The following is a 243,793-nucleotide window of genomic DNA, read 5'->3' on the forward strand; positions in this document are numbered from 1 at the left end:
AGACTAAGCTCAGATTTCATTCTGGCTGTGATAAAATATCCCGACAAAAGCAGCTTTAAGAAAAGGAGCTTTATTTGTCTTACCATCAAGTTAGAGTCCATCATGCTGGAAAAATGAAGCCAGGGACTTGAAAGCGGCTTGTCTCGTCCACAGCAAAAGCAGAGAGAGAGAGAGTGAACGGATGCCTGCTTTTGCTCACCCTCTCTATCTTTCTACCCCAAGCCCCAGACCCTGGGAGCAGTGACACCCCCCAATGTGCAGATCTTCCCACCTCAATTAAAGTCATCAGGATGGTCCCTCACAGAGGCGCCCACAGGCCTGCCTCACTCATCTAGACAGTCTGCGGCTGAGACTCTCTTTCCAGGGGATTCTGGAGCGAGTCAGGTTGACAATGCGAACCAACCATCACGGACTATTTCTTTTTTGCAATTCCTTCAGTGGTTGGGGGTACTATATCAGTCTATTCAAGCCCCAGGCCATCTCCAGAGACACCACCATTGTGAGCATACACACACATACACACACACACACACACACACACACACACACACGATTTCCTAAATGCCTTTGGAGTGACCGTATCTTATGAAAAAACAAATGTCTTAAAATATGCAGTACCTTTATATATCACAAAGCATTAAATTATGAAAAATATAAGACACTACCTGTTTGGCATGCTATTTTGTTTTTCACTAAATAAATATTTTATGTTGAAGTGCTATTTTTATTTATGTGTGTGTCTTTGTGTGCTTGTCTGTTTGTGTGACACATACATGTGTGCGAAAGCCAGAAAACAGCACCAGATCCCATAGAGCTAAAGCTACAGGCAGTTGTGAGCCACTGGAAATGGGTGCTGGGTATCGAAGCCTGGTTGATGGCAGGAGCCGCAAGGGCTCTTAACCGCCGCCATCTCTCCAGCCTCGTTGGTCTGTTGGTGGCAGGGACCACACAAGCCATTCAGGGCACTCACACGCCTGTCAGGCAGTCACCTTCTCTCCTTAGCCGTCTCTCCAGCGCCGTATATTATTTTTTTAGCAGTAGAAGATCAAAGACAATTGAAAAAATAAAGTACCTGTCTAGAATTTAAGTATATTTACTTTCTCCTTTGGAGTCCAGGGACTACTTTAATTTGAGCGGGATAATGCCTTAGAAACTGTAACCAAGGCCTTGGGAAACCGCAATGAGACAAAATTGTCGGTAGGTGGCGCAAAAGCATCGCTCGGCAAGGCTTGAGCTCTTTGCGGTTTTTGCTCTGTTTGGTTGGGTGACAGGAGCACCTGGAGAGAGAGGGTTTCCTTCCAGCACGTTACCGGGATGACCTGTTTTTGTGGGGAACCACCCAAGGCATTCAGGTTACATCTTGTCTATCTTCATTCCTTCCTCCTTTGAAAGTGAGCTCTCTCTGTCGGGGGAATTTAAAAATAAGAAGACGAGAAGTCAGTCTGTGTGTTTGTTTTCTGAGACAAGGTATTGCTATGTAGCCCAGAATGTCCAAAATCGCAGCTCTCCTCCTGCCTCTGCCTCCAGAATTCTGCCTTTCCAAGTATGTAGCTCTGGCTGGCAAGCGTTTATTTTCCCTGCAAACTCCGTTAGAAGGGCGGGGTGTTTTTCTAACTTGCTGTAGAGCATAGTTTGAGTTTTGCTTCGTTTAGACAAAGCCAAGTTTCCTCTTGTCTTTTGGGTCATTCCCTCCTCCCGCCTGCTTCTTTCCTTTGGGAGACGAGGCATCAAAACAAGCCCGACCAAGACATCTCTCTGTGGACATTCTGTCCAGTAAATACAAAAACACGCGACTCCCTGTCCAAGTTTATTTTTATCAACTTGACGCAAACCTAGACATTATCTGGGAGGAAGAACCTCAACTGAGGAAACGCCTCCATCACATTGCCTGTAGGGAAATCTTTGGGGAATTTTCTCTGTTAATGATTGCTGTAAGAGGATGGAGCCCAGGGGTGGGGGTGGGGCAGTGGTCCTTGGGTGTAAAAAATTAGAAGGCAGAGCCAGCCATGGTGGACAAGCCACTAAGCAATTTCCTCCATGGCTTTTGTTCCCGTTCCTGCTTCCAGGTTCCTGCCTCACGTTCCCGCTCTGAGTTCTGACAATGATGGAGTGTGACCTGAGTTTTCCCTCCTCAATTTACTTTTCATGGTGTTTCTGTCACAGGAATAGAAACCCTAAGCCACTCCTGTAATGCTGAAAACTCTTTTCTTTCTCCTTTTTTCTTTTCTTTTCTTTTCTTTTTTTTTTTTTTAAAGAAAATATCTCATGGGGGACAAAGAACTTACTAGACAGCGCAGGCTTACAGGGCTACTTGGAACTCCCAAGAGTTCTCCCGCCTCAGTTTCCTGGGTGCTGGGTTCACGGACATGAGCCACCACACCTGACTTGAAGGGTCAAGTTGTCAGGGGTAGATTCCTAGTGTGTTCTCAGCTCCAGCCCATGGGGGGTCAGGAAGTGGGAGTTTTGTTCATAAGTCAAGCTAGGTGGTGTGGCCACAAATGTCACACCAGCAAAGGGCACAGCCCTGAGAGGCCTTGTGTGAGTGATCAGCTGATCCTCAGAAGGATGGGCCCTGCTCAATAGCCAACCAGAGCATGTATTTTTATTTTGGGATGGTCCCTCTCAGTTCGGATCGGTGAAAACCTTTGGTTTACTGAAACGACGTTTAAAGAGCCTTCATTCTAGTAGCTGGAACTGAGTTGGGTGCCCAGGCGCCAGTCAGCAAGAAAAGAGCTTCATTTCTCTCTCTTGCATAAAAGAACCCTAGGGCCACAGTGAACTGCCTTCCTAAAGTAGGTCAGATTCTTACAAGGCCAGGCAGCAAAATGATGTTTCTAGGGACCGCAGGCCAATGTTTTCCTGGAAAAAGTTAATTAAAATATCAGTGGCTTTGCAAGCCAGGAACAAGCACTCCATTGCCCTCTGGGTGGGCAGGTGCTGTTAAGTCGAGTCGTAGGCTGAACCGGACTTTGGAGCCACAGAGACCAGGACTCTGGGACCGTTACATCAGTGAGTCCCAGCTGCCCTCACCTACCAGTTCAAGTCCCACAAGCCCTGGCGCATTTCCATGGCACGTGTGGTGGATTCTGACGTGTCTGGCAGCAATCACTGCCCTTACGTCAGCCTTGTGTACAGTGCACAGAGCGCTCATGAAGCCAGGCTGAACTCCAACACCACTGCCCCAAAAGCGCGGCATCTGTGTGGCTGCCCCAGAAGAGATCAATCCTGAGCTTAGAATTCCCTTTCCCACCCAAAGGACAAAACCCCAAACTTTAATCGGATCTCTCAAGAGTGACCTGGGACAGGGGTGAGGAGTTGAGAGAAACAGCGTCCAGGGTAAGAAGAAAAAGCTGCACTGGAAAACTGAAGAAAAAAAAAATAAGAAAAGAAAAGAAAGGAGAAATTCCTCCCTCCAGGGCAAAAAATTCAGCTGGGGTGGCAACTTCGCAGAGCTTGTGAGACAAAGCAAAGCCTGCATAGAAATAAAAATGCAAGCCCCCAGTTCATAGTACTACGCTGAAACAGACATCCTGCTTAGTCCCCCGGAGAGGAATGACTTTGGATAGAGAGGAGAAAGGAACTGTGTCTCTAGAGAAAAGCAAACACTGCTCTGAGCAGGGGAGTCCATGCTTGCCACGCTCAGCTCAGGGTTCTCATCCACTTACAATGGAATCAACAGGCCACTCCCTCTAGACACTTGTGGCTTCTGGAGCGTGCAGTGCATGGATGGCCCCTGACTTCAGAGAATTTGACTTGCAGTTTTTAAATTTAATGATGGTGAGAAAGTGTGCTCATAATCTCTCTTTCCCTGTCATAACACTTTTTGATACTCAACACTTTAATTATAAGGTTGGTTTTGTGTTAGTCATTTGCTCAGGCGAATGTGATCATTAGGGAGACAAGGCTAAGCCATGACTTTCTACTGGTTAAGTTTATTTTGTTCATCTGTTTTGATATAAGATCTTACTCTGTACCCTTGATTGGATTGAATATCATCACTCGGCCCAGGCTGGCCTTGAACTTGAAGTGCTCCTCCTGAGTATTAAGCCTTCAGCCATGAATCAGCTCTCTTGACTTGAGTTTATTTGATGTCTTTAGAAGGTTTTCAACTTTAGGCATGTTCATTGCATTGTAGCCCATAATATGTGAAGATACAGCAAGGTAACTGTGAGACCTGAGACTAAGCCTCATTCAAGATTCGGATTCAATCGTCTATGACTTCTGGGCTGGTTTTCACAGCATCAGGACCTGAGGCATCTTGGGTCACAGAAGATGACAGGTGCCCCTTGTACTGTTCAGGAACCTGCCTTACCAGAGGCATGACAAAGGGAGGAATCTTTTCCCTCTGTATTGCTGTGTTCCTGCTTCCCAAGCCCTCCTGCCCGAGCCCCACCAAGTTCCCAGTGTACCTTTCTTCCTCTGCACCCCAAGCATCCCTGACCTCTTCATCCTGTATCTTCTGCACATATCTCTCCTCTCCTGGGCCTCAAAGCACCAGACACCTTAGCATCTACTCAGTCGCCAGGCAAGGAACAGGAGGGGTTGCTCTTGACTGTTGACTCCGGAGGTCAGGGACAGCTTGTTTGATCTTGTAGTCACACCGTCTGACCCAGACACAACTTTCTAGGAATCCTTATCAGCAATAACAGCTAAGACATACAAAGCCCCGTCATGTACCACGTATTCTGCCACACAATACAACATGCATCGGTCTGTCAAAATTCGAACATTTTTGTTATCCTATTTTAGCAACAAGGAGACTGCGTCTCAGGGGGCTAGTTACCTCATGTGGCCAAGGTCAGCCCACCCCTTTGGATCCAGAATCTGTACTTGAATCTTCCTATATACAAAGTAGGCTTCCCTTGTTTCCTCTCCACGGTCCAATGAAGGGAATGGAGGAAGCGGCTCTGCTAATCTTACATGTCGCTAGGACCTTTGCAAGGATTTGAGGCAAGTTTGTAGCATGTACGCTGTGTGACCATAAGAGCTGTACTGTGGAGGGATGAGCCCCTTAGCACCCAGCAGTGGTCTGGGAGGAAGCGGGGAGAGATGGTTAAAAACCATCCAATTGTTCCCTCCCGTCACAGCTGGTGCCCGCTGACTTCCCTCCGGGGAGAATTCCTTTCTCTTCTAGATAACAGTCTGGGCTTTAAGGACACATTTGGGTATTTCTTTTCCCAGCTAAAGCAGCAGCAGCTTGGATGCTTCAGATTCTTGCTGCTTTCACAGTTAGGTTATGTCAACAAGGCTGTCCTCTGAGGATATTAAAGAGTATGAAAGGTTTTCGCTGGCAGGATGAACATGAAACAGTAGAGTACCTTCCAAGCTATTAACAGTAGGTAAAAATAATACTGAATATTCAGTATTTGAGTACAAATGGCGTACTTTTATCCACAGCTTCCGGTTAAAATGCGAAACTTTTTAAAGATTTCTTTTATTTTAAAGACTAAGTATGTGTGTGTGCACACACGTGTGTGTGTGTGTGGGGGGGTGTGGGTGTGGGTGTGTGCACACCCACACCCACACAATTTAATCAGCAAAATGGCCCCACATAAAATATACATTTAATAATTGTTCCACCTCACCCATGTTATTTAGTTGCATTGAGCTTCTGTGGCCTGGGCTGCAGAATAAGATGGTGGCTACATGCCTCATGATGTCACTACAATGAGGACAAAAACAATGGCAGTGTTTAGCCCAGTGCCTGAAATGAGGCTGAAGCTCAAATAGAGTTTGCTTTTATTTTTGTTCTACACTGGAGGAACATGAGACCCAAAGAAATTCTTTCTCCAAGTCCCGCTGCCATCCAAAATCTCCCAGTAAAAACCATTAGCTACTTGGCTTTACTGCCTTCTGTAACTGTTGGGGTTCAAATAAATAAGTTATTAATTGTTTAAGTTATGTTTTGTTCTTTGGACTATACTGTGTCAAGATACACTCAGTCAGTTAGAGCATAGAGTCCCGAGGATCAAATCTGGCTAAGCCATCCCTCACTCACGCTCTTGCGACACACAAGAGGCTGGGAGATGGAGAGGCAATTCACGAATTTCTGTAAGCCCATCACTGCTATTCCCTTCAAATTGAACCTTTTCTTCCTGGAGGAAGGGGGAAGAGGGAGGCTCATGAGATACAGGATGTTAAGAATTGAGTCATCGCCGTGCTGGGTGGGACTTTCCAGGGCTGCCTGCTAGTCACCTAAATCTGTAACCCTAAGAAGGTCATTGGTTTCTAAAGTTAGACTTGGGGAAGATTATTTCTTTAGTCTGTCATTGGTGTCCCATCTGGGGCGAAGACATTGGTTCACATCTTCCCAGGGGAGGAAAAAACACATAAGAATTAATCAGAGCAGTACTGTCAGTAGCTCCCTTAGGGTAACCCCAAGTTCTCTCATGGCTGCCCAAGCCAGTCTTGATATGTTACAGTCGCTGCTGTATGATTATTAATGGTGCCTGCCTTAGTTAGGGTTTTTATTGCTGTGATGAAACTCCATTACCAAAAGCTAACTGGGGAGGAAAGGGTTTATTTGACTATACCTCTACATTGTACTTGATCTCTGAAAAAAGTCAGGGCAGGAATTCAAACACAGCAGTTACCTGGAGGCAGGAACTGTTGCCGAGGTCATGGACGGAAGTTGCTTCCCTAGTTGCTCCTCATGGCTTGCTCAGCCGGCTTTCTTATAGAAGCCGGAACCACAAGCCTAGGGGTGGCACCAGCTACGGTGGGCTGAGTCCTGCCGCATCAGTCACTAATTAAGGAAATGCCTCACAGGCTTATAGAGGCATTTTCTCAATTAAGGCTTCTTCCTCTCCGATGATTCTAGCTTGTTTCTAGCCAACATAAAACTAGTAAGGAGAGTGCCCTTTCGTTCCCAGAATGCCTTGGTCTTACGTTGCTGCTTTGCCCAAGGCAGCAGCATCATTAGCAGACCAGAGGTGATGTGTTCCTTGTCTTTTACTTTCTCGCCACTGCACAGCAGTCATGCCTGGGTTTTTCCTCCATCTTTTATTGTGGATTGTTTTACACATCAAACATTTCTCTTTAAAATGACTCTCCCAATCCCCCTCCTCTAGTCATTCTTTCAGACACTCAACTGGGTTGCGGAGGTTGGAGTTGAATGCTCAGGAGGAGTTCCATGACCCAGTCTGCAGATGGGTTACTTCACCCACTGGCTGCTGAATCACTCACTGCTATCCCCCCCCCCCCACCCAGAGCACAGAGCCTGCATCTGCAGGTCGGAAGAGTAGGCAGGACCTCTTAGGGTTATAATGAAATGCTTGGAGAAATGTCAGCTGCCTGTTCATCACATTATCGCCCTTTGTGGGAACAACATAAAGCGGTCACAAGAAAGTCAAACAAACAAGGGAAATGTTCTTCCTCGTTTTATTAAAGTTGCCCTTGTTAGTCACCAACATACCCCTGAGACATGGCTAAGAGCCTTTGCATAACGATACAATGAGTAATATGACTTCTGGTATTGGTAAAGGGTTGGCTATTGGCGTGATTTGCAAATAGCAATGCCAATTCCTCAAGATGCTGGAGTGAAGTTTTTGTGCTCTGTGTAAAGATTATCCTTGTATTATTCAAATGCTGACTTGCGCTGGTGCCGATGCAGATCTGATTACAGGCTGGACTTTGGTACTGTAATTATTATGAAGCATCTCCTGTCTTTGCATTTTGTAAACATTGGTCTCCATTGCCTTCTGATTGGTCAAGTAAAGAGCTGAATGGCCAATAGCTGGGCTGAAGAATTTAGGTGGGACTTCCAGGCCCAGAGAGAGGGTCTCAGGTGGGGACCAGAGAAAGGAAGAGACCAATAAAGAAATAGGTACCAGGAAGAGACTAAGTTGGCAGATAACAGGCCACATTTTGGGACATAGGCCAGCCCAGTGCTGTTGAGCTAGGATAGCCGAGGATCTGCCCAGCCATCACACCTGAAGCTTATAATAAATGTAAAGGCCTCCACGTCATTATTCAGAGCAACAGCGGTCCTGGACAAACCCTACGGTTACACCAACACATCAGGCCCACCCCCAGGGACACCGATGCTGTTGTCACATGACCTTCAGTGTCTGACCTCCCAAAGGAGCTCCTGCACCTCAGAGCCTTTGAGTTTTCCCCTAGCTCCTGAGTGAATTCTAAGAAATGTCTCCCCCCCTGCCTGCTTCCCCGCGCAGAACCGGGGGTCGCTGGGGCTCATCTTTTTAATGGCTGCTATGCCTCCTCTTCCAGAATGCACTGCTCTCCTAGTTATGATGCTGCTGACGTGCTCACCGGGGAGCATAGTAAGCCGGTGGCCGTTTTGCCTGTCTGACTGCCCTTTTCTCTATTTCTTTGCTGAAATATTGGGCTTGGGTGGCGCTGGCCCTTCCCCCTCCAGTCTTTAGTACTGACTGAAGCCTTATCTATCAGCAAAGTGAGTGGTCCTCGGATGGCCACATGCCTTGCGTGCCAAAGAGAAATGTCACTGAGATTTTGGCACCCTTCAACCACTCACTCTCAGCCCTTGGGCCAACTGCCGGATTCTGCACGAACTCCACCGTGTTTGCACCCCACATTTTCACTGGAACTGACACAGAAACTAGAGGTGCTCAAACCCCACCTTCCTGTGAGTACCTCATCCACCCCATACTGAGGCTGGTCCAGATCAAAGATTGTCCCCATTGACCCAAAGAAGCTGCTGGCTTGGTTCCAGGCCTGAGGAGTCCAGTCCAGGGATCACCATTCCGAGCGCTTCTTCCTACAGCTGCGGCCACAGGCCCTGCAGTTAGAATTAGGAGCATCACTAGGCGAGGACCAGCTGACCTGGAAGCGTGTCCTAGAAATGCCATCTCTCATTCCACCTCCCGTCACAGCCCTCGCACCCTACATTTCAGGCAGGAGCTGCGCATGGCAGCAACAGTCTTTCTTTCCTTCTAGTTAAAATGGCTGTTCCGTCATAAGGTGCTAAGTTCTGAGGATCTAACGCAGCGGGTAATCATTGCTAACAATAGTAGACAAATAACAATTTGCTAAGCAATCAAGTCTCCAATGTTCCCACCATCCAAAGTAAAAAGGTAGAGGCTGCGTTAACCACTAGTTAACGCAGATTACTAGTAACTCACTAGTAATCTTTTCACAGTATGGACACACCGAGTCACATCATAAAATCATACTCATGCGTACACCTAACAAAACAAAGGAGGAGAAACTGTTGACCATGTCATCTCATGCCTGCTGCAGAGGTAGATGTGTTTACTGAATGCCCCCGTCTTTGTAGACACATAGGTATTAGTTACCGTTCTCTTCCCTGTGACAAAACATCTGGCAGAAGCAACTCACAGGGGAAAGGGTTTGCTTGGGCTTGTTTTGAGGGTGGGAAGGCTGGTAGTGGAGTGTGAAGTGACTGGTCGCCTCACACGTGCAGGCCAGAAGCAGAGACAGCTGAATGCTGGCACTCCGCTTGTCCCCTCCTTAGGAAAAAAAAAAATGGCCAGTAATTTATTATTATGATTTTTAAATTTTTGTTTAGTTTTATTTATGTGTGTGTAGAAGTGCCTGCATGTACGTATGTGCTCCACACGTGTGTCTAAAGGCCCTCAGAGGTCGGATAGGGCATCAGATTCCCTAGAACTGGAGTTATAGGTGCTTGTTAGCTGCCTGATGTGGGAACCAAGCCCCACAGTCCACTGCAACGGCAGCAAGTGTCTTAACCACTGGGACATTTCTCCAACCTTCTGCCTGAGACCCCAGCCCAAGGTTTGGTGTCACCCATATTCAGATTAGATCTTCCAACCTTAGTCAGACCTTCCTGGAAATGGCTCCTATACTCACCCGGAAGCTTGTTTCACAGGTGATTCCAAATCTCGCCATTTGACAATGAGGATTTACATATGTGCCTCTGCTCATAAATACTGAGTATTTCTACATATGTATTCATGTGTGCAAACAGATACAATCTAGGAGTAAACATAAAAACTGTCTCCCAGGAGGAAGGGGAAACAGAAAGGAAATGGGGGGAGGAGAGAGCATCCATGATTCAGTCACATACCAGACAAACTAAAGCCAGAAAACAAAAACAGGAAGAGCAGCCAGGAGAGTGAGATTCCTAATAGCCTCTTGGTGTGTGTGACCCAGTGATGATAAGGAAGAGACACAGGATCGAATCTCCAAAGATCCGTAGGCTTTTTTCTTTGGAGATTTTCCTATGTTCACTTCTGGATCCCAGAGAGCTCAGGCCCAGCCCAGAGCTGTGGGATTGCAGGAATATTTCCAACAGAGCTTCAGAAGCATGCTCTGAGAACCGGATTCTTGTGTGATTTATTAAGGAGATATCACAGAGGCGTAGGTGGGGAAAAAAAACAAACAAACAAAAACAAGCTCCGTGCTTTCCAAGCTGAGCCCCGGCCCAGGCCAGGCCAACCAAGGCAGCCTGTGAGAGCACATTACATCTTCGAGAGCTTCCACGTGGAAAGGTTTGGAATGTCAGACTCCCTCCCTTGCAACCGGCACTCTCCCCGAAGGCCTGCCCTGGCAGGGGGGGGGCACATAACCCCACATTTTGTGGCCTACATAGTGTGAGCTGTGATTCTTGGGGATGGAAGACAGAAATAAAAGATCCCAGGAGGAGCAGCACCTAGGTAAGCCGTCAGAAGCACAGAAGGCATCTCAGTCACTGCAGTTTGAGCTTGAGGTCAACAACCCTTGCATTAGAACATTTGGTGGCCATCTTGTGGGACACTTTCTGGGAAAGTGGAAACTCTGTGAGGTAGCTCACCAAGGAGGGAGGTGAGATGATACTCACTTCCAGTTCCTGCCCAAGCTCTCTGCTTCCTCATCTATGAGGATGTAACAAGACAGGCAAAGCCTCCCACTGCTACAGACTCGGTGCCTTAGCTGCTGTGTCTTTCTTCTGTCAGCTCTTTCATCACAGTAACTAACACACTGAGATGAGGAAAAAGTCAGGAATGGGTAGATGCAGCTGGGCAGGAAGTAGATAAGTGGCAGATGATTAGTAAGTAGACTGGAGACAGGTGGGTAGTCAGGTAAGTGATAGATGCAGGTAGATAGGTAGAAATATAGATATTTCGATGGCAGATGATGGATACATGACAGATAGATGATCTATACATAGGTAGGCAGACACATAGACAATAGATGATAGATACATAGACATAAAAATAAATACATAATGAATGATGTAGGATTAGCTCGCATACTTATGGAGCCGAAGTGCTCCATGCTCCACTGTCTCCGAGCCAGAAGCTCAGGAAAGACAGTGTTGTAATGAGTCCACACCCAGTGACCCAGAAACCAGGAGCCATGCTGTCTACCTCTTTGTTCTGGTCAGGCCTGAAATGGGATGGGTGATGCCATGTTTGCCGGATAATGCCAAGCAGGCCAGCGAGAGCTTATCTTCTTTACTTAGTCTGTTGACATACATGCCAATATTTTCTGGGAACATCTTCACAGACACATTCAGACATGATGTTTTGTCAGCCCTATGGGTGGCCCGTATCAAGCTGACACACAAAGCTGACGATCAAGGTGGCTATCAAACCACCACAAAATAGTACAAACTGCACAGTTCCGGCTCAACCATTTCAGGAAGACTAGCCAGCCCGTAAAGTCAATTGTTTGTTTGTTTGTTTGTTTGTTTTTCTTTGAAGATCCATACTATCACCTCCCCTGTCCATCACCTCCCCTGTCACATCATCACATCCCCCATCACCTCCCCATGCCATTTTGTTCCTTCATTACTTTCCTTCTGCAAGCATCCCCCCATTACTTTCAGGCCAACATACCCCCCTTCATTTTCCCTAAGCGTACCTTCCCACCTTCACCTCCTGCCAACACTTCCCTTATCCCTGTCCTTTGCTTTCACTCCTGACTCCATCACCACCACCCCCTGTGCTTCCATGGCTTCCCCACATATGCTGGCTAATTTTATTTATTTATTTATTTATTTATTTATTTATTTATTTATTTCAATTTATTCCCGTTGTAGCCCTGCTGTATCCCTCTCCCTAGTCTCCTCCTAGTCCCACCCACCTTCCCTCTTCTCCCCCTATGCCCTTTCCCTCGTCCCCTGATGGGAGAGACCTCTGCCCCTTCTATCTGACCCTAGTCTATCGGGTTTCATCAGGGCTGGCTGCATCATCTTCCTCTGGTGAACAAAGAGCCGATCACTGAGTTCATGTCAGAGACAGCTCCTGATGACCTTATTGCAGAACCTACTTGGAGACTGAACGGCCTATGGGCTTCCTCTGAGCAGGGGTCTAGGTCCTCTCCATGCATGGTCCTTGGCTGGAATATCAGTCTCTGCAGGACACCCTGGGCCCAGGTGTTTTTTTTGTTTTTTTGTTTTGTTTTGTTTTGTTTTGTTTTTTTGTTTGTTTGTTTGTTTTTGGCTCTGTTGGTCTCTTGTGGAGTTCCTGTCCCCTCCAGGTTTTCCTTTCTATCTTCCTCTTCTTCTGAACTGTTTCCTGCACTCTCCCCAAAGTTTGGCTATGAGTCTCAGTATCTCCTTTGATACCATGGTGGGTAGAGTCTTTCAGAGGTCCCTGAAGAAGGTTCCTGTTCTGTTCCTTGTCTTCTCCTACTTCTGATGTCTGTCCTGTTTACCCTTTTGAGTGAGGTTTCAGCCTCTTCCCTAAGGTCCTCCTTGTTGTTTAGCTTCTTTAAGACTATAGATTTCAGTATGTTTATCCTATATTATATGGCTAATATCCACTTGTAAGTATATACCATATGTGTCTTTCTGCTTCTGGGTTACCTCACTCAGGATGATCTTTTCTAGTTCTCACCATTTGCCTGCAAATTTCATGATTTCTTTCTTTGTAATTGCTAAGTAATATTCCACACTTTCTGAATCCATTCCTCAGTTGAGGTACATCTAGGTTGTTTCCAGATTCTAGCTATTAAAAATAAAGCTGCTATGAACATAGTTGAGCACTTGTCCTCATTGAAGCATCTTTTGGGTATATTCCCAGGAGTGGTATAGCTGGATCTTGACATAGCACTATTCCTAATTTTCTGAGAAAATGCCAGGTTGATTTCCAAAGTGGTTGACAAGGTTACATTCCCACCAGCAATGGATGAGGGTTCTCCTTTCTCCACAACCTCTCCAGCATGCATCATCCCTTGAGTTTTTGATCTTAGTCATTCTGATGGGTGTGAGGTGCAATCTCAAGGTCGTTTTGATTTTATGCTGGCTAATTTTGTGTCAAACTTGACACAAGCTAGAGTCATTTTTGGAAGAGTGAACCTCAGTTGGAAAAGTGACATCTCCAGATTGGCCTGTGAGCAAGCAAGTGGTGCATTTTCTTGATTGATGGTTGAGGCTCACTGTAGGTGCCACTCGTGGTCTGGCTGTTCTGGTTGCTATAAGGAGGCAGGGTGAGCAAGTCTTAGAGGACAAGACAGTCAGCCATGATCTTCCATGGTCTCTGTTTCATTTCCTGTCTCCAGGCTCTGCCCTGACTTACCTCAGCAATAGACTGTGCAGTGGAACTGTAAACTGAAATATACCCTTTCCTCTCTGAGTTGTTATAGTCATGTTTACCACAACAAAAGAAACTCTAAGACATTACACAGACAGCCTAATGCTCCATGGCTGAGGTCACCTGCCTTTTGCGCACAGCTGGATTAAAGTTTTCTCTCTGGAAATTGCATGTAAAGACTGAATCATATCTAATCTGATTTGGCCTGGGACACTATGGATTAGGAAATAAGATTGGCATTGGGAGGGAACTGGACTTGTGTCCAGTGGATTGAAGAAAATCCATCTACACAGAGACAAGGAGCTTAAAAGACTTGCTATTATAAGCAACCTAATCTCTGGTTATTAAGCTCCAGCCACGCATCCTTCACTGAGACCACAGGAGCCTTACTGTTGGGTCCATTGGAGCCTTGCCACAATTCTACACAGCAAAAATAGTGACTGTCATCTGAGATGCAGCACGCTCAGGCCTAAAGGGACTTAGGGGATTATGCAGCCATGCAGCTTGAAAGGATATAGTCAGAGACTAGCCCTCAGGTCAAACCCAGAGCTGAGCACTGCCCACAAAGCAAGTGTCAACGAGCTAAGTTGGAAGCTCGGGTCAGATTTAGTGGCTGCCAAGAGCTGAAAAGCCCTGGACAGATTGCTGTGTGGGTTCCTGCTGACATAAAACACTCACCTTAATCCTACACTAACTGTCCCTCTCCCACTTCTTAACAAGAGCATCTCCCACTGCTCACTGCTGGCACAGAAGGATGGATTAGCCTAGCACCCCAAATTCCTGCTATAAACAAACATAGCTGCTTTTGTCAGTTATTTCAATTTTTTTTTAAATATTAGGCCATGGAGTCATCCATGAATAAACACCAATCTGCATACCTTTTATTTGCTTTTCCTTCCACCACTGAGAAATTCAGCTTGTATTAATAGTGAATCTCTATTTCTTGTGACTAAAAGAATCTACTAAGAAAATCTACTACTGATGGAATGGGAAAGAAAACACAAGTTTCCAGATTTTCCCAACCCTCAAAGTTCCTTTACTACCCAGGCCCCAGGAAGGGTGCATGGGGGTTTACCATGTCGTCTGACCAGGGAGAGCATGGGAATTACAGCACTGCCACCCAGATGGCCTCTGACATCTCTGCTGCAGCCTTACCCTGTGGCCCTGCGAGAAATGAGAGTGAAAATGGCTTTCAGGAAAAGTCCTCTCCAGAGAGTACTTATAAGATTGGTGTACAATGAGCAGCCCTGCATTCCTGGATGTGAAGAAATCGCTCTGTGCATTCGGATCAAAGCCAGGGAGCTGTGTTTTCTTGCTACAGCTGTGGAGAAGCCAGAGGGTGCTCTCTAACTAGAAACTCTGGATGATAGGGAGAGTGGGAGAGAAAACACAAGTCCGACAACTTCATTTACAGGTCAAGGAAGAAGGTGACGTTTTCTTTAGTAGTCATGTTCTACATCCAATAGAACAATCCAACTTCCTGTTACAAACATACATTACAATCTATATAGAAGAGCGATCATGTGCTGGCTAGGTGGGCAAAAGCACTTGCTTCCAAGCCTGATGACCTGAGGACCCACATGATGGGAGGAGAAAAATGATACCTACAATTTGTCCTCTGACCTCTATACGGATGCTATGGTACTACACACCGCAGACACACACATACACACACAATAATTTTTTTTGAAAGAGGTGAACTGCATTTTCACATTTTTATTCCAAAACTGTTGACTACTAAAGGGGATTTACTGTTATGACTTGGGACGTAAAATATATACATTAAACTTGACTCCTTTTGTTCCGTCGCTTTATTTAGGATGCTCCTCACAGGTGTAGGCATATGTGCAGATATAAGCGCAGCATATGCAGGGAATGTGCAATACTTGTTAGTAAGTGAATGTTTTCAGATCTTCCTTTCTTTTTTTTTTTTTCTTTTTCTGAGCAAGATATTTTCAACAGAGCATTTACATCCCAGGAACTTAGGTGGACTATTCAATCCTTCATACCAAATCACAGCTCATATTTCTAAAACTGAAGCTGAATAACTATATCCAGAATTTCTGATTTTTGGAGCTAAATTCATAAAATTGATATGCTACCAAAGATATAAAATATCAGAATATAAAAAGTAAAAAAAAAAAAAAGATAGATCTTTGTCAAAAGTCTTAAACATGGGTAGCAGGAAATAGTACAACAGCCCTCCTTCTCCCTCTCCTTTCCTTTTTCTCTCCCTTTCTTCTCCCTCTCCTTCTCCTTTTCCCCCTTCCTCTCCCCTCCCTCTTTCTTTCCTTCTCCTTCTCCCCCTCCCTGTCCTTCTCTTTCTCCCCCTCCCTCCCTCCCTCTCCCTGTTCCTCTCCTTTTCCATCCCCCCCCCCCACTCCCTTGATCTCTCTTCCTTGGTCTAAGCCACCTTTCTCTGGGAGCCTGCTCTCAGTTCTGTGTTCAACACATGCTGCAGGCAACTGCTGCCTCCTGTTCACCTCCTGCCACTGTGATTTTCAACGTCAGTTACAGGGTCCTCTGGCTACGCCAAGGAACAAGGGGAGCAGTACCCTGAGGCTGTATTTTGGACATGGTTTGCATGAACATGGTTCGTCAGTGGCTCAAGTACTGAAATTTAACATCCCTTGTGAGTTATTGTGAGGGTGGAAATTCGACTTGACTGTGGTGTTTGGAGACCAAGCATTCTGGAGGTAACTGGGATGGTATGAAAGTCATCAACGTAGAGAATCTAGGATTGAATACTGGTGGCTTTATAACAAAAGAGGCAAATATCCCTGTCTCCTGCCATGTGACAACCTGTACTGTCTCAGCCTTGAGGCTTGTGCACAAGGAGGCTTTCGCTGGACACAGGCCCTTGACCATAGGTCAAAACCATGATCCAAACTAAGTGTTTTTTTCCTCACATAGTTAATAGTTTGGCCCCTTCTGTTATAGCAGCAAAAAAATGAACTAAGGTGCCATACAACGCTCTAGAGCATCAGAAATTCGCTGTTACTTTTCTTGTTGCTATAACAAAGTACCCAAAGGAAGCAACTTAAAGGGGGAAGGACTCTTTTTGGCTCATGGCTTAGGGGTACAGACCATAGTGACAGGAAGGCTCATGGCTGGAGTATGAGGCTACTTGCTCACATCTGGGAAGACAAGGGAGTAGAGAGAGGGAATGCTGGTGGTCTTTTCTCTATTTAAAGCCAGTCTGGGACCCCAGCCAAGGGGTTTGTGCCACCTATATTCAGCATAGGTCTCCCTCTGTTAACTAATCCTCTCTGGAGACATCCTCACAGAGACACCCAAAGGTGTGTCTCACTAGAGCTCTAGGTGTTTCTTAACCCAACAGAGTGGACAATGGAAATGGATTATCACACATACTATACCTAAGCATCTCGACAGTGAAGCTGTTGCCCTGGGCCCAGAAACACCCACCTCTATCCTATGATCCTCAAACTCCAGAGCCATGCTGTCCTGCCCGCAGCAGCAAGGCCAATAACTTGCTTTGCTCCCTCCCTCCCTCCTTCCCTCCTTCACAACAGTGTGCGAGTTTGGCAGACAACTGGGGGCTTTACCAGGCTCTACCTGCAGCAAGCTCCTGTGCCTACTTCAGCCCACCTGCAGCTCTGACCGCCGGTGCCGTGCCTCGGATGGGAAGGAGGGCCAGGAAATAGTTGGGACTGGTCTGCGATCGGCCTGCACTGCCCAGGAGTGAAGAGGCCCGTGGGAGATGATCCTGATCCAAGGAGAAACTTGAGGCCATCATAACTTGTTGTCCAGTGGTCAGCCTCCCTGCTTTTCACAAGACTCGGGGTTTCCCGGGGCATCATACTTTTAGCAATGAAACTAGGAATGTTTCCCACAGCATTGAGTTGGGTATGGTAACCTGATGACAACAGTGACTATCAACTAACCAGCTCGCTTAGTTCAGATTCTACTCTCATGGAGCAAATTTCAAAACGTAGTTCGGCTTTCCAGGTATTCAGGGGACAATGCTGAGTCTGACACACAACAAGTGCTCAATAATTAATTACGTTTTTGAAATTTAAACACTTATTTGATTTTAAAATGTTTTGTTTTTCTCGTTTTTTTTTCTTCCTCTGTAGACACCAACATTTCTTCTTTCTTGAATCCACACACAGGACACTTGCTGTCTGTTGACAACGGAAATGCTTGGTGTGAGGCAGTTCCCTGAGGCAGGTCTCTCTTGGAGTGTTGTACTTCCTTGCTTCCAGGACCTCAGCCCCAGCTTATAGCATGCTGACTCCTGGAAGGGTGCTGTGAGTGGCACCTACCATCCTCAAGAATATACCCTTAGTCATGGCTCTTGTTCACTGTCAACCTGACTCGACATGGAATTTCCTGGAGACAAACTTTTGAAGGTGTTTCCAGAGATGGTTAACTCTGGGGTGGGGACTATCCCCGGATGTGAATGTCAGGATTCATGGAGTAGGGTCCAGGACTGAATAAAGAGGGAAGCCAGCCAGCTGATCAGCTTTCTGTGCCTGCCCACTACAGAGGTGATGTGACCATGGCCTCGGCTCCAATCATCATGCTTCCCTGATGTTGTGGACTGAGCCCTAAAACCATGAGCCCAGAGTGCTTTTTTAAAAAGGATGGGTACTTTGCCTTGCTCTTCTTTCACTGTGGCTCCCTGCAGACAGGGTGATGTATTCACTCCCATTTTCTGCCCTTGAGCCCAGTTACAACATGTTCATTTCCCCCACAGAGTTTGCTGACGCCTGTGTCAAGTTGAAAGCACCCTTTTCTATCTCTTGAAACAGCGCCCATCTTAAAAAGATACATTTATTCTTATTTTATTATTTTATGTTATGAGTGTTTTGCTTGCATGTACGTCTATGCAACTTGTGAGCACCTGATGTGTGCAGAGTCCAGAAGAGGGCTCAGATCCCCTGGAACTGAAGTTGCAGGTGTGTGGGAGTCCTCGTGTAGGTGCTGGAAATTGAACCAGGTCCTCTGCAAGAGCAACCTGTGCTCTTAACTGCCAAGACATTGTTCTGTCCTTGACAGTGTCCATCATTGAAGGCACAACTCAAATGCCACATTCGCAAACCTGCCTCGATTTCTCTCCTCCTTTTGGGTTTATTTCCCCAGCTCCTCTGTTTGCAAAGGACTCATTGCTTGTGCTCTGACTGCAGGCATGGACTTCCGCATCTGTCTATCTTCTCTGGATTTTAAGCCTTCTGGAGACAACCCCATGAGTTACCAGTCTCTATGTGTTTGTTGATCGTTACTATAATTTTTCAAAATGCATTGAATTATCCTGTCACTAAGAGAAAGCTTCTAAGCTTCTTGGACAACCTTTCTCGAGCAGGGTGGGCAGATAGATTCCAAGGAGATTGCAGCAGTTGGCAGAGATGTTGGAGAGAGCAGCCTCTCTCTTGACTTCCTCATGTCCCTGTCTTCACTTGCCCTCTTTCTGAAAATGCACAAGAACATGCCCACCAGACCCACACTGGGAACAGAGAGAAGCTCCAACTCTGATTTCATTGCACAGTGCTAACAAAATAGCTCTGCTCACATACAAATGCAATGTTTGAGCATTGCTGAAGAATATATAGATGTTATGGCTGAGGGGGCCAATTTGTGATGGTTTATGATACAGAAACAGTCCTGAGCAATGAACCATGCGGCCTCTGAGCTTGCCTCAGGAACTAGCTACCTCTGTGGTGACTGCTCTCTATCCCCTCTGAGTCTCTGCCTTCCCTTCTGAGAAGGGACTGTGGATCAGCGACACCTGAGTTTGCTGGCTGTGCAGTTCTGACGCATTCTGATTCTGTGATTCACTAAAACGTAAAAAAGAAGAGGAAGCTGCCATGGACTCCTGGGGCCTTTCACTGCCTTGTCTTCTGGCAGTGCTGAGAGTCCCGAGGGTCAAAGAAAAGCTGAGCACTCTAAAATAGTTAAAAGAAAATGTTTCTTTTCTGTGTTTCCTCCTCCTCTCCCTCCTCCTCCTGTGATTTTTGAGACACAATCTGGCTTGGAACTCACTATGTAGCCCAAGTTGATCTGGAATTCACAGCAATCCTCCAGCCTCAGCCTCTCAGGTACTGAAATTACAGGCGTGAACCGCCACACTGGACTCTTTGCTATGTAGTGACATGCCTCCAGAGAGGGTTTCTCACAAAGGGGAACTCACCACTGCTTTAAACCTGGGTCAATCATGGCCGTGCCCTAGGGATGAGAAAAGCTGACCTCGCCTTGTCCCCTCTATGACACACAAGGGGACACCCCCTCCTCTGATGCTAGTTGGTTTATTCCCAAAATACAAGTCTTCCTTAAGGTCTCTCAGGAAAATTGAGAGGATTCTCTGGGAACAAGTCTGGGGTGACCAAAATGACAAGTCTACTGCCAGCTGCTCCCACGGACATTCCGTGTGTTCCCCTGGGCGCGACCTGTCTCCAACATCTGAAGGATAACCTTGGAATGCTAGTGCTTTCTTTTGTGCTTTGGTATCTCTTGCCACTCGGTCTTGCGTCCTGGACAGCTTTTTCCACCCTCTCTTCCAAACGAGTCAGCCCCTGCTGTATTAGTTCATTCTCCGTGTCTCTAGCTGTCTGTGTCTGTGTGTGTGTGTGTGTGTGTGCGCGTGCGCGCGCGCAGCCAAATACCTAGGGAGAAGCAACTTAACAGAGTAAGGGATTATTTTGGCTGTGTGGTTGGTCTATTATGGCCAGGAGTGTTCGGCATTGGGAGTTGCCTATAGCCATGGCAGTGGGGGGGATAAAATGGCTGCCTACATTACCAACAGCCGGGAAGATGAACCAAAGCACAAGTGGGGATATTAACTTAAAGCCTGGCTCTTTCCTCCCCTGCTGATCCCTCTGGTAGGTATCACTAAGGACTCACAGCTTCCCAAACAGTGAACATCTCGGGACCACGTATCCAAATGCATCACCATAAAGATCACTAGTCACACTGGGTCATCTGCCTCCTCCCTCCCAGAGTGACTAGCTTGTGGTTGTGGCTGAGGAACTGAAGTTTTACTCCCAGCAATAATTCCTGTTCCTGGTGGCCCGGTGCTCGCTATTGCTACAGCATTATCGCCAAGTGGGGAAACAACTTTGGGGAGAAAAGGCTTATGTGGCCTCTTGGTTTTAGAGGGGTTTGTTTGTCACAGTGAGAAAGCCCTAAGAGAAGTGACTAGGTCCCGGGTGTTGGTAGCAGGAGGTGGCTACTTGCTCATGTCGCCACAGGCAGGAAAAAGGAAAGGCCAGGATTGAAAACATGATAACCTTTAAAGCCTATTTCTACTTCCTCCAGAAGACCACACATCCCCAAAGTCCCACAATCCCCCACTCCCATGCCAGACAGCTCCACCATCATTCCAAAAAGTTGGGCCTGGGGGACATTTCACACTCAGAGCTGCATTTTCACAGTTGCTCTGGCTGTAAAGATGGGTTAAGGTGACAAAACTGGGTCACGAAGACACCTGTTAGGAGCCTGTGAAGGTATCAGTGATGGGTGACAACAATTTGAGTCAGGCCTGTGACTACAGGGACAGCCAGAGAGAAGAGCTGGGTTGTGAAATCACCCGGAGCTGATGTTGGTCTGGGTGTGTGACCTGAGTGTAGGGAGGCCAGGGGGGCCTGAGAAGATGAGTGATTCACTGAGACATGAAATGCAGGAGTCACTGGGTCAGGGAGGAAGAGACAGAGGGGCAGAAACAGACTGCACTGGCTGAGGGGGTGTGTTAACTGTGCACACGAACCTCTTAGTGGTCTTACTGAGCTCCTTGCATCTTTCATGCTCCAGCTCCACATTGCTCATCTCTGCTATACACACACACACATACACACACACACACCTTTATAAAATATCCTAGACCCCCCCCAAAAAAAACAACCCACAAACTCTCACCTGAATGGTGATGAAAAGAATAAAATGTTAAGGTTGTAAAAAGTAGGGTGAAACTTAGCCACAGTCCGCAGACTTGTGCAAACTTGAGTGTGTCTCCTAATCTCTCCGAGTGCCAGTTTTACTTTCTTTCTATGAAATGAAATGTTTGGATCTGGTGTTATCTAAGGCAACTCTCGGAGAGCTGTCTGATTCTCTCATTCTTTGCTCGTCATTCATTGTCTTTGTCAAATCCACAATGCATATTTAAAGCAGAATGTCACTGCCAAACCAAAGCAGTCATGAACATACAGGGCACCAAAAATATCTTTTACTTCTTATTCATTTAATTTGAATATTTGTGGCTTTATATGTGGGCTTTTGTTTTTTAGATTTATTTCTTTTACTTTATGTGTATGAATGTTTTGTATGCATGTTTTATTTGAACACTTACGTGCCTTTTGGATCCTCTGTAACCGGAGTTAAAGAAGGTTGTGAGCCATGGGGTGGGTGCTGGGAATTGAACCTGAGTCCTCTTAACTTTTGAGCCAGACCTCCATTCTCTCATGCGCAGACCAAATGAGGGAGTATGTGGAGTTACAGACCTGCCCTCTGTGATGTGCGTGTTACATAAGCATCATTTAAAGTGCCAACTCTTTAACCTCCACACTTTTTATCAGCATGCAGTGCCTGACAACATGGGGGAGGGAGGGAGCAGAAGCCCATATCTCCATAAAGCACACGGAATGGCTGCGCAAATGTGTGTAGCTGGCCCAACCGCTGCAGCTCTCACCTGCCCCAGGTCCCTTCTCTAGCTTTCAAAGGCTTTGCTGAGCACCTAGCTTCTTTCCCGAGTTGGTGATAGGAGAGAAGTAAGTCAGGGCGAGCGCTGCCATTTCCCCCTGGTGTTTGGAGAGCTTTTAGTTCACAATAATAGCAAGTTTTCCACAGCGGCTTTCTTTAAAATGTCAGCCATGTGCCTCGGCCCAGCAGTCTCCCTTCTTCACCGAGTAATTGATGGTCTCCTTCTCCGCAGGGTAGTTTTCAAGGAGAAGCCTATTTCATGCTATTCTTTCTCTGGAGTCCAGCATCCAGCCTCCACTTACTGAAAAGGAACTGGAGAGGAGAAAAAGGGAAAGACTCCCACAGTAACACTTTTCCCACCCACGTTGTTCCTAGCCCATCCTTCGCGGCTGAGTCTATGAAGCTTTCACCATGAAATCCCGTGATTCGAGATGTAATAGCACCGTGGGCTGTCACAAGTGAGAGAAAAAAAAAATGACACCCTACCCTTGATGCCTGGGGAGAGGAACATTCCACAGGACAATCGATTTCAGGCATTTATGAGAGGGACAAATGAGAAGAAAAATGACAGCAGTTCACAGAATGGGCCACAGGCCCCAAGCTCTGGCCACGTGGCACCCAAGATCTGACTAGAGACAACCCAGGAGGCTTCAAGAGCCCTGGGCTTCATGTCCCACCTCCGAGACCTCAAAAGGTCACAAAGACAAGCTGGTGAGACTTTGATTTAGATTCCTAAGAGAAGCCTGGCATGGCAGCCCACACCAGCAATCCTATCACTTGAGACGCGAAGGCAGAAGAGTCGGGAGTTCAAGGCCAGCCTTAGTTGCATAGTAAGTTGGAGGGCAGCCTGGACTGCCTCTAAGTAGTCAAATCGACTAAAATAATCATCCCGCCCCAAAGAGAAGAAAAGAAAACTTTCAGCGACTTCAAGGTGGACTGTGATGCCCTCCACTTGTGCCAGCGCTGTCGGTCTTGCTCCTGTGAGTCCTTTGTGGTTGCCAATCGTATGGGTCGGGAGTGCGCCCTGCTGTCACATGGAGGGAAGGGAAAGAATCGGGAGATCTCCGCCTTCCCTGGAGACAGCGACTTGGCCATCAGCTTCTAGAAGAGACTTGGGAAATAGAGCATGTGCACGCCCGATAGACTTCCCAGGGAGGCGCTGTTGGAGCTCCTCCTGCTCCTGGGAGAAATGCCTCACCCTCACTCCTGTAGGTAACCCCTCACTCACACTCCCGCGGGGAAACTCTTGAGTCCCAGCATTTGAGAAGCACCAGAAACATCACCCAGCACTGTGGAAACGGCAAGTTTCAACGCCAATAGATAAGTGAAGCTCAAGAGGAGGAAGAAAAAGATGAGTGAGAAGGTTCAAACACCCATGTTTGAAGACAGGATACCACGCTTAACCGCGCAGTGTCTGGAGACATGGCTCAGCTGCTCTGGCGACAGGACCCAGGTTCAGTTCTCAGCACCAGCGCGGTGGCCCACAAACTACTTACTGCTCACGTACCAAGTGCCAGGCACCATCACTAGGTCCTCGGAAGTTCTGTGGTGAATAAATTGTGTGGCTGAATGTGAGGCGCGGTAGGGTCCCAGCCTGCAGACGGGCATTCCCATTTCAAGTCATTCCTGTGCCAACAGACAGGCACCCCTGCCCCTCCCCCCGCTGCTGTTGGCTCCTCCGAGGGCCCGCGGACCGAGGCGCTCAGGGATCCGCTCTGCTCGAATAAATTACCACGCCACAGTGTTCATGCATAAAACATGGTACAGAGGGCTGCTGCGAGAGGCTGGGCCCCAGGGAGCTCAACTCAGCAAGCCGCCTGGGGCCAGTCAGGAGTGAGAGGAAGGGAAAGGAAGTAAAGGAAAGCTAGAGATAAAAGAAGCCAACGGAAACCTCAAACAGAAGAGAGGAGAGAGCGAGAGAGAGAAGAAAGCAGCTTAAAAAAAAAAAAAGTCCTTGTCATTTTTTATGCATCTGAACCCGACTTCCGGAATTGCTGTCTGAGACCTTTAGCGGCGCCGGTCATGAGGTCGTAGGCCGCTGTTTGGGGACCATGGTGTTGCCTTCACGACTACACTGGATCAGAAACAGGCCATGGAGGGACAGGATCCGGAGGCGGCGGCTCCACCGTGAGTGTCCCCCGAGGAACGGCCCACACTTTGGCACCCACCCCATTTGCTCTTCACGCTCGCCCCCCGTGTTGCCCCCTTCTCGACCCCCTTGTTCTTCCTGTACCTACTCCCCCTGAGCTTCCTCTTTTCCACCCCGGCCTTTCTCATCCTGTTTCTTCCCCACGGCCTCATCCCAGTTAGAAGTAACCAGATACAGCTTGTGCAAAGTGGCCGGCTGGGGAGGGCCTCTTTTCTCCTCCATCTAGATGGGAAAGTACACATTGTCCGTGGTGTTCCGTGAGCTGATCTCCTACATGTTAAGCTCAGTCTGAAAGAGGAATGTCTGAATGGAGAAGGGGTCCTGGGAATGGGGTGAAATTCAAGAATCGATGAGTCCGTTTGTCCCAAGAGCTGCGTCATGAGTTTTCCTCGGTGATCAAACTCACACGAAGGTTCCTCTTGAGTTGGCAGGAATTTTGAACCAAAAATGAGATTTTAGTGTGTGACTAATCGAGAAAGTAAAAGCTGTCTAAATATACACCAAGATCATTGTTGTCAACAAGTTAATAGACGGCTGGACAGTGTGACACAGTCAAGAGACTGGAGCATGTGGGGGTGAGGAAAAGAAAGGGGTCCGCCCTTGTGAGGGAGAGAGCATTGGCTTTAGACTTATCTCTGTCATGACAGAATCACTGATGAAACTGATAGCTTACAGTTGACCTTTGCCCCGAGCATGAAGTGACAGCAAGGAGCCTTAGAGACTCTTTTAAGCAAGACACCATGCCTCCTACATAGGAGCGACCACCATTCAGCCTCATCATGTGGTTATCACGCTTTATAATTTTTCAAATACAAGTAAAAAAAAAAATAAATTCTAAGCAAAAGCTTTCGAATCTCAATGTTGGCATTTAAGTCTTTAAACTTAAACATGACAGTCATCGATGATCTGGTGCAAAATGGGCTAGCTGCTTACAACCAGTTACCGAGCTGTTTTGTTTGTGGTGTTCTCATTAGAGATTTGTTGCATCTTGTTTTTTGTACCTTTCGGCGTGTTGATGGGTACTTCTTACGTGATAAAAGGCCCTAATGCAGACAATTACATTAAGATGAATGAGTGGTTTGGAACAGTGTCAAATTTCCTGTCATGGCCCACTGGTTTAGGAGCAAACAGGGCTGGTCGGAGTCTAAAGGGCACTCACGTACAAAGAAATATTTTGCATTTATTTTTCCTTAGTATAGCTGCAGAAGTTATTAATAATTTTCACAGGAACCTTCCTTGGTCTCAAGCTTGTGTGTGCGTGTGTGTGTGTGTGTGTGTGTGTGTGTGTGTGTGTGTGAGAATGGAACCCAGGACCTGTGTGTGCTAGCTAGACTATTTGAACTATGGTTTTTGTCTTGCTTCTTTCTTTGTGCATTAGGAAGCAGGTGTGATCTTGCAGGTTTGAGACAATACCTCTGCTGGGGTGGAGGTATGTCACTAGGGAACAAGGGGAACCTGGACTTGCATGGTTTCACCAGTAGGAGTGTAAAGTCAACCTACACCCTAAAAGTTGTGGCGAAAGCCTGCTTCACTCCAGGGTGATAGATGCACTGTGAAGCTGATTTCTGGGTGCTGTCCTGTGATCTGCACACAGTTTTAATATGAAATGGCAGTAGACATCACATCTAAGGTCAGTGTTAAGCAGTTACCAGTAAAATGCATATATATTTACATATTATATACAGTGTTACTTATGCAATATTTATACCTACACAGTATAAGAATGTATTACTGTACATAAGTATATTTACAGACTCTCTTTGGGATAAATGTATCCCAAAATTACATTTTTTTCAGGTTGGTCATGAACCCTGATGTATTAGAGCCACAGAGATTAGTGAAGGATTTAGCGCCAATAGAGAGGGTGAATTTTTCAGCTCAGGGGATATCTGGGCATATTCAAAGGAATTGAACTAAAGGAGAGAAGGGAGAAGGGGTGAGGAATTCTAGGGGAGAGCAAGGAGGGAGCTTCTTACTGCCCACACCAGCCTACAAAGCTATCTTGATGTATTGGAACTGCTAAAACCTACCTTGGTAACTTCCTCTACTCTTCTGTCTGGGAGACTTTTTTTTTTTTTTTTTTTTTTTTTTTTTTTACATCACAATATCCCTTCCAATAGAAGACTCAAGACCTTCAGTCCTATTTTGTCATTGAGAAAAAATAAGTTAGTGAACCGCAGTTTCCTCAAATACATAAGAGACCTTGAATGGTAGTAAGAGATGCACACCATATTACTTCTCAGCCCATGCAGACATTGCTAATCGATCACATCTCCACCTCTCCATCCAAGAGCATCCTTTACAACATAGCACTGAGGCTACTAGTCTAACCAACTAGTATTGGCTTATTATTATTGAAGCCTGTTCTTCTGTTCTATTGCTTCCTAATGTTGATTGTCTCAATTAGTTACCTTAGTTTCCATGAGTGAAAAGTCTGGGCATAGATTAGCTGAAGCATCTGCCAATTCATTGGTCTCTCAATCTTGAGATCGGTGTGTTGCCATTTCATTCAAGTTCTTATCTAGGTGCGGAATTCAGTTCCGAGTGGAAGGATGCCCGAGGGTCTCATTAAACAACAACTTCCCAGGGTTCCCTGCCCACTCCTCAGGGTGCTTTCCACTAATTGCCCCTTTGCTTCTTCAAGGCCCCAAAAGTCATTTGTTGCTGCTAAACGCTCCTTTGAAAAGCTTGATTGATCAAGTTAGACTCCCAATACCCAAGATAAGGCCCCTTTTGATTAACTCAGAATCAGCTGACCAAGTACCACAATGACATCTTTACAGGCCTTCATCTTTACCTTATTGCATAATCTGACCATGAAGGTAGATGCCCCTCACAGATCTTGCTTATACTCAATATGAGGGAATTATACACGGCGTACTGGAGACAAAATCCTGGGGCCTTCTTAGAATTCTGTTTACCAAGAAACCCTATGTCGTTCTTATTATACAACCTGGATTTTTTTTTAAACTACTGAAAAGCTTTGGGTTTTTTTTTTAAAAACAACTTTATGAGAAATTTTAGATATACAGACAAGCTGATAAATGCTGTCACGAATCCCATATGCCTGTCACTTAAATGCACAATGTTAATAATTTTTCATATTTACTTTATTCCTTTCCCAGTTGAAACATTGTTAAATAAATTATAGACATTATAACATGTCAACCCTAAATATTTTGGTAAGAGTGCCTAAATAACGCCATTTTCCTACCTTACCACCTAATAAAATTCACCATGTCCTAACGTTATTTAATACACACAGACAATAGTGTGTGCCATATGGCCGTAAGCCTTACCAAAATCCACTTCTAGCATAGAGACCTGTCTTAGTTAAAAATTCTTTTACTGTGAAAAAACACTGTGACCCAAAGCAACTTGTGGAGCAAAGAGTTTATTTGGCTTACAGGTCACAGGTCATCACGGAGGGAAGCCACAGCTGAAACGAAGGCAGGAACCTGGAGATACGCACTGGCCCCAAGGGCCTCTGCTTACCGGCTTGCTCCTGTGTCTTGTTCAGCTTGCTTTCTTGTATAACCCAGGACCACCTGCCCAGAAGTGGTACTGTCCAGAGTGGCCTGGGCCCTTCCACATCAAACAAGAAAAATGTCTCACAGGGAGAAGGAGAGGAGGAGAGGGAGATAGGGAGAGGGACATGGAGGCATTTTCTCAGTTGTTGCTCCCAGATAACTTTAGTGTGAATCAAGTTGACAAAAGTGAACTAGGACAGGATCCAAACCCTTTAATGTCATTCTGTTGTTGTTAGTGAGCTCCAGTTTCTGAAACACATAAAGGGCTCTTTGATGGCAGTTGGAGATACATAGTTTATCACTGCGAAGTCCAAACATTGCTAGGCAATGTCTGATGGACTCCTCATCCCCCACTGCTGGACCAGCCTTGGGCTTAGGTTTGAGTTGAATCAGAACTATATTCAGGGTAGGGGAATGTAGCTCACTGGTAGCTTAGTGGGTTCTCATCAACCCTGCAAATGAAAACAAAAACAACAAGAAAATCAATGGTTCCTGGGTAAGGTGACCGAGCAGGAAAAGGCCCTTGCCAACCACGCCTGTCAGCCAGAGTTCAATATCAGGAACCCACATGATAGACGGAAAAAACTAACTCCTGCAAGTTGTTCTCGGACTTCCACAAGTGTGCTGTGACACACACACACCCATGATACACACTCACAAAACAAATGAATGTAATTGAACCAACCAAACCAAAAAACAGTGGCTCCTAAAGTCTGTCTCTCATCAAGCCCACTTACATTTTCCTTTCATTCCCAGAGTCTGTAAGGAATATTATTTTCCAGCCATGTGAAAAACGGCAGAACCCAGGAATGAGAGTCCTATCATATCACCCTCCTTTGGAGATTTGCCCTTAGAAAAGATGCCTGGGCTACTACAAAGACCCAAACATGTGATGCTGGCTAGATATTGGAGGGAAAGCTCATCTGTGTGCCCTATGACCCAGGCTGAGCCACAGGGCTCAGACCACCCCAGGGAAGAGGAGTCTGTGGAGCAGTATCAAGGGTGTACCTGCATTTTTTTTTTTTCTGGAGACAGGGTCTCGATCCATAGCAGAGGCTATCCTGAACTCACTATGTATCATAGGCTGGCCTCAACCTCTCAAAATCCTTTTGCTTCCCCCTCCTGAGTGCTGGGTTACAGGTACGTGCCACCATGCCCACTTTGAGCTGGACTTTGTAATTGATGCTGGGCAGGGCCTGAGAGTGAGGGATGGTTGGGTACTCTGTAGCCATTTTCTTTTTCTCTTCAGTCTGCCACACGGGAGAGGTTAAAATAAAGAAAGTCTATGTCTACCTCTGATAACAAGGAGGTCTGGTTTCAAATCTTTCTCTGCAATTGGCTGTTGGCCAGAACTGTAAAAATCATCATTGTAACAACATCAACCTCAGTATTGTAAAGATTAAAAGACACGAGCTATGTCAAGCTTTGAGCACAGGGTCAGGCCCATGGCTGTGATGCTATTGAGTCTAGGAAGCCTAAGGTTGGTGACAGTGGACCTAGGACAATAGCGGGGGCTGCTGTTGTGGGGGAATGGCATGCTGGAGATGGCACTCTTCCTTCTCAGCTTTGCACCTTCCCCCACCCTCAGATGAGCTGCACAGTATCAGGCAGGAGGCATCACGTTGTGTGATGGGAAAGGTACTCCTGGATTCTCAGGATATGCCAGCCGGGGGGTTCTTCTTGGGGGTGGGATGGGTATCAGCCATTGCAGTGGAGTGATAGCTTCTCGGGTACATGAATGCAAGCAGGCACTGGAGCCCACACAGAAACCTGCCTTCCCCTCCTAGAATGGCAGAGTTTGGATGGAGCAGACCACAGGGTGGTGACCTGCGTGGAGCCCATCGGATGAAGGGGAAGGAGTTCTGTGTGTTCCTTCAAAAGGCAGCAATTGCAAAGCTGCTGCTCACTGAGGTGAGGACGGCAGCCATCTTGGTGACAGTTACTGTGGCTCAACTGACTTGCTTTGCTTCGTTTGTTGGCCATTCTCTTGCCTCAGCATGGTGGTAGTCCTCTTTTGTGGATGTTTTTTATCCATGTGTATGTGTGTACCCGCATGTGTAGGTGTTGGGGTGTATGTTCACCCATGCACACAGGTGTGGAAGCCAGAGGCCAATGTTGGATGTCTTCCTCCACCTCATTGTCTGAGATGCGGTCTCTCCCTGAAACTGGCCATTTCACATAGATTGGCTGGCTAAGAAACCGCATGGATACACTTGCCTCTGTCCTTTCACCCCAGCATGGGGATTGCAGGTGTACCCTACTCTGCCTGACTTTATGTGGGTCCTAGAGGTCCAAACACAGTTGCTTAGGCTTGCCTGGCAAGCACTTTACACGATGTCCCATCACCCAGCCCAAGGTGGCAGTGTTCTTAGTGTGGCTGCATGAGAAGGGGACCTCACCAGGTGAAGGTCTGAGTCCCATAGACCATCCTCTCTACTGTGGTTGTGGTGGAGGTGTGAGCGTGAAAGGGTTCCCTTGCCTGTGGCTGTCTGCTCTGTAGAGGAAGGTTAAGAACACACTTTGCTCCTGCCACCCCAAGCAGGGAACAGGAATGATCCCTAAAACTCCAGGAATTGCTTCTGTCTCCACTGCTGAGCAGGCCTCCAGGAGATGAAGTGGCCTGGGCAGGAGGAATTGCCTTGAGCTAGTGACTCTACCAGCAGCCTCTAAACCCACGTCCATTGCCATGCCAGATGGTCCTGCTTGCTGGGAGACATAGCATCACCTTACAGAGCAACCCGGCTTACTCTTGGCTTTCTGTCTGCTGACCTGTTCGTTGGCAAGACTTGCAGGCAGATGCATCGCTTCAGTCACACTCAAGTTTCCCCTGGACTCTTCCCCTGTGGGACTTCATGGGACATGGCTATGGCTTTAGATTTAGCCTCTCAGCATGAAGGCGGACACTCACACATCCCGCACCACATAGTTGCTCTCAGGTCTTGCTGTGTTCTGACTTAGAGATGTTTGCAGCTGGTGTGTTCCTCAGGCTGCAAGTGCTGCCTTCAGGTTGGTGTCTCTGCTCCACATGCGGGGGAGCTCCTCTATTTGTTTCCTTTGAAGTCATAAGATTGGAGATTGGGGGGAATTCCTGAATTCAAAGTGGGCATTGTAAGAGGGATGAACACAGGAGCCTCTCAGAGTCCTGGAACCTTTAGTTTCCTTTGTGGAGACTGTAGGCAGCCGGGTCCCCAGATCTAAATCTCTGCTTAGTTCTTTATCTGGTTTTCCAACAGCTCTGCCTGACGGAGAAACTGTGAGGGTGTTTCTGTTTGATTTACATTGGTGCAAGAACTCCTTATACAGTTCAGACTTCCTATTTTTTCCACCACCGTCTTTGAGAATAATTGCTCATGGACAAGCCCTCTGCCCCCAACCAAACCTGAGCAATTGAAGGTTGACTCATGCGGTTGCCTCACGTCCAGTTGCCAAGGAAAACAGAAACAAAGCAAGCAAACAAAAACAATGGGAAACTTGAGAGAGGGGAGATACTCTGAATAATTCAAGATACCTGTTGGTGAGAAAGTGTTCATTGTGTGAACATTGATCTGCACAGATATTTTAGCTGTCTCCAGCCAAGGCCAGATGAAGTGAAGGAGAGGGAAAGGGCAAAGCTGCAAGTACATAGCAAACACAAGGAGAAGAGAAAGCAAATGAAGAAGAGGTCAGAGGACAGGTGCTTGTCTGGATCCCAGAGCCCTTCGCTTTCAGGTTGGCTAATTGTAACAGCATTGCATTAATTACTTTCCTGAGTTCTCTGATCAGATACCTTAGAAGAAGCAAGGCAAGGGTGAGAGGGTTTATTGTGGCTCACATATTGAAGGGACACAGTCCATCCTCGCAAGGAGGTCCTGGCTTCAGGAGGGTGAAGTCACAGAGGAGTGCTTGTACTCAGCTCCCTTTCTCCTTGGTTCAGTCTGAGATCCCAGCCCGTGGCATGGTTGTTCTTACATTCATTAAACCTCTCTGGAAACACTGTCACAGACACGCCAGACCGCTGTCTCCTAAGCAATCCCAAATCCAGTCAAGCTTATGATAGAGAGGAACCACTGATCCATCAGGGGGACTAAAGAATGAAAAAGCTCGTCACCAGAATGACAACATCCCTGGTTAGAGGCCAAAGGTCAGCTGAGCTGTAACGTTTCTTAGGACACAAAGATCGTATATGAAGCTGGGTGTGAGGGGGCAGATAGAGAAGTCAGCATCTTGAAATCTGTTAGCCTCACTTCACGACACCAGTTTTCTTCCCAAATATCAGCGTCTAAGGAATCACTTTGCCACAGCCTAAGAATATGCTAATTAAAGGCACACAAACAAACACAGAGGCAGTTGTCAAAACTTTGAACTAGGATACAAAACCCTTGACTTTGTTTTGATCTGACACAAAGCTAATGTGTTTGTGGCTGTGTAAAAATTAAACAATACTAAAAAAAAAAAAAAAAAAAAATTAGTGGTGGTCATTTGATTAGCATGTGGCAAATTCAGAGTACAATCCCCAGCAGGGAAATGATTCACTCCCAGCACACACCGTGTAGAGCACAGTGTTCTCTTCTCCTCTTCTAAATAGTCAAAAATTCTGTTCATGTCACGCTGATACCATGTCCTGCAACTTTTCTCTTTCAGTTGAGAACATAGGCTAAGAAGCCCCTCTTAATATTCACACGTAGATATTTTTCCTGTTGTTGGGACAAAACACCTGATGCTAGCAACTTCAAGAAAGAAGGGTTTGTTGGGCCCACAGTTCCAGGCACAGTTCCCTATGGCGGGGAAGTCACACTGGCAGGAGTTTGGGGCAGTCGTCCACATTGTTTCTGCAGAGAGAGATGAATGCCGCTACTCAGTTCGTTAGCTCCTTTTTATTCCGTCTAAGACCACAGCCTACTCTTTGCTGTTCTCCACATTTTTCTATCTGCCATTTAACCTCTCTGGAAACATTGTCGAGCACACACCCAGAGGTGTGTCTTCTGGATGCTTCCAAATCTAGTCAAGCTGACAGTGAAGTTAAGAAGCCACAGTAAGTACCTTCATACCAGACCTGTACAGCAAAGGGAAGCTTGGCTGAATGTAGTATAGTTTGAATGTGTCTAATCTGATTCACTTCAAAACCATCAAGGGAGGCTAACTACGAAGTGGATCCTGCAAGATGGGAACAGAAGCATCCATGAAATTATCCACACAGGCTATGTTTGAAACTCTTCAGCCATGCTCAGCTGCCCTCCCCCACACCCCTCCAAAGATCACATGGCTGTTCAAAAAGTCAGGTAGTATGCAGAGGCCATGTGGATCTACTATCAGAAACTACTGCTCCCAAGCTCTTTGAAACGGTGAGACCTTCACACCTCGTGGGAAGAAGAGGTTTGGAAACTCCATTTCCAGTTCCTGCAGGGCAGTTGCTCTGGCTTCTCGGGTACTGGAAACTATCTCTGTGCTTGGGAACGGGTATCTTGACACTTGTTTCCATTATCAAATGGAGTGGAGAAAAGCGTCAAAGTTAGTCAGTGCTCCACCACTGTAACAAATACCCTTGATGAGCCATGAAGAGAAAGGTTTACTCTGGCCCACACTGCTCGGAATTACAGTCCAGGGTAGGCCGACCCTCTCGCTTTGTGGCTGTTGAGGGGCAGCATACGGTGCTGGGAGAGGATGACGGAAAAAGGATACCTCCCCATAGCCGGGGCTGGGAAACTGGGCATGGTGGGGAGTCCCTGTAATTCCAGTCACGTGGGAAGTAGAAGCTAAAGGATCCAGAGTTTAAAGTTATCCTTAGTAACACCATGAGTTAGGGACCAGCTTGGGCTACATGATATCCTGTCTCAGGGGTAGCTTGAAGTCCTATACTTCTCTTTGGAGCTTTTTTTCCCCAAACTATGTAAAGACCTCCCATCAGGCTCCTCTTCTGGGTTCTACCTTCTCCATGTACTACCAAAACCTCTAACCCAAGAAACTTTGGGAAACCTTTGCTATCCAGACTATAGCAGCTAAGACCCAAGCTTCTGAAGAGCCATCCAGGGCAAGGGAAGGAGAATACAGCGAGTCTGTTAACTTTTGAGGTGCTGCTGCCCAAGGTTTGTGCCCTGCAATTGTTAAAGATTTACTGACATATCAGCCCAAATCTTCAATTATCAAGCAAGTGAAAAAACATCAAGACTCTGACTACTAATACTGTCCCAAAGACAGGGATATCCATGAATATAAACATATCAGCAAGTTGCCCAAGCACCCTCTTCCCTTCCACAGTGATGATCTCAAAGTGGAAGAAGGGATGGGATGTTCTTTGGAACTCAGCACAGGCTATGAGAGCCATACCGTGGGCCTGTGGGCAACTGTTAGAATGGTACAGATAGGAAAGGAGATAATTAGGTGCCTTTTAAATGCTTTGCAACACTAACAACAAATTATTCCATGATGGACGTTTTCCAACATGAATAATGAACCATGAATGACTCTGTGCTAACATTTTATTATGCCTGACGAAGGCATACTTATCAAAGACGTAGGCATGTATGTTCACAGCAATCCACTGACGAACCTATTTTAATTTTTAAAATTAGCTTTGCTTAGTTTGTGTGTTGGGAGCCATGCCATGATGCCAATGTGGAGACCGAAAGACAACTTGTAGAAATCAGTTCTCTCCTCTTACCGTGTGGGGCGGGTGTGTGTGTGTGTGTGTGTGTGTGTGTGTCTCAAACCAAGGTCTTCAGGGTTAGCAGCAAGCTCTCTCCCTTACTAAGCCAGCTCACAGGCCCCAGTTTTATTATGTTTAAAATTTTCCATTAACAGGTATTAATTACGCACATCGGTGTAGCGTGGCGTGATATCCCGTATGCACACGAATTGTGTACTGATCAAAGACCCCACCCTCTTCCACCCCATCCCCACCCTTCACAATCTCAGGTAATCGATACTCTTTTTCCAGGTAGAGTTTTGTAGCATTCACAGAGGTGAGCGGGCGTGCGGCTCTTGTATTTCTGGATCTAGCTCATTTTACCTATGATCTTGAGCCCCCTGTACTTGTAGGATATGACGTTTTTCTCTGTGGGCAAATGATATTACACTGCACATACACCCCTTATCTTTATCCTTTATTCTGTTGATTAGGCTGAGTCCATCATGTGGCTGTTTTGACCTGTGATGTGATGACCTGGGCAGGCAGTATTTATTTGCTCTGCTGACAAAACCCATCTTTAATGCTTTCAAAGTGGTAGGCGCTTGCACGCTTAAACACTTTTATATGTGGCATTCAACCTGTGATGCTTGCACATTTGGACATCTCCGTATGTGTCATTCAACCTTTGCTAAAAGTTCTCTGATTTCTAGTCCTATCTGCAAGGTGTTGCTACATGGAGCAAAATTCCCTTTTGAGTTGCAGTCCTGAGAGCTGACAAAACATCTGTGGTCGCAGAACCACAACAAGCAAGATCTGAGTTCATTCCCTGGCCCGGCTTTCTCCCCTGTGCTCTTCAGTCTCAGCCTGTCTTCCTAGCACTCATGAACCAACGGTCTGTCTCCTGTGCAATAGGCCTGTCTTCCTGGGGTCATGGGGTTTGCTGCCTCTGGAGTCCACCTTCTTTCACTTATCATTACATGTTTGTTCTACCTATGGTTTCACACACTTCCTCTTTATTACCGATTAATGTTTCATGGCTGGATTATTACCGGCTGTGTTTTATGAGCTATATCTTATTATAGAGAATGAGTATAATGGATATGTTTTATATTTAATTAGACAGAGTGGACATATTTAATAAAATGTAATTATTTGCAGGTAGTAAAATCTGTATTCCAAAAAGCACAGCTAAACAGCAACTATCTCAGTGAACTTTCCCAACATCTGGCCTCTAGCTTCTTGCTTCTGGTTCTGGTCCCCTCTAGAGGGCGCTGTGATCAGGTCAACGACCGAACATCTCTGCAGTCCCTCCACCCTTCACGGGCATTGTGAGGCCGTCATTGAGACACACTGAGATGGTTCAGTCAATTAGCTGCAAATGACTGTGGTTCAGAATGGATCGGGCTGGCTTCCACCTGCATTTTCCCCTTTCACGTGATGCAGTTACAGAACAGTGCAGGAGACAGCTGAGCGGCCTGGAGCAGGGCTGACAGAGCAGCAGAAGGAAGGGGAGCTGAGGCCATAGGACGCAAAGCTGGAAGAGACATCCTGTATTAGAGGCTAGCCCATCCCTGGGCATCGTGGAGGAAGCTGGGCTGCAGAGTGTCTTTTCCCATCCATTGTCTCTCCTTATCTCCTCCTGAGACCCAGTATTATCATCATAACTCCTGCTAGGATCCAGTATCCTCACCTTAAACAGTAAAACAGTTTGCACCCAGAACAAAAGAGTGCAAGAACACCATGACTTCCTGAGGAAATCTTGTGGGTAAGCACTCTTGGCTTCTGATCCAATGCTCAAGTGAGCAGCCTGACATTGCTAGAGGTGCCCAGAGGACATCTCTGTTTTCTCCCCGCTGTGAAAACGAAACCATCTATTTGCTAAGGTGAGAAACAAAGTCTTTAAGATGAGAGACACATTTCTCTTTTCCATGGCAGCAGCCGCTTTTGCAGCTTGAGAAGGTAGGGAGAGGCTGTAAGCTCACTGTTCCGGCCTGGACCCATTTCCTGCTCTGCAGGCTTCCATAGGACATCAGCCAGGTGCCTCCCCCACTTTACGCAGCCAACACATGTTCTTGTAGCCACAGCTAGAACCATGCTGGATGGCTAGTTTTATTAAAGACACAGTCTAGAATCACCTGAGAAGAAAAGTTCCCTAGGTCAGGTTGGTTTGTGGGCATTATCTGGGGGGGGGGGAAGTGTCTGTTGATTATCTTAATAGATGGATGGCGAACGTGGTCAGAACCATTCCCTGGGTCCAGACTTTGGAGTAGAGAGTGGAGATAAGAACTAGCCGTGTGGGCATTCTCTGCTCTTACTTGATCTGACCATTACAGGTCAGATCTTGTCTGCCTTGACTTCCCCACTGTGGTGGGCTATAACTTGGAATCGTGAGCTAAGCTGAACCCTTTTCTCCCAAGCTTCCCTTTGGCCGGGTATTTTGTCACACGCTCTTCCTCTACTTCTTGATGCTAGTGTGTGATGACATGCCTCTAATGTGATGTAATGTGACAACCTGAAAAAAAAAAAGTTAACGTTTGCTATCCTTATTTTGCATGTGTGAGCTCACAGATTACAAAGCTGGAAGTCTTTTCTTCATGTGAAAACTGAGATGCAAAAAAGAAAAAGAGAGAAAGGAATGAATGAATGAATGAATGAATGAATGAATTAGAGACTCCACCTGCCACTCACTGGTGGAGTCCAAGGACCCTCTGTTTTTCACTAGTGTTGGTCCTCTAGGAAGGGAGTGTCTGAGAGCTGGAGAGCTGCCGAGGGCACCCTGAGGACTGGGCTGTGTGGGAGCAGGACAGGACAGGACAGGACAGGGGAGCATTGTCCTCAACAGGTAACTCTTCAGGCAGCTAAGAACAGCACAGGGAAGCCTCAGGCCTCCTGATATCGTCTTGGAATCCCTACTCTGAGTCTGAGGATTCTTTCCTACTTTAGTAAGAGGCGTTGGGTCCACTGAGGAAGAAGCTGAGCACTCAGCCCCTCAGGCACTTCCTTGCCTCTTCCCACAGAGAGCCGCCTGTGTAAGCCAGAAACAGGTGGGAAGGCTGAGCCTCTGTGGAGTCAGTTTTCCAAGGTCTCTTGTCCGATGGAATCACCACTTCCGAGGTCTGTAGAGGCGCACTTCCTCACGCCGAGCAGGGCCCCAGCTCAGTGTCCAACACTGCACCTAAGCTCACAGGCCCACGATGCCAAGAGTCCATGCCTAATGTCATTTTTGTAGTTTAACCAAGGATGTGCTGGCCTACTTCCTTCACAACAGATAGCGGGAACCGCTTTTCTTCTGTGACATGTTAGGGAAAATAGAAACCACAGCATAGCTGTCTACATCTATTTAGGTCCTGGGCCCCAACTCTCCCCATGTAAGCCTTCTTTCTGACCTTGGGGCTATTTGCCCTTCACCCTTCAACTCCTCCCCTTTGAGACCCAGAGCAGGCTGGAGGCTGCTTGGTCCTGGGTCCTGACACTTCATGTCACCTCTCTGGGCTTCCGATGTCTTGTCAGCACAGTAAGTCCTTGCATGAAGATGAGGCACAAGGAAATATTTTGTCAGGCCTACTCAAATTCTTTTTAAACTTACTCCTTCAGAAGTAAAATGTGGGCTGGCAAGTGGCTCAGTGGTAAAGGTGCTTGCTGTCAAGCTTGACAACCTGAGTTCAAATCCTACGACCTGGAGGACTGTGTCTTAGTTAGAGTTATTATTGTTGAGACAAAATACCATGACCAAGGCAACTTACAGAAAAAAGTATTTAATTGTGGGCTTGCTTACGCTTTCAGAAAGGTGGTCTATGGTCATCATGGCAGCGAGCCCGCAGGCATGGGACTAGAGCAGTAGCTGGGACCTTATATCCTGATCAGCAAGCAGGACAGTGAAACCTCAAAGCCTAGCCCAGTGACATACCTCCTCCAACAGACTATACCTTACTCAGTCAAAACTACATAATCTAATTCTTCCCAAACATTTCCACTCACGGGGGGGCCAAGCCTTCAAGCATGAGCCTAATGGGGCCATTCTCATCCAAACCACCACAGACTGTAACTTTGATACCTGATAGGCATACAGGTAAGGAGAGGGGCCATGACCAATAAAGGTAAGAAAGATGGTGGATTCTTTCTCGCCCTTCTGACCCAAGACAATGTAAAACAAAGGTCTAGCAGGCTTTTTCTCCAAGAGCCAGTAGGGTTCAAAGCCAGATGTTTCTACCGAAGTGGTGGACCTCTCAGCCACCCTGGCTTTATTCAAACTGACCAACCCTAAATTAAGAGAGAAGGACCCAGCAAAGACGCTTTAACTCCAGCCATGGATGAGAGCTCGGATCTGGGGCTCCCAAGTGCTTTGCTGATGGTCTTTCTCCCTGTGTGTCTGCTGCACGTGTGTCTCCTCACGTCCAGTAACTGTCTTTCTTCAGCTGCTGAGTCTGTCTGTTGCTGTGTGCAGTGTTTGAGGCTTTCTCCACTTCTACTTACCGAATTCAGTGATTTTTTTTTCCTGCCTTTTCATTATCTAGTAGAGAGAATCAACCAGATCAAGACTCCTGGCCCCTGAGGGAGAAAGAGTCAACTCTTGCAGAGTGTCCTCTAACCTTTATCCATGCACAGTGACACAGACACACATGCACATACTCACGTACGCGCGCACACACAGGCTGGAAGAAGAATGTGTGAGAAAGTGTTTAATGAAAAAGTAAACATCTGCCCAGGAGGTGAGCAGAAGCTATATTCTGAAAGGGTCCTTCCAAACCACAAGTAGAATCTGAGAACACAGATTCTGCCCCTCCTTCACTTTGGTCTCCTGGAGACTCAGACCTTTACTGCCTCCAGCCCCCAAACCCTAGTTCTCACCCTCTTCCAGTCTCTCACTTCCAGCCTGTAGCCCCAGCCTGTAGCCTCAGGCCCCCAACCTCTAAGCCCCTGGAATCCACCCTCTAGTGCAGCTTCCTGCTTCTAGCCCCAGCCTTTACCCCCTACCTCCCAGCTTCCTGCCTCCAGCCCAGTCTGCAGTACCCCAGACCCCAGCTGCCAGCCTCTTGGCTCTCACCATCTTCATTCAGAGGCAATCTCGTGTCATATCCTTAAGACTTGGCTCCACATTTTTTTTTCCTATTTGAAATTGTACAGGCCTTGTGTTTAAGATCAGGGTCACCGTTTTTCAAGGAATGCTCACCAATTAAAAATCACTATGCATAAATTCATATAAATGAGTTTTTAAGATGAATGCTTTTTTCTTTAAAAATGTAGAGCAAAAAGAGAAGACAAATATACAGAAGCTAACATAGAATAAGGAGTATCTGAGAGATTCTCAGGGTTCTCATTTCAAAGGAAAAACAGGGATTTATACTAAGTGTCTCTCTGCTTTCTATGCTGAACTCCCAGTCTTTCAGAACACTAATGTCTGTGCTCTGCCCTCAGTCATTCCTTTTTCTTCTTTTCATTTCATTTTGTTTGACTTTTGTGAGACAGGGTCTCACTCTGCAGCCTTGGTTGGACTGGAACTCACTACGCAGCTCAGGTTGACCTAACACTCATGGCCATCCTCTTGCTTCAACCTCCTGAGCACTAGCATAACACATGGACCCTCCACACCTAGCCTTGTCATTAGTTTTCATTTGCTTAGTACGGCTATGCTCTGGACAGCCCCATGTGTGTTGTCATAAAGCTTACCAGAGTAACACTGTCTTCTCCGCATATTGAAAAATGTGTAGCTATGTACCTATCTAACGAAAGGACCCCACTGCCACCACTTCAACAAGAGGAGGCAAAAATAATGCCCCTCTCTTCTGCACACAGGAGCAAGAGTAGCCATGTAGCCTGAATGTTAAAGCTTTTTATCAATTTCTGAGTGGTTTTGTTCAGTCTTTGACTTGTAAGTAACAATCACTTATAGAACCATCTTGCTGAGCATAAGGCTTTCAAAAAGGGCTCCATTGGGACTGGAGAGATGGCTCAGCTGTTAAGAGCGAGGCTGGCTGGGTTTGAGTCCCAACACCCACATGGTGTCTCAAACCATCTGCAATTCAAGTTCCAGAAGATACGATGTCCCTCCTGGCCTCGACGGGCACTACATACACACGGTACAGAGACCTACATGCAGGTGAAAATGGCTCATTTGTGGGCTTGGGGTGTAACTAACCAGATGGTAGAGCACTTGTCTAGCACGTATGAGGCCCTGAGTCTGAACCCAGCAGTGTCCAAACTGGGTGGGTTGGTTGGTATATGTCTGCAATCCTACCATACCAGGAAATGAAGTAAAGATCGGGCATTAGATGTTACTCTCAGCTGTGTAGAGATTTCAGGGCCAGGTTACACGAAACAAACAAAAACACCCAAACCCAAACCCAAACCCCATTTGATATTCAGAAAACCAACCATCCCTGTGGCTTTTAATCCCACACTAGTGAAAGGTGAGTGCACTTAACAGTTCGTTTGTGGAACACTGGCATTGAGAACAAATGCAGCATCATTTGGAAACCCAGAAACCCATTGGTGAATTACTCCAAAACCCGCTCCTGCTTCAGCCTCCTGTGAAGAAACACAACCTCCGCTGGCCTGAACTTGACACAGGAAGTGCGGATGGTTAAAAGTGAAAAGCCAATGTTTCCAAAGCTGGGAGGGATTCTAGTGACCATCACTTGATGCCCCTCCCTGTGCATTTTCAGTAATTTAAGTTGCACGGTCTTAAGTCCTGGGTCCAGCCTTTGCTTTCATTTATTTTGAACATAGTGAAACATTGCTTTCCAGCTCAGAAATTCAGTTTAAGACCTACAGATCTTTTGCTTGGGGGTCAGGGGCTGGTGGAGGATGGACTTCCTTGCCCACTCTCCTCCTCTTGTTTTTATTGTTCTGAGACAGCAATGCAAGTTGACGGACCTTCAGCTCCTCAGCCTCTCAGTCAGGTTCTTGGATGACAGGCATGCATCACCATGCCAGGGTCATTTTTGACATTTTTAAAGGCTCTGTTCACATTTTCCCTACGAAAGAAAGAAAGAAAGAAAGAGAGAGAGAGAGAGAGAGAGAGAGAGAGAGAGAAGAAAGAAAGAAAGAAAGAAAGAAAGAAAGAAAGAAAGAAAGTCCCCACTGAGGGCTGGAAAATGGCTCACTGTCTGCTCTTCCAAAGGACCCTGGTTCAATTCCTAGCAGCCACATGGCAGCTCACAACTGTCTGTAACACCAATTCCAAGGGATCTGACACCTTCATACTAATGCACATAAAATAAAATTAAAACAAAATTTAAAAAAAAAAGCTTTAAAAAAAATCCCCACTGCCACTATCCTTACTACCCCAGTCCCTGCTCTCCAGAGTAGTCTTGCTCAGTAGAGTTTCTTTAGAAATCTAAAGCACTAGCTCCAAGTAGGAGAAAAATTAAATGCCAAAGGCATTTCTTTCAATTTCTTTGAAAGAACAAAGTTCTTTCAATTTGGACAATTGAGAGAACAATACAAAAGTTAAATAAATAGAAGCTTTTAAATCCCCTCCTCCCTGACTGTATTTTAATCAAATTTTCCTACTCCCACCACCCACAGGAACACCAGGACCGGTGAGTGGGGTTACGCGCGCGCGCGTGCACACACACACACACACACACACACACACACACACACACACACACACACCTTCATCCTCCTTCCTGGTCCAGAGCTAATCTCATGGAGATCTTACTATTAATTAAAAATTAGCAGAAATCCATGTAAAAAGAAGCTCAGCAGCCAGTGAATAACGAGTTGGAATAAACTGGAACAAGGCAATTTTTACAGACAGGTGGTCAGTCCTGTCTGACCACTGGTGTGGAAATGCAATCAATTATTGCTGAAGGAAATCTAGCAATAAATATCGCGTACAAACCCTTAATTTTGTTTTCATGCTAACCATTATGAATCCTCACAGAGTTCACTTCAGCCAAAATTTTTAAAAGCTCTCTCTAGGATTTGGATTTTCCAAAGTATTTCACATTGCTCCTTGAATGTAAAAATCGTTGATGAGGAGCAAAGGCATTTGTGACTGGAAAGTGCCACGTTCAGTAAGCATTTTGGGTAGTTACCACAAGATGGCGCCACTACAGCATTTCACAAACCTAACAGTACTCCAGCCGGCTCAGCAACCGTGGGAACTTGACATCATCCCCCCAAATACAGGAACACAGTCTAATGGCTTCTGGGAGAGCTACAGGAACTTTATTCGCAGGCTTCTCCTACTTTCCGATGACTCTCATACTTCCATGTTGAAGGAGAAATATGAGTTCTAAAGACTATGAAGAACCAAAATATGACTTCCAAGCCTCACAGAGAAGAGCTCTGAAATTTGCAGAACTTTTAGATTTCCTATCCATGCGTATATCGGCCCTTCGGTGCCCACTGGCAGCAGCTGGGTGGAGCCCACTGAGCTCATTCGGTGCTGTCCATTTCAGCAGATCCCAACCTTCAGGAGTTGGCTATGTGGTTACTGTTCACATTGGAACAACACTGGAGAACAAACAGGGCTGAAAGGGAAGTCATGCCCAGGTGACACAGTATGGAGGGAATTTGGCCAAAGAAGAGCATGTAAAGATGTCTTGAGAAAGGACTTGGTAGCCAGCAGAGGAGAAAGCTGTGTGTGGAGCATCTCAAGTGCTTGCCCTTGAACATGCGGCACGGTTAGTGAGCAGGGGCCAGCGCCGTGGGTAGACCTCATACACAGAGACCTTCCACTTGATCCTCAACACAGAATAAAGCTGGGTGTGGTGTCATAACCCGAAACCCCAGCATTCCAGAGGTGGAGGCAGGAAGGTCAGACGTTCAAGGTCATCCTTGGCTACATAACAAGTCTGAAAATAGCCTGAACTACATTAAGGCCCTGTCTCAGAAAACGAAAGAACAAACAAACAAACAAACAAACACGGGAGTGGTGAAACAAACAAAGAAGTGAGCAGTGCAGATGTAATAATACACTGGAGAATGGGAAACCGAGGTAAACTTCAGAGCCTCTGCTTTGCATAGAAAGGGAATATGACTTTTCCTATAGCACCATGCCAGCCCCTGTGTTCTGCCCTGGGCCTGGTAGCTGCCTGGATTTCCTTCCCGTTCTCTTTCTGAAGCAGGCTTCTTGAATTCTTTTCCTGTACCATATGAGTTTACCAAGTCCACATGCAATATCTAGGCATACACAATGAATCTTTCTCCCTAGATTTCAAAACTTGTGTTAGGCATCCAAAATTAAAATTGGAATTAAAAATGTTGGCTAATCACAAGACAGAAAAACTGAACTGAGGATCTGGGATCTTTAACTTCTGAAAAGCTAGACTCAAATATTTATGGTCTAGTGAGGAAAAATGGAGAGAATCCGCTGTTATCGTCAGACATGGGACTTTGATTTTCGGCTTGCTTGTGATGCTGGCTCCATCTCCAGTTACTGAATGTTCCCAGCTTCATGAAGACCTTGTCATTTAACAATCATGTGCTTTATGTACTTCTTTTCCTCTCAGGTGTTTGAGTGCCAATTAAATCTTGCTGCGGAACATTCACCGCTGCAGCAAATGTCACGAAAATTGAACATGAGGCTAATTTCGCTTCTCGTGAATAGGGTCCCTGTGGTTTCACTTCAAGCCTAATGGAAGGGACACATTCCAGCCTCCCCCTCTGCTGTAACTTGCTGTGATTCACCTTCAGGAATCCAGCCTCCATTCTGTGTGAGTTATTCTCCCGTGTGGGCTTTTTTTGTTTTCCACATACGAGTTCCGTTCTATTGTTGATGCTCTGTTCCTCAGGAACTGCCAGAGTGGGCGATGCTTTGCTGCTCATTTTTAGACCTGTATGTTCCAAGGAAGGCCTCCCAGCCATGCTCAGCTTCACTTCCTGCTGTGGAGGGCTTCCTTCCCACTCCGCCATGTTCCTTTTCAATGTCCGAGTACAACATGCTAAACCTCTGTGGAAAACATTTCGGGAAGGAGTAAGGTTAGGGACCACCTTTATTTTGCAATCACACATTGCTGTTTGACATCAGTTTAACAGGGCTTGAAAAAGAAGTGAGAATTTCGTGAAGGGACTAACCAAATTGCGCTGAGGAGGAGCCTATGACTTTTCCACAGAGCTAGGAATAAGACCTAACTCAAGGGTGGCAATGCCTTGTGGAGCCATACTGAGGTTGCAAGCCCATTCCTTCTGAACACATGGATGAGCCAGCTTTCCTCTCCCCAGCCCTTCCTGTTGGGAAGGTTATGTCATTTCAGAAGCTGATGTGTCAATGGTGTGTATGTCTGTTGCCATGACGACCCAGCAGCCTTTGGCTCAGGTGTCTTAGGCGAAGCACAAACGTACTCTGGAAATGACGCTTGTCAGAATTTGCCAGACTCTTCTCCAGCACCCCTGGATTTACACAAAAGGCCTAGAAGGTTCCCAACTTCATTTAGGGGAGAAACAGGATGAAATTTAGTATTTGGCTCATAAGAGTGGCAAGGGCTGAGGAGCTCCACTCCCCTGTGGAAGGCACCATGTTCCAGCCTGTCATTTCAATCGGGGCAGTTCTGCATAATTAAAGAAAAGGACCAAATTCAAATGCTGCCAAAAAGAAAAAAGAAAAAGCTGATTACTGGTGCTGAGGCTTTCTGTGGAGTTCATGCGACTAATAACTATCTCTGCATTTAATAAGGGGTCATTGTTCCTGCCTGGGTCCTTACTCTTATTAGGCTTGTCAAATGTGTATAGGTACTACACCAGAAGGAAGCAATTAATATCTCAGCAGCACAAGCCAAGTGCATGATCTCTCAGCATCTTTTTCATGGACTTGTTGGGTCCTGTTTTTGCCTTCATTCCCAGTAACCAGACTGAAAGGATTAAACCCTGGTCACTTTGCCAGCAAGTTATACAAGACTTCCAGTGACTTTAGAGCAGACTAACTAGACTCTCTAGTTAGCTGTTTGATTTTTTTTCCCATTTCTCCTCCTTTCCATCCTCTGCTGTTTCCTGCCTTCCTTCTAAATGGAAGCAGTGAAATACCTGTTGTCAGTGGCACCTATTAGCAGCCATTAATGAGATTCCACCAAGAAAATGGGCAAGAGGGAAGTGGGATGTGATGATGTCCCCAGGTCCACACCATACCTGTCTCCAGAAGCTTGGGTCTCCAGCTGTCTGCGATTACAGGTATCTTATGCTTGTTATCTCATTATTCTGTGAAAGCAATTCTGAAAGTTAGACAAATACCAAGTTCTTTTAATTTAATTTTTCTTAGTCATCACATAGCTCCAAGAACTGAATGCTTTTGGGTCACATGCTCTCTTTTGACTCCTTAGAAAGAATCTGAGCAACACTGAGGTTCGGCCACAAACACCGGCATTTCCTTAATGGACTACTTCAAATGTTGTAGCTCTTAACTCTCTCCTTCATAAAAGGAGCCACTTGGACATAAATTCTGAGTTTTGCTCCCAGTAAGTTATTTCCTTTATGGAATTCTGGAAACCTTAGCTCCAACTTTGCTCATGCATTTTAACAAATTATGTCTTATAAAATAATTTGAGTGGTAGCCATGAGGAGCATTGCTCCAGAGCAAACAAACAAGCAAGGCAACATGGAAGCCTTTCTTGGTTCATATCCAATGCAAGCTCCCCTGACACACCTCACCCTTTGGGTCATACCTCACCTCATCTCCTGATCTGGATCCTCAGCCTACAGTGTTTTGTTTTTTTTTAACAAAGTATGTTCAGGTTGGAATTACTAACTTCCTAAAATTCCTAATGCCTGTGTGTTGCAGAAGGCAAGTCAACTCACTGTGAGAGGTTAAACTGGATGGACTCCAAGCACCCTCTCAACATTAGCTGGAATTTTGATGAGAATTGTGCAGAAGATCCAGGGCAGAGATCACCCATAGCATCACTCACACACTGCTGTCTGTGGTGGGGACATGGCCCACAGAGGTTTTGTTTGGCCCACAGACATGATTCTAGTGTTTTTAAGTTGGTTGCCAGTATTTCTCTAAATGAGGGTTTAGCTTCTATGTCTACCACTAAGGAAACCTGGCTAAGTATTGCTCTCAGACTTGTAATCTTAGCAATTGAGAGGCTGAGACAGGAGGATTGCTGTGAATTTGATGCCAGCCTGGGCTAGAATGGGCTTATAGCTTATACTAGCTATAAGCTAGTACGGGCTATAGTGTGAGACTCTCTCTCTCTCTTTCAAAAGAAAGAGAGAAAGAAAGAGACAGAGACACAGAGAGAACGAGAGAGAGAAAGGAAGGAAAAGAAAAGAAAAGAGCCAATGGGAACAGCTGTCTGTAAGTGGTCACTGTCCCCTAAGGCTGCAGGCACAGCCCTTGCAGCGTGGTCTATGGCCTGCTGTTATCACACTCATCCCTCACTTACCCTGTACTCAGCGGAGTAACAGACACATGACCTGCTGGCTTCCCAAGACCACCCACTCTCTTCAGACCACCCAAGGAAGAGCCTCTGAGAAAGAAATCACTAACTTCCAGCATCAGCCAATCAAAAGCTCCGGCTTCCTTCCAGGTATCTATACTTATTTAGTAATTCTAAAACAGAAAAAAAAAAAAAAAAAAAAGAAGAAGAAGAAAGAAATGTGAGTGCTGCTGACAGCTCTTCAGTTGGTGGTTTGCTTTGTTTTTTCTATTCTAATGAGCACCTCACCCATGCCAAAGAACATACCCCAGCTGCTCACCTCTGGGGAGGCAAAGAAAAGAATAAATCAAAAATTCCCAGTGATTGACAACAGACTGCCATGTAATTGGGTCACCCTCGGATACGTGAACAGCTGGCAGTCTTGGAACTTCCTCTTTATGGATACAGGGGGAAAAAAGCAAATTTATTAAAATATAATTCGGTACTGGAGAGACGGCTCAGCAGTGGAGAGCACCTACTGCTCAGCCATAGGACCAGCAATCACCTTGGATGGCTCATAACTCCCCCAAACTCAATCTCTCGTGAATCTAATAACCTCTTCTGGCCTCCAAAGGCACCTGCACTCAAGTGCACATGCAGATACAGACAGACTGACATGCACACACACACATAAGTAAAAATAAAAAAAAAATAACGAATTCATACACTATAAAGTTTGCCTTTAGAAACCTGCATCTAGGTGGTTTACGCATACCTCATGTTACTGTGGCTTTTAGCATTACCTGACTGCCAAATGCGTCATCACCTCCAAACTAAAAGAAGCCACATCCTTAGTAGGAGCCCCTCCTCATTCTTTCTTCCCCTCACCCCAACTGTAAACCACCAACTCTACTCTCTGTGTCTATGTACATATAAATGAAATCATACGTTTCAATAAGTGACCTTTTTTGTGTCGGATTTCTTTCACTGTGTGTAATATTTCAGAAGATCCGTGTCATAACAAGTGTCGGTTTTAGCCTTTTGTGGCTAATATCCTATCGTATCCAATAGACGTTATGTTCATCCGTGTTTCGCTTGATTGGCTTTTGGATTGTTTCCGCTTGAAGGAGGGCTACCAGGGGAAATGCTCCTACGAACCTCAGCGTTTCCGTCTTTTGTGCGAGCATCTGTTTTTGTTTCTCCTGTGTACCTTTAGGGAGCGAGTTGCTGGGTCCTACTGTGATGCATCTGGCGATTTTGCTTCTTGAAGAAATTGTTTCCCTTAGTGTCTGTGCCATCCCACGTCCCCCCTAGCAATGCACGACTTCTGATTTCCCACACCTGCTGACCTTTGTTAATTTATTAGGTCTAGCCATGCTCTGGGTGTTGGCTAGTATCTTGTTGCATTTCCCTGCTGACTTTGACATCAGTTGAGCATCTTCAGCGGGTTTTCACCATTTTTGTCTTCTTTGAGGCGGTATCTATTGAAACTCCATATTCAGGTTAAAACTGGATCGTGTTTTATTGATACTTTTAACAGTTCTCTTTCAGACACATGATTTGCAAATAGTGTCTTTCAGTCTGTAAGCTGTAGTGTCCCTTGAAGTGCAAATGCTTTTACTTTGTTGACACTTCATTTGTTCTGTTTTGTTTTTTCCTTTGTCATGTGTTTTGGTCTCATCTTGAAGAAATACTCTCAGAGCGTTCGTGTTTTCTCCTAACATTTGTAGCTCAGCTTGATCGGGTTTCCAGTCCATTTTGAGCTCATGTTTATATGACATGTGCAACTTAAAAAAAAAAAAAAAAACAAAACTTGTTTTATATATAAATATGCTTTATGTAGAAAAACAAATACATGACAGTGCAATGGGTCATATAGATAGTCTCAGGAAACAAGAGGCTGTCTTAGATGCCCAGTTAAACCAGCCAAAGTACACAGTCCTTCCCCCACAAATGATGCAGACTGAACAACCTTCGGATGGAACTTCACTTTGCGGCAAGCAAATGTGGTCAGAAATGCAGTTCTACAGCAGTGATGCTCTGGGGGGCCAAGTTTCCAGCATATTAAATTTGGGGGCATGTTCAAATACTAGAACACACACACACACACATGTGTTCATATATGTGTTTGTGTATGTGTACCCGATTCTTAATTTACATATTTTTGACACAGGGTTTCCCTGTAGCCCTTACCATCCTGGAACTCCCGCTGTAGACCAGGCTGGCTTCGAACTTGGAGATTTGCCTGCTTCTGCCTTCTGAGTGCTGGGATTAAAGACATGTGCTACCACTCCTCTGCTAATTTACAAAATATGAAAACTCTGCACGTGCACAGCCTGAAATTCTTCCTTTGTAAGAAGTCATTGGATTTGTCGTTGTTTTGGGGTTTTTGAGACGGGGTTTCTTTGTTTAACAGAGCCCTTGCTGTCCTAGACTACCTCTGTAGTCTAAGCTGGCCTCAAATTCACAGAGATCTGCCTGCCTCTGCCTCCCAAGTGCTGGGATTAAAGGTGTGAGCTACCATGCTAGACAGGAGTCATTGTTTAAATAAAACAATAAATAATAACAATAAAGCAAATTTCAGAACAGAAGGAATGGAGTAAATGGTGGTGGCTTTCAGGAATGCTTGGAGGCATTGAAAGCAAGGTCCCAACTCTAGAGAGACCTAACCTAAGCTCCCACCCAACAGAAGAAGCCATTTCTTATCTGTGTTCCTGTGTGTCACGTGCACACACCCATTATAGCGCAGCTCCCCCTGTGTAGACAGTCGTTTGTTTGTGTAAGCATCTTCCCTCTGAGCCGTGTGCTCCCCAGGGGCAAGAATCCTGTCTTACATCTACTCACCCCATCCCATGTTTCTCACAACACGAGAGGCTTGGCAAGCATCCCCAAAATGCTGCTCCAATAAATGTATGTAGATCAGAAATAGAAAGAAACCATCTGTTTTCTTTCTTTCTTTCTCTTTCTTTCTTTCTTTCTTTCTTTCTTTCTTTCTTTCTTTCTTTCTTTCTTTCTTTCTTTCTCATTTTGCCTGAATGATATAATCTCTTCCCTCTATAGTCTAGGACATAGCATTAAATTTATAAAGTCTGATAAACCCTGGAACTTACATGGCTCAGACTCAGTACCAAATTCTATCAAAAACAAAACAAAACAAAAAAAACCAAAAAAACAAAGTGAAAACTAAAACCCTCCTCCAAAAGCTACAATAACAAAAAGAACTTAATCGCAACCTCCATCTGTCTCTCTTGGAAAATACTGAGATTAGACTCCTAACCCATGTCTACAAAACTTGCCTGCTGGCTTCTTGCCTGTTGTTGACTTGAAATGTTTGGGTTTTATTTATTTTGTTTTAATTTGAGACAGGGTCTCTCTGACCACAAACTCTGGATCCCCCTCCTTCAGCCTCCTGAGTACCAGGCTAACTTTCTCACCCCAGCTCTCCCTTGAACTCTCTTCTCAACCTCCACCCCCAAGCTTTTCTGGCCTTATCTCACCACTCAGACTTCCATGGGGAGGAGGCAAGCCCTTCCTAGCCTGTGGACAGCAAAGGCTGTCTATATCCCTTCTGCTTGGCGACAGCTGGGCCCCACCCCACTCCCAGGAGCTACAATCTTTCCTTCCTTTGCTTTACTGCCAGAAAATAATCTCTGAGAATTTCTGGAATTCCCCGCTGTGTTAACATTCCTTGTTATCTCATCGATAGGCAGACTACATGGGAGACTATGACAGCTTCACCACTGTATCAAGCCCGGCTTCAGTGGGAATATCCACCATGCATTCCAAACAGTCAATTTACAAGTGAACTTTCCTGGTTCAACTTAGTCAGATGCTGCCATGAACTCTTCCAGCTTTATTGCTGGGAACAACGTTTAGATAAAGTGGAAATTCAAGAAACTTGTCCTACCAATTCGTTGGTATTTTGTGAACCTCAGAATCTGGCAGCTAAGCCTGGGGCTGGCTGTAGCGATGGACGTACAGTCAAGGACAATGGCTGTTTCCCCAGGGGATAAGGGTTCAATTCCTATATCCACAGGGCAGCTCACAACGGTTACAGTTATTTTCATAAAACTATGTTTCTCAGTTTCTCTCTTATCCCAGCTATCACACAAATAATTGAGACTCTGTTACATTATTTTAACAAGCTTCACAGCACAAGAAACGAGTAGTTATTAGTCTATTCTTAACCACCTAAACTAATGTGGCTCCCTCCCACAGTACATCCCAGAGACACTTGCACTTTGTAGCTTTTCATGATGTAGTTCTTTCTCCTGATGTCTCCGGGACCTGTCCATGGTTCAATCCCTCTGTCTTCCTTTAACTCTTCCTCCCGTGGTTGGCAGGAATTACAGCCCTTTTCTCTTCCTTGCTCAGCAATTGGCTGTAAGCTGCTTTATTGGTATATCAGCGGACAATTGGGAAGCAGTGTTTATACAACATTTCAAGGCAGGAGATTCTCAGAGCAAGGATTACAACCAGATATGGGGTGTGCAGAAGTTAGCATTTGAATCACACAATAACCTACGCCTACACACAACTGTCTATAATTCCAGTCCCAGACTAGTCAACAACTCTCTTCTCACCTCCACACTCACTGCATACACGATACATAGATATATATGTAGACAAAGACCTATACACATAACAGATAAAAATTTTAAAAAATGTTTAAGTGAAATTGAAACAAGAGAGCCACCATTCCAGAGCATTGGGTGAGACGGGTATACAGTACATCATAAATGAAAGGTGAAATTGTCTGCTAAACAGAACCTTATAAAGTACCTACTATGTGTGATGAAATATCCTAGGAGATGTCCTAGGGGAGTCCTAGGGGAGTCTGTTTGTTTCTTTTCATCTTGCTGTGACAAAATACACAATAAAAGCAACACAAAGAAGGGGAGGTTATTTCAGTTCACAGTGACAGTCCGTTGCGGTGGGAAGGCATGGTGCCTGCAGCCCCTGCCTGTCACAGGGAGTTTGCAGCATGGAGTCTGGAGCCACTGTCTGGCAGTGGGAAGTTGCAGAGTGACTTTTTACATCCTGATGAATAAGGTAGCAAAGAGAGGACAGGAAGCAGGACTGGGCTCTAGCCCTCAAAGATCTAGTGACCATTGTCTGCCAACCACATCTTTCACCCTCAATGGTTCCCTATCCTCCCTGACTGAAACAACACCTTCTGCTGGGTACCAAGCATTCAAACATATGAGCTTGTGGGGACATTTCACGTTTAGTCCCCAGAATAGGGACTAAAGCTGATCTTTGCCATCAGAATTTTCCAGACAAGTAGCTCATCATATAATAATATGTGTGCTCTGCTATCCTTCAAGGGTGTTTTGTGAAGATCTACCTTGAGTCAGGTCTTTGTGGCCCCCATTGCTGCCTCTGTCATGTGCCCTTATAAATCTCTGTATGCCGTTAACGTCAGTCTGCCTGTACACACCTAGATACGCTGAGCATTGCAAGGGTCCTCAGGCCAAAGGCCACATCATTCCTCTGTTGTATCCCAGTATGCAATGTGGTATCCAGCATGGAACATGAATACTACAGCAGGTCTCAAAGGAGAAAATAAGGGAGATAAGATCTGGAACTGGAAAGGCCACAGGAGATCTGACATTCTCACTGGGGCTTAGAAGAACAACAGGATGTCCACAAAGAACAAGGTATTCTGGGATTTGGGGGCAGGGGCACAGGGCAGGAGACCTGGCAGAAGAGACAGCAAAGAAACCAGGCTAGATGACATGGTCAGCAAGTAGCAATTGTCCAGGTGGCCAGAGGACAGGGGGTAGGGTCTGAAACACTGGGCCTGGGACTATGAGGGATCCTTAGTGTCACACTGAGTAGCCAGATCCTCATTCTTCAGGAAATTCTGAGCAACACATGAGTGTTGAGGGAAGAAGCTCCAGGAGCCACTGCAGTGAGACTGGACTGAAGTGGAGCTATGAGGACAGGGACACCCAGTACCACATTCCTTGGTGGAAACAGCAAAAGGAGTGTCTTGTATTCAAATACACCTTTAATTTCTCTTTCTCCCACTTTCTTTAAACTTTATTAGGAGTAGGAAGAGGGGCTTTTTTTTTTGTCCCCAAAGTATAAGGCCTTGTGACTTTCCTAGCAGCCCTGAGGCAAGTCTACTTTTCATTATAAAAACCAGCTTCCTTCAGAGATTAAAGCCATCAATGCTGTTCAATAGTCCACAGCTCCTTTAACTGTGGTTTGCAACCCCACACTTGGTAACGGAGCTCAGTGTGGGGCTGACAACAGTAAAAGACTTCTGAACGCAACAACGAGCCGCAGCTAGCTCAAAGTCAGTCATATAAGGAATGTGGGGTGTCTCTGGCAGGGGTCACAGGCTTGCGTCACGTGACTTAACTGCCTCCCTGGTTGCCAGCACTGGGTAAGCACACTTTTCTCCGCAAGTGCGGGCATGGGATCACAGCACTAATGACTGCTTGCCTAAACATCTGGGCCCAGATCCCAGCCTATCGTGTGTTATGAACCCAGTGTTTCACGACACATGGGGAGGTTCTCTGCTCTTACAGAAAACAGAGGCTTTTAATATTTTCCCACTGTCTGTTCCTCCAATGTAGCAGATTAGTATATTTTTGGATTGCATTGTGTTGGGATGTTTAATTTGAAAATTTGCTGTTTTAGTTGCCAACTTGAGTTTCTTCAAAACAAGCAAACAAACAAATGGTAGTGGTGGCTGATTCCTTTGTTTCAGCACTCTTCAGGAGGCAGAGGCAGGCAAACTGAGTTTGAGGCCAGCCTGGTCTACAAAGTGAGTTTCAGGACATCCAGAACTACACAGAGAAACTCTGTCTTGAAAAACAAAAACAAACACACAAAAAATATCTGTTTGATGAATTTTGACTAGGGTAGCACAGAATTCCAATAATTTCTGAGATGTTCATAAATATACCTCCTCCATTTTGTACTACTTATCTATACAAATTGGCACTCTCACATTGATGAACATAAAACCAAAATATCAACCTACTCTGAAAAATACTCAGTATTCTCCATATGTTTAGCATCAGATATCCAGCCAGGATTCAATTTTCTATTTGAAATTAAACAAGTACATCTGGGTCCTCAGTCTGCGGATTTTCTTTTGTCTCTACTAAATAGTGAAAACCAAATAATGATTTTGAAGTGAATTTCTTTGTGGGTTATTGTTAGTAAATGTTTGGGTTTTGCCTGTGTTTTGTATGCCCATGTACCTGGGATCATGTGAAAATCTCTTGGGAAGAAAAAGTGAGTGGAGAAATTTCAGAAGTTCTGGAATAAACAAGCCTCTGAGAGGGAGGAGGTGGGGCAGGTCCTGTCGATAGCTAGACGTGTTGCTGCAGCTGGAGGTACTTTTTCAAGACAAGAGCTGCTGTATTCCAGGCCAGCCTTGAACTCACTGTATAGCTGAGGATGACTGTGAACTTCTGACCTACCCTCCTCTACCTCCTAAGTGCTAGAATTAGAGGCGTGCATGCCCAGTTTATACAGTGCTAGGGGTCGAGCCCAGAGGCTTGTGCATGCTAGATGAGCATTCTACCACTGAGCCATGCTCCCAGCCTTGTTATTATCATTGTTAACAATATTTCTAATTAGATGGAAGTAGTGGTGCACAGCTTTAACCCTAAAACTCTGGAGGCAGAGGCAGCTGGGTCTCTGCGAGTTCAAGGGCAGCCTAGTCTACAGAGCAAGTTCCAGGACAGCCAGAGCTACATAATAAGACTCTATCTTGAAAATCAAAGAAAACAAGTAAATAAACAAATAAATAGCAGTGTTTCTAGTTAGCATACAAAATAATGGGCTCCACTAGGAGATTTTTATATGAATCGATTATTGTGTATTTGCCTTATCCAAAATAGTTCCCCTTCTGATAAACAGGTGATAGATAGATGATAGATAGATAGATAGATAGATAGATAGATAGATAGATAGGCAGGTAGATGATAGGTTATAGAGTATATAAGATCTAGATTCTGCATATGAGATAAAACATGAATTTGTCTTTCTTCCTTCCTCTATTATCTTCTTTTCTTTCCTCCCTCCCCTTACATTCCTTCCTCTCTTCATAGCCCCATTTTTACTTTCATGTCATATGTGTTTGTGTTTCTTATATTGGGGAAAATGGAACGTTGATCTTTTTGAGTCTGGCTTATTTTGTTCAACATAAAAACGTGCAGTTCTATCCACTTTACTGCAAACAATGAAATTTCATTCTTCATTCTGGCTGAATAAAATTTCATGTGTCTATGTACCTTGTTTTGTTTGTCCACTCATACGTTGATGAATATGTAGGTGTTATGCCAGGATCACGGGACCTTCAGAGACCACCAGGAGACGACTCAGTGCAAGAGCAAGAGAGCTTTATTATGAGAGCGATCGAACTTGGGACCCAAGTCTCACTGACACAGCAGTAGAGAAGTGGGACCCCAAGCTCTGAGTGAGCAAGGTTTTTAAAGGGGAAAACTGCAAGCAGGGGTTTCCATGACAGCCAGCAGGGGGGATTCATGCCTTGACATTACAGGAGTGAGTAAAATGCCATAGGGGAGAGGTGACATTCTACATAATCTCAATTGCCATTCTTCTAAACTATATCTGGAACGTTGGGGAGAATTTTTCCAACTGATTCTCATTGATTATTGCCAGGGAGATTGTCTCTATTTTCTATCAAGTATTTATTCTGTGATACATCCTGGAGGCTGTTGCTAGGAGAGTTTTCTGCCAAGTGCACATTCTGTGATATTTCCTGATACCTGAGTTCAGCTTCTGGTCAAGATGGCTCTTCATTTCAAAATGTAGTCACCCAAGCTAATTCTTCATAGGTTGGTTCTACTTTCTGACTATTGGAATAATGCAGCAATGGAATATGGATATGCAAGTGTTTCGGTGGTATGGTACTTTGGGTATATGCCTAGGAGTGCTATGACTAGATCATTTTTAATTGTATTTCTGCTGTTCAGAGAAAACTTCATATTGATTTTCATAGTGATGGCACCAAGTTCACATTCCTGCTGTTCGTGTATAAGGGATCCCTTTCCCCTCTGTCCTTACCAGCATTTGTTGTTGTTTATTTTCTTTATAGTAGCCATTCTGACCTGGGAGGAATAAAGGGCAGCTAGCAAAATGTGTTTGGAGTCTGGGAGCAAAGCTTGGGTGTGGGTATGGATTTGAGACTCAGAAGAAAAAGATGCAGTTGAAGCCTTGAGCTGCTTAAGACCACAAAGAAGGGAGATGGTCTGGCCAAAAAGGAAGAAGTCATGGCTCAAAAGTGTGAAGGAAAGAATAAGACTGGAACGCAAAGGGCTTGTAGAGAATCAAGAGGCAGATGAAATTACCAAAGCAACAATAGCTTCCTGCACATCTGCTTCTCGTGTGCAGGGGAGAAGCTCACTGGCTCCATTTACAGCTATAGTCAGTCACAGTGCATACAGTACCACAGGCTTTTGTGTTTGAACACTTGGATCCCCAGGTAGCCTAGATGGGGCCTTGCTGGAGATAGGGCCTACTGGGTCACTGGAAGGGGTCCTTAAGGATTCTTATCCCCATATGGCACATATAAATATTTGGTTTTTTAAGACAGGGTTTTTCTCTGTAGCCTTGGCTGTCCTGAATTCACTTTGTAGACCAGGCTGGCCTCGAGTTCAGAGATCCACCTGCTTCTGCCTCTCTGAGTACTGGCATTACAGGTGTGTGCGTCCGTGTCCGGCTTTCTCATCCACATTCTTATCCCTGTGTTCCGTCTGCTCTTTGCTTTCCTACTGCAGACACAACATGCGCCAGCTCACACTGCTGCCTCTGTGCCTTCCCTGACTCCATGACAGGTTCGACAGACTGCAGCCCCTACCCTTGGGTGTACGCTCAAATCTACTCTTTCTCCTTTAAGTCGCTTCTTATCAAGTATTTGCTCACAACATGGACAGTGACTAAGATGTCCAAAGAGGCTTGTCAGGCTTGAAGTGCCTGCTGTGGAGCAGAAACAAAGTCATAGTCATCGTGTATAGGATGAAAACCAGTCCAAGGGTGCTGGGCCTCAGTCCTTCAATCCACAGGGAGCCTGACAAATAGCGACTTCCTCCAAAGAGTGGACAAAAGGCCTGCTACCTAAGAACAGGCCATCTCTCACTTGAACTTGTGACAAAGCTTTATCAGTTCTATGAGGGGTGGGCCAGAGAGGTGGCTCAGTGGTTGAGAGCATATGTTGCTCTTGCTAAAGGACCCAGGTTCAATTCCTAGTACCTGTAGGGGGGGCTAACAACCATCTGTCAACCCAGTTCCATGGTATCTAACAGGCCCACATGTGGTGCGCACAGGCAAAATATTCACACACATAAAAGTGAAAATAAATAGATCTTTTAAAAAACTGTTTTATTAGAGTAGAGGCTGATGGGGATTTGTGATGTTAAGTTTGTGGGTAACATTTGAAAGGAGTTGAAACCTTAGGGTCAATAGAGTTTATTTTGCAAAGAAAAATTAATAGCTCTGTTAAGATCTTTTCTTTTAAGTAGCCAACGTTGTGAGGCCCATGAGGAGGCTAGGCCACATTACCACATGGTCGCTACCTCAGCATAGTGTTGACAGGGCTGTTTTGTAAGTACTCAATAAATGTTTATTGGACCAGTGAATGAATGAATGAATAATAATAAATGTAGAATGCTGAGAAGAAAATTCACACACACACACACACACACACACACACACACACGCACACGTCTTCTTGAGACAAGATTTTATGCAGCCCAGGTGGCCTTTGCTGTGTCATTGAGAATGGCTCTGAGATTCTGATCTTTCTGCTTCCACACCTCAAGTGCTAAGATTGCAAGTATGTACTGCCTTGCCAGGCTCAGAAGTACATTCTTTCAAAAACACGGAGGTACATAGAAAGAGAAAAAACACTGGATATATATCTTAGCAATACTTAACTTAGTGCGGTGATGGGGGCTGTTTTAACTACTTGCCTTATATTTCCTGTTGTTATTTCATTTTCCTACAAGTTTTTCTTACATTTGTTTAACAGAAATATTTTTGTGTGAACATCCAACATCTTCAAAGTTCTTAAGGGAATGTATAAACTTTATAGCAATGTTTTCGCTGGTCATGAAGTTATAGCCTTTTTTTATCTTAATACTCTGTGGTTTGCAACATCTGAAAACATTTTTAAAATGAACACATTAGTTGCATCTGTCTGTTGTGTTAGGATGAAGAGAACGTCACGTTCTCTTAATGTTTAACTGGTGAACACATATGTCCACAGTGATTTCGCTTTTAAAATCTCTCTTGGTAATACTGTCGTGTCACGAGATGCTAGATCAGCCCTGCAAACTTCTTCTCCTTCAGAGAACCTATTGGTGTCAGTTCTGCGGCTGTGGCAGTTAAGTTTGATCGATCGGTAACTTGACTAGCCTTCAACTGCATCTCTGGGCAGCCTGTGAAGGCATTTCCACAGCAGTTAAACTGAGGGCCCACGCTCTGGGAATCACCATCCCGTGGGCTGGGGTCCAGGACTGAATCAGAAGGAGGTGAACAGAGCAGCAGTATTCATCTCTGTCTGCTCCACACCGTGAATTCAGCGTGGAGTACAGTCCTTCACAGCCCTGATGCCATGACTTCCCCACCACGGTGGACTGTGTGGCTTGTAACGTGAGCCGTAACAACTGCTCTGTCAGGTATTTTGTCACCACAGTGAGAAAAGTAGCTAGTGCGGCGACCAAGCATAATACTTTTTCAGTGACTGAGAACGTCTTTCTCTCTTCCCCTTCCCCCTCTTCCTCTCTTTTTCTCTCCATAACGTCTTTATACGCAGGTGCCAAGCTTGCCTGGTCTAGACTCAGCATCCATCTCTCAGTTACTGGGATTTCAGACACACAGCAACTACTGCCTGCTCAAAGACACAGGTTTCTGATACTTCTTTCAAATGAAACAAATAGGAAGGCAGGAAAATCAGAGCCCAGAGGCTATTTGTCACCTGTATGCGGTGCTTCTGATCCTTACAGGTGAATGGCCGAGAGCTGTATCTGAATTGATTTGTCATCTGATGGGAAGGCACTTTGAATTATGTCTGTCTCTACAGCCCAATGAGACTCAGCCTTGGGAGAGGACAGACTCAGGGCCTCCTTCAACCTCTGGACCAACATAGAATGAAGAACTTGGTTCTGAAGTGGGCACTCAAAGCCCCACTAGGGAGGGAGATAGCGGAGAAAGACTCTGGGCACAAAGCTGTCAGCCCTGGCTTGAGTAGGAGAACTCTCTAGTGAACTTAGGTTCATAAAACAGAAGCGGCGAAGACTATCTGTGTACGTTCAGACACTTGATTTATGATTTGGTTCGTAAGATTTGGATAGTAGCCTGTTCTTGTTGTTGTCTTTGTTCTAACAAAATACCTGGATTTGGGTGCTGCATTACAAATAGTTTATTTAGCTCACAGCCATGGAGGTTGGGGGCATGACCCTGGCATCCCAGTAAGGAGCTCCTCACTGTCACCGTAGTGAGGGAGTGCAATGGGCATCGGCCATGTGCAGAGTGTGTGGGGTGGCCTCACCTTTTCATAACCCACTCTCGAGGGAACTTTCTCATCCATGAGACTGGCATTCATGCTGTTTGGGGGAGGTGCCCCAGTCACCTTCCACAGGCTCCATCACTTAAAGGTCCTTGCTCCTCAACACGCTCACCGTTTCGCTGTGTGGCATCCCCGAGAACGACAGCCATGCGAAATGGCCTTGAGCCACTTCTGTATCTATCCTGCAAACCCCAGCCTGTGTGCTGGTGTCCCTGTGGCCAAAGCTCCCAGGCCTGGCGTTTAATCTTCCTCAGCTTCAATTGTGCCCAGGCAGCTCCGGCGGCAACGCTCCCAGGCAGGTCTCCATGGCGCCTGTATGCGTGATTCCCGACTGACGCCACGTGAGGCCCAGCATGTTTTCATTTTCAGAGAGTTTTGTGGCACAGAATTGCATGTTATTCAGAAAAGAATAAAAGTGTCACATGTCCAAAGGATTGTTTTCAAAGACTACTGTTGCATCTCTGGGTTCTTTTATAAAGAGAAAACATGAGCTAGGAATTTTGTGTGTGTGTATGTTTTGAGCATCAGGTGATGAAATCTAGGACCTCACACATACTAGGCCAATGCCCTACCACAGATCTGCATACCAATTCCAGATTTCATTTTTTTTCTCCCACAGGGAAGTCCAAAAAGCCAAAAAAAAAAAAAAAAGAAGAAGAAGAATAAATACTTCTGAGAGCTGTGGTTCCTAGAAATCCTGTTTCTTTTGGCCATTTTAAACATTACTATAGTTGTCAAAGATGGGGAATGAAGGATAATATTTAGATGAATCTTTTTCTGACAGGTGGTTGTACTTCTGTTTTTTGTTCATGTGTGTGTGTGTGTGTGTGTGTGTGCGCGTGTGTGTCTGCTTGTCTGTAAGTGTTCCGTGTATATGCAGTGCCCACGGATGCCAGAAGTGGGTACTGGATACCCTGGAGCTGTGTCTCATGTAGTTGTGAGCTCAGACCCTCTGTGAGGGCAGCAGGTGCTCTGTCCTCTCCTCCCTCTGTTTGCCTTCGTTTTAGGGTTGCGCTTTATAACTATACTCTTACCTGTAAGATGTGTCCATTTTTGAAGTTTTCAATAGGTTAAGGTGCTTGCCAGCAAGCCTGACCACCCGAGCTCCATCCCACGTACCTAATCCCTGGGGTTCACACTCCTGCAAGAAGAAAGGAGACTCTTGTGAGTTGTCCTGACTTCTGCATGCATTCTGTGGGGTGTGTGTGTATGTGTACATATGTGCTCATACAAACTACATGTGATTTTAAAAGTTTAAAGGCAATACTCTGAGTAACTACATTATAAGGTTATCCTTAACTTCAGGGTAGCATTTGTGGGAAGCTCTGTTAGTGACTTTTATTGTTCCTGTGACAAACACAAATTAACAAAGGAAGAGCTTATTTTGTCTCATGTTTCATCACTGTGGGAAGGCATGGCAGTGAGGGCATCTGTGGTCAGGAAGCAGAGAGAAGCAAAGGTTGGGGTTCAGTTGCCTTTCTCTCTTTTTGCCTTTGTGTTTAGTCCAGAACTCCAGCCCATGGATGGTGCTGTTCACATCAAGTTAAACCTCTATGGAAGCTCCTCACACACACGTAGGCGTGTGTCTCCTGAAGACTGACAGTGAAAGTGAGCCAGTAGAGAGGCCATTTACAAAGTGTCCCCATCATACCTGCAGCCTAAGAAACAGTTTCCAAAACTGTGGCTGGTGGACCTCATCCAAACCTGCACCTGTTTTGTGAATGTTTCACTGGAACACAGCCAAGTCATAGCTATTTTGGCATCACAATAGCACAGCGGAGTCACTGCATCGCAGATGACAGAGCCTGCAACATCTCCAAACACTTGCAGCCTGACCCTTTACAGGGGTTGACCCTGGACCTAAGTTACTAAGGCGCTGTTATACTGATCTTGAGCACTGCAAGAATCAGGTAGTATAAACCATGTGTTTATAGTCTTTAAATTTAACCATGCATAGATGTACATATACACACATATAAAGCTTATATTAATATGTACACACATGTAAATATATACATAAATAGGTGACATATGATGCACATGGGTACATGTGGGAGTACATGGACACTTGTGCATTTACATGGATGTGTGTGAGTGAGTGTATGCACGTCCTCAGCGTTTACTGATTCTCTGTGTAGAGCAGCCCTAAATCATGGTGTCTCTGATTTATATGGTGCTGGGGCCGGAATTAGGACCTTGTGCTGGGTAGGCAAGCATTCTGCCAACCGAGCTGCACCCCTGGCCCTCTAGCTTTTTAATATTTTGTTTACTGTGGAGGGAGGGAGGGTCCATATTTTAGTCTAAAGGCAAAACCAGAAAGGTATATATGAGTCTGTCAGGGGCAAAAGCAATGAAAAGTGAGGAGTTTGGACTTTGTAATGGACCCACGGAGAACTGCTAAAAGGCCTTAAACAGGGAAACTTAGTCCATGTCATGCTGTTGCAACCAGACTCCCCGGGGCTGGGGAATTTATAAAGAAGAAAGGTTTGCATCTTACCATTCTGGAAACTGGGAAGCCTGTGGCCAAGAAGAGTTCCGTATCTGGCGAGATTCTTCTTGAAGCCCCCACATGGCAGAAGACAGAAAGGTGAAAGAACCAGTGGATGTGAGCAGGAACATCGAACTCACTTCTAAACACACCCATCCTCAAGACACAGACCCGAGTCACTTCTTAAAGGCCCTTCTCCTCACTGTTGCATAGAGAACCCAAAATCTGACACCACTGTATAAAGGAATCGACTTTTATGGTTCTAGAAATACATGCTAGCTGCAGATTTGAGGCCTGATACGAAATGCTAAATCTACAATTCAAAACCCTGCACTAACCATCGCCAAAATATCAGAGGAGCTGTCGCTGACTTTATGAGATGATTCAGGAGGCCCCTCCCCAGAAGTGAGACGTCTATATGGAAGCATGTGTATATTTGTATATGTCTGGTGGCAAATTTGAATATGTATTAGCCAGAAACACACTCTTGTGGTTTTGCTAGCGATCACTTGTTCTGTTAAGATTCTCAAAGAATTGTTTGAGCACATTGATGGCCGTCAGTCACCACAGGCATGAGTTATAGAGGACACCGTTCTCTGTCTGAAGCATGAGAAAACAGATTGGGAAAACTAAGAGAATTAAGCAAGGAAAGCAAGAGACTCGGTTGTTTCAGAGTCCAGGCTACCTTCAGTCTCGGAGTCCTTCCTTCCGTCTGGAAGCTCTTCCTTCCAGAGCCCACTGCTCCCGCTGGGTACTGTCAGGACCCAAAGCAAGCTCTGCTGAGACCTTCCTTGTTGCCCAATGCCTGCAATCTCCCTTTCCTCTTTATATCAGTCGGTGACCCTGCAGCTTGAGCCCACGTGCAAACCACCCAGAGAATGTCTTAAAACAAACTGTAGATTCAAAGGGTCTGGAGTAGGACCTCCAACTGCCATAGATGCTGGCTGCACGGTCCACACTCGAACACTGCTCTAAGCCAGGTTTGTTTTTAGACTCAAACAAGGAAGCACATTGCCCTGGAGTATTGCTAAAAAACCCCACTGTACCTAATCAGTTATCTAGCAGTGGTCATCAAAAGAGGCCACTTTACCCCAAAACCATATTAGGACATATCTGGACACTTTCAGTTGTAAAATGGTGTGTGTGTGTGGGTCCATACATTCTTTGAAACACCATACGATGTAATAATGGGTGGCTTCAGAACCAAGAAATGTCAACTTCATGAAAGCCTGATCTAAACCAACCAATTTGAGGCCATGACTATTTACACTCATGTGGAGACTGTAGTTTCTTGAAAACAAAGACTCTGTCTACACAAATACTACCACCTCCCCACCGCTCCCCACCACTCCCCAGGGCCCTGCTCAGTGTTTACTACACAGTGGGTACACAGGAAAAGCTGTTTATAGTCAACACTTGGGTCATTTAAACTCCAGGATCTCAGTTCTCATCAAACATTAGAAATGATCTGGGAGTTACAAAGCGCCGGGGGCAGATGCTGGTTTCATTGTTCTGTCCTCTGACCTGAGCAGCCCTCATACTGGGCCTGCAAAGCTCCTCAGGTGAATCCAGGGGGCAGAGAAGGTTGGGAGCCCCTGCAATGCAGCCCTGCTGGTCACTAATCTAGAGCAGAAGCTGTGAGTAAGGACAGATTGTTATACTCGTGGCTGCAGCTGGAGGAAGCCTATTCCAAAGTAAGCTAGGCACATGCAGTGCCAGTCTCTCTGTGTGCCACCACGAGTTGTGCATTATGTAATGGACTAGGAACCAAAAGTCAAGAAGCCGAAAGGCTGAACCTTCCAGCCTTGCTGTAGTACAAGGAAGAAGTCGGCTCTGAATGACACAGTAAGTGCTGTGATGGGCACAAGTGTAGAGTACCAGAGTCACACAGGAAGTGTCACAAGAAAGGAAGAGAATTACCCTTGGGGATGGGGCTCAGGGACAATTGGGTAAGGGTTCCTGGAGGTGACATTCTTTCAGCTAGGCAATGTCAAGTGTGCAGGCATGGGTTTGGACTGGTTGGTGTTGAAAGAGTCAGAAAAAGCGGGGGCGGGGGGGGATGAGCTGGATATTGGTGAAGCCATTCATGAAGAAAGGCTTTGTGCATAAAGTTTCGATGGTATAGGAAGAGAGGGTCTACTTCCAATGCTTGCAGAGAAGTTATTGGAGTTTACTAGACACCCACACCCTTGCCATGCTTGGGGTCATAACTGAGCAATGAACAGGGCTGCATTCGGTTGCATGCTCTGTCTCCTGGCTGAGCCAAGCCAGTGCCCTGTGACCAGCACCCTAAGCTTGCTTCCCTACTGCTCAAGAGCCCAAGAATTTCAAGAATAATAAATCATACAAAAGAATGCACTGGACTCCAGAGATTAGCCTGGCTGGCCAGAGCCTATGCTGCGAACACTTCCCCTTCTCTCCTCCTGAAATGCTGCCACTGGCTACAGCAAGACTGACCCCCCACCAGACAGTTTCTTTCTGGAAATTTCTTCATTACTGATGGACCCTTTTGGACCAATTTGTTGTCTCTTTGACAGCCATCAGTACTTCATCCCTGTCTATCACTACAGCCACATCTACACATCTTGAAGACCTCTACATCTGCCACATAGATGAAAAGCATTCAGGAGGGCAGGAGCTATGGGACTGGAGACCCAATCTCCAGCCCAATGCCTGCTCAATAGAAACCAGGCATATTGAAATCCTTTCCTTCCCTCTCTGTTCTCTCTTCCCCTTTCTCCCTCTCTACCTCACTCTCCTCTGCTCTCTCTAGCCTCCCCTCTATCCTTCCCTCTCCTCTTTTTCTCTCTCTCACTTCCTCTCTCCTTCCCTCACCTCTGCTCTCTCTTCCTTTCCTTCCTCATTCCTTCTCAGTACCATGAGATGAAATGGCTTTTGCCCTACCACACACTCCCCAGCAAGACATGCTGCCCAGCTGTGTACCCTAAACCCATGGTGCCAACCACAAACCAAAGCCTTGGAAACTATGAGCCAAAATAAATCTTCCTTTATTGTTTCTATCCCAGATGTTTTGTCACACAGGTGCAGGCTGACTGCTACGATCACAGCTGTGCAAACCTCTGTGTATATCTGAATGAGGTCTGGCCAGAGGGAAAGATGCTACACAAGTTTGTCTTGGTGTAGGGTAGCCTGTTTCCCCCCACATTTTCTCTGGTGTTTCTACCAGAGCTTCTAAAAATCAAATAGGCTTTTGGATTGACATCGAACGCAGGGAGTATAAAAGGTTTCATTTTGAAAAGCTAGCAATTGATTCCTCCCTCCCCCACAAAGTAGCTACTTTTTTTTTTCAACCTAAAAATATCATGTTTATATGGCTAATTATATTTGTCCTCCAGATCCTCTTTTTTGCAGTTGTGGCCCTTTAACCTTAGACCTCCCATTTGCAAACAATCTATTCTTGTCCCCAGGATGGTGGCCAAGCTCTCTTGTCTTAATATCTGTCTCATTCTTGCCTGTCAGAGCGTGGATATGAAAATATTTAGCAGGTTCAGTGCAGGTAAGACAGGTCTCTAGTAGTGTTGCAGACTGAAGCCCTGTTAGTCTCTGGCCAAGGTTTTTGTTGTTGATGGTGTTTGTTTTATTCTGTTTTGTTTTGTTTTTTTGAGACAGGGTCTCAGTTTGTAATCCTGGCTGACCCAGAACTCACTATGTAGACTACTCTGGTCTTGAACTCACAGAGAAGCCACTTCTATGGGTTAAGGTTACTGCTATTTAAATGCAAGTTCAAACAAATACAGAGAGTTGTGGGGGTTTTTTCTCCATCCATACTGGGGGGTGGTTCTAAAACTCAATTTGAGGACCTTATCCTTAAAATATCTTCTCTGTATAGCTAAAGGGACAGTTCAGTCAGAAAAGCGCTTGGCTTACAAGCGTGAGGACGGAGTATAGTCTCTAAAACCCATGTGAAAACATAACCCAGCTGTGGCGGTATGTGCATGTAATTTACTGGGGATAGGAGCACAGATGGACCCCTGGGGCTAACGAGTTAGCCAGCCTAGTTAACAAATTCTCCAAGTTATAACCAGGCTCCCACAGATGCATGCATGTGTGCACTCACACACACACACACACACACACACACACACACACACAGAAAGAGAGCGGGGGCGGGGGGGTAATTTGAGTTGTGGTTTGCCAAGCCTATGAATAAACAAAAGCTTTCAGAGGCTCTGCATTTGACAAACACAAAACAGCCTAGAGAAAACTCACAGGATGCAGCCTGCCTTCCGTTCTGCCTCTCACTCCACACGGCTCTGTTTCCCCATCGGGTAGGTCCTGGTGAGAACCCATCCCTGCAGCCTTCCCGTTGCTCCTGACAGCACTTACCTTACCTGCCTTCTTTCATAGCGGCCTGCCAGCCTCTTAGAACTCCAGTTTCTTCCTCCCGACATGTAGCTAAGGTGAAGATAATTAATCTGTGATGCACAGCTGTCCAACAACCCACAGGCGCTCAGCCTGGAACCTGTCTTCCAGAATTAATTCCTTCAGATGGAGGCACAGTGATGGGAATCTTGAGTCTGCTTTGCCCAAACGAAGGTGGGAAGAGTGGGAAGACTCTCTCCCGACATCTCCCTCTTCTGAGTCTGACGCTGCCAGCTCCCCTCCGCTGGAGGACGGCGTCTGCAGGTGTTTGAAGATAACACCCTTGGCCTGGTGGCATTTTAGTTGGCTCGCAGAAAATTTAAATTTGAGCTATTGCCATTGTTTTTAAATTGTGAGGCTTCACCTGTAAATCCAAATTTTAGGAAGCTCTTGAAGATGTGGCAAGCCCAGATCAGCATTTCTGTGCGATGGCTTCAGTAAAGTGAAATAGATTAACCTCTCCATGTTGTCACTGACTGATTGAGTGGTTGGTTGATTGGTCCTGTAGATCCAACCCAGGGCCTTGTGCTCACTAGGGCTTTCTGCTGAGCCACCCTCAGCTGTCGCACACCGTATTCAGACAGGAAGAGATGTCAGAAGCATATATTCTGTCACTCTCCCAAAGACTGAGGGGTTGTGACCACATGTCAACTGACATGCCACCTGCTTCAATCATTTATCTTACCCTCGTGGCTCCTGCTTTAGAGATGGCACACAGCACTCCTGTCTCAAGGTGGCATGGGATCATAAATTAACTGTGCGAGCTAAACCGTGTAGAGCATTTTCAGAGCATTGGGGCACACATGCCATCTCATTGCCCAGGAGGTGGAGGGAGAATTCCTCAAATCTGAGGCGTGCCTGGACTATACAGTGAGTTCCAGGCCAGCCTGATGAGTATGAGATATGCCTCAAACTACCTTGCTAAAAATAGAACCACTGGAAACCCCTTTCTAAGTTATCAGTATATGGGGAAATGGGTGTAATCAAGACTTATTTACTATCTTGTAATTTAAAATGTTTAAAGCTTGTAATTTAGAAACATTCCAAGTTGGGGCTGGAGAGATGGCTCAGCAGTGAAGAGTGTTAGCTCTTCCAGAAGACCCGGGTGTGATTCCCAGCATCTAACGGTGGATTACAACTCCAGGGGATCCAAAACCCAATCCTGGATTTCTGGGAGCTCCAGGCATGAATGTGGTACACAGACATACATGCAGACAAAACACCTATAAATATAAAATAAAATAGAAACAGTCAGAGTTAAATTGGTCTAGACTCTCCTTGACTTCTCTGTAAATCTACCATGCAGCAAGCATCTTTTCCATGCCTGGGCAAACTGCGATTCTTTTTTTTTTTTTTTTTTTTTTTTTTTCTTAAAAAAAAAAAAATCTTGTCAGGTTGGGGTTGTACAGTCAGGTTGTACATTTGTCATGGTATGCTTATGGAGGTCAGAGAATGACTTTGGGGAGTCTGCGCCCTCTTCTACTATGTGGGCTCAGGGACCCCTCTCAGGTTGTCAGGCTCAGCAGCACTGAGCCCTCTCATCAGCATATTTTCTCTCTTTTTAAAAAAGATTTATTTATTACTCATACAGTATTCTGCCTGCATGTACACTTACACATCCAGAAGAGGGCACTAGATCTCATTATAGATGGTTGTGAGCCACCATGTCATTGCTGGGAATTGAACTCAAGACCTTTGGAAGAACAACCAGTGCTCTTAACCTCTGGGCCATCTCTCCAACCCTGTTTCCTCCTTCTTAAGTGAGGATAAGCTCCCAACATTTCATCCCTTGGGCTCCCAGTGCCACAAAATATAACTGAAACAGCTTTTTGAGAGTTGCCAAGCTTTGCACATCCAGTGGCAAGTACCTTTATCTACTCAGCCACCTCACATGCTGTAAATGTGCGTTAGTTTTGTCATCCAGCACCCATTCATTCTTCTTGGCAGTTTGAAACAGGGTCTTGCTGAGAAGGAACGTTTGACCTTGAACTCACAATCCCTCTGCCTCCATTTCCTGAGTGCTGAGATTATAGACACCACACACACCCTGAGTTGGTAAGCTAAGAATTTTCTCCTGGGATGTCTTTTTCCTTTTCCTCAGTGGTGACTGGGGGTTTAGCTTCCTCTGACGATATGTCCAGGGTCTCTCTGGAGTGCCAGGGTCAACCTCGTGTTCAGCCAAGACTGTTGGGACTCCACAGGTGTTCAGTTCAAAGGCTGGCTTCTGGATTGTGTTTTGTGGTTCTGCTTCTGCACTTTCACCTTTGCCGCCCTGCTTCCTCTTTTTATTTTTAAGTTTCTTTTAAAAATACCTTTTGTTTATTATTATTTTTTTTTTAGTTCTTATACATGTATACACTGGTCCTATCCACCCCCAACTCCCCTTCGGATTTCCCCTAGGCACCCCCAACATGTCTTCTCCATGCCTTCAAGTCCTCTGGTGGCTAGAAGCAGAACTGAAACTCTGCTTGCTGGTTCTTCTCTTTGGAGTCTCCTCGTAGCCTACAAACAAGGGACAGGAACGGAGATGTGGGCTGCCTCCTTAGAAAGGTCTAGAACGAGCATGCTAGGCCGGTTCACCTAACTCACCTATTGGCAAGCTGACTCTCTCGGCTGCTAGGTTTCCTCAAAACCTTTGAGCTGAGGTTTGAATATGGACCTGGAGGAGAGGATGCCACCATCACTTGGGTCACCACTTAATCCACACAGAGAAGCCTCCCTTGGCACAGAGAGCTTCTAACATACTGAGGACCCACCGAAGTCTGACTGATTTCCACTTACGGGATGTTACGGATGGCCTTTGGCTGTTGTGCCTGGATGTCTTTGGGGCATAGTATAGGGGCATGGTCAAAGCAATTATCTAGCAGAGGTTTTCAGAATGTGTGTATATGAGTGACCTCTCAGCATAATGTTCCTCTCAGTATACTACAGGCCAACCTACCTCAGAAGCCTTACAACAAAATGCCCACAGACACAGCTGAAATTCTGGAATCATACAGATGGGGGAGGGGTTACAGGCACAAGAATGTGCCAGGATGTACCGTGTGTGTGTACAGAGGCTGTAGCAGGAGGAGGTCAAGGGTTTTTCTCCATCGCTCTTCTCCTTTTCACCTTAAGACAGTCGCTTACTAAACCAGAACCTCACTGTTTTGAATAGGCTGGCTAGCCAGCAAGCTTTTCAGATCCACCTGTCCCTATTACCCGACACTGGGATTACAGGCCCATGCAGCCATGTCTGGTTTTGTTTTGTTTTTATCTGGATGCTGGGCTATCGAACCCAGGTCCTTGCGATTGCACAGCATGGTGCTCTAACCCACTGAGCCAGCTCTCTAGCCCCTTCATACAATTTTAAATCAATTAAAATGCACTTTAAAAAGAAAATAGGAGACCTGGTGAGAAATCACAAGAGAGGGTACAGGTGGGAAGGACTGCGCTCACTCTTGAAGTCAAGAGTGTACAAAGCCCACTGCCTTCAGTTTTTACCCCAAGCCCTGCCCCATCTCCCATCACCAATGATACTAGGGTTTTAAAGGCCAGATGAGCTTTGGGCAAGGGGTCCAAAGGCACAGAGTACCTACAGTTGATGACATCAAGGGGAGGGACAAGCTTGGCTTTGCCGAAGCTTAGCTAATTGATTAGACTTGGTACAGCACGTCAGCCACACAGAGTAGCACCAATGGTTGGCCAGATAGAATGCCTTATGACACTGAGCGCCGTATCAGTTACTGTCTCTTTGCAATGACAAAATATCTTGGCAAAAGCAATTTAAAGAAGGGACCGTTTGTCTTGGCTCAGAGCCTCAGGGGGCTATAGCGCATCATGGCTGGAAGGCATGGTGGCGGGGAAGCATGACCAGGAGCCTGGTCATGTTGAATTTACAGTCGGGAAGCAGAGTGAGATGAATCACACGGTGTTCAGCCCACCTCCTCCATTTTATTCAGTCCAGAACTGCAACCCAAGGGATGCTGCCCCCCACATTCACCGGGGGTCTTCCCTGTTCGGTTTAACTTTGCTGGGAACACACTCGACAGAGATGGCCAGAGGTATGCTCCCGTGATGATTCTAAACGCAGTCAAATTACACTGGAATTCACCATCACAGGTGCTGGTGTATGTTTGAGTGCCCTGAGTTTTGAGGCACGCTTGATGCTTCATGCGCATCGTCTACATTTACTACCAAAGTGCATCATGGACACTCATCCTCTCATGAATGCTGCTGTCCTCCTGGCAAGTCCATTCCTTTTTGTTTAGCATGCATGTTGAAAGCTCTACTTACTGCTTCTCTTTGCCTAAATGCCTCATCAGTTTTATTCTCCAAACTTGGTTTATTCTACAATATAGTCAAATATTCTCAAGCAATGAAACAAATGCACAGAAGTTAGAATACTCGGTTTTTGCCTTTTAACACGCTATACAGATGAGTTTAAACTATAAACAGTCGGGTAAGAGTGGCGGCACACACTTGCAATCCCAATGCTCAGAGGACCAAGAAGGGAGGAATGCCACAAGTTTGAACCTAGCCTGGGATACAGAGACAGAGTTCCAGGACAGCCATGCCACACAAGAGACCCTATTCAAAAGACCAAATGAAAATGACTGAACTAAAAGCTATCATTATCATAGGAAACAAGATAGGAATAGCATCTTTGAAGGAGTCTACCCATAGCCACAGGAATGTGGGATACTAATCTCAGCAGATCTGCTTGTGTAGACCTGAGAACAATGAGTCCAGTCCTCACAGAAGCTCTGAGGGATGCTTCCATGCTTGTCCTCTAGACCATGAGCCTTAAGAAACACCCACACTCAGGAAGCACATTTATGTCACTGGTGTTTCATGTCTGTGAGTGTCTTTTTGGTGTTGACCGTTCTTGTTGATTTATCTTTTGGATCAGAGATGATGTCTGTGGTTTTGAAAAAGTATTAACCTATCAGAATTTATTTAATCTTGTTTTCTGGTAGGACTAGAAGTTAAGACCTTTGTCTTTTCAGGCTGGTGACAAGTTGTTATCTAAATCCACGTATTACAGCATGGATGTATAGATCTGTGGCAGAACGCTGACCTGGCATGCATGACACCCTGGGTTTGATGCTCAACACTAAAAAAAGATAAACCCAAACCAGAAAACACACACACACACAATTCATAATATGCTCTCTCTCTCTCTCTCTCTCTCTCTCTCTCTCTCTCTCTCTGTGTGTGTGTGTGTGTGTGTGTGTGTGTGTTACCAGGGACTGAACTCAGGGCCTCTTGCATGGTAGGCATGTTCTTTAACACTGAGCTATGTCCCCTGTCCTAACGTCATTACTTTTGATACAGCCTTTCTTTGTAAGAAAATGTCCTATAGCCATGACTGAGGATTCCATCTCTGACACAGAATGCTTTGATACAATACGAGGAATGGGAAAAGAACTACTATGACTAAAAAAATAAAGCCACTTGGCACTGGCTGCTACAATTCTAAGCAGAAATGGCAATCAATAGGCTGTGGGTTTTTGTATAATCTTTTATTCTTTGAATCTTCATGAGAACTTTACTGATTGTTTTTTTCTCAGATTTTTTTTTTTTGTTCTTAAATCAGTGGTGTCAGTTGGAACAAGATACTGGTAGGAATTACTCTCGACTGAAAGATAAGGACAGGTAAAAGCCTGGATGGGGAAACAACCATTAATCAGGTGTTCATTCCAGGTGGTTACTTCCTGGCTTGAGCTTCTGATTGATGTCTGGTTCCTGAAAACCCCAACTGAGTCTGCATAGAGGGTGACAGGCGTGGGAGTCATCTCTATGGGGATTCTTTGATGCTTCTCTTAAAACCTAATCTGAGAACCATTGTTTGAAGCAGGGACCCTCAGTTGATTGTGAGGGAGAAAGAGGAACATCTGTCTTTGAGAAGACCGTGCAGGGCTGGTTAGATTTCTACATTGATCAACATTATCAAGGGAGCACGGGATCTTCTGTTTAGCTGCACTCTTGCCTGTGGGACCTTCTGATTTATTCCATAGGACACACTTGCTGTACTTGCTCCAGAATGAGAAGGCAATCGACTGAAAACCAGTGAACTGAATTCGAAGGTGATTTGGTTAACCACACCCCTCCCCCATTTCTTTGCCAAATCTCTTCCCATTTACCAGAAGTGATTTACTCAATATGTGAGTTGAGCCTTTTCGTTTGGCTGGTGAGTGGGTGCTCTATGACCTCTGGGACATCTTGCTTGCTGGCATTACAGTCACCGTTCTCTGTCCACAGGTTCTGCACCTGAGGATTCAGACAGCCTCAGACGGGAACAATCTGCCTCTGCATTGAGCATATGTCATCATTCCATATACAATCAATCACATACACAGATCTCACAGCACATTAGCATTGCAAACCATGTAGACCTGATGTAGAGAATATGGATATATGTGCACACATTCTAGGCAACAGTGCATTGTTTTTATAGAAGACACTTGTGTACCTGTGGGTTTGAGCACCAAGGGAACCATAGATCCAGTTCTCCACAGATACCAGAGGACTTCAGAGACCTCTGTGGCAGTGAGGTAATTCCCACTTAGTATGGCCATCATTAACCCCATCACTAGCTCTTGGTTGTAGGTTTGGGCTTTGGAACCTATGACATCCATAGTGTTACCTCTCTGTGACATCACAGAAGACCCAACTGACCGGAATGTCCACACCATTGAGGAGATGCCCCAGAACTTGAAAATGGGATAGCTGACATGGTCTCCCTGCCATGCCATGATTCTACCCATGTATCCAAGGGTCAGGCATTCAAGACTTGATAACCAGTTTACTATATTCTAGAATCTTCTCCTTTATCCTGAACTAAAGTTGGTTCTTTTGTAAAATTTTTTTCTGTTGATTCCTCTAAAGGAATTTAAGAACACCATGCAAATATTTGAAGAAGTGTTATCTATTACCTTTTTGTTGCTGTTACCAAAATGCCTGACAGGAACAACTAACGGAATGATTTATTCTGCTGACGGGTCAGTCCATCTCAGCTGGGGAAGGCATGCAGGCAACTGGCTCCATGCACTGGGGCCATTGGAAGCTGATTACCTGGGGTTTGTAGTCAGCAAGCAGAGAGCAGATTGGCAGTCCAGCAGGCTACAAACCTCAAGGCCCTTTCTCCTTCCTCTCTGCTAACTCATTTCCTCCAGCAAGGCTTCACTTCCCAGAGGTTTTACTACTTCCCCAAACAGCATCACCAGCTGGGGACCAAGTGTGCAAACACAGGAGCCAGGAGGCAAGTCCAGCCAAACCAGGGCATGAAGTTGCTGTCTTCTGACTACTTCTTCAGACTTAACCCAGCAACAGCACCTCACAGACTCCTCGTTTCTGATTGGGTGAAAACACTTTCGCTGAGTACAATGCTCCAGAGGGAAAACTCTAAGCACGCAGTAGGACAGCTCAGCTCTGGATGGAATACTCCATCTGGCACTGGCAATGTCCTGATTGGAAGTCAACCAACCTGCTTAGCACTAGTTGCCAAGTTGTAACTGGAATGGCTTTTCAAAAAGTGTTCACTGTTCAAATGCGAGAAACTTCAGTGTAAAGTCCAGTCAGTTTCTCTACTTGGGGGTCTCCTGAAAGGTGCTGAGACGCAGTGGTTAGGAACACAGGCAGTGGTGGGACCTGCAATTGTGTGACCTTGGGCAAGGTACTCAACCACTCTGGGCTTCAGTTTTCCATAGGTGGGATTAAAACAGTAGAACCTGTTCTAACATGACCACAAAGGTTATATGAATGGCTACACATGGAAGCCTTATGCAGGGGCTGGCATGGAATAGGGGTTGGGAAAATGTAGACAGCTCTTGAAACACACTCTCTTGAAAGGGAGATCTGTGGAAGGTTTGGACCGGGCTCTTTGAGTCTCTATCTATCGTTAAGACTTTTCTCACAGGTGGTGGTGGCATTTGCCTTTAATCCTAGCATTGGGGAGGCAGAGGCAGGCAGATCTCTCTGAGTTTCAGGCCAGCCTGGTCTACAGAGCTAGTTTTAGCAAAGCCAAGGCTACACAAAGAAACCTTGTCTTAAGACACACACACACACAAAGACAGAGACTTTTCTGCTTAGCAGTTGGCATCCAGAATCAAATGCTACAGTGTTATTTTCCAATATTTTCACTACTTTGTCCCAACCTTTCCACCCCTTTGAATGTTGAGTCCACATATACAGTATTAGCTGCCACTTTAAGCCCTTTAAAATCAAATAGAAGTTTCCAGAGCTGCTTCCTCCTGTCCATGAGAATAACCTGTAGTTTGCCCTTTACCCTAGCTAGGTTCCTCTTCCCTGAAAGCCATGGACAATACTGGGTTTGTGTTATCCAGGGGTTTAGTTGTCCCAGAATTTCTACATCTCATTGTCCAGATGTCTGTAGTGGGAAGAGTGAGAGGAGCGGGTTCACCAAGTCAGAGTCTGTTCACTACCCAGTGAAGAATTTGTCAGGAAAGGTGTCCAGCCTTCCTGGTTATCTTCTGTCCCTGGTTCTTTTACCTAGTGGCTTGCAATTTCCTGGGGACATAGTGCCTTGCCTGTAGAGAACATGGCTGCTCTGGCAAAAGATCACATCCAAAGACCTTCTAGGTCTATGTGATCTGGCTTCAATTCAAACACACCTTTAATCCAGGAGACAGAGGCAAGCAGATCTGAGTTCAAGACCAGCCTGCTATAGAGCAAGTATCAGGTAAAGAAAAGCTTAAGTCCAGGTATGGTGGTACAACCTTTTATCCCAAAGAGTGAAGGTAAAATTAGTTTGTAGAAAGAAGCACCCATGTTTGAAAGTGATATCTAATTGGGCGGCAAAGAAACTTACAAACTAGAGATTTGACAGACTAGGATATACACAACTCTCATGAGAAGAGAGAGGAAAGGGAATCTACTTAAGGGGCAATGCAGAGAGAGAGGAGACAGTTTTACCGGGACAATAATAGTGAGACAGGTTGCAAGCGAAGACCAAATGAGCCAGAGAATAAGAAGGAGAGAGAATATTAGAGCAGAGTGTTGGAGTTAGTTTGAGGTCAAGAGAGCAGGCAGATTGAATAAGTTAACTGGGAGAGGAGGTTAAGCCAGAACAGCTGAGTTGAACCAGCCAGCCCAGAGCTCAGAAAGAACAAGAAAGGGTGAGCTTCTTAAGCAGTAAGCCTCAGAGGTTAAAAACATTCTAGGCCTAGGTTAGACTGTCTAGAGGCTAGAAGCTTCCAGAACTAGGCCTAGATATCGAGTGAATCCAGTGAAGATGAACCATTGTAAGCTATTTCCGCCATAAGAGGATGCCAGGAGTCACATTCTAAAGCGTACATGCGGAATGTCTCTAGGGAACCAACTCAACCTCAGTAATTTTACAAGTTGAGGTAGTTCTGGAAAGAGAGCTTCAATAATGAGACACCCTTCTGCATAAGGACACGCGCGCGAGTGTGCACACACACACACACTCACCTAGCTTTGAATGGTAGTGTTTCCTACTTATTAGAAACATTAACAAACCTACCACCCTCTGTTCATATAGAAAGAAGAGGGTAATAGCTGATTCAGATACTCCTGTACCCCTCCCACTCAGTCTAAAATGGATGCAGTAGTTTGTTAGATGGTCCTAAGAGGATCTTTTCTTTCTTGCAAGGAACGTGTGGTGCTTATGCATGATGCCCATGTGTTTGTGTATACGTTTTCCTGTGTGTGAGCACATGTGTGGGAGGGGTGCCTGCACTTGTGTGGGAGGGGTGCCTGCACTTGTGTGTGTACATGTGTATAGAAATTTGAAGTAGATGTTGGAGGTTTCTCTCCACCCTATTTATGGAGGCTGCTCTCTCGCTGAACCTGGAGCCCATCAATTCTTGATAGTCTTGCCCTGGGATCCCCTGGTTCTGCCTCCTCGTGCTGGGCTTACAGTGGCTGCCGCAACTGCCTGGCTTTTTACTTGGATGTTAGGGGTCCAAGCTCTAGCCCTCGAGAGACAAGCATTTTATCTACCAAGCCATCTTTCCAGCTTAGCAAGTAGGGAATGCCTGATTCAAAGGTTATTCTGTGCTTATATGTTTGTGTGTGTGTGTGTGAGAGAGACAGAGACAGAGACAGAGAGACACACACACAGAGAGAGAAACAGAGAGACACACACACAGAGAGAGAAACAGAGAGACACACACACAGAGAGAGAAACAGAGATTTCACTACTGAAGCTCCTTTCCCATCCTCTTAAACCGTTTTTACTGAACTATAACTGATTATTTAGGAAGACATGTTATGCACATATACTTTGGAATATGACTCCCTGGTCCTGTGTGGCAGAAATAGCTCCCTGGCAAACTGCAACACTTGTGGGACCGAATCCTCCCAAGCAGTAGTAAGCAGGTGGACGGACTGCGCAGGATCCCTCCTGCTGCGCGTCTCCCTGGCACCTGGACGCTGCTCTCGCTCACCACTCAATCATTCCTTCTGCTCCAGTAGACAGCAGAGTTCAAAGAAACTGGGGGGTCCCGGAACAAGCGACAGCGCACAAAAACAATTCATTTTCTTGTCCTTTGTACAAAGCCAGCCTTCAGAGCATTTTATCTTCGTTTTGTAAATGTTAGTAAATAGTACATTAATGTTTATCACAAGTATGTTTTCCTTTTGTTGCCCCAAACCAAATCTTTTCGGAAGTTGGAAATGGCTAAAGAACTCTTAGTCTTGGAAAGTTTAACACGGAGACAAATACCTTTGGTTGGGGTCCTTTTCCCCAGCCCCTTCCTCCTACGTTAGATGGTGGCCGCTGAGGCTGGAGATAGCTCTGCCCAGCTCCCTGCTCCAGAAATGCTTAGGGACAAGGGATCCCCTTCCATGCTCAGGCTTGAGTTAAAAGGAAAAAAAAAATCAATTTGTTGAGCATTTATCAGGTGCCAAAAATGCTTCTACGCCCATTACAAGTCCATCCCATTGAATTATTCCAACAAGCCAGTGAAGTGGGTGTATCTGTGTTCTGTATTTTACAGATTACAGATCTGAGGCACACAGAGCGTAAGTGACTTACCCAGGGTTGCACAATTAGTAAGTCGGAGGCTGGGGTTGGACCCTAAGCAATACGACTCCAGAGTCTATGGTGCTATCCCTAAGTCCAAACATTCCAGGGTGCACGTGACACAAAGCTGACCCGGGGCAGGCCAGGGATACAGCCCATTCACTATGGACGGAAACCCTTCATTCTACAACCACTCCCGGGACAGCGAAGACCCAGCTGGGCAGTCCAACGCAATAGCCACAGAGTACAGGCTTTCCCTACGTTTTATTTTTATTTTATACTATCTATTTCCTTCCTAACTCCAGAATCCTCCCACCCCCACCCATAAGGCAGAGGGTGTGCAGAGCAATCAAGAACCTATCTGAGCAATCAGGAACCTATCTGGCAGCTTTTGTTGTCGACTCCGTTGTGGCTCCACTGGAAGGGAAGCTGAGAAAACATTTGTTTGGCTGATAAGTGCTTTCTGCTCTCTCAGAAGCCACTGGGCCCCAGGATTCAGGGAGCAGCCATTGAAAGCCTTATCCCAAGATAAAGTTCTTTATAATCTCATTGGTACTCATCCAAATCCTACACCCATTTTTTTTTTCAGACAGAGCTAAGTCAGCTCAGCACAGAGAAAAGAATTCCAACTATTTGGGAGTCAGTCCTGATTTTGTATCTTATAGAGAGGTGGGGAAGGTTATCCCTCGGGGAAGGGAAGTGGAGCTATCCGTGATAGAAGACTGGAACCATGAATGAATGTGGCCATTCAAAGGCCCAGGGAAAGGCTGTGTGCCTGCTCTCCACGCCTGACCAGTTCACTCAGCTTCTCTCCTATCCTAGCTGGCCCAGTGATAAGCACCAAGGAAGGCCTCTGATGCGTTAAAGGCGGGAGGTAGGCTAAGGGGTGAAGACAATGCTGGGTCACTCCTGTAATCCCAGCACTTCAGAGGCTAAGGCCAGATAACTGTTGTGAGTTTAAGGCCAACACAGATTACATGATGAGTAGTACTAGGCTAGCTTGGACTGCTGAGTGACACCCTGTGTCACTCCAAGGGCTGGAGTCATGGCTGTCACCAAGTTGTCTGTCACCAAGCCTGACGACATGAGTTCAGTCACACACACATGGGTGGTAGGAGAAAGCTGACTCCCAAAAGTCGTCCTCTGATCTCTATACACATTGCCGTGACACATGTATGCCCCCATTCCAACAATATATGCATACATGTATACATAAATGCAATTATAAAATATGAAAACACAAAACTTAAAGGTGCCGTGTCCTTAGCATCCAACGACTCTCTGACAAGCCTTCAGGCCTGCTTGCACCTGTGTGTGGCAGGTGTTTTCTGCGCTCCTATGGGCCTGGTTGGGTTTGTGTTGCCAGCACTTTTTGTTTGGCTTTACCTCATAGGTGTGCAAAGCTGGTTATTTCCTAACTCATGAACCAATATTCGCATCTGTGTCCATGGCAAGAGGAGGAGGGAGGGAGAGGAACTACGGGCTAGTTGGAACCTTATTTTCATACATCAGGGAGGTACATGATGCTATTTTAAAAATCCGTTTTTGGACTAATGAGACAGTTCATCAGGCACGGCCTCTTGCCAAGCCTGAGTTCTCTCGCTGGGATCCACATGGTGGAAGAAAAGAGCTAACTCCTCCAAGCTGTCCTCTGACCTCCACGAGTGCACTGCATCATGAGCCCACCCACGTGCAGACTAAATTTATAAATGTAAAAATCCATTTGCCTGACAGTGCGCATATTGGTAAATTAGAGGGCTGCCGGGTCATAATTAATACAAGCAGGTGCCCTCACTGGATTCAGTATTAGTAACAGAGAAAAGAGAAACCAGGAAGCTCTTTATTAAATACAGATCTTATTAAATGCATAGCTGCCTGTATGTAGGCAGGGCTGATGGGAGAAAAAAATTCACAGTGACTCTTAGCAGTGTCTTAGTGTCAGTATCAGCAGGGGAACAGCAAAGGGAAGCTTGGGTTTCGCTGTTTCCTGGAGGCCAAGGAACTATTGGGGATGGGATTTCCCGAAAATCCCCTCTCAGGAATGTTTGCTCTTGGAGTACCTATTGTGAGTCTGGGCTGCCTCCCCTGCTCCTTCCCTTTGCTCACAGTGTCATTTTAGTGGCCAAAGCATGACCTCTTGCGCTACGCAACAGTAGCATGGTTTGTTGAGTTCCTACTCTGCGCCAGATGCTTCAAGTCTACCCCTTCCTTTAGTTTCGAGGATGGGTCTATTTTTGTTCCCATCGTGAGAGGAGGAATGGGGACCAAGTGAGGGTGACTTACACAGCTGGCCCATGGCTACATGGTAACCAGAGCTGCATGATGGGTTTTTAAACCCTTGCTTTCCATCTTCATGTGAAATTGACAACTTGTGTTCCAGCGCTCGCACCAGACTGGAGACTCTCAGAGCCAAAACCCATCCTCTGGGTGACAGATAGACCTCTTCCTTTGGGGGTGGTCCCAGCATGGTGGACAGAAATCATATAAGCCAGCCTTTCCCCTTTCCAGCAAAGCAGAACCTGAGGATTTCCATCCACTTGTATTAACTTTTGCCCAGAGCTCTGGCACCTGACCACAGGAAGAAGATTCCATTCACATTTAATCCTCCTGGGGCCTTTTCAAAACAGAAGACCTCTGTGTGGGGTAGATGCAGTCCTAGCTGGTGGTGCAGGCCTACTGACATGGTTTGGAGAGGACTTGACAGAGGGCGTGGTCTCTCCCCTAGGATAATGTACAGTGTGCCTTTTCAAAACAGGAGAAACAAGGTCCTGTGAAGACTAAAAGTCAGGAAAAAAGCTCTCATTTCAAACCTAGTCAGCCCATTGTAGGATGCTTCTTTCGTCTTTGGTTCCCCCGAGTGCAGACCGTGTGGGAAAGGAGAGAACCAAAGGTCTCAGTAACATACAGGTGAGGTATAAGACATCTGAAAAACAAAAATCAATCATATCTAGTCATTAAAATGTAAAGTTAATCCAGTTATGGTAGCACCCACCTATAATCCTGACACTTAGAAAGCAGAGGCAGGAAGGTTGAAAGTTCAAGACTTCCCTGGGTTATATGGCAAAGAGCTTTAAAATAAAATGGGCAAAACGACAACAAATATATGAAAATTGGTAGCTTGTTTGTTTGTTTGCTTGTTTGTTTTGAGATAGGGTCTCTCTACATAGCCCTGACTTTCCTGGAACTTGTTGTATAGACCAGGCTGGCCTCAGAGTCACAGACACCTGCCTTTGCCTACCTCCCATCCCCAAGTGCTGGGATTAAAGGCCTGTGCTAATCTCATCCATCCATTTTGTGGGTCTTAATTCTGGATCAGACAGCAGTCTGAACCTCAAGTTGTTGAGCATGCTGCTTCAGCACATGGGCAGGTCATAGCCAAAATGATGCCGCTGACAGAGCCTGGAAGTGAGGTGACTCTCATGTCTGTCTTGTGTGAATGTGGCTTCCAACATTTGGCCTCTTCACTTTTTCAAGACTTGGCCACTTGTTGCAAGAGCATGTCACAGTCTCCTTACACATACGTTAGGACACAGTTCACTCTGTACAGAAAACCTGGTCAAACTACAGACGGTACAGAGCAGGAGAAGATGAAACCAAACTCAATTCAACATATAATTACCCCCTAAAGAGTGGCAGAAACTGTGAAAAGGTCAGTTATACAAGAGAGCTGGAGACGGGATGTTAGCTCGCAAGTAGGGACGTCTTTTTCAAGCACACAGCTCTCTCTACAGCCCGCACGTCACCCAGCAGGTGCCCTTCATGTCAGCTCCCAACCTGCACCATTCCCCCACTGGGACCTCCTCGTGTCATCTGTCCCTGAGAGGCAGGTGTTGCTATGAAATTCCTGAACCAGAAGGAATCTTAACACTTCCTGGGCACTTACAGGTCATCCCACTCCATTTCTAAAAATCTTGTCTTTATATTTTAAAATTAATTTTTGGTTAACATATAAAAACGTTGCATTGTGGCATTTCAATACATACATAAGATTATTCTTTGTTATTACCTCTCCATTGTCCTCCCCTTCTCCCCACCACATCTTTATGCTCCTCTCTCTTCCTACAAACAGTATCACCTCCTTTTTCATATTTCCCATTAGCCTCTCCTGTTCCCCTCTCTCCACTCTTAGAGGAAATATACCAGAAAATATATTCAGAAAAACAAATATTGCCATTTTCTCTCATATGTGGAATCTAGATTTTTTTTTTTAAATATGAAAATAGAACAGGGCTGTTTAGAGATGTAAAGGGGGAAGGGGAGTGAGTATGACCAAAGCATGTTGTACACCTATGAAAATGTCATGACAAAGCCCAGCGCATTGCACAACTGATGTCTGATGACTAGGATTTTTCAAAAGCAAACGTGAATTTAAAACTCTGAAACTTGTTAAGCTCTTGTTAGAAGCAAAGGAACTGAAGCTCAAGGAACAGACCTAACAACCCACAGCATGAGCTTAGGTTAGCCAAAGCTTCGCTGCTGTAAGCCTGAAAAACAGCTTCCCCTTCACTGTGCTCCCTCTAGGCCACTATGGTGGTTCAAAAGGCAACATTCAACTGAAAAGTTTTCTCTTTGTAGTGATGAGAAGACTGAGGCTCTGTGCTAAGAAACTTGAGCCCTGCTTTTCCCTCAAGGCTCATCTCACGATAAATGGCCAATCCCTCTGTCCATCTGGCCATAGAGTAAGGACTGACGCTCAGGGTAGTCATCCCAAACCTTCTCTGCATCACATGACTCTAGGTTAATAAATAGGATGAGGAGGCCCACTTCCAGTTCAATGAACACGTCTACTTTTCTCCTATATGCTGATGACTTCAATCCTCAGAACTACATAAGTGGGCTCTTAAGGGCAAGTTGATTGTAAAACTCCAAGGCAGCCTCCCCAGCTGGTGATGGCTGCCCTCCCTCCAAGATATGCAGCCAGCTGGATCTTGCTGCTTCTTTTTATCCAGTTTTTTTTTTTTAAATCACAAGTGCTCTTCTTTATAGTTTCCAGATATTTATGTCCTGTCCAGTGTACAGTTGGCAAAGATTTTTCTTCCATTCTGTAAACAGCCTCTTTGCTCTGATGATGGCTTCCTTTGCTGTGTAAAAGCTTTTTAATTTCATACAATCTGTTTGCCAATTTGAGGGATTGTTTCCTGTGCTGTTCGAGTTCTCAGAAAGCCCTTGCACGTGCCTATATTTGGGGATGTTTGGCTTTATTTTCCTATAGCAGTTTCAAAGTTTCAAGTCTTATCTCCATGCTAAGTGAGATAATCCAAATTCTGAAAAATAAATATACCATTTTATATTGTGTGTGTGTGTGTGTGTGTGAAAGAGAGGGGGAGAGAGAAAAATAGAGAAAAAAGGAGGAGGAGAGAGACAGCATGCACAGGATGTGAAAAAAAAAAGGACTGTGAGAAGGGAGAGGACAGAGAGCATGCACACAGTATGTGAAATTGGAAAAGGGACTGTGAGAAAGGAGAAAAGGCTTCAAGGGAGAGGGACAGGAGAAGACAAAGGGATGCATTGATAAGAAAGTAGAAGAGACTAATTGAGGTGAGGATACACCGCTATAAGGGAGATGAGGGATGCCATTATGAAACCCATTTCTTTGTAAAACAAAAAAGCTTAATAAAGAAAAAACTGTACCATGCTAGTGGTTAGGAACTTTTTCTTTCTTTCTTTCTTTCTTTCTTTCTTTCTTTCTTTCTTTCTTTCTTTCTATCTTTCTTTCTTTCTTCCTTTCTTGTGGACGGTGTTTATCACATAAAATTCTCCTGAATTTTCTTACATTTGAATGTTAAGCATGAAAAGATTATGCTTTATTTCAATACTGGAGATGAAGTTTTGGTCTTAGTGTTCAGTGTTTCAGTCAGACCCATCTTTTGAAAGAAGTGGCCTCCCTTAAGTCCCAAATACCATCATTCTAAATTAGACATTCACCCTTTTAACAGTTAGAATGACATAGCACACAAAAGGAAATATGTGTTTATTGTAGACATTATTTGATACAGGATCTCACTCTGTAGCTCAGGCTGGCCCAATCTCAGTCCATAGCCCAAACTGTCCTTGAACTCATGATCTTCCTCTTCAGTCTCCTGAGTGCTTGGGTAATAGGCACAAGCCGTCCCGCCCAGCACACTGTAGACTTCTTAGAATGATTATGCTAGTTTCAAGAAGAAGAAAAAAAAAAAAAAACCAATAAAGAAAACTCAGTGGTTGTACCACAGTCTTAGGTTTATTCTTTATATATCTATCGCTTAGTCTCTATAGAGCTGCTATCACACAGGATTCATACAAATTTCTTAAGATTATGTTTCCTCGTGATGTCTGCTAGCATCACTAGAATGTTTAAAAGTACCCATCACACAGCTGCATCACATTTTAACATCTATATGAGCCATAATATATAACTCCCTCCTGTTGTCACACTGGGCTGTTGGCAAAGTGTGTGCCATTCAGGAGACAGAAAGTCTGAACTCTCAGGATTGGAGGAACTGGCTTCTTCTGAGAGCTAAGTGGATATATCTTGTCCATTCTTTCGTGGTGGCTTCTAGCAATGCCCACCAAGCCTTGGTATTCCCAGCCTTTAGACATGTGTATAATTTGTCTCTGTGTTTATGTTCCAGTGGCATTCTCTCCTTCTGTCTCAGTGATGTCTTGTGAAGACATCAGCCATGTTTGAACAGGGAGACAGTCTGTTCCAATAAGACTTCACTTTAGCCTGCAGTGATCTATTTGCAAATGTGTTTCTTCTCTGAATCCTTTTGGATTAGTCTCAGAACAAAATCTATGTTGCCCATGACAGATTGTAGAAGTATCCATACATGGGCTGGATAATTGGCTCAGTACTTAAGAGCACTTGGTACCATTGCAGAGTAACTGGGCTTTATTCCCAGCACCCATATTGTGGCTAACAACTTTCTGAACTCCAGTTCCAGGGAATTTGACCTCCTCATCTGATCTCGGAGGGCACCAGAGCATGCTCATGGTGCACAAACATACAGGCAGGCAAAACATTCATTCATATAGATTGATAAAATAAATCCAAAAAATTAATATAAAAGAAGTATCCTACAGAAAGTATCCTGACAGGGCAGCAGCCTTGTGGAGCAAGGTGGGATTACTCCACTAGCTTGCTTACGGTTTCTCTCTGTGAGGTAGGCCTTGAGTTAACCATCGACATGTTGGTTCAGCCAGTGGGTAAGACACAGCTGAAAACTATGATGCAGAATGTCTTTTCCCTTGATTTAAAGTTTCCACATGGAAGAAAGCACATTTGTAAAAGATCCTTACTCTGTCACTCCCTACCCAATCCTCCTTTGTGACATAGGAGTAGCCTTGCTCTGAGCATCACTCTGCTCTTCAGAGCCCACTGTCTTCTGTCCTCTGATCCTACACATACTAAATTACCTAGGGACAGAGCCTCATGGGGAAGGCCTGTCCTGGTCAGGAACTGCTTTTTCATGGGTGAATCTAATTCTGGAGGCTCAAGGTTAGCACGTCCCAAGACTAACCGACATAGGCCACCTCAGGTTTACCTCTGTTGGAATTGGGTCTGTGCGTTCTCTTTTATTCTAACCTCCCCCCTGGTTTAATATTCAATGCCAAGTTTGGGGAGAAAAAGGAGATGTGGCTCTAGGTTTTCTTAAACATGCAGGAAAGAACAGAGCTAGCTTGGCTGTAGACACTCTCTCTACACTGCAGAAACCAAATATAGAGTGGGCACGAAGAAAGGTCCAGGGATATGTGTTGTCTGAACATGTTTGTGCTGCAGCAACAAAATACAGAAGGCTGGTTAATATAGAGTAGCCTATTGAAACATCCAATAGCAAGGTATCGGCAGGTTGGCTGTCTGGGAAAGGCCTGGTCTCTGCTCCCAAAACAGTGCTTCCACTGCTGTTGTCTCTGTGCTTGTGGTGGTTAGTTCCCTCCCGTCCATCTTAGGAGCCCTCTTATAAGTCACAAACTCATTGACTGTGCAAGAGCTTTTGTGATTGGATGACCTTATCCCAGCCCTGCTCCTTGACAGTGTTACACATGGGACTAAGTTACAACAGGAATTTTGGAGAACATAAGCACTTAGCCCACAGCTTATGTTACCTCCATCTCCCAAAAGGCTCCCTGAAGTGATGAAAGGACAGGACAGAGGTGCTTTGTCCATTTCCAGCTGCTTCTGTTCCTGTCAGCAGACATTTGAGGAAAATCTGCTCTGGGCAAAGAGCCCTCCACACTCCCTTTTGAGAACATGGAGAACCGTTAGGGCAAGCACTGTCTGCCCACAGTATATGTCCAGCTTTGCTGGCAAAACAGAGCACATAAAAAAGACAAGTTACACCACAAGGCAGGATATGACCAGTACCAGTGAGCTTCATAGGCAGTTAAGGGCCATAAAGAAAATCATAAGAGTAATTTGGAACAGTTTGAGCTGATAAAAAATATGGAGGGATGCTTGTTGAAAGAGGGACTATTCTAGTCCAGTGGAATAGCGCGTGGAAAGAAACCTTGCAACTAGTATAATATGCTTTCGCAAGAAATCTGAGCATTTATGGAGTCCCTGGTGGGTGAAAAGACAAGGGAGGGTCTGGAAAGATGGCTCAGCGAATAAAGCATTTGCTCACTATACAACTCCGGGGACCTGAGTTTATGTCCTCAGAGCACATGTAAAACTGGGCACAGCAGCAAGCTCTATAATCCCAACATTACTATAAGACATGGGAGACAGAGACAGGAGAATCCCTGAAAGCTTACAGGCCGGCCGGCCAGCCAGGTGTACACAACTGTAGCATCAAGAGACAAAAGACTCTGCCTCAGCCAGGTATATGGTACCACATGCCTTTGATCCCAGCAGTCTGCAGACGCAGATGAATCTCTGTGAGTTCTAGGACATTGAGAGAGAGAGAGAGAGAGAGAGAGAGGCTACCTCAACCAAGGTTGGGCGTGAGGACCAACACTTCAGGTTCTCGTCTTCTCTATAGCATGTACACCCGTGCTCACACTCACATACACACTCAAGAAATTAGCAACGAGGGTGTGGTGATGGTGGCCCATGCCTATAATACCAGCACTAAGGAGGAAAAGGTAGAAGGAGTGTTCCAAGTTGCTAGCCATCCTGGGCAACATAGAGTGTTCATATGGAGCCAAGCATGCAGACTGGAATTCCACCTTGGCTGTTCTCATAGCCAAGGTCTGGAGAGTCACGTGACCTTTCCAGGCCTTAGTTTTCTTATCTTCGATGTGGGTGTCATCAGGGAGACGAGAAAGACCAGGCCTCCTCTTATTTTGCGCTCACTGTCAGCACAGGTGTTGTCTACTTATATATTAGCTTTCCCACAGAGCAACCAAGTGAGGCACCACTAAAATAATCTCATTGTGCCAGTAAAGTGGAAGGTCCCAAGATGCTAAGCCCCACTCCGTCAGTCTCCAACCCCAAGGAGCAGAGAAGCAAAGCCTGCACAGAGCCCACGTGTCTATGACTGGGCCAGCTGCTCTTGAGGCTGCCCCTGGGGTTTAGCAGTAGAAGACGTTATCCTAGGTTGAGATGACCTTGAGCATCACCAGCGAAAGGACAGCAAGGACATCTTGCAAGCAGAGTTCTTAGTTTGCTGCTTTGTTGCCTGTATTTAAAATTATAGGTTGTGTGTGGCCAGGGAAGGCCTTTCAGAAGAGATAAGTAACAAGCTATTTTAGGATGACTCTTCCCGTGACATAAATTATGGTTTGGAGAGGAGAGAGTTTGGAGGTACCAGAGGCTAATTAGAAAGAGATGACACAGTCTGGAAGAAGGGTAGAGGGAGTGGGGATGAAAGAGGAGGGGCAGACTTGAGAAACCAGCTCCTTTCAAATGCATAATTTCACAGTCTAGCCTGGCATTCAGGCCACGGACCTAAGATGGTTTTCATTGGTTAATGGTAATGGTTTTCATTGGCATGACCTGGGAGAAGTGGGAGAAAAGAAAATTGCCAATTGTTTGCTGTGGAAGGTTCTGAGCAGTTGAGGAGCCGAGGGCCCAGTTCAGGGGACACACTTTTCTTCTCAGTTCTACCCCAATACTGCAAAAGAAGGAGAGCAGTAGTATGCTCTGACTGGTATCATAACTGTGGCTCTAGAATGCATGCCTTGGCTCCAGCTCTCCCAACAGCTAAGGCTTGTCTGCCCATCCCAACAGCCAAATAAGGGGCCGAGGAATGACAAGGAGTGGAGCTCAGTGCGAGCAAGTGAGCATGTGATTCCATGTGGCCAAAACTGGGAAGAACAGAAGCGGCCAGCAACTCAAGTCCCTCTTTGGGTCCGGACTTGAGCTTTAGTTTTAAACAAAGAACTGGGAGGGGGGGGTTGGGGGCAAGGAGAGGCCCTGCTCAAGTTCTCATTGTCTCAGCTCTAGTTCCGAAAAGTGGTCCAAAGAAGTTCTTATTGCTTGAGAGGAACAAAATGGTTCTGAGGAGGTGGCTGCTTCTGTTCTGGAGTGTGGCCTTGCTGTTGTGGATAAACACACTTACCTGGGGTGGGGATGGGGTAGGGTGGAGGGAAATAGGGACAGTGTCCTGTCCCAACTTTGCTCTTTCTTGAATCCAAGGTGACTTCAGGTTTAGGACAATGATTTGATCTCAATACCTTCACTCTCAGAGGGGCACTGAGCTAAACTAGGCAGACAGACACGCCTTAGTGATCATCATGCTTGTGTTTGGTCAAGCAAAAGCCTGAGCCAAGGCCAAGGGGATGGACACAGAATGAAGGCAGAGGTGCCAGGCTTTTAGTTACCCTGTGGGCCCACGTGAGCAAAGGCAGCTGCTGGGTGGCTGTTCCAGATTTAAAAGGTGATGTCAATCTTCCTGGCCTTATGAGCACTGTGAAAACCCCATGCTGTGCAGAGTGAAGTACAAGGGTTAGGGAGCCCGAAGCTGCGCTTGGATGGAGGTTTTCACCTGGATTCTGAAATAAAGAAGATGAAGGACATCCATCAGTCTTGCTCTGGTGGAGGCAGACTAGGGAACACTGGCTCTCCCAAGCCCATTGGGCAAGCTTTTCTACTCCTGCCTTGCAGCTATCCTTGGTTGCCATGGTGACCACAGCAGCCAGTGTACAGATTGTCTTCAGTTCTCAGACCCCTCCCACAGGGTACCAAGTGTAGCCCATATGCCTCATGTAGCAATTAGAAAGAAAGATGATGCCCACGCCTTCCCGAAAATGGTGGCAGTATTAAATCCCCAGATAACAACCCAGTGGGCTTAGATTAAAAACAGAATTCTTTGCATCTCTTTATGAAATGGACACCCGTGTGTGGGGGTGCTGATGTAGAGTTACACACTGATAATGATCACGCTAAAATGGAAGATGTGTTTCTGAGAAGACAAAGATTAAAAAAACCTGCGTGGAACAGTCACCATTAAGAGGAAGAAGCAAGTTTCAGAAAGGACATATACCACAATTCTGTCTGTGTGGTGTTAATTCTTCCAAAGATTTGTGTGGCCTTGGCTAGCGCATGTGTCCCTCATCTGTGATGAAAAATTCCAATTTCCCTTGCCTTCTGTTGTCTTTTCTGGTTTTAAGGCAGTGTTTTACTTAGGGTTACTATTGCTGGGATGAAACAGCATTAACGAAAGCAACTTGGGGAGGAAAGGCTTACATGTCCCAAATTGCAGTCCACAGAGGGAAGTCAGGGCAGAACTCAAACATGGCTGGAACCCAGAGGCAGGAGCTGATGCAGAGGCCATGGTGGGGTGCTGCTTACTGGCCTGCTCCTCATAGTTGGCTCAGCCTGCTTTGTTACCAAACCCAGGACCACCAACCCAGGAATTGTGCTGCCTATTATTTGGGATTGTGCCTATTGGGCAACCAATAAATACCCAGCTGGGAAGTGGTGCTGCACTCAGGAGGCAGAGCAGGTAGATCTCTGTGAGTTTGAGGCCAGCCTAGTCTACAGAGTGAGTTCCAGGACAGCCAGAGCTAAAATAGAGAAATCCTATCTTAAAAAACCAATAATAATAATAATAATTTTTTTTAATAGAAAGGAAAAGAAAAGACCCTACAGGATTATCTGCCTACAGCCATACCTTATGAAGGCATTTCTTTTTTTCAATTGAGATTCAATTTTCAATTGGCTTTAGCTTGGGTCAAGCTGACATAAAGTATCCAGCATAAACCCTATAGCACAGGCCAGTCTCAAACTCAATACATTTCTGAGGATGACTGAATTTCTGATCCTCCTGCCTCTACTTCCCAAGTGCTGGGATAACATATGTACAAAGCCATGCCCAGTCCCCTTACACTTTCTTTTTCTAACTTTTATTTTGTAATAATTAGAGGTTCAAAGAAAGTTGCAAAAATAGTTCAGATATCTCTTGTGCCTTTCTTTTATCACGTGGTTATATTTTATACTTCTGTGAAAACCCTGAAAATTATCACTGTTACAATGTGTCTATATGTGTAAAAGTGGGAAGGGTAGGAGTATGTATAGGTATAGGTGAGTGTGTGAGCGTGAGCGTGAGTGTGTGTGTGTGTGTGTGTGTATGTGTATAGATAGATATAGGCATAGATTCCACAATAGGATGGCTGCCTGTAACCACGACCACCAATAAAATCCAGACTATTCCTTTACCACAAGAAAACACTCCTTGAACCATTTCAGGACCATTTCAGAGTCCACAACACTTCCCCAGCCTCACTCACTATTCTCATCTCTAACAGCTTAATCCATTTAAGAATGTCTATACTCGAGACTGTCATGTAAGTGGCCTCACTCTGCAGGTGTCCTTTGGAGAGTGGCTTTTTCTCACTCAGCATGGAGCTCTCGGGATCTGGTCACTTTCTTTTCGTGTCCAGGTTCCTCCTTTCGCAGTTTGGCACTCTCTGGTTGGATGTAGCTTGTTTAGTAATTCACCTAATTTGGAGAATTAGTCGAATTACTAAACAAATGAAAATAGAAACACTCCTCGGGGTTTTAATGCAGATAGAAATTTCCATTTCTGCAACATCAGTATTCATGTGTGTGAGTTGTAAGTGGATGTTTGATTTGGGGGTGAATGTTTAGTTTGAGGGGAACTAGTTCCTGGCGCCACCGTGTATGTTCATGTCCCCACCAGCAGAATCTTCCTGTCTTCACCAGCACTTCAAACTCACAGTATTTTTTATTTCTGTCATCTCACATCTTGTCTTAATTCTGTTTCCAAATAACTAGTAATTATCCATTCATTTGTGTTTACGTGTGATGTATAAACATGTTTGCGTATGCTTTTGTATACGCACGTGTGCACACATGGACATGTTTTGTGTACCTCATTTCTGTAAGGAAAAGTTTCTTATGGAACCCAGAGCTCTTGGTGAACTGGGCAGTGGACTTCTGCCATTACCTCCCTCCCGGGACTTGAATTTTAGACATATGCTACCGAACTCAGCTCTTTGCATGGATTCTGGGATGAAACTCAGGGCACCACGCTTTTACGGCAACTCCTTCTAGACAGCCATCTCCCCTTGACTACCTTGTTCTATGTCTGTATTTTCCAGCTGTGTATCTTTGGTGAGGGCTGTTAAAACGATTCCTCTTGTTATGAGTTGGATTTTTTTTTTAAGACCTTAGAGTCCATGATATGTTCTGAACTTTGTTTTGTCCTATTCCCTCCCCCTCCCTCAGCCTCCTTCAGAATCTTACTATGAAATTCAGACTGGTTTTGACTTGACCATGTTCCTACCTCAGCCACCATACTCAACTCTTCTTTTTTTTTCTTTATCTTCTATGTCTTTAAACTTTTCTGTTTTCTGTCTCTTTGTTTCCCTAAGCTGAGTAGTCAATGTGTTAGATTTACTTTGATTTCATTGATTTGATTTTCTCAGTGGTGTCTAATCTTCTGGTAAATAAATATTCAGTGAGTTTCAATTTTGCTATTTTCTTGTTAGGAAGTGCTACTTTATACTTTTCTAAATTTGCTTAGTTTACCTATGAATATTGATTTCAATTTCCTGCACATATCTTCCAATTTTAGTATATGTGCTGCCGAAGCGAGCACCTGCACATATTTTCAAACGTGTATTCTTTCATTTTATTAAACCTGACAATTTTCAAGGTTATGTCTCAATTTTATTGTATGGAGACTGGGATCTTTCTCTGTTGCCTGTAGGTTCTTTAATGGATTGTTAGTGGGTCAATGGTGTTTTAATCCATTTATTTATTTATTTTGTTTTTTCAAGACAGGGTTTTTCTGTGTAGCCCTGGATGTCCTGGAATTCACCCTGGCTGGCCTTAAACTCAGAGATCTGCCTGCCTCTGACACCTGAGTGCTGGGATAAAAGGTGTGCACCACCACTGCCCGGCCTTGTATTTATTTTTTTTTAAAATGTTTTATTGTAAAATAAAGCCTAGATAAAAAAATATAAACCAAAGAAAGGGATGGCTACCGAACTATTGAAAGGCAAGCACTGTTGCTACTATCACCTGAATGTAGAGATTGGCCCTGGTAGGAAACCCATCCATTGACAGGTTCATTGACCTGTCTCAGCTCCAGTTAGTAACTTTCAAAACTGCTTATCTCATGGACACACCCTTTTTCCTGTGTCTTTCAAGGATTTCAAACTCTAGAAATCTGCATAACTCACAACTAAAGGGGATGAGCACTCTGAAATGTACAAAGTCAGCTGCATAGAATGTAACTGCCTCACACAGGCGTGGAATGCAGCTCTCTCACACAGGCGTGGAATGCAGCTCTCTCACACAGGCGTGGAATGCAACTGGGCCAAAGCATGAGAAAGACATATTGCCTCTCCGCTTATTTGGCTCTGGTGCAACCTCTTTTCAACTAAACAGACCAAGCTTCATGTGTCAGCCGCCAAGATAAAACGCCTGACAAAGACAACCTAAGAAAGGCAGACTTTGTTTTGGCTCACTGGCTGAGGGTGCCACCCACTCGTGTGGGAAAAGCATGGTGGCAGGAGTGTGAGATGAGTGTCATACTGCACCTGCAGTCAGGAAGGAGAGAGAGGGGATAAAGGCCCCACTAGCTCACTTTCTCTGATGCAGGGTCATGGGTGGCACCGCCCACAATCAGGGTGGATCCTCCAGTTCAGCGTTTCTGGAAACACCCTCAGAGACACACGCAGGAGCCACGTGCGTCACGGTGATTCTAAGTCCCGTCAAGTTGGCAGTGAAGGCTGAGCATCACATCTCCCACCCGAAGCTTCCCTCTCTCTGCACAGAAGGCTCCCAGATCTGACCTGGGAGGCCTGTAGCATCACCCAGCTAGTGATCAGCTAGATTCCCATACAGCCCCCTGCAGCCTCACTGCCTAGACATCCTGTAAATGCCTTATTTAAGGGCAGCTGCACATCCAGTGTTGCTGTGTCGGCACCTTCAGGGGACAGCGTGCAATAGTGACTTTCTCAGCTTATAAAAACCTTCCCTGGCACGGGAACAATAAGACATTTATTGGAGGGAACCAGGCTAGTATATTTTTCTTGTTTGAGCCACTCAAGTCAGTCACCGCCGGGAATTATAACTGAGTTATTCCATTATCATTAACCTACGTTTTCGTGGAGTGTTATTGAGCCTCCTCGTTCTTATTAATATGGTAGCACATTTTTGAAAACCTTTAGCCCTCCCCCACAAATGTTTTCTTTAGTGCTGATTTTGATTCCTGTATGACACAGCTGGGCTGGCACATGTCATGTCGGGGCCCTGTGGAGTTGAGAACGCTACATTGGATGATTATGAAATTGGGCTTGATTGATTTAATCACTGTAATCATTGGCATTGTTCGGCTACGAGACCAGGAGGTTTTCCTTCCAGCAATTATGCAGGATGAAGTCACATTTTGTGGGGAGCTCATCCTGTGTTTATTTTCCCCTAGATGGAGGACGGAGGCCTAGGCATGAGCCCAGGTCCCAGCATTGCCAGGTGAACCTACATGATCCCGTCAGAAAAGGAGGGCCAGACAGTGATCCCAGTGAGCTCTTCACTGTACCTGACTCCCACTAGACTTGGCTGTGAAATGAATTTATGTCTAAGTCAGTATATGCTTGCGTCATTGTCCTTCAAAGAGGACTAAGAGGCAGAATACCTGTTCCATGTAAAAGCTCTGTACATTCTGCTTGTTTTTCATGATGAGACTTTTGAGCAGCTCTCAGGAGCTGGTGGAGGGATTGTTTCAGTGTATGTGTGAGTGTGTGTGTGTGTGTGTGCGCGCGCGCGCGCGCGCGCACTCTCTCCCATGACTGTCACTCTCTATCCTGGATAAGTGCCTTCCTCCCTGTGGTTTAAATATTCATTTAAATTACTGACCACACAAAGGCGTGTCTCCCTGTTGGGAAGAGAAACTTCAACAAGATGGCTCTTCAGTCTCTGAAGAGGGCTTTGGAGAAACCCAGCAGAGCTTGGGTTGTTCTTATGTTGGCGATTTGGTTTGGTTTACTTGGTTGGTTGGGTGGTTGGTTGGTTTTGAGACAGAAGCATGCACTGCAGCACAGGCTGAGCTGGAACTTTTGGCACTCTTCCTGTCTTAGTTTCCCCAGTGCTGGATTAATTGTGTGTGTAGAGCACACCAGGCTGGAACTGCTGTCCAGTCTCAGGTCTCAGTGCTGTGGCTGTGGGGTTGCTGCTTTGGCTTAGGAAATTGAGGATAGCTGGTTTTCCAGAGCCATGGGAGTGCACACTGGAAGGGGGCTGTGTGCTGTGAGGACATGGAGAACAAGGAGTCTGAGAAGTGTGTTCATCCTGTCAGAGGGCAGCATGGCGCATTCTCTGCAGCTGTCTGGTGGGTGGAAACTGGACCCTGGAGGCCTCAAACCCTCATTTTGCTGATGAGAAAACTGAGATGGGCACAAAACGTCAGGGTCATGGAGCTGGGAGGAGCCTAGTGGTCCTACAGGCTCAGGCCCCCTGACAGATTCATAGGACAGTTATACGCAAGAAATCTGTTTACAGCCTCTAACTGAATCCTTTTCTCACTGATAAAAGTGTTCATGGGCAGAAGTTAGAGAATTCCTTAAAGAGTGTATTACTTGCTGCTGAGATAATATGTGACCTAACTTTGGTGTGGGGGAGATGGGGAGGGGGTGTGTGTGTGCATGTGTGCGCCTGGGCCCTGCTCTCCCAGTATCTTGAGCCCTGCTACACATTGTAGGTGTTTAATAAATGTTGATTAAATAAAACAAATTGGTTTGGGTATAATCAGAGGGGCGGACACAGTTTCACTGTTCTCCAAGGAGAGGTAAGAGGATTCTGATGCTTCTGAGGAGCAATCTGAGGATGGCAAGAAAGGACTGAGTGCTGCAGAGAGGCAGGAAAGAGAGATGGAAGGGACCATAGAAGGCCCTATGGTCAGTGGGAGCAGATGTGGTCATGGAAAGCAGATGTTTCACTGGAACCATGAAGTATATTCTCCTGACACTTTAGGAAAGTCAGCATGGCTTTAACTGAGGGGTGGGGAGCACCCAGGATTATTGAGGAGAAACAGAGGATCTGGATTCCCCTTGCAGGTTGGTGGAGGGGTGAGGGGGCTGGGTTTAGAAAGCAAGGGCAGGTTCTGTAACCCTGGGAGGGATTTCACATACAAGGTCCTCCACTGTCCTCCTGGGTTATGTCCCATGAAAACACCTGACTAAAAACCTAGAAAAACAGGGAAATGCCAGGTCAGTCAACCAATAAACTACAGGTCTCCGCAAATAACATTCAAGTGTTGTGAGACTGGACGAGAGATGGATATTTATCCATAACCCGTGGGTTCAAGCACATCGAGTGAGGAGAGAGGTAGACTTCACACTGATTTTCAGTAAAGAAGCCGGGGCGGGGAAGGCAAAAGGAAAGAAAGAGTGGGGGAGAGAGGAAGACAGAAGATGATAGAGTAGGGATAGAGAAGGGGGGAAGGACAAGGAAGAGAAAAGAGAAGAGGGTGGGGAAGTTCGGAGGAGAGAAGAGAGAAAGAGAAAAAAGGAGAGTGATTAAGGGAGGAATGGAGAGGAGAGGGAGAGAGGAGAGAGGCTGATTCCAGTCCCAGTCTCTCTACTCCTCAGCCCTGAAGCTTGGGTGATTTTTGAAAAATCATGGAGCTTCTCTAAGCCCATTTTCCAGACCTGGAAATAGGGAAATGACAGACCTGGCTTCCCTCATGAGCTAACCCAGGTTGAACACCACCAACAGCGTCCCAGCTCAGTCAGGCTGGCTATGGAGGTGGTGGTATTATTGCCATGGTGAGTAAACAAAACGCTACTGTGGACTACTGCAGGGAGAGTTTAGAAGGACATGCGAGAGGAGGAAAAGACTTTTATCGGGGGGTGGCACTCCCATAATCAGCAACAGCTTCAGTACAGACTCTGTCCTCCAAAGTGGACACTGGCCATGGTCACAGCCTGAGTTCATGAATGTCAAGCCACCCGCCATCTTTGTTTATATCTGTAAGATGAGACTGGCAGTCACTGGGTGCAGCCAGATGTTGGCCAGCACTTTTCAGCTACCCCCACAGACAAGAGGGGAATTCATACTGGACACAGGACCTGACTGTCCTGTTTGGAAGGTACTAGCTGAGCACCTGTCCACGAGGAGGTTATTGCAAACAGGCTCTGAAATTGCTGGGTAGTTTAGGAAGAGTGTTTGGCAGAGTTACTGGGAGCCTCAGTATTTTTCTTCCTCTGCAGTATTAAAGCATCCTAGGATGGAACACAGATAAAGATGAAGTGATGAGAGACACTGGGGATGGCCCTTCACCGCCTGAGGCAGCAATGGAGGCCTCAGGACACTGTGACTGGACAACTTACCTGCTGTAGGAAACCACAGGGGCTGCACTCACCAGAGCGCAGACTGGAAGTCAAAGCCGTGAGCCATGGGCTGTGCACACCCAGCTCCAGAATCATAGGAGCACACCATTTGGCAGGTTGCCCATGCCGTTAAAGTTAATAAATCTGGGTGTGGTTCTGAAAAACTTAATGAACCTTGCCGGGTTAAAAGCTATAAAGTAAGGAAAGTAATTGTCCCAATGTCTTAGGGTGTTTGTGAAGTTCAAAGTGGAATACTAATGAACCACAACTTTGGACATCTTACTATTGGTATTATTAACAGTAATTATCTTACTTGGTGGAACCCAATTCGGCAGGATGACATTTGGAAACATGAAATAAAGTTCTACATGCGAGTCCTACAGAGATGTGCAGAGACAAAGACTGGGTTCATTCAGAGTTCATGGGCGGAGATGGTAGACATGTTTTTTGTGGAACAACTATGAACAGAGCCAATGCAGCCCGAAGCTCTCACAATGTGTCCATCCTAGCTGCTCCTGCCTCAAGAGTCACCTCTAAGAGGGAGGAGAGGATGAGAAGAGGGAGGGGGAGAACTGGATCCTTTAGAAAAGGCTGGTGCTGGTGGCCATATGTAGAAACTGTCCCGTCTGAGGAAGGGTTTGATGCACTGTGCTATTTACCTGTAACCAGAGGAGGGTTAGAGGATAGAGGTGTTCGGGTCTAGCTGGAGGTCTCACGTGTGTTATAACATCTCAAAGGTTGTGAGAATTTCTTGTGGGGGTACTGCTAGGAGGTGGAACTTCAGAGACAGATTTAAGACTGGCGTAGCCAAGAACGCTCCGTGAAGAAAATAGTTAGTCCTGAAAGCATAGCACACTGCCCCGGAAGGTCAAGCCCCTCCCACTGAATGCATGTAGGTATTGTGCTTTTGTTCTTTTGCAGAAATGATCCGTTATTTCAGCTCAGAGCCTCAAACGTACTAGGCAAATGCTCTACTCCCTTTAGTCTTTTACTTATCTTCACTTTTAGACAAGGTCACTCTAAATTGTTGAGCAGCCCTTGATCTCACTATATATCCCAGACAGCCCTGTAACGTCCCATCCTCCTGCCTCAGTCTTTTGAGTAGCTGGAGTTACAGGCCTGACCCTGACTTAGCTGTTTGTTGCAGAAAGGCCTACACAAGAGGTTAGGCCTTGATCATTTCTAGAAGCATTTTCAACCATTAAAAAAAAGGTATGTTCTTAAGAGGTGCTGCATTTTATGGGTAGAGGTGAGAGAATTTTTTTCTGGAAAACTCTATCCATGGAAATCCGCTGCCTGCACTCATACTGTAAATGGGCTCACTCGACTACTCAGGAGCAAAGGCTAAGCACAGCTCTTTAAACCTTCTCATGACATGAATGAGAAAAAAAAAGTGATGGAGAGGATGGAGGGAGGGAGGAGAGAAGGGGGGACAAAGATGACATACTACATCAACACTTATTCATTTGATCTATATTGACAACTTCTCCAGAAGGAACTTGTTAACTAGCCAATTAGCACATGAAAAGATGTTCTGAGTCATCAGGGGAAATGAAAATCAAAACCTCAATATGTACTTCACTTCCACGAGGCTGGCTGAATGCAACAGACAGATATCAGGACTGAGGGAGACAAAGAGCAGGTCTCTGTGCACACTGCTGGCAGGCGTGCAGGATAGTTTGGAGCTCCTTAAAGGTCACCCAGGCCCTGGTTATTTCATTTCTGGATCTGTGCCCAAGGAGATGAAAACATCATTTCACTTCCTGCCACCATGTCCCTTTGAGATGTCTGCACAGAAATGTGTTTTGCAAGGCTTCATTCATAGTGACATTATTCCTGATTGCTAAAAATAGAAACCACGCCTCTGTCCACCATCTAATGAATGGTTACATAGAACGTGCTGAACAGTGCAAGATCGTTTGAGAGGAAGGTAGAAAGCAGTGCTCACCCATCCAGCAATGGGGCTAAGCCTTCCAAATAGCACCTACATGAAGAAAGTCCCAGAACAGATTACATTTGCTAGAGTCTCCTGATACCAAGAGTGAAGACTGAACGAATCTATAGACACATACTTTAATCAATGATTAAAGAAAGGCAGAATGATGCACAAATGTCAAATAGACACACGGCATCATCCAAAACATCATTGGTCACTAGAAAATATTATTCAAAACTACAATGAGAGAGAGAGCACTTCACACCTGCCCAACCAGCTGCCGAGTGTTAAGGAGAGATCATTGATGAACACTACTGGTAGGAATGTGAAATGGTGCAACCCTTTTGAAAACATAAACCCCCCAAAAATTCCACATGTATGTTCATGGAAGCATTATTTATGAAGAAAAAGGAAGAAACAACTCAAAGGTCCATCAACGGACCAACGTATAAACAAAATGTGTTACAATCATATAGTGGAGATCACTCAGTTATTAAAAGGAGTGAAGTACTTTTTGATGCTGTCATCAGGCTGGGCCTTGGAAACGTGCCAGTGAAACAGCTCGCAAAAATACCACACAGAAGAGGATGTTATTTGTGTAAAGTCACCAAAACAGACAAATGAAAAGGCAAAGTAGTTTTACAGCGACTCGATTCAGAGGTGAGCTGGGGAAAGAAGGTCGAGAGGGGTGACTGTGAATGAGCACAGAGATTACTTGCAGGGAAGTAAAAGTGTCCTAGGATTATATTAGGGTCATGATCATACAAAACCATGCATATGTATACTTTAATTGTGTGTGTGTGTCACAGGTCAGGTTTGGAGAAGACTGTTCTCCCCTTCCATCACGTGGGATCAGGAATCAAACTCAGGGTCATTAAGATTGGAAGTAAGCACCTTTATACGCCGAACCATCTTACTGGCCCTTGTGGTGTACTTTAAATGGTAATTTCACTGTCAGAGATAGTACTGCAAACATCAAATCTGTTTATAAACTTTGTGGACCCACCTTAATGACATATAAGCAACTGGTAAAGGTATGGTCAGAGGAACTGAAGGGATCTGTATCAGATCAGGACACCCCAAGACCAAATTCTCAGCACAAGTGAGATTTGCCTCAGAAAGACAAAGGACAGGGAATAAGAGACAAAGACAAGCGATAGAGGACAAGGGAGAGAAGCAATATTTGTCTGGGGGTAGGCGGTAGGAGGAGCTTGAAGGACTGCCTCTGGATAGAGAGGAGACAGTGGCCCTTAGGCAAATGACAGTTTATAAAGGGAAAACCCCATGTTAGGATGAAGTGTTTAATTTTAATTGGGCATGTTAATTAGGTGAGCCAAAGGGGGTTTTTGATTTCTGGACTTAAGTACTTTTGACAGCTGAACCTTGGTATTCAGCCTCAGGAGGAGGAAATGACCAAATAAAGGAACAGACCTTGGTGGCTAGCTTTAGAAAAGTAATCTAGGTCTTCTCCATGTATAGTCCTTGGTTGGTGCATCACATTCCAAAGCCCCCCGCCCTCCAGGCCCAGGCTTGTTGGCTCTGTTGGCCTTCTTGTGGAGCTCCTGTCCCCTCTGGGCCCTTCTGTCCTCCCGCTCTTCCATTAGATTCCCTGTGCTCTGCCCGAAGTCTGGGTTTGAGTCTCAGCATCTGCTTCTGTTCCCTGGTGGGTGGAGTCTTTCAGAGGACATCTGTGGTAGGCTCCCATCCAGTTTCCTCTCTTCAACCTGTTGGCAAACTTCTTAAAAACTTTTTTGCTTGTATTTCTTATATATCTTTCTCCCTATGCCACTCCAATCCCTTTCAACACTCCAATACCAGGTAGAAAAGAGAAGAGTTAGTAGGAATCGGGACACAGTTCTCCTAGCTGCTTCCTGCTGGTTAAGGTCCCTGGGTTCCTTAGAGCCAGTCCAATCCTCATTTCAAGCGATCGCCAACTATTTGTCTCACTGCAACAACAGCAACCAGAAGCGGCAGCAGAGAAGCGGCTTATTCTTTCTCAGAGCTTCCCAACACTCTCTGGGATCTGGTATTTATTCTGTCTCCAGTGTCTTCAGTTTTAAACTCTCTGCAGCGGGCAAAGAGTTCCTCTCAGAGCTCCGAATGAGGCAAATAGTTTGCTGCTATGGACTATCTGAATCAGTCCCACAACCCACACCTGGGATTAAAACAAAAACATGTTTATATCCACAATATCAACTGCTTCCTCTGTCTATTCTCTTTGTCCTTCTGAATGAGAAGTAAACATCTTGCCTAGGGGGCTCCTTGTTACTTAGCTTCTTTCGGTCTGTGGACTGTAGTTTGGTTATCCTGTATTATATGGCTAATATCCGCTTATAAGTGAGTACACACTATGCTTGTCTTTCTGGGTCTGGGTTGCCTCACTCGGGATGATCTTTTCCCGATTCATCCATTTGCCTGAAAATGTCATGAAATCCTTGTTTTTAATAGCTGAATAATATTCAGTTGTGTAGCTGTACCACTAGGCCCCCTGCTCAGATGTAGCAGATGGGCAGCTCAGTCTCCATGAGGGTTCCCTAGTCAGAGATGCAGGGGCTGTCTCTGACATGAACTCTGTTGCCTGCTCCTCGATCACTTTCCCTGGTGGGGTGGCCCTTCCAGGCCACAGAGGAAGAGTGGCCTAGGGTCACTTGATAGGCTAGGGTCAGTTGGTAGAGGAGGAGGGCTCCCCTTTTCTGAGGACTAGGGTGTGTGGGGATAGGGGAAAAAGAGGAAGAGACAGTGGGACCGGGATGAGATGAGGGAGGGAGCTACAATCAGGATGTAAAGTGAATAATTCTTTTAATTTAAATTTTTGAAAAGTAATCTAAAGTTTTTAGCAATGCAGAGGGAATGGGAGAAAAGAGCAAGGCCTGCCGCAGCTAGGTTTGCTGTGCTTGGGCTAGCTAGAATCCACTCAGGAATGCTATGGTCAGACCTTGGACAAGGAATGTTTTCTTCTCTTCACCCTTTATACACATTGTGTTAGTTCAGGTTTCTATTGCAGTGAAAAAAGACTATGACCAAAAGGAACTTGGAGAAGAAAGGGTTTGTTTTATTTACACTTCCATATCACAGTCCATCATCAAAGGAAGTCAGGGCAGGAACTCAAGGCAGGAGCCTACAGGCAGGAGCTGATGCAGAGGCCATGGAGGAACTCTATTTGGTGTCTTGTTTCTCGTGGCTTGCTCAGTCTGCTTTCTTACAGCATTCAAACACAAGCCCATGGATGGCACCACCCCCAGTGAGCAGGGCTCTCCCACATCAGTCATCAGTTAAGAGTATGAACCATCGGCTTGCCCACAGCCCAATCTAACAGAGGCATGTCAAGTAAGGTTCCCTCTTCCAAAGTGACTCCAGCGTGTATCAAGTTGACATACCACTAGCTAACACAACTAACACAGTGTCGACCTGGCACACAAACACATCACTGTTAAACCATAACCTTTCTTGTCGTCCACAAGATACCATATTACTATCAGTGTCACAGTATAAAACATATTTCAAACTTTAAAAGTCCCACAGTCTTTAAAAAAAATTAAAAACTCTAGAAGTTCAGCTTCTTTAAAACATCCAAAGTCTTTTTAAAAAATCGAAGTCTCACATAAAATAAATTAAAAACTTTATTCGGGAAGGAAGAACCAGGGCACAAACCATAATCTGAACAAAGCAAAGTCAAACTCCAATGGTGAAAATAACACGGTGCACCGTGTCTGGATTTCACTCAGTATCTTCTGGGCTACAAAGGGCTGGGATAATTGTACTTCTCTGTCTGCTGTTCACAGCACAAAATCCTTGTCTCCTAGGCTCAGGCTAGCTCCACCCCTCAGCTGCTGCCATCTTTGGTAGTCCATCCATGGCACCAGCATCTCTGAAATGCTGGGCTCCTGCTCCAAGTGGGCTGCACTTTCACCTATAACTCTCTTCAGGGATCCTGACACTGACCCATTGTGCCAAGCTTCACCTTTTCTCCGTGACCCCTGGCAACCTGGGCCTTCCAAACCATTTGGAAGACTTGAGATGTCACCATGTTCGGCTGTCAGCACAAGTGCAACCTTGACTACCACTAGACTACAGCTTCCGTGTGCTGATCCTGAGGAAACACTTCCCAGATTTTGCCTCTTTGCTGCTGGTCTCTTCTTAATCAGAGCTGATTCTTCAGCCCCAGCTGACCAGTATTGATCTTCGAAGCAAAGATCTCACATTAATGGTTCTGGTTTCTTGTTAACCACAGCCAATTCTTCAGCCCCGAGTGACCTAAGCTCAAAATTTCAACTGGCCCCAATAGAGACTTTAAGGAACGCGTGAGCTTCCTTCTGAAACTGCATGAGCCCAACTCCATCATCAACTCCGTTCCCACAACAGCTCATTACACTCTGAGTGCTGGATGGGTTTTCTAGCCCAAAGTTCCAGAGTCCTTCCACAATTTCTCTCAAAACTCAGGGTCAGGTCTGTCACAGCAATACCCCACTTCTGGTACCAGTCTCTAGCTTAGTCAGGGTTTATATTGCTGTAACAAAGCACCATAAACATGGGCAGTGCGGGGTTTTGTTGTTATTGTTTTGTTTGGTTGTTGTTTTTGTTTTTGTTTGCCTTATACTTCCATACCACAGTCCATCGTCAAAGAAAGTCAGGGCAGGAACTCAAACAGGGTAAGAATCTGGAGACAGGAACTGATGCAGAATCCATGGAGAACTGCTGCTTACTGGCTTCCTCCTTTTGGATTTCTCAGCCTTCTTTTTCCTAAACAGCCAAGACCACAGTCCAAGGTGGCACCACCCACAGTGAGCTGGGCCCTTCCACAACAATCATCAATTAAGAAAATGCGCCATAATCTTGCCCACATGCCAATCTAAAGGAGACATCTTCTCAATTATGGTTCTCTCTTCCAAAATGATTCCAGCTTGTGTCAAGTTGACCTAAAATTAGTCAGCACACATGCCAAGCCTAAGCTACTGACCATGGATGTTCTCATCAAAGCATTGGGTATTGATACAAGAAATATCTGTCATGCCAAGAGCTAGGTCAGACTTACCAACTACTGACCAATTCCCTCCAGCACACCTGACTCCATACCCACTGCTCTAGTGAAAGGCAACATCACTCCTTTCTGTGGCAGGAGGCTTCTAACATTTGCTTTGTCTTTACTGTTGCCCTGGTGATATTCATCCTTCATCCAGCAGCTAGAGGAACGTCTCTTCTGGTTAAACTGGTTGCACATCTCTTCCTATATTAAGGTTGCAGGTAAATTTCCTTAAAGCAGCTCACAAGGCTGAGCCTGATGGATTTCTGGTGACCATCCCAAAGCAAGTACTCTCCTTGCCTACTCCCTCCCACCCAACGCTGGACTTAAAGGCTTCATTTCTCAATTTCTAGGGTGAGCATTCTCTTTGCTTCTATTTTTGTTTTGTATTGTATGTTTTTCTTACCGTTGTGTTACTTTTGGTTTGGTTTGGTTTGGTTTGGTTTTCAAAGACAGGGTCTCATGTAACCCATTCTGGCTTCTAACTCTCCATCAGCTGAGACTGGAACTGGGGTCCTCCTGCCTCCATGTCCCAAGATCACAAGTATGTACTACCATGCCCATCTCTTCTCTTTTCTCTGGACCTTTGAACTACTGCTTTCCCTGCTTGTATCTTTTCACCCACCCTCATCCATCTCCACACAGTCCTCTCTCTAGTCTCTGCTGGCCCAATCACTATATTTCCATTCACCCTATATTCATCTGAGTAAGACAAATCACCATCTTTTAGGGATCATGGGGAAATCACTTTCTCTACAGGTCCTCTCTGGTTCCCATGATCTCATCGAATGTGTTTGCAAAGAGCAGAACCTTGGGCTTCCCCTACGATAAAGAGCATCTGTTGCATCAAATTGGAATTGCCTCGTAACTTTCCCCAACTCTCCATAAAGCTAAGTGGCATGCCATGCTTCAGAGCACATGTAAGCAATGGAGATAAAAATAGTACCTGCAGCACTGGGCTAGTGTGAGGATCAGGTGAGATGGTATTTGAGTAAGAACACTGCTAGGGCATTACAGGAATGGCACTCATGCATGTTTAAAGCATTGTGTTCATGCTTTGTAGACTCTAAGTACTCAGGGACAATTTGCATTTTCATCACAGTTACACTGAGGGAAGATTTTGATCAATTAATCAGTCAAATATACATATAATTCAAAGTTACCTCAGCATTCCAATATTCAGGATAGGTAGTGGGTAACAAATAAAACCAGTTTTCAAAGAAGATGGGAGAAGACAGAAGCATAAGCAGTTAGCTTCATAAGGCACTAACTGGTGGAACGAACATACCTGTGGTCCTAGCACTTTAGAAGTGGAGGCTGGAGGATTCAACATTAGTCTTGTCTGCATAATGAGTTTGAGGCCAGTATGGAGTACAAGAGACTCTGTCTCCAAAAACAAAAACAAAAAACAAAACAAAACAAAAAAGTTTAAAAAGAAGAAAGTAAGATAAATAGAGATGGCTTTTTAAACTAGTAGAGAAAAACCTGCAATGGTGGCTCATGTCTATAATCCCAGCACAGGAGAGTCTGAGGCAGGAGGATTACCATAAGAAAGCCAGTCTGGGCTACTTCATGAGTTCCAGACTAGCCTGGGATACAGTGAGAAACATTATTCCTCAACAAATAAATAAATAATAAATATTTAGAGAAGACATAGCTTATTTACAAATGAAATCTGGATCATTTTCGTCAGCCTTTTGAGGATCCTCAGGAGGATGCTAGCTCCTTGGAATCCCAGGCTAGGCACTGAGCTTGGAGCAGGGCACCTGGCTTCTCTGCACCTCATTTCCTCATCGGTAAGTACAGGTTCCTATGCTGGGTGTCACGACCCAGTCTGTAATCCCTGCACTATGGAGGCTGAGGCAGGAGGTGAATATAAGGCTAACCTGAGCTACACAAAGAGAGCTAGTCTCAAAACAAACAAACAGATAAATAAACAAAATAAAATAAAAACTAACATTTAAAAAGAGATGAGTTATAAGGACTAAGTGATATAATGCTCATATGTCACAGATGATATGGAATACCTAACTGCATATTTTTATAAATTTATATTAAAAACACGACTGCAGATTATATCTCAGAGGTAAGACTATAGATTGTTGTTTTTAGGATTTTTTCCTTTTAACTGTAGGTTCTAATAAATCTGCAATAAGCATACTCTGTTTTTAAAACAAAAGGGAAAACAAATGATTTTTAAGTTTAAAGTATTTTAAAAATCTCACCACTGGAGAATATTTGTGGTCATGTAAAAATATGTATAATCTACTATTAAGAGAGTTATATTTGGGATAACTTGGATTATGAAAATACTTATTATGCCTGTATATATAATCTCATAGAAAGAAAGTACCCACAGCTCCTGTCTCAGGTCTGAGTTACAAGTGATTTTGACTTTTTTTTTTTGCTTTTTCATGTTTCCTAAGTTCTCCATGAGGATGTGATTCTTAGCAATAACAAGCAGAAATACGTTTTTTTAAAAAAGAGGAAAACAGTATGATTTTTAACAAGATCAAAGAAAGCTTTCCATCTGAAACAGGGGGGAAGAGAGGATGGTTCCAGATTAAAAGGTAAAAGAATAAAGTGAGTCCCAACTAATGTCCTATATTTATCTTTGCAATAGAAGGCAAGAGAGAGAATGGTTTAGGCTTTGAAACAGTTGTGAGGAGTGAAAAGGTCTAATTAGACAGTTTTCTTTTAAGTGAGCAGGGATGACAGCCTACCATGTTGAAAACCTAACTAACCTCATAGTGAGGACTGGAGACTTGTGCCCCCAGCTCCCAGCAGCACAGTCTAAGATCAAGGCTCCAGACAGACAGGAAAATACCTTTTGTTTTCCCATCTTGATTAAGTCCATGGCTGAGACTCCCATAGAAAAAGACAGCATAACAAGAGAAAAACCTGCAAGTGTATTTAATATGAGACTTATTAAACTGTTATGAGACACAAGGGTTTTCAGAAATGAAAACTCTTTGTCCTAAGCAGAGAAACCTGTGCAGACTTATGCTTTGGACTGATGAAGAATGGCCAGTTGGACAGAGAGGGGATTGGGTAAGAGTGGTCTGATTTACAGTGTGAGCTGGGGCATGTGGGTGTTGAGTTCCTGGGGTCTCTGAGTGTCTGTAGAAACAAGAGCATTCCTTCCTTCTAGATGTGGAGGAGGGACATCTCAGTGGGGGGTTATGTTGGTTTTGGAGAAGGATGAGGGGAAGGTGAGACCAACCCAGTCCACCTTCTTTCTTGGTTGTTGCTGTTGAGAAAGGATCTCACACTATGGCCCCGGCTGACCTAGAACTTGTAGCTCAAACTGGCTCCGGAGTTAGAGGCAAGAAGCACTGTTCCCAGCTATACTGGTGGAACTGTAGGGTTTTGTTGTTGCTGCTGTTGCTTCTTGCCCCCCTTCCCCGCACCCTGTACTGGGGGTTGAACCTAGAGTCTTGCACATGCTGGGCAATCCCTGTCACAAGCTGCATTGCCAGCCAGAACTCATCTTCTACCGACTGCATGTCTCTTTTCTTAAACTCCACAGTGCCACATTTTGGCATGTCATGAACTGAAGCCCATCTCATCGGATTCTGGTGAAGGCTCCTCTCTTGCTTTCAGCTGCCCTGCTTCCTGGTGTATGCACTCTCTGGCATGTCTGTTACAAGGACGCTAATTTAATTAGGTCAGGGCCCCACCCTTACGGCTTCATTTAACTTTACTTCCATACTCCAGGTATAGCCGTAACTGCGGGTTAGCACTTTCGAGTATGAATTGGGAGATGGAAAGATGACACATCCGAAGAAGCCAGCTAATTCCAGGCCCAGCACTTTCTCTCACCACACACCCACATCAGCTCTATGACTATGACTGTTCGCCTGTGTCCTTTGTCCTCTTAAAGCTTTCACAGAGCAGACCCCACGCACGATCTTTGTCCCCTAGATTGCTGGGAATCTGCCCAGACCAATTTATAAGGGCCAACCATTAAAACTAAAGAAATGTTGTGAGCTCTTTGGTTAAAGCAGCCATGATATTGAAAATTAAATTCTATAAATGGAGAATTAAAGAAATAAAATTTAAAACAATGGTTAAATGATGTCCCATACCCATCAGTCCTCACTTACTACACTGGAACCAGAAAAGCAAGAGCCTGATATTCCTGTTTTTCACACACAAGTGCACCTTCGTTGGTATTAATATTGCCGCTGTAAAGTGCAATGGCGGAGGCACCATCAAGTGGTGAGCTAAGCTACCTGCTGCGCACTCCTACCCAGCTTATGTTCAGCGAGGCTGTGCTCCTTCAGCGCTAATGGAGGGAATATGCTCGCCACGAACACCAATACACACTGCAAATCAGTGCTCCCGGTCAGAACCAGCCCTCGGTCTCCATCAGCATGACCCTCAGAGTCTGTCCTGCCACCAGCTCCCACCAGTAAATGCTGAAAGGATGGCGGGCCAGTGACAGAAAGGGATCATGCAGGGTTGGCTGAAGGCTGAGAGGAGGCTGGCGAGGCGGGGCACCACTGCTGCCCACACCTTGCTGACCACACAGCCTGCAGCTTCGACTGTACCATTTCCTCCACTGCGGCTTTCTCATGTCGGCTCCTGCACATTGTGCAAAGGCATGCAATGTGGTCCAGCAAATGTGTGCTTCCTATTTCTGAACTCTGTTGCTTCATCACATTTCAAAAGAGGTGTAAATTTTACAATCCGGTTCATTCCATTAGAGACAGCGGTGTGGCAATGCCCACTGCCGTATCTGTATTTACCATACGTGACATATTTACGATTAGATCCAGAGGAAGGTAGGCAGGGCGGGGTCCTTTGGTGGCAAGGTCGCCTCACCACAAGTTCCGTTCCCATGCACCCTCTTTCCAGTGCTGTGCAGAAAGGGGAACTAGATTTCAACCTTCAAGGTGGCTACTACTGTCGGAAGACCAATGAAAATTATGCCCAGAAACTGCCCAAGCCAGAGCTGGAAATAATCATTCCTACCAAAATTTTGTATGAGTGCTTATGGACAGTATTTCCTTGAAGCATTTGTAATGCATGTGTCTATTAAACATTGCACAGTTTTCAGGGCTAGGAAGGAGGCTCAGTGAGCATGCATAAAGCCCTAGTTTTTATCCCCTTCACTGAAAAAAAATTAAATATATAAATATTTAAACATATAAGTATATACAGCTAAGTATGCACGTATATACATATATAAACTTTCTATTTAGAGATATATGTAACTGATATACATGTATGTATATATAGGCATATATGTTTATTAAACAGTTTTTGTTCTTGTTGTTTCCTTTTATTTTTTTTTAAAGAAAGTTTTGTTACGTATCCCAGACTAACCTCAAACTCGTGTGTCCTTGAACACATGACGATCTTCCTGCCTCAGCCTCCTGAGTATTAGGATAATAGACATGAGCCACTACACACAGATAATATAGAAATAGAGTCTCACTGTGCAGCCCAGGGCAGTCTCAAACTCAAGATGCCCTGGCCTCAATCTCCCAGATGCTGGAATTAGAGGCTTACACCACCATACTTCATTTAGTTTTCTTTTGCTACATCAAAATGGGGGAATGACTGAAAATGAACAATGAGACAGACTCCCAAAACAACAGCAAACACAGGAAAGAAAATGGCAGAGAGGCATGTATTGTCGCTACAAACATGTTTAGAATCCTTTAGTAAGCTCCTTTCAAAGAGGTCCTTCCATGGGAGTCATATCTTTGTCAGTAAACTTTGAAGCTTCCTAGCCCCTTATTTGGTAGACAAAACCATGTAAGCTCGTGAATTGGATGATTAAGATGAGAAAATGTCTGTTCAGCCCTTTTGTACCAGGACCCAGAGTGGCACAACCTTGTATCCTCTGTATCCTTTATGCTCTGATTCTTAGACACTAAACAATCAAACAAACAAAAATATTTGCGAGAGTGGAAAAACATCACCAAGGTTAAACACTTGCCAGCAAGTTCTGTGTGTGAGGATGGGAGTTCATATCCCCAGAAACCCATGTAAATGCCATGTAGGTATGGTGGCCTGTGTGTAATTTCAGCCTTAGGAAATAAGAGAGACAGCAAAGCCCCAGGGCAAGCTGGTCACCAAGAATAGACATATCCACAAGCTCTGGGTCTTCTTGAGAGTTTGAGTTAGATCAAAAGACCCTTCTGCAATGAGTAAGGTTGAAGAGCCAACAAGGATGATTCCCTACGTCAACCTCTGTCCTCCACATACACACATCCATACATCCATACACATGGTACCCACCACATGCTAACACACATATACTCATATACATGAACACACACACATGGTGGCCACTACTCTCTCAGATGTCATCCCACATGCATAAACACACACACACAAACTGGAGAAAGAAATATACTTGAAACATAAATTGCATCTGCACGGAACATGAACAATGTTTTCTTGCCACTATTCCCCAAACAATATGGCGTAGTGCTATTCATGTAGCACTTTCATTATTAAGTATTATAAGTGACTTAGAGACAGTTGATAACATAGAGAAGTTTGTGCTGGTTACATGCAGTTAATATATAGAAGACACGTGAGCATCCATGGGCTCTGGCTTCCAAGAGGGTCCAGGATCCAGTTCGTGTGGACACAGTAAATGGCTCGTTGGAAGAAGTACATCTTTCCATAGGGACTCTCTGGGTCAGGCCCTGTGTGATGGTGGTCCTTCCCTACCAGGTTGGACAGTGTGACAAAGTTTCCTCTAGGTAAAGAATGTTCCCAACCATCCTGATACCTATGCTTTGGTGGCCACTGCTCTCTCAGGTCATCCCATCTTGATGTGACCCTCCTGAAGTGCATTCCGATCCCCAGAGAATGTCTGGGAACTAATGGCTTATTCATCTGAAAAAGGCCCACAATGTCGGTGAAGACTGACTGGCCTCAGGCCTCCAGTGAGAGTCTCAAATAGCCTTGGTCTTACAGGCATCACTCTAGAGCAGGTAGACTGCCTTAAGAACTGAGAGATGAGACCTGGAGTTTCAGGTCCAATGTCCTGGCTATCCTATGAGACTTAACCCCAAGACTGCAGGGGTCAGCAAAGAAAGTAGAAAGTTTGGTAACCCAGGATCAAGCAGCAAGCCTTGTGCACCAAGCTGTACCTGCTCTGATGGAGAACGCCTGACCTTTGCACCTGCAGGTGTTTTCCTTTCATGTAGATGGAGTGGTTCTGCCGTGTCTCTAGGAAGTCTCTACGGTTTCACTCACAAGCCCTTGAAAATATGCTGGCTTATTTCAATGACCCTAACACATGACATGTACCCTCCTGCCCTGTCACCCAGTTCCCTTGTCCTTAAACGTCCTCTCAGTATAAAGTGAGCTTCCTTCCTTGCTTCAAACGAAGATGGAAAAGCAAGCACTACTTATCCTCGAGTCCTTAGGAAAGCCAGTCTCTTTATCAGCCTTAATATTATCATCATCAAGTACTGCGGGACCCAGGAATGCAACCATCAAAGACAAGACCCACATTTCCTAAGAGAGGGGCAGACACAGAGGGACGGTTTCAGGACGTGGACACAGAGCTCAGCAGAAGGCTGTTTGCCTTGCACGCATGAGGCTCTGGGTCAGTCCTGAGCACAGCAGAAAACAAACGAAAACCCAAACAAACTATTTGGGCTAGCATGGTGGTGCGCATCTGTACGCTCAGCGCCTATTAGGAGGCTGAGGCAGTAAGATCACTGTAAATTCAAGACTAGCCCGGTCTACAAAAGTAGGACCCTGTATTTAAAGCCAAAACAAGGGCTGGAGAGATGGCTCAGCAGTTAAAGCCAAAACAAAACCTAGCAGAAGGAATTTCCCCTCTAAGGCATGTCTTGCCAACAGGCCCTCACAGTCACGTGATTGGAACAAGCACTTACTAGGACTGTTATCAGATTGTATACGCAGTCGCCGCACATTACTTTAGCACAGTGTCTTTATCAAACACCACATAGAGAGGCAGGCTTCCTGTACCATTCCAAGAACAACTGGCACTCAGCACCCTGGTTTTAATATCAGGGCAGTTGTACTAGTCTATAAATAACGACTCCCGAGCCACAGAGAGCCACCGGAAGGAGGCTGTTTGGTGTTGGCGTTGGGACTTACCTATGCTGTGCAGCTTGAGTAGAGGCTAGTTCTGCCGCAGCTGCTGCCTCCACCTCATCACCCAGGATCCCTGAGCTTCCCCTCTTTTGCAGTACTCTATAAGACTCCCTGAGCGAGCGCAGGAAATGCTCCTTGCTGTGGGCGCCACTTCCTGAGCTCGTCCGCAGGAGCACGAGAGCTTGGGAACACCTGCTGAGTCGTGTGTGGTCTCTGCAGAGCCCCTCTCCTTCACCCGAGGATGCCCCGTGAGCCCTGATCATCACTGCAACAAGTCCCTGTGGCGTTACAAAATGCACAGCTGGTGTCTGACAAGTCCCTGCTGGAAGACGGGCACCACCTCCTCTTTGTGTGTGCCAGCTCCATCTTCTCCTACTTTCCATGTTTATTTCCTGGCAGAATCCAGTCCTCAGAAAGCTGGCCCAATCTAGTCCAAAAAAACCTCCCTGTAAGGTTTCCTGAAAAGCACCGGGGCTTTCCCAAACAGAGACCTCAAGGAATACCTCAGCACTCCTGGAGACAACACCTCCCCATCCCTTGCAGTGCAAAAATATGGGTTTATAGCCAAGTTTAAAACCCCCAGGTACCTCGGGGTTGTGGGAGGTTTCTAAACTCTGCCGTTAATCCGTATGGATGTGTTGGTTTATGTTTTTATCCCTGTACTTGGAAAGCTGAGGCAGGAGGATTCCATGTCATCCTAGTCTACACAGGGAGCTCCAGGCCATCCTAGGAATGAGACCATGTGTCCAAAAATAAGAAAAATTAATAAATAGAATCTACAATAACCATGACCAGACACCTCCTGCCTTGTGATGGTTTTGTTAGAGTTCTAATTTCGCAGTCTTGGTTTCTATGGCTTTCTGCCCCTCCCACTCTAAAATGCAGTAGTTTTTCCTTCTTGCTTGTTTTCTCGTGCCCTAGCCACAGCCTATTCTCAGGTTTACACCCTTGTTTATGAACCTTGGTTTCACTGTGTTTAGCTGTTTGTGGCCTCGTGGAGGATGGGTGGCACCACACCAGAAGACGCTTCTAGGAAGGAGAGGCCCTGTTTTGCAGAGAGAGAGCTGCCCAGCTGTGCAGAGATGAAACAGCCTTCAGTTGTGTTGATGCCTCTCAGCTGATGAGAACAGCCACAAAGGGAGCCTAGGGCGGGGGACCTGGGCAGAGCCACAGAGCCAGTGCTCCAGCATAACAAGGTTTTTTTCTGTGGTAACCTGAGCTCACATTAGAAGGGGGTTTTTCTTCTAAATGGTAGAGTGATTGAAAATAGGCGCTCTCCTCTGCCTAACCTTCTGAGGACAGAGAGAGCAGGAAGGAGGCTACGCTCAGGGAGTTCCAGCTTTGGCTTTCTCCAAGGCCCGGCACCAAAGTTCAGATCCAGATAGCACTGAGTCCTTCCTTTCCTTTCCCTTCCCTCTCTTTCCCTCCTCTCTTCTTCCTTTTATTTCCTCTCCCTCCTTCTCATTTTTCCTAGTCCTGGGATTACAGGGGTATACCCCAAGACCTGGTTTGTGTGTGGTGGGGATCCATCCAGAGATTCATTCATGCTAGGTAGGCACTCTGCCAACTGATCCGTACCCCCTAGCCCTCACCAATGTATTCTTTAGTCTGTCAGTGTGCAAAGTAAGGGAGCATGGGAGATTCTCAGTCAGTAACACTCCATTTTCTCCATTCCAAATTGACTCAGCCTACTCAGCTGTTTGCATGTGCCTGATGAGGCCAGTTTGGGGCTCATCCAAGGTGGGCAGGGAGCCCAGGAGTGACCATGTGAGGTGGCAAGGGTGGGGGGCCTTGTCTCCAGCACCGCCTCTGCCCTAGAGCAGTGGCAGGTCCTTGGAGCTGTGGTTTCTGCGAGGGTGGACCTTTCAATTTAAGGAATGTTTCTGGACCTCTTCCCACAGAACCTTTGAAACCCTAGATGCAATCTGGAAGTATTTCCCTTTCAAAAGCGCAGTATTGTTTCCTTGCTTGTTTGTTTCCATGGAATTTTTAATTCATGTATATATATGTGTGTGTGTGTGTTGTACAATCTACATGTGTGTTGGGGGAGCAGTGATTTGGGAAGGCAGAAAAGGGTGTTGGATCTCCTGGAGTTGGGGTTACAAGGTGAGACACTCAGTGTTGGCACCGGGAACCAAACGTGGGTCCTCTCAGAAGAGCAGCAGGGACCCTTAAGGACTGAACCATCTCTCAAGTCCCTTCCTTGGAATCTTTGAAAGTTTTTTCGTTCAAGTTGTTTTTCTGTCCTCAGAATGTCAGAGGTCACTAAGATACAAATACTGAAAAAATGTCACACAAGGAAGAAGAGTCCTTGGGCTGGTGAGACGGCCCAAAAGGTAAAGGCACCTTCTGAAAGTTGCTCTCTTACCTCCGTGAACGTGTTCTGGTACCCTCCCACCACCCACACCTACACCTACACACACCACACACACCCATGCACACACAGAGAGACACACAAATACATAGATGCAAAAAATATATAGAAATTTCAAAGCATTATTACATGCAAGTCCTTAATTCTGAGTTCTTGTTTCGCTGCTTCTCAGTGGAGGAAGTCTGAGATTTGGGGAGATTTCAGATCCGTGATTTTCAGTTGTGGAGGCTCCCTCTGTGAGCACCCTGCCCACCTTGAAGTTGCCAAGTCCAACATGTGCAATGCCCAGCTCTTGACCCCCACTGTCTTCAGTCCCCCCCCATGACATTTTCTGACCTACAGAGCCCACTGGTGTCCTCCTGCCCACCATAAGTCTGCAGTCAGAGCTTTAAGCGTCTAGTTTTTAAACACAGAGCAAATTTTGATTGAACATTTTTTTATATATCTAAAAGGTCTCCTCCTTATTACACGTATTTATGTATTGTGCGTGTTGAGGGCGGTGCACATACCGTGGGTGGTGCTTGTATGGAGGTCAGAGGACAACTTGTAGGAATTGATGCTCTCCTTCCACCCATGGTGGTCCCAAGGATCAAACTCATGGTTGGTGGCAAACGCCTTTACCGGATGAGTCACCTCCCTGGCTCCCATCTCCAACTTCTTATGATAACTTTTAATAGTAAGAGAGGATGTAATTTATAAGGTAGTATTATATGTAAGCATCATTTGTATAAAAAATAGGCACATATTTTTTTGAGATGTGAAAATGTATATTGTGATTCCTTTTGCTTGTTAAATCTGCATTTGTAGTCTATTTCCCCCATGGTTTACACTGATTTTTTTATAACAACATCTCAGATATATTGACCAAGTATCATTTTAAACTTCTTGTGAGGTTCCTGGGACAGCTACATTTTAGGTAATTGGACTGGAGAATTCGATACTATGATGGAGCAGCTGAGAGTGGCCATTGTTACGGTAAATTCTACCAGAGTGGACACAGGACTAGCCACAGGATTATCATCATGGATTGCTGCAGCCATGAATCATCTGAAGGAATGGGCGGGCATGGGAGTGTTAGCAGGCCTTCTGGTGTTGGTCTCCTTGGTTTGCCTGTGGTGTATATGCAAGATTAGAGTCTCACAACAGCGCAATGCAGCCATGATCATTCAGGCCTTTACAGCCATTGAAGCAGGACAGTCTCCCCAAGCATGGTTGGCTACCATAAAAAGCTAAAATGTTACGCTCAGGATGCAAGGCTGCACTCAGGGACAGCCGCTTTTGACCCAGAGAAGAGCATGTCTGATTGCATGCGGGTTGATGCCCCAGGTCCCGCCTCTGAGAAAAAGGTATCAGACAGCTACAATAAAAATGATGTGGGTACTGGGAACCAAACACAGGTCCCCTGGAAGGCCAGCAGGCGTTCCTAAATGCTGAGCCATCTCCTCACTACCAGCATCTAATACATTTTGCATGTGTGATGCTGGAGATTGAACCTAGAACTTTGTTCCTGTCAGGTAAGCACACCATCACTGAAACCTAAATTCTTTTGTAGAGTGGTTATTCTGAACATTGAAATATCTTAGTGAAAAACAATGGAATTTGGATTAGTACAGCCTTAATTTCAGTAGCAAATACACATTCTGAGCCTCCGCAATCCCCTTTCTTCTCCTTATTGATGCTCCTATAGTCATAGAATTTTCGTGTTTACATGTCACATGTCTAGCCACACAGCAGTAACTGTTGTTTAGTGAGTTGTCTTTTAGATAGGATGAGAAGAAAAGAGGTAAAACAGTAACACACTCGCCTTTCTTCAGGATTTACAATGTAGTTACTTCACCATTGTTTATTCCCTTTTTTATGTCTTTGAGTTATTGTCCAGTGTCCTTTTTGTTCAAAATGCAGGACTTCCTCTACCATTTTTGTCTTTGTTCTTTATCTTTTTTTTCTTGAAAGGTCAATTGTATTATCAGTAGCAGTTGTGTGGTTCTTTGCTGAAGAGGCTTTGGAAATTTATTCTGGTTGAGATAGAGCATGCTTCCAAAGATTGGATCTTGACACTGTTTGCATAGGTACCACAATCTATTGATAAAGATTGTTTTAGTGCAGGATAGCTTGAGAGAGGGCCAAGTTCTCTCTTGGCTCAGCCACTGATAATTATTCCATTTTACAGACCCCAGAGTGAGATTCAAAAGCCAAGCCGGAACTGAAACCCAGTCCTGTCAAATAATCTCAGAACTAATGCCATTTTACTACATCTTTAAAAGTCACTACTTGAACTGGGTGGTGGTGGCACACGCCTTTACTCCCAGCAAAGGCAGAGGTAGAGGCAGGGGGATGGACAGGAGCAGAGGTGGAGGCAGAGGCAGACAGATCTCCGTGGTCTACAGAGTGAATTTTAGGACAGGCAGGGTTACACAGAGAAACCCTGCCTCAAAACAAAACAAAAAACAAACAAACAGAAACAAAAAAGTCACTAACCACTCAGAGCAATCAAAGCCTGAACCCTCAGTTCTGACCTCACCAACTGTACCCAATGTTAGGCTTCCCATAGGGGCTTTTATAGGTTCTTCTTCCTAAGGAATAAATTCAATATGTAATTGCCCTGTAATCGTACTGAAAAAACATTATTGAAAGACAGAGAGAGAGAAGAAAAGAAAGGAAGGAAGAAAAAAGAAAAGAAAAACAGACAAAGTTAGTTTATTCTGGAGAGAAACATGGGTGACCATTGCCTGGGAACAGAGATTTAGGCTATCTCACACTTCTTGTACAATGTGAAAGCAATATCATGAAGCTCTTATACTAACAGAATAAAGAAAGTCATAAATCAAAAGACTTCAAATTCATTGGTGGGAACATCAGAGAGCCAGCTATAGCCAAGCAGAGAAGCCTCAGCTCTGGGCCTCAGATGCTGTCTGATGACCCTTAGCTTTGGGGTTGGTAGAAGCCAGTGATCTGCTCAGCGAATGCATTCCTAAGGAAAGTCAGTGCTTTGAATGTAGGTTCCAATGACTCCCCTGGTGCTCACAAAGTCTCTAGGTCAGTCACAGAGAAGGGAAATAAATGACTGTTAAGAGGACTAAAGATGGTCCAAGGTAATTAACACTGGACTTGTGCCATTCTGAACTCTCCACAATAATTGAAATCCCAATCATGTTAATATTGTAGAAGTTTACGATGCCCTGAAGTTGGAACAATGAGCAAGAAGCCCCAAAGGCCTGGGGAGGGCTGTTATCCCAATAGGCTGATATCCCCTCTTTTTGTTACTGCAACAGCCATACTGTTGGTAGCCATGATATTTTGGTCACAGCACTTTGCAATTAGATACATTTTATGTGCATCTTTACTGGCAAAGTTACCCAAAGAAAAGGTTATTTCTGTCTTTGCAATCTTTCCCCCCTTGATTCCAGCTACTCCACAGTTTCAATTCCTCTCTCCTACTTTGTTCTTCTTTCTACTTCTGGATATATTTCACATCTACTTATTCAGCTTCTTTGCCCTGTTCTTAAGTTTGTGAATCTGAAAATAAAATTGTTAAAGGGCTAGAGAGGTAGTTCAGCAATTAAGAGCACTGACTGCTCTTGCAGAGGACCTGGGTTTGGTTCCAGCAGCCGCTTGGAGGCTTACAACCATCTGCAACTTCAGTTCCAGAAAATCTGATACCCTCTTCCAATCTCCACAGGTACCAGGCACACACATGGTATTTATACATGATGCAGGCCAAAAAACACACACACACACGTGCACATACACGTATACAAAATATAAAGAAATTACAGACTGAGAGTATTGCAACATAAACCATCATACCCAAAATAATAACCTTTTGGTAATATTCCTGTGTCATGTGTAGAGGCACCCAGCACAGATATTTTTATCTCAGTGCTTCTCAGATATATCCTGATATATATCTGGTAGATATATCATTATTATTTTCCAAAGAATGAATGAATGAGCAAACGAATGAGCGCAGGAAGAAAGAAGTTTCTCAAGGAAGAGGCAGATCTTGCACATTTGCCATCAGACTTGCATAACACAAAGGGAGCACTGAGGGCTTAGAGCACGCAAGTTGCCTACCCCTGCGATGGTCTCCAGTTAGGCTTAGCCCACGTGTGACCAATCAGCCTTTGATCCAGGTGACTGAGGCACACCCTCACATTGATTAACCCTTACCTTGTTCTCTTAGACTGATTTTACTGCTGTTTGCCTCAGTGAGGAGCTTGGGCCTCTGCTTTTATTTCAGATGCATCCCTTCCTTCTTAGTCACAGCTTTCTCCGCACAAAGAAATGATAAATGTCAGAGACAGTGGATGGCAGTTACCCTCTGCTGATCACTGCACGTTGGATCCATGTATTTAAATGTCACAGTGTACTCCATAAAATACATAATTGCAATATGTCAAAGAAGAATGATTAGCACTGGGGCAGAGGTGGGGTTATGGCTCCACAGCTAGAAGGCTTACCTCACAAGCATGAGCATCAGTGTATAAACCCACACAAATGTGGGTGGGCCTGCAAGTCCAGCCTGGAAAGGCAAAGACATGGGATCACCAGAGTAAAGTGGCTAGAGAGACTAGCTGCATCAGTGAGCTCTGGGTTTGACTGAGAATTCCTGCCTCAAAAGAAAAGGTGGAAGATGATGACAATTTCTAACATCGGCTTTGGGTTTCCAAACATGTACGTATGTTTGGAAACACACACACACACACACACACACACACACACACACACACATACCACAGAGAGACACAGGAAAAGAAAAAAAAACATTAAATAAATAAATAATGTCACTTTTGGTCCTTAACTTGCCACAATCTAGGATCACATGGGAAGAGAGCCACAAGGAAGTCTTACATAGAGCAGGTTGACCCATGGGCTTGCCTGTGAGGGTTCTTCTTAGGGCCCACTTTAGGTGGTACTATTCCTTGGGTTTGGGTCTTAGACTGTGTACAGGTAGAGAAGAGCCTGAGCAGAAGCAAGCATGTACTCATTCTCTCTCTGCTCCTCGCTGTGGCTGTGAGGTCCAGCCTCGACTTACTGCATGCCTGATAACCCCTCCTCCCTTAAAGTTACTTTTGTCCAGTGTTGAACAGAAACAAACACACTTCTGTACCCCTCTCCCTTTTCATCTCTCTCTCTTCTTCCCGGGCCACTGAGACATGAGCAAGCAGCTGCCACATACTCCTGCTTTCGTGGAGCCAGGGATCACCATACTCTCCCTGCCATGATGAATGGTGGTCTCACAAACTATGAACCCAAATAAGCCTCTGACATTGCTTTTAACCTGGTATGTAGTTACAGCAATGAAAAAAAGGAACTAATTCAGGGTTCATGAAAGAGATAGCTCTTGAACTAAGCTCCAAAGATGAGTAGATATTTTCCAAGTTGGAATACCGGACAAGAGAAGAGGAGCTGTCTGGGTTGAGGAAGTCATATAAGCAAAGACTTGAAATGTTTGCAGTCGGGGAGCTGAAAATGGCCCCATGAACCCTTATTTCTAACAGATATTGGTGACAGCATGGGGTGGCATTTAAGGATGTGTACTCTGGGGCCTGGGTCAAATATCAGCCTCTTTACCAGTTACCAGACTCTTGATTTGGACAAGCCGCTTCTTTTTTTGGACCTAAATTACAAATAATAATTGTGCATGCACATAGGCTTGGAGTAAGAATTCAATAAACCAAGGCATATAGAACTCTATCCAGCACTGTATCTTCGTTAGCTATTATTTACACACATACTTTTTCCATTTTTCCCACTTGGAGATATTTATATAAATGCAATAGTACTGTTTGTGTTTTATGAGTTTTCTTTTAGTTCATATGATATTCTGTGGAATTCATACTATAAGTGCATTCATCTTGATTCTGTTAACTTCTCTCCTTATCTAACCATCAAACACGCACAGCTTCTTCTCTCTCTCTACAGATTGTAAAATCTGGAGACAAAGACTGTTTTCTATATCTCTGTATTCAAGAGTCTTCATAGCATCTTCCTGAGCTTGTTAGCTGGTTTGTTTGTTTGTGTTTTTAGGGTTTTCTAGACAGGGTTTCTCTGTGTAGGCCTGGAATTCTGGATTGGAGCAGAGGATGCTGGAGGAAAGATACTGGTTTGGCTCACATGTTTGAATACTTGGTCCCCAGATGGTAGTGCCGTTTTGCGTGGTTGCGAGAATTTTAGAAAGTGGGTCTCCAGTGAAAAAAGTGGGTCACTGAGATAGCACTGTGGGATATACGCCAGCTGTTCTCTCTGCTTCCTCACTCTTGATACAATGCAGTCAGCCACATAGTACTCTGCTGCCACAAATACAAGCCATCCCACCATCATGGCTTTCCTCCTCCATGATGGACTGTGTCCTCTTGAACTGTGAGCCAAAATAAATATTTCCTCTCTTATAGCGTGTCTGTCATTGTTTCCATCTGGTATAACGTTCCGTCTGGTATGACAGCAAGAAAAGTAACTGAATCAAGTACTGAAGGTTACTAAGATTTCATGTAGGGCATGTGTCTTATCAAGTATTCTATTTCTGTGAAGAGACACCATGACCATGGCAACTCATAAAAAAAAAAAAAAAAAACACTTACTTGGGGCTAACTTACAGTTTCAGAGGTTCCGTCCATTATCATTATGGCATGAAGCATGGCAGAATGCAGGCTGATGTAGTAGAGAGGTAGCTGAGAGTGCTACACCTGGATCCACAGGCAGCAGGAAGAGAGAGAGACTGGGCCTGGTATAGGCTTTTGAAACCTCAAAGCCTACCTCCAGTGACACACTTTCTCCAACAAGACCACACCTCCTAATCCTTTCGAATAGTGCCTCTCCCTGAGCATTCAAATACTTGAGCTTATGGGGGCAATTCTTATCAAAAACCACCACAGGATGGCGAAGGTGCAGTCTCCATCAAAGCCCATGGGAACTTTGAGAAATGCTCCAACATGCCCCATGGGGAGCTTAGATTGGATGATTAGAACAGGAACTTACTCTGCAGAGTTATCTTTTATTGCTGTGAAGAGACACCATGACCACAGCAGTTCTTATAAAGGAAACCATTTAATTGGGGCTAGCTTACAGCCCAGATATTTAGTCCATTATCGTCATGGTGAGAAACATGGTATGCAGGCAGACATGGTGCAAGAGACATAGTTGAGAGTTCTACACCTAGATTTATAGGCATCAGGAAGACACTGAAACACAGTAGGCCTGGCTTGAGCTTCTAAAGTCCTCAAAGCCTACCTCTAGAGTGACACACTTCCTCCAAGAAGGCCACATCTCCCAGTAGTGCCACTCCCTCTGAGGGCCATTAGTACTCAAACCACCACAACTTGAGTTGTTCTGGTTTGAATTATCCTCAAAAAACAAGCCAAAGAGGAGCACAGCCTTTATTTGCTAGGCCTTGATAATAGAATACCATAAGCTTGAAGGGTTACAACAGTAATACTTCTGCACAGTTCTAGAGATTGAAAGCCAGCAGTTGGGGTTTCGTCAGACATGGTTCCTTCTAAGGGATTCAAGAGAAAGCCTACTCATGCCTCTTCCCTAACTGCTCATGGTTTATTGGCAGTCTTTGGTATTGTTTTGTAGACTGCCTTTGTCTTCATGTAGTGTTCACTTCTTCCTATGTGTGTCTTTCTCGTTTTATAAAAGACCTTGGATGAAGGACCCCTCCTTCATCATGATAATGCGCTCAGGATCCTCGACTCCATTATGATAATGAGCTCATCTCATGAGATCATTCCCAAACAAGGTCACACAAGGACTCCAACACCTGGTTCTCAAAGGACACAGTTCCGCTTATTAAGAGGTAGGAAAACAGACGCCTAGTCAGCACAAATGATCGTGACCAAACACCTGAAAAAAATCAACTTAAGGAAAGAAGGGTTATTTTGGTAGAGGGTTTTGGTATCTAGCCCATCATGGCTGGAAAACATGGTGATGGAAACATGAGGCAGCTGGGCACGTTTTGTCTGCAGGCAGGAAGCAGAGATGAATGCTGGTGTACAACTCATTTTCTTCTTTTTATTCAGCCCCAGACCCAAGCCCACTAGATGGTGCTTCCCACTTTAAGGATCGGACTTATCTCCTCTTAAACCTCTCTGGAAATGCCCTTGAAGATAGGCCCAGAGGTGTGTTTCCTAGTAATTCCAAATCCTATCAAGTTAAGAATGGCCACAGCAACTTGTTGCCTTAGTGGTTGTGAGGTAGGAGATAGTAGAATTTCTTCAGATCCAGCATTATGTCATGGTGACTCAGAGTATGGGAAGCCATCCCATAAAGCTGTGTACTCAAGAGGCAATGGGAAGAGCTCTGAAGTCTGCCGTTCGCTGGTTGGTGATCTTAAGAGAACAGCTACGCAAGACCTGAAAGCCTTCACTGGCTTGTGTGTATGATGGTTAGTGGTACATCCTTCATGAGGCTGATAATCAAAGAACACAGGAACGTGGCTGAGGATGGGAATACGTGATCAGACTCAAAGCCCATCCTCTCAACTCTACAAGATTAAACTAATCCACAACCAGATTGCTTACATTTAGACCTATTTTAATTGGTTTGATTTATGCTGTTAACTCACTGGAAATATCATTTACACAGGACTTGGGTTAAGGAGGTGGGTCATCAGAAGCAAAGAAGATTTAGGGCAAGGGAGAGCCCTGCTATCTGCCTCTTTCTGTGAACACTATTGGCTTTGGGACAGAACAGTTCCTCCTGCCACTGTCCTGCCCATTGCAGGAAGCTTCCTGCCCTGATCGTCAAGACACCATGTACCATAAATGATCCCCAGCCATTGCACAACACCAGCACACAGGGCATTTTAAAGCTCTCTCGGAAGGACAGTTTCTACCTTGGTTGAGATGACTGGTAATCCCAGCAGTACTCAGAATATTCCCTACTTTTGGGGAACAGTTCTCCCCACATAGGAACTGGTTCATAGATGGGCCCTCTATAGTGCTGTTAGCCCATGCACAATGATTCTTGACCCCTGGGTTAACTACTTGATGTGCCTGGTCCTACTGTCAAGATTCCCCTTGGGAAAAAACTGGCAATAATTCCAGTGAAGTTACAGAAGGAGGAGACAGACGCACATCTTGAAAGGTAACACTGGGAGTCTTCAAAAAACACACAGTAAATAAGGCCCCAAAACAAAACACTTTGGGTCAACAATAGCTCCTCAACTGTCACCTCCATTTGCATCTTGTGATTCTAGGAAAGCCCCAGCTGAGGTTGTAATATCACACACTGGCAGAATCTGTTTGGGGTGGTGATGCAAACCACTGGTGGTCACGTGACAGTTGGACTTTAACTCCTCCCTTTGGTAGGGACTGCTGTGGTTTGTTTGTTTTTTTTTTTTTTTGTTTTTTTTTTTTTTTTTTACATTTTCTCTGTCTTTTTTTTCTCCTTTACTGATAAAAGTCCCGAGTATCAGACTGAGTAAATGTTATGCAATGGACATTGTTTGACACAGACCAATCATCTGCTCACTAATGGTAGGTTTACTAGAACTAGTAACAGAGTAGATGAATACTACAGTTGGTTTAGGTATCACTCTAAAGCTCCCCTCAAATGCAAGAGATTTGCAAAAGGGAAAACCCAACTATTGCTGAGTGAAACAAAAGCCCATGTCTTCCAAATAAAGGCTTTGGTGCAGCACAAGGCTTGCTTTACTTTCAGATAAATTGTCATTGAAGCAAAAGCAAGATATGAGAAATGTGAGCCTCTTTCTTTCAACGGTACCATTGTGTTGAGATTCATAAGTAGGAAAGCTAAGAGCCCACCGTCCCCTTTAAGAAATATGAAAGTTGGTGCTTTGAAATAAAACTCATCGCACTCTGCCTAAATGATATCTATGTTTGGATCCAACCGGATCTGCACCCCCTTCCAAACAAGTCTGTCTACTTGGTGGTGAGAATTACCTCACCTGGAATTCACTCTGCAGAAGGTTTCAGAAGCCTTTTCATATGAATGAAGCTGCTTTCTTGAGGGCAGATGCGGAAGCTGCCCTCTTCAGGGCTTGGGCAATCCACCGTGGGGAGGAAATCGCCTCCTAGGCAGTGTGGCTACTCAGAGCTAGGGTAGCTGCCTTGTGTGTCCTCGCTTAGAGTGTCTCCAGCTCCCTGTCGTCCCACAATGCAGTTCCCCGACCCCGAGGAGCTTCTGGTGGATGAAGAGGATGACGTTTTTGGTGAAGGTAAACACATCACTCTAGCGGGAGCCAGGCTGCTCTGCTCTGCTCTGACTCTGCTCTGACTCTGCTCTGACTTGACAGTGTGGGGACCTTCTGAGTGGTTTGTATGAAGGACTTAAGGGTTTTGAGATGGTGAAGACCAAGTATTCTGAGTGAGACGGTCGCGAAGGGGCATGAGGCAAGGAAGGGACATCGCAGCTGAGTGATTCTTGCAAAGGTTTTGTTTGTAAAGGATTACAACTAAATAGAGATTTGCTTCAGGCCAGAAAATAAAACTAAGTTTTTGCTTTGTCTCTCCTTTGAGTTTTTTTCTCTGACATCCAAAGTGCATGCCAGGCCTCAGGGTGTAGGAACTGATTGAAGGGAGCGGGAGGGCTTCTCCCGATGATCAGCCAGCCCTCTTCACCTCCCACCTCCCTCTCTCCCTCGCTCCTTCTCCCACCTTCCTCCTTCTTTCTATTTGGTTACCCCCTCTCTTTCTTTTGTTGCCCATCTCTCCATCCCTCTTTTTCTTTTTTGGGGGGGTGAATACTGTGAGCTCCTGATACCCGCTGGCATTGCTTAGCCTTCCGTCTCAATTCACAGTTCTTCTAATAAGTGTGCGGTTAGGTTTGGTGCTTTAAATGGGTAGGGCACAAGCTACAGGTGTCTTATTCTAACGCTGCAGTGAAATGGGCCATAGGCAGAAACCTTTCAGGAATGTTGAATTGCCTCAACAGATATGAAATGGGACTGAGGGACCTCGGACTTTTCATAAAATACCATATCTTGTAATTAAAAAAAAAAAAAAAAGTCTGTCAAGTAGTGTCAAAGGAGTAGTGGGGGGTTGTGGGTGTGTGCCCTGTCTCCTAAATATTACAAGTTCAACCAGGCAAGAATGAAGTGTGTGTGATGAGAAGCCCTGCAGCCCAATCATGTAGGAGACGCTTGCTATCTACATTCATTTTGTCTTAGCTACAGAAATGTTTAAAATCAGAATTTGTGAGTCAGGTGACACACACTTATGCCCACAGCACTGGAGGCGGGGGCTGTAGGACAAGGACTCAGGGGCATCCTTAGCTACGTAGCGCCTTCGAGGCCAGCCTGAGCCACAAGGGACATTTTCTAAAAATAAAATGGGAACAATACAGTACAATGATAACAATGGCATTCTAAAATGCCCTGTCCACATTTTCTTATCCAAAGGGGTTTTTCTTTGTGTATCTAGCTCTAGTGCTGAAGAGCGCCATCTACAGGCTGGTGCTCAACCCTAGCTCACGCGTGGCCCCATCCAGAAAGGAGGGTTGTTTAGCCAGCTAGACCCTCACAAGGCAGGACTTCATGAACCTGCAGATCTGTCTGCTGACCACTCACAGATGCCAAGGTCATTAAAAAAAAATTTAATTATTTTATGTGTGGGGGTTGTTTGCCTGCATATAAGTATGTGCACCACATGCTTGATGCCTGTGGAGGCTGGAAAAGGGCATCAGATCCCCATGGAACTGGAGTTACAGACAGTTGTGAGCCGTCAGTAGGTGCTGGGAATCAAATCCAGGCCCTCTAGAAGAGCCGTGCTCTTAGCCGCTGGTCCTCCTCAACGCCATTATTTTGACCTCAGTGACTGGTGTCATTTCAGAGCAGGTTTAGACTTGAATTCTAGTTCTGCCTTGCACAGGTTTTGCAACATCACTTCTGTTTCCTCAGCGGCAACATGAGACCATGGCATCTATTTGATTGTACAGATTAGCTTCATGCTGGGGTCATAACTATCTGCCGAGTTCTTCCATGGATCATGTTGTTTTACTCACTCCCTAGAGACTAGAGAAACTTCCTGCAAGAACACCAGTCCGTACGCTTCCATTGGTTTTCAGAGTCATGGCTTAGGGCTAGCTCATGGGGAAGCTGGCCCAGCCCATGTCTCACTTTGAAAAGTGCTGTGCAGGCACAGCCTGGGTTCTGCCATTACTCTGTTCTGTGACCTCAAACAGATTGTTTAACCCCATGGTTCTCCGGTGTGCACACTTGGGAAATGGAGCACACACCTTCTAGGACTGAGTGCAGATTAAGCCCTGTTACAGGGAAGCACTTAGAATAGTGCTCGGTGGACAATAATGTGCTTACTGCCGTGTTCACAAACAGATACTCGGGTAATAGAATGGGGGCTTTCTTGTCCCCTGTCATGGATAGCTGCAACCACATGGGCAGGTCATTTATCCTCTTTCAGCCCCATTCTGTAACAGAAACATAAGAGTTAAACGGTCTCTGAGACTTCAGAGGTTTTTGTTTGTCCATTCGTCCATTTCTCTTTTGTTGTTTAATCATTTTAGCCAGCATACAAAATAGTGGATTTTATTTTCATGTGTTGTGTGTATAAATATATGCACACTTGTGCATATTGTATTTTGCTCATATTTACCCCTTCACGCTCCTTCATCACCCACTTTGGCTCTTTTGGCTGAGACCTCATTTCTAAAAAACCTCAGATTTCTGCCTAAGCCCTGCATCATGACCTGTCCAGGCTTCCCTGGGCTTTCTGCTCCCTGACCTACCCGAGAAAGCCCCGCCGTCCCCGCACAGTGAGTCCCTTCCCACCCACAGAAGGGAACCACACAGGAAGTGTGTTGTTAGGGCAACCCTGTTTCTCTGCAGCTGACACTTTTTTTTTTAAGGAAACATTGTCCTTCTAAAAATATAGACAGGTTTACAGGTTTTGTGCAGTTGCAGAAAGATCCGGAAAGGAAAAGCAGGTAGTGCTTACAAGGTGTTTGCTCACTGACTCTGAGAGCCTGTTTGTTCTCTGTGGTTAGAGAAAATGTTAAGGTTCACAGAACAAAAAAGCAGTGGTGTGCTGCTCTGCTGTTATTCTATGGGCGGGGGGAGGCTGTTAACTCACACGTAACACCCAATATTTCCCCAGATCACTCTCTCTTTCTCTCTCTATCTCCCTTCCATCTTCTTCCCTCCTGCCTCTCCCTCGCTCTCACAGACGTAGCCTTAAGCGTGCTTTGTAGACATGCACAACCTCATTGTGTCATCGGAAGGCAGTTACTACCAGGTAGATGGGGACTTTCTTGGAAAAGTGGGTGGCTTGATTATTAAGATATTGAAAAGCCAGTATCTGGCACCAGTGGCTGCTTTCTTTCAGTTGTTTCGTGCTTATCAAATTAAAGGGCATTCATCCATGTGATTGCCAGGCGGTCTTGACAGCCAGCTGGTGAACATTGGTAAGACACCACTGTATGGATTATCTTTCAGAGAAGACACCCGCAGTCCTATGGGAAGAATCCGTTCTCAGGTGGCAGTCAGTCAGCCTGATAGCGTGAAAATTACACCTTAGCAGCCGTTGCCTCCTTTTTTAGAAGCCCCAGCCCTGGCTGCCTCCATTTGGGGATCTGCTCAGTGGCTGCAGTCCAGCGCGATGATGGGAACAGTAAAACACCGTGAGGTCACAGTGTGTGTGCAAAGTATCTCTCAGCCTCCTGTATTCCCGTAGCTCTTAAGCTCTCACTTAGAGACTGCATCCATCTGCCTAAGTTCCGTGAGCTCTTTCTGTTCCCAGAGCTGGCAGAGCACATGGAAGCAGGATACACCTTTCCTATCCCGGAGGAACCTGCTTCAGCCTCTTCAAAGATGGCTTCTAGGTGGAGATGCACTGACAACCTCTAACGCTTAAGACTTTAGAGACTAGCAGGTGTTTGCAACAAATTCACTCATTTATTTTTAACAAAATGTCTCATCACTCCCCAGAGGAGTCAGTCTGGGGGCTGGAACGATGGCTCAGGCGTGAGGAGCACTTGCAAAGAACCCAGGTCCCACCACCCACATGGCCCACAACCATCTGCAACCCCAGTGCCAAGCACCTTCTTCTTCTGGCAGGTGCACATGTGGTATGCAGACAAAATACCCATACTGTAGTTAAAATGAACATGAGAGAGAGGAAGGAAGGGAGGGAGGGAGGGAGAGAGAGAGGGAAGGAGGGAGGGAGGGAGGGAGGAAGGAAGGAAGGAAGGAAGGAAGGAAGGAAGGAAGGAAGGAAAGAAAGAAAGAAAATCCCTGTGCTCTCCTTTCCAAAGGGAACTTCACCTCAGAGCATCTCAAAATGTATCAACAAACAAATTGTAATTAGGACTCAGGCTTAGCTTTGCCTTTGTATGTAGGCTGGTTATAAAACAAAGATATTTCCCCATGCCACGAGAGGGAGCCCACCCTGATGCTGCCTGGAGGGGCAGGACCCAGAGGCTGGATAGCCCAGAGACCTAGGATAGAACCAAACACGCCTGGCAGGGAAAAAAAATCAATAAAATGATTCTCAATGCTATTCTGAGATGCTTAGAGATTGGTGCCTAGCCCAACTGTGATCAGGGAGGCTTCATCCAGCAGCTGATGGAAACAGATGCAGAGACCCACAGCCAAACTTTACGTGGAGCTTGGGGAATCCTGTAGAAGATCGGGAGGAAGGATTGTAGGAGCCAGAGGGGTTGAGGACACCACAAGAGCACCCACAGAATCAAGTAACCTGGGCTCACAGAGACCGAGTCGACAACCAGGGAGTCTGCATGGAACTGGCCTAGGGCCTCGGCATATATGTTACAGTTGTGTAGCTTAGTCTTCTGTGGGATTCTAACAGTGGGAGCAGGGGCTGTCTCTGACTCTTTTCCCAGCCTTTGGTACCCTTTTCCTCATACTTGGTAACCTTGTCCAGCCTTACTATGAGGAGAGGTGCCTAGTCTTACTGCAACTTATATGCCATGTTTGGCTGGTATCTATGGGAGGCCTGCCCCTTTTGAAGGGAAAATGGGAGCGGGGAGGAAGGACTGGGAAGAAAGGAAAAAGGGAAAACTGCAGTCAGATTGTAAAAACTAAAATAAGAATAAACCAATATTCTTTAAAAGAAACAGTTGTAAATTACATTTGCCTCTTCCAAAATTAAAACATGACAGGAGGGGAGGAAGAGAAGGAAGGAAGGAAGGAAGGAAGGAAGGAAGGAAGGAAGGAAGGAAGGAAGGAAGGAAGGGAGGGAGGGAGGAGATTAAACTAAGGTTATATATAAAATATAAAAGCAACAAATCCAGGAAGCTCAGACTGGTCAAAACTCCATAGAAAATGCAAGGAAAGTAGAACATAAACACTAGCCTTGGAAGAAAGTGTTGGGGGGGTAGATTCTATAATTATTTTGCATTTCCTATCATATAAAAACATATAATTGTTACTTAACTGCATTTAATCTTTCTCAAGAATATCTGGGGTTCTCAAGTGGACCCCTGCAGGACTGGAAAGCAGACAGGAAGAGGCTGTCCTAGTTTGACAGGGTGAGAAGAATTGGTTACTCTCTGCTTTCACTGGCTGCCAAGATTGTCTGGATCCGTTTCCAACCTGGGTTCCTGGATAAACAGTTTGGATGGAAATCATTTTCCCTGCTCTCTCACAGGGTCTGAAGCCGACACAGACCTCCCCACAGTAATTCATGCCTGTGTGACCTCGGCCTTGGATTACTGAACATTCTCTTCCCATAGATGTCTAGGAAGCTTTCTTTGGCTGGTGCCAACAAGATGGTGTCATTTCAGGGGCACAAACCAAAATAGCACATTGAACTAAAGCTATGCAGGCCAGCTCAGCCACCAGTCCACCCTCTGATTTATGGCCTCCAGTGACCTCGAAGTAACCTATTTAGATCTGCCAATGCTAAAAGGGGCTTGGTAGTTCAAGTTGGGCATGCCAAATGTTTATTTTCATATTTTGGCATCAGCCAGAAAAGCCGGGACATTTTAGGAGACTGAACAATATTCTTGAGCATTTCTTTACAACACTTGTCTTGAAAACTAAACCTCTGAACATACCCACAGCAGACAAGAGAGAACAAAGGAGGTGGGGAGGAAGAAGGGAGGGAGAAAGGGATGAAGGGAGGGACAAAGGGAGAGAGAGAGGGAGGAAGGGAGAGAAGGAAGGAAGGAAGGAAGGAAGGAAGGAAGGAAGGAAGGAAGGAAGGAAGGAAAGAAGGAAAGAAGGAAAGAAGGAAAGAAGGAAAGAAGGAAAAAAGAAAGGAAGAAAGGAGAAAGAGAAATGTATAGTTATTATGATCAAGATGTTGAAAATAAATTGAGTCTAGCCTTCCCTTCCTCTTTGATAAAAGCCATTTATTCAAGTCCATGTATTTATTAAATAGTGTGATTTCTTGAGTTAACCATGCCTAGGATGCATGGTTAACTCAATGCATAATCATAAAGCACAAAAATGTTTAAGAAAACATTGCTACTTCGAGTCTGCAACATGTCCTCATCAACAAATGGTTTCCAGAGGAAGCACCTTTGCAGACACAGTGCTGCAGAAAGTACCTTGCATACGGAGACTAATGCCATTGCTACTGTGCCACCAATACCACTGCTGCTCTTAGATTGCAGACTTTTTAGCACTCAGGCTGAAAACTCAGTAAGGCAGCAGTAAGCTGCCCTATGTGTGGATGGTGACACTAGTGATGTCAGTAGTGATGATGACGATGTGATGACAGTGATAGTGATGATGAGGACAGAGGTGAAGACAATGGTAGCGCTGGTGGGGAGAGTGGCGCTGACAGTGCTGATGGTGGCTGTTGTGATTGTGATGGTAATGATGATGATGACGATGGTAATGGTGCTGGTGTTAATGATGCTAGTGGTGACAGTAAAGTTTAAAGCTGTAGTGGTTTTGGTGATAGTGGTGGTGATGACGATGATAACTAATGATGGCAGTTATGATAATCATGGTGGTGGTGGTGCTGATAATGGTAGTTGTGATAATGACAGTGGTGGACAGGATGTTGGTGGTAATGATGACCATGGTGGGGGTGATGATGGTTGTCGTTGTTATGGTCATGACGGTATGGTAACGGTGATGATCACAGCGGTGGTGGTAATGGTGATGGTGGTGATACTGAGAATGAGGGTGATGGTAGTAGTGGTGGTGGTAGTCATGATGATGATAATGTAGCATGGTGAAGGTGTTGTAGTGGTAGCAGTAATGATTATGGTGATAGTGCTAATAACGATGGTGATAGCAATAATACCAATGATGTGATGATGGCAGTGGCTGTGATGATGTTTGTCTCTCGAACAAAATGCCAAGGTTAAAGGAAGGAACGTATGGGATAACTGGAAATCACTAAGGACTTCCTACCTAGAAGTTGCTCACTATCTCCTTGATATTCCCAGCTGTCCCAGCATACCAGGTCTGTTCACTTGCCCTCTTCCACTCTTGGCCTTTTTCACAAACCATCAAGAGCTGGCTTAGTGAACATCAAGGGCTGATTAGAGCAGAGCCGTTGAGACTGGTGCCTTCAGGGGCTTCCTGGGAACAAAGCTGAAGCCTGGCTGCTATCTGGTCTCCACCACGTGGCTGAAGTAGGACTCGGAATAACCCACTGCTCAGCACAGAACAAGTTTGTGATTGCTTCTCTATTGCTTTCATTGATCTGGTCTCCCTTAGAAAATGCTTGTCAAAAGCAATGCACACTTTGACAACACTACAGTAAAGGTGCCCTTGGCCCTTCAGAAAGGCCAGCAGTAAGAAATCTCATCTTTAATCATATTTAGGGCTGGAGAGATGGCTCAGTGGTTAAGAGCACTGTCTGCTTTTTCAGAGGTGCTGAGTTCAATTCCCAGCAACCACATGGTGGCTCGCAACCTTCTATATCCTCTACTGTCTCTTCACATGCAAATGGAGCACTCATATACATAAAGTAAATAAATAAAATCTTAAAATAATCATATTTATAACAGTATTTGGACCTATTTCCTTGGTAGATATTTACTTGGGGAAAATATCACAGTGACTGCCTTTCCCATCCTCACCATTGCGCTTTCTTCAAAAGTAGTTTGAGAAAGGCTAACTTTCTATATTTGTTAAAACATCTCTATTACGAAGGTAGTGCACATTAAAAAGGCCAGCAGAGGCTGAGAGCTGAGAGAGGGAGTGGGGAGAGTAGGCAGGAGTACGTTCCAGGAGACAGAAAAGTGGGGTCAGAGAAGACAGTTGATGCAAGAAGAAAGAAGATTGAGTAGGGCTAGAAAGAAGAAGAAGAAGAGAGATTAAGCAGAGTGAAGATAAGAGACAGTTGAAAGTGACTTGAGCTAGCAGAGTGAGAAGAGGAGACAGTTGGTGACGGTTGAACCAGGAGAAGCTGAGCTGAGCCAATGAAGATATTGTTAGGATAGAGTTAAGAGAAGAACCCACAAAGAACCCACAAAGAAGTTAAAAAGATAAACTATAAAAATCCTAAAAAGCAATGTTTTACTACAGTTTCTCCTGGAAAGACAGCTGAGGGCTGGCTTTGTCTTCTTCATGTGGAAAGACTGTGAATTGCAGTGCACGGAACAGAAAAAGGTCCATGACGGGAGGAGAGGTGGCTCTGATGCTCCCCATGCAAGCACCACAACCTGAGTTTTGATCCTCAGAACCCACATAAACAGCCTGGGTGGGTTGATACACGCTTAGAATCCAAACACTGGGGAGGCAGCGACAGGGATTCCTTAGGGCTCACTGGCCAGCCAGCCTTGAGAAATCGGTGGTCGCCGAGTTTGAGGGAGAGACTATCTAAAATGAATAGATAAATAAGGTAGAAAAAGGCACTCAGCATTGACCTCTGGTCCCTGTGTGTGTGCACACACGTAAGCACTCGTACGTGCCTCTACACACGTGAAAAGACAGCGAGACTTCCTCGCCTTGCTGATGTGCACTGTTAAGACGGGGCTCTGTGCTTCCGACTCTGAGGAATGTCAGAACTACTCCCTAGCCTTCAGGCCCTGCTGCCTGCTTCTGCACAGCCTGAGAGAGGGGAATGGCATTCACAGATTAACATCTGTAGCTGATGTGAGGATAAGAGCCACCAACCTTGAGCCCAACTAAGCAAAACATTATCCCAAAGAATTTTATTCTTGTCTTAGGAGAACACTATTACTAGAAGGAAGAAATTCTTGGTTACTATCGTATTTTAAATTTGTCGGTAAGAACTATGTGAGTTGCTGTTTTCTTTATCATTGTGTTTCTAGGCTATTTTCTCGTTTTTAACCTCTGCACCCACAAACCCTAAAATATTTACTAACTTCCTCTGTAGAGAAAAAGCCTATCTGTCCCTGGTCTATGTAGGCCATTCACTTTGAAGTCATTTAATGCTTATTTTTATTTATTTTTTTATTTATTTATTTATTTATTTATTTATTTTTATTTTTATATTTATTGTATGTGTCTGGATGCCTATATGTTCACTGTGTGTGCCAGTGTCCTTGGAAGCCAGAAGGTGTTGTATTTCCTGGAACTAGAGTTACAGGCGGTTGTGAGCTGCCCAAAATGGATGCTGGGAATTGAACCCTGGTCCTCTGCAAAAGCAGCAAGCACCCTTAACTGCTGAACTGTCCCTCCAGTCCCTCCCAAGTCATTTTGTCTCTCTTTTAGGCACTGGAAGTTTCTTTTAAGTACCCTTTTCTATAGCACTGCTTTCACATTTGTGCCTTCTCTCTGTAAAATCCCCATGTGAGAAGGATTTATTCCCTGGGGTTAGAGGGAATATGTATCATCATAGTGTGTTGCTTTTTAATACCATTTGGAAAGATGATTATTGTTTAAAAGCTAGTACTTCAATATGGACTGTCTTGAGTGGAGGAAGGGAGAGAAGCGAATACCATGGAAGAGAAGAAATATGGGACCAGTGCTCTCTTCTCCCAGTCCAGGAATAAAGTAGCTGAAAGAAGATAACACGCTTGAGGGGTTCAGAGCTTTTTCTGAGTATTCCTCTGCAGACTTTTCTCTCCCCTTGGATCTGGGTTCATGGATCCCTGGGACCTTCTTGTGATGAATGGCTGACGTGCACGCACGACTCCAAGCTCCTCCTCTATGCTTTCCCACACCGAGCTGCCCCAGTTTATCACGGAGCGGTGTGTTCGGTCTTAGGCAACATCTTCCAAAGAAGTGAGACTGAACCCACATATCTTTCTATTAAAAGATTATATGGAGTACCCCCCGTCTTTAACATCCTCACACTGTCCCAGCTCTTTTCCAATACCCCTAGTCGGTGAGGCAGATCCGAGTGTGTCTGCTCACATTCATGTTAATTTGAGAATGAAGAAGCCTTTGCAAAATAAACATGACAAGAGAAAGCTAAAAGTGCTCACACACACATACTCTCTCTCTCTCTCTCTCTCTCTCACACACACACACATACACACAGATCAAGAGCTACAGGCTCACTGTTGCTAAGGCCTAGAATAAGTAGGAATGTCTAGTTCTATTAAGCATCTTTGAGCAGTTGTCACAGGCTACAGGGGAAGAAAACCTCTCTACTAAAAACACAGGAAGCTCTCTCTTGCGCACTGTTGGTGGGAATCCAAACCAACAGGAGTGTGGAGTGGTGTCACAGCTGTGGGCAGCTGCACAACAGCTCTTCAAAGCATTAGAAGCAGAATTACCATATGATCTGGGTACCCTGCCAGAGCAGTTGAAAGCCGGGTCTTGAGATGTTTGCACATTTGTCCTCATAATGGTGTTAATTCACAATGCCCGAAGGTACAAGCAGTGCAAGTATCCAATGAGAAAGAATGGAGATACAAGGTGTCACGAGTGCAGACAATGGTGTATTAGCCAGCCTTCCAAAGGAATGCAGCCCCGATACAAGCCCCAATGTGCATTAAATCTTAAGGACATTATATCATGGAAAAGAAATCCATCTCAACAAAGGTAAATACCACACGATTCCACTGATATGATGAAAGTACGGTCATCAAGCCCGTTGAGACAGTGAGTTGGTAGTTCCCAGGTCTGGTGGAGGAGATAAAAGGTAAATTATTGTTTAAAGGGCATTCAGTTTTGGTTTTGCAAAGCAAAAGAGCTCTGGAGATTGCTTGCAGGACACTGAAAGCAAACTTACTCAACTACGCATTGAGAATTGTTACAATGCTATTTTCTAATTTAAATCATGTGTGTAGGTATGTGCACCTGAGCACATGTGCCGGAGGAGGCTAGCAGAGGGTGTGAGGTCCCCATGACTTGGAGTTACAGGCAGTTGTAAGCTGCCCAGCATGTCTATTGGTACCCCAACTCTGGTCTTCTGAAAGGGCAGCAAGTGTTCTTCAGTGCTGAGCTGAGATGCTAAATGTGATGTTTTCTGAATTTTACAACTATTTACTTATGCATTTACAGACATACATACGTATCAGTATTTGAAAAGTTAGATCTGATCTTCAAATAGGAAATACCTGGAAGTCTGTGCAGCCATTCTCTTGAGCCTCATAACTCTAACATCAGAGAACCAAGTTTCCACAGGAGGCAGATTTGATTCTAGGGAGCTGGCCCTGATGGAGGTGGGCCCTATCCAACACAATTTGAGAACAATATCATTCTTCCTGGTATTACTGGATTGTTCAAAGTCTTGGTCTGGCAGCCCCATGAAGCTAGTCATGGCCACCAATCCCCAATACAACAATTATAGGGATGTGTGTAAGAGCAAAAAGCAGAGAAAGGATGTTTATTCAATGTAGCCACATTGGGAGGAGGAACAAAGAGGTCCCATCTTCAGGAGCACAGACATGAAGTTTCGGGCTAAATAGAAGGTAAGAGAGCCTGTTTAGCAGCCTGGGTCAATATGTGGTCCTGCCCATCACTGACCCAGCTTAGCTCAGCCCCCGTCTGTTTTGCAAGGTAGTTTAGTAAACGGTCAGAACTGTGTAGGACTCTTCCTGGGAGGCAAGTTCTTCCTGTGGCTGACGCCTTCAGCCTTTTCCTTCCCCCAGTGTGGGATTCCTGGATTTCATCATTTCAACAGCCCCAGTGGCTGAAGGGAGAGACGTGAGTGTTTCTCTTTAGAATAACTTTGTTCTTGCCAGGGCTATTGCACTAACAGTGTGCGCAAGCTTTAGAGAATGGGATTCTTTCTGTGAATCTCTGCCTAATTGGGAATGGTTCTTAGCATCTCTGCATAAATGTTTTGTGATTAGCCCTCATTGAAGCTCCTGAGAGGAATGATGCCCACGGCAGATGTGGCTCCTGGAGAACTTGTGAACTATTTTTTGCACCATTGAAAGACTCATTGGAAGTCTGCCATAGGCTGAGTTTAGTTCTATTCTAGCTCCTGGGATAACAGTAGTGACTCTAATAAAGTTCCGGGCCTGGTGAAGTTACATAGTATTAGAGAGGAGGGACAGAAAAAGATGCAGAAATGCCCTGTGTTGGGGGAGAGAAGTGTTCTTGATAAATGAGGTGCAGGATGGGAGGGACCAGGCATGGTGGCCCCAGAGGGATTGGCTGACAAATGCCAGAAGCTTGGGGGGAGTCAAAGTCTGCCCTGTGGATGTCCAAAGGGAGAATGTTCCAGGAATAGCAATGATGCCATTGCGTCCACAGCACAGTGGGAACACGGCAGAGAGTGGCAGATGAGATCCAAGAACTTGAGCTTGGGGAGCACCACCACTTGCAGAACCCCGTAAAGTGTTGTGAAGACTGGAGTTTTTCCTTTATGTGAGATGGGTGCCATTGACCACTGCTCAGCTGACAGCACCTTCTGAAAGGCTCGGCACATAGTTCAGTTGGCAGACTGCCTGCTTAGCCTAGAGGAAGCCCTGGCAAACTTGGTATAAGAGTACATGGCTGTAATTCTACCAATCAGGTTATGGAGGCAGGAGGATCAGAAGTTCAAGGTCATACTTGGCTACCTATGAGTTCCAGGTCAGCCTGGTCTGTGGGACACAGAAAGCTATGATTTAATTTAAAAAAGAAAAAAAAAGCATAAAATACAAAGGTAAGCAACCAATTGGAACACCATTAGAATAACCCTGATGACAGCTGATAGAAACTCTGCCAGACCCTACAGTGACTGAGGCGGGACATGTGCAGTGGGAGGAGTAGGCAAGAAAAAGACCAAGTTTGGCTTGAGTATCTTGAAGGATAACTTTTCTCTTTGTTTCTTGAGATGATGGTGGCTGCTGGAGGAGCTTGTGTGGGCTGGGGAAGCCATCTTGGACTGTGAGCATTTCTTCAGCCAGGAATCAGGAGTCAGGTGCAGACAGTCAAGTTTATAGAAATTGTGGATGGCTTCAGGAAGTCCTCTAGATACTCAAAATTGGGAATACTCAAGACATGTCTGTTGAAATGTTGGCTGTTAAGCAGCATAAATACACATAAGTATCCATAGATGTTTGGCTAGTTTGTGGGAATTGAGGCTATAAAAATCTCTGGAAACCAGAAAACCAAGAGTTGAACAATGCAATACTAACCGCTAGAAGCCTTCCGGGGAGGGTCAGGAAAGGTGAGGGAGAAAGGGCTAGAATAGCTGTGCACATCCTTGGAGGTAAACATCTGCAGGTAGAGCTTTGCATCACTGGCAGCTGTGTGTCATATGTGTGCTTAGTTGTCGAGCTGTGTATATAAACGGCCTCTGGACACACTCTCAATCTTTGGCGCTCTACACACCCCTTACAAATTCTTGGCCTTCTGCCCTTTGGGTCTGAGCCTGTACATCACAGACTCTCAGCTGGAGGAGACCTGTACATTACAGACTCTCAGCTGGGGTTATTGATTGCTTTCTCCTCAAAGAAGAAAGTAGAGGGCTCTGCCTGTTGCTGAACTCCCCGTTTTCTCTTCCCCTAGGAGACACAGCAGTCTCCCTCAGGCACACACTCATGTAACAGTCAAGCACCAGCGGCCAGCTTATACACTCTTACTTCAACCCAAACCCCACATGCTGTTTCCAATTGTTTCTCTTTATTCTAGTCTTTCTGTAAGACAGTCCTTTGCAAGGGGGCTTTTTGTTGGAGCACATTACTTTTCCAGTGCTGGCGATCAAATCTGGGACCTTGTGGAGGACGCTAGGCAAGTGCTTTATCACTGAGCTACAATGCCCTTCCTCGTTACAGCCTCAAAAAATAAAAATAAAAATAAAACACCCTACTACCATGCCAGGGTACTCTCCCAAATGCTGAAATAGACAGTCCAGTATTTTTCCATCACCAAGCACTTGAGTTGAATAATGTATCTACTGCTGGATAAGAGGCCAGTGCATTCTGGTTGAGGAAGAGACCTATATGTCTGAGAACCAGATATGAGTCTCCAGGACACGGGGCCTTCAGCTGTGGGAGTTGAATTCCTGTGAAAATTCGGCATCCAAGGCTGAGAGGTTGATTATTTAGAACCTGCTGAGGACTCATCCTTACTCTGGCTTAGCATCGTCTGTGTGCAGGGAGCAAACCCGAGCAGGTGTTCACATTTATCTTTCTCAAGTGGCCTCTTGAGGCTCTTTGGAACAGAGTCCACAAAAGAAGAGGCTGAAATAGAGCCTTCCACCCCAGACAGCTGTTTGGGCCTCTCCCTGCTGCCTACTGGAAACAGCTGGGATTTAGTAGGAGATGCTTGCCTACAGGATTGCCGGCAGAAGCCACTTTCTTTAGAGATTTGCTTAAACCAACGTCCCTGGATTTATTAGCATTGCCGTGAAAATTTCAGCTCTAACAGCTCTAGCATAAATGACCTATTTTGAACGTGACAGCCCTTGCACTTGAGCATCGTGAATAATTTATGAGCTGCGAGAGCGCTGTCATCGCTCTGATATCGCAGCGCTCTCCTTTGCCTGGCTAATTATGAAGGGCAACGATGCTCCGTCCTGTAGTCACAGCTTCTGTGTGAGGCCACCAGGGACTTGTGTGTGAGCAATGAAGGGAAGAAGAGAACTAGGCCAGGGCCTCCTCACTCCCGCTGCTACCAAAGAAGGCTCCGAAGGGGTTAGATTTCCACCTGAACCTCTGCAAAGTGAAACTGTGCAGGGCCCCTGGGATGGCTCCAATATCCAGCATCCTGATTTTGCATCACATGGATGGTAGTTGGTTGAGGTGTGGGCTGTGAAAGGGACTTAGGAAGGAAAGAGATTCCAGACCCTGAGCTACTTAGGATGGCTAATGGTTCCAATCCTCCAGGACAAGAGCAGACAGCTGGGTTCAGAGCTAAGGGCAGGGAAAGAGAAGCAATGAGCTACCGGTTCACGCCTCTGAGAGAACGGAGGCAGAGATGGAGAGCTGCAGTGGGCTCTTCCCAATGGGCACCGCTGTGTCTTAAGCCATTCTGGGGTACTTCCAAGCTCTCTCCAGCTGTGCATGAGCAGTGACAACTCACTTAACCTCCACGGGACCAAGTGTAAGTCACCCTTCTAAGATGCACAAAGGCTGAGAAGATTAGCGGCCAGTGGCAGGGCTGTCAGCATTAAGCTTCTGTCCTTACCATTCCTCTGAAAAACACCCCTAAAGTTAAAGGGCTCAAGTTTGTGAATTAGAAAGGACCGGGCCTTTGGGGAGATCTCTGCCAAGCTGGAAAAGGATTGAACAAGATTACAGGGAACAACAGCCCTGACCTGAAGTGGAGAGGAAAATTTTAAGTCCGTTTATTGCAAAGGGGCTACCTTAGTAAGAAATAATTAAAATATGAATGATTAAAGACTTTAAAGAGTTATATATATAAATATATGTGCTACTTTAAAAAGAGAAATATATAATGTATGTATGTATGCATACATATATAAATATATATTTGATCTCAAATACAAACTACTCAGAAAAGGTCATTCGGCAATCATTTTGATTCCTAATCTCTTGGAGCCAGCGGTTCCTGAAGAAGCTTGAGGGACTGGATTAACTGGTTATTCTTCCTACCACAGCAAATAACCCACAGGATTAGGTAGGGAAAAGCTTTGTGTCAGTTTAAACCAAATGACTTGTATGGCTTGCAGAGCGTCCCATCTCTTATCCGTCCTGTTTCTTCCTTAGCTCCCCTTCTCATCTATGCTGGCTTCACATTGTCCTCCACAATCTCTTTCAGCTCACTCCAGGCACTGTGCTCAGCCCTGCTCTGAGCTCCACCAACCTAGGTTGTTCTGTGCCAGTTTGTGTGCAGTGGCTGTGGATGGATAATGTCTCATCAGCCATAGTGGAGGCTTGAGGGACTCAGGCTTTCCAAGTAGACTGGGTAGGCTGGCTGTGCCACATGCCCATCTCAGCCTCCACAGCATTAAGATTACAAGTGTGCACCATCACACTGAGCTTCTTTACGGAGGTTCTGGGTCTGAACTCTGCTTCTCATGTTTTTGGAACATGTGCATGTACCAGCTGAGCCATCTAGCCAGCCCAGGGGCTAATTCTTAATGAGTCTCCACCGGGAAAGCCGAAATTTGGAATAATCAGAAGTTTTGTTTACAAAGAGATGAATCACAGAGGTAGGGAGGGTATGGGGGTAGAGGAACCAGCAACAGCATTTTGGAACTACTGCTGGGCCAAAGGAACAAGTCAGAAGGACCAAAGGAGCAAAAGGAAGTAGACGGAGGCTGTTCTCCACAGGGCAGTGTGTGTATGGGGGGAGGGGTAATCTTTATAGAGGGAGGCAGCCAGTCCAAGATGACCTTATGAGGAAAAGTCTGGAATTCATATCCTGAAGGAGGCTGTTCAGGCAGTCCTCATGATGAGCCCCCCAGGGCAGAGAGAGGAGATAGAGAGATAGAGTAAACAGAAATGGTAACCCGGAAAAATGGTAAGCCTGGGACCAGCTGCATCCACGAGGGAGCACTAAACAAATCGCCTTGAAAGACTTACAGTTTTCTTTCTCTTGTGCCTCTGACGGCTCGATAAAAGGAAGGGACCTATAATGAAGTAAAAGTACAAACAACCTTAAAAACAAAAGTGCCTGTATACCAAGTTACTAGGATTCTGCTTACAGATACTGACAGTCTCCAACCACTTCTACCTGCGTTTAGAAATATTTTATATCCATTTTGTTGTGCCCTAATACTTTTCAGTTAAATGTATAGTCTTCCCTTTGTTCCTCTTGGTCTTTAGAACGAAAAAGAATTGTGGATTTAACATACTGATGAAATCTTTGTCAGTCTCCGTTGCTGGTAAAATGAAAGCTGAAGACCCTTGAGGATTACCAAAGCCCTTTCAAGGAGCTCTCTAACAGCCTCAGTGTGTGTGTGTGTGTGTGTGTGTGTGTGTGTGTGTACATGAATCCGTGTAAGTGCTTTCTCCAGGGCATGCATGTGTGAAGGCTAGAGGTTAATATCAATGTTTCTCCTCTGTTGCTCTCCTTAATTTTAGACAGGGCCTTTCACTGAACCTGTAGCTCAGCTCGGTGCTTCAGATAGACTAGCTGGCCAGTGAGTCCCAGGATCCACCTGCCTCCGTTACCCAAGCACTGGGGCCACAGGTGTGTGCTGCCACATCTGGATCTTACACATGTGCTGGGCTCCAAATTCAGGTCTTCGTGTTTGGATAGCAAGCATTCTCCTCACAGAGCCACCCCCACAGCTCCTGTGTAGGGTGTGGTTTTGAGATAGCCCTGGCTAGCTGGAAACCCAGTGAGCAGTCCAGTCTGGCCTCAAACTTATGGAGATCCCACATGCCTTACCCTCCTGGGTACCTAAATGAACCTCTAAGCTTGGCTTCGGTGTTTTTAAAAAGCACAAAATGATCTAATGATCTTGGGACCATTAGGTTGTATTTTTTTTAAAATGTTAAAACATTGTCTTAAAAAGTAGAGAAGGATGGGATATTGGTCAAGGTTATGTTATTACAGAAAAAGGCCTCGAGATGTTATGTAATAATCATGTATAAGAAATATGATATAAAGTTTCTGAAAAGGAAATTTTTGTACTTGAAGCATATCTTCTTCCCCGTTAGCTTTGAACATCCAGCTCTTTGTTTCTGCCTCTGAAGCCTTCTAGTCCCTCAGTGTAGCTGGAGTTTCTGCTTGAGATAATTTGCCTGAACTCATAGGCCTGACTTCGGCACCTTGTGCCTGGGACATACTAAAATGACAGCAGAGGTGACCAAGAAAGTTCCCATTGCAGAAGCAAATACATGTGACAATGAGAAGGAAATGCCTGAGATGTCTGCTTCTGTGAGGACCTTATCAGGGGCACCAGACGCGGATGAAGGATAGGAGGTCTAGCTCCCTCCAGTTCAGTAAGTGAGGACACTCCCACAGGAGTTGCTCAGGTGCCCACACACACAGGCTTGGGAGCCTCTTCAGGAGAAGGTGGCAGAAGCCAGCAGGGCAGTGCGTGCTCACCTCCCTCACTGAGCCAACTGACTGCCCTTCCTCTAGACACATTAATGTGGAGCTTATTATACTGTATATGGTGAAAAGCATAGCTCCCCCCCCCCGACACACCTTCCTGATGGTGAGAAATATGCTAATCAACTATCCCAGAAGGCAGGGACGTGCATGGGTCTGTGTGCAGGGGACAGAGGACCAAAGGGGTGGGGGTGGGGGGACAGTGTCATGATGGAGGCGGGGCTGAAACAGGGCTTTCTAGGCCAGGGGTGATTTTAAAGATAAACCTCGGTGGTAGGAGCAACAGTGATAGCCAGACAATCAAACTGGCCTGGATGGGGGAAGGGGACAGTAGACAAAGGGAAGTAGGGAAGTGTGGTGACCCAGCTGTCCAGACCTGTCATATGGCAGACAGCCTGAGATTGGACAAGTTCCTCCTCAGCAGCTTTGAAACAGACTTAAAGTCTCCCCACCTCAAATCCAGGCTCTTTCGAGGGACCGTCCCCTGCTTGTGAGGGGTGACAGCAAGGTGGGGGCCCAGCTATTAAAGCACAGCCTAATAATCATGCCAGAGCCACCGTGGGTCATGTGGCTGTTAGCATGACATGGGGGAGGCACTCTGAAAACCTCCCTTTGCTGTTGTTTTTTACTTTGTTTGCTTGGTGTTGAATTTGTTTGTTTGCTGGGGGATTGAGGTGGGGGTCTCACTATAGTTCACACTGGCCTTAAATTCACCAAATGCATAGCCCAAACCAGCTTTGAACTCACAGCAACCCTCTCTCATCAGCCTCTCATGTGCTGGGATTCTGGTGTGTGACACCAAGCTCAGCTCTTAGAGTCTGCACTTTAAATTTCTTCCCAGAATAATGCATATGTACTTTATAAGTTAGAAAATTAAAAATAAAGAGTGAGGGGAAAACATTGGTCAGAATGGCAAATGAAGAGATGAACAAAAGTTACAGTGTTTCAAAGGTATCCAAGAGACTCAAAACCAAGGTCAGGTGTGGTGGCACACACCTTTACTTCTAGAACTCAGGAGGCAGAGGCAGGAAGATCTCTACGTTCAAGAGCAAGCAGCCTGGCCTACAAATCGAGTTCCAGAACAACCAGAGAAACCCTGACTCAAAAAAGAGAACATGCCTGTTGTAATTCTAGCACTCAAGAGATGGAGGCAGGAGGATCAAAAGTTCAAGGTCATGTTTTGGGTATACAGGAAGTTAGAGGCCAACTTGGACTACTTGAGTGAGAAACTGTCTCCATTCATAAAACAAAAAAACAAACAAACAAAAACATCTCAAAACCAGCAACGTTTCAAGCTACAGTATAGCCGTGCACTGGGACTGCTGAATGCCTCAAAAGGAGAGTCACATGATTAGAGAAAGTACTGCAACATAAGGTCATGAACTCTGCTCTTCTTATGTACGTGCAGCTTCCTAGTTAGGAAAACTACATCCCAGGCATATCTGGTCACCTCTCCAGGAACTGTCAACTAGGACAAGAGTAGAAAAAGCCAGATGTCACCATTGTCATAGGCACAAGTACACAGAGGAATTAAGCAGGGAGGGTGGCTGCATCGGAGTTGCTGAAAGCTCCCATCGAGAGCATCAGCTTCACTCGGCAATGCCAGGCATTCCTCAGGCATATGCTGAGCTCTGTGTTACGTAGCTGGGGTTCTAAATTGGGAAATCAAATCAGCTGTGCTTTGGATGCTTTTCTTCTTTCTGCTGATGAACTGTGACTTGATCGGGCTCTCTGGTTTGATTCTGTTAGCCGAAGCCAAACATGGGCTAAAAATGCTCAAGAAGGGGAGTGGCACAGCTCTGCTGTGGAAAAGGGACACTTGTCAGTGCTGCTGAGGTTCAAACACGGCCTCATGACACCAAAAATAAAGCTGTTCCCATAGCACCCAGAGTACTTCCTCTTTCCTACCTTCTTACCTCACTTACTCATCTCCAGACCCTCCCAGCCCCAAGCAGGTTGAGTGACTTCAGGGCCTTCCCCGGTGTCTGCACTATAGTTCAGTGCCTGATACCAAGTTTACCTAACCATTCACTAACAATAGCTGCCATTTTTATTTAGAAGTATTCTCGATGAAGAATGATATGAGAGGATGGTTAAACTGTGTTTTAAGGAACCATTCCCCTTTTTTTTTTTTTAAGTCAACAAATTTTTATTTAAGGGATTTTGCATGTCATTCTTTCACGGCCTATTGAGATCACTTAGCACCTTCAAAGCTGAATTCAACCTTTCAAGACAGCCCTTTTCTAAAAGAACTGATGCTTAATCAAGGCATGCAGTCAGCCCACACTTCTCTTATTTGAGCTTCTTTTATTTCCACTGGAGCAAAAAACATATTCATGACTTCAAAGATCTCCATCTGAGACATCACATGTATAAGAAGGACACCAATGACAGTGTGACGGTGCAAAGGGATGACAGAATTGATAACAAGGCTCCCACTTTGAACACCAGGCGTTGAAGACACACGTGTTACTAGAAATGAATGATGTTTGTCAGTTCTGTTTTAACAATGTAGCATTAGTATATCCTACATACCTGAGTGCAATATCATAGAAATGAGTGTGGTCTAGATTTCTTCCTGTTAAGAGAAGTGGAGTGTCAGAAACTGAAGGGGTAGATCACCTATCCTAAAGTGGACCATAAAGCAAACTGCATCAAGAACCATTCTTATCTGCCAACATGAAGAAATGCAACTGTCTCCTAGTACACATAATACCTCTGCCACCATGGATGAAACAGATCTGTGCTTCATTATTTCCTGGGGCACTGTCACAAGAATGCTCTTGAGGGATATGAACGCTCTGCTCAGCAAAGTTTAGAGGATATGAGAATCCTGCTTAGGAAGCAGTAAATAACGCCAAAAGAGAAAGCAGAAAAAAAGGAGAAATCCAGCCCTTCAAGAATGGGGACACTGGAGATCTCAGCAGGGGCAGTGGGAAGAGATGTCTTCCTACAGCTTTGGCCTGAGTCCTGGGATGCCTGGGTTCTGGTGTGTGCTCTTTATTTGGTTGCCCTATCGGGCAAATCACTTAACTTCTCTGGCATGTGAACCTCACAATCCCTTCAGGATGGCATTTTGTTTGGACCTGTGGTGCCTGGTCCCTAACTCATGCATTTACCTGCCACCTAAAGATGGTCTGTTAGAACCTATGGGGCTACAAAGTCACCCAGGGCAGATCCCACTCCAAAGAGGAAACCGATTCCCCTTCCATCATTTGCACTCTGCCTCCCTTCCTGGAAGCCAGCTTAAAGAGGTAACTTGCTAAACCCACCTCTTTCTTGTTCACACTTTCAGTTCTAGCCCAGGCTGAGGAGATGAGCATCTCCAAGTCTGAGCTAACGACTGTACTTGGGAGCCCCTTCATGAGGTATGCACTCCCTTGGCTTCTTTTTCTAGAGGAGAGGGAATGCAACACTGTTTGGAGCAATCGTACTTCATCCAGTACCCGCAATATTATTCAAGGTAGAAGGTTCTAAGCATCTTGAGATCAAGCACTTAGGAAATTCAGAAGTGAGAGGATAGGAAATGGACAAGGAGCCCGAGGGAGCAGATGTAGCCAGGGGTTTTTTAACTGAGTGTGAATGAATGGGCATTGCTATTTAGATGTAGGCAAAGGCTCTTTCATTGGAGATAAGCCAGGCTGACCAGGGGAATAAAACGATGGAAGAGTCAAGGACTGCTTCAGAATGCACGGTTATCCGTCTTCCATCTGACAGGTCCGGAAACAGTGTGTAAAATGGTCCCTACCCAGTGAGCTCACAGATTAGTGACAGAGTTACAAAACACTAGAAAAGAAGCAAAGAACGATCACCATGCTTTGAAAGACAAGAGGGGGTGGAAAGTATCACTGGGACAAGGATGTTGTAAAGATGCTGGTAGTCAGAGAAGACCTAGGAAGGCTGGGGAGTTTTATGGAGCTGGAGAGAGGCCGTGGTGACAGCAGAGGATCCATAAAGGGTGGCCCACCAGGCTCTTGTTAGAGTGGTGTTTTGGTTATCTTTGGTTGCGAGGATCAAATACCTGGCTCCATTTAAGGGGATATCGTCAATCATGGCAAGGAAGTGCTGGTGTTCAATTTTCTTCTCTGCATTCAGTCCAGGACCCCAGCCCATGGATGGAAGGTACTGCCAATATCTAATGGGGTCTTTCCGCTTCAGTTAACTTATCTAGAGAATCCTTCACAGTCTTTTCCAAGGGCCTACTGCCTGGGTAAGTTTAGGTCTTGCCAAACTGATGATGAAGGTCAGCCATCACCAGCGGTGTGTGTGGACTTTGTGTATTCCACATGGGATTTGAAGCCACAGAGAGGTCAGATTGTGGTTTACAGTTTTTAAAAAGGCCACTGTTTCTGCAGTGTAGATTGACTATTATCTATCACTGCCTAACAAATCATCAGCATGCAACCATTTAGAAGAACACACAGCACTGACCCACAGTTTCCACTGCTCAGGAATCTGGGCCCAGCTTCTCTGTGTCCTCTGAAGAATCGGTGAGATGAAGACCACCTCCCTACAGACCACATCTTTTTGCATCTAAATTCGATTAAGCTGGGTCATTTAAGACAGGCTATGCTAATTCTCTTTAACTTTAGTTTGCCAATCCATAAAGTAGAAATGAAAATACTGAAAGGTTACAGCCAGGTGTAAACAACCCAATGCCCAGGGCATACAGAGGTCACCACAAACTGTGTGTTTGGTACTGTGAGGATTGATGCATTAGGGACTTATATATTGTGTAAAACACCCGTAAAGAAACATACAGGCTGTCCAAGCTAGGCTGTCATGCCATATAGTTGACTCTTTCCTCCTGGGAAGGAAATGTCCACAAGAGAAGGTAGGTGCCGACGGGAATTGTGTTGAGCTGAAAGGAGGGCATCTCTGGACAATGCAGCCGGAAAGGGCAGGCTGTCAAAGCTCCTCTCAAGCCATCCTTTGTGGCCCAGGTGAGAGACATGAGCAGTGCTCCCCCTGGGTGATCTCTGCAGTCTTGCTGTATCCTTAGGTGGGGTATGATTTGGCTGCTTGTGTTCCAGGTCTGAGGATGTCTGGGTTTCCTCGTGCTGCCATTGACTCCTCTCGTGGTCCTTGTTGGTCAAGGTTTATAACTCTTGGTTCTAATGTCCTCCCAAGGTGACTGGGACTCAGTTTGGAGTGTGATGCATTTGTGGAACAGTTTGCTTTTAAATACACAATTGTATGAATGAGACGGTTTCACAGATGAGGAAACTGAGGCCTGGTGAAGATTGCCTCCTTAAGGATGGAGGCAGAGGCCACCCTTAAGACCTCTGGGTCCTTGTAGACTCCCAGTCTCATACATTTCACTCATACACAGAAGCTTTTTGTTGTTTTGTTTTGTTTTAATTGGAGTCAGCGTCTCCTATAATAGCCTGGCAACCAATGCTGGCCTGGGGCTTACTACATAGAGCCCAGGCTGGCATCGAACTTGCAGCAGTTTTCCTGTCTCAGCTCCTTGGGGGCACCACCCCCAGCTTCAAAAGGTCCTTTTAATGGAATGTTTGTGTCTGTCAGACCCACCTACACTTTGAAAGCTTTATGTATAATTCAAATCCACACAAAGGGGTGGGAGTGTTAAGACAAACAAAAACCTTGTTTCTCTCTATCATTGTGAGACCACTGTCGAAACAAGCCCTTGAGTGCTTGTTCCCAGAGGCCCTCTCCCGCCCGGGTTTTCCAGCATTAACTCCCGCCTTGAGCCCTGAACTTCAGTCCCCCACTTCATCATTTGCAATGCATTGCCCTTTTTAAGCTCCCCAAGGGGCTGGCTGCACAGGCACTCTTGTCTCAGCCCAGATCTCCTCTAATGCTCCGCGTCCACCGGGCTCACTCAACTCCCCCCCCCCCCCCCCGGCGGAGTCCTCCCAAGCTGTGTCACAGGCTAGCGTTCCCAGAGCACTGGCGTGCAGGCAGCCGATCAGCTGGAGGCAAACACCCAAGCGCAGCCCGCAGCCCGAAGGAGTCGGGGCCGAGGGGACCATCAAGCAGCTGTCTCCACCCGCCCTCCTCCTCCTCCTCCTCCTCCTCCTCCTCCTCCTCCCCTTCCTTCCCTCCCCGCGCGGGTGACGCGCCAGCCCCCGCGCTCGCTAGCTCGCTGGCTCGCTCTCGCGCGCCTCCCCGCCGCCCTCTCCGCCGCCGCGCTCGATCCGCGCTCCGCCACCCGCGCGTCCCCCGGACCCCGCAACTTCACCCGGCGCCGCCGCCGCTGGAGCGACTCCCGAGCGCTTGGGGCCACGACTGTCACCCGCGGCCCTTTCCCTGCGGGCTGGGAGGAGCGAGCGCCGGCTGTGTGCGGAGCCGGAGGCGCTGGGCAGCGAGGGGCGGCGCGTGGGTGCCGAGGTGGTACATGCCACCCGGTACTAAGCGTCTCCCGGCACCAGGAGCGTTCTCGGCAGGTAGGTGCCTGCGCCTCTTAGAGACGTCCTCCACGCCTGATTTGGTTTGCGCTGGGGATGAGGTGGGGGCACGGAGAGGTGTCCCGAGCTTGAATGACAACCCCTGGGTGTCTGGGCTTCCTGGGTCCTGGCGAATCGGGGGTGGGGAGTGCGGTGCCGGCTGGGAGGAGATGGGAAGTTGCTAAGTGAGAGGGGCAGGCAGATCCCGAAGGGTGTCCCGGACCGCGGAGGGACCGGTTGAGAAGGTCACAGAAGCCTCTGGCGCTTTCCCAGGGTTGGGCTTGTCGGGGACCGGGGATCACCTGAGAGGTGGGAGAAGCGGCGCGTGAGCGTCCGCGGGTGAACCCCGGCTCTCGGAAGACTTCCGGGCACCCAGCCGCGATGGGTGATCCAGCTCAGAGGAAGGATCACAATTTCCCAGGGCTTCGTGTGCCTCCAGACTGAGCCATTGAGCTTGGCTGGGACCCAGCGGCCCCGAATTGGCCGCGTGAAGCCGGCCGGTGAGAAGGGTGAAGAGGGCAAGTCAGAGAGAATGCGTTGCTCTTGCGGCCCACCTGTCTGGAAGGACTTGGGTACAGGGTCACCCCTGGGGAACACTCCAGCCCCAGCAGGTGTCCGCGGTATGGAAGGTCGGTTTCTGTAGTTCTCCTGCCTCGGGCTATTTATTACCTCATAGCTCCCTCCCACAGATTAGCGGGTAGCGGTGCAGACCCCTCGCTGTAGAAAGGAAGGAACAGGCGTTGAAATTCCCCAAGCCGTTCATTCAGGTGTGGAAAAGACAGGACTGTAGACAGTGACAGCTGCCGTGGGAGGAAACGTGACAAAACCCCAGAGAAGCTGGCGGGGGGTTTTTTGTGGAGTGGGGGTGGGGCAGAGTGGGATCCACAGCCCGCGGGCTCTGGATATGTTGAATGAATGACTGTGAAGAAATGTCAGCCCTTCAGCCAGGGAAACAGTGTGGCTGTCTTCAAAAAATAAAAATAAAAAAAATAAAAAAAAACACAGCAGGCTGCCTTTCTGCCAGGCTCCCCCCTTACAAATATGAGCCCCCGCCCATTGTTTCCTGGCTCACTCATCTCTTCCTTTTTTTTTTTTTTTTTTTTGATGTTGGTGGGTTGGTTGGTTGGTTTTGTTTGGGGAGAGTTTTTTTGGGTCAGGTTTGCCTGCCTCCTCCTTCCCACCCTCAGTATTCCTACTAGCCTACTTTGAGCAGCCCCAGGAGTCCCATTCATAAGAGCCTTCTATCTGCTGTACAGCAGGAGTGGTCAGGGCACAGCTCCTGCAGAGAACCAGAACCCTCAATCTAGTCTCCAGCAATTAATTGTAAAGCAGCCAGTAGCCACTCTCCTGGGTGGGGATAAATTGCAGGGGTGTGTGTGTGTGCCTGTGGTGACAGCAGCTTATCTGCTGCTCAGTCCGACCTCCAACCAACATCAGACCTCCTGCCTTCTCAGGTCCCACCCGTGAACATACAGCCACAGGGTGGCTTTGAAGTGAGTACATTTGCCCATCCGAAAGCTGATTGCACCCAACCATCTGAAAAAGAACACTGGAGAAATATGTTTAGTCAAAACAAATCACATGAGTTGCCTTTCCAAAAGCCCCCTGATGGGTGTTGTTGCTCTCTTCCCCTGACACTCTGATAGGAGATGTTTTTGCTATGAATGTTTTGTCCTCAGTATAAATATAAAGAAATGCCAAACTAGAGAGAGGGGAAACTGAAAGCATGGCCAGTGGCCTTGCCTGGAATCCCGGTTACCCAAACACAGGTTCCATAAATGGCTCCTTTCCTTTGCTCAATTACAAAGTAGAGTTATTTCCAGCAGAGAAGGGACTTGTTCCCTTTCAGGGGGTGAAATGTCCCAAGTGGGCTAGGAGGAGGTTTTCATGTCTATTGTTTGGATCTTAGGAACTACACCCATGTAAGCATCCAGGCTTCAGCCTTTGGAATGGGGTCCTGGCAGGTATGCTGACTGAATCTTCCTTCACTAATGTGAAACTCCCCCTGCCAGGAGAGACCCAGGGCTGTGCTCCAGCATCTGCCATGTACCTCCTTCTAAATGTAACCAGACGGCTGCTGTTGTTCTCCTTACCCCCTCCCTGCCCCTCCCTGTGTATTAAAAAATGTGTGTGTGCATGCACGAGGTTGCTCGTGTGTGTGTGTGCGTGTGTGTGTGTGCGTGTGTGTGTGTGTGTGTGTGTGTGTGTGTTCAGGTGGCTTCTGCCAGTCTTCACCTTATAATTTAAGACAGTCTAACTGAACCTGTTGCTCACCAATTCAGCACGATTAACTGGCCCAGGAGTTCTAGGGGTTTCCCTGTCCCTGCTTTCTTGGTCCTAAGATCACAGGTAGGCACCACCATGCCCAGCTTTTCACAGGGGTCCTGGGATTCAAAGTCAGGTCCCCACGTTTATGTGACAAGAACTTTACTGGATGAGCCATCTCCCCAGCCCCTCTCTGTTACATAGTGAGCTCACCTTATTACCCCACTTCTGTTAAGAGACCCAGAGAAGGGCAGCTGTAGAGAGTGGACAATATAGCTTTCAGATTTCACGTTTTATGATCAGAGCTTTCTTACAATGGTCCTTTGGGTTAAAGGGTTTGCAAACAAGTGCTTTATTTTAGCATCCATTCATTCAATGGGTTGGAAAAAAGATTAAAATGCAGTCTTTTTTGTTCTGAAAAGAAGCAACAAGTCTAAAGACTGTCTCTTGCTTTCCGTGAGAGGAAGTACGAGTGGAAGCGAAAGTCATTTTATCTGCACAATGGCTGATCTTCAGGCAATGGCAGACTCATTTTTTCATCTGGGCTTCCTGTGCCTAGCACTGAGCAGGGGCTTCGTGTTTGCAAACAGATCTTTTACCAGGGTTATTCTCATCTACCGAGAAAAGCTCCTCCCTCGTGATGGTGTTGATGGGGTGGGGGGCGGGGGGCAGCTTGTGTTTGAGGCCATTCAACCAGAAAAGAATACCAACTGAAATCAGACAATGGGTCAAGGGAGTTGGGGTGGGGTGGGGTGGGGTGGGGGAGGAGGCACAGATAGACAAGTAATTGGTTCCGAAAAGACAAACCTCAGTGTGGAATGGTATCTTCGAGAGGTTGTCGTGCAAACAACTCACAATGCCACTGTTGGGAAGATGTGTTCAGAAAAGGGAAAGGATCATGAAGCTGTAGCTCTGTACCCCAGCGGAGCCCTGCTGTGGGCCTCATTCCTCTCAGCTGTCAGACTGTATTCAGTTTCTCTGGGCAGTGTGCTGCCTCTGAAAACTTCGATGCACACGACTTCAAGGGGGCTCCATGGAACAGCCCATCCCATATCTTGAGCAGGCTAATTCAGAAACACCCTCCTATGCACATACAAGCACACACACACACACACACACACACACAGGCTTCCTCTCTGGGCTATTGGTCTAGGTCTTTGTTTGGTTGATTTGGTCACAGTAGGCTTATCCCATTTGGGTTGGAAACATTCCCTGGAAATAATAGGTGTTTTTCTGAGTGTGGCAGCTATCTAGTAAGGATTCATTTACTCATTGAGGGTTTTCCCTCATTCTAAGGATTTGTTTACCCTCGAGGATTTTCCCTCAAGGAACCCAGACTACTGTCAAGAGAGGAAATCTATCCAGTTTATTTTATTGTTCTTTGTTTAGATGACAGCGATGGGCAAGGGAGGAGGCATTGAATGCTTTTACATTCATTAACACTAATGAAAAAGGAAATTGGAATTTTTTTTCCGTGAAAGAAAACGAGATGCAGTATTTTCTATGTTGTCTTCCATAGGACTAAACTGAGCTCCCAGCCAGACAAAGAGAATGGGTTTTCACATGCTTTTCAAACAGTGTGCAAATTTTACACGATTCTAAAATACATATAAAAATTGATTACCAATCAGTTTTAATTGAAGTAGATTTCTTGAGTCTACTATTAGATAATGTAGGGTAATACTATTTTTCCTTTTTCTCCTGCTTATGCATGTGTTCCTTGAGCAAGTACTTGGGATCTCACCAGAGTGAGACTTCTCCTTCAATGTAAAAGCATAAAATATCAATTATACTTTCCAGGAAGTGCAGTGCGGCAGAGAAGAAGGAAGAAACGATAGGGAGACTGCATGGCTTGGTTAACCCCATGTATTAATCGATTCTTTGTCATAATAACAACATACCTGAAACAGGGTGCTTGTGTAGCTCACAATTTGGAAGGCTAAAAGGCCAGATGGTATTACAGAAGTCTGGTGAGAGCCACCTCTTGACAGCAAAACCTCAAATGCAGGTAGTTATTAGAGGAGTGAATAGTAAGCAAACGAAGACATCTTGAACCACGGACAGGGAGAGCCTAGAATCCCACACTCGCTTCAAAGAACGTGCTCCCAGTTAGCATAGGGACCTTCCACGAGGTTCCAACTTCCAAAAGTGTCACCACTTTCAAATAGTGCCAGTCTGAGACCCTTGGAGGACATGGGAACCACACTCAAATCATAGCCCAGCATTTGTTGATGTTGTTGTAAGATGGCTATTGATATCAAATACACTTCTTCACTCAAAAGCATCTGAGATTTGGACAGTATGAGGGTGATCACCCTAGGCAGGTCAGAGAAAGCTGTGCCTCTTAGGAAAGATGAATGGAAGGAAAAGAGAGATTACCAGCTAAAAAGACCAGTGGGCTCCCTGGGGGCTCAGATGGGCTGTTTGGTTTATTCCTGTGCCCCTGTGGTTTGTGCCTAGCCAATAGAAGGCATCAACTATTAATGAACAACTTGCAAGCTGGAATTTAAGAGCAGGAACCTAACAGAAGTTAGTAAAGGGCAGTGCGATGAGAAGGCCGGCCCAGCGGGGAAGGTCACCTGGGAACAGTTGTGAAAAAAGCGATTATAAATGACAGTGATATCATAGCAAGGTTGAGCTTGAGCCACGGACACACTACAAAACACCTTACATGTATAAACAAACAATGTCTTTTAACAATTCCTTGTGTTTTTGCTTTCCTTTGGGCTTGATGCTACTGGCTTTCCTTTGTAGCCCTGGGAGTGTGCTCCTCCTTAACAAGCTGATTGTTCTGAAGGGAGACCAAGGAACAATGACTACATTCTCCTCAGCTTGTCTGAGTAGAGCTTCACCCTTCTTGGAAAAGACGAAAGAGCACAAGGAGACAGGGCAACATGGATCGATACACAGCCCAGGACAGATTCCTGGAGCTAGACCAACTCCCAAGAGGTTAATCCTCACGTGGCACTTGATTTCTTTGTTCTTTGCAACACATGAAGTTCGAGAGTGACCTTGACGTGAACAGTTTCCCTTCCAATTAATGTGTTCCCACGCTGGGTGCCCTGCTGACAGACGGGCTCAAGGCTGATCCTTAAATGGCATAACTACATCATTCTATTAGTTCGTAAGGCCGCTGGTAGTGTTAGCCGTGTGGATATGATTCATGTTCTTCGTTAGCTTGTAGTCTAACTTAGAATTGTCTTAGTGATGCCTCACCCTTAGGAACAACTGGAGCGTAGAAAAGGGGGAGGTAGATCTCAGATGACAGACAAACACGAGGGGGATCCAACATTTACCAGGGGTCAGTTGTAGCCTGTGCTACCCTGAAGAGGGCTAGGCACACACACAGGTTACACGCTGCAAACCGCATGTGTAGCAGAGCTATAAATATCCCTTACCGTCTGATTCAGTAGCAAGAAGCTGTCTGGTGATCTGAGACGCCATTGGCATGGCTAGGAAACAACTGCCAGGAGAGAAAACCAGACAGTATGGTGGCTGGTCCAGAATAGTATGCAATATAATGATTCTGCCTCTCTTTAAAGATGCCCATGTCAAGTCTCTGGAACCTACAAAGCCAATGCCCTATGTGACAAAAGAGGCTTTGCCCATATGATTAGGTCAAGGACTTAGCGTTAGCCTGGATTTCCACCTGGGTGCAGTCTAACTGATTCAGCCCTTAAAAGCAAAGAAAACAAATGGCTCTCTGAAAGAATGGTCGGAGCCACACAAAGTTATTGCCTTTGAAGTTAAGGGAAGGAGGACTGGGAGAAGGAATGCAGGAAGACCCTTGAAGCTAGAAGAGATAAGGAAACAGATTTTCCTACATGGGCTCCAGAAAGAAACATAGGCTTGCCAGTGTCTTGATTTGCATCTAGTAAGACCCATTCCAGACCTCAGTCCTCAAGAGCTATAAGCTCATATGTGCGTGTGTTTGATACCACTGGCTTTATGGTCATTCATTAAAAGAGCCACAGAAAAGCAACATTTTCACCCTCCCACTCACATCTACCTTCAGAGCTCACAAGAGTCTGGTGGAGACTCCCCTGCAGAGGTTCTGGGAAATGGTATTTCCGGGTTCCAAACGTCAATACAGGAAGTCACCCTAAAGGAGGCTGGGGCAGTAGCCAATGTGACAGTGACCCAACCAAGTACAACCCCTGCAGCTGCCACAGGAAGTCATGAGGCTGCTGAGAGCCACTGTGGATATGCCCAGCGCCCTAACTATGATGCCTTGAGTGACGGATGGTAGCATTTGACAGAACAGAAATGAATGCTTGAGATCTTTAGGAAGTTTAACAAATGGCGCTAAGTCATGAAGGTACGAGGGGAAGAAAGAGGCTTCAGATAGCTACCCGCTTCACCGTGGTAGAAGTTAACTGTCCAGAGAGCAAGCCCACTGCACAAAAACACTATTATTGGGGCCAAGAACTGACTTACTGCAGCTGTACCCTGAGGCACGTAATGGAGATAACCTCAGCATTATCTCCTTCCCCATAACATCTTCCTACAAGGGAGAATTCTGCTACTCATTCAATGGAGAGATAAGGGTCTATTTCTGTCCCGTCAAAACTGCAACATTCATGATCAAGAGAGAATATGACCTTTATGGTGTCGGTTGTTTTACTGTTGTTATTGTTTTCATTGTCGTTGTTGTCTGATGCCTCACTGAGCATTCCAGGGTAGCCTACAACTTGATAAAGGTCTTGAATTTATAGTCATTCTGCCAGCCACTGGCCAGCTCTAGTAATAGGAATATACTGTTATGCCTGGTTTAGAATAGATCTTCTAAGTGTAGATCATAAAATGTAATTTTGCTTGTTTGTTTTTTTGACAAAGTATCTTATTATACAGCCCAGGCTGGCCTAGAGTTCACTCTGTAGTCTGGTGGCCTCAAACTTGTGGCAGTCCCCCTACGCCAGCCTCCTGAGTGCTGGGATTACAAATGGCACCACACCTCTTCCTAAGAGGTAATTCAACTTCCATTCTGTCATCTGAAACAACAGCTCCTGAAGCTGGGAGCCAGCGTTCAAAGTGTCTCAGCTGTGGGGAAGCCCAAGCTAGCTGACCACATAGACAGACCTGAGACTTTGAGAATGGAGAGCGGGTCCCAGTCAGCCATCGGCAGCACTGGTCCTTGCCATCCCGTCACCTACTGCCATCTGACCGATAGGAGGCCTGGGCCAACGCTGTCTGAAGTTCATGACTCACTGTGGTTGTTGCAGGCCACTGCGTGTGTGGGATGATTTGTCACCTAACAATAAATAACCCTGGTCCTAGCAAATGCAGAATGAGGCCTTTCAGCTGTTCCCAGCTGTCTTTAGTGAGGTAGGTAAGAGGACAGTGGTAGAAACCAGTCCAGATCTGGCTCCCATCTCTTTCTCCAGTTCTGCATGGGCTAAGAAACCCATCCCCATCCCTCCCACCTACCCCATATCCTTGAGACAAGATTTTACCCTGGAATCCCCACTGGTCTCAAATGCACAGCAACCATCCAGCCTCAGCCTCCAAAGTTTGACAGGACAAGTAGGAGCCAGGATGCCAGGCTTCATTCTTGGGTTTTCTGTCAGAAGCTGATGGTTGTGTTTTGCCGTTGGTTTGTTGGGGAGGAGGCAGTTAGGAAGGGGGAAAGGTTGGCCTGGAGGAGGAGTTTCCAACCAGCCAGGCCAACATTGAACCAGCAGATTCCAGAGAACTTCCTGAAGCCCAGACTAATAATATTAGTCTAAGTGAAGAGACTTTCGCTTTATTCAGTTTTTTTACAGTTTACAATTCTTACCTCCACTGTCCTATTTACCTTATTTTGTGTGCCGTGTGTGTGTGTGTGTGTGTGTGTGTGTGTGTGTGTGTGTGTGTTCATGCAAATATATAAGTATGTGTGAAGGTCAGAGGTCACTGTTAGCCATCTCCCTCATCACTTCTCCAGCTTGTGTGCCCTGGCCTGCAAGCTCAGGAATCTTCCAGTCTCTGCCTCCTTGCTGCTGGGATTTCAAGCACAGAAAGCCAGACATATGAGTGCTGGGGATCCGAACCCAGGTCCTCATTCTTGAGCAGCAAGCACTTTACCAACTGAACCATCTCCCTGGTCCCTTCCACCACTCATCTAAGCATAGAACCATCCACTGATGTAATATCAATGCTTCTGATTTCACAAATTAAAAAGCGTAAACCACACGTGGCAGCCCACACACACAGCCCCTGTACTTGGCAGGTGAGAGCAGTGGGATGGAGGGTGCCATTTCATCCTCAGCTACAGAGGGGATGGGGAGGCCAGCCTGGGATATAGAGGCCTCAAAAGAAAAAGAAAAGGTGAACCATTTTGCCCAAGAGCTGAAAGTCCATGTGTAGAAAAGGATGGGTGAGCACTGACTCCAACTGCTGCCCCGCCTCCCTTCCCCTGTCTCTACTTAGGCCTGCCCAGCTCACTAGCCTGGGCAGGGAAAGCCTGCCTAAAGCTGGAAGGAGGCTGATTTGTTCTTCCTGCTTTTCCTTCTCAATAACTATAGCCAAACTTCAGGGTGGGTCTGAGGTGACTATTTTCCATCTGATGCTCTCAGAGCACTTTTTTTTTTCCTATGATTAGGAAAGAGGGGTCAGGAATTGCTCTGTTTCAGGCTCTCATGAGGTTTGTCCCGTTAATCATGTCATCTTGCCTTTGCCCTAAAATAGCACAGCAGCAACACGTGGTGCTCTTTTCGTTTGAGGGTCACTTTCTTTTCTGTTATCTTCGGTGAGTTTTTGTCCACAGTGAGATGCTTTCCAAATGTTCTCTTATTTATTTTGCTTTCTGTTGTAAAAATGCCCCTTCCCTGCTGATGGAAGAAAATAGCCACAGAGGGAGCTAACGGGCTCTGTCAAGATGTTTCCCTAAGTGTCTTCAGGCTGCAGGCACTAAGGGAAAGACAGAGAGAGGGCCATGGCAGCTCCTCCTTCAGGATACTAGTCACTCTCTTTTATAATCTCTCTGGGGAGACTAACCACTGGCTAAACCACTCGTGTAAGTTTTTATTTTTAAAAATGTGTTTTGTATTAAATTATATGTATGTGTGTGTCGCAGAGGGTACGTTGATGCGAGTGCAGGTGCCGTTGGAGAGGTGGAAGTTAGAAGCTGAAGTTACAATCCCCCATAGTGGTCCTGAGAACCTCTAGTCCTCCCCCTAATTGTGGTTTCATCTCTCTAGCAGCCACATAAGTTTCTATATATGTTTTTTTTTTTAAGCCACTCATGAAGCAGAGGCATTAGGATCTCTGCAGATCTGATGGTCAGCTTGGATTACATAGCAAAACCTTATCTTAAAATACACTCCCCCCACACACAAAAAAAAGGGGGGGAGAGGAGGAGGAATGGGGGAGGGAGTAAAGAAGCAAAAAATAAATACAAAATCTTGAGTGACAGCTTTGTGAATACATATTTCATGTTGAATATTGACATAAATCCTCTTCCATGTTGAAACAGCCAATCTAAATAAAAACCAAATCTATAATACCAACAATAATAGCTATCATTCAATAGCATTTCTGATGCTCCAGACATGTGTATTAACTCATCAAGTCTTCGTGATAACCTGCAGGAATTGTTCTCGCCATCTGATAGATGATACAATTATGGCTTTGCAAAAACCATTAGAATGCAGGCAGCCTGTCTTTAAACCTAGGCCAGGTGGGATCCAAGTCCAGGCAATGGCAATGAATATAAATACACCGAGCTTCGGTTCCCACAGCAACTAGCAGCCAGCAGCATGCTGGGAAAACCAGAGTGCTCCCACATAACTCAGCTGGGCTGTGGCTGCCAGGTCTTTTGGCTTGGCAACTAAATCTCACACTATCCATATGGGCTGAGGTTCTCTGTTGATAGTGAGGCCATTAATGCAGCTCTTCTGGAGTCTATTGCAACCACGGAGAAGCTTTTCCACATTATCTAGGGAAAAGGGTCCTTGTTCCAGCCAAGTGCCTGCAAAGGTACCCCCATTGGGGTGAAAAGGGCACTTTCTCTACTGCACCACTGGCAATGCATCCTGAGAAACAGTGCCACGTTGGTAGTGCCTGATTCAAATGAGCCTCAGAGATCTGAACCAGCGCAGAGCAGGAGAGGGGAATGGAGGAAAAACAGATAAAAGGAACCATTCCTTTCCTTCGAAGAGGAGGTTTATTATCAGCTCCATGTCCACATGTAATATATCCATTGATTAATTTTGTCTTAATTTCTGAATGCAGGAAAACAAGACCGTTGCTAATTTATGTGGCTTTAATTTATGCATCAGAGAATTATACAGGATAATTACCTGCAGCAGAAGAAAAATGAATACTGTCAAATCTGGTTAATACACGCTCAATTTACCCTTCTGTGTCTTTATCCGAAAAGATTTAAAGTGGTAACCAACCTAAATGATATGCAAAATGGCATTGGTTTGCAAGCAGAAGTATTTTCTGGTATATATCCTTTGATTTGCATCACAAATAGAGTTCTCAGATTGAGACTGACTAGATTTGAATATTATTTCTAGAACAATAGCTATGATTCACCAATTTAATATGTATTTGATCCTTCCCAGAAGTTCCCATTTTTCAAATCAGCACAAGAGTTGTCTTTATGGACTCCATGTCAGCCCGAGCATAATTTCTCTTCTGAGGATAACTTAGTGGGATTGATGATGAGTTCCCTTATCAAGATTCATAGGGTATTTCCAGTTACAATTACTAACTTCTTCCCACATTGTCCCTGAACCTTCACGAAGCAGTGGCTTCCAAAATCTAAAACTCAAACAAGCAGCTGGAACAAATTATGGATCCATGAAAGAACACAGATGGAAATTTCCTGATGACTTGAGTCAGGCTGGGGAAGCCTGTGTGAACTCCCTCATTGTACTGAGAGGAGACTAAGGCTTGGATAGAGTTGCCTTTAAAACTGGGGTTACACACCTGTCACTGCAATACTCAGCAGAGGAAGGGGGATCACTATGAATTTGAGGCCAGCCTTGGCTTTATTGCAAGTTCCTGGCCAGCTCAAGCTACATAGTGAAATCCTGTCTCAATAAACAAAATCAAATTAAAAGCCTACAGGCTGCAGAGGTAGCTGGTATAGAGCACTGGCCTGGCACTGGTTTGATCTCCAGGGCAAGGGTCTTGCTCTGATTCAGTGGCAGGTGCTGCTCTGAGTGTCCTTACAGCCAGGCAAAAAGGGCAACATAGCCAAGTTATTACTTGTTGTTGTGATCAGAAAGGTATGTATATGTGTATGTATATGTATCCACATATGCTGTGTATGTGCCATATGTATGTATATATATATACACATACATATATACATATATACACATTATATACATATATGTATATTATATAATGTATGTTATATATAATATACAAAACAGTTATTTGGAGGACAAACAGACAAACTTTTCTAGGGATGAATTGTGAAAGAGGTACTTTAATGAAGGCAGTTAATGGAGCTAAAGCATCTCAACAAGATTCAAAAACAACAGCCCTGCTTGCTTGTTTTCTTATCTCTCCCTGCAGCTCTCCCAGGATCTAAAAATGGCAGGGGAAAAATATTATAAAAGGAAAAAGAAATGTCTATATTTGGCTATCAATTGCCCTTTTCTGGGAAAAGTGATATGATTTAATCTAAGCCAAAATTACACACCATAATCAGATGTTGTTGTCAGCAAATATTAGCAAGAGGTGTTAAAAGATGGTTGGCCTAGCCCCACAGTCCCTCACAGGGAGCCCAGCCTGGACTGCCTGGCCACAGCTGCTCAGTGGTCTCATGACTATGGCAGAATTTGTCACTTGAGACTTTAAAGTTCTGAGAAGAGCAAATCGGTTAGTAAAACACAGAGAAGTGTCAAAGCACACAGTTCTCGTGGTTAGGCCAGGTCCTTTGGTGGCGATGCTGAGGACAACAGACATTGGTTTATCTGAGCATCTATTTGGTGCCTCGCTTTCCAGTTGGCAGGCTCGATGTCTTTTAATCCTCAGAAATTAGGATGCAAATGTTACGATCAACATCTTACAGAAGTGGAAGCCAAGTAGAGGGCACTCTTCCAAAGAGAGGACTCACAGCAGTGGTGTGACTGCAAACTGACAGCCCACATACTATGCCTGTGTGGGTTCTTAACCTTCGAGATCCAGCTACTTCCTTGTTTTCACTCCCTACCTCTCTCTTACCTGTTGGGATCAGCTCAAGGCCTCTGTATTAGTGAGAGCTGTGGTTAGTCAGGGGAGAGGTGCAGGGAGATGGGTAAAGTCGAGCTGCTTTTGCATGCGCTGAGACTTCTGAGTGCTTCTGCCTCAACACTTTGTGTGGACTCTGGAAGTGCTAAGGAAGGCAGTGTTGGTGCATGCTGATACTTGCTCTTTCCTGCTGTGAATATTAATTGTGTCACACAGTAATCTCCTCCCTGCCAGCGCCCCCTCTCCAGTGCTACTCTAGAGGGTGGCAGAAGGCTTGGGGGAAGGGGGTTGCAGTGACTGGTGTGTCCAGCCACCTGTCCAAGGGGTGGCCTCTTCTCTCTTGGCCCCAAATACCCAACTCTGAACAGTTGGAGGGCATCTGCTCGTGGAGCTGGAACACCCGCACTGCTGACTGGAAAACAATAGGCCCAGCCTGGCCAAATGATGTATTTTTGGTACAGGAAAAGAAAAAGTCCTATCCCTCATAGGGATCAAAATACATTCTTATGTGAATGTGTGTCATTTTTATTTTTTAAGAACTTGCCTGGTTCACATTCTGAATTCCTATTTGACTGTCTTTAATGCCTACGCTCAACACCCTCATTCCCTTCAGTTTTAAAATCTGGGATGAGGTTTCAGGAGCAACCAACATGAACGTGTCTTGTAAAAAAGAAAATTTTCATGCCAGCTGACTGCCCGAGAGTATTCACTGGAGACCTGACAAATGGTGCCATAGAACAGGGAATCTGAAAGCTTTCCCATTCACAACCCCTCTTTGCCAGAGAAGGATGTATGCACTCCCCGACATGTGGATATACAAAATAAGAAGAGGGATCAGACGGTCGTTAATAACAAGTCATAAAGAAATTAATTTTAAAACAACTTCTTTAGAGGCTGGAGAAGCAACTCAGTGGTTAGGAGCACATATTACCCTTGCAGAGGACCCTAGTTCCATTCTCGACACTCACATCTGGCAGGTCACAACCGCCTGTAACTCCAGCTCCAGCAGATCTAACACCTCTGGCCTCTGAGAGCATGTACATTCATATATATGTATGTATGTACATATATACATACATAGATATGTGTACACACCCACCTCACACACACACAAGTATACATAATTAAAAATAATAAAAAATAAATCTTGAAAAATATCCCTTCATATGCATTTAATTTTGCCATTTCTTGATGAAAAAAAAAACTTGCATACTAAGAAGCTTTATTTATTCACATAAGGAATTAAACAATGGCAGAATATTTAAGTCTGCAATACAGCATCTTCAGCTATTCTGAGATGGTCAAGATTTTGCTTTTATAGTCATTCATGCTGAGAACACCACTTTCCATACTAATGAAGTACAGAAGGATGGAAGTGTCCAGGGCCATTTGAGTAACTGCTATAAGTCCAATAAAGACTTGCAGATCCTTTACAAGTATCTTGCAATGAAGTTGAAGTCAGGTGACCAGACACTGTTAAGGACTCAGAGGTCAAATGTGGCTCTGCTTACTGCAGCCTCTGTGCCTAAAGAAAACCCAAGCCATAGAAAGATTTTTTTTTTTTTTTTTAAATCTTATGTCAAGCTCCAGTCCAGGTCACCTAAGGTGGACATTCTGGGAATGAGTCTCAAACTAAAACATTTTCTTAAAGAAATCTCCCCAAGAAATTCTAAATTCCAGCCTGTTTGAAGAATGTTCTTTCGGGTCTTGTGTTAGCTAGTGACATCAAGAGACAGAGCTGAGATTAGGGTTCTTGTCTTAGTGCAGGTAAATCCAGTAATTCAGTTCCTAAGAATGCTCATGACTTCCTGTATTTAACACAAGAGATAAGGCACAGGGCATTGCCCCTTGAGCAGCAGAGACTGCCTGCCTGTTTATTTTTGCTGAATAAAAAACACTGTTAAAAATCACACTTGGCCATCCACACCTACTAGGCAACCTCATGGTGAAGAATCACTGGAGAATAAGGAGTAAAAGCTAGGCAAGCATAGTCTTCTCCAACTATAAGAGTAATGGGTTAGTACTGACTGATGATGCTTATAGGCTGACAGTCCTGCAGTTGAAGTTGGTGCAGAGTCTTCTGAAGAAGCAGGAAAAGAAAACTAGACCTGGTAGCACACACCTGTAATCCCAGCTCTCCAGAGGTGAGACAGGGAGATTAGTAGTTCAAGGTCATCTTTGGCTATATAGGAAATTCAAAGCCAGCTTAGACTACAGGAGACCCTTCCTCAAGGTGTGGGGGGGGGGGGAGGAATGGGAGAAGAAGAAGAAACAACAAAAACATGAAAGTTGTAGTAGAATTTGTGTGTCTCAGCTAAGGGGCAGTGGAGATGAAGGGTAACAGGATCATGGCTGACTCTGGTTTTAGTTGTGCCATCCATCTTACTGGAAACCTGCAGGCCAGTTTCCTTATGTGTGGAGGGATGCTAACAACTCCTAAATCACAGGCATCTATGGTTCATAAGTACTTGGGAACATTCCGGCTACATTCCTGAGCCGTGGTGAAGAACTGGGCTCGTCAACTAGGCCCTTTACTGATATGTGAGATATGAACAGCCATGAAGCCACCAAGACAGAAATCATTCTCTCTGTTGATTGTGAAATCCAGTGGGCTGCCCACTCCTAAAAACATTTGGTCCCAGGCTCTTCTACAGTGGAGAATGCCTCAGTACGGTGGCCTGAACAACTCCCCACACACAAAAACGATGCCATCATTTTATTTTTTTCAGGGCTGATGTAACCTAGCTCAATATTGTCAGCTTGCTCAAAAACTTATGTTTCTACAAGTCCTGTCAATGTGAGCACTTCTGTGTCCTCTTAGCTCTGACTAAAGTCCTGGAAAGCTCCCACATGCTTCTCCTGAAGGACCGGAGCTGAGTCGAGGGCTCCCTAATGACAGTTCTCGTTCCTCTGTTGGTCTCTTCTAAGTCCAAGAGCAATGGTCCCAAGCTTGGACTTTCTATGTCTATACAGATGTCAGCCCATGTAGAGTGGAAAATTACATGAATATGGAACTCATTAAAGCCAGCTAATTTTTACCACTGGTGTGGCTTTTTGTTTTCTTTGAAGTTGTATAGGGTAGATCCATCAATCTAAAAGGCAGAACCAATTCTTCCTCCTCATCCAGAGAAAATAGACAAATCTCCCTTCACTGTGGACTCATCGTCAGCAGGTTCACATCTGAGGATACAACAGGTTTTCATGTATTACCTTTATCTTTGGCACACTCACCTTAAGGTTAATGTACCCCGATGAGCTCATAAGAATGGTGAGGGTTAAGAAGTGTTGTGTAGAGGGGACATAGCTTAGGTGAGTAGATCCTAAAAAGTGACACTGAGACCTCTAGACCCCACGTACACCTGTAGGCACACACACACTGGAGCATGCATGTGATTAAATAAATAAAATTCACTAATTATTCAAGCATACATATAAGCAGGATGCATAAGACAAATCCCCAACATCAGTTGTAAAAATTGTCCAAGATTTATTTTTATACTTACTCCATAGATCTCTTTAGTTTTTGTAACTGTGGAAGCCAAGCCAGACCTCATGTCATTTCCCTGGTACATACTTCAATGTGCAGCTTAAAGCTATGGAGGTTTTCATGGATAGTTCCAATGTCCTTTCATTACCAACGAAATAAGTAAACTTTCCTTCCTATTGTCTAATATCTAAACCGCATTAAATGCCCCAAGCCTCTCAAAATGACTCCTCATTAACATGTCATCATGATGGAAAGAAGGGACAAGCGCTGCAGAGTGAGGGCTGAGTCCCCAGAATGCAATAGCAGTCCTTCAAATGATCTGGTGTGCTCCAGAAGGCCAAGTGCATGCTGTGATGGTGGCATGGGTTAGGAGAGAGCAGCAGCAGGGAGTCAACCGACCTGCACACCAGGACTTCCAGAAGCTTTAGGAAGAAGCATCCAATTCCTCGATTCCCCACTCCATACAAACAGATGTGGTTCCCATCTAGGTAAACTGGCTAAGGACAATAACTGGGCAAGCTGGGATCCTAATATTTGAGAGGCTGAGACTGGAGGATCACTGCAAGTTCCAAACCAGCCTGGGCCACAGAACAGGATCCTCTCTGTCTCCTGTGCCTCTCTCTCTCTCTCTCTCTCTCTCTCTCTCTCTCTCTCTCTCTCTCTCTCTCGTGTGTGTGTGTGTGTGTGTGTGTGTGTGTGTGTGTGTGTGTGTAAAAAGGGGAGAAAGAAGCTTGTCCTAGCCCAGGTGTGAGCCTGGTGTGACGGACTGTAGGAGTTCTGTGGGTCAAGAGAGACAATGTGACAAGGCCTTCTGAGCTCAACATACAAGCAATATGGCTTCCACGTGTTCACCAATTAGCCTCTAATGTATTCTTTTGTCTTGGGTGCTGGGGTTTTCCTCTGTGTTGTTCAATCCAGTGCTGTGTTTTTCCTTTATGCTCTACTGTTCTTAAAGCTTAAGAAAGAGATGGGTTTCTGCCTTGTTACTGTTTTAAAGCTTTGTATCCTTTGGACAAAACATGGGATTGGAAAGCCTCACTGTCCGATGGGAAGGCACATTGTTCTGGTGTGGATCAAGTGTGCCTTCACAGAGCTGCTCTGCATTCTGATGATAAATAATTTGGCTATGGCAGCCAAGAATAACTGTGCAGATGTTCTGCACCCGGCCACCTCTTGCTATGCAGCAGCGAGGACCAGCAGAAACCACCCCAATTATAGCAGATTAATGTGCTAAAATTACCACAAGGAGAGCATGTGTACAGAAGACTCTCAGAAGCCACTTAACTTTGAACCTGCTGGCATACGACAGCGCGCGCACACACACACACACACAGCCCTGCCTCGGACTAAGTAGCTAGGCGTAAAGGCATACATCTTTAATCCCAGCTCTCAGGAGGCAAAGGCAGATGGATCTCTGTGACTTCAAGGCCAGCCTCAGCTACATAGTAAGTTCCATAGTATAGAAAAAAAAAAGGACTAACTCTGAACCTAGCTTGTTCTGCAATTAAGCAGTTTGTTGCCATTTTCTTCCTCCATTTATTCATTTATTTATTTATTTACTTATTTATTTATGGTCGGCTGTCCTTCATTCAGTAATAATTAACATGATTTCAAATAAACCTGTACAAATTTTAGAAGATCCACGTAAAATTACCATCCAGATTTATTTCAAGACAGCAAATTAATAAAACCCAACAGGCATCTCTACTCTTCCCTGGTGACTGGAAGAGTAGACATTCAACTGACTCATCCATCCCCTTAGTGGAAACATAATCCTACTTGTGTGGTGCTAGGAGAAATGGGAACACCAAAGCTGGGTGTGGCTGCTCACACCTGTAATCAAGTAATCAAAGCTCTTAGCAGCCTAAGGCAGGAGGATTGCCATGAGTTTAGTGTCAGTCTGAAGTACACAGTGAATTCCAGGCCAGCCCTGAGCTAAGAAGAGAGACAATTGTCTCAAAAGAAAGAGAGATCGAGAGAGAGCATTAAAATATCAAGGTAAACAAGAATTCATGTTTTTTTTAATCAAAGTACAAGCATAAGTGAGCATCCTTCATGTACACATCCACACCAATACCAAAATCCCCTTGTCAGCTAATACACTTTGTAATAATTCCAAGTTTCAAGAAGTTTTGATTACTATAAATTTATGTTTACATAAGCAGATCACTCCAGTAGCTAACAATATTGAAATCAATCAGAACACACCGATTTTACAGACCTCCAGAGACTACCTGCTGCAATCAAGGAAATGAAGCAGGGCCGGAGACCTGGCTCAGGGGTTAGGAGTGCCTGCTGCTGTTAGGGAGGACCCCAGTTCAGCTCCCAGAACTCACAGCAGGCAGCTCACAAGTGCCTATAGCTCCAGCTCCAGGAGGCTCCAATGCCGCCTTCTGCCATCTTCTGTCCTCCCAGGGCCACCAGCATATACAGACACATAAATAAATCATAAAATATATTTTTAAAAGAAAATGAAATAAATTAGGTTATGAGAGAATTTCTTGTCCACGAACAGCAGAGGAGCAGGGTGAGAATAATTACTGCCTTCCCACATGAATTCCTGAGCTTCCCTCTCCTGGGTGTGCCCTCACTTTCTTTTCTTTTTCTTTCTTTTTTTTTTTTAAGCTTATTTTTCTCTCATACAATACAACCCAACCACAATTTTCCCTCCCTTCACTCCTCAAGCCCTCATTTTCTCAAAGGCAGAAAAATAAAGGGAAATCCAGTGGCCAAAGCCAGGAAGGGATCTAGGGTTGAACCCAGGGCCTCACACATGCTAAGCGAACTCTGTGGCACTGAGCTGCGCTCCTAGCCCTGCGGGCCCATTTTTAAGCCCCTCTGAGCAGTGCTGCATATATATATATATATATATATATATGCATTACTGTCAGATCTATAATAGGATAGCTGAATACTGAGCATTGAGATGCTGCTTTTGAAGTGTTGTCATAACAACAGGAATAAAATGATGAATTAACCCCAGTTTGACAGGAACGACGGCTTTTAGAGTTTACTATTGCAGACTAACTCAGAGGCAGGGCGTTTTCAGTCGTTATTACCATGTCCACAGTTGTGACCGTATTGACATCGCGGGATCGCCAGTCTGTCCTCCGTCAGTTCAGTTTACTTAGGATGTGTTAACATGGCTATACGCAGCTGATGGCTTCTGGTGGGGCGAAGGAGGTATGGCCACTGGTCGGCTGCCCATGCACCAGTGAATGGCCCACATTCATGCACAGGTAGGCAGCATTACTGGGGACTCAGTGGGTGAAAAAGAGGAGGAGGAGGGAGTGGAGAGATGGTTCAACAGTTAAGAGCACTTGCTGCCCATTCTTGAGGATCAGGGTTTGGACGCCAGCAACCACGTCAGGCACCTCACACATGCCTGTAACACAAGCTCCCCGGGATCTGATGTCCTCTTCTGACCTTCATGGGCACCTACAAATATGTTCAGATAAACTCACACACACATGAATAATAAACCTTAGAAAAGGAGGTTAATGAAGTTGCAAGGGGGACCTGTTGTGGGGTGGCTGGAACAATCAGGGAGAGGAGTGGATACAATCTTAATATATATATGAATACATATATATATATGAAATACTCAAAGAATAAATAAATAACATTAAAAGGGACATGAAAAAAACCTATGGCCACAGAGAAAATAGTAGGCCCCACAGAAAATTATCAGTTTGATTCTATGCACCTTCTCCATAAAGGTTTTAGGTAAGGTAATTTCCCGTCCGTTCTCTAAGATGAGATGCATATGGCTTTATGCAGCTTTGATTTCTGACTCTTGTGCCCATTAATGACTGCCAGGCTTTGTCAAGCTCACAGGAAGCAGTTGCACTCCTCAGCACACTGTTGGGCATGTTCTCCTAGAACCCAACAGCTGTATCTGCTTACCCTTTCCAAGATGGAGCTCAGTTCTGGTGAGAACAATAAAACATAGGCACTTGTAAAGAAAAAAAAAAATGGCACTTTTAGTAAAGCCAAACAGAATGGAAGAGAACATGCCAGCATCATTTGGAGGTTATTAAGAAACCATGGTCTGACAGAACTGCCAAGCCCCGGGGATGATCAGGCTGAATGCAGATATGTTGGGAGGAGCTGATTTTCTTCTACGCCAGAATGTTGTTTTTCAATCTGATGATCAAAAAAATAAAAAATAAAAAAAGGGTTCGTGGTGGGTGTGTTTCTCTCTCAGCGGGATCAGCCAAGCTGTCTCCAAAACCATGTTCCCAAGACACGTTCCGCTTTTGATACCCACGGGTTTAAAAAAAAAATAGGCAAAATTACTTATTATTACAAAGAGCCTGTGCCGCCTTTAAGTGCACAATGCTCTTGCCTTCTAGCCTGCTTTGATGTGCAGTGTAAGCTCAGCGAAGTCCTGCGAGTGTTCTAGGCTTTGCATTTTAAAATGAGTGATGACAACATTAGTCAAAATCAACCCAACCCCTCTAGAGACTTAAGTGGGTTTTGTGTCCTGAATCATTTCTCTTCTAATTATCGTGAGGCCAGCTGCTACTCCCTGCATTTATTTAATCCACCAGAACGGAAGAAGGAGCAGAATTTTCATTTTCCCCAGGGCTGAAGCACTGTCAATTATCTAGAAGTTCCTACAATTGACGGAGCCAATGAATAGATGGGCTGTTAGAATTTCTTCTTCACTCTTCACATGACTCAGGCAGACACTTAAAATAGCTTCCACATACTGTACTGTGCTGTCATTTTTGGGGAGGGGATTTAGGAGAGAGAGTGGGGGCAGCAGATTATTTCCTCACGATGCATTTTCTCTGCTGTGAAATGCTCGTGGGCTTATTATAATGGGCTCCATCTGATTGATGAAACTCAAATGTCTCTTCAAATTGCAATTCTAGGTAATAGAAAAGACCTCCACACTAGGCCATGCACTTTTCTTCTTGAAGCAACCTTAGGACAAGAAAACGCAGGGCTTACAGTTGTAAACTGAGTGAAACTGGTCAACCTGGTCCCAAAGCCAAGTTTTTATTTGTGGGTTTTTGTTGTTGTTTGTTTCTTTGGTGTTGCCCTGTACTGAGTATCAAAGAGAGCCTAAAAGAAAGCTCAAACAGGGTGGGGCTTGGTTAAAGATGTAAGACATTTAAGAAAAATAATTATGATGACGGGAGTCTCCTAAAGATGCCACTGTCTGGCTGGGCTGCTTAGAAAATGTTTCAAGAAACAGCTGAGGCAGGAATGATGGCACATGCCTGTAATTCCTGCATTTGGAATCCAAAGCAGAAGGACTATAAGCTCAAAACAAGCCTGAACTACATACTGAGACCCTGTCTCAAAGAAAGGAAGAGAGAGATAGAGAGAGAGAAAGGAAGGAAGGATACCAACCAAATAAAAAACAGTTGGCTCTTTTTTAAGATGATAGCAAATTATAGCCCATTGAAAATAAGAATCTGTGCATTCATATTAACAATAAACTAACTGACTAATGAATATGAGGAGTAGGAAAAGCCCCTAGGAATGATGGAATTCAAAAATGGCCATTACCATTGTGGTTAAAAGTAACTAGAACAAGAATCAACAAATGGTTTACAGTTCAGCTGGGTTAACTGGAGACTGAGCCTCAAGAATCCACCCGTCTTGGTTCCCTCAGTGATGTGAGTGTAAGCATACACCACCATGCCCGGCTTTGTATGTGGGTTCTGTGAATAAACTCGGGTCCTCATGCTTCCACCTCAAGCACTTTCCAGCTGTGTTGGTTCACTGCCCTCTTGTATTCTTAAACAGAAGCCTTCCCATCTGTGAGGATGTTAGTAGTTTAGAAAGACCAAGTCATCTTTTGATTTCAAGAATTGGAGGATGTTCTGTTCTCTATCAAGATAAACAATGCGTGCATTAAATATGGAGAATATGAGCTAACAAGATGGGTCAGATGGACACTTGCTGCAAAGCCTGATGACCTGGCTTTGATTCCCAAGACCTGCATAGCGGAAGGAGAGAACCCACTCCCACAAGTTGTCCTCTGACTTTCCCAAACATGTGCCGTGGAAAGTGAACATATATATGAACACACACACACACACACACACACACACACACACACACGAATGAGTAAGAAAAAAATAAATAAAATGAGGAAGAAGTGCTTTCTCTGTTTCACAAACACGGAATCTGTAGCTGCTTGAGGGTGGCACATGTTTAAGAGGCCTATGGGACCTACCTTGGTCCCTTCATCTGCTTGCTAAGGAGTGAGGCTATAGAAAGTCATTCATATAGTTTCCCATCCTTTTTCATCACTTGTCTAAGTTGGAATTTGTCATCTGCTTGACGGTGTTGACATCTGAGAAAGAGTTATTAGCACTGCGTTGGTTTATTTCAGAGCATCGATACCTTTAAAAACTAGGCAACGAGGGCTGGAGGGATGGCAGCGCTTCCAGCTGACCCAGCTTCAGCTCACATGGCAGTTCACAACCATCTGTAACTCGAATTCCAGGGGACCCGAAGCACCCTCTGTCTTTTGAGGGCACACGATGTACAAACACGTTGAGGCAAAACCCTCAAAACGTATAATAAAAATAAAATAATCTAAAAACATAGACAATGACTTAAATACATCTCCCTTTTTTCTCTTAAAGATTAGTCAGCCCCGTAGACTGTAGATATGGGTGCCTTGTAGATATGTAATAAGCAGACACCTATTTTTAGGATTCATCTCAAATAATCATCTAGCATAGTGGGCTATTTACATTGGGCTCACATGCTTATTGAGACAACTGAATTATACCCCTGCTCTTGACCAATATGCAGAGGAACATAAACAGTGGGGCACACTGTCAGGGAAGGAGGGACCTGTCAAACGTGAAGAAATGACGTAGACATCAGGAGGCCCAGTGTGCTGCCTGTGACTTGGCCTTACTAGGAAAAACTTCCTAGGGTCATTCTATGCAAGGGGGGAGGGGGAGTGTTGTCCAGTGTTTTCTTTCCTTGTCCTGATTTCTTGGGTGTTACGATGACTTTTTTTTGTGGAAATTGATGATGATTTTTAAATCAGCTTTCTTGATCTGAAATTCCTCAGCCATAACATTTTCTCATCTCGTGTTTCTTTTTAATTTATTTACTTAATTATCTATATTTATCTTTCTTTACAATTTCTTACAGGGTAGGGTGTGGAACCCAAAGCTTCTCCCATCCTATGCAATAGCTCTATGATCGGCCACATCCCGGTATATCACAATAGAATTCTAACTTCTATCATACCCCAGAAATTTTCTGGGCTTCCCCAGGTCTTTCTAGCCCTGGCCTTCAGAAATCAGCTGAACTGATCATGTTTACTGCTGCTAGCATTTCAGCTCTGTTGTCTCTGAGAGCTGGTCTCAGTATAATTTGTGGAGCTAACGTAGCTTCAGATCTTTGACAGCTCTTAGTTTCTTGGTAGACCTTTGCCCGTGAGCCATGTTTAGCAGGAGCAGAGATGCCCCTCCTCCTCTCACTTGGACACCACAGATGTATGATCTCTGTCATCAGCATGGATGTTTCGTGATTACCTGTTTATGTTCCCTGGGGAACGGCTTACACAAGAAAAGGAAAAGCTCCTGAGGGTCAAGGTGATGACATCTAGTGTCTGCCACTTCTTAGATTTCACGGTGTGCTATCTCCAGCTGAAACAGATGAAATGCACTCTTGACTTCCCATGGAAAAGCTTCCCTCTTCCCCTTGCAAGGCTTGCCTTTGCCAAACTCTCTCCATCTTAAAGTCAGAAACAGAAACATCTGTAATGCAGTCTAGGTGGGTTTCCTTTTACTGACCAAAGGAGAATGTGGACTATGGGGGCTAACCTCTGTGGATCCTTTTAAAATGGTATAAGACAAAGGTTAATGTATGAAACCCAGCCCCCAAGGAACTTTAAAAAAAAAAAAAAAAAAAAAAAAACTTGCTAGGAAAAGCAGCACACAAAATTTAGCATACAGTCTGCACCACGGTCATGCTTGCAGGAAAAGGGGAGAGTTGAAAAGTAAATAAATTCCACTGTGGTCCCGTGGGTGGTGTGAACAGCATGGTGATTCTCCCTTCTCCTCCCTGCCCTGCCTTTTGCCTGTCCGTTTGTTTGTTTTGGTCTCTTCTCTACTTTCCTGATGTTAGAGACAATTTGATGCCTATGAAACTTTAAAAAACAAAAGCCTAACAATTCCTACTTTCCTTCAAGAATTTCATTCAGTGTTACTACATCAACAAAGCCTTTCCCCTCTGGCTCTCGGGTTGGTTTGCTGCTTGCTCTTTCATCAAGGCCTCTAAGCATTTCTGCGCAGCGTTTCTCAGTGTGAAGATCCATGCTTGGCAGTTGGAGTCTGTTGGAGATCTGGCCCTTGTCACACCTAACCCTGTTAGTCCTAGAGGAGCTCCTGACCTTGGAGGAGCGAAATATGTAAACACAGGCTAACCCAATCGCAGCATGTTTTGTAAGTCATAGTGCCAGCTGATAAAAGCATAGTACAATGTGGAACTGTCACCCAGACTGAACCCCAGACATCTCTCCATCACTCTGGGCAGCATTAGCGAGCTGCAGTTGGGACTTCGACAGACGTTCTTCATCTTCTCCAAGCAGGGAGCCTTCAGCAGTGATTCCCATTATTGGGTCTTCAGCATCAGGTTGCTTCTAAGTTCTCCCTGGTTTGCAGTGGCGCCCCTGCCTGTTCTTTCTGGACCGGTCACAACAGGAGACTTCGTGGAGTGAGAGGGAAGCGGCCAGTCACCTTAATCTCTTTCCACTGGCCTCAGCCTCCCTCCACCTCCTGGCTCAGTACTCTTGTCCCAAACCCGCCTGATGAATTAATGAGACTCCTTCTGGTTCATCCACATGATGTCTAGGTCGAGGAGTGGCCAATGGCATCACAGAGTTTATAGGAGAATGTGAGAAAATCTCACCGTTCTAATTTGAAAAGGTTCTGGTGTGAGTGTGTGTGCAAGTGCGTCACTGGGGAACTAATGGAAGGATAAAGGTTTCAGTGTAAACCAGTTCTCAAATTCTCTCCTGGTAGATGGTGATCATTGCTAGGATGGAAGAGATGAATCGAGGTTAAACCCCTCTCCCCAGTCATGCTCCTAACAGTTACCCAGATCCCACAGGAAGTTAGTAAAAAGCTTCTGCCTAATGTATCATCTTCCAAAGAATGTATATCCGAAGTTCCTATACCAACACCTGCTCTTAGGTGCTTTCATCCTTGTGACAGAGAGGAAAAATGAGCAGATTGCACACTCTGGGACACAGGTTATGTAATGTAGCATTTCATTCTCCTAATATGACATGAGGATTTAGCAGACAATGGCTTAAGACTGAGTAACAAGAAAGCCATCGTGGACAGTTATCCCAGCACTCAGGAGGCTGAGGCCAAGCCTGGGCCACACAGTGAGTTCTGGGCCAGCCTGAGTTTTATAGCAATACCCAGCCTGAAAATAAATGAATGGATATAAAATAAAATGAAGAATAAAATTTAAGAAAGCATCTGGGTTTTTATCAAATTGTAATGCTGTTTTAAGTTTTACATTTTACCTAACATGATGGTTTTTCCTTTGCTCTCTGGTTCTCCTTTTTGTTTCAAGCCTATGTTACAACTGATTGTTTAATGGAAACTTCTAAGACTGTGTCTTCCCAGCTCTGCTTGACATCAGAATCGCTGCAGGGGCCTTTGGAACAGCCATATAAACAGGTCATTGCCTGTATTAAGTATCCTAGAATGCCTGAGGCCTGGAGCCAGGCTACTGTGGCTTATCTACTGATGGAAAGAATAAGAGGGGAAATATCTTTGGGGTTTAAAAAAAAAAGGAAAAAATCAATTTCAGCATTCTTATATCCTAGCACATGGAGCAAAGATGGCAGGCTCATCCAAGTGTGAGACTAGCCGTCTCTGCCCAGCAAGTTCCAGGCCAGCCATTACTGCATGGTGGGACCCTGCCTACAATTCCAGTTCTTTGACGGCTAAGACAGGGGAATTGCTATGAGTTCAAAGTCACCCTGGGTTTGTAGGCCAGTCTGGGCTACATAGGGAGACCCTGACTCAAAATACCCACACCAAAACTAAACAACTAAATATATACACATAAGTTCTAGAAAGTCTGACACAGTTAAATATTTTAAGTAGCCTTAAGATTTGTTTGTTTGTTTTTAATCAATTGTTTGTGCTGCATTAGACTTCTTGAATAATTTACAAATGAAACACAGTAAGATTTGTCAACTTAGGGGCTACACGGAAGGATCAGATGTTAAGAGCACTGGTTGCTCTTCCAGAGGGCCTGGGTTCAACACCCAGCACCCGTATGGCAGTTCACAACCATTTGTAACTCCAGCCCCAGAGGATCTGGCGTCCTCTTCTGGCCTCAGCTAGAACTTCTAGCTTGCAGTAGTACACAGACATACTCTCAGGCAAAAGACCCCTATACATAAAACAACAGCATAAAATTAAAAAGATTTGCCAAGTTGAGACTTATTAAAAGGAGTGTCTGACTGTCAAATTTTTTAATACAGGACTGGCAATGTAGCTCAGTGGTAGAGTCCCTGACTAGCACATGGGAGGCCCTGCCTTCAGTCCCCAGCACTGAAGGAAAACAAACAAACAAAAACGAATGGATTGAGTGAAGACGAACACAAGCATGGTGCCTTCCTGATGACTTTTAGAAGTTTGCAGGTGGTATCTTGCTGGCCAAGGACCATGTCCTCAGTGAAAAGGGCCAGCGAGAGCAATTGTGAGAACTTGCTGAGGGATCCAAGAAAGGAGGTTTCTTTGCGAGCCTTGTGACCGATACGGAGTCGCCAGGAACAGCCTCATTTGTGCCTAGTCACTGTGCACAGTCTGTATTACCTTTCCGTATTTCTATCTCGTTACATTTAAAATTTTACTCTCTGACAGCTAAGGCGTTTTTGTCCTATCCCGTGGAAAAGCCAGCTTACAGCCCATGCCCAGACTGACCTCCCTGTGAGCGAGCACCTTATCCCCTGCAATAAGGCACATTCTCCCAGAGGGACACATCCCTCTGTGTGGAGGGGAGTCGGCTTCTCTCCCTTTCTCCTAGGGTCCTTAAAGAACCACGAGTGATGCGCCTCAGACGCACAGTTTGTTGGGTGTCTACCTTGGGAGATTTTGATGTGCACGCTCCTGTATTCCTGCCAGCTCAGGCCTTGCCCGGGATGGCATCACCTGCTGAGACAGTGGTGCTTGCTCTGAGGCCGCCTGGTCAGCAGTGGCTAGGGTTACCTCACAGTTCTAGGACAGTCCCTTGGGGGACTCACCTCGGCCGCTGAAGTTGCTCTTTGACACTTCATCTCCGTCTGTCACAGGGAATCTTCACAAAGCCAAACAAACAACTGGAGAAAGGATCAAAAAGGATGGAGCGCGTCTTGGGCCTTCTACCGCTCTTGCCTTCTTATCTAAACCAGATTATCACTTCTTTTGTGAGCACAGCTTCTACTCTTTCCTATTTGCCCAGTCAACACGGTGACACAATCTTACCTATCAAAATAAGGAAAGAAAGGGGGAAAGAGTTTAAATGAGTTCATCTTTAAAGAAACCTCATATTTTCAACCTAATGTATAAAATCCCATCTGCAGGCCTGACTATGTTTTGGGTTTCAGGTTGGACTGTCTGACACATTGATGTTGGCTCATTTACACAGTGTTGTAATTGAATGGACTGAACCATCACAAATGTTCTGACTTTTTGTAAACTTGGTTGAACCTAAGAAGGGGGGAGGGATTGAAGGAGAAGGAAGTAAAGAAAGGGAAGAAAAAGAAGGAAGGAAGGAAGGAAGGAAGGAAGGAAGGAAGGAAGGAAGGAAGGAAGGAAGGAAAGAAGAAAAGAAAGAAAGAAAGAAAGAAAGAAAGAAAGAAAGAAAGAAAGAAAGAAAGAAAGAAAGAAGGAAAGAAAGAAAGAAAGGAAAGAACCATACATGGGTTGGGGAGATGGGATATGGCTCAATGGATAAAGACTTGCTATGCAGGTTTGAGGATAAAATGTCACTCATTAGAACCCACATAAATGCTGGGCAGGCAGAGCAGCTGGCCTATACTCCCAGCACTGGGCAGTTGAGAATGGAATTCTTGGAGCAAACTGGCTAAGTACACTAGCCACATTGTCTATTTCTGCATTCAGTTGAGAGACTCTGCCACAAACAGTAAGATGAACACAACCTCAGAAGATTCCCACAAGTCAGCCTTGAGTACCCACGTGCATTTACACATGTGCCCACACACATGCAAACACACACATGGGCATCATATACACATACCCCTCCCCAAAGGAAACCCCAGTGGCAGTGATTTTGTGCGTTCCTGTTTATTTTGGTTTAAATGGATGAACATCTTTTTAGGAAAGTCTCAGAAGCATCTCATGGCCCTCATGACAAGGACCTTGTGGATCACTTCGCCTTGTCACGCCTCTGAATGTTGACAAGCCCGGTGTTTGTATGTGAACTGCTTGGTAGTTACCATTTTCTTCTGTCTGCCTTACAGGACTACCAACCAGACTCCCGGAAATCATGCTGGTGGGATCCCAGTCCTTCTCGCCCGGAGGACCCAATGGCATCATCCGGAGCCAGTCCTTTGCAGGTTTTAGCGGCCTGCAGGAAAGGCGATCCAGGCAAGTGCTCGGTGCTCCTCTTGGGATGCAGTAGGAAGAGGCAGGGGCCGATATGTGTGTGTCACTGAGATGCATGTGTGTGGTCGCTAATATCTTCCTCATGGAAAAGACAATGCATCCAATATTAAGTGATAGATAACATTTCTATTATTTAGAATTCCCTGTGCAGAGATGTGTGAGGATTTAGGGTGAGCTAGCCCTTTATGTGAATATATACATGTCTACACAAGAATACATACACTTAAATGGCTAGCTTATCCTAGCTCTTATGAGCCAACATGTCCTTACTTTTCAGGACATGACCACTCCAAGGTATGGTGGAGGGGAAGGTTTTTAATGTAGATATGAGGGAGAGTACAGCCAGAGGCATCTGCAAGAGAAAACAATACACTGAAAACAGCCAGCACAGTAAACCGGGCCATGCGAAGGGGCGTGTGGTGGGGGAAGCAAGAAAAGGGGCAAAGAGAGGAGGGGGGAAAGGGGGACCAGGAGAGTACAGGACTGAAATGGCAGGGTTACATAAGAATGAAATGCTCGGGGAAGGGAAGCCAGTGAGCTGTAGACATTTAGGGTTGGGAGCAGTGTGAGAAGAGCCCAAATGCCAGCATGGACTCTGTAACAGGTATTTATTTGCAAGGCTGAGGGAGCCTGCAGGCCAGCGTGCACTTTGGTATGCTCATAGGCACCACAGTTAGCCGTGGTCCTGGGCTCCTCCCTGCCTCGCTCCCAACCCTTTTCAGAGCACACTTTTCATTACCTTCCTGTTTTGGTGACTATTTGATATGAAATGATGCGGTGGATAAAGACTATGTTTCAGAGAATGACCCTGGAGAGCTGATATCACTTAGGTGGGGGCTGGAAATTAGGCTCTAATTTCTCTGGAATCCCTTTATCTCATAAAACCAAGGAAGTACAGAGAGTGAACGGGTAACATGCAAGAAAACTCATGTTCAGTTTTTCTAATGGCTAAAGCTCTCCCTTTCCAAAGAGCTGCAGGTTCAGGGAGAGGCTGTCTCAAAAATTAATTGATTAATTGATTAATTAGTTAATTAAGGAATAATAATAATGTGAAGAATGACAAAGGACGATACCCAACAGTCAGCTTATACACATGCTTACACACATGCACTAGCACCTGCACATACACTCACAGGCCCCGACACGCAAAATAATAATAATAATAATAATAAAAGTAAAATAAGTTAAATAATACTTCAAGGACAGCTCTGAGTATAAGCCACCTGTGTTTTTGTGTAATGTCCTAGAATATTACCTATTTGTCATGCTTTGGCACTTTACCCAAAAGGTGTTACTCATGTCCTAGCAAGATGTAACTTTGTATCTGATATCATACAATGATTTTTCTTTTCCTTTGGTTGCAGATAACCGCTACCTGTTCCTTGTTTCTACCCAGAACCACTTATCCCTGGCTCCCTAATGAGCTAGATCACAAGAGCACCCTCAAAAGGCATGCGCCCCGAAGCCAGGCTGCCTCTAGGGTGGCTTCTGCTCAGCAAAGCTTTCAGCAAACAAATGTCAAGAAACAAAATGTAGCCAATTCAGATCTTTTGCTGTTCAGGGCTAGTTAGCTTCCTCCAGAACACCAGGATGAAGGCGAGACAATTTAAGAGGCATTTCTCCCATGGGTCTTTTGAAGCCTGAGGCTCACAGTTGTCTTTCTCTTCTCTTTCTTTAGGTGTAACTCCTTCATTGAAAATGCCTCTGCTCTCAAGAAGCCTCAGGCCAAGCTGAAGAAAATGCATAATCTAGGACACAAAAATAACAACACTCCCAAAGAGCCTCAGCCGAAGAGAGTGGAGGAGGTCTACAGGGCCCTGAAAAATGGACTCGAGTAAGAACGGGCTTGACAGTACACCTTTGGGAAAGATCTTTTTCCTTCCTAAAATGACCATTTTTCCTAAGAGCTAGTAGTCGTAGGAAGTCAGTTTTGAAATGGCCATGTGGGTCACTGCCATTCTGTGTCTATTTTTGAGGCCAAGTGCCATGCAGCTTAGGCTGGCCTTGAACTCACTATGTGGACCTTGCAGTTCTGATCCCCTGTCTCCACCTGCCAAGTGCCGGGATTGCAGAAGAAAACCATCACACTTTACTGGAGGTCCCCTTCTTGCTCTGTAGTTGATGCAGCTTTTAGTAAGTCTCACAGGTGGGAGACAGGCTGCATGTCGTATCCATGACAGTAAAGCAGGCTTGACACCGTAATGTGTTTATAGCTCCTCACCCCCTCCAGTGCTGAACTTTACGCAGACAATAGTGAACATTCAGAGCTGCACTGGAGATTGCTAAGGAAGGGTTCTGAGCCAGGTATGCTGGGTCATGCCTGCACTTCATCCCAGCGTTCAGGAGGCCAAGGCAGGAAGGAGGAACTTCAAGAGTTTAAGCTCAGTCTGGGTGACATAGTAGACAACCTGCCTCAAGCATACATCCATGCAGTTTGGAAAGGGTTTAGGAACCTTCCTGAATGTGTTATAAGGGCAGTTTGTCCAGAAGAAAACGTACCTAACATTTGGTAAGGTGCCTACAGTCAATAGTGGCTTTAACTAGACAGAACTGTGTGACCCAGGCCCTAACTCCCAGTTGACCTTTCATTTCCGGATTTTCAGCCTCAAAAGGGTACTCCCCTTCCTCCTTTCCCTTTCTTCAAACTAGATAAGATCAGATGCAACTACTAGTGTTTTCAAAATTCTCCCTAGACACAGAGCAAAGGAGTGATCAGGGTCTCACTCTTTAACCCAGGCTAGTCCAAGAGTTACTATGAAGCCCAGGATGGCCTAAAATGCATGATAGCCCTGCTTCAGCCTCCCCAAAGCTGAGATGGTAAGCGTGTCTTAGTTTGGGTTTTGTTGCTGGGAAGAAACACCATGCACACCTCAACTCTTATAAAGGACACCATTTAATTGGGGCTGGCTTACAGTTCAGAGGTTCAGTTCATTATCATCACGGCAGAAAGCATGGCAGTGTTCAGGCAGACGTGGTGCTGGAGAAGGAGCTGAGGGCTCTACATCTTGACCTGCAGGTAGCAAAAAGGAGACTGTGTCCCACACAGGCCTGAGCATAGGAGACCTCAAAGCCCACCCCCACAGTGACACACTTTCTCCAACAAGGCCACACCTCCCAATAGTGCCACTTCCCATGGGCCAAGCATCCAAACACATGCGACTGTGGGGCCACACCTGTTCAAACCGCCGAAAGGTGTAAGCCACCACGTGACTGAGATCCAGTCCTTAACCCCCTCTCAGAAGGCAAAGGTCAGCAACTGCCTGGACCCCTCATGAACTGAGAGCTCACCGTGATGCCTTACCTTTGCAGTGAGTACCTGGAGTTTCACCAGACAGAGCTGGACAAGCTGACCGCTCAGTTAAAAGATATGAAAAGAAACTCTCGCCTGGTAGGTGATCCTGATACAGGGCGGAGGGGCGGGGTTTCCTCTCCTCACTTCCTGGGGTCCGGGAGAAGAATGTTTAAGAAAAACAGATATAAGTAGCGAAGCTATTGCCTTCTGGTTTTTGTTTTGGAAGAAAGAATTGTTGAGCACGGTGGCTCATGCCTGCAACCCCAGAAGTAGGGAGGTTGAGGCAGGAAGATGTCCATCCTGGGCTATCGTAAAGGAAGACCTGCCTCACAATAATAAAACCATAATAATAGAAAAGGAAGATGATTTTATATTAAATGCTTTATTCTTAATACTTCTGAATAGGCTACACATGTTTATGGAGATATGCTCTATGATGACATGGAGATGCTAAAGGTGGTTTTTGAAAACTCCTCCTAGAAGGGGGTCTAGAGAGATGGCTCAGTGGTTAAGAGCGTGGGCTGCTCTTCCAGAGGTCCTGAGTTCCATTTTCAGCATCCACATGGCAGCTCAGGGTCTGGCGCCCCTAGCGCTCAGAACTACCACATGCTCAGGAGTGGCACCACCCACAATGGGCGGAATTCTCCCACATCAACCATTCACTGAGAAGACACCCCACAGACTTGCCTCCAAGCCAGTCTGTTGGTGTTTTCTCGGTTGATGTTCCCTCTTCTCAGATGACCCTGGTTTCTGTCAAGCTGACCCAAACAGCACAGTCATTGGCAGCAGGCAGGGGAGGAAGGGAAGAAGGGGCCGGAAATCTGTGGCACATGGCAAACGTTCTCTATTCTGATGCGTTTGTGAGGACTGATTTTGTCCCTATCAAAGTGTTATTTATTGCTCCTTAACCAGGCAGCAGACAATCCCAGGTGAGCCTACATACATAGACCTGGCAGCTGTGTTTAACACATGTTTATCTTTCACTCCGTTGCCACATAGACTAAGATGCTTTGCTGGGGTTTGTTTATGAACCTGCCAAGAAGCCACAAGAACAGGATACAGCAGTAGAATGGCAGAGGTCAGAGGATGCCAGCTCTTGGGAGCACTCTAAATAACCGGAGTTTTACCCACTAAAAGCCAGGGCCAAAAATCTAGTAGAACCTGATGGGGTTGGTGGTGATTCCTTCGCAGGCAATGTAGAGGTGTGAGCTGAGCCGCTCATTAAACCGGGTGGCGTTTCTGAGGACGATGTGTTGTAACCAGGAGCTCTTCTTTTCATTTCAGGGTGTGCTGTATGACCTAGACAAGGTAGGCCATCCTCTGCATTGTGAAGCTGCTGAAAGGCAGAACCCTGCACTTTGAGCAGATGTCAGGAAGAGGCCCTTTGGGAGATAGTAGGATACCAGATAAAGGACAATTTTCTCATCCTGGAAAAAAAAAAACCTTTTTTGTTTTTTGTTTTGTTTTGTTTTGTTTTGTTTTGTTTTGTTTTTTGGTTCCATGAAAACGATGCACATCAGGACCCACAGAGTCAAAGGGCATTCAGCTCATGGGGAAACGAGGCCTCCAGTATGAGGTTTTGCCCTGGTTTCTGGAGGGCTCAGACTCAGGGTTTCTGAGTCTGGACCTTGTACTTGGAGATCTTCATCATGTGGTCTGAGAAAAGCCTGATCACAAAATGCCATATTGTTTTTGTACCACTAAAATGATTCCATATATATATAAAATATATATATGGAACATATATTTTTATAATATATTTTTGAAACATTATACAAAAATATATTATATATATAATGTTTCAAAAATATATTATAAAAATACAAAAAATGATTCCAGTTAAATCTAGTTCTTTGCTTTTGTGCAAAATATATCTTCTTCTTGACAAAATTTCTTCAGGCCTTTTAGAAGTGAGATTTTTATGCCTTCCTTTTTAGCTGTACACAGTGCCACTCTCCGTTCTATATACATTGCTTTATTTCAATGCCTAGTCATAGTATGTTCTCTGTGAAGATATTTTACAGGGCAATTAAATCAAATGTATGTTACAACAAAATTTATAACTCGTAGGGATGGCATGACTGTCTATGAGCCCAAACAGACAGCTATCTGTCACAATGGGAAAAAAAAAAAAAATTACAAAATGTACCTCAGTTTCAGATACAATTCAATGTGTAAAAAGCTTATTTTAGAACATACAAAATATGTTATGAAGGAATTTAGATATAGTCCAAATGAGACTGCTTCACCAGCAATCAAATGGGTCAGCAGTCTCTGTGTTAACCACAGGATGACCATAATTAATTCAAGCTCATCTCTCAGGATAGTCAGTGTTTTTGAAATTCCCAAATTAACATTAGAACAACCGGAAAATAGTGGCCAAGGTGGGAGGAAAGGGGAAGCAGGAAGTACCATATTTCCGGGACTTGTACCGAGGACATGCAAATGAAATTAACCCCAGGAACCTAATCAATTGCAATCTGAATGACTGCGCTTTCTTCATGCTTCTCTTTTTAATTCCAGCAAATTAAGACAATTGAGCGATACATGCGCCGCCTGGAGTTTCACATTAGTAAGGTAACCAGTGCTGCTCTTGTCTTTGCTGCTGTGTTTCTGTCCCCCATTCACCCACCCACCCACCCCCGTTACTGCCCGGTGTATACCTACCCTGAGTGTAGCATGGGTCCAGGATGGCTTTAAGCAATAGATGACTAAGCTGAGCACAGAAATGAAAGCCTCGGGTCTGGAGAAATGGTTCGGTAGTTAAGAACACAGGCTGCTCTTCCGAGGACCCAGATCCAGTTTTCAGCCCCAACATGGTGGTTCACAACCAACTGTAACTCCAGTTCCAGGGGATTCCATTCTTTCTTCTGGCTTCCATGGGTACCAGGCATGCACATGGAACACAGACATACATGTAAGCAAAACACCGATTCATGTAAAATATATATAAATAAAATCCAAAAGAGAGAGGAATTAAGTAAGGAGGGGGGAAGGGAGGCAGGGGGAAGAGAGGTAGAAGAAAGAAAGGAGGAGGGAGAAGGGAGGATCAAGAAAGGGGAAGATGGAGAGAAACAAGAATGTGAAGCCTGACTATATGGCACTGTTTGGACTTCACTTTGATAAATTTGAACAGCTTAACTTCATTTTCTCTACTATTGATCCATGGTTTCACAAAATTGTTTTTAGTGAATAACCCCCTTTAAAAAAAAAAAAAGCTTAATCCCTGGGCTGGAGAGATGGCTCAGTTTTAGCAGTGTTCATATCCCTTGACTCACAACTGCCTGTAACTCCAGTTTCAGGGGATCTGATAGCCTCTTCTGGTTTCCATTGGCACCTATACTCAGGTACACATACCCACACATAGACATATACAGTAGGCACATAATTAAAAATAAAATGTTCTTTAAAAGAAAAGCCTGGCTCCAGGCCCAGGGCAATGGTTCTGTTTGCTACACAATCACGAGGGCCAAAGTTTAGATCTCTTCACCCATGCAACAAGCTGGGTATCCCCCCCAAACTGCCTGTAACCCCAGCTCCTGGTGCAACAAAGACAAGATGGTGGGTGGGGCTTGCAGGTGTTCAGCTTAGCTGAGAAAACCTGAACTACTGGTTCAGGGAGAGACCCCCTCCTACTTCAAAAGAATAGGTTGAGAATAACAGACAAGACAGCTGGCACCGTCTTCATACACACACACACACACACACACACACACGAATAGATTAAACTACTATACTCCAAAATGATAGGTATCACCTGTTAACAATGCCACTTAAAGTGATAATAGTTTTGCATACTACAGCTTTTCTCTTTGATCTAAAACTAGGACCTCTCCCAATGCTTATTCTGCATGAAGAGGGCTCCTGTCTTCATTGTCTAACCCCATAGTCCAGCACAGTATACCCCCACCTCCCTCTCTCTCTCCTCCTCCCACCCTTCTCCTCCCTTTATCTTTCTTTTTGAGGCATGACCTCCATGACTTGGAACCTACAACCTTCCCACCTCAGCCTCCCAAATGCTGGGATTACAGGCATGTGCTACTATGCCCAGCTCTCTGAGTCAATTTAAACAATCCCAGTGGTAGCCACAATGACATGACAGGGCCTTTTCAGCTTGTGTAATTTGGAAACAGGATTCCAAGCAAAATCTGCTTGAAAACAAATAAATGGGTCACATGATACTGAAGTGACTGATCTAAAGGAATCACCCTTGACAAGTCTGCTTCTTGAGACCAGAAATACAGTGCATCTTTAAGGGCATGACAACAGCCTGTGGGACTTCTTTCAGGCACAATGTTTATTTATCTGTATCCTGTTTGGGTTCTGGCAGGTAGATGAGCTCTATGAAGCCTATTGTATCCAACGGCGTCTCCAAGATGGCGCCAACAAAATGAAGCAAGCCTTCGCGGCGTCCCCTGCCAGCAAGGCCGCCCGGGAGAGTCTGTCAGAGATCAACCGCAGCTACAAAGAGTACACAGAGGTAAATCCTGCAGCCTCTTTCCATGGCCAGATCTGAACTGTCAGTCACTGTCAGAAAGAGGCAACCAGCAGCACACATTCCCATTCCGTTCTTTAGAACACACACAAATGCAGCCAGGCCTGCTGGTACAGGCCTGTAGTCTTAGCTACTCGGGAAGTTGAGGCATGGCGATTGCAAGTTCAAGGCCAGGCTGGGAAGTTCAGTGAGACTGTGGCTCAGAATGTAAACAAGAACAGAAGGGAAAATGTAAAAGGAGAGCTGGGAAAGTAGGACAGTAGTAGAACATTTATCTACCTGGCAGACATGAGGCCCCTCCCCTCAGATAGAAAAAAGAAAAAAATGAAAATAAAAAGCCTGCAAGCAAGCAAGGCAGTGGTGGAATCGTCTAAGGTAAGCCATAATGCCTAACATTCCATCTTTTAAATGCACTCCCAAATGCTGTAGTGCGCCTGAAGGAAGAGCAGACCCCAGGTTAAGGTGGCTAGCCCACATATGCTGTTAATATTGGAATCCATCCTGCCTACAGGGTTTTTGTTGTTTGTTTTTTGGGGTTTCTTTTTTTGTATGTGTGTGTGAAAGAAAGAGACAGAGAAAGATACAGAGAGAAAGAGATACAGAGAGAGAGACATACAGAGAGAGAGAGACAGAGAGAAAGAGACAGAGAAAAACAGTGAGAGAGACAGACAGACAGAGATTTTCATCTAAGTTAAAGGAATCTTCCTGGTTTCTGACAGTCTGGGGACCAAGCGTCATTAAACAGGGATATTTTCACCACCCCCCACCCCAGGGGTCACCTAACACTAACACACGGCCTTGGTTAACAGGATGAATTATTAAAGCTGCACTTCTCACTGTCCCTGGAGACTTTATTCAGAGATCAGATGTCATCAGTGAAGTCATGGCTCGTGAAGGATGTGGTAGACAATTCATAGAGCCAAGCATCTGTTTCAAGGTCCCTTTATGCCCTCACAACTGGGCTGCCTGCCACTTGTCTGAACCAAATAAGTCTTTCTCTTTTCATGATTTAACATTAGGCTCTTCTTCACCTAAATTCCCCTTTTCAGAAGAATATTTTCAACTTATAAAGTAAACTGGGCATAGTGTAATCCCAACACTTGGAAGCTAAAGCAGGAGAATTACTGCAAGTTTGATCCACCCTGGGCTGAGTAGTGACTACCAGGGCAGCTAGGACCACACAGCAAGAACTTCTCTCAAAATAAATAATGGCTGTGGCCCTAGCTCAGTCATTACTATGACTGCTAGAAGAGTCACAGTGTAGGCGCTGGGAACTGAACTTGGATCCTGTAGAAGAATAGCCTGTGCTCTTAACCACTGGGCTATCTCTCTAGCCCTATTACCTGCTTTCTGAGCATCCCAAAATCACAGGATGCAGCAACAGCATCAAAGCAGTTTCAAAGCAGTGAAAATCATAAGTGATTCTATCACACCTATAATCCCAGCAGCAGTTTTCCAGTGTTTTCACATATGTAGCAACATTCATCCCTCTTTGTATCTATGGTAAGTTTTGACCCTGGGTAAAATTAACCTAGTGGCCCCTAAGTTCTTGAGACAGTAACAGTCCCCATGCCTGAAGACACCTTTGTATGTGTAGCAACTGTTCCCTTACAGAGAAGCCCCTCCCTCTGAGGAAACAAAATTGTGTTGTGGTGCTACAATTTTGTTTTCAAAGCTCTCAAAGCTACTCAGAGCTCAGACCTGAGGAAATGCTTCCCAGCTTTGCCAAGCTCTCTGAAGTGCCAGGGACTTCCTTACAGGAAGGGTAACACCATTCTCCCTGTGTCTCACAGGAGTGACAGTGCTGAGAAGAACGATAAAACAGACAGACAAAAAAAAAAAAGGAAGGAAAGAAAGAGGAAGGAACAAAGGAATGAAGGAAGGAAAGGAAAGAAAGAAAGAAAGAAAGAAAGAAAAGAAAAGAAAGAGGAAGGAAGGAAAGAAGGAAGGAAGGAAGGAAGGAAGGAAGGAAGGAAGGAAGGAAGGAAGGAAGGAAGGAAGGAAGGAAGGGCTCCCCAGGCCTTCCTAACGCTCCCTGAAGCCCTGCTTGCACCTGTTGGTGCTCACTGGGTAGCCTCGCTTTTATAAGAATGGCAACTTGCACAGGCCCTGACCTCGGTGAACCCAGCCATGAGGAAGAAGTTTGCAGAAGCAGTGATGGACAGTGCTGCTTGCTGCAGTAGCTAGGCTTCCACAGCTTGCCCCAGCTGAGCTGCAGGAGACCCTCACTGGGGACAGACACTGACTGGGACATTCTAAGTCCACCTTTAACTGCTCCCATTAGATCATCAGATACTGGGGCAGTAGGGTGGGTAGTTAGGTATTATAAGCTTCGGCCTCGCATTCCTTTAACACCATAGTGAGGAGAGGAGTCCTACTAGACCCAGGGCGTCATTCTGGAGCTTCATGACATCACATTAGAAAGTCTGTCTCACTTAGCAGAATCAAACATCTATACTCTTTTTTTTTAACCCAAATTTGTGTGTGTGTGTGTGTGTGTGTGTGTGTGTGTGATGTAGAGAGGCAGGGATAGAATCCCAAGGAAGACCTCAGCTGTCACCATCTCAGGTGCTACCACCCATTTTGTTGGCCTTTGTTTTGCTTTGAGACAGGGTCTTTCACCGGTCTGTAGCTCTCTAAATACACTAGGCTGACAGGCCAACAGGCCCCAGGGGTCTGCCTCTCTGTCTTTCTTCTACTGCGATTAGAAGCATGTACCACCATGCCTGGCTGTTTTTTTCTTGATTTATTTTTTTTTTAATTTAGCAAGTTAAAGATACATATATGTGTGTGGTGTATAACATACAGAGTGGCTGACCCAGCTTATTTTACCTGGAGCATGGTTCCCTTCCTATGCAGCGTGTATGTCTGATTCCCCCATCACAATAGTACTGCCTTTTGTTACAGAACAACCACATTTTGGAGTTGTCTGACTATTTCGATATCATTTATCTTGTTCGTCTAAGCCGCAGCCATCCTGTGCCCTGGAAGCCGTGTTTAGCCCGTGTACACTCATAGCAAACAGGAAAATGCCTCTTGTTCATGCTGTCACTATTGAAATGCCTTGTGCTTAAGTGTGGAGGGAGATAGATCTAACACCATCTCTTGTGCTCTTTACAGAACATGTGCACCATTGAAGCAGACCTGGAGAGTCTGCTGGGAGAATTCTCCATCAAGATGAAAGGTAATCTTGTTCAGAGAGGAAGCTCCACAGAGCTTCAAAGGAAGACATGCTATTGCAGATATAGGGTCACTGCTCTCTGGGCCACCAGCTCATGTCAAGTTCTTATGAGTCTCTCCTTCACGCTGGCCTTCACACTTGAAAACCATGTTTTTTATGGGCCTATGTCAACCAGACACAAAAATGGAGTGAGTGAAATTGCTAACCTCAGAATCCATCCGCCAGAGTCAGTAAATCACCAAAACTTTGCCACGTTTTCCTTTCCCTTTGATGAACTAGAAAACTCCAAAGGAAAAGCCAAGTGTGTCAGCCAGCGCCTGTAAACTTCAGTGCAGTTCTGAAAGAATAGGGACATCTTATGTAACCACACTGCCATGTCCTGCTGTCCTGCTCTCCTATTATCACATCTAACAGAATTAACAAGCCTTTGTTATTAACCTAGTTCTCTGGCAGATATCCCCAGCTGTCTCAAAAAAAAAAAAAAAATGCTTTCTACACTTGCCTTTGCTTCAATTAGGAGCCACAGGTCTGTGTGTTATAATTAGTTGTCAGATGGGCTCCCTTTAATCGAAAACAAATCTGTCCTACCTTCTCAACCTGCCTCTTGACCACTTTGCACTGTCATTTAGTCATCTGTTTATTTATCTACTTAGGACATTTTCTTTTTATTTCAAAGGCAAAGTTTTTCTGTGTAATTCAGGCTGGTCTCAAATTCAAGGCAATCGATTTTCCTGCTGCAGCCTGCCAAACACTGGGATTAGAGGCCTAGATCCCCTGGCTGTCAAGTAAATCATTTAATTTGTTCCTTCCATCCCATGTTGCCATGAGTCTGTGGCGGTTAGTACAGAGTGTTCTAATCGAGAAGCATTGCTGATTTAAGCTACAGCATCTTTGGCACAAAAAGGAAGCGTGGTTTCAGAAAAGAAACTTCACCTAGATGTGGTCAGATTTACACTGCAGTGTCCATCGGGACTTTGGGACAGCCATCACAGCCTGTGCTTTTCTCTCCCATGTTTGGGTTCATTTGACTGCAGCTGAGCAGGCTGGGCCTCTGCAGTCCTTCCTCTGGATTGGTTTGCTTGTTGAACAGTTCGCTCCCTAGATTGCTAGTGGGGATTATTGCCTACTTTCTGCAATGAGGAGCGTGCAAGGGGGAGACTCCCTTTAAAAGGGGGCTCGGGGTGTGGCTGTAGAGATGGATACATAGCAGTTAAGAACACCAGTGGTTCTTAAGGAGGGCCTGGGTTCAATTCCCAGTGCCCACCTGGCAGCTTAAAACCGCTGGTAACTCCAATTCCAGGGGATCTGATGCCCTCACCTAACCTCGTCAGGCAGCAGGCATATATGTGGTACTCATACATACATGCAAACAAAACACTTCACCTATGTTAGGCATCTGCACCTTTCCAACATTCTTGGTCCATTTGCTCCCACTTGGGTCTCCACCTAAATCAGTGGTTCAAAACCACTCTGGACCCAGGCTCCCTCTCGGCAGTTTGCTACAGCTAGGATGGAGGTTCTAAAGGTCTCTTTAAACTTTCAGGATGATTCTGGCAGCAGCCTGCTTCCTTGCAGCCTAGCACGCAGAGTGAAGAGAGGGATAATTTCTTCTTTTTCATATGTGGGAAGCCAGTAGCCAAGAGACATTGGATGACTTCTCCAAGGTTGTGACACACAGTAAGCTGATGTCAGACCTGAAATTGAATTCTGGGGTCCTGGCTCCTATGTTGATTTACTTTTCTCATCTCTGTGACAAACACCTGATAAAGAGCAACTTTGGAGAGAAAGAGTTTGCTGTAGTTTGTGGTTTGAGGCGGGGACAGTTGGTCATGGCAGGGCTCATAGCTGTGGGGGTCTGCAGCTGAGAGCCCTCAAATTTCCCAGGACCAGGAGCAGACAGAGGACAGTGCTGGTGCTCAGCTCACCTCCCTCTTTTCACTTTATTCAGTCCACAGCTTCATCATGCAAGTTGTAGCCACCCACACTCAGGGTGGGTCTCCTAAATAAATTGACCTTGGAAACACCTCACGGACACATCCAAGGGGTTAAGCCTCACTAACTCTCAGGGTCTCTGCCTCCTGTCCTTCCCTCCCTTCATTCCTTCCTTTCCTTCTTTATTGACAGTGTCTCATGTAGCATTTGCTAAATAGCTGAAGCTGGCCTTGAACTCTTGCTATTCTTACTGCTCACTACCCACTAAGCACTAGGATGATAGCCACTGTTATGTAGTTGGCATAACGATAAAGTTACGTTATATTTTGCTGAGTCATCACACAAGGTTCACACTCTGAATTCCTAATGGTCCTAAGCCTGTCTCCCCAAGGCTGCTCACCTGTGCAATGTATCTTAGCTGAAGGTCAGGTCCAGTCTCTAACAGAAACCTCCAGTTTGAGGGCCAGGATCCTAGGAGAGACTCTTCACCTTCAGGGGTTCCTGACTAAGCTGTTTTCACGTGTCTAAAAGGCATTTTTTACTATGCTCATTACAGTCTCCCACCACCACCGTGCCCAGCCTTTCTACTCATTTTTTATTCAAGAAATTTGACCACAGAAATTAGCTGTCACAGCTGCCAGCACATGGCCACCTCAACGCCACATTATGACTCTCTGACAATTAAGCAGACACTATCAACCATCACTCAAATGCTGATTTTCCCTAGAAAAGGGATTCCCTTCACCCTAAAACACAGGCACACAAAAGGCATAGCAGCAAAAAGGGACTAGCCACCCACCCACATGATCCAAATCGCAGACATGGATGACCTAGGTAGGGGGATGGTATTGGGGTTCTGCCATGGGTGAAGATATCCTGGCCACCGGCTGTGAGCCAGGTGCCTCCAGCCGAGGCAGTGAATGCTGGAGCTGTCTGCTCTGCTGTCCTGCCCACTTTTCTCATTTGCTTCCTTGGTTACTTTACCACCTCTACTCCCCTAAAGTAAAAAGCCCAGAAACTTCATCTGTGATTACACATGTACACACACACACACACACACACACACACACACACACACACACACATACACCATCCTCTTCTCCCTTCACAAAAGGAGTGAGAAGGCCTCCTGGCTCCCATGACTTTCTAGATTCCCATGAGCCACTGCCTGTGCATTGTGTTTGGTTAGTATATACCCTCCAGCCCCTACCCTCACCTCCAAAACCAGACACTCTTACCACATTCTCTGATCTGACAACACCTCACTTCCTCCCACCACACCCTCCCACACTTCGCTTTCCCTCAACCCCACAACTAACTATGGTATGAAAGGCAGCTAACTAAGGTATGAAACTAACTAAGGTATGAAAGGGGATGGTGATGAAGACTGGGAGAGGGGGAGCAAAGCTGCCAAGCTATGCATGCCTGCCTTTACAGCCTCAAGTCCCTGGACACCACAGTTTTCTGGAGATAGGGGTTGGAGAAATCTCAGTGGGCAGACATGAGCAGCTGGACCAATCACATAACCAAACTGCTGTGGAAGCCTGAGCCCAGGGTAGATGGAGGGGTGGCTGGGGGCGAGGCAGAAGGATCTGTGTGCAGTGCTAGCTCAGGCTACATAGTGAGATGCCTCAAAAGAAGAAAAAAATTAAATCAGGTTTGGTGATCCATGTCTGTAATCTCAGCACTCTTGAGGCTGAAGCAGGAGGATTGTTGTGAGTTTGAGGTCAGCCTGGGCTTCAGGCTGAGACACTGTCTATAATGAGAGAAAGAAAGAGAGAGAGGGAGAGAGAAAGAAGGAAAGAAAGAAAGAAAGAAAGAAAGAAAGAAAGAAAGAAAGAAGGAAAGAAAGAAAGAAACTAAGAGGAGGTTTTTACTGAGGGAAGGCTTGAAGGGTGTGATGTGGAGGAAGCTTCCTAGAATAACCTTTGGCAAGAACTAATAAACTGAAAATTCTTCCTGAAGGCAGGTAAGCTTCCCAGATCTGTCAGGTAAAGTGCTGTGGCCCCTGTACTCTGTAGAAGTGCTCTGTGGACCTGTTTGGGTCCCATCTGAACCCCCCTGGGTACCCAGCTGAGAAATGGATTCAGGACCCCGAACCAGGACGGAAGCTAAGAATGTCAGTCTCTTACAGAAAACCATTTTCTTCCCAATCATCATCTCATCCAAATGAGTTCCAGGAGCACACATGTACAAAGCTCAGTGCCAGCTAGGCATCATGGCTTTTAGGGCAAAGCCAGCCATTGGTGAGCTAGGAAATCTGCCCATAAAGCAGGAAGGCCTGTGTTAAGACACTCAGCTGTCAGGTACTTGGCAACTTAAAGTAGGAGGTGGCACTCTCCAGAAGGTCATGACAGAACTGGGAAATGGCGGAGGACTTCTCTGACTGAACCTGAACCATGTCTGAGCAAAGAGAGCCAGTGGCATGGGGAGCCAGATGGGCAGCTGTGTGTCTGTATAGCTGTGCCTGTATAGCCATGTGTCTGCATAGCTGTGTCTGTGTCTGTATAGCTGTGTGGCTTATGGCTGTGTGTGTGGCTGTATAGCTGTGTGTCTGCATAGCTGTGTGTGTGTTTGTATAGCTGGGTTACTGCATAGCTGTGTCTGTGTCTGTATAGCCGTGTGTCTGTATAGCTGTGTGGCTATATCAGCAACTTTTCTCTACCGTGATAAACTCTCTGAAAGAAGCAATGTAGGAGGTTTAATGTTTGGAGGAATTCAGTCTACCATAAGAGCAGAGCTGTGGTAGCCACAGGGTCTTGAGGCTAAGGTAGGAGTTAGGGTGGATCAGTAAGCCAAGCAGGGCTATTAACCTCAAGTGCCACCCTCCATCATCTTATTCCTTCCAGTTAGGCCCTAACTCCTAAAGAATCCGCAACCTCCCAGAACAGAGCCACCCAGCCGGTGATCAAACATTCAAACATGAGCCTGGGCACATTTCATATTCACAAAGCCACACGGGGCAGCACCCTTCCCTCCATCTAGGCTGTGGAGGACCCATTCCCATGAGTTAAAAGGATCAAAAAGATGGAAGACCCATTTGAGGGAACCCAGGGATGGTTTCTGAATGGCCATCAGGAAAACTTCTTAGCTGATATATCAGTTACCGCCAAGCAGCTGAGAAAATGCTGAGCTTCCTACCGCTCTGGAAATGCCAGCAGGGCTTCAGGCCAGAACTGAAAGAACCCTGCCAGGTCCCAAAGACCAGTTGTCACTGGTGCTGCTCCTGCGTGGGGACTCACCCTGCAGCCTGTACCACGGACACCATTACCTGGGGAGCTTTGAAAGGCATTTCCTGGAACTGGTTCCTCCTCACTGCTGTTCTTCTGCCGCTAACGCTGTCACCAGAGGATGGGAGACGCCTTGCAAGGAGGGCCAAGAGAATGCTTTCATTACATGAGCAGCGAGGCCCAAAGTTCATCAGAACCACGGCCCTTCCTCCCCATGGAGCTCTTCACATATGAAATTTCTAATCATTTTGAGGAGGGGGACCTGTCAGAAAAGTTCCCTGCTTCTTCTCCCACTTTATCCATCGTGGTCCATGCTCAGCTGCCCAAAAGCAGTGTCCTTATTGTCACCACATAGGTGAACAGGCAGCAGATTAACCCCAAGCTGATAATTTGTAGGTTTTCAAAGGGTAAATCTGGTTCTGTTGGTTTAGCAGATGAAGCTTTGGATTCATAAAAGCCAGCCAACAATGCATTCTTTCAAATGTATTTTTGTGGGGGCAGGAAAAAAAAAAAAAGCCTAAATGCTCCAGAGCTATTCATGAAAATAGCTTCCTCCAATCCTGCTTTTATTACAGTGGGTGCTCCTAAGTGGCTCATTAGCTTCTAATTATTAGAGAGAGCTGGATGGATGGGCTGGCCAACTAAAAGGCATGCCAAATTGGCAAACTGCTGCCATCTACTGACGAATGACGGTAAAACTGGGTCCATCTTGACACCTCCCCCGATTTATCTGAGATTATCACAATCTATTAATTGAGCCGTTCACTGAAGGTAAAACACACAGTGTAACATGATCCTTGTTATGTTTACTGAGTAAAATGCTGTTTGCTAAAAATACAAAAAAAAAAAAAAAATTCACAGCCCAGGGCAGGGGAGACATCGTAAAGCAAGAGTAAGGATCTGAGTTTGGATCTGCACAACCCATGTGAAATGCTGGGTATAGCGTCATGTGATTTCAATGCCAGCTTGGCAGTGAAGGGGCAGGGTAGTTGAGACAGGTAGATAGGTCCCCATGCCTTTTGGCCTTCCAATCTAAGCAAACAGCAACCTCCAGGTTCAGTGGGAGCTCCTGTCTCAAACAATAAGGTGGATGAAGCAACTAAGGAAAGCAATATCAGTATTGACTCTGGCCTCCGCATGCCCTGGCATGTGCTTACACATGCATAAACACACAAGCATGTACAAACACAGGAGAAACACCTCCCAGGGCCCAAAGGTTATAAATTAAAAACATCTGTGCTGATTTTGTCACTGTAATTTTTGTCATAAAAATTTTTGCATGAGAAAATTAAAACGCAAATAAACACTTTCACCCTCACATGGTGGCTTTTCGGGAAATATCCACAGGAAGAAGTAAAGGGGTGGCCAAAGCTGGGACTCCTGAGCTGTCCCAAGATGATGCCATCTATTCCGACAAGATGACTTGCTGCCAGAGCAGATAGGTGCGCAGTAGGCCTCAAGTGGAGCAATCCACCTCAAAATGACTTGCAAATGGCACAGGGCAGGGAAAGCCACCTTGTGCTGGCTGGTTCTGCCAACTTGACATAGGCTAGAGTCATCTGAGAGGAGGGCACCTCATTTGAGAGAACCAGCTATAGGCAATTTTTCTAATTAGTGATTGATGGAGGAGGGCCCAGCCCATTGTGGGTGTGGCCATTCCTGGGCTGGAGGTCCAGATTCCTGCCCCGTTTGAATTCCTGCTCTCTGACTTCCCTTCAATGACGAACAGTGACAGGGAAGCTTAAGCCAAATAAACCCTTTCCTCCCGAAGCTGCTTTGGCCATGGTGTTTCATCATGACGATGATAACCCTAAGACAGTCCTCTTCGTTTGAGGGTACAGGCTGTTGGCAGTTGCTTAGTTGCTTGGATTTGGTTTGTTTTATTTATCCATTTATATTTTTTATGTGCAATGGCATTTTGACTGCATGTATGTCTGTGTGAGGGTGGTGGATCCTGTAGTTACAGAAAGCTATGGGCTGCCATGTGGGTGTTGGGAATTGAACCCAGGTACTCTAAAAGAGAAGTCAGTGTTCCCAATCGCTGAGCCATCTTCCCCAGCCCCTCCATTTGTTTTCTTAATCACCACTTTGGGGTACATTATAATCTAAGCCTAGCAATTTCATAACAACAAACAGTGGCATCATTATGCTGCATAAAAAGAATGAGAAAAATAAAGAAGTGAGTTGCCACAGATAAGTGATGGGCATGGGAACAAGGACTCACAAGGGAGGTATTTAGTGTCACAGATCTTGGGGACAGAAAGAAAAACGAGAGGCCAGTTTATTTTCATGGGAATATTTTGGTCAGTGAAAGACTAGATCGCTCTGGTTCTGCTGCCCTGATCCTGACATCTGCCAAAGGTACACAGAGTCCCAACCACCCAGCAGCCCTCCCAGTCCTGGGAACCTCCTCCCACCACCTCATCAAGGACAGTCCCTGCTGGCTTTGATGGATGAAATCCCTTGATATCCCCTGCAAAAGCTCTTCCCTAAAGATGGTAACTAATCGGTGACCTGAGTTCTCTCCAGTTTCATACAATACTTGTGTTTTTAACCCATGACAAATTGGGCCTCCAAATCAAAGAAATGTGCTCTGTGCCTCACAACCCAATCTCTCGTTTACAGGTCTGGCTGGCTTTGCCCGCCTCTGTCCCGGAGATCAATACGAAGTAAGTAGCATGGTGGTCTGCATGTTGGCACTGGGGGCATTGAAGGGCAGGGGCTGGCTATAGTTTTGTTTGTTCTTGTTGCTGCTGCAGCTGATTTGATACTGGGGACTGAACCCAGGAACTTGTGCATGTTAAGCACTGAGCTCCATCAATGTTTTACTTTTTAAAAAAAAATAGTGTGTGTGTGTGTCTGTCTGTCTGTCTATGTCTGTGTCTATGTGTTTAACATTAACAACCGGATCCAGGCCCGGTGGTGCACGCCTGACCTCCTATCTGAGGCAGGAGGTTCACAAGTTCAAGGTTAGCCTGAGCAATTTTACAACCCCCGTCCTATGGGTGAAAAACTCATATAATCGTTTGGGAAGCACCAGCTGCAGAGGTACATGCACCTGTCATGCAAATGCATAGTCAGGTGGAAGGATCCCCAAGGCCCAAGAGCTATCAAGGAGATCTCCTACCACTGAGCATGCCCAGAGTGACCTGTGTGGTTCAGGGCCTGGGGCCATGCACTAGGACACCAGTGAGCCAAATTCTTCACAGAGCTCGCAGAAGCTGAGGAGTAGGTGTAGAGAAATGGCTCAGCTATTAAGAGCACATACTACTCTCGTAGAGGACCTGAGGTCAGTTTCCAGCATCTACATGAGTCTCACAACTGCCTGAAACTCAAGCTTTGGTCTCTGTAGACACCTGCTCTCATGTGCATATACCCATATACTCAATTGTGCAGGTCTTGAGTGTGAACTCTGTGTGTGACGATGACATCTGATCAAGTACTTGCAATCAGCATGATAGATCATACCTGAAGGGACTGTTATTTGAGACAACCTGAGCCACATAGTAAGACTTTGTATCAAAAACAAAACAACCAAAATGTTTGTAGAATAAAAAGGTCTTTTGTCTTTTCCTTCTTCAAAAGAGAATGCATGTAACGATTTCATCATCTCTTTGCAAAAGCCCTGAGCTCATTCACAACAGATGCCCTCTTCTGCCCAGAGTGTGGAAAGCCTCAGCCCTTACCAGTATTACCAGGGAGAAGACTTTATTTCTCTCCTCTGGCTACAAGTAGAATTGAAGATGGTTTTTGTCTCTCTAAATGAGCTGGGACAGTCAGCAGATCACGAGTTCTATGGTTTATATATTGACGCAGGGTGAATGGCCAGTTTCACATGAGTGGATAGACTGAACCCAGCGCTATGGTCTCTTTTTAAAATACCCATGTAGATTTATTTATTTTATTTTTACGCTTGTGCGTGTGTGGTACCGGCAGAGGCCAGAAGAGGGCGTTGAACCCCCTGGTACTGGAATTAAAGTAGCTATCAACCGTGATGTGGGTGCTGGAAACCAAACCTCAGTCCTCTTCAAGAGCAGCAAATACTCTTAGCCGATGAGCCAACTCTCCAGCTCTTGCTACTACTCTTACTAAAGAAATGTGCACACTCTCAGCTAAAGAAGCAGAAGGCACCCTTTAATTAGGCCAGATGTGCTGACAATATCCCTTTACAACGATCACTCGGGAGTCGGAGGCGGGTAGAGCTCTGAGCTGGAGGCCAGCCTGATCTACTAAATGAGTTCCAGGCTAACCAGGGTTACATAGTGAGGCCCTGTCTCAAGGAAATAGGAAATAAATTCATTAAATTGAATCCCATCCACACTTCTCCTAGGCTCCTCTAAGAACTCAGATTGGGAGGCAGGGAGGGGAAAGAAAAGGCAGATACCCATTTCCTGGCCCTTGGGTCTTGGCAATTAGGAGGGAAGGTGGAGTCTGGTGAAACATGAGGCTGCCCAATGTCTTCACCCCAGATTTTCATGAAGTATGGCCGGCAGAGGTGGAAACTGAAGGGCAAAATAGAAGTGAACGGCAAACAGAGCTGGGATGGCGAAGAAACGGTCTTCCTGCCCCTCATCGTTGGGTTCATTTCCATCAAGGTACAGTGGCCACGTGGCCTTTTGTTATCCTGCCTGATGTCACTGGGTGGGAGCCCTCCATCCCGTGGGCCTCTGTGCAAAGCCTCTTATAGTTGAGCTGCTCTCAAAGGCAGGAGGCCAAGAAACTGTAGCAAAGTAACATTTTAAAAATACCTGTCAGATGTGTTTCTGAAATAAGGACTCAATTCACTAAGGGGAAAAAAAAAAACACGAAGATAAGACTATTTCTCCTCTTCTTCTCTCACCCCAGGTCACAGAACTCAAAGGACTGGCAACTCATATCCTGGTTGGCAGCGTGACCTGTGAGACCAAAGAGCTGTTTGCAGCCCGACCCCAGGTGGTGGCTGTCGACATCAATGACCTTGGTACCATCAAACTGAACCTGGAAATCACCTGGTAGTAAGTCCCTTTGTTCAGGTTCATCTCGGAAAGGCAAGTGCTGATGGCCAGAGCCGCCCAGGGCTGGTGCGTGAACCCTACTATCAGCACGGAGCACTGACCGCTCCCAAACTGCTGCTTCAGAAGCGTTTCAACTGACCAGGTGGCATGCCCACAAAGCCCTCCTCTTCTACCACCTACGTTCCATTATAACCTGGGGGCACATGTCTGTGACCTCAGCATGTGGGAGGTAGAAGCAGGTGGGCCAGAAGTTCAAGGCTAACCTCAGCTTCATGGCAAGTCTGGGCCAGCCTGAGCGATATGAGACCTGTCTCAAAAAGTCAAGTGAAAATAAGGGCAGGGAGATGGCTTTATGGATAGTACTTGCCACGCAAGAGCGGGGAGCTGAGTTTACTCTACAATCCATGTAAAGCCAGTTGCCGTAGCTTATGTCTATAATCCCAGAATTCCTACAGTGAGACAGGAGAAATATAGGAAGCTTATGATCTAGCTGGCCTGCTCTACACAGCAGCCAACAAGAAACGCTGTGTCAGACAAATTTTAAGAAGAGGGCTCACACCTCGTTTTTTGACCTCCGCATGCATGCTGTACCCTCCTCACATACAAGATTTTTTCACCTGATGAGAAAGATCACAGCCCTTGGCTTGTGAGTAAACATATCACGTTGATATTTGCATCAGAGGCCTCCTTTACAAACCAAAGTCAGCTGTGGGAACAGCCAAGCCCCTGCTTTCGTATCATGGAAACGGTGTCAGTGCCTGGTGCCTGGCTTTTCTGTGTTCACAATCTGTGGTCACTGATGAACAGGAAAGGCTACTGTCCCTGCTGGGTGATGGGGTGTCAGTGACCAGCATCCAGGACAGCTGAAACCACTGTGATTCTGTTTCCCTTAGCACTGAATGACAGTCTGCTGGTCACTTGCCCACCCAGACAATGCTCTGAGGAATCTTTGTTGGTTTTGCCAACATCCTGTTATACATGAGCAGCTAATCCACTGATGTTTCTAACAGTCATGGGGGAATTGGCATAGCCATGCTCAAAGCTTCAGTATCAGGACTAGTGTCAGTTTTCTGCTTTCTTTTGCTTTATTTGGACCTAGTTTGGTCCAAACCAGCCCGTTCCCACTGGAGTAGCTGATATTGTCACAAGGAAAAGCCGTCTTTGCTCCACCCCAGATGAGAGGTGATATTGACAGATATGCTGACTTGAGAACCTACTGTTTTACAGTCCCTTTGACGTGGAGGACACAACCCCATCGTCAGGCCCTGGGAATAAGACAGCTGCTCTCCAGCGGAGGATGTCCATGTACAGCCAGGGCACCCCAGAAACGCCTACCTTCAAAGATCACCCCTTCTTCGTAAGTTCAGTGTGATTCCTGGCTGAAACGATAAGGCTGTGGAGTTCTGGTAGACTTTGGAATATGAACCACCCACATGAGAGGTTTTCAAGAACCGGGGAGATGGCTCCGCAATTACAGTGCTTGCTATGCAAGCGAGGGCTAGAGTTTGGGTCACCAAAACACACATAAATGCTGGATGGGTGTGCTGGCCCACTTGTAATTCCAGCCTGGCAAGGCTGAGATGGCCATCTCCAGAGCAGGCTAGCTTGTGAGGCTAGCGAGATCCCAGAGCTCTGGGTTTCGTGGAGAGAACCTGCCTCCGTGAACAAGGTGGGAAAGTAATGAAGATTCCTGACAGCAACCTTGGCACTCCTCACCTGTGCATAAAAACATGCATATATCTAAGCACATACATGCACACCACACTCATAAACACATGGAAAGACGGAAAGTAATTCCTGGTGGTCACCCTAATTGTGCAGTGACTAAGGAAGCCATGTTCTGAGACCCACGGCCCCTCTGAGTCCAGGGATGGCTTGCTCTGCCTGTCTCTCCCTCACTCTACTTCACCCTTGGCTGGGAAATGGCATGTAGGTTTTCCAAGCACTCTTTGACATTAATCTCTTCGAGTGTATTTGAACGACACCTGCTTGACTTCATCGAGCCCTGCTAACTGCCACGGGAAACCCGTTAACCTGCTTCTCTCCACTAACTTCCCCGTCTCTCCCTGACTCCTGAAGAAGTGGTTGCGGCTGTCTGTCTTGAGTGCCTTGCGAGACACTTTCTTTGCCACGTTGCACCACAACCACTCTGTCGGTGACCTGCCTTCCCTCAGCCTGAACCCCAAGGCCCTGCTAGAATTCTATGTGAGTGTGGGCTGCCTGGAGTGACGTGCCTGACTTCACCAAGCCTGTGCATGCAGCCTGGCATGACTCTCGTGTCTCACCTGTCTTGCTTGCTGGGTGACGGTAACTGTCCTGTCCTTGGGGTGGGAAGCACGGTCATGCATGCAACTTTGTTGCCCTTTTTTCCAACAGTTCCTGGGTTTATGATGTGTGTGTGTGTGTGTGTGTGTGTGTGTGTGTTTTCTCCATGGTAACAATATTTTCACTTTTAAAAACAAACAGTTGTATTGGGGCTGAGGATGTAGCTCAGTTGGTAGAGCGCTTGAGGCCTGGATTCTAAGTTCAACACCTCATAAACCAGATGTGGTACTGGGATCATTGGTATACCTATGATCCCAGTGCTCAGAAAACAGAGGCAGGAGATAGGGGTTGGAAGTGCAAGGCCCTCCTTCACTACATGGTCAGCTCCGGGGCCCAAGTTCTATGGGGAAAAGAAAGGAAAAAGGAGGTAACCGGTTTACCACTGACATCAGACTTCCAACAGCCGGGACTCAGGGACTCAGGGATTTGAGGCAACTTTGCCATAGCTGCTTCTGTTTAACTGCCTGTCTTATTTGTTAATTCCATCCTGCTCTAGTAAAAGAAATCCTACAATTCATAGAAATATAACAGGTATCCTATTTTCATGAATTATATATTATTTTCAAGAGAATACACAGACAAGCACACATACATGAGACATGCTCTGCTCTTCATTGGAAGAATAAACCTTTAATAAAGAATTAAAGGTTCCCAGGATAACCTTTAATTATCCTGGGAAGAAATTAAGACGTCTGGCTAATAATAACAATAACAATAATTATATCAACAATAATTCACCAAACTAGAAATTTAAGGTGAAAAGGACAGCAGAAATGCTCATGGAGTTTTCCGAGGAACATAGGCAAAATGTATAGGAAATTTGTAAAAATAAAAATAATACCAAAACCCAATAGTCTGATACACTTGTACAAGGAGCTATCAGTTTGATGGGCATTCATGCTGATGTGATGTACCTTGGAGGGCTACAAGAATGTCGAAGTTACTTGCCACTTGTGACTAAATGCCTGATGGGAATCAACTTGAGGCAGGAAGGGTTAATTTGGGTACACAGTTTAAAGGGCACACAGTGGAGAAGGCATGGTAGCCTGCCTATATAGAGCTGATCACATCGTGTTAGCAGTCAAGAAACAGCAATGAACGCAACTCACCTTCTCCTCCTTTTATTCAGTCCGAGCCTGTATCCCTTGGAATGCTGCCACCCACATTCATGGTGGTTCCTCCCACCTCAATTAACCCTTTCTGGAGACGCTCTCATAGGCATACCCAAAGGTGTGTTTCCACAGTGACTCTAATTTACTCAGGTTGACAATGAAGATCAGCCATCATGGGAAAGTTGGTAGAGGTCGAACAGCATAATTTAAGCAAGATTACAAAACAATGGATGGGTGTTCAAGGCCAGCCTGGTCTTCAAAGTGAGTCCAGGACAGCCAAGGCTACACAGAGAAACACTGTCTACGAGAAAGGAAGGAAGGAAGGGAGGAAGGAAGGAAGGAAGGAAGGAAGGAAGGAAGGAAGGAAGGAAGGAAGAGAAATAAGTAAATAGGGGGAAGAAATAAGAAGAAAAGAACACTGGGTCACTTCCTATAGGGTTTGGGAGAACACAAAGGTCCTATTCTCATCCACTGATAGCCCACCCCAGCAGATCTCTTTCCCCCTCTCCTCCCTGCCCTTTCTGTATGTTACATAGCTCTTCAAATGTTCCACATTCTTCCAAGAACTCATATATGTCTCTTCCTCCTGTCCAAACCAATCTCCATGACTTGGTTCTAGTCTTTTCCCTTGCTAGGTTTCCTGACCCGCAGGAGTTCAGCGGGGTCCTAAAGGGGGGGTGAAAAGAATGGGCAGACACAGAGACGCAAAGAAAGAAGCCAAGTCCGTTTGTCTGATCAAGGCCTCGTTTATTAGAAATTTTTACCCAGCTTATATAGGGAGAAGGCAGGAAAGGGGGAAGGCTTACTTACTGCTGCGGGAGATAGCAAGAGTGTTTTCATGGCTTGAATATTGCATCTGCAAAATACCGTAAGGATGCTTTCTTAAGATATCTCACGGATGCTCTAAAACTAACGGACGGATGTCCTCACAAATCTATCACCCATGACTTAGGGTCCTAGATAACTCTCACTAAATAGCTTTAGGTCTCCACTAAATGACCTTGGCTCACTATTTGGCTTTGGCTTCAGTAAATAGCCTTGGCTCCCGGCAGCTAGGACCTTGACTGCATGACATTCTTCCCAATACATCTTTTGTCGACCAAAGTAAAATCAATCTAGCCAAGAGCTAAGAAGGAATTCACCAAACTAGAAATTTAAGGTGAAAAGGACAGTCTATGTCTGTGAAGAATACGAAGCCTGGAGACCAATGCAGGTATGCAAGGTGTTAGGAGATGTGGCTGTTTGTAGCTGAAGCTTCAGGAAGGGTTACGTCTCGGTGTCTCAAGAATTGTGATTGGTGACATGAAAAACAAACTGTTTTGAGATTAAGGGGGGCGAACAATCTTGGGAAGCAGTGCGGATAGCTTTGCAGTTACACAGGCTAGTAAATGTTCTCCCAAATAGTGTGGATAGTTTGCAAGCTCATCAACCAGCCAGCTCTTTTGGAAAGTTTGGCTGTATGCAAATCCTCCTGCCACTTTTAGAGCCTTGAGGACATACTACCCCACTTCCATTTCCTTCCTGTGGGGTACCTGTTGGTAGGTGTGTGTCCTTCATAACTTGTAAGTCTGTGTGAGCAGGGCATCTGAACTTAGTACAAATAAGTATTTGCCACTGAAGGAAGCACAAACTGCCCCTGGCCACCCATCCCTCTGCTATAGCCCGAAGTCCACCCCTGATGCAGCCAGGGGCTGTGTGCACAGAAGTTCAGGCTAGGCTGTGCAGAACTGTTAACTGTCAGAGAACGGAACCTTTGGTAAAGGGCCTAAGAGGTTTTCAGAGACCTTCCAGCAGTTTCAACTCTGATCCTTCACCCATCAGTTCCCCAAACTCTCCCTTTTATCTTTACTGGGAGAATAGGGTGGGAAGGAATGTGAAAGCCAAAGGAGAAACTAGAAGGGAGGAAGCAGTGCACAGGAGCCTGCTGCCTCTGAGCACTCAGAGGACAGCCTCTGTCCTGCTGTGTTCCGTTCACTTGTTGTCATTATTTACTGGGATCATTACTAGCATGACTGAAAATTCTTGATTTCATATATAATCAAAACAGACATTAACTTAACACCTACCACACACAGTTATCCTTGAGTGTGTCCATAGAATTGATGTCGGGACCCAATCAGATACCCAAATCCACAGAGGCTCAAGCCCCTTATATCAAATGACATAGTGACTGAATAGATCCCATGAACACACCCCACCTCCACTCCACCCCCTGTACTTCAAATCATCTTATGAACTAAGTATGATTCCTAATACAGTGTAACTGACGGGGAAACCAGTTATTCTACCCTAGTGGATAATGGCAAGGCGAAAGTCTATACGTGTTCCAACTCTTTCCCATCAATGGCTGGTTGACTCTGCATGTCTAGAATTGATGGATACAGAGGAACATAAAAGCCCAATCTGTAGGGTCAGTAAGGCAGCTCAGTGGGTAAACGTGCTTGCCACACGAGCTTAGCACTCTTAGATCAATCACCGGTGTCCCTCAACTTCCACACGTCTTCCTTGGCATGCACACGCAAACACACACAGCAATAATTAATAAACAATTTTTCACTCTAATTCAGAAGCTAGGGAGATGACTCAGTAGATGAAGCACTTGGCGTACAGGCATGAGGCACTGAGTTTGGATATCCAGAACTCACAGAAAGCTGGATGTGGTGGTGCATCCATTTGTAATCCTGGTGTTTCTTTGGTGCGCTTCTCTCAGAAGAATTGTGAGACACTCAAAGGCCAGCTACCTGGCCATCCTCAGTGGCAAACACACACACACACACACACACACACACACACGACATGGGGGTGACAACACACATTTCATCCCAGCACTCAGGAGGCAGAGGCAGGAGGATCTCTGTGAGTCTCAGTCCAGCCTGGTCTACAAAGCGAGTCCAGGACAGCCAGGGCTCTGTTACACAGAAAAACTCTGTCTCGAAAAAAACCAAACAAATACATGCACACTGACAAACTGACATATGTGCTATGTACACATACAGGCCATACACACACTACACACATACACACACACACACACACAAAGATAGGTAGTGCTATTCATAGTGATGGCTGTCAAGTACTGTGAGCTCCTGGGATTTATAAAAACAAGCAGCATCCCTACTCACCCTCAAAGTGCATGTGAAAAATGTCAGACCTAAGAATAGCACCATGAACTTTCACCTAAATCCAACAATGGAAATAGTTTTTAATGGCTTGTTTTCCCTTGCCTGCATACACACACATCAAATAAATCGCTAACATTAAAGAGTTTTGTCTTAATTGCTGTCCCTCTTGTCTGGAGATGAACCGTGCCAAAGGTATCATGTCATATCTTTCTCCACAGTCAAACCTGCCAGATGACATCTTTGAAAGCGGAAAGGCAGCAGAGGAGAAAAGGCCGCTGTCCCTCAGCTTCAGTGACCTGCAGGATGGAGACTGTGTCTTCACCTCCAGCTCAGCCACCTCTCCCTCCAGCTCACACTCAACCCATCCGGAGATCACCGTCACCCCTGCCGAGCTCACCCACACCCACGGCAGCCTGTCCTCACAAAACGAGGGCACAGAGGACAGCAGCTCAGCGTCTTCTAGGAATTCCTTGGGTGAGGACCACGAGCCGAAGTCCCACCTAAAGGGTGAGTTGGCAGAGCCCAGGAAGCCTGGCGCGGCTGCACGGTCTGAGAGCCTGTTCCTGGAGAACAGCGTTGCAGAGGCTCTCCTACAGGAGTCGGATGAGGCTTCTGAGCTCAAGCCTGTGGAGCTGGACGCTTTTGAAGGGAACATCACAAAGCAACTAGTGAAGAGGCTCACATCAGCCGAGGGGCCCATGGCCACTGAGAAGGTTTTCTTTGAAGGCTCTGTTGGCAGCGAATCAGAAGCTGGCCGGTCCTTTCTCGATGGCAGCCTGGAAGATGCCTTCAATGGACTCTTCCTTGCATTAGATCCACACAAGGAGCAGTACAAAGAGTTCCAGGATCTGAACCAAGAAGTCACGCGCTTGGATGATGTTCTCAAGGTAAGTACCTTTCTGAGAATTCTAGTTTGGTTTGGAAAAACGCATCCTAAACCTACATTGTATTTAAGACAACAAATCTTGTCCAGTCACAGGACCACAGTGTAACTGCTATAAGTGGAGGTGATTTTGTTTTATTCCATTTACTCCTATCAATTCTTATTTTCCTGACAACAAATCAGCTTAACTAAGTGGATTAAGCGTTGGTTTTTAAACTCTAAAGGAGGTCTAAGAATAGGGAGATGGCTCAATGGCCTAGTGACCTAGACCAACACATCATTCTTAAGTGATAGGTTCCTGAGAGGAAGGACCTGAGGATGAGAAGATAAAGATGATAAGAAAAGTTGGGGTCAAGAGGTCTTGCACAGTTATGTCTTATACCAAGCAGGTTTACTAGTAAGCACATCTTATATACAATTTCCAGTGGGGGGAAAAACAGGATAGACTCAGCAGAAAATTATAATACTATGAGACAAAGTCAGCAGAAAGCTAATAAAGCAATATGGCATAAAGGAAAGACAGGATCTCTCAACTGTGTCCCAGACTGAAAACACAGTGGCCTCGGGACTGATAACCATAGCCCTTTCGTGGGAAAGCACTGGGTTCTCAGGTTCTGAAGCCATTGCTTCTCCAAGACCCAGGCCCTAGGCCATCAGTGGCCTTGCCGAGCATATTCCTGGTTTTAGGCAAGGAACTATATTCCTCCAGGGCCTCAGAGAAAGACTTGGATCAGCCTGGCCTCCAACAGCAAAGAGTTTACTCTGAAAGCACAAAGACCTGAGTTTGACCCCCTAGAACCCACATAAAAAAAGCCAGGCATGGCTTGAAATCTCAGCAGAAGCAGGACCCCTGCAGTTTGCCAGCCGGACAATCTAGTCTACACAGTGAGTTTCATGCCAGACAGAGACCCTGACTCAAAGCAAGATGGCACCTCAAAAACAACCCCAGATGTTGATCTCTGTCCTACATATGAACAGTAGCACGTGAGCATGAACACCCTCATCCATTTGTATACACACAACCTCCAATATATCCACATTCATGTAGAGTCTAGATGTGACATACTAGTGTTTATTCATCATGGTCTTAGAGATGCTGCCAGTTAGGGTCTTTCTGAGGGTACCAGGGAAGCTGGGGACATTAGCCCCAAGGTAAGGGGCCATCCCCTCTTCTCACGGCATCAGCTGCTGAGGGTACTCCCTCCTGAACTTGACCTAAACCAGCAAGCAGAGCTCTCAAAGGAATCAGTAACAGTTCACCTTTGCTCATAGACTAGAAGCCAGTGAGCCACAAATCCAACAGAGACAGTTTTATCCATACCTGGTAATCGGACAAGGTTGAGGTATGGAGGCAGGAGGGAGGGATGAGATCCCCTACAACAGGTTATCTTCATGATGGTGTCATCGCAGCTATATCAGGATGAATCTGTCTGTATCTGACATACAGCTACAGACGGCGTAGGAAAACAGGAGTACATAGCCATAACCTTTGTCTCCCTGCTCTGATTATACGGTCACATAGGATTCCTCAAGAAATAAATACATTTGAAATTTGCTGCAGCAAGCTGAGAGCCAGCCCATAGGAAGCCCCCTTGACTCTCTGTAAGATGGTCGTATGGCCTTTGTAATGACATGAGGAGCTACACTCTCAAGACTTTCTGACCATTTTCTCTCCTTTCGCTCATACTGACCTAGCTAGGCCTCTGACACTCCAGGTCCTCTAGCTTCACTATGGTTTCGTTATAGAAAGAACCCCTGAGAAGCAGGGAAGGGCACTTAGAATCTTCTCCCTGTAGCTCAAAAATATGCACCCGGAGCTCCAGCATGGAGGACACATGCATCCACGTGTCTGCATGGTTGACTAGCTTTGCCACATAATCAAAGAGCTGAGGCACACAGTGACCATGGTAAAGAAAGTACTCTTGAAGGAAGGCAGTGGCTGGGTTTAATCTTCAGTGAGAAACGTACAGGTTCAACGGCCCTAAGCCTAAGATAGTGATGGCTAGCTCAGCTCTCCAGGGTCCACTGAGCTCATTATCTGTCCAGATGTGGTGATCTCAGAATCCTTTTTGGCTTCGTCTGCTATCATCCAGTACTGTCCCAATACCACCCTAGTGAAATCCTCATCCACCTGTCTTTTTCCTACAACCCATGTTTGAAGCCATTTTTGAATTGCGTACAAGATCTTACTACACTGATGGCAAGCTTAGGAAAGGACATCAGGCTGAATCCGTACCTGTTCCCCTTCTCTCCCCCAAGATAACAATGTCATTGGGAGCGTAGGTCTGGGGCAAGTGGCTTCCGCCAGACAAAGCTCTCTCTTTTTCTTCCTCCTTCACATTCCTAGGGTGCTAAACATCTTGAGGATCAGAGACTCAATGATGCTGCTTCCCCGGATGGAGATCACTGAGGGTGAATGAGACAGCCGTGACCTAAAAGACTGAAAGACATTTCCCCATGTGCTTCTGTGCCATCCCAAGTGACTGGGACAGATCCCCGCAAGGCCCTACCAACCTTGTGCTAAGAATCAGCAAGGGGATCCTCCTAGCCGGACAGATGACATTTAGTGTGTCTTCTTTGCAAGACTTGTCCTGTTCACCCCACGTCAAGTCCTCTTGAATATGTGGACATGCTTCTCTTCTCCAGGCCATAGCCGCTGGCTTTGTCAACCCTGTCTTGCTTCTGTTTATGTCCTGCAACTTGCTGTAGAAGGAACTTGTCCCCACAGTTCCAGGGCCTGGTCAAGAGGGTGATGGGACTAGTTCCTTTTAAGGCAGACCTCCGGGGGAATCAGGGTGATTGTCCCATATGCACAAGTCACTCATTTGCTCCTTGGTGCTCAAGGAAACAAAAAAAAAAAAAAAAAAAAGCATCTTTGAATTGAATGCAACATGTAAGGAAGGGCTTCCGGCCTAGGCAGCCTAGGGCAGGTGTATTTGAGCAGTTTTCTTTCTGGAATTCGTTCTGTCAATCCTTTACAGCCTACTTTAGACAGACAGCTCCAGGCATGGCTCTCTGCAGGCAGCAGACACTGGTTCTGGTCAACAGTCAGTGTGACTCCGTGGTTTTTAAAGCTTCTCTGCTGGGTTGGTTTTAAAGAATTTTATTTTGAGACAGAGTCTCACTAGCTTGCCTAGGCTGGTCTTGAGTGCATGAGCTCAAATGGTGCTCTCAGCTCAGCCTCCTGAGCTGCAGGTATATCCTGTGGTGCCCATTCTGTTGTATTTGTTGATGAGGGCTACAGCAAAGAAACAAGACTTTCAGGTTGTCATTTTTTTTTAAAGTTGTTATTATAGTAACACAACTTCAAACAGAGATATATCTGCCAGTCTTCCAAAAACCCTCAGTGACTGCCAATAGCCCCCAGTAACCCACAATGACTCCCAGTGACCCCCAATGACCCCCAGTGACCTCCAGTGACAAACTTACCTCCAGTCCTATCTCTGGTTTCTGTTAGAACAAATCACAACTGTTTTGCCGTTTTCTCTGCGGTTGTACTGCTTTTTCTCAAGATGAAGGCTTTAAATGCCAACCAAAAATAAAGGCTTGGAAAACTGTAAGAAAGTGTCACGTTTCCCACTGGTGCCGTGAGCCCTGCTGGTCCCCCCCGGTGTGTTGATGGTCTCTTTGGTCCCTTCTGCCTTTGCAGTGCAAGCCAGCAGGCAGCCACAGCAGGTCTTCCAGCCTCAGCCTGACAGTTGAGAGTGCTTTAGAAAGCTTTGATTTCCTCAACACCTCTGACTTCGACGAAGAGGAAGAGGATGGTGACGAGGTCTGCCGCGTCGGAGGAGGAGCGGACTCTGTGTTTTCAGACACTGAGACAGAGAAAAATGGGTGAGTGTGAAGACAGCGTGTGCTTACGTTTCCCCTCTCGGAGCTGGTACAGTCACCGTTCGTTTATGTCAGGGGCCGCCTGGTGCCCATCTCCAGGATGGCACCTGTCCAGTCTTACATGTTCTATCCATGTCCAACCTTACAGGCTTGGACATGCAACCATGTGTGGCCCAGGACAACCATGAATCAGCCTAAAACAAAAGCATAAACTTTTCCTCAGACGTTATGATATTGTTTTGTGGGTTTTGTTGGCATCTAGATGGCATGGTTCTTGAGCGTGGACTTTGTAGATGATGACATTGTGCCAAAATGTCCAAAGGCTGGGCATACCCGCAGGATGACTTGACTTGCGGGTCCTTTTGATTGTTAAGTACAGCTTCTAAACACTGTTGACCCATTGGAGGTTACATAGGGAACGCAGATCCCTTTTAGTTCTAAGAAGTGTTTGTGTGATTCGTGTACACAGGCATGTGTGGTGCAGTGTGAGGGGTTTACATGTGTGGTAGAATGACCGCGTGTGGGTCATCCTAAATTAACCAAGTCAGGTGGTACCACGTGTGGACCCCTCTCCCTGCTGTGCCCCGTGCTTCCAGTGCCTTCCAGCTGCTGAGCTGTGTTCGCCCGGCAACCTCCTCTCTTTCCTTTCAGCTCTCTCTGCATAAAGTCGAAATCATTGGCGTGCTTCCCAAAGCCAGGCCTAAGTCTCTCTATACGGTAAAGATGGGGGCTTGGCACGCCATTTGATCTGTGTCCTTCCGGGTAGGAAATGTGTCACCTTCTCCATCAAGCGTCCCCCTGCAGCCAAGCCGATGTTCTTAGAGCCAGATCCTGGGCCCACTTTGTGATTTCGTATGAAACAAAAGAAACTTAACGGGCAGTTCTGACCTGCTAGGAAAGAATCCACCAACACTTAACAAAGGGAGGGATGGTCGCCTCTGGCTTTACCTTTTTACAACAGAAGTGACCTAAGTAGGTTTTCAGAGTTCAACACTGATGGATGTCCAGCCTTACAGAGGCATCATTGAGGTGGTATTATTTTTTTTTTATTTCTATTGCTGCTTGTTGCGTAGAGGTTTCTGGTTCCAAAATAAGACCAAGTCTATACACACACACACACACACACACACACACGAGAAGAACAAAAATTTATTTCTTGAGCAAACTGGGAATAAAAAGAAATGAAATGTAGAAATGTGATATTAACTTATAGTTCTGCATGTTACATTGGCATTTCTTTGATTTGACTCAATTTGCAAAACATTTCTCCACTTAAACTCTTCTGCACACCTGTTAACCTTTGCTGTTGTATATTGTACACAAAGATCAGGCATAGCTCTAAACTGGCGTCTTTTAGCAAAAATGGCACCTCTTTTGTATATTCTATAGAACACTGATTTTAAATCTACCTAATCAAATTGTTCTTACTGTATGTGACCAGAAGCAACAGGAGGAGGAATGTGAGTGGTGTGTGCATGTAAATGTATGGGAAAGCGTACACACCCATGAACGTGTATGCATGTACATGAGTGTGCACATATGTATGAGAGTGTTGGTGAATTCGCATATATGACTGTGTGTGGCTATGTGGTGTGTGACTGAGTGTGCATTGAGCATGTGTGTGCATGTACTTGTACAAGTGTGCATATTAGCTGTGTGCATGTTTTTTAAATGTGTTGGCCCCAGGATGCAAACTGAGCATGGTTCTTAAAGGCAAAAATGTGAGCAGAAAGCATTCAAAGCTCCTAAGTTTTCCGTGTGATCCACTCCCATTGTGGACCTTGCAGAAGAGGAGGTGAAAGGTCAAAAGCTGTGTCACAGCATGCCCGTGAGCACCAAGCCCTCGCATCAACATCCTTGCTCTTCAGGCCTTCCACAGATAAACCGAAACAAACACCCCCTCCCTTTTGAGCATATAAAAAGTAAAATTAGCGGGCATGGGGGAGGGGATGAGGTGAGGAATGAATGGAAACAAGTTATGTAGACTGCCAGGAGAGCCCATTTCTTTATATGCTAACCTTAAAAAAAAAAAAAAAAACTAAATTAAAAAAATCCCTCAAGACATAAAAATTGGCTGAAATATATAAACAATTTAAATGCTAAATTTCGACACAACTGTGGAAAGGATGGTTAACTATTATAAAGACTCTGGGTCTTTCTGGGGCTCACACGATACCTACCAAAACTTCAGCAGAGTGCCAGCAACATATCTCAGTAGGAACAGCTCTTGCCACACAAACCTGAGTTGCATCCCTGGCACCAGAACGTGGAAGGAGAGGTCTCAGTGGACAAAGCTGTCCTCCAACCTCCAGGTCACACCACAGCATACATGCCTCTCTCTCACAAACACAAAATGATAAGTAATTTTTTTCTTTTAGTTTCAGCAGAATTAGTGCATGGGAGAGACATACCAAATGATTCTAAAGTATAAAAATAAGTTCCTGCTGGGTGGTGGTGACACACGCCTTTAATCTCAGCACTTGGGAGGTAGAAGCAGAGGCAGGCAGATTTCTGTGAGTTTGAGGCTACCATGGTCCATTGAGCTTCAGGACAGCCAGGGCTACACAGAGAACTTGCTTAGTATTATATATTCATTTTCTAAGTCTTTTCATTTGCCTGAAATTTTGTGATTATGTTTTATATGTATGTATGTATGCATGTATGTATGTATTTACCAAGTTTTCATTACCCGTTCATCTATTGATGGACAGTTAGTTTGGTTTCAGTTCTTTGCTATTGCAAACAAAGCAGCAGGTATTTCTAGTTCCAACTCTCTTATGGATTTTTCAGTTTGGGTGGTAAAAAAGTGCATACAAATATATTCAATAATAAAAGTGTAAAGCTCCGCAGCTTCAGAAAGCCTATTCTCATTGCATAGATGTTCACTGAGGTATAGAGACTTCAGGTCTGGTTAATTTTGGTATATAATACCATTTCTGCAAGGACTTTTATAATAATTTTATAATTAAAAAATAAAGAAATTTACTGGGCAGTGGTAGTGCATGCCTTTAATCCCATCACTCAGGAGGCAGAGGCAGGTGAATTTGAGGCCAGCCTGGTCTACAGAGCAAGTTCCAGGACAGCCAGGCCTATGCAGGAAAACCCTGTCTTGAAACAACCCCCCCCTCCAAAAAAAGGAAGAGAAGAAAAGAAAGAAATTCATTTAAAAAATTCTATATACTTAGATCATATAATAATCATATAACCCAGATAAATACAACACTTATTTGTAATCTTGAAACCATACAATAAGACAAAACATGTCCATTGAAAAAAGAATAAGCTGCCCATAGTGAGATCTACCTGTAATCCCAGCACTTAGGAGGTGGAGACAGGAAATCAGAAACGCAAGGCCAGCCTCAGCTACATGGCAACTCAGGACTATGTGAGACCATGTCTTAAAAAGAGAAGGAAAGAAAGAAACCTAGATCACACACGGAATCAGACTTTTTATTGTGAGTGTCCATGAGGATCTAACTTCAGACTGTGTGACAGTGGGGTCTAAAGAGCACGAGAAACAAGACTGAGCTGCGATCTACAGAACCTTCTCTCCTAGCGTCTGACTGTTCACAGCACTGTGTGTCTGCCCTTGGCAGCTTTTCCTTCTTCTTGTCTTCAAGTGGTAATTGGCCTGAGGCCAGAGGAGGGCCTGTGAGATCACTCTTTAATGGAATCACTCAGAGGAAACCACAAACATAGGACTATGGAATCCCAGGAAAGCTGGCAGAGCCCCCGTCCACAGAGTGGGCCAGTGAAGCAAGTGCAGAATGAGGGCACAGTTGAAAGACCTCTCAGGGAAGCTGGTTCACAAAGAGCCCATTGTACTCAGAAGGCAAACAGCAGCTTTTGTTTGCTTGGGTCTTTTGATACTAGGCAAACTGGCACCGTCCCTGAGGTAAGTTGTTTTAGAAAGGTATCTCTGCTTTTGAGTGCAAAGCTGGGAAGGACTGATTTCAGCGGGGACCACGTAAACTCGGCCTGTGGTTTGTGCTCAGAAAGAAAGAGCTCATGTTTCACCCACCTTCCTGCTTCGCAGTTACAGGTCAGTTCACCCGGAAGCCAGGGGCCACCTTAGCGAAGCTCTGACCGAAGACACAGGCGTAGGGACCAGTGTGGCAGGAAGCCCCCTCCCACTCACCACGGGAAACGAGAGCCTGGACATCACCATTGTCAAACATCTACAGTACTGCACCCAGCTCGTGCAGGTAGGATGTGTGGTATGGGGGAGGAGGGGGAGCCTCCATGCATGCTGTGTGTTTTAGCTCTGCCAAGGAAATGAGAGTTGAGAAGAGACCGTTCCTGTCTGGATTTGAACCGAGTCAAAAAAAACTCGATGGACACGCCCACCATTTCTTAAGCCTGGGTTTTCAATTTTAAGTTAAACCTAGATCTGCAGGCTGTCGTGGGTGCCAGGCAGAATATGGTCAGTGCTCACATCCAAATTACAGAGTATCAAAGGAGAGGGAGGGATTCAGCAAAGGTGCCTTCTCCAGGCAGAGTTGGAATCAGTGTATTAGTGAGCCTCCAGTTCACTCCCCAGCACACGCTGTGCTAAGAACAATGTACTACAGAAGCAGGTCACAGTTCCTCAAGTAGCAAATGACACAGTTTCTTTTTCTTTAAAACGGGGTCTCATGTAAACCTGCTGTATAGGTGAGGTCTTGAACTCCTGATCCTCCTGTCTCTACCTCCCAGGTGCTGGGCTGGCTTGCAGGCTGGCTTGAGCTAGGAATTTTTATGAGCAATGGGAAGTAGCACTCCTCTAGGCTCACACAGGAACACCATAGAGCAAATCTTCCTTCTCGTTTTCCATTTCAAGCTGTTTTCCACCTGAGGTATTACAGTCCCAGAGCAAAGGCTTTGAAACCTCTTTTGCAGCAGGAAGGCTTTCGGCTGTCCCGAACAAGACACTTCCCCAGAGGCCTGGATTTAAATGCTTCCTCCTTCCCTGGCTGCTGGTCTTCTCATTGCCTTGATCTTCTCCCAGACTGCATGGGTGTGTGTGAAACAGGAAGGAACACAGAAGCAATTGTAATCACAGCTTTACAGAAGTCAGCCACGCAGGCAGGCTATAGAAGGAAGAGGAAGGGTGTCCCTGAGGCAGCCAAAAAACCTAGAGGCAGAGAGAGGGGTGAGGGAAGGCCAGGGCGTTAGTCACATACTTATGGGAAATATAGAAAAATATCACACACACACCCCCCCAAATAAAGAAACTTTCTGAGCATAGGAGTGCATACCTGTAATCCCAGCGCTGGGGAGATAGACAAAGGACCATCCAGAGTTCAAGACAAGCCTGGGCTACATAGGAAGACACTGCCTCAAATAAGGAACCACCCGGTGGGGAAACTGAAGCACGGAGGTGCTGTAGGAAATGGGCTGGCTGGCAAAACCCTCGCCTCTGGGCACACCTGGGCCCTGTTGGCAGAGCTATGGATTGTTGACACTGTAGCCAGAACATCCACAGCTGCCTCAAAAGCAAATGGACCAGATGGGGTGCTCACGCCTATAATTCCCACACTTAGGAGGCTGAGGCAGGAGGATCACCGCAAGTTTGAGGCCAGCCTGGATAGACTACAGAGTCAAACCTTGTCTCAGGCAAACAAACAAAGGATTTCTGTTTCCTTCTCACTATTTTCCAGCCACCTGAGTGAGATTCTTTTAGGCCTATAATTATCTTTTCTGACTCTGATAATGCGCTAGACAAACCACCAGCCATCTTTGAGAGGGAGAGTAGCTATCTTGTGAAACCGAAGAAAAATCCCTTCCACGGAAGGCATAAGGTTGACCAGCATGCAACAGTCAGCGGCAGTCATAGTCAGGGCCATGACTTTCTGGGACGCAGAGCTGTGCTAGAAAAGCGACAGAAGTGCATGGAAAGGCGCAGGCTGACTGCAAACATTCATACAAGTAACCTTTTTTTCATTCATTGTTGCATATGTGTAGGTAACAATGAAAAAAAAGAGACTGTGAATTTGAGAAAAGGGAGGGGTACATTGGAGAGTTTAGAAGGAGAAAAGGAAAGGGGGAAACAATATAATCGTAATCTCAAAAGATAAAAGAAGTGATAAATGCTCTTCGTGCAAAAAAAGAAAAGAAACGGGCTGAAGATGTGAGAATTACAAAGTCCGCTTCCCACTTGCTGTCACCCTGCAATCGGGGGTGTTTCCTTATCACTTGGAATATAATTGCAGAAAGTTAAAAATGGGCATTCTGTGAGCTCATTAGACCTCTCCTTTAGAAATGAGGTGTGTGCTCACTGTACTTGCTCACAAGAAAGATGTTAGCATGTAATTGCCGACCTTTTGTTTCATTTTGGTTTTTATTTTGTAGCCCATGCTGGTTTTGAACCGTGTAGCTGAGGCTGGCTTTGATCTGATCTCCATGCTCTGCTTCCCAAGCATTGGGCCCACGCTGTTTAACTGTTAGACTTTGAGGTTTGAGAATGCCACGCATTTTAGGGTTCAGATGCTCTAGACAGCATGGGATGGCAGTGCTATTCTTACCCAGGAGTCATGCCTACCAGTGGTTCCCAGGGGACACAGAACAAGCAGAAACAGCAAGTCGCTTAGGCCCTTTCCTGTCTCAGGCCTCCTTTCTTTGCACCCTGCGCACAAATGAAGCCAGTTCTTGCTGATGTGGTCCTAGGCCAGCTACTTAACCTCAGTGTGCCTCAGTCACCTAGCATTTCCTGTCAACATAATGGAGCCTTCAATAGGACTCACCTCATTAAGTCACTGTGAGAAATTGTGAGAGCCAAGGCCTGGGCAGGGCTCAGGGGGACCCCAGGTACACAGACTATGCTCTTGGGTTACACTGGGATAGCTCTGACTACAAGAATGACTATATACTATGCTCAAAATTTTGAACTTGAAAACAGGGAAATAAAACTATGCAGTGAAAAACCCAAGCGTTTGTAAAGCCAGTCTTTTCTGCTAATAAGCCAGGACAGAGCCTCAATGCCCTCCACTGTCTTTAAGGAGACTGAGATTTACATAAAAGGAAGGACAGAGCTGAGCATGGAGTTTATGCCAATAATCCCAGCGGGGCGTGGAGGTGGGGGGGGGAGCTTATGAGTTTGAGGATAGCCTGAGCTACATGGTTTCAGGTCAGTCTGAAACACGTGGTAGAGAATGATGAACACTGCCAGATTGGGACGAGAGTGCTGCAGAAGTCAGCCGCTGCAGCCTCCTCGGGAAGGGTGCAGAGAGCAAGGTCACTGCCCTCCACATCATTGAAAGGGCTTTTCTTTGTCTCGTCAGCAAATCGTCTTCTCTAGCAAAACCCCCTTCGTGGCAAGAAGTCTCTTGGAGAAGCTGTCGAGGCAGGTCCTCCTCATGGAGAAGCTGGCGGCAGTGAGCGACGAGAACCTCGGGAACATCACCTCGGTGGTGGAAGGTAAGCCCGCCACCTGCAGGCCGTCCCTGGAACCAACGCTCGCCAGATGGGCGCATGCTCACTGGAAAGCAGCGACGCTTCTGCGCAAGCTTCAGCGTCCTCAGTTAAGCCGGGGGCACACCGTTTTTTCTCCTGTCAAAAGCAGACAGAACACACTCACAGAAATGGTACCCACCTCCAGGCAGAGATTCTCAGACATTTTCTATTGCCGAGATTGCCTTCAGGGACAGATAATCTGGATTGTTGTAACTAGCACATGGAGTTGGCAAATCCTCCTGTGAATGTGAAAGGGAAGGAGGCATGGACTTTGTAGCCTACAGAGGAGTCTGGCTCTGAGTGTGTCTGAGGCAGAACTTGTCAAAGGTTGCCTGGGGCTAGACAAGAACAGTGAGGTTATCCTTTGAACCCAAACTGGGTTACAGGAGACCTAGTCTTAATTATTTTATTATGTTATATTATTTAATTAAAGTGATTTTTAAAAATAGAAATACAGGTTTGTTTGTTTTTTTAAAACACACACACACACACACACACACACACACACAAAGCTATAATGTCCCTGGGACACCTCGCTCGCCCACCCTGCACACATGGCCATCCTTATCTTCTCATTAACATCCCTCTTGTGTTCCAGCCCTGCCAGAATTCCACAAAAAGCTGTCCTTGCTTTCCTTCTGGACCAAGTGCTGCAGCCCAACTGGGGTCTACCACAGCTCCGCTGACCGCGTGATCAAGCAGCTGGAGGCCAGCTTCGCCAGAACCATCAACAAAGACTATCCAGGACTGGCAGAGCCAGGTATAGACAGCACTGAGACTGTCTCCTCCCCCCCCCCCGCCCCTGCCCCCTTGCAGCCTGGAGGAGGGGAGGCACACAAAAAGGCCATCCTTAAAAAAGAAAGATCTGCTCTCCAGAAAAAAGAGCAGCAGTCAGCTAGACTACAAAAAGGTGCCGAGAGTGCAGAATGCCAGCAGTGATTTTTTTAATTACATATTCATTATTTTTCCCTGCTATGACAAACACCTGATACAAACCACTTACAAAAGAGAGGTATATTTTGGTTCACATTTCGAGAGGTACAGTCCATCCTGGCAGGGAAGCCATGGCAGCGGAAGGAGGTTGGTCCAAGGTGATGGGAGCATGTGACTGGTCACATCAGAGATAACAGGAAGCAGAAGTGAGCCCGCTCATAATCCCAGATGCTTACCCTGTGGCCTATGTCAGCCAGTTAACCCCTAAGTTCCAGTGTGCCTGCAGGCTCCCAGCGGCACCCCTGGCTGAGGACCAGGTCACACCTAAGCCTGTGGTAGACAATCGTCAATCCACAAGCACTCCAAGTCTATATTGCTGCTCGTGTTTGTACAGTTGTCCCTTGGGGTGTGTGGGTGAAGGGTGCCAGAACATGCCATGCATGGCTGAATCTGTGTTTGCTTACATCCCTTGCTTACACCAGTATGTGTTTACGAATAACCTGCACACTTCCTGTATGCTCCATCTGACTTATAACACTTGGTTAGGCAAACACCAAGGAGATGGTTGTTAGATTACATTGCCTGGGGAGTGGCAGCCTTTAGGAGTTTCTGTGTGTCCAATATAGTGTTAGTCGGCAGTTGCTTAGACTCATAGATGTGGGACCCATGGGTACAGAGAGGTGACGGTAGGCTTTTTCTATCAACATGCCTCCATGGTGGGGGTGTCAGATGGTACAATGGCTTTTGAAGACTGAATCCTAGTCTGTGCCTAAAACATGAGACAGCAATTCTACTCTTAAAACACATGAAGAGAAATGTACCCCTGTAGGTGCTAGTTTTCTAATTGCTACTTTATTTGGGGGTCCCTTTAAGCTTATACCTCCCTTCAAACCCCCCAACTCCAGGTAAGAGACAAAGAAGGCTGGAAGGGAAAGGGGGACATTGACCCTTTCTTCCTGCTGGATAGGGTCGTAGTATTCTTTGGGGGGAGGGGCACTAGTAATATCTATCATCAGGAAATCAAGTCTAGGTAACCAGTCAACCAGCAAGCCAACAAACAGTCCTCCTCCATCTCCTTCAAACCACCACCTTCTTCCTCTGGGCTATCATATTTATATCTCTCAAAGGCCTCAGACTTCAACTAATTCCAGCTGGCAAAGACCACACTCTACACGAGGCAATTAACAGGTGTGTGGACAAACTAAAATTCCCCATGGGATTATAACAAAATGTTTACATATCATAAACCGAAATGTCCACAGTATACCCCTGTCTGTGTAAGACATGCATAAGAAGATTCACAGACTTAGTCACTATAGCCAGAATTTGGTGACAACTGAAGCGTGATGTGAAAAGGGAGACACTGGAATACAGTGAAATCACAGAGTATCATGGAGCATTTCTCGGAGACTCTATTGCTGTTACAGGCTACAGTCTGGGCAACTCTTAGACACTATGTTGAGTAAAATAAACCAGACATAGGAAGAACATACTGCACATTCTGTTGATGTGAGAGACCGAGCACAGGAAAAGCTAGCTAATGTTGATAAAAACTCGGGTTATAAGCTGGGCCTGATGAGGAACACCTGGAACTGTAACTCTTGGGAGATGGAGGCAGGAAGATCAGGAGTCTAACGCCGTCCTTGGATACATGTCAAACTGGACATCAGCCTGAGCTACATGATGCTATGCCTCAAAAACAAACAAAAAAATGGAAGTTAGGTTGTTTGTTCCCTGTTGGGGGTGCTGAGGACCCCGAGAATACCTGGAGGGATGTCGGCAATCTTTCACGTCCTTACTTACATGGTATCATGTGAGTATAGGAAACAGTGACAGTACGTAGCTGTACACGGAAGGTCAGCTCACTTTAAGCACTTTCCCTTATGCTATTATGATAAAAGGTCAGCGAGTAAACTAATGCATGTAAGTATCACAAAAGTGTGATAAAAGGTGAATAAGTGAATGAACAGAAGTACCACAGTGAAAGGTCAATTAGGGCCCGGAGTGATGGCTCAGCAGTTAAAACCACCGGCTGCCCTTCCAGAGCGCTACAGTTTAATTCTCCCAGTGCTCACAGGACAGCTCACACTGTCTGTAACTCCAGACCCAGGGGATCCAATTCCCTCCTGTGGCCTTCTTGGTCATCAGGCACACACATGGTACACTGACACAGATACATGCAGGTAAGGCAGTGATACACATGAAAATAAATAAATAATAGTTTAAGTGAATGCATGAACACAAGTAGCATGTTAAAGATGAATGTCTGTAAGCGCTGCCATAAAAGGTTAATGGATATTATTAGCGCGATGATGAACGAATAAATATGCATGTACTATGATACTCACACCTGTTTTCACAGTGTAGTGGCTGCCACATTCATCATGAAATACAGAGATAAAAGATGAAAGGATGGATGCGTGAATGGGCGAATGAGTGAGTGGTCAAGTTTCTCAAGCCACTTTGTCTCTCCCTTCCCAGTGTTTAGAACCCTGGTGTCCCAAATCCTGGACCGAGCCGAGCCTCTGCTCTCCTCCAGCATCTCCTCGGAAGTCATCACTGTTTTCCAGTATTATAGCTTCTTTACCAGCCTCGGTGTGAGTGACCTGGAGACGTACCTGAGTCAGCTGGCCAGGCAAGGTAGGATGTGGTCTCCTGTCATGTTGCGGTAGTGTCTCAGTCTGGCGTCAGCTCTGGTCTTCTCAATGGCCTTTTCAATGGCTTCCGAGCCTTTAACTTTGGTAAACTTCCTGGTTTTGGAGCAGGAGCTCACTAAGCACCCTGGTCTCCGGCAGGGGTTCAACATAAACAAGAAACTGGCAGGTGATTGAAAATCTCACTGCTTCCCTTCCTTTCTCAGCCTATTTGCAGTGCTTTTTTTCATGTTGCCTTTTGCGGTGAATTCTTATTCAGAACAGACAGAAAGGGACCTCAGTTGAAGACTAGAGTGAGGCAGTGGGAAGGGAAAATGAGAGAAGAATGTACGAGGCCGCCTGTTCGAGGAAGGTGACGGGGTGATTAGGGGTATGGCAAGCTCAGGCCACCCTTTCAAATGGCACTTCAAATATCACATATATTATATCTAAATGGAGGAGCACATTCTTCAGAAATGCAGCAGATGCTGGGCAGGAGCTAAAGGGACAGAGGGAATGGGGTGTGTTCTCTGAAACAAGGTACAACGCCACAGAGCAGCTGCTTGTCTGGCTCTGATCCAGATAAGCCCTTCTCTTTGCAGAACGTTAAATTCTGCAGCAACGTGGCGGTGGTTCGGCGTCATAAAGGAGACATTTCTGCCTAGCATGGGACACAGAAAGGCTTGCAGGTGGCATGCCTGGTGCAGAAGAAGAACAGGACAGGGAGACCCCGTCTTAAGATGCAAGACCTCCTGGCATACAAGTGATACTAAGCTCGCCAAGTGTAGATCAGTTTTCCAGGCAGGCATGTGAATTATTCAGGGTCTGGTGTGACAGTTATTATTCCTAAGTCTCTTGGTAACAGGCCTTGACAAAACCCACTCATTCAGTAGCAGGAATGGATAATGACGGTGGGGGGGGAATACCTTTTAACCTTTGGGAAATTTTGTGTTTGTTTTCTGGCTTTTGTCTCTGCTCTGTTTCATTTAAACTTTTACCTTCATCTTAAATTATGTGTAGACCTGTTTAAGTGTGAATTGGCGCACATGGGTGCAGTGCCCACAGAGACCAGAAGAGGGAGTTGTACCCCACAAGCTGGTGTTTCAAAGCACTGCGAGCCATTCCACCTGGAACTGAACTCTGGTCCTATGCAAGAGCAGTATGTGTTCTTGTGGGCTAAGTCATCTCTCCAGCCTCTTGTTTTTGTTTTTGTTTTGAGACAGGGCCTCTAGCCCAGACTGGCCTCAAACTTCCCATGTAGCCAAGACTTATCTTGCACTTCTGACTCTCCTGCTTCTATTTCCCAGATTCTGAGATCGCAGGTGTGTGCCACTGTGGAGATTGAACACATTCACTGAGTGTGCGAGGCTCTCCCAACTGGGCTACATTCCCGCACCTTCCCTTATCTTTAAGGGTCTTCTTTCTTTCATTCATTATAAAATGAAACAAACGATAGTTTTTGCATCACATAAAGTTTGGGAAACAGGAAAATATAAATTCAAATCTCTTTCTCCTACTTGTAAACTTCAATTTTTCATTTGAACATGCATGGTTTTAGATTTCAAAATTGTGCCTTGTTTAGGCTGGGATTAGTTTTTTGGTTAGTTTGCTTGTTTGTTTGAGTGCTTGTTTATTTTTGCTAGGGGATTAAACCCAGGATCTCCATATTGGACAAGCAGTGTACTCAGAGCTAATGTCCCCAGTGTCATAGAAGTAGTATACCCTGTTTTTAACCTAATATGCTTTGTACTGTTAAATATTAGAGATTTTAAAGCATTTTATTAGTCTTATACTGCCCTTATATTTGATGGCTCCTGTGTATTTGCATTGTCAAATATTTTCTGTGATTCATTTGTTTAACTGTTACTTAATACTCCCTTGGGGACCTCTATTGGCATACTTCCTTACAAAGCAGTGGAACTAACAGACATCCACAACAAAGAAAACAGGAAATTAAAGCAAAAATATCTAGGTGATTCTCACCTTTATTCCGTGCGGGAAGGTGTGAGTCTGTTACAAGAAGTAACAAGAGGAAAAGCTTTGGCTTTTCCTTTCCCGTTTATCCCCATATTACTGAATAGACACTATCTCATCATTATGTTTTAGAGCCCAAGAGATGGCCTTGCCAGATATCTAGTCGGGGATTAGGCTTCTCTCCTTATTCACAGAATATGGCCAGTTTGTCCCAGTGAAAGAGAGACAATTGTGTTTACTACAAATATTAATAAGGTGGCAGATAACGTTTCCTTATATTTTCTTCCTTGTATACGTACATTTGACTCTTTAATTCATTTATATGGCACTGTGTGATGAATGCTTAGAACCACAGCCCTTGGGAGTGAGAGGCAGCAGGATCAATAGTTTCAGGTCATCTTTTGCTTCATGGGAAATTCAAGGCTGGCCTAGGCTATATAAGCTCTTCTCTTTAAAAGAGGAAAAAAAAACCTACATATTTTTGCCACTATTTTAAAGTAGAAATTCAACTTTACATTTTTGCAATAATTTGCCCTCATCATAACTATTTAAATTATTGACCTTTTCTCACTAATTTGAAACACCACCTTTATCATAGACTCTCAGACACTTGGGTCTGCTCTGCATATGCTTTTTACTGCAAACATACATGAAGTACCTGTGTCCTCAATAAGCATGTCACTGCGCTATCAGAACATGAGCTCTGGCTCCTCCCCTTCCAGTTGCCACGGTTCAGACTCTGCAGTCACTGAGAGACGAGAAACTGCTGCAGACTATGAGCGACCTCAGCCCCAGCAACCTCCCCGCTCAGCAGGAAGTCCTCCGGACCCTGGCCCTGCTGCTCACCAGAGATGACAACGAGGTCAGCGAGGCTGTGACGCTCTACCTGGCAGCAGCCTCCAAAAACGAGCACTTCAGAGAAAAGGTAGGATGCTAAGCCATGGATGCCAAGCCACAGGCTTCACTGTCTGTCACGTACCGTTAGCGTGCCACGGGGCTTCACCGTGGCGCTCGCCCGGGAGAGAGGCTGAAGCAGGATTGCTGAGAATTCAAGGTGGGCCTGGAATGGAGCTACCAAACCGTGCCACTAGGGTTCCTAGCATCCCATCAATTTCGAAATGACGAGAAAGGAAGAATTCAAAGCTTCCCAACCAATGGAAAGGATGAGCGTGTGAGGAGGTGGGCACCCTAGTGGGGACCCGAGCATCACACCTTGCCTTCGGTTATTGGCCTCTACCCCCCAAATCTACATAACTCTGCCAATGAAAAGCCGAAGTGGTGTGGTTTTAAAATAAAAACCATCAAAGGAAAAAAAAATGCTCGTTAAAATAAAACCTATAATAATAACTTTGTATCTTCCAATTCTGGGTCTACAATCCTATAGAATACACCAATCAACCCTTTGAGTAAACTTGTGTGATTTTCTGATTCTTTTTTCTTACCCTGAAAACTGTGTGAAAGGCCATGCTACAGTTTATCTCAGCTGATAATATATATTTACATATAATAATATATTATTATTTTTAGAGTTAAAAAATGGGTAACATTATGGATCTCTTCATTTTTATTGTTAAATTTGTTGTTTAATAGTTTAACGCACAAATGAGGTGCATTCTGTGTGCTCCCACCCCACCTTCTCTCATCTCCTCCCACCTCTGTCGTGTCCACAGATCACTTTTCCCACATTGTTTTTCTTTGACCATTGAGTTTAACCAGGGCTGTGTGTGTGTGTGTGTGTGCCCATAGGGTTGGAACCACCCATCGCAACCTAGTGGATGCACCATTCGTAACAGAGCTGAAGATAGTAACTCTCCCCCAAAATCCATCAGTAACCAACAGTCAGGAGGCAGGGTCCCCAGGAGCCCCTCCCAGTCTTGTGCAGGCCTAGCACCCAGCTGCTGTGAAATCATGTTGGCAATAGCTGGCTCAGGCCCTGAAGATGGCATTTTACAGCCTTCTCCCTATCTTCCAACTCTTTCCTTCTTCTTTCGGTTATTCAAGATAGGGTTTTTGTGTATAGCTCTGGCTGTTCTGGAACTTGCTCTGTAGACCAGGCTGGCCTCGAACTCATGGAGATCTGCCTGCCTCTGCCTCCCAAGTGCTGGGATTAAAGGCGTGTGACAGTACTGCCCAGCTAACTCTTACATTCTTTTCTGCCCCCCTTTCTATGATATTCCCAGTCCTTTCGGGGGTGGCATTAGAATCCTTGGGATTGAGGTTATAGCTAATGGTGAATTGTTTTGTGGGTGTCGAGAACAAAACCTGGGTCCCCTGGGAGAACAACTAATGTTCTTCTCAGTCATCTTTCTAGACTTTTAAATATTTGAGACAGAGTCTCATGGTACAACCCTGCCTAGCTTGGAAGCTGAGACATAGATCATGCTGGCTTGGAACTCTCCATGTATATCAGGTTGTCCTCAAATTTGCAGCAATCTTATCCCTCTCTGCATGTACATTGTGTAGAGACAAACACACAGGCGGAGCACCCATACACGTAAAATAAAAGGGGGGGTTAAAAACTTAAAAATCTATATATCACCTAGGAGAGAAGGTCCTCCACACACACACACACACCAGCTACCTTCCTTTGTTTCCCTGTCTTACATACAGTTTGAGTGACAAGCTGTTCAAAACGTCTCACAGCGTCTCCCCTTCCCCTTCAGGCCTTGCTCTATTATTGCGAAGCACTGACGAAGACCAATCTCCAGCTACAGAAGGCAGCATGCCTGGCCCTAAGAAGCCTGGAGGTAAAGCCCTGCCTGCCCCAAAGCCCTTCAGCCCCACGCCCATCCAGGCTCAAAGCCCCCATCCCTGGTCAACCTCGGGCAACACATGTCCAGTCAGCTTAGAGGCAGGCCGTGCCACGTGGACATACCCAATTCTTTCCCTGCTCAAAGCCTCTCTTGCACGGTAGCAGCGTCTCTCATTTCCTTGGAGCCGCAATAGCCAGGGTTCTTTTCCCCTTGGAACGCTGACGGCATATGATTTTGTTAAAGTCACCAAGTGGAGAATAATTATGGTTTAACCATCGCCCACGAGAACCAGTGGGACGTTGGGCCAGTGCTAGAAAAGTAGCTTAACCCCCAGAAGAGATGACATGGTGATTTTCCCCAGTGTTTACTATGTATAAATTAGCATAGAAAAATAAAGCCTGCGCTGGAGTGTTTCAGCCCCGTGTGACGCTGAGTTCCCAGATCCTTTCTCTTGAAATTAGCTTGGGTGTATGTCCAGCCTTTGACAACGTGGCATGATGTCATCATCCACAAAATTCTTAGCTGCATTACTAAAAAAAGAAAAAAAAAGTTTTAAAAAGCTACACACTGTTTTGAGATCATGATTTTGCAGGCTACACTGTTCGCCTCAAGCCATACTCTGCATGTTAGATGCACCTGACTGCCAGGCAACCTCAGCTGTGCTAGAGGAGGCTTCGTGAGCAGGGAGAGAGCTAAATGCTGACACAAGGAAGCAGAGACTGCAAACACAAGCGCGGCTTTTGGCAGGCTAGATCTCATGTGTGACCCATCTTTACCACAGAAACATTAGGGGAGGTCCCAAGAAAAAGAATGAGAGGGCCACACCTTAATGCTCACTAAAACCGTAGATGGGCACATGGGACAAGGAGCAGGCCTGAGGGGAAGTGAAAAAACAAGGGATTAACGCCATAAAAGGAAAAGTTAATGATCTGTGAAGGAAAACAACCATGGGAAATTTTGCCTTCCTTGTTACTTGGTCAGAAAATTACCTTCAGGTGACACCCCCGTGCCCCCAAAAAATTCCCATTGGTTAAGTATTTATGTGGGCACTCTCCTGAGGTGCTGTGACTCATCACAGCTGAGTGTCTCTGCCACACACTTCACAGGGATTACACATTAGGGTGCAGCAGCCTATATGGGTTCTACTGGACTTTCGTGCCGTAAAGCATGAAGCAGGGGCCCTGGTTTATTGGCATGTTACCAGCTCACAGCCCTTGACCCTGCTCTATTCCTTTTCTCCCCAGAGATACAGTCCCTTCTGGGAGCAGGAGTCCTCTTCCCAAACCGTTCATAATTTGCCCTGCCTCCCACCCGCAGCTTGAAAAGCCTGGCACTAACCTATTTTCCCTGGCAGGCCACCGAAAGCATTAAAATGCTAGTGACACTGTGTCAGTCTGACACGGAAGAGATCAGAAACGTGGCCTCGGAAACCCTCTTGTCCCTTGGTGAGTTGTTTTTGTGTGTCCGCTTACTTCTGCTCCTCCCCTGGGAACCAAAAGGAAGGTTCATGTCACCCGCTTCCTCCACTGTGTGTATGCTCACTGCTCCCAGAAGAGCTCGATTGTGTCCAGATCTTGCCCTGCCCCTCATTCTCTCTGCACAAGAATCCGGGTTTTTCTCCCTTGTTATCTCCAAGACTTGATCGGTCTATGTCCTGCTTAGAATCAAGACGAGGATCAGAGAGTGGTGACTCACGCCTGTAAACCCAGCACTGAAGAGGCTGCGGCAGGAGAAGCACCTCAAGTTCAAGGACAGCTTAGGCTGCACAGTGAGGCTGTCTCGTGAAAGCAAAAATGCTAGAACCTGGAACACAGAAGCCCAACGGGAACTGTGGAAATCGCAGCTTGGCTGCCAGTGTAGGGAGGGCCAAAGTCCTACAGGGAGCGCTGTGTGCCCCCAGTGCCTCGACCTCACAGAGACCCCTGGTCGCCCTGCTGTCCCGTTCTTGCTGGTGTTATTTCATCCTGGAATATCCATATAGCCCTCTCCTTCGCTTTGTGAGAGTTCATGCCCTTTTTTGTCCACTTTGGGTAGACTTTTCTTTTTCTTTTTTTTTTTTTTTTCAAGGCAGGGTCTCATGTATCCCAGATTGGACTTGAACTCACTGTGCATTCTAAAAAATGGTCTTGAACTTCTTCTGATCCTCCTGCCTCCACTTCCCAAGAGCCAGGTTTTATAAGCGACGTGGCCTCCGATTTATTCGGTGCTAACAGTCGAATCCGGGACCTTGTGAATGTTGGGCCACATCCAGAGCCACATCCCCAGCTCTCAGGAAAACCTTCCTTAACTCTGCATCAAACAGACAATTGTTGCCAGTAGCTCTCCCCTGTAATCCAAGCACTTCGGAGGTTGAGGCAGGAGGCTTGCCACAAGTTTGGGACTAGCCTGGGCTACATATTGAGTTCCAAGTCAGTGTGGCCTGCAAAGTTCCTATCTACACACATGTGCACAGAGAGAGGAAGAGGGAGGGAAAGGAAGGGGGAGAGAAAGAGAGTTAAAAAAAAACTTAACTATAGTCATACACTCTATAAATTCTAAAACTCTCCTCTAAAAGTCTTTAAGCCTAATCCTGCCGGTGTCACCAGGGAAAAAAGCCACTCTGGCCTGACAATACATTTTAATGTGAAGAAGACTCACAGTTATTATAACCACCATGAAAATCCCATTTATTTTTGAGACCTCCTTTCTTACAGGTGTGGGATTAATGAGACTTGGCTCGGCTATTGAATACACCACTCTCTGCAGAGGAAGCTTAGCCAGCCAGTGTTTGTTTAAAGGATAAAATGGTTATTCTGTACGGCTCTTTTAGATATAGAAGTTATTTAATTGTCTAAAACGTACCCAGGGTATTAATGGCTTAATCTCTTTTATCCCTCGGGGTTCCAAAATAACAATGAGGGTTTAACAAAATAAAGAATAGCTAGATGTTTGTGAGGCACAGCCAGTCCCTCTCTCCACGGTAAACTGAGGAAAGGTGTCCCGTGGCCTGTGCCCCAAGACTCACTTAGCAGCCCTCCCAGTTGCGTCTCCAGGAATAATCACCGCATAAGCTTCCCACAGTGCTCACACCATCCAGGCCTCAGCAGCCCTGTTCAGGCTATGAGGACCAGAGCGATGGCTCAGCAGGCAAAATGAGAGCTGCATAGAGCTGGCAACGTGAGTTCAGTCCTCAGAACCCGAGAAGCACACACGCCTGTAATAACGGCGTTCCTGTAGTGAGATGGGAGGTGGAGGCAGGGGACTCACTGAGAAACTCAAGGACCAGCTAGTGTGGAGTGTGCAGCATGGCGGCAGAAACAGCAGGGCCCTGGACTCAACGTGGAAGGAGGGGCCCGGCGCCAGAATGCTGTTCCTGACCTCCACGTGCATCCAGTGGTGTGCATCCACACACGTGCACTCACGTGCATAATAAGTAAATAAACAAAAAAAAAAAAAAAAACATGTCTATAAACAAGATTGAATAATTTAAAGCCCAGAGGAACGCTGGGTGTTTAGGGAGTAAAGACAAACTTTTAGCCAAAGCCTGAAAGCCTAACTTTTACCATTATTAAAAAGGACTTTTATCATTAGTTTGTGTACATAATGATACGATGTATAATGATGTGTGTGTATGATATAATGTAACCAATTTTTCATATGTATTCGAGTTACATGAAGATTCAGTACACTGGGGTCAAGGATTAGCCTTACCTAAGGCACTAAACAAAAAGTAATCCGCTGTGTGCAATTGGTAGCAGATGGCACAGACTTGCCCTTTGTTTTGTGTCTTGCTTTTCAGCTGGTCTCTAACATTAACCCAAAGGTTCTTGGTTGTTCAAAGCATTGCCTAGAAATCCATAAGGTAGGTAAGAATAATAGAAAAGCACTTTTCCTTCAAATAGTAACTAGCTAAGACAGCAATGCAAGGCTGGGGGTGTGGCTCAGTAAGAAAGCGTTTGGTCTAATTTACACGAGGGTCTATGTTCAATCCCCAGGAGCTGTGCAAAAAAGTAACAGTGGCACAGTGCCACCACCTTATACTGTGTGAGGCACATGTGGTATATTCATGTTTAATGTTCCCTACCCAGGAGAAGACGGGCGGCTGGCCTATGAACAGTTAGACAAATTCCCGAGAGACTGTGTTCAAGTCGGAGGTCGCCGTGGAGCCGAAGTTGCCACAGCCTTTTAAATTTCACGTTAGCACCGCCTGACTGCTGTCCCGGTACCTGGCCCTTGCCGTCGAGAGGATGCCGTGATGTGGCCAGACAGCGCCTGGAACTTGCAGGGTGGTGCTGCTGCTGTTGCCCGTGTAGAGATCTCAAAGTCCTAATGTGCAGTACTGTCCACTCCTCCTTGGCCCGCAGAACAGGGCTGTGGATAAGTCACGCTGTGGTTGTGGCTGACGGCACTCCATGGCCCATCCGGCCTTACTGTGGGATTTAAGAATGGCCATCCTTACACCTGTCTGGAAGTTCATCTGTAAGCCTGAACTCCTCGTGTGCTATCTGGATAAAGTATCAAACGCCTTGCCATTTTTTTTTTCTGTGTCCTCAGGGTTGAGGGGCCCATTCGCTGCCTAATTTTACTTTCAAGACAAAGCACAAAAAGATAGTTCTTCAAATAAAAGTTTTCTTACAGAAACTGGCGAAATGACCAATTATAAGAGACTAGGTTTGGGAGCTAGCTGATGATGTAGCTCCCTTGGTTGAGCTTGCTGGCTGGGTTCATCCCCAGCACCGCATAAGCTGGTTGTGTTTCCCATATGAGTTCACAGCTCAGAAAATGGAGGAAGTAGGGTCAAAGTTCAAGGTCATCTTCAGCTACCTAGGGAGTTCCCAGGGTAACTTGGGATACTTGAAGCTCTGGCCAGGGAAGAACCTAGTTTTACATCTTACTTTTTTTTATGGTTCCTACTATTTGTTTCTTTTTTCATCCTGAGGATTTCCATATGGTCTATCCCTGTGGTTTAAGAGATAGCTTGAAGGATCATACCTATACTACTGCAAGCAAACAAAAAACTTGAAGTTTAAGCTTTGTTTCCTTAACAAGAACCGGCTTTATCACACTCTTGGTTTTGTTGTTGTTTGGTTTTTGTTTTATCTTGAGACATAGTCTCCCCGTGCCAGTGCTGACTGGCCTGGAACTCAATATATAGGCCAGCCTGACCTTGACTTGCAACAGCTCTCCAGCCTCTGCTTCAGAGCAGGGATTATAGGTAGGAGCCACTATACCTGGTTCCACCCATATTTTTTTTCCCAAGACAAATACGCACCCCAAAGTCATAGATTCAGAAAGATGTGTTGTTCTTTCAGATGGGATGGTGGACGTGGGATGAGTCCTAACCTGATAGAATAGTGGGGTACCGAAAGTGGTCCCTGCTTCTATAAGATCGGCCATGAGGCTAGGAAGCAGGAGGTCCTGAGAAATGAAAGCTGCCCCATTATTTCAACGGCAGCTCAGTACCAGAGTGGAGATCCAGTCACTAACTAGGTAAAGTGTACCAGGGGTGGGTATGCCAAGACATCACAGCAATATGTGTGAGTGCAATTTAAACTGTGTTCCAGATGTGTTTGTAAGAAATACCAGTTAGAGGTTAGTTTCAGTCTATACACTTTAGCAACACTTTTAAAAGGGTTCATTTCATTTTAAGGTGAAAATTGCTTGCCAAGCTTCTGGCAACATATTCTTTCAACTGTGAAGTTCCGCTGTGTATACTTGTATATTTGTAAATGTTATATATATATGCACATAGCCCTCATTTTAAAGGTACATTGTACAGTTACAGTATGTATAGGGGATAGTCTTTGTTAAATCATTGGGAAAAAATGTCTCTTTTGTAGAAAGTGAAATCGCAGTACTACAAGGCTTTTGTTTGGTCTGATTGTGGATTTGAACCTTTTTTGACTACTGCATGAAATAATTAATTTCATATCCTTTGTATTCACCTCTGTGCTTTAGTTTTGCTTGGGGGAGTTTTGGTTTTAGTTTTGTTGTATTTGTATTCATCACTCTTTCAATTATGTAAGTCAAAATAAAGATTATTTTTAATTACTAGTCTAGTGTAGAATCTGATATATATTCTTAATTTTTGTATCTGTTATGATGAGTGTGCATCTTGTGGCGTGGTGGGGTGTATGCAGGCCATGGTACACCTGTGGAGGTCAGAGGAGAGCTCTGCAGAGTTCATTCTCACCTTCCACCTTTATGCAAGGGCCTCTACTCACTGAGCCACCTCCTGGTCCTTATCCGTGTTCCATGGTCCCTTCTTGAGTTAGTATTTATATATTACTCTACTCCTCGTTGTCCGCTTGGGCTTATTATCCTGAAGTGAAAATACTAACAGAATTCTGTATCCTGGTGTAAGGAGTAGGCTAGACCAGGAGAGCAACTGTTTGCAGCATCTTCAAGCTGAACCGCAGCCCTCCTGCCTTTGTGTGACGATAGCCCATCAAAGCTGCACCGTCTCAGCTCTTGAAACCAGCCATTCAACACGTCATTCAAGATCTTTACTTACAAACGTCCTGGGAAGGCCTCTGCCCACTCCCCAGTGTTCTGTCCCTCTCGTCTGTACCCAGTATAGGTGTCTCATAGTTTCTTCTCCCAGTTTCTAAAAAGATTTACCGATTTATTTGTGTATGCGTGTAAATATATTCATGTGTGTGTGTTAAGATTTGCACATGTGCACACACGGAAGCCAAGAGAAGTCACATATCTACTGTCACCCTCTGCCTGTCCCTTTGAGGGTCTTCTCTAAACCTGTGGTATGTATTCATGTGTCTAAGCTAGGAGCCAGCGAGACTCAGCAACCCTTATTCCTCCACTCCTCCTCGGAGCTGGGGTTATAGGCATATGCGCAGTGCCCAGCTGGGATCCAAACACTGCTCCTCATCATTTCGACAGCAAGTGCTCTTAAGACCTGAGCCATCTCACCCCGCTTTGAGACAAAGGTTTGTAACAGAGGCGGCCCTTGAACTCAATATGGAGCGTAGAATGACCTCAGTGGAAGCATCCATGGAAAGCCTGGAGGCCAGGCGTGTGTGGCAGAGCAGGAGTTCTGCAAGTGGTACCCACCCACACTCCCCAGGAGGGCAATGCATGAAGCTGCACCAGTGAATCCAAAGCTGCAATGGAAGAAATATGGCCGGAATGTGAACTTGCCTACCCAGGAAACTGCAGCCAGTGCACAGAGCCAGCCTGAGGGAGCAGCCACGTGGGCTGTGGTCAGCAAGGCCATTGGAGCTCACATCACTGCAGCCTCGGAGCTGGAGGACCTCACGTTTTCTCTGCTGGGGTTTCATGTTCGCCTTCACTTTTGTCTGGTCCTTTTGGTTGCATATCCCTCCCTTCTGGAATGGCAATGTGTACTCCATGGCGTTTCGTTTTGGACTGACAATGAAATTTGGCTAGATTCTCAACCTGGACATTTGAGCGGCAGAAGAACTGTAAAAACTCTGGGAGCTCCCGGAGATGACAAAATGCATGTTTTACCAGTAGAACGAGAATGGAAGTTCTCGAAAAGAACCTTTACGTTAAACATTTTTCTAAGACTGGTCAACTGATGAGACCTTCAGTGATTGTGGGGAGATTGGATTGTTATAGGTCTAGAACCTAAGTACAAATTACAGTGCTAGCTTTAGCCCCCTTCATAGCTCTTTATTGTTAGCGCTGTGTCTGACCTAACATCTTTGTGAGGAATAGGTAAGTCTCTTTGAAATATAGGAACAGACCCCTAGCTTCCACTAACCCCGAAACCAAGACATCTAAGCCACACAGAGGGGCCGTAACCCACCCACCTGATGTCCCCACTGGGTTATTTGAAAAGTGTGTTGATTTAAAACTTTCTCTGTTATGTTACTATAAAAATTTCCTAAGACTGTTGTTGTGTTGAAATCTGGTATTTAGGGTAACTTAAATCTGTATTCCCAGGCCATGGTCGCTCATATTTAGCCCCAGAATAAATGCTCTCTTGTCCCCTTTCAGATGAGAGCTTATGGTTTTGTTGTTATTTACATTAATATGAGGCATGAGCATTTGGGAATTCAGGGTTTTTGTTTGGTTTTGGTACAGTCCTACTATGTAGTCCTGGCTGGCCTCAAACTCAGAGAGATCCACCTGACTCCGCCTCCCAAATGCTGGGATTAAAGGGTTAAAGCACCACTGGGTTATGTAGGTTGGTACCTTAAATGTCTCCCCCCAAAGGCCTATGTGCTAAAGGCTTAGTTCTCAACCTCTGGTGCTATGGGGAGGTAATAGATTAGAACTGGAGCCCAGCAGGAAGATTTTGGGTCACTGTGTGTGGCATCCAGTGGGGCTTGTCATGAACAAGGTACTAAGTCCTGGCCCCTTCCTTTCTCTTTCTGCTTCCTGGTTGTCATAAAATGAACAGCTTCACTCCATCACATGCTTCCTGCCATGCTCTGCCTTTCTGCAGGATCGAAAGCAAGGGGCTGGGCCTAACGGCCCACACCTTTAATCTAAGCATTCAAGAGGCAGAGGCAGCCAGATCTTTTATGAGTTTGAGGCCCAGCCTGATCTACATAGTGAGTTCCAGGCCAGCCAGAACTATGTAAAGAGAGCCTGTCTTTAAAAAAAAAAAAAAAAAGAGAGAGAGAGAGAGAGGGAGAGAGGGAGAGAGAGGCAAGGAAGCCAGCTGACTCAATGTATTCCTCCCTTCTCTCAGGGGTTATTGGCCACCATCCTGAAGAAGAAAGGCAGCAAAAGCAGCAAGCAGAATTCAGATAGTCCATTTTGAGTATGATAGACTAACTTTCCAGGAACAGCTTCAGTGAGACAGCTCAATTACTCAAGGGAAATGAAGGGAATATGTAGGGTAGGGTGGTAGTTGGGACATCACCTAACAGGTAACCACAGTATATTTTATTTGCATTTTGGCATCACAGTCCTGCCATATGAACAGGAGCACAATACCAAATTATCCTATGGGCAGCAGGGGGAGAGCGTTTGCAGGGAACTGTGTCAAAGGTTATACTCCAGATAGGGTTAGGCATCTGTGCCTAGAGACACTCTCCAGACAAGGTCAGGCAGAGTAGGAGGCCCTGCTGGGAGGAGGGAGTCCTCCGTTTGTGCCAAGCTCAGAGAGTGATCTGGATGTGGCGGAACGTGACCTTAAACAGTAAGGTCCTCTAACAACTTAGCTGACTGTAGACTTAGCCTCTCAAACTGTGGATTAGCATTTTCTCCTTGTTAATTGTTCACCTCAGGTATTTCATCACAGCAATGGAAGAACACAAGAAGCTTAAAAACCATAACTTCTAATTTCTCACTTATTCAAAAGCACTTGCTGTATAGTTGCTATGACTGGCATGTAAGCCAGGGACTGGCCACCATACGTGCAGCAGTGAAGACAAAAGACATAACAACATCTGCCCTCGAAATACTCATTGTCTGGCAAAGAAAAATTAATAAGGCAAAGAAGAAAAACCCAATATTGTAAAAGATTATATTATATATAATATTCCAGGACAACCAGGGCTACACAGTGAAACCCTGTCTGAAAAAGGGGGCTGGGGGCTGGAGAGATGGCTTAGTGGTTAAGAGTTTACAGTTTTTTTGAAGGTCCCGAATTCTACTCCCAGCCTTCACATGGAAGCTCAGAACTGTCTGATGCTGTCTTCTAGTGCGCAGCTGTACATAAAGTTTCCATATACATAAAATGCATAAATAAATAAATCTTTTTTAAAAGAAATTTAAAAACAAACAAACAAACGTGGGACCCTGAGGCTAGTGAATAAGCGTATCTCTATACATTCAAGACCTGCCTGGTCTACATAGCAAGTTCCAGGCCAGCAAAGGCGAAGGGTGAGACAACAATAACAAACAAACAAACAAACAAAATAGATGCACACACAGAGACACAGAGACAGGCACACACATAGACACACACACACATACAAACACACACCAGCGCATAATCACAATATTTAGTGGACCAAGACAGTGAAATCGAGGTCTTGGAGGCTGAGCTGAGGAGATGGCTCTGCAATTAAGAGAACACACTGCCTTCCAGAGGACACCCCAGTTCAGTTCCCAGGATGCAAGTCAGACAGCTCAAAACCACCTGTAAATTCTAGCTCCAGAGGAAGAAAGTGTCCTCCAGCCTCCAAAAGCACCTGTACTCATGTGTGGACATACATACACACACACGAACACACATTGGCTGCACTGCACACACTGCATCAAGATCAAGCACACAAAGGCATCCTCCCCCCCACCGCCCCCATACATGTATATTTTGGATTTGGGGGTTTTATTTTATTGTGTTTTTTTTTATCTTGTTTGTTTGTTTGAGACAAAGTCTCCTATAGATCAGTGTGCCTCACCCTGTTTTTGTAGTATGTATTTCAAAGACAAACTATGTATATATGTGTGTCGTGTGTGTGAGTGTGCGTGTGTTGACAGTGGGTGAGGGAGTATGTCCTTGTGTTATCCTGAGAACTTGGGGTCCGCGCTGACTGGGAGGCTGATAACTGGGGGGAAATCGCTTGAGCTGGGGAGCGAGTCTAAGATCGTTCTAGACAAAACGACAATGTCCTGTCTGAAAACAATCCAAGCACATTAAATTGACTGTTCAGGATACAGATAATATTTAAAGCCAAGATACTGGCTTAGCTGGTCTATACAGAGGAAAGATGGAGGAGTACACAGAATCAAGGGTTGTTTGGGTTTTTTTTTTGAGACAGGGTCTTGCTTATATGCTCAGCTTAGCTTCAAACTCAAAAGCCTCCTGCCTCAGCTTGAAAATGTTCGAATGAGAGGTACGCCACCACACTCACCTGAGAGGCTTAGTTTTCTTGGTTTTTAGTGAAGTCCGGGCGCTTGTGTACACACTTCTAGGGATCCAGTTGCCGTGGAAAATGTGCTACCGGAAGAACTGAAGAGCTGTAGCTTCTGGGTTTAAGGAGAAGTCAGTTGAAAGGTGCTCAAACAGGACACCCACAGGCACAGGAAGAAAGAACACAGGGGCACAGACAGGTGGGTAGATGTGATGGGGGTGACAGATGGTTCTCTTGCTGTCTTCAGCTTTGTCGTCAAAACAGGGTAACTCTGTGATGTAAAGAAAAACGGACGAGCACCGAAGCCTTGCGATAGCTTAGACCATGCAAGTTCCAGGAAAGAAAAACTGCTCAAGGAGAAGAGTCCCCAGTGAGCACAGCACAGGACCAGGAGTGAAGACAGGAATGAGCGAGGCTTGGTGCCCAAGAGAAGCGCAACTTGCTTTTGTTCTTGTCCTAAAGGGCCTGGATCGCCAGACCCAGGAACCTTCTCCTACGTTTGGGTTCTACCGTGTTGCGGGGCAGCAGCGCCCTACGTTCGGTTCTATCTTGTTGCCCGGCGGTACTCTCCAGCGCTGCTGGCAGTGAACTCCGGCCCCTGGAGGCTCCTGAGCACCAATGGCCCCCTTCTACAGGAAGCTGAGGATCCATTCTTTTTGTAGACGGCTTTACCGAAGGACGCGTCGGTTCTTTATAAACCTGAAGAAGTCCTTGAGAGGGAGCTGGAATTGGATTGTGGACATGTGTTATCTTAATGCCCGGGACGATGAGAAGCAAACTACCACAGCTGAGTGCATTTTTCACAAAGAAAAAATTACGGAGCTTGGCAAAACGCTGATGGATATAGGGCTATCCCTTGAAAAGAGAGCTCATGCTGCCCAGAAAATCGGACTACTGGCTTTCACAGGTACTGCCTCACTGTTGTGCTAGCAGGGAGTTAAGTGGAGATTATTTATTATTATTATCACTACTACTATTATTTAGCTCCAATTCTTTTTTGTTTCGTTTTGTTTTTCCAGACATTTCTCTGTGTAGCCTTGGCTCTCCTGTAGCTCACTCTGCAGGTCAGGCCAGCCTTAAACTCAGAGATCTGCCTGCCTCTGCCTCCCAAGTGCTAGGCTTAGTAGGATTGGGCAACTGTGTCTGGCTTTGTGATAGACTTTTTTGATGAAGAATATAAGTACCAACAGCCAGATGTGGTGGCACACAGCAGTAATCACAGAGTTGGGCGTGCTGGTTGGTAATTCCAGGCTTGGGAGGCAGAAGCAGGAAAGTGTGTGCAGTGCTCAGGACAGCCTGATCTGCACAGTGATTCCAGGCCAGCCAAGCCTAAAAATAAGATTCTTGTCTCAAAACCCTTGCTCAAGTAAGACAAAGCATTGCCTAGGAAAAGTCTTTGGAAGATCTGTAAGAACTTTTACTCCTAAAATGCGTACAAAGAACTGGGCATGGTGACACACACCTCACATCCTGGCACTCAGAAAAGAGGCAGAAGCAGACAGATCTCTATATGAGTTCACAGCTAGCCTGCTCCACGTTCAAGTCTTAGGCCAGCCAGAGCTACATGATAGAGAGACCCTGTCTTAAAAAAAAAAAATTACTAAGAAGGCTAATAAGTATCCCAGTAAAAGACAAAATCACAGTGCCCTAATTTTACCACACTCAACCCATTCATTTGTCCCTAATGGATTTTTAAGTAACATATAAAGTTTTATTTAATCCTTATGATCATCTTTGAATAAAATAATATGTTCTGAGGCTACGGGTCTAGCTCAGCTGGCAGAGTGTGTGCCTTGTATGCGTGGGACCTTGGATTCAATCCCCAGGACCAGCTAAAATCCCAGACAGAGGTGGAAAGTTCCGAAGTTTAAGGATATCCTTGACTACATAGATTTAGAGGCCAGCCTGGGATACATGAGACCTTTTTTTTTTTTTTTTTTGAATGAGTAAGTATCTGCCTAGAAGGTCTGAGTGCTTTAGTGTTATTTAAGTGGAAAATTAATTACTTAGTTGTAACTTGAGAGACCAAATCTCTAAAGAATGATATCCATGAGGGGAATATCCTTATATTCCTTATCCATATCCATTAAATGGTCCAAACCAGAGTGGCAGGAGCCTCAGATACCCCACCACCACCACCACCCCCAGCCATGTGCTGTGCATCACACGTATCAGGGTCAGCTCCCGAGATAGCTTTATGGAGGGAGAGGACCAGAATGCCTTAGTCTGGTGTTAGTCTTAGCTATACTGTAGGAAGCAAGGGAACAGGCTTACATCCGTCACACGAAAGCTTTAACATCAAATGGAATAATCTTAGCATTATTCGACCAGGGAAACAGAGTCGGAAAGATCCAAGAACAGAGCTGCAGAGGCTAGAATAACCTCCAAAGTTCTCTTCATCTGTGCAGTTTTAGTTGGTACCTTGTTGGCATTGGAAATGTGAACGTGAAAGATCTTGGGCTGATATAGAAAACAATCTAAGTGAGGTAGTAGTAGCACATACCTTTAATCCGAGCACTTGAGGCAGCTTAAGGTTCAGGGCTACAAAGAGACACTCCATCTCAAAAAAACAAAACAACACAACAAAAAAGTAGTAGAGGCACCTTTAATCTTAGGATCTCTGAGTTTAAGGTCAACCTGGTCTACAAAGTGAGTTCCAGCCAGGGCTACACAGAGAAACCCTGTCTAAAAAAAAAAGAAGAAGAAGCAAGCAAAAAGGACAGAAAGAAAAAAGGAAAGAAGGAGAGAAGGGAAAGAAAGAAAGGAGAGAGAGCAGAATCTAGGATAGGCCTCAGGTTGGGTCAATGGCTAAAGGAAAAAAAAATCTTCTAAGGCAACATTGATCTTGGGTCTGAGTTGGGAGTAAGAAATGTACAAGAACAGCTCAGCAGTTATTGACTCTTTTTCTTTTAATTGGATTTATAAAAGCTTTAAAGCACAGTAACAGATATCAACCCTCTAAGCTATTTTGCCACCTCCCAACTATATATAACCCAAGTTACTTGACATAAATGTTTTTGACTGGGCTGCTTCTGTTCTATCTGGCCAAGCCTCATGGCTCACTTCCTTTGGCCTAGTGCTCACGGTCCATATTGCCCCGTGGTGACTTCCTTCCCTCCGGCTTCCTCCTCCTGGACTCCAGGTCCTGGTCAGATCCCAAGTCCAGGAACCTAATCTCTGCCTACCTCTCTTCTGCCCAGTCACAGGCTTCAGCAACTTTATTAACCAGTTAACTTTAAATGAGGTAGAGCAAGGTTTACACAACAAAGACCTGTGTACATGAAGTAAAGATATACTTGTCTGGATGGCAACCAGATCCTGAGGTCCAGTAATTAGCATTAGAATACATAGGGGTAAACCAACCCCCAATATTCTTTTATTCTGGAAGGAGTTATTTATCAGTCTTTGCATTTCCTCTATGCTCTGATACTCAGGTCCACAAACTTCCCTCCAGTACAAACATAGCCAGATTATACCCCCTGGATATATTCATGCCTCAGTCCTCATAATAGAACCAAATGAGGAACCTCTGCATGCTTCCCATGCTTCCAATTTGACTTCTCATCAGGGTCTCAAATGTTCACAGCAATGAGAAAAAGGAAAAAAACAAACAAACAAAAAAAAAAAAAACAATACATCTAAAATGTCAAATATGGTTACCAGACTATGAACCTGGGTCTGGAGGTGAAGGCATGAATTCAATTCCCAGCCCCAAAACAACAAGGAAAATGGAGGCTGGAGAGAGCTCACTCAGTGACATACTTACTTTGTAAACACGAGGACATGAGTTGGGGCCCTAGGATCCACATAAAACCTTCTCCCTGGAGAGATGAAGACAGGCGGGTTGCCAGTCAGGTTAGTCTACTTGTAGAGCTCCCAGGCAGAGACAAAACCTGACTGCAAAAATTTTAAAGGCATATAGCACATTGTGGTGGCGCACGCCTTTAATCCTAGCACTGAGGAAGCAGAGGCAGAGGCAGGTGGATCTCTTGAGTTGGAGGCCAGCCTGGTTTACAAAGTGAGTTCCAGGACAGCCAGGGCTACACAGAAAAACCCAGTCTCAGAAAACCAAAATGATACTAATTAATAAAACTTTAAAAGTGAACGACGCCCGAGGCTGTGTCCTCCTCAAGTACGCACCCCCGCACACATGCGCACACAGAACAAGAACTCACAAGGGCCTCTGAACTGTCACCCACCACGTGCTTCTGGAGACCCAAACGCTTGTCTTACAGGAGGCCTGAGCGCCGCCCAGTTTGCCAGCGAGTACATGAAGGAAGTTGCTTCCTTGCTGCAGAATGAGAGGAACATGTCAGCCAAGACCAAGATCCTGCTGCTGCAGGCGGTGTCGTGCTGGTGCTACTTAAACCCCGCCAGCCAGAAGAAGGCCAAACAGCTGCGCTTTATTCCCATTTTCGTAACTTTCTTCGAGTCTCCCTTTCATTCCACCAACAAGAATGAAATAAACAACCACCTCCAGATTCAGTTTTGGATCTGCTACACTCTCTCTGCCATGACCTGTAACAACTCAGCTGTCATGCAGGAGCTGAGATCCTACAGCTCTCTAAAATATCACCTGCAGATCTTGGCGACGGAGAACTGGTCTGGGTGGTCTGAAAATTTTGCTGAGGTCTTATATTTCCTCATAGGTTTTCACAGGAATTAATTATTTTTTTTTAGTCTAGTTACACGATTCAGCTGTCTGTGCGATTGTGTTACCCTGGAAACCTGAAACAAAGAATAAAATCAGTGTTTTCTTTTGCACTTTGAAAGTTCTATGCGTGAGCTGAGGAGATGGCTGGGGAGGGGGGTGGGGCTGGCACTTCCTGTGTGTACCTGAAGACAAAAGTCTAGATTCCCCAGAATACACTTAAAAGCTGTGTGGGTGTCAGCAGCCGGCCTGTGGTCCCAGCAGTGACGAAGCGTCAGTTTAGATGATGGTGAGCGGCAATGAAGACACATTAGGTCGACCTTGGACCAATACCCATGCACTGCACACATACAAGCATGCATGCACACACAATCCGTGTGGATAGATATCCGTACCGTCTGTCAACTGTAATCATAAAACTTCTGAGCAGTTCTACTGCCTAACGTGACCTTACAGATCTGGGGCTCCAGGAGCTCCCACAGTTGGAATCTTTCCCGTTAGGAAATAAAGTTGCTAAATCACCCAGACGTGTAATTCCAGCTTAGCTACTTGGCAGGTCGAAGGAGGACAGTTGTGAGTTCACAACTAGCCGGGGCAACACAGTGAGACCCTCTTCTCCTTCTTCGAGGCCAGTCTGGTCTACGAAGTAAGGTCCAGGATAGCCAAAGCAACACAGAGAAACCCTGTCTCAAAACCAAAAGAGAGGCAAAGAGACTCTAGTCTCAAAATAGAAAGGAAAGCCTGGCTAGGTGTAATGGAGCAAGCATTTAACAACAGCACTCGGGAGGCAGAGCTCTGTAGTTTGAGGAGTCTGTCTGGTCTACATAGAATAACAGGCCAGGCAGAGCTATATAATGACACCCTGTCCTTAGGAAAAAATGGGAATGGGGAAGGGAAACGGGTGCCGGAAAGATGGCTCAGAGGTTTTAGAGAACTGGCTGCTCTTCCCAAGGTCCTGAGTTCAATTCCCAGCAACCACACGGTGGCTCACAACCATCTATAATGAAATTCAGTGCCCTCCTCTGGCATGCAGGTGTACATGCAGGCAGATCACAATAAATAAATAAATAAATCTTAAAAAAAAATGATGTGTGGAAGTGGGGCAACTGGAGAAATGGTTTAATGTGAATAAAGAGCTTGTCACACAAGTATAAGGATCTGAGTTCAAATCCGCAGAGCCGACGTAAACCTGAACAGGGTAGAGTGGGCTTGGAATCCCAGCATGCCTATGGCAATATGAGGCAGTGGGTAAGCTAGCCCGGTGTTCATGGCTGTGAATAAGAGACCCTGTCTCAAATAAGACAGAAGGTGAGGACTGATCCCTAAAGCTGTGCTTTGACTTCCACATGCACGCTACAGCGCTCACACACCTATATTCACACACACACACACACACGAACACACACACATCATATACATATACGCATACACAAAAAAAAGGGCACACAGGTTTAAAGTCAAATACTATAAGGTCTTAGGGGATAGAGAGATGGCTCAGCAGTTAAGAATGCTTCCTACTCTTCCAGAGGACTTGGTAGGTAGAGGCAGAAGGATTGGGAGTTCAAGGTCATCCTTAGCCTCTGACTGAATCCGAGGCCAACCTAAATGATGTATGATTCTTTCACACACTCTGTAGCATGCAGTTGGGTTGGGTGTGGGTGTGTGCCATTACAAAGTTGAGTGTTGCTGTGGGAATACTGTTTCCTTTACACAAAGGCCAAAGTGATTGCCTCCACTTTCTACCGCTAAACCACGAACATTTTTTTCTGATAATACCTGTTTGAGCGGATTTAGAACAATTACTTCATTACCAATTCTCATTGAGGAAAAAAAAAAAAAAAAAAAAGACCTGGGTTCTCATTATACTCTTATACCACCTACTTACCAGGAACAGCAGCATATGCCTCCAGTTTCAGCAGGAGGGAAAGCAAAAGGAGTTCAGCGGCCTCCTCAGCTAAGAATCGAGTGATCATTGAGTGGGCTTTGATTTTTTCAAAGGCTCACGTTAGGCCGGCCCATTGTCTCTCTTCCTCTGCCTGCTGCCTGAGGATCAGCTCCTTCTCCAGCACCATGTCTGCCTGCATGCTGCTGTGTTCCTCTGAAACTGTAAGCCAGCCCCCAATTAAATGCTTTCCTTCAGAAGAGTTGCCTTGGTCACAGGTTCTGTTCACCTCAAACAAGCAGTGACTAAGACAGCATGCTAACATTTTCTTAACTACATCTTCCTGCCCACTCTCAATATATTTCTTCTGCAATTAGGCAACATAATTCCTTCAATACTTCTCAGAGCTGTCAACCAATACAATATCGTTGCATATTCTTTGTACAACTCTTTTTCCTATTGTTGCTTTTCACTTAGCCTCTGGACACCTGTCATTAAGTTCCTACATTTTTTCTTTTCTATATTTAGCATCTCTTGGAGAGCATGCCGTCATGGGGCCCAGCAAGCTAACAAGTGTTCTGGGTCTCATGTCCAAGTACCTCCATGTCCCCTTTCATGATAGATCCTACTCCTCAAAAAACCCTTGCTTTTCACTGTCCAAAGTCTTTGGTTTTCACTTGATCACAGAGTTGACATTTTTTTCAAGATACTTAAGACTGAAACTTGCATGTGCTAGGTAAGAACTCTGCCAATGAGCTGCATATCCAGCCCTGACTGATAAATTCAACTTCAACCTTTTACTAAACCCAGAGAAACAGTGACAAGCAGCAATGATTCATACAAGCTCTGGGTCCTGAGAGGCCGGGATTGGTGGTCAATCAGGGGGATTGTTTGAGGTTTGTTAGCAGTCCACCTCAAAGAAGAGACAAGAGAGAAATTAGATTCAGGGATCTCTATCTCTCTCCCCTCCATCCCTCTTTCTCTCTTATCTAGTAATAGGGAGTGAAACCAGGGGGATAAAGGGTGAGAAAAATAACCTACAAGTAGCAGAGATCAGTTACAGTAATGAATATCATATATTTCGCACAAGTAGTATCAAAGATAATTCAAAATGAAACCAACTAGTAATAGTGTCTTGTCCCTATGACATCACTTCTTTATTAGTGGACTCTGGCTTTCTTGGTGCAGAATTGGCTTCTAAGTTTCTTAGGGGACTAAGGGAAAGAACTGATAGATAGCTATGTTCAATTCACACATTTAATCAGAGATTATGGAAAGCTTTTCTGGCTGTGCTCAAGGAACTTCTAGTTAATGGACTGTAAAGGACTGTAAGGCAGTCTGGCAACCATAGTCTACTTAAGCTCCAAAAGGTGCCTCTCAAGTTGAAGGAAGAAAATACAAAGTCTGGCAGCACTGTAATGCTAAGGCTTGAATGTCAAACTGGATAAACAGTTTTCAAGTCCTTTTGTTTCTCCTTTGCTACCCCTTCTTAAGTCATCTCTCCAGAAGCCGGGAGCGGTGGCACATGTCTATAATCAAAGCACTCAGGGAGGCAGAGGCAAGTGGAGCACTGTGAATTTGAGGCCAGTCTGGTCTACAAAGCAAGTCTTGGACAGCCAAGGCTACACAGAGAAACCCTGTCTCATGGGGAAAAAAAGTCTCTCCAGCATTTGAGTTTTCCCAAAAGCAACTCACAAATCTGAGTACTAGGACTTGATTCCTAGAAGTTAAACCTAAGAAACAGCAGCAACAAGAGGGATATAGATTTTTAAAATGTGCTTTCAATGGATCTCCCTGGGAAGGGGAAATAGAATAGATTCTGCAGGCGAACTACAGACAGGTAGGGATATGAGCAGGAAGGATCAAGTTGGGGGTGGGGTGGAGGAAGAGAGTGCCAGGAGACAGCTGGAATGG

General features: G+C 45.5%; 2 protein-coding genes and 1 long non-coding RNA gene across 10 annotated transcripts; 2 read left to right on the forward strand and 1 right to left on the reverse strand.

Annotated features, from left to right (window-relative positions):
- Positions 1–24,042: 24,042 nt before the first annotated feature.
- Ripor2 (RHO family interacting cell polarization regulator 2) lies at positions 24,043–230,607 on the forward strand. Of its 8 annotated transcripts, none has more exons than XM_060372842.1 (23): positions 24,067–24,257; positions 176,309–176,435; positions 178,132–178,287; positions 179,763–179,841; positions 181,030–181,053; positions 182,269–182,322; positions 184,076–184,225; positions 187,361–187,424; positions 195,209–195,252; positions 197,053–197,178; positions 197,429–197,577; positions 198,805–198,934; positions 199,657–199,782; positions 204,355–205,023; positions 208,669–208,853; positions 212,887–213,055; positions 216,110–216,245; positions 216,880–217,041; positions 219,696–219,854; positions 222,544–222,746; positions 224,485–224,568; positions 225,929–226,019; positions 228,642–230,607. In XM_060372842.1, exons 1-23 carry the CDS (start codon positions 24,182–24,184, stop codon positions 228,740–228,742), a joined length of 3,264 nt encoding a protein of 1,087 aa, XP_060228825.1. In that variant the 5' UTR covers positions 24,067–24,181; the 3' UTR covers positions 228,743–230,607. The 8 variants fall into 8 exon arrangements, with proteins under 8 accessions (XP_060228827.1, XP_060228828.1, XP_060228825.1 ...); XM_021641399.2 differs by lacking the exon at positions 24,067–24,257 and adding an exon at positions 123,307–123,459; XM_021641400.2 differs by lacking the exon at positions 24,067–24,257 and adding an exon at positions 147,629–147,911.
- Positions 83,108–110,974, reverse strand: LOC132649356 (uncharacterized). The gene is made up of 3 exons (XR_009587791.1): positions 110,909–110,974; positions 87,876–88,046; positions 83,108–83,280 (listed from the first exon to the last, which is right to left on the reverse strand). It is a non-coding gene; the product is annotated as an uncharacterized LOC132649356 (long non-coding RNA).
- A 5,300-nt stretch (positions 230,608–235,907) lies between the features above and the next one.
- Positions 235,908–240,012, forward strand: Armh2 (armadillo like helical domain containing 2). The gene is made up of 2 exons (XM_021641390.2): positions 235,908–236,253; positions 239,582–240,012. The coding sequence occupies exons 1-2, from the start codon at positions 235,965–235,967 to the stop codon at positions 240,010–240,012; spliced, it is 720 nt and encodes a 239-aa protein (XP_021497065.1). The 5' UTR covers positions 235,908–235,964.
- Positions 240,013–243,793: the final 3,781 nt, after the last annotated feature.

This window comes from Meriones unguiculatus, chromosome 19, assembly GCF_030254825.1.
Source record: "Meriones unguiculatus strain TT.TT164.6M chromosome 19, Bangor_MerUng_6.1, whole genome shotgun sequence".
Taxonomy (NCBI): Eukaryota; Metazoa; Chordata; class Mammalia; order Rodentia; family Muridae; genus Meriones; species Meriones unguiculatus.

Bases quoted from the DNA above. Each gene is read 5' to 3' on its own strand.
- Ripor2 (XM_060372842.1), top strand. From the start codon at position 24,182: ATGGTGTTGCCTTCACGACTACACTGGATCAGAAACAGGCCATGGAGG. The intron at 208,854-212,886 runs GTGAGTGTGAAG...CCTGCTTCGCAG, and splicing joins ACTGAGACAGAGAAAAATGG to TTACAGGTCAGTTCACCCGG. The intron at 222,747-224,484 runs GTAGGATGCTAA...CTTCCCCTTCAG, and splicing joins ACGAGCACTTCAGAGAAAAG to GCCTTGCTCTATTATTGCGA.
- Armh2 (XM_021641390.2), top strand. From the start codon at position 235,965: ATGGCCCCCTTCTACAGGAAGCTGAGGATCCATTCTTTTTGTAGACGG. The intron at 236,254-239,581 runs GTACTGCCTCAC...CTTGTCTTACAG, and splicing joins CGGACTACTGGCTTTCACAG to GAGGCCTGAGCGCCGCCCAG.